This window comes from Acinonyx jubatus, chromosome B3 (assembly GCF_027475565.1).
Source record: "Acinonyx jubatus isolate Ajub_Pintada_27869175 chromosome B3, VMU_Ajub_asm_v1.0, whole genome shotgun sequence".
Lineage (NCBI taxonomy): Eukaryota > Metazoa > Chordata > Mammalia > Carnivora > Felidae > Acinonyx > Acinonyx jubatus.
Window position 1 is genome coordinate 61,045,789 of NC_069386.1, and position 250,613 is coordinate 61,296,401.

At 42.3% G+C, this 250,613-nt stretch overlaps 10 protein-coding genes, 1 non-coding gene and 2 pseudogenes across 19 annotated transcripts; 6 read left to right on the forward strand and 7 right to left on the reverse strand.

Annotated features, from left to right (window-relative positions):
• Positions 1-6,041: 6,041 nt before the first annotated feature.
• On the reverse strand, positions 6,042-25,792 carry SPINT1 (serine peptidase inhibitor, Kunitz type 1). The gene is made up of 12 exons (XM_027068339.2): positions 25,783-25,792; positions 18,439-18,885; positions 17,686-18,225; positions 9,802-9,929; positions 9,435-9,573; positions 9,168-9,338; positions 8,958-8,984; positions 8,510-8,635; positions 8,343-8,393; positions 7,507-7,677; positions 7,271-7,318; positions 6,042-6,909 (listed from the first exon to the last, which is right to left on the reverse strand). The coding sequence occupies exons 1-12, from the start codon at positions 25,790-25,792 to the stop codon at positions 6,692-6,694; spliced, it is 2,076 nt and encodes a 691-aa protein (XP_026924140.1). The 3' UTR covers positions 6,042-6,691.
• Positions 22,096-29,904, forward strand: LOC128315969 (heterogeneous nuclear ribonucleoprotein A3-like; annotated as a pseudogene).
• On the forward strand, positions 22,096-44,039 carry PPP1R14D (protein phosphatase 1 regulatory inhibitor subunit 14D). Its single transcript, XM_027066964.2, has 5 exons — positions 22,096-22,227; positions 31,855-32,133; positions 43,213-43,296; positions 43,484-43,516; positions 43,722-44,039. The coding sequence occupies exons 2-5, from the start codon at positions 31,879-31,881 to the stop codon at positions 43,785-43,787; spliced, it is 438 nt and encodes a 145-aa protein (XP_026922765.1). The 5' UTR covers positions 22,096-22,227; positions 31,855-31,878; the 3' UTR covers positions 43,788-44,039.
• Positions 43,797-94,071, forward strand: DNAJC17 (DnaJ heat shock protein family (Hsp40) member C17). 2 transcript variants are annotated; one of them, XM_053224153.1, is made up of 12 exons: positions 43,797-43,928; positions 44,856-44,931; positions 83,112-83,181; positions 83,484-83,542; positions 83,767-83,854; positions 85,741-85,826; positions 86,053-86,149; positions 86,747-86,790; positions 87,246-87,323; positions 87,840-87,920; positions 88,433-88,543; positions 93,875-94,071. In XM_053224153.1, the coding sequence occupies exons 1-12, from the start codon at positions 43,891-43,893 to the stop codon at positions 93,995-93,997; spliced, it is 951 nt and encodes a 316-aa protein (XP_053080128.1). In that variant the 5' UTR covers positions 43,797-43,890; the 3' UTR covers positions 93,998-94,071. The 2 variants fall into 2 exon arrangements, with proteins under 2 accessions (XP_053080128.1, XP_014920404.1); XM_015064918.3 differs by lacking the exons at positions 43,797-43,928; positions 44,856-44,931 and adding an exon at positions 51,580-51,790.
• On the reverse strand, positions 44,943-51,450 carry ZFYVE19 (zinc finger FYVE-type containing 19). The gene is made up of 11 exons (XM_027066962.2): positions 51,290-51,450; positions 49,923-50,044; positions 49,703-49,756; positions 49,202-49,320; positions 48,957-49,102; positions 48,519-48,627; positions 46,606-46,815; positions 46,086-46,165; positions 45,666-45,764; positions 45,428-45,558; positions 44,943-45,343 (listed from the first exon to the last, which is right to left on the reverse strand). The coding sequence occupies exons 1-11, from the start codon at positions 51,341-51,343 to the stop codon at positions 45,265-45,267; spliced, it is 1,203 nt and encodes a 400-aa protein (XP_026922763.1). The 5' UTR covers positions 51,344-51,450; the 3' UTR covers positions 44,943-45,264.
• On the reverse strand, positions 80,696-80,851 carry LOC113602129 (uncharacterized; annotated as a pseudogene).
• CB3H15orf62 (chromosome B3 C15orf62 homolog) lies at positions 89,469-93,877 on the reverse strand. Its single transcript, XM_053224155.1, has one exon. It carries the CDS (start codon positions 91,431-91,433, stop codon positions 90,906-90,908), a length of 528 nt encoding a protein of 175 aa, XP_053080130.1. The 5' UTR covers positions 91,434-93,877; the 3' UTR covers positions 89,469-90,905.
• A 187-nt stretch (positions 94,072-94,258) lies between the features above and the next one.
• On the reverse strand, positions 94,259-98,517 carry GCHFR (GTP cyclohydrolase I feedback regulator). Its single transcript, XM_027066966.2, has 3 exons — positions 97,901-98,517; positions 95,885-95,979; positions 94,259-94,770 (listed from the first exon to the last, which is right to left on the reverse strand). The coding sequence occupies exons 1-3, from the start codon at positions 97,934-97,936 to the stop codon at positions 94,647-94,649; spliced, it is 255 nt and encodes an 84-aa protein (XP_026922767.1). The 5' UTR covers positions 97,937-98,517; the 3' UTR covers positions 94,259-94,646.
• Positions 97,554-124,118, forward strand: RMDN3 (regulator of microtubule dynamics 3). 3 transcript variants are annotated; one of them, XM_015064924.3, is made up of 14 exons: positions 97,823-97,927; positions 104,476-104,645; positions 105,005-105,217; positions 107,475-107,667; positions 108,100-108,243; positions 113,549-113,840; positions 114,632-114,734; positions 117,453-117,513; positions 118,919-118,994; positions 119,149-119,226; positions 119,469-119,567; positions 119,766-119,819; positions 119,933-120,013; positions 123,216-124,118. In XM_015064924.3, the coding sequence occupies exons 3-14, from the start codon at positions 105,031-105,033 to the stop codon at positions 123,228-123,230; spliced, it is 1,383 nt and encodes a 460-aa protein (XP_014920410.2). In that variant the 5' UTR covers positions 97,823-97,927; positions 104,476-104,645; positions 105,005-105,030; the 3' UTR covers positions 123,231-124,118. The 3 variants fall into 3 exon arrangements, with proteins under 3 accessions (XP_053080127.1, XP_014920410.2, XP_014920408.2); XM_015064922.3 differs by lacking the exon at positions 123,216-124,118 and adding an exon at positions 120,254-120,928 and having other exon boundaries at positions 97,824-97,927; XM_053224152.1 differs by lacking the exons at positions 104,476-104,645; positions 105,005-105,217; positions 107,475-107,667; positions 108,100-108,243; positions 123,216-124,118 and adding an exon at positions 120,254-120,928 and having other exon boundaries at positions 97,554-97,927.
• Positions 121,548-155,599, reverse strand: RAD51 (RAD51 recombinase). Of its 3 annotated transcripts, none has more exons than XM_027066961.2 (10): positions 155,545-155,599; positions 148,861-148,963; positions 147,244-147,381; positions 139,901-140,018; positions 138,415-138,506; positions 131,143-131,237; positions 123,895-124,008; positions 123,287-123,416; positions 122,962-123,083; positions 121,548-122,514 (listed from the first exon to the last, which is right to left on the reverse strand). In XM_027066961.2, exons 2-10 carry the CDS (start codon positions 148,945-148,947, stop codon positions 122,391-122,393), a joined length of 1,020 nt encoding a protein of 339 aa, XP_026922762.1. In that variant the 5' UTR covers positions 148,948-148,963; positions 155,545-155,599; the 3' UTR covers positions 121,548-122,390. The 3 variants fall into 3 exon arrangements, with proteins under 3 accessions (XP_026922762.1, XP_014920412.1, XP_014920411.1); XM_015064926.3 differs by lacking the exon at positions 155,545-155,599 and adding an exon at positions 155,130-155,524; XM_015064925.3 differs by lacking the exon at positions 155,545-155,599 and adding an exon at positions 155,088-155,523.
• LOC128316159 (28S ribosomal protein S26, mitochondrial-like) lies at positions 152,012-163,940 on the forward strand. The gene is given in 4 exon segments (XM_053225088.1): positions 152,012-152,023; positions 155,347-155,421; positions 155,598-155,672; positions 161,941-163,940. Coding segments are annotated over 4 exon segments (903 nt in total). The 3' UTR covers positions 162,682-163,940.
• A 3,431-nt stretch (positions 163,941-167,371) lies between these two features.
• KNL1 (kinetochore scaffold 1) lies at positions 167,372-235,157 on the reverse strand. 4 transcript variants are annotated; one of them, XM_027066957.2, is made up of 27 exons: positions 234,812-235,157; positions 234,474-234,595; positions 228,319-228,373; positions 227,188-227,227; positions 226,232-226,291; positions 221,494-221,555; positions 210,903-210,952; positions 209,928-209,961; positions 208,566-208,603; positions 204,455-204,507; positions 198,619-203,697; positions 196,603-196,741; positions 196,153-196,220; positions 195,505-195,603; positions 187,135-187,250; positions 184,739-184,829; positions 183,634-183,750; positions 182,016-182,103; positions 178,505-178,582; positions 178,305-178,344; positions 177,452-177,553; positions 176,653-176,753; positions 173,656-173,724; positions 172,886-172,995; positions 171,646-171,764; positions 170,837-170,959; positions 167,372-170,062 (listed from the first exon to the last, which is right to left on the reverse strand). In XM_027066957.2, the coding sequence occupies exons 3-27, from the start codon at positions 228,351-228,353 to the stop codon at positions 169,948-169,950; spliced, it is 7,026 nt and encodes a 2,341-aa protein (XP_026922758.1). In that variant the 5' UTR covers positions 228,354-228,373; positions 234,474-234,595; positions 234,812-235,157; the 3' UTR covers positions 167,372-169,947. The 4 variants fall into 4 exon arrangements, with proteins under 4 accessions (XP_026922758.1, XP_026922755.1, XP_026922759.1 ...); XM_027066954.2 differs by lacking the exon at positions 234,474-234,595; XM_027066958.2 differs by lacking the exon at positions 234,474-234,595 and having other exon boundaries at positions 234,808-235,157.
• Positions 235,158-235,278: 121 nt separating this feature from the next.
• TRNAS-GCU (transfer RNA serine (anticodon GCU)) lies at positions 235,279-235,360 on the forward strand. The gene has a single exon. It is a non-coding gene; the product is annotated as a tRNA-Ser (tRNA).
• Positions 235,361-250,613: the final 15,253 nt, after the last annotated feature.

A 250,613-nucleotide genomic window follows, 5' to 3' on the forward strand; every position in this document is an offset into this window, starting at 1 on the left:
GCTATGCTGACCACCCCATCTCCATGGGGCCCCCCTGTTTCAGCTCCATCCCTGACTTGCTGGGTGACTTTGGGCAAATTACCGTCTTCCTCCTTGTCTGAGTTTCTCTCGGTCGGGAAGTGGGGCTTATACTTTCTGCCCCTCCCTGGCTCCCAGGGGACCTGTAGGGATAAGCAAGATAATAGCGGGGAACTGATTTAGAGGAAGCTATTGAGAGCCAAGTAAGAGGTATCAGTGCTGGCCTGTGTTTACATGGGTGTGGACTTTGGGTTCCCAGCATTCTGGGGCTTGGGACCAGCCCTGACAGCTTCTTGGCCTGGCACCTGGCTCTTTTGTCCCACTTCCAGAGAAAGGACCAAAACCAAAGCCAGGAGTCTAGTCTTCTAGAGAAGATGATGTCAGAGCAAAAAGTTTGGGGCTCAGGAACACTGGCCTAGCTCTGTCCCCAACTACTGGCTGTTTAACCTTGGGCTGGTCACTGCCCCTCTCTGGGCCTCAACAGTTTGACAGCCTCCCTCAGCTCTGCACTCAGGGATCTCAAGTCTGTAACCAGAGGCCAACATCATGATTTGGGGATAGAAAGGACCTTGTCATGTGGTCCTTTACTTTTCATAGGCTGTGATGTACCTCTCTTTGAGAGCCACAGGTTAACCCTCTCTTTGAGAGTCAGCCTGGTTAAGCCAAGTCCTAAATTGGTTACAAAAGGGGTCATTTGGGAGAATGCTTAAAACCTAGCACAGGCCTCTCCTCCACCCACAGCTGTCCGTGGAAAGGGTGCTGGCCCTTGTCCCCTCCCCCACGACACCTGCAACTGCCTCCGCCCACAACTCCACTCCCCGCCTTCACCAGGTTTCCACCTGGCTCTTCTCCTTAGCTGGCTCCTTCCTGACCCCAGCAGGCTTTGAAACTCTTCACATTTGAACTGCCCTTTTCCAGGCCTCCTGCCACCCCTCCAAGCACTCCTCCTTTGGGTCTTCTCCCTCCAAGAAGAGGTTCTGTCTCAAGGTCCAGAGTTTCTCTCTCCCAGCAATCTCCCACTCCTCCATTTCCCCTTACCCAGCCTACTCCCGAATCCAGGCACTGGACCCTCTCCACCAAGCCCAGAACCTCACCGCTAGAGTGTTAGGGCCTCACCAGGATGCACCTGCAGCGGGAAAATGCAGTGCTGACTGGCCCAAAGACTACAAAACTCATGTTTTTGCCTTGCTCCTGGCTTTTGTTAACGTGCCTTCTTGCTCTTTCTTGTCTTCTTCCTACTTTATACTCATATTATCTCATACTTTATAGATGCTTTTAAGCTGCCTTTAAATTCTTCCTCAGGAAGGCAAGGCATAAGCAAACAAAAACTAAGTAATCAGCAATAAAATCAGTGAAACCAGTCTCCAGCTGGTACCTGGGGCCTGGTTCTCTCAACGCTGCCCCTCCCGCTGGGCCGTGTTTCTGCCGGTGACGCTGCCACCCACCCCGGCTCCCAGGACAGAAAACCTGAAGGCTCCGCTGACCCCGATTCTTCCTCTGCACACTCCAGGTACTGAGCCTTCCAGCTTCCCCTTTCCCCAGATCTCAGACGCTCCCTCGTCTTTTCCCTCCCCGGCACACAGCTGCATGGTCTGATGATTTGTTTCTTCCTGGAATATATCTGAATACTTTTTCAAAAGATTAACTTTTTCTTATTACAAAAGCAATAGACATTTATTGTAGAAAATTTACAGAATGCAGGCTGACAAAAGAAAACTAGAGAGATAACACTGGAACATTTGGGTAAATATCCTTTTCCAGTTTTGAGGTTCTTGTATTTTTTATTTATTTATTTATTTTGAGAAAGAGATAGAGTACAAGCAGGGGAGGGGCAGAGAGGGAGACACAGAATCTGAAGCAGGCTCCAGACTCCGAGCTAGCAGCACTGAGCCCCACATGGGACTCGAACTCATGAATCACGAGATCATGCCCTGAGCCGAAGTTAAGAGTCGGACGCTTAACAGACTGAGCCACCCTGTTTTGGTGTTTTAAACATATAGCCTTTTTTTTTTTCTTTTTTTTTTTAACCCCACAATGAGGAGCTTCTCCACTTCTTTCCTGGTTTATTTTCTTGGTCCTCCTGGCTCCAGGCTCCCCTGATAGAAGCCCCCCCAGGAGCCACTGCAGTTTGGGGGAAAAAAAGGCAGGCACTCTGGGAGAACCCGTGGGAGAGTTTGGACCACCTCTCCTCCACCCCACTGAAGCTGGCCTTCTGGATTTGGGGCTATCAGGTGGTGTTATTGACAACAACCCCTCCCAAGGGGACTTGAAAAGTGCCTTCCCAGGCTTTAGTCTAGGGGTTGGGTGGGGAAGGGAGTGATCTTGTGCAATAGAGAAAACCACTCCTCATTCAGGGCTGTTTGTTTAAGTGGGCAGGGTTGAGTTTGGGAGAAAACCCAGTTTTTGTCAGTGTTTATTTGAATTGTTGGGCCCAATAGGTTTTGGAGAAAACTTCCCAATATGGGAAGAGCGGTTGGGTTATAAGGGACAAGACGATGGGGGTCCCAAGGTTGACTGCCTGGAGCGGCAGCCTGGGTGGGGGCTCTGGATGGGTTAGTGCCTGCCCAGCTCATGAGGACCCAAACTCAGTGCCTGGATTGCTGCAGGAATGTGGGTCCCAGATTGCCAGTCTCCCACGCTTTCCCCAAAAGCTAGAAAAGTGGATTTTTTTTTAATGTTAGTAAATAATCAAAAAAATTAAACCACTGTGTCAAAGCATGGTTGGCTGCCAGCGTGCAACTTTTTTTTTTAATGTTTATTTATTTTTGAGAGAGAGAGAGCGAGTGGTAGAGGGGGCAGAGAGAGGAAGACACAGGGCAGAGAGAGGAAGACACAGAGCAGGCTCCAGGCTCTGAGCTGTCAGCCCAAAACCTGACACAGGACTCAAACTCACCACCAACAAGACCATGGCCCGAGCCGAAGTCGGACGCTCAAGTGACTGAGACACCAAGGTGCCCTGCTGGCATGCAACTTTTTGACTAGACTTTACTGCACATCTACTACTATCCTTTACACAGGTTGCCCCAATTTACTTAGTGTGGCTTCCTCCCTCTTTCCCTCTCCTGTGGTCCAACCTCCAGCGATATGGCCTGTTTACCTAACCATTCTTTAAAGCGGAGTCTGAATTGCTCCTTCCCCTGCTCAAATCTGTCTTCACCGATGTGTTCATCAATGTAGTCTCTACCCACCAAGTTCCCGGCTTTCCCTCTCAGTGCTTCAGCCAAACTGAGCAACTTGTTGATCCCCAATGAAAACAAGACCCGTGATCTTCACTGCCTGGTTTTTACTCGCTATGACTTTGTTATGCCTGGAACACCCACACCCACCTGCTCATCTCTTTTTTTACCTCCTCCATGAAGCCATTTCTCAACCTCCCTCTTGATTTCCATGGCTTGACCAACCTCTGCTTTATTCAACAGCCATTTGTTGGACACCTTGTATCCACAAGCAGGGCCTGGCATGGGGAATACAAGGTAAAGAAGACCCCATCCCCAGGGTGCCTGGCTGGCTCAGTCCAAGGAGGATGCAATTCTTGATCTCAGGGTTGTGGGTTCGAGACCCATATTAGGTGTAGAGATTACTTAAATAAATTTAAAAAAAGAAAAAAAAACCATCCCCATCCCTGCCCTGAGGAGCCTCCTCCAGATGAGGGCAGGCATACACTACCATGGGCCATGTGTGTGCAGCAGAAAGAACAGCGATGGGCTTTGGCTGAAGAAACAAGGAAGGCTTTTTGAGCTTCATCACAGGGTGTGTAGAGGTTTCCTGGGGGCAAAGAGGCATTTGAGGTAGATACTACTGCCTGTACAAAGGAATGGAGGTGTGAAAGTTCTAAGAAAGGGAGTCACTTGGGTGAGGATGGCCGGGAAAGTCACAGAAACAAGCAGCTTAGGGACCAATTTTTTAACAGTATTTGCATTCCTTCTGCCGGCACTCTGCAGTGTTAGCTCCAAAAGAGCAGGGACTGCGTCTCCGCTTTCATTGCTTCACACCTGCCACCTGCCTGGGACTGAGTACCCTTTTGGCAAACCTTTGCAGCGAAACACAGTACCAGCTGGGTGGTGAAAGTGCCCCCTAGCGGCCCCTGTGCAATCCTTCCTCCCAGCACCGTAGCTGACCTGGCTGACTCCTCCCTCCATCCCAGATCTTACTGGGGATGGCGCTTTGCTTAGCATTTTCTCACTTCATCTCCATCCCTCCCTCAGAGGAGGACGTTCCTTTCTGTCCAACACTTATAAGCATTTATAAGGGTTGATCACTGTTCTAGGCATTGGGATACAGCATTTAATGAGTCATTAATCACTTCAGCTTTGAAAGTGCTTCGGAGATCCAAGAGATAATGGGGGTTGTCCCCAGTGCTAGGGGGACTAGAAGGACCAAATCCATTTAGAGGCTCGAAGGATGGATGAATGGCCTATGAAATGGGATCAGCCAAAGCACAGTAGCAAGCCCCGCCCCTGTCATCTATCCATTACCATTTACTAAGGTCATGGAGGGGATGTGGGGTGATGGAGACCCAGAGAAGATTACGATACCATCTGTCGTCTCCAGGAGCTCACAACCCAGAGGGAAGACAGCTAAGTAAACAGAAAGGCGAAAGGGGCACTCCATGCTCAGGGTTCTGTTAGCAGATGCCAGGGCGTTGTCTCCCCTCCCTGGATGTGTGTGGGAGCATTTGGGGAGTAAGGATTAGGCTGAAAAGTTGAGAAAGGAGGATGTGGTCCAGGCTGAGCACAACAGGTACAAAAACACAGAAGTGTGAGAGTTAGCCATCAAAAGGATGCTACAAAGGTTCTGCTTCTTGATCTGGGTCTTGCCTTCTGGGTGTGTGCAGTGATGGAAATCAATTGAGCTGGACACTTGTAGGAGTCAAGTACGTACATTCACCCTCAATCATTTAAAGGTAGCCTCCAACCTCTCACATTCCTGTTATTTTCCTGTGTAGTAATTATTACAATCTAAAAGTATCTCTTTGGTAACACTAGACTCAGGAGCCACATTCATGTTAGGGTTTGAATCTGGCCCTCCAGTACCAGCTCCAGGACCCTGGGAACTCGGCTTTGCTGAATCAGCTTCCTGTAAACCGGGGATAATAGAACCTTCATCACAGGGCTGTGTGCTGAGGCAATGACTTGAGATACATAGGTGCTTCCTATGTGCTTATCTTGACAAATATCAGATTGGCGGTACCTGGCACACAGCTCAGTATGTAATTTGTTGAAGAAATGAATTAAAGGGGGTGCCTGGGTGGCCCAGTTGGTTGAGCATCTGACTTGTGGTTTTGGCTCAGGTCATGATCTCACAGTTCATGAGATTGAACCCCCTCTCTGGCTCTGCACTGACAGCACAGAGCCTGCTTGGGATTCTTTCTCTTCCTTGTTCTCTGCCCCTCCCCCACTCACGTGCACAAGTTCTCTTTCTTTCAAATAAACTTAAAAAAGATGAATTAAAGGATTTTTTTTTTTTTTTTTTTTTTTTGCACCAAACAAAAGTTGGCTGACACAAGTGGAGGGGTGTGGGCTGGAGTAGGATACCTCAACTAAAAGCTCCTGGGCAGGAACTCAGAGCTTGGGGAGCAGCTATACTCCTGCAAAGAAGCCAAAGCTTCCGTGGGTGAGCAGGAGAGATGGGTGACCTGGGCCCCCACACCAGAGGGAACAGGGAGAAGAACCAGGGTTCAAACCTTTGCTCCCTCCCTCCCCTGGGTCCTCCACTATACACCGCAGTTAGGATCTGCCCCAGACACTGAGCAGGCTTGTTGACAGGCTCAAACCAGGAAGAAATAATGCTACACAGCAGCACCGCAGCTTCCCTGGGCCCCCTTCTTGCACAGCCTCTCACCCCTCCCCTCTGGTGGTCAAACTTGGCAGTTCTTTCCACCCTCGGGGGCTGGGGCAGTTTCGGGAAGGGTGGGGAAACCTGCTGAACAGGGTGGCCAAAGCCTGAACCGGTTGTACGGGGCAGTCCCATCTCCCCCCAGCAGCCCTGTCCTTCTCCTGGCCCACAGAGCAGAGGTAGCAGCCTCACAGAACCAACTATTTTATTACACTGTGGGTGGATGGGGCCTGTGGAGGGCAGGAGGATGGGTGGGGTGTGATGCCTGAGAGCCCTGGGGCATGTGGGGAGAATACAGAGCATCAGGCTCTGCAGGGTGCACTCTTGGGGGCAGGGAAGAGGCAGCCCCTTCCCACTCCTCTCACCCATCCCCATGGCATTAAATAAACAAAAAGGAACTCTATACAGCACAAAATATACAGGGAGGTCCTACCCCCCAGCCCTTAACTGTGCATAGTGGCAGGGCCAGGTCTGAAGGGCAGGGCTGGGACCTCCAGCTTCTGACATTGCAGCTTTGAACAGGAAACAAAACTCCAACTTCTTCGAGATCCCAGGCAGACAGGTCCATCTGTGTGTGGGACTCTGGGTTCAAAGGTTTTCTGCTCCTCCCAGGCCCTGGAGCTTTCTCAGGAACCAGAGGCCTAAGCTTAGCTGAGACATATTCCAGAGGGGCTGGAGCCTGGCCTCAGGAGTGGGCCTGGAAAACAGGCTAGAGCGGTCTGGCCCCAAAGTCTTCCCCAGCTCAGGCTTCCATCTTGGCAAAAAGGAAGCAGGGCCAGGTGAGAGCTGGAAAGCGTCTGCGAGAGTTCTAGAGTGAAAGGCTAAGGTAGCCCCAGGCTCAGAGGGGCCGGGTTGTGTGGTTATAGACCAGGTGCTCCGTGTCCTCTGTGGTCGAGACTGTGGAGCTGGCAGGGGTAGGGGGTTGGGGGTGGCAGTGGTGGTGGTGGTGTCTGTGGAAGCCCTTTCTCTGGTTCTTGAAGAAGCAGTAACCCAGTATGGTGACCACCACCACGATGCAGGTGGCCAGGAATACTGCAATGGCCACCTCCACGGAGCCTGGGGGGAAAAAGAGGCCTAATGAAGGAGCTCCCGGGGCCTGCTCAGCTCTGATGCCCAACCTCCCACTCTGTGCAGAGGGGACCAAGTCAAATGGATGCCAGGTGTGGAAAGACCTCCAGCATACAAGCAGCTGGGCTCCATTAGGAGCTCAAGGAAAGGCCTGGGACTCTGACGGCAAACACAGGACACACGCTTTCCGGCGCCTCCCTCCTCTGCCATGGCAGGTATCACTACTGACTGTAGCTCTTGGTCCCTTGAGCCAGCCTCAGGATCCTTCTGAACACAGGTTTGGGCGATCACATGGAGTTGATCCTTGAGATGATACCTACTCATTGGTGAGAGGGCAGACGGGGCTTACCTACATTAGGAATGGGGTTTTCCCGCTGCAGATCAAAAACATCCTTCTCTATAAAATAATGAGGAGAGAGACAAATCAGTACTAAAGGCTCTGAGACTCAGTTGCTCCTCGGTGCCCCAGACGGCCCACTGCCATCCTCCCCCACCCCCATTGCAGCACTCTGCTGATGCGCTGAGTGCTCTAGCTCAGCCTTTCCCCTCCCCATCTTCCATCCCCTCCCCCACTGCCCAGCTCACTGGAGATGCCACGACAGGACTCGAGACATTGCTGCTCCTCCTCAAAATTGTTCTTGTTGCCGTAACAACCACCATAGGTGAAGCGGGCACAGCGTTCACTTAAGGGGTTGTAGTACCAGCGTGGGATGTTCTCCAGGCAGAGGCCTGTGTCTGGCAGGTCCACGCAGTGCCCTGGGGGGTAAGGAATGGGCCAAAGGATGAGTGAGTCCATGGGGGGCCACCCTGCCACCATCCACCAGGCTCCACCTCCTGACCAACCTCATGCTGAGGAAGGCTGAGAGTCAGTGAGGGCCTCCGGGGCCCCAGAAACACACATATCCTGGACAACAGTCTCAGGCACAGAAATACCCCACATGGACTCATGTAACCGTTTTTTTCAATTTTCTTTCAGCTTTTCCGATTGTGTCAAGATCTCGGTTTTCTCTCCAGCACTGGATGGTCTATCTTTTTAACAAAGAAGGCTCACGGTCTGACCCTGGCAGGCAAATGTCTAGTGGAAATTAATTAATGTTGTTTTATTATAGTTATTGTAATAGTTAATATCAATCTGTAGCACGTAACAGTGCTACGCTACTGATGTGAAACTTCCTTTAACACATTAAGTTAAAAATGTATTTGATTTATAGGAAAAGTGGTAAGTAAATAACACCTCAGTGATATGCGGGCATGGTGGTAAGAGGAGGACCGATGCATGGGAAGCATGAGGCCGACGAGAGCCTAGGAGCCCGCCAGGTTTCTACCCGCAACCTGGCACACACAGCAGGCCCCTGGAGGGGTGAATAAGGATGGCAGTGCCAGCCTCTCTCCTGACCCAGGGTACCTGAGGAGGACCTCACCTTTGTCACTGGGGAAATGGATGTTCTGGAGCTCCTCGAAGCCACTGGTGTCTGCAAAGATGAAAGATCAGAGGCCCAGGCCAAACAAGGGTCTTGCAGGGGTGCAGGATGAATGGCCAGGACCTCCCCCTCCATTGCCCACCGCCCCTCCCTCTCCCAGGCCTCACATTTTTCACAGGTGGCCTCATCAGAGGCGTCGGGGCAGTCGGGAGTGTCGTCACACTCCAGGAAGCGGTCGATGCAGCAGCCATTGCTGCAGCGGAACTCGGTGGGGTGACAGGTGCCAGAGCACACTGGATGGGGCGGGATGGTGTTGAGGGTGAGGTCAGGCTCCAGCAGAGGTCACCAAGTACCAGAATCCATCATCTACCTGGCCTTCTCTACCCCAGCAGAGCATTATGACATGTCCCCTGCTCCCCTTCTAGCACCCCGCACCCGAACCCTCCTACACACAAACTGGGGAGTTCCTGATAGGGTGCTGGGTTGCAGTGGGTGGGTGCCTGTGGTCCTTCCATATCCTACGAGGGCAGGAATGGGTTGGGCAAAGGAGCTCAGACAGGGGCAAAGACATGACCTGGCAGGGGTGAGGGGAACAGAGAAAGGAGCAAAGCCCACCTGGACGGTGCCTGTCCATTGAGGGGCCTGGGAGAGAGAAAACAGACAAGTGAGAGGAGTCAGGGCCATGTCCCAGCAGAGATGAGCTGATTGGGGGTAGGGGGGTGGGGGCTGGGAATGCAGGACTCCCAAGCCCACTGTCCTGACAATGGAGAGACCACATACCCTGGGGGAAAGTCAGGGTCCCCAAGCTACCTGGTAAAGGCCCACCTTGCACATCCCGGCAGGCTAGCTTGCACTCTTCTTCCCGAAGGTAGTTGTTCTTATTGCCCAAGCAACCTCCATAAATGAAACTCTTGCAAATCTGTTCTGTGGGGTCGTAGTACCAGCGGGGGAAGGAACCGCGGCAGCGGCCCACCTTGTTGGATGCAAGGCAATATTCTGGGGGAGGGGAGGAAAGCTTGTGAGGGGCCCCTGTGGGGCCCCATCATCAGAGGGGGCCGGCTCCAGGTACTGCCTCCCTGTCTCCTCCCTTACCTTCTGTCTGCTTGGCAGACAACACAGTAACTGTGACATTGGCCGTGCTCTCTGGCTGGTCTGAGTCGGCCACTGTCAGCTGGAACAGGTAGGTGCCTTCCTTGAGTCCCCACAGCTTCACCTGGTCCGCCTCATTCTTCTATACACAGGAGTAGCCATCAGGCTGGGACCCCCCGATGTCCCTCAGCTGTCCCAGTCCTCCCAGCCACACCCCCACCTCCATAGGGAGAGCAGAGGAACTTGGTATTAAATGTATCCTCAGCTTCTATCCATCCCAACCATCTGGAACCTCAGGCTGGCCAATGGTCCTGGAAAGGGAACCCTGGAGAGCTGAGGTGGGGGTCAGGGAGCCAGCCTCGTGTCTCACCTCTATTCTGACATCTGTGTCACCCTGCAGTAGGGACCAATCTGTGTTCTCCACACCCTTCAGCACCAGCGGTTCCTGGGGCTGCACCTTCAAGTCTATGCCTGTCCAGGTCTTGGGGATCCGGGACCCTGAAGGGGAAGGTAAGGTAAGATCAATTCTCACTGAATGGGCCAGAGCTCTCCTGAAGTGGGGAGCAATATGGGCCACACCTAAACCAACCTAGGACTCAGCAGCCTGCATGGGTTACAGGAAAGAGCTCACAACTAAATCATCATCTTGCTCTCTAGATAGTCTTTGTTACACTGAAGATATGTTTAATGTTGTAAAACCTACTTTCTGAAGAAAAGTACTGAACAGCCTGTGTCATTTGATCCCATTTAGGGGAAAAATATATATAGGAGAGGAGCTTATTCTCATTTTCTTTTTCTTTATTTAAGTTTACTTATTTGGGGAGACAGTGAGAGTGCGCGCACACGCGTGGGGGAGGGGCAGAGAGCATCCCAAGCAGACTCCTTGCTGTCAGTGCAAGAGCCTGAAGTGGGGCTTCATCCCATGAACCATGACTCGGGCTCATGACCTGAGTCAAAATCAAGAGTCGGACTCTTAACTGACTGAGCCACCCTGGGGCCCCTCTTTATTTTATTTTATTTTAAGTAGGCTTCATACCCAGTGCAGAGCCCAACATGGGGCTTGAACTCAGAATGCTGAGATCAAGAGTCAGACACTTAATTGGCTGAGCCACCCAGGTGTCCCCTCCCCCATTTTCTATAATACGCAAGTACTTGTGCTAATTGCTTTAAAAAATTAAAGTAACAATATTTTTGAAAAGCCAAATAAGTAAATGTGTAATTAACACTATTACCCCTCATTCTGCTCTTCTGGATTGCTGCTGAGAAGCCCATCCTGGTAGAACTGTAAGCACAGAGTCCCTGGGCAGCAACGTGGCAAGACTTGGTGTCCTAGAGTATGTAGCCACAGGAGGAGGGTGCCTCTGCCACCTCAGACAGACTCTGCCTCCCATTATAAGGGGTCTTGAGGGAATCACACCCTCCCTCAACCTGACAATGCCTGTGCCTGAAGCTTCCTCCGGTCTCAAGTTAGGGACTGGAGAGAAATAAGCACAAAGCAGAATTCCTGTCTGTGGTAGGTTGAATGGGTAGACCCAGAAAATATGGTTGTGTCTAATCTCCAGAATTTTTGAATGTGACCTTAACTGGAAAAAGAGTGTTAGCAGAAGTAATGAAGCTAAGCATCTTCATATGAGATCATTCTGGATTAGTTGCGTAGGCCCCATCCAATGATATATTGTCTTTATAAAAGACAGAAGAGGAGAAAACAGAAAGAAGGAAGACCAAGTGAAGACAGGCAGAAACTGGAGTGTGATGTAGCCACAAGCCAAGGACTGCCTGGCGCCACCAGGAGCTGGAAAGGGCAAGGAAGGATTCTCCCTGAGGGTCTTCAGAGGGAGTATGGCCCTGGCAACACCTGGATTTTGGACTTTTGGCTTCCAGAACTGTAAGACAGTAAATTTCTGTTGTTTTGAATCACCCAGTTTGTAGTAATTTGTTTCAGCAGCCATAGGAAATTACACACTGCGTTGGAGGGGATTCCAGGCAGATAAGACCCAACACCAGGAAGCAACTTGGGAGAAGAGACCCAACAAGATGAAGCAATATGTGGTGCGTGTACAAGACAAGGAAGTGGGCATACAGAGAAGGGAGAGGTCACAGCAAGTCAGAGAAATAGGGAAGGCTTTCTTGAGAAGGGAGAAAGGACTTTTCTTTTTAACCTTTTTAAAAATTTTAATATTATTTTTTATATATAATTTTTTACATATAATTTTATTATTATTATTATTTTGAAAGTTTATTTTTGAGAAAGAGAGAATGAGGCAGAGGATCTGAAGCAGGCTCTGCGCTGAGAGCAAACAGCCCAACGTGGAGCTCGAACTCATGAACTGTGAGCTCATGACCTGAGCCGAAGTCAGATGCTTAACTGACTGAGCCACCCAGGTGCCCCAATTTTATTATTTTTTAATGTTTATTTAGTTTTGAGAGAGACAGAGATAGGGTGAGCAGTGAGGGGGTGGGGGGGGGGGAGGGAAGGGGGGACAGAGGATCCGAAGCAGGCTCTGTGCTGACAGCAGAGAGCCCGATGCAGGGCTCGAACTCATGAACCACGAGATCATGACCTTAGCTGAAGTCAGATACTTAACTGACTGAGCCACCCAGGCACTGCGAGAAAGGATTTTTTAATTCTTTTGTTTTTGTTTTTACTTGGTTGGTTGTAGAGAAGTGTGCGGTGTTGTTGATAACAGCAGGAAACATGAGCCAAAGCAAGGAGTTGGGAATTTGCAAGGCCAGTCTGGCAGACATTGAAGAGACCAGCCTGGGTGAGACAGACCATAAAGGGCCCTCAATGCAGGGCCAGAGCATGTGGACACAGCAGAAATATATTTAAATATTTAACAACTAGTGGTACAGGAAGGGGACAGACATGGCCATGAGCAGTGGCACAGAGTTCTAGAGACCACAGCTGCACCAGACATTGACCTCCTAGATGTATGATCGAGGTGCAGGAGTCTATAGGGAGGGACCAAGGGCCCAGGCAGCAGGGGCACTCCTGAGCACAGGGCAGCAGCTATCTATCCCTCTGTTTGGAATAACGTCTAAGGAGAGAGGAGGCCGGTGAGTGGATCAGAGCCACAGTTCAGAATATGTGAAGGGAGTCGTCTGAATTAAAGGGGTAGCTAAAGGAATGGAAGGGAGGATGTGAGAAGCTTTCCGTGTCTGACAAGCATTGGGAACTGAGAAGAGTAGGGCACAGAGAAAAGGGAAACCAGATCTAGAGGGAACCTAGAGTTCAATTATAGAGAAGTTGAACTTGAGCAGGGAAGACCACTGAGGAAGTAACCAGCAGGCAGCGGAAGTGTGCGTGGGGACTTCTGACAGGCCAGAGCTGGAGGCAGGTATGGAGTTGTCTTTATTAACAAAGCTGCCAATAGTTTATTTTGTGACACAGCAAAGTACCTAAAATTCAAATTTTTGTGTTCATAAATTGGAATACAGCTTCATCTACTCATTTACATATTGTTGACAGCTGCTTTCACCTTACAACAGGAGAGCTGAGCAGCTGGAACAGAGACTATATGGGCCACAAAGTGTAAAATATTTCCTATTTGAACCTTTACAGAAAGTTTACTGACCACGAATCTCCATCACCTACCTTCCTAACCATCCTACCATAGCTGCATTCTTGCCCCTCTCCAGATGAAAAAATTGACATTAGAGAGGTTAAATAACCTGCCCAGGGTCACTCATTTTCTGAACAGCACAGCAGGGATCTGAACTCTGGTCTATCTGACTCCATAGCTCATGGTCTTTATAAAACACCATGCTGCAGTCCACTCACCTACTTAGAGGAGTGATTTTGATTGCTTTTCATTATCTTAGGGTTGTTTTTGACTTAGGTAATACATATATATTATATAAAATTCAAAAAGTACAAAAGAGTTGGGGCACCTGTACGGCTCAGCTGGTGGAGCATGAGACTTGATTTTGGGGTTATAAGTTTGGTTGGGTGTAGAGATTATTTAAAAAATAAAATCTTGAGGGGCACCTGGGTGGCTCAGTCGGTTAAGCAGCCAACTTCGGCTCAGGTCATGATCCCGCGTTCCGTGAGTTCAAGCCCCGTGTCGGGCTCTGTGCTGACAGCTCGGAGCCTGGAGCCTGCTTCCCATTCTGTGTCTCCCTCTCTCTGCCCCTCTCCTGCTCATACTCTGTCTCTCTCAAAAATAAATAGACATTAAAATTTTTTTTTCTTTATTTTTCTTTATTTTTAATTTTTTCTTTAAATAAAATCTTGAGGCACCTAGGTGGCTCAACTGGTTAAGTGTCTGACCTCAGCTCAGGCCATGATCTCATGGCTCATGAGTTTGAGCTCCACGTTGGGCTCCATGCTGATGGCGTGGAGCCTGCTTGGGATTCTCTGTCTCCCTCTCTCTCTCTGCCCCTCCCCACTCTCTATCTCTCTCTGAAAATTAAAAAAAGAAAAAAAAAAGTTAAAAATAAATAAAACCAAAAACCTTACTACTGCCCCCCCCCCCGAAAAAAAGTACAAAAGAGTAGTATTAAGTCTTGTCCTTTTTTAACCTTTTCCCCTTAACCTCCCAGGGTCCTCTCACTAGAGACAACCATTCTATTTTATATGTGCTTGTGTGACTATTAAGAGACAGTACTGAATTTATAAGAATGCAAGTTCTTCTTCCTGTTTTTCTCACAATGTATTTTGGAAATCCTTCCATAGCAACATGGAGTTTCCCCCTTTCTTGGTTGCACAGTACTCATGTGAATGCATCATAACTTACAACTTATTTAACCAGTACACCAGTCTTCTCTGGACTTAGATTCTTTCTTTTCTTCTTCCTTCCCTACTAAAAACCAAACCATATTGCCTCAGGGCTTATTATTATTATTATTATTATTATTATTACTATTATTATTAAAACAGCACTGCCACATACAATTATAGGATGTGTTGACAGACATTGAGATTGTTTCCAATTCTTTGCTATTATAAACAATGCTACAACGAGTAACTGGCTGGTAAGTGGGTTTACACACATATAAGTATAGCCACAAGATGAATTCCTACAAGTGGAACCGTGTTGAGGATTATGTGCATTTACAAGTTTGTATTTTTTTTTTAGTATTTATTTATTTATTTGTTTGTTTGTTTGTTTATTTAAGTAATCTCTTCGCCCAATGTGGAGCCTGAACTCAACACCGATATCAAGAGTTGCATGATCCCCCCACTGAGCCAGCCAGGCGCCCCCATTTACAGTTTTGATGGACATTGCCAAACTGTCCTCCACTGAGGCTCTACAGAAGGTTATGTCAAGCGTAAGTGAGTTGAAAGGAAGAAGAGAAGGTAAGAGATAAGAGCAGCTGGTAGGAGGCTGAGTCACAGAGATTCCTCTTTGATGAGGCAGAGAAAGCGAGCCACTGGGGGACTCGCAGAGGGGAGGGGAGACCCAACGGCGCGAAGACCAGGACACACAGTGACAGCAAAGGGATGGGAGGAGAGAGCGTCCACAAACATGTCAGATGCAGGTGCAGAGGCCTAGAAGGACGAGAAAAGGAGGACCTAGGTTGCAGGGGTTGAGAGGAAATAAAACCAGAAGAGCAGGAAAGAAAAGTGCCTGTCTGGGACGAACTGTACCCAGGGGGCTTGGCTGGCATTCAGTAGAGGGTCCAATAGGGGCAGGTCCTGAGGTGACCTCTGAGAGACAAAGCCATGGGGGCAGTGAACTGGGGGGCGCCCATGCCTCTCTCCTTGCATTTTTCAGAAAGTAATCAGCCAAAGACAAGACTACTTGGGAGTCTACCTACCTGGCAGATAGGCTAGCCCCACCAGCCCCCAGGGTGGAAGTGGACAGCAGAGTGATGCACCTTGGGCCAAACCAGCAACATCCACCCAGCCCCAGGCCCCAGGAGCAAGGGGCAGATGCCCCACCCTACCACTCCCTACTTCCCACCCTCAAGAGAGCAAAGGGCCAGAGTGGCAATAAAGGAAGCCCTTCCCCAGCTGCCAGGCCTCAGGACATCTCCAGGAAACAGACTCCACCTCCTAAGCCACTCTTCCAACAGAAAGAGGGGGAGGGCAAGTAAGGGGAGAGAAGGAAGGAGCAGGGTATTCGGCAGGCCACAAGAATCTAGACTAGATTGGCCACAAACAGGGAAAGGGGAACAAGCCAACCCACCCTGATTTCTATACCCAATGAATGAATCAAATGAATCAAAGGTTTAAATGCCCTGAACACCTAGGTGCCCACCTTGCCTGCCTTGGTCCACCCTAGCCTCCAAGATGACTTTATCCTGCTCTTTGCCATCTCCAACCTCTAGCCAGGCTCAGCTGAGAACAGACTCCTTGATACCAAACAGCTCCCCCCAACCCCCAAAGCACTGCAGCACCCTTAAAATGGCCTGGAGCTCGCACTCAGTTCACGCCCTACCCAGCTCCCTAAATAACCCAGGAAATCCCCACTCCACCCTGTGTTGTGCCAAACAAGCCAGCCAGGGTAGGGGCATTTCCAAATGAGGAAGGCTGGTCGAAAGACCCTATGGCCCCATCCACCTCATCTCCCTGACCAGACCCCAGAGTTTCAGGTGCTGGCCCTGGAGCAGAACTCCCATGGACTCTCTGTCAGATCAGGAAGGCACAAGAAGCTCAGGTCAATTAGAGTCATCACCACCTACACTCTCTGCTACTTCCTTGTGGAACAGGCTCAGGCCCTGGCCCAGTGGGACTCAGATGGCCCAGCCTGCCCCAGAGATGGTGCCTACTCTCCCCCCTCCCCCACCTAGAATCCCCAGCCCACCTCTCCTCAGAGACCCAAGAGAGCTACTGGAAGAAGGATGGGGAGAAGAGTGGGTCCCTAACGTGAGAGAGAGTTTGGCCCAGGAAAAAGCTGGAAAGTCCTTTTTCCTCTTTCCAGAACTGAGACCACCCCCAGATTGAGTACCAGCCCAGTCCTGGCCCCTGAGCTCCCAGTCTCTGGTTCTATTAAATGCTGGGCTATCATGGGTCAGAGAGCTAGGTTTCTACCAAAAACGTGGCCTTGTGTGAAAACCAGCATAGAACTTTTGGAGATCCTGCCTGGATTGAGTCCCACGTCTCCGATTTATGGGCAGTGCTATCCTGGGCAAATTATTATTATTATTATTAATTTATTGTCAAATTGGTTTCCATACAACACCCAGTGCTCATCCCAACAGGTGCCCTCCTCAATGCTGGGCAAATTATTTAACATGGGAGTCAGTTTCCTAATCTAAAAAGTGGGATGACAACTAATAGCACCCTTTTCAGAAGTGGTTATCATGAGGCCTAAGTCAGAGTCTAAGTGGCACAGCAATCAGTAAACTATAAAGTGCTAACAGAGGTTATCAGTTGTGACCCATCCCTGCCCTGGAGCCCCACCTGGCCAGAACATCAGACAGAGAAAATGGGGAACGAAGGTCTCTGGAGGGGCCCCAACCCCAGCTGACTGCTCAGTCCCAGCAAGGAGGAGGAGGAGCCCCCACTTTGCCCTTATCCCTGGAAGTAAACAAGGTGAGCAGACCTTGTAGCTTGGCTATCACATCCTAAGCTGGGAGAGCCCTGCCTGGCTCACCCGCATACACACACACCTGCCTGGACAGCTGACATCCCTCCCCTACCAGGTATACATACCAGTGGGCTGACTCACTCAGCAAGCCTGCTCACCCCCACCCAGAGCCTCTGGCTACTGTGCCCACAACACCACCCCTTCCTCTTTTGGGTCAACCTCAGACTGGGCTTGTTCTTTAGCATCTGGGGTCTTGGAGTTGTCCCCATACCACCAAAAGGCCAATAGGTGGGAAGAGGGGGCGCAGAGAGATGCTAACCAGTCCCAAGCCCAGCAGCAGAGAAGCAGACTATCCTTCCCCGGGCTCACTTGACAGGGCCTCAAGGCACCTAGCACAGTGCTTGGCCAGGGGTGTCTAGCTAGTCACCAGGTGGCCTCCAGACGACTCACTCCCTGACTTAGCATATGAGGGCCAGCAATCGGGAATCCGGGAATCCAGAGGAGCTGCCTCCTCTCTCCCAAACACACATCCCAGAGCACCAGCCCACTCAACATCCTGCATTAGAGAGCCAGAGTCTGGATTTTAGGATGTCACCCCTCCCCACTCTAGTAGCCTGTCCTGTGTTTACTGTTTATACTGCCCACTTCCAAGGAGGAGTCAGGGCTGAATGGGACTGTCCTCCTCACTCCTTTCTGATGCTCGCCTCCTCCAGGACTCCATTACCAGTCCCTTTTCTGAGTCTCCCCACATCCATACAACCGGGTCCCCTCGTACTTACCTCCAAAGCCCTGGGTCCGAAGCTCGCGGTAGGAGCGGTAAACCTCCCGCGTGAGGTAGTTGATGAAGCCCTCCCTGGGTGCGAACTTGCACACGAAGTTCTGCTCGTAGAGGCAGTTCATTAGGAAGCAAGCGGCAATGGCGTCCTCCCCGCCGTCGGGCTGCAGCTCCACCAGCGCCAGGTTGCAGTTCTGGGTGGTGCAGCAGGCGCGCACGCAGTCCCAGCCGCGGCGCACGGTCGGGGAGCCCAGGAAGGTGGCCCCGTTGCCGACCGAGGCCTCGGTGTCGAGCACGAAGGCAGGCACCCCGGCGGTAAAGCGGTCCAGGCAGGCGCCTCCCGCGGGCAGGCCGGGGGGCGCGGGCGGCGGCCCGGCCTCGGTGCCCAAGAGATCGAGGGCGCACAGGAGCCACACGGTGATTGCTGGGACGCTGGCCTGGGAGAGGCGGGCACGGGCCATCATCCTTCCCGGGGCCGTTGCCCTCCTCCCCACGGGGGTCACCTTCACTGTGCGGCCCTCTGGGCTCCGAGGGTGCTTGAGACCTGAAAGAGGGGAGGAGACGGAGGAGGAGACACACCGGATCAGCCGGAGACTTCCAGGGAGGCGGGCAGGCCAGGAGGAAGTCGAGAAGAGGGCTGGGGAGCACCCCAGGCCCCGGGAGTGAGGAAGGGTACGCGGGCCCAGCCCTCCCACTCCCACTCCGGTGACCCGGCCGCTCTCGGACCCCCAGATGGACGGCTAAGGAGCTCACGTACCCGGGCACACGCAGCAGCGCAGAACAAAGGGCCACACATGCTCCGAGCCCGCTCCGTCCCCGCCTCGCGCTCCGGGGCCCGGGTTACCTGCGCAGGTGAGTGGGGTGGGGCTGCCCCTGCCGAGGTTCCGGTCCCGGCTTCCTGCGCGGCTCGGGCCCCCGCTTCCGCCCCGGTGCCGGGTGCGCTGAGGCTCGGCCACTTCCTCCCCGGGTTTCTGGTGAAACTGAGTCAGTGCGACCGAGGCGGGGCGGACATTAACCCCAGCGCCGCCGGCCCCGCCTACCGCCGTTGCGCCGCCACCTGCCCGCCCTGCCGCGTCGCGCTCCGCCACCGCCACCCCATGTCTCCGGACCCCTTCCCCCGCGGACTGCTCCCGGCACCGTCTCTGGGTCCCGGCCCCGGGCGGCGCCCCTCGACGCTGCTCTACGTAGGCTCCGCGAGGCCAGCCTCACGGCAGGGCCCCGCACCCCAGAAGTGCAGCCGGTTCTCTGGCCTGGACGCCGCAGCAGAGTCGTCCATTCGGGGGTCCAGCACTCCCGCCTCCCTTTCCGGTCGGGGCCAGCATTTCCAGCTCCTGGCCTGAGGCCCTTGAGAAGGAGCTGGGGTAGGAGAAATGGGGCAAAGCCCGACGCCAACGGCAAACGATCTTGCCGCAGTCGTCAGCCCTCGGGAAATCATTTTCATCTCGTGGCGGGAAGAGATCCCAGAAGCTGTGGGGCTGCACCTTTGGTAACTGGAATCCCGGATGCCTGCTCCAGCGTCACCGCCCTTGCCAGCTCCGGGAAGCCCTCCTTTCTGCCAGAGTGAGCAGTTGAGGCGATTTCCTCCTTCCAGGTTTCCCTGCTAGACCTGCAGGGGTTCCATTTTGTTTGAGGCCCTTCCTTGTACTGAGGTTTATATTCAGGTCTCTGTCAGAGCTGAGTCCCTGTTAGCTCTTATTGGTCTGCCGCCTCCTTCCCTGGAGTACAGGTTCCCTCTTCTCTCCCACTAAGAGAGTGCTCCTGGTCAAGAGCTGGTCGTCCTCTTCCAGTAGAATGCCATCCTTGGAAGCTAGAAGCTCCAGCTCACCAAAGTAATTGAGATAATGACCTTCACAGATCTGTGGGTTCCTTGAAACCATGAGTGAAGAACTCCTCTTAAAGACCATTCTTACAGAGCAAGATTGGCCTTGTTAATGCTCTCCCCAAAAAGAGATTCCACACCTTTTCATGATGATCTAACAAATCCCGCCCAGTGAGAACGTTCTTCCTAATTTCTCATCTAGAGCAGCTTTACCTACTAGGTACTGTAGCCACCCTTTGATCATTTTCCTGGATGATCTGCAACACTCCTCAACTGCCTACATTATGAGTGTTAGGGGTGGGAATCTGGGGTCTGTCCCCCTCCTCTGGATTTTCTGCTTTTTTTCTCATTGCCCCTCACACACTGGTGGACACAGGACAATGGTATTATGATGAGAATGCAGCAAAAGATTGTGCAGTTACTGGGGAGAAAGGGTTTTGTTGTGAGCAGATTTCTGCCTCCCCCAATACCTTATACATTACAAGAATCCTAACACAGGAGACTATGACCTTATAGTGACGTGACATAACCATAGATTTATCATTACATCCATCTACACCATTACAAAAACCTGTATTTATCAAGCGCTGACAATGCCCGAATGCTGTTTTTAAGTACTTCCCACACGTTGCCCTATATACTGAAAACAAACCAAGAAAGTAGGTACTATTTTTATCCCCATTTTACAGGTGAACAGACAGGCTCAGACAGGTAATGTAGCAGGTAGCAGAGGGAGGATCAGAGTCTAGGCAGACCAATTCCATTGCTTTAGCACATAAACCCTGGGCTTTACTACACTTGCAACTCTGACTTCAGCTGGACCTTCCACCCTGCCCACAGATTTAGCTTGCCAGAAATAAAAACTCATTTTCAAGTGGTGGGCAGCCCCCTTTAGTTAAGATGCTGGCACAACTTGACATAATTGCTAATGCTCACAGCTACTCTGAGAATAGTTTCCAGTTTGCAGAGAAGTTCACTAACTCCCTTGAGCTCACAGTGAAGAGTGGGAGGCAGGGCTGGATAGGGCTTGAGTATGTGGACTTTAGACTCAGGCTTCTGGGTTTAACTCTCACCTGCCACTTACTATCTGTGTGGCCTTTGGCAAGTTATTTAGCCTGTCTGTGCCTTGGTCTCCTTGTGTATGAAGTGGGGCCTCAGAGGTTATTATGAAGATTAAATGAGTTACTGCAGATAAAACATTTGATACCATGAGTGCTCAAAAGTAACAGAGCTAGAATTTTATTCCAAGTCTCTCTGCCGTCAAAAACTACACTTTTCCTACTACTTTATACTGCTTCCTACATACTGAGAAGAAAAACTACACATGAGAGGAAAAAAGACTAAGATAGTCCACCCAAGTGGTGAAAGCAATGGCATTTGAATGGCGGGAATATGGGGTAACATTTTCTTCTTTCTAGTTTTTAAGTTATCTTCTAAGTTCCCTTTAGTGAGTTTCCACAATGAAGACCAGAAATATATCCTGACAGTCTCCACATTCGTCATATTTAGCGCCAAATTGCTCCTCTCTCCCCTTTCTCTCCTGGTCTCATTGTCCCTGCCACTTAGGAGTTATCTTTGCCCTCTGCCTTTCATTGGGCTTTCCCTGCAAACATCTAGCTGGCTTCTGGGTACTGACATTCTCTCTGGTATTGGGTCACACCTATCCCTTCTGTCTACTGCCATTGCTGTCCTTGCTCTGAGCTCTGTGCCAGCTTCCAGATGAACTCCAGGCCACCTTGCACGCTGCATGAGGTTGCCTCCTCCAGCCTTGCCTTCATCTGCCCTTTACCTGTTTAGACCCTTAGTGACCACCGCCCCCCCCTCCATAGCCTCTCTGGCAGTGTGCACAGAGCCAGCTGTCCCCTGGATGGATTCATAAAGTACACTTTGTAGAGAAGCAAAGAGTGTTAAACCTGTTGAGGGGCTTAGCTAAGGGTGTTCCCCTTACATATAGGAAACTGAGCTCAGAGACTTGTCCTGGATTTGTTCAGAGACACAGAGCTAATGTGTAGCAGAGGGCCACATGCAGACTTAAGGTCTCCTGACTGCCAGCCTTGTGCCCTTTCCATGATTCTGCCATGCCTTCCTGCAAAGCATTTCCAGATGATATGGTTTTCTAATTGTTTATTGCAGGCCCAAGAAGAGCTGTCTGGGTAAGTTAGCTCTTTTGTTAGACCATGTGGCTCACCCTCCCTCTGTGAGCTTGGAGAAGAGTAGGCCTGGGTTTATGCTACTGACTTCATTCTTATGTGCCATATCACCGGTACCAACCATTACTCTTAGGATTGGGTGCTTTGGTGAGAATATTCAGTCCTTAACACCACTGCTAGAAAAGGAACGCTGACTACCTTGTCTCAGATGGTGATCTGGTGGTTTCTATCAGTAGGTGTGGTGGGTCGTCTACAATGATGGCCAGCAAAGGTGGTAGACCCTACTTCACCTTCCCGTATATGCACACTGCTCCTCCCACCAAGAGGTGGCATCTGTGTTCCCTTCCCTTTGAATCTGTAACTTGCTTTGACCAACAGGACATGCAGAAGTGGTACCCTGTGACTTCCGGGCTGTAGCCACATGGCTTGCATTTTTCCCTCTTAGAACCAGTTGTGACACAAAGAAGCTTGACTCCCCTGCAGGAGCGAGAGGTCACCTGAAGAGAGCAAGCCCCTGGAGGATGTGAGACAACGAAGGAAGAAAGAGAGGAGTACAGCTATCTTGAAGCCACCCCAGGTGAGTAGCTGTGTGAAGCCATCTTCTATCCTTAAACTCAGTCCAGCTGCCCCTGAGAGACTGGCTGCACCTGCCAAGCCCTGCCCAAGATGCAGAACTGGGAGTAAATAAATGGCTATGTTTGTTTTACGTCTTTGTATTTTGGGGTGGTTTGTTATGTGGCAATAATAACTGAAATGGAAGAATAATATATTTACAGATTAAATTTTGGTTTTAATTATTTAGTGATCATAAACAATACATTTTATTTTATTTTATCTTTTGGTGACAAAACCCAGGAACGAATAAACAATACATTTTAGAAATAAATTTCCATTTTAATTATCTAAGTCAAAGCCCATGAATTCTCTTGATAATGTAGAACCAATAATTTTTGGTAAGGAATTTTGGGGAAAGTAATGCAATACTTTTCAGGGTGAGGCTACTGTGATTGGTTCAATCTTTATTTAAGGGAGACAGATCTTCTTGGATATTACTACAGCCTTGAAGAGACATTTTAATTTTTTTTAATGTTTATTCATTTCTGAGAGATAGAGACAGAGTGCAAGCTGGTGGGGTGGGTGTGCAGAGAGAGAGGTAGACACAGAATCCAAAGCAGGCTCCAGGCTCTGAGATGTCAGCACAGAGCCTGATGCGGGGCTCGAACTCACGAACCGTGAGATCATGACCTGAGCCGGAGTTAGATGCTTAACCGACTGAGCCACCCAGGCGCCTCTTAAAGGGGCATTTAAAAAGAATTATACTAATGCAAAAATGCCCACACGGTATTCCATTGTGGTAGGTGACTTCTAAATTGCCACCAGTTGTCTAGCCCTTCTGATTTTCATGCCCTGTGTCATCTTTCCCCTTGAGGGTGGCTGGGCCTAGTAACTGACTTCTGATGAATAGAAAACAGCAAAGTCATGGCCTGTCACTTCCTAGATTAGGGTACAAAAAGACTGTGACTTCTACCTTGCTTGCCCTGGCTCTAGCGGAAGGTAGCTGCCATGTGGCGAGGAGTCCTCTAGAGAGGTCCTTGTGGCAAGGGATTAATGTCTCTGAGCAACAGCCCTTGCCAGCACCTGACTTCAGCCTTCTGAGAATCCCTTACCCAGAGGAGCCAGCCAAGCCGCCTGCTGAAATAGTGATATAATAAATACTTAATGTTTTGGGTGCCTGGGTGGCTCAGTCGGTTGAGCGTCTGACTTCAGCTCAGGTCATGATCTCACGGTCTGTGAGTTCAAGCCCCGCGTCAGGCTCTGTGCTGACAGCTCAGAGCCTGGAGCCTGTTTCAGATTCTGTGTCTCCCTCTCTCTCTGACCCTCCCCCGTTCATGCTCTGTCTCTCTCTGTCTCAAAAATAAATAAAAAAACCTTAAAAAATTAAAAAATAAAATAAAATAAATAAATACTTAATGTTTTAAGCTGTAAAATTTTGGGATAATTTGTTATGCAGCTTTATATGACTAACGTATTCGTTAACTGAAAAAAATAGGATATCAAACTATAAACAGTTTCTTTGGTACAACTTTTTAGAGAGCTAATATGACCATAAATGTCAAACTCCCCTAAAATTTTACACACCCTTGTAGCCCCACCTCTAGAAATTTCTCTTAAGGGAAAAGAAAAATCATGGAATGCTAACAAAGGAATAGTTACAGGGATGTTCAGAACAGTACTATTTATAAGGGCAAAAAACTGGTAGCAATCCATATATCTAATGATAGGGGATTAACTGTATCATGGAATTGTTGCTAATAGAAGAGGTTGGAATCCATTAGTGAGTCTTGAAAACAAACTGACTTGCTGTTAGCATTTGAAAAAATAAAATGAAATAGAGTTAAAAATATCAAAATAAAGGTAAGTTTCTCTTCATAAGAAAATTTTCACTTCAGCAATCCCTATCAAAATAACACCAGAATTCTTCACAGAGCTAGAACAAAGAATCCTAAAATTTGCATGGAACTGGAAAAGACCGTGACTAGTCAAAGCAATCCTGAAAAAGAAAACCAAAGCTGGAGGCATCATAATTCCGAACTTCAAGCTCTATTACAAAGCTGTAATCATCAAGACAGTATTGTACTGGCACAAAAACAGACACATAGTTCAATAGAACAGAATAGAAAACCCAGAAATGGACCCACAAATGTATGGCCAACTAATCTTTGACAAAGCAGGAAAGAATATCCAATGGAAAAAAGACAGTCTCTTCAGCAAATGGTGTTGGGAAAACTGGACAGTGACCTGCAGAAGAATGAACCTGGACCACTTTCTTACAACATACACAAAAATAAACTCAAAATGGACAAAAGACCCAAACCGAAGACAGGAAGCCATCAAAAATCCTAGAGGAGAAAACAGGCAACAACCTCCCTGACCTCAGCTGCAGCAACTTCTTACTTGACATGTCTCCAGAGGGAAGGGAAACAAAAGCAAAAATGAACTATTGGGACCTAATCAACATAAAAATTTTTGTCACAGTGAAGGAAACAATCAACAAAACTAAAAGACAACGTACAGAATGGGAGAAGATATTTGCACATGAAATATCAGATAAAGGGTTAGTATCCAAAATCTATCAAGAACTTATCAAACTCAACACCCTAAAAACAAATCATCCAGTGAAGAAATGGGCAGAAGACATGAATAGACACTTCTCCAAAGAAGACATCCAGATGGCTAACAGACACATGAAAAAATGCTCACCATCGCTCACCATCAGGGAAATACAAATCAGAACCACAAGGAGATACCACCTTACGCCTGTCAGAATGGCTAACATGAACAACTCAGGCAACAACAGATGTTGGCGAGGATGTGGAGAAAGGGGATCTCTTTTGCATCGTTGGTGGGAATGCAAACTGGTGCAGCCACTCTGGAAAACAGTATGGCAGTTCCTCAAAAATTTAAAACTACCCTATGACCCAGCAATTGCACTACTAGGTACTTATCCAAAGGATACAGGAATGCTGTTTTGATGGGGCACCTGCACCCCAATGTTTATAGCAGCACAATCAGTGGTAGCCAAAGTATGGAAAGAGCCCAAATGTCCATTGATGGATGAATGGATAAAGAAGATGTGGCATATATATACAAGGGAGTATTACTCGGCAATCAAAAAGAATGAAATTTTGCCATTTACAACTTTGTGGATGGAACTAGTGGGTATTACGCTAAGTGAAATAAATCAGAGAAAGACAAATATATGACTCCACTCATGTGGAACTTAAGACACAAAACAGATGAACATAAAGGGAAGGGAAGCAATAATATAAAAACAGGGAGGGGGACAAACCATAAGAGACTCTTAAATACAGAGAACGAACAGAGGATTGCTGGAGGGATTGTGAGTGGGGGGATGGGCTAAATAGGCAAGTAGCATTAAGGAGGACACTTGTGGGGATGAACATTGAGTGTTATTTGTAAGTGATGAATCACTCAATTCTATTCCTGAAATCATTATTACACTATATGTTAACTAACGTGGATGTAAATTTAAAAAATAATAATAATAAAAAGAAAATTTTCATTTCATGTTTATATATGTATGCATTATGATATTAAATGAATTTCTTACTTTGAGTCATCGTCTACAATTTTTTTTATGGCCCAAATTTTGAAAAACTCTGCAGATTTAAAAAAAGATATGTACAAAACTACTTAATAAGTATTCAAAAGATATAAAATTATAAAATGGCTTGCATATGTTACAAAATGATCTAATTTCATGGAAATCCAAAACAAGCAAAGCTCTATGAAAAAGGAAAAATAAACATACCAAACAGATCATTTATACTTTTCTTCTTTATCTATATTTAAAAATTTCCTACAGTGAACATGTCATCTTTAAACATATTTCTTGAATAATAATAGTTTTTAAAGTTTCCCAAATAATTATATATTGTATATTAGCATTTTCTTAACTATGTTACATATGCACCGAAAAAAGACTAGAAGAAGTTTGCCAGAATGTCAAACTTTCAAAGTTTGCCAGAAGTTAGCAGTCATGGTTTTATGTGGTGGGATTGTGAGGAATTTTTAATGTTTTAGAAAATTTGGAAATGTTGGGGCACTTGGCTGGCTCAGTAAGAGGACCATGTGACTCTCAATGTCAGGGTTGTGAGTTTGAGCCCCATGTTAGGTGTAGAGATTATTTAAAAATAAAATCTAAAAAAAAGAAAAGAAAAGAAAAGAGAATTTAGAAACTTTTCTAAAATGAACATGTTTTTCTTCCATAATAAATTTTTTTTTTTTTTTAGTTAAGTAATCTCTACACCCAGCATGGGACTCGAATTCATGACCCCGAGATCAAGAGTCATGTGTTATGCTGACTAAGCAGCCAGGTCCCCCTATAAATAAAAATGTTTAATAAGAGGAGGAAGAGAAGAGACATTTAAAAACAGCCTAGTTCTTTTTGTTTTTTAAGTTTATTTATTTTGAGGAGGCGGAGAGTGAGTGTGGGGGAGAGGCAGAGAGAGGGGGAGAGACAGAATCCCAAGCACTCTCCGTTCTCTCAACACATAGCCCAACATAGGGCTCAATCCTAGGAACCATGAAATCGTGACCTGAGCCAAAACCGAGTCAGCTGCTTAACTGACTGAGCCACCCAGGAGCCCCAAGAAGAGCATAGTTCTGATGATATCTTCCTGTTGCCCATTTTATACCCCCCACTGGATTTAGGGCAGGCCAGGGGAGCAAGGCAGACACCCTCACCTCTGCCCAGGGCAGCACCCTCTTTGTTTACCCACCCTGATGTGGCCCTGCTGTCCTTGTGGTTTTTTCTTTCCATGTTATCTTGGGGCATGATTCCCTTATCTCAGGCAAACTAATTGATGCATGGTGATGCTCATAGGGCAGTGAGCTGTGTGTGAATGCAAAAATGGAAGAATGTCAGTAAGGAGCCTTACACATAAATAATGGGCATAACTCATTTGTGTGCCATTGAGCCTCACAGGAGTCATGCCGCATGCTCTTGCAAAATCTCCACAACCTCCAGTTTACAGATGAGGAAATAGGCTCACAGAGGCTCCATGCATGAACTTGTCTGTGTCGCAGTGTAGGTGTCTATGAAGTTTGCATATTTTGTGTCCCCAATCCATCACCAAGTTCTATTAACTAGGATCCCCTAAATAGCTTTCCAATCTGTCCCTTTATACCCTTTGCACTACCAACAACACTACCTCCTCCAGTTAAGCCCTACAGCAGTGGCCTCCTAACTGATCTCCTTCAGGCTTTTTGCACTCTCTGATTCTCCGTCTTTTGGAAATTTAAATTTGAACATGTCAGCCTACCCCACCACTATTACATAAGATTTTGTTGTGACTTCCAGTACTCTTAGGATAGAGACAAAATTCCTTAATGTGGATTACAGAGCCCTGTGTAGATACCTCTACCCACTCTGCCTCATGACTCACGATTTCCTCCCTCCTCTCTCTGTTCTAGCCCCACTGGCCTTTTAGTCCTTGTACTCAACATCTCCCTCCTGCCACAGAACCTTTGCATTTGCCCTACCTTCTGCCAGATCCATTCCTGCTGGTCCCTGTGCCTAGTTAACTCCTATTCATCCTTAAGAACTCAGTTCAAAATGCTACCACTTGCTAGGTCACACCCTCAATATAGCACCTTTTACCTTCTTTTCCGGATAACTAAATACAGTTGCAACTTTACATTTGATTAGTTGATGAATATTTGTTTATTTTTACCCTAAACTGTTAAGTTCCATGAAGGCAGGGACTGTGTTTCTTTGGATCACCAATCTCCAGTACTGAGCGTAACACTTGGCCTGCTAGATGAGCTCATAAAATCTTTGTTATTAAGTGACTAGGTTAATGAACAAAACTCATTGAGTCTTCTGATCTGGTTCCTTTTCCTGAAAGGGCTCCCAAACTCTTCAAGAAGATAGGATGGAGGAACTATCATAATAATGCTTGCCATTGTTATGTGTAACAGGTCATCAAAGTAACAGCTGAGTCTACCTACAGGCTGCATATTAGAGGCCTCCCTAGCACTCATTTCCACCCTCTTCCAAAGAGGCTCAGGAGGGAAGCCACTGTGGAGAAATCCCTGGGCCACCCTTTGGCAGACGTGAAGCCTGGAGCCTCACCAGGAAGGCAGGGAGAGTGACAAGGCAAAGGAAGGGAATGGATGTTTACTAAGAAGGGACTCTGTTTTGGACATCATGTTTACATCTATCAACTCATTTATTCCTCCCCCAAAGCCCCATGTTGCAGATGAGAAAATAGACTCAAAGAAGTTGTGAAATGTGAGGGTTATAAAACCAATGCAGGGCAAAAAACTGAGTTTGAACTCACATCTGGCAGTCTTCCTCTAAAGTCTGGGCTTTTTCAGGCTATTTTCCTGGGCTCCAGCCCTCACATACCTCCCCCACTCTGTCATCTTAGAGCCCCAAAGTTTTTCATCATTAAAGACTCATCTATTGGCCTTTATCTATAGCTCTCTTTACGCAGTGTATGGTGGTTGAAATCGATACCCTGGAAACAGAAACTCAACATTGTAAAGGCAACTACTGTGAGACCTAAAAAGAAATATATAAACAAGATCCTGTGTTGAACTCGAGTTGGAAGAGACGAGTCTGGTCTCAGGATGGAGGTAAAACTGCCAACCGGTTGCCCCCAGCCCGACTCCGGCTGTCGCTGCCACCGCCAGGAGGAGGGCCATGATCTAAAGGAACAAGAGGAGTTGAGAAAACTGTTTATTGGTGGTTTGAGCTTTGAAACTACAGATGATAGTTTATGAGAACGTTTTGAAAAATGGGACACACTTACAGATTGTGTGGTGATGAGAGACCCCCAAACAAAACGTTCCAGGGGTTTTGGTTTTGTGACTTACTCTTGCGTGGAAGAGGTGGATGCAGCCATGTATGCTCGACCACACAAGGGTGATGGACGTGTAGTGGAACCAAAGAGAGCTGTTTCTGGAGAGGATTCTGCAAAGCCTGGTGCCCATCTAACTATGAAGAAAAATTTCGTTGGTGGTATTAAAGAAGATACAGAAGAATACAATTTGAGAGACTGCTTTGAAAAGTATGGCAAGATGGAAACCATAGAAGTTATGGAGGACAGGCAGAGTGGAAAAAAGAGAGGATTTGCTTTTGTAACTTTTGATGATCATGATACGGTTGATAAAATTGTTCAGAAATACCATCACTATTAATGGGCGTAATTGTGAAGTGGAAAAGGCCCTTTCCAAATAAGAAATGCAGTCTGCTGGATCACAAAGAGGTCGTGGAGGTGGATCTGGCAACTTTATGGGTCGTGGAGGAAACTTTGGTGGAAGAGGAGGCTACGGTGGAGGTGGTGGCAGCAGAGGTAGATATGGAGGAGGTGATGATGGATACAATGGATTTGGAGGTGATGGTGGCAACTGTGGTGGTGGTCCTGGTTATAGTAGCAGAGGAGGCTATGGTGGTGGTGGACCAGGATATGGAAACCAAGGCGGTGGGTATGGTGGTGGTGGTGGTGGAGGATAGGATGGTTACAATGAAGGAGGAAATTTTGGAGGTGGTAACTATGGTGGTCGTGGGAACTATAATGATTTTGGAAATTATAGTGGACAACAGCAACCAAGCTGAGCACCCATGAAAGGGGGCAGTTTTGGTGGAAGAAGGTCGGGCAGTCCCTATGGTGGTGGTTATGGATCTGGTGGCGGAAGTGGTGGATATGGTAGCAGGAGGTTCTAAAAATTTTCAGAAGAAAAGGGCTACAGTTCTTAGCAGGAGAGCGAGCAAGGTGTTGTCAGGAAAGCTGACAGGTTACTTTGAGACAGTCGTCCCCAGTGCATTAGAGGAACTGTAAAAATTTGCCACAGAAGGAACAATGCTCCATAGTCAGAAAAGTTCCTGCAGCTTAAACAGGAACCCTTTCTTGTTCAGGACTGTCATAGCCACAGTTGGCAAAAAGTGCAGCTATTGATGAAGGCAATGTAGTGTCAATTACATGTACATTTCTGAGGTCTTCTATCTGTTGTAGCTTTTTCTTTTTCTTTTCGTTACCTGAGGTATATTGCCCTGTAAATTGGGTAGTAATCCCAGGAATAAAAATTAAGGAATTTTTAACTTTTCAATATTTGTGTAGTTCAGTTTTTCTACATTTTAGTACAGAAATTTTAACAAAATACAGTTTTGAAGGTGTTTAGTTGAGAGTTAATAAGTAAAGAAGAAGGTCATTGTTAATTACTATTTTGAATGAATTTTGCTAATGTTAACTGTGAAGAAACACCTGCTGACTTGCAATTTAAGGGAATCTATTCTCCGCATTTCCAAACCATGAAATGAATGGACTCTGACATGTGGAGAGAATAGATATTTGTATGTTTGCAATGTGTGTTTTTGATAAATACTTGGGCATTTAAATTAGCATATTTGTAAATTTAATAGCATTAAGATTTACCTTCAAATGAAAAAAATCTCAAAATTAAAAAGAAAGAAAAATATACATATAACAAAAATTGGAATGTGGAAAGTAAACGGGGATAGATGAATCACCCATCATTCATATTGAGGAGACAAGAGATGCTATCTAAAATGGACAAATATATGACATTACACAAAGGGATAACGGTGATTACAGGAGAATTAAAAACAGAAACTGTTGATGGGATTGCTTCTGGGGAGTAGAGGTGGGGAGAGGAGAGAAACTTTCATTTGTCATTTGTTTGTCCTTCTGAGCTGTTCATCTTTTAAAAAAATTACAGTGTTCTTCTGTAACTTTTCTAAAATTTTAGAATATTTTTGTTGCAAAAGACTAAACAAACAAACATATCCTTCCTTTAGAATGCAGGTACTGTGTGTTTAAAACTGTTAGTCTTGACACCTGGAGGAGGTAGGTCTTTGGGTTTCCTCTGTGTCAGGAAGGACTTGAGTCAGGGGAGGGTCATGTGATGAAAATATGGCTTCCTAAGCGGTTGCCTCTGGGGAACGGGCATGGGAGAGAAGCTTGATAAATTTACCTTTGCAAGCACAGGGCCAGGCTGACAGAGGAGCACCTCTTCCCCTACATATTTCATAATGCAGCTCGCATTCAGACACACCCAGACACAAGAGGGTACTGACCCTAAGAGGGCCAGAAATAACCATCCCTGGTAACTATCTGCAGTGAGACTCTGCCCCTACCAGTGCCACACTCTGAGCAGGACTTCCTACCTGCCTGGGACCCTGCTCCTGCAGGATCCATCTGACTCCAGCTCCTCAGGGCCCAGGTGGATCTAGTCCCAGGAAGATGAGATGCTGAGTGCTCTCTGGTGAGTGTGATTCGGGTCCTGTTCCAGAACTGGCCATAGAGCACTGAATCAGAGCCCTGCACCCCTCAGAACCCAAGGATCCCTTCTTCCTCCTGAGGATTGGCACCCTCTTGACCTTTGCTTATCTGAAATTTATATCACTTTGGGCTACGGCAGCTGCACAAGAGGAGGGCTGGGGCACAGCTCGGGAGTGCCACTCACTGGCAGCTAAGAGCCAGAAGATTGGCATTCCCAGCACCAGAGAAAGTCCTGTTGATCTTTGACCCTCCGCCCCTCCCGGAGACTTGGCCGTCCCTCCTCTTTCTTCCTTTCTTCCCTGCTGGCCTCTCCCTCTGTTCTCCGTCTCCTCACTTCCCTGACACCCTTGCTCTGACTGGCCATTTTTCCCCAGGTTGTTGCTCACGCCAATCCTTCCATGCTGTCTTCAAGCCCTACTTCCTGCACATCTCCCAGCCCTGATGGGGAGAACCCAAGTAAGAAGGTCCAGTGGACTTCTGGGAGGAGGAGGGCGTCATCCACGGACTCAGAGTCAAAGTCCCACCCCGACTTCTCCAAAGTACCCAGGTCCCGGAGACCCAGTCGGCTGACGGTGAAGTATGACCGGGGGCAGCTCCAGCGCTGGCTGGAGATGGAGCTGTGGGTGGACGCGCAGATTCAGGAGCTCTTCCAGGTGAGTGCTACCAGCAGGGTGGGAGGCCACCAGGGGCCTGGGAGAGAGCCTGTTGGGACACCTCAGGAGGAGCCGGAGGGCCAATGTGAGAGAAAGCTGCTCCCAACAAGTGAACGTGGATTTGCAGTCCAGAAACCTGCCTGCCTCTGGTCTGGGCTCTACCTCTAACTCTCTTCAAAATCTGAGCCAGGTCTTTTCACATCCCTGAGACTTAGTTTCCTAATCCACAAGATGAGCCTATCAATGCCTGTCATAGCTCCTTTGTAGGACTTTTGTGAAGCTCAAATGAGATACAAGAGCGATTTTTATTTACTTCGTGTCTTGACTTACTCTCATCCTGAACACACATACGTGTCAAGGGCTACATTGTCCAGGACTATAGCTATGTGTAGCTATTTGCCTTTCAATTAATAAAAATTAAATAAAATTAAAGGTTCATTTCCTCAGTCACACTAGCCACATTTCAAGTGCCCAGTAGCCCCACGTGGCTCATGGTTACCACACTGTCAGCACACATATAGAACATTTCCATCCTCTCAGAACAGACAGCAATGGACTAGAATAAGTCCTTGGCCCTGGCTCTGATGGACCCTCTCAACTCCAACCCTGTGAAAAGGATGGCTTTCTGCCCCTTGTCATGAGAAGTGGCACCTTCCTCCTGAGATAACTAAAAATCGGGATCCTAGAGTAGTCACAACTGCTGCTTCAGCAACAAGGGTAGCATTCTGAACACTTAACTCTGTGTTAGGCACTGCACCCAGCACTTGGCATGCGTTACCCCATTCGGCACTCCCCACAACCCCCTTCGGTAGCTATGTTTTTACCTGGAAGGAAATGGAAGCCTAAAGATGTTGAGTAACAAGTCCAAGGTCATACAACTAGGAAACCAGGAGACCGGGAGCTGCAGCTGGAGCTCTGCCTGCAGAGCCTGGGCGCTTACTCGGGCAGCTTAGTGGTTCTCCAGCCCTGAAGTACTTCAGAAAAAACCGGATGACTTGACTGTGCCTCAACTGACTTTAAATCTACTAGGGTGGGGTCCAGGCACTGGTCTTTTAATAAGCCCCACAGTTAATTCTAGCATGTGGCTGGCTGAGAACCACTGCACCAAGCCACAGACCAGGAGTCTTGTCCACATACCATGGTCCTTTCTTCTGCTTCTTGACTCAGCTCCTATCTTTTGTTTCTGGGGCAGCAAGGGGCTTGTCATTCTTCCGGGTAAGGGCTGTGTCAGTGGCCCTGTGATTGGGGGTGGAGGAGAATGATGCATGTGGCCCAGGCTGTCTTGTGAAGCTCACTGGGTCATGTATCAGTTTGGCCCAGGTGTCGACCATGTCCCCTGCGGCATTCTGGGCTCACTTGTTCAGTGTAGGGAGATGCCCTGGAACTGTGAGCAGAAGAGGCACATGTTTTTGGCCTGCGTCTGCTCTGCCCTTGGAGAACACCTCTACTGCCCTTCTATCCTGCTGGCACCCTCCCTCTCTGGAACAGTTTCACTTTCAGATTGTGGTACACTTGCACAAAAAGTCTCATATTTCAGACACCTCAGAGCAAATTTTTCCAGGCACTGGAGAAAGACACTAGACAAAGAACCTGCTTTTGCAAGATCAGTGCAGGGGGGAAAGATGTACAATAATGAGCTCGTCACATTTGAAAGCAGGATACGTGGGAGGACCACTCCCAGGCAATGACCGAAATAAAATACCTGGCCTGCAGTTGCCATGACAATTGTCCAAAGGTGCCAGGTGGCAGTTCCTCTCACAATCCCAGCACTTTTCAGCAGGAAGCATCCAAGTGCCTGGGGAAGCCCCAGGTGGCTGGTCATCTTAGGCAGAGATGGAGGCAACAGTGTTCAGGCTTACCTTTCCCCACTTCTACCCATATAGAGTCTGTCTCCACCCACCAGGCTCTCCTCGACATGCCCACCTTGGATAGAACTGCTGGGAATTATTCCAGGGATGCATCACTACTTGTTTAGTTTGGTTTAATGGGTTCCAACCTTACCTTGTTGGAGGGCCCCGTCTCATCTCACTGGGTATGCACCAGCTCTGTTGTCGTCAGAGGAACCAAGTCTGGGTTCAACAAAACAAACAGACTTGGGGCCCTAGAGCTCCTATTGTCCAGAGGTGGAGTGTGGATTTGGCTTCTAAGGAAGGATGTAAACACTCATGAGTTTGTTCTATTTTAAGGAGACTCTTGGGGCACCTGGGTGGCTCAGTTGGTTACGGACTTTGGCTCAGGTCATGATCTTGCAGTTTGTGGGTTCAAGCCCCATGTTGGGCTCTGTGCTAACATCTAGGGGCCTAGAGCCTGCTTCAAATTCTGTATCATCCTCTTTCTCTGCTCCTCCCCCCCCCCACTTTCTCTGAAAAATAAATAAACATTAAAAAAATTTAAGGAGACTTGCCCAACAATATCCCCCCCCCCGATCCCACCCATGATTCCATGTCTCTTTTACGACAAGACTTCTTAAAAGTTTGTCCACACTCATATCCTTTCTTTAAAATGTTTATTTATTTATTTTGAGAGAGAGGGAGAGAAAGTGAGCACACAAGCCTGGAAGGGGCAGAGAGGGAGAGAGAGAGAATCCCAAGTGGGCTTCGTGCTGTCAGCACAGAGCCAGACTTGGGGCTTGGACTCAGAAACTGTGAGATCATGACCTGAGCCGAGATCAAGAGTCAGATGCCTAACTGACTGAGCCACCCATGTGCCCCCACACTCACATCCTTTACTTACCTTTCCCCTTCCTTTCACTATTCAAACCACTGAAACCTGGCTTCTGTTCCCATCATTCTATTGGGAGCTCTTGCCAAGGTCACCAGTCACTGCCTTGGGGCCAAATCTAATGTACACATCAGCACGGGATACTGTTGACCACTCTAGAGTTTTGAAACGTTCTTCCCCACGCCCCCTCCAAAAAGAAACATTCCTTCCCTATAGCTTCTATGACACTATCTTTTCCTGGTGGCAACTGGCATTTTGATGCAGGCAGCCCTTCTGATTTGGTGACATTTTAAGAAACAATCTATTAGATTTCCAACTTTAAAAAAGTATTGCTAACAAATATGTGAAACAAACACTTGTTAGCTCATCCTTGAGACTTACTTCATTGCTGGTTCCCATGGCAGAGAGATCAGGAGTATGGGGATGGAACATGGAGTGAAAGTGAGAAAGGAGTCAGATCAGGCAGCATCTGGCAGGAAACCACTTCATGCAATATCGACTCACAGTTTTACCATACTTGTTCATCTCAGCAGGGGTTGTTTGATATATCCACTCATTTCTGAGAATTCAAAAAATACTTTAAGGAAAGAATATTTGGATTATGATATCAGCCCATATTCTCAGCTCCGGACTGCAATCGTAATCTGACTCTCAGTAGTATATACATACCTTATATCCAAAATACGTGTAGTTAATATCATAAGTGATATGAAAAGGTTTTGGGGAGTCAGACTAATACTTTTTTTAGAGGTAGAATTCTAATAGTTGGAGTGCAGCTTTACTATTCTGCCCCACTCTCCACCTTCTGGAATTCCAAATGCACATGTGTTAGACCACTTGATATCATACCAAGATCACCAAGACTCTTTTGTCTTCTTCCTCCCCCCCCCCAGGTTTTTTTCTTTCTGTGTTTCATTTTGGCTAGTTTCTGTCTCTGTATCTTCAAGTTCAACTGATCTTTACTTTGGCAACGTCAAATATGCCATTACCTCCATTCATCCAGTAAGTTTTTCATTTAAAATACTGTATTTTTCATCTCTGGATGCTCCACATTTGTTTTTTTTCTCATATATTTCACTTTTCTCATTAGTATGTTCATGGTTTCTTCATCTGCTAATTCTGTCATGTGTGTGTGTGTCTACTTCTATTAACTGATATTTCTCCTGGTTATAGGTCATATTTCCGGCTTCTGGTATGACTAGTGATTTTTTTGACTGGATACTGGACATTTTATGAGTTTCATGTTACTGACTGACTGGATTTTTTTTTCTTCCTTTAAAGCATTGGGTCTTGTTTTAATAGGCAGTTTAGTTACTTGTGGCTCAGTTTGATCCTTCTGAAGCTTATTTTTAAGCTACATTGAGTCTAGAGTATCCTTTAATCTAGAGAATAATTTAACCCCTAGTCAAGTATGGCCCTTCTGAGGTCTCTACTGAATGCCCAAATGATCAGTGATGACTGTCCACTCTGACTGGATGGAACTTGATTTGTCTCCCAGTCCTGTGTGAGGTCTGGGAACTGTTCATCTCTGTGCCTTTGGTGCCTCATAGTATCTGGGCTTGTGAGGCTTTATCCTATGAATGTGCATCCTGTGTTCAGCAAAGACTCAAGAGAACCTTTATGCAGATTTCTGGAGGTCTCTTTTCATAACATCCTCTTCTCCAGAACTTTGTCTAGCAACTCCCAGCCACCTCAACCCTGAACTCTGATCTCTGTCCTATCAATTTCGCAAGACCACTGTGCTCTCCTTGGGACCTCCCTCACTGCTCTGTGGTCTGGAAATTGCCTCTAGGAAGAAATACAGGGCAATTACAGAGTTTGTCTCATCTGTTTCCCTTCTCTCTTAGGTAGTCCTGAGCAACCTTTGTCCAATGATTGAAAACATTGTTCATATATATTCTAGTTTTCTAGTTACTTTAAAAAAAATGTTTATTCTTGACACAGAGAGACAACACGAGTCGGGGAGGGGCAGAGAGAGGAAGACAGAATCCCAAGTAGGCTCAGTGCTGTCAGCACAGAGCCCATTGTGGGACTTGAACCCACAACTATGAGATCACAACCTGAGCGGAAACCAAGAGCCAGACGCTTAACAACTGAGCCACCCAGGCACCCCTAGTTTTCTGGTTACTTATTTTGGGAGAATAAATTCAGTCCCTGTTACTAAGAATAAATATCTGGTTAACTCCCACTCAGCCTTCAGTTCTCAGATTAGAGGTCACTTCCTCCAGGAAGCCTTCTTAAATCCCAGGCTTGGTTATGTTCTCTTTCCATTGTGTTCTCAAAGTATCTCATCAGAGTGCTTATCGCTCTGTATTATAACTGCCATTTCACTTGTCTATATCCTTCAGGAGACTATAAGCTTTTCAAGGGCAGGGTTATGTCTGTCTGTCTGTCTTGCTGTTATGGCCCCAGCACTTATCACAATACTTGGTGCATAGCATGCCCTCAACAAATATGCATTAAATGAATGAAGGATGAACCAGATGAGCTAGAAACCAAGCAAGCAAAAAGGAAAGCCTAGAGCTTAGGGTGAAAGAGCTAACTTAGAACCCTAGCATTATTTATTTTTTAAAAGGCATGGAGGGGTACCTGGGTGGCTCAGTCAGTTAAGCATCCGACTCTTGATTTCGGCTCAGGTCATGATCTCATGGTTTGTGAGATGGAGCCCCACATTGGGCTCTGCACTGAGCACCGGGCCTACTTTGGGTTCTTTCTCTCTCTCTCTCTCTCTCTCTCTCTCTCTCTCTCTCTCTCTGCCCCTTCCCCATTCATGGTCTCTCTCTCTCTCTGTCTCTCGAAATAAATAAATAAACATTAAAAAAATAAATAATAGGGGCACCTGGGTGGCTCAGTCGGTTAAGCGGCCGACTTCGGCTCAGGTCATGATCTCGTGGTCCGTGAGTTTGAGCCCCGCGTCGGGCTCTGTGCTGACAGCTCAGAGCCTGGAGCCTGTTTCGGATTCTGTGTCTCCCTCTCTCTGACCCTCTCCTGTTCATGCTCTGTCTCTCCCTGTCTCAAAAATAAGAAAATAAAACGTTAAAAAAAATTTTTTTAAATAAATAAATAAAAAGGCATGGGAGGACTAAAACTGTTAACAGTGGTTACGTGTTGGCAGTTGGAGGAAGGAGAGGGCAGGTGAGGCTTCTTTTTCCTTTTTCTTAACCTAAAAAAATATATATATCAACTTTATTGAGGTATAACTGACAGAGAATAAAATTCGAAGTGTACATTGGGATGCACTTTTTCATATGTAACCACTACTACCCCAATCAAGATATGGAACACTTCCATCATTTAAAAAGTCCCACAAATGGGGCGCCTGGGTGGCTCAGTCGGTTGAGCGTCCGACTTCAGCTCAGGTCATGATCTCCCAGCTCGTGAGTTCGAGCCCCGCGTTGGGCCCTGTGCTGACAGCCTGGCGCCTGCTTCAGATTCCGTGTCTCCCTCTCTCTCTGCCCCTAACCCATTCGCATTCTGTCTCTGTCTCTCTCAAAAAAATAAAAAATAAACATTAAGAAAAAATTTTTTAATAAAAAAAAAAGTCCTGCAAATAATGCTAAACAAATTATACAGCTTAAGTACTTATTATATATGTATCTATTTGTCTTCTTGACTGCCTCTAATATGTGGGCTCTTTGAGGACAAGATTTTTGTTTTGTTCACTGAAGCTCCCAAGTTCATAGTGCCAGGTTAATAACAGTAGTCACTGAACATGTATTTGTTGAGTAAATAGATCTTGAAGTATTAAATAATCAGGGGCGCCTGGGTGGCTCAATCGGTTGAGTGTTCAACTCTCATTTTTGGCTTACATCATGATCTCACAGCTTGTGGGCTTGAGCCCTGCATCAGGCTCTGCACCAACAGCATGGAGCCTGCTTGGAATTCTGTCTCTCTTCTCCTCTCTCTGTCTCTTCCCTGCTTGCTCTCTTTCTGTCTCTCTCTGTCTCTGTCTCTCTCTTTCTCAAAAATCAATAAATAAACAACGTCAAAAAGGATTAAATAATCAAAAGGAAAAGGTGAAATTATCAAACCTCTAGAAAATGTAAAGGTGAATATCAAATATTTATTCAAATCCATATGAGAAGAACTTGCTAAGCATTAGAAGAGGAGAAGGAGAAGAAATGGCAAAACCCAAACTGAAGGGGTGCCTGGGTGGCTCAGTTGGTTAAGTGTCCCACTCTTGACTTCAGGTAAGGTCATGATCCCAGGGTCGTGGGATCAAGCTCCACCTTGGACTCCATGCTAAGTGTGGAGCCTGCTTGAGATTCTCTCTCTCGCTCTGCCCCTCTTCCCTGCTTGCATTCTCTCTAAAATAAAATTAAAAAAAAATTAAACCCCCAAACTGGAAAAGACGATTAGTTACATTTAGCTATATATAAACATTTAGCTATATGTAAACACATATATTTCCCCAACCCCTTCCTCACACACAAATTTCCATCATATGTAGAATGGACGTCAGGGCTAATCTAGTTTAAAAAAAAAAAAAAAAGACTTCTTAAATCAGTAAGAAAAAACTGAGCCCAGTAAAAAAAATGAATGAGGCAGCAGTTGAAGTGTATTCTGGTGACCCTGGGGGTTTCCAAGACCCTTTCAGAGGGTTCCTGGTTATGTTCATAGTAATATTGAGATGTCATTTGCCTTTTTCACTATGTTGACGTTTGTACTGATAATGCAAAAACAATGGTGACTCTCAGTGTGAATCAAGAAAGTGGCACCACGGGCACCTGGATGGCTCAGTTGGTGGAGCATGCAACTCTTGATCTTGGGGTCATGAATTCGAGCCCCATGTTGGGTGTAGAGAGTAATAAACAAACAAACAAACAGACTTTAAAAAAAAAGTGGCACCAACCTGTGCTAGGAGTCATGTTCTTTATCACCATGCCACTTTCACTTAAGAAAGTCCTGTTGGGATGAGCACTGGGTGTTGTATGGAAACCAATTTGACAATAAATTTCATATTAAAAAAAAAAGTCCTTGATAAAGCAGTAAAAAATCACAAGTTTATTAAACCTTGGCCATTGAGTTCACATCTCTCTCTCTCTCTCTTTAATATTTATTTATTTTTGAGGGACAGAGACAGACCATGAGCAGGGAAGGGGCAGAGAGAGATGGAGAAACTGAATCCAAAGTAGGATCCAGGCTCTGTCTGAGCTGTCATCACAGAGCCTGACACGGTGCTGTAACTCACAAGCCGTAAGATCATGACCTTAGCTGAACTCAGACACCTAACCAACTGAGCCACCCAGGCGCCCCACATCTCTTTTTTTTTAATAGACTTATTAAAATAGACTTATAAAATAAATATATTTATTTATTTTTGAGAGAGAGAGACAGAGTATGAAGGGGGAGAGAGGGAAACATAGAATCTGAAGCAGGCTCCAGGCTCTGAGCTGTCAGCACAGAGCCCAATGCAGGGCTAGAACTCATGAACTGCGGGATCATGACCTGAGCTGAGGTCAAGACGCTTAATTGACTGAACCACCCAGGTGCCCCTAGACTTAATTTTTAGAGCAGTTTTAGGTTCACAGGAAGACTGAGCAGAGAGTTCTCATGTTCCCCCTGTCCCCACACATGCATAGCCTCCCCCATCATCATTCCCCAACTAGAGCAGTGCAATGTTATGGTTGATGAGCCTACATTGACACATTATAATGACCCAAAGTCCATAGCTTGTATTAGGGTTCATTCTTGGTATTGTACATTCTAAGGGTTTGGACAAATGTGTAATGACATGTACCCACTATTATAGTATCATACAGAGTATTTTCTCTGTCCTAAAAGTCTTCTGTGCTCCACCTATATATCCCACTTTCCCCATTATTCCAACTGATCTTTTTACTGTCTCCATAGTTTTGCATTTCCCAGAATGTTGTATAGTTGGAATCATACGATATGTTTGGCCAAATTCAGATTGGCTTCTTTCACTTATTCCATGTGTTTGCAGTTCATTTAGTCTTTTCATGGCTTGAAGCTCATTTCTTTTAGTGCTGAATAATAATTCCATCGGCTGGGTGTGCTGTTGATTTATCCATTTACCTATTGAAGGATGTATTGGTTGCTTTCAAATTTTGGCAGTTATGAATAAAGTTGCTATAAACATCTTTAGGCAGGTTTTTATATGGATATGTTTCCAGCTCACTTGGGTAAATACTAAGGAGCTTGATCACTGGATCATATGGTAAAAGTGTGTTTAGTTTTGTAAGAAACGGCCAAAATGTCTTCCCAAGTGGCTGTACTATTTAGCATTCTTACCAGCAATGAATGAAGGTTCCCCTTGTTCCACATCCTCATCAGCATTGTGTTGTCAGCATTTTGGATTTTTTGCCAATTTGATAGGTATGTAGTGTATCTCACTGTTGTCTTAATTTGCAATTTCCTACTCACATATTATGTTGAACATCTCATATCCTATTTGCCATTTGCATATATTCTTTGGTGAGGTATCTGTTCATATCTTTTCCGATTTTTCAGTTGGGTTGTTCCTTTCTTACTTTTGAGTTTCAAGAGTTCTTTGTCTATTTTGGACAATAGTCCTTTATCAGATACATCCTTTGCAAATATTTTCTCCCAGTCTGTAGCTTGTCTTCTCATTCCCTTGAGCTTCTTTCATTTTCAATTTTATAAACTCTGTATTGTTTAAATTATTTCACTGACTATAATAACTTTTGTTTTTTTAAGTTTATTTATTTTGAGAGAGAGAGCACACATGCATGTGTCAGCAGGGGAGGGGCAGAGAGAAAGAGGGAGAGAGAATGCCAAGTAGGGCTCGAACCCATGAACCATGAGACCATGACCTGAGCTGAAATCAAGTGTCACACACTCAATCGACTGAGCCACCCAGGTGCCCCTGACTGTGATAACTTTTAAAGACAGCTTTATTAAGATATGATTCACATACCATACAGTCACTCACTTGCAGTGTATACTTCCAATAGTTTTAAGTATCTTTGGGGTTATACAACCACAACTTAATTTTAGGACATTTTATCACCCCAGATAGAAACCCTGTGCCAATTAGCAGTCACACCTCATTCCTTACCACCACCACTCCCAGCCCTAGGCACTAATCTACTTTGTGTCTCTATGGATTTATCTATTCTGGACATTTCATACAAGTTGAATCATAATATGTGGCCTTTTGTAACTGGTTTCTTTCACTAGCATAATGTTTTCAAGGTTCATCCATGTTGTAGTCTGAATCAATGCTGTGTTCCTTTTATTGTTGAGCAATATTGTATAGCTACATTATATTTTATTTATCCATTCATCAGTTGATGGAGACATGTATTATTTTACCTTTTGGCTATTATGAATAATACTGCTATGAAAGTTCATGCAAACTTTTGTGTCGACATGTTTTCATTTCTCTTGGGAGTAGACCTAGGAGTAGGATTGCTGGGTCAGGTGACAACTCTATATTTAACATTTTAAAGAACTGCCGGGGAGCCTGGGTGGCTCAGTTGGTTGAATATCTGACTCTTGATTTCGACTCAGGTCATGATCTCACAGTTGTGGGTGTGAACCCTGCTTGATTTTCTAGCTCCTTGGGGCGCCTGGGTGGCTCAGTTGGTTGAGCATCCGACTTCAGCTCAGGTTATGATTTTGCGGTCCATGGGTTCGAGCCCTATGTCGGGCTCTGTGCTGACAGCTTGGAGGCTGGAGCTTGCTTCGGATTCTGTGTCTCCCTCTCTGACCCTTCCCAGCTCATGCTCTGTCTCTCTTTCAAAAATTAAAAAAATAATTTTTTTAATTAAAAAAAAAAGATTTTCTAGCTCCTCTCCCTCTGCCCCTGCCTCTTTCTCTCAAAACAAATAAACAAACAAATAAAAAAGAACTGCAAAACTGTTTTCCAAAGCAGCTGTACCATTTTAGATCCTTACCAACAACATGCATACACCTTTGAAATTAAACAGGCACTCTTTTTATTTTTTAAAAATTTTTAAAAATATTTATATTTGAGAAAGACAGCACGTGAGCACGGTAGGGGCAGAGGGAGATGGGGGGAGACAGAATCTGAAGCAGGCTCTAGGCTCTGAGCTATCGGCACAGAGCCCGATGTGGGGCTCAAACTCATGAGCCGTGAGATCATGACCTGAGCCGAAGTTGGATGCTCAACCGACTGAGCTACCCAGGTGTCCCGAACAGGCACTCTTTTTAAAGAACCCTAGCCCTGTTTCAGATAGAAGATAGTAGGTATTCAGTAAGTGTTGAATGGCAGAATGAACGTGTGGTCTGAGTAAGGTGAGGAGACAGACTGAACATGGAAGTAGGGTAGGAGATGGGTGAGCCCGACATAACATTCACTCCAGCACCAGCTAGCCAGGCCCCTCTGAGCCCCATGTGATTCCCAAACAGGGTCAACCAACTCCTCCTGAGCCTGAGATTGACCTGGAAGCTCTCATGGAACTATCCACAGAGGAACAGAAGACTCACTTGGAGGTAGAATGTGGGCCTGGGGTTGGGGAATGGAAGCTGAGCTTAGAGAGGGAGGAGCCCAGGAACTCAGGTTTTGCCTCCTTGAGTGGCATGGGGAGAACAAGTTCAGAGAAGATTCCTGGGAAGCTGAGTGGAGGCTTGTGGGAAAGTTCTGTGGCTCAGGGACTCACTCTTTGTTCTTTTCCACCAGGCTCTTCTCCAAAACTGCCCCCGCCCCACAGAGGTAAGGGATGCTCTGCTGCTCTGGGGGTAAGCGGGACCTAGAGGGGAGGCAGCTAATGAAGAGGAGTATTTGAGAGGAAGGCTTAGCGCTAGGTCCTTCTCACCTTCCCCAGCTCTGGAGACATGGGGTCAGGGGAGATTAAGAAGGGCATTGTGGTGGGTGAGCGTGACCCCTTTCCTTGATCTCATCCCTGTTTCTCTTTCAGTCTTTTATCTCTGAGCTGCTCAGTCAACTCAAGAAACTCCGGAGACTCAGTCGGCCTCAGAAATAAGCCTTGGGAGACTACCTTCAGCAGCCTTAGCACTGCCAGGCCTGCCCTGAACCTCAGAATCCTGGGCTGAGAGGGAAATGGTCCCCTGGGACAAAGACAAGGAATGTGGAAGATGAGAAGGGACATTTGGATACCTCTTGTGTATGTGTAGCCACAGCTGGTTCCTGTTAGCTAGGCTTTCTGGAAGCCATTCATGGCTGTTGCCCGGTACTTTCCTTGGCAGCCAAGTGGATAAAACCTTTGGGAGCCCCAGCTGAATGGAGTGTGGAGCATATCTGTCCTGAGGGATAGGGGAGGGGAGGGTGAAGTGATATACCAGAAGGCTAGCATCCTGAGTCACCAGATCCATACTTCATTCACCCATCCATCTATCCATCCATCCATCTAGATAGGCCTTGAGAATTCAAAGGTGAAGGTCACAGTTCTACTTTAGAGCTCATGATATAGCAAGGCCCAGAGGCCAAGGAGAGGGCACCAGACTAGGACACACAGCATCCTGCATCACCAACAGGAGCCCAAGTGGCAAAGACTAGTTCTGAATCCCATAGGGGAGGTAATAGGGAAAACCTAGTTGGGTCTGCGGAAATCAGGGATAGCTAACCCTCCTCTCTCCCTAAATGATTCAGGAGGCATCAGGCTGAGAACTAACATGAGCTGGCTCTGGCCAGCAGCAGAAAGAGAAAAGGCAGGAGCTAAGTAGAGGCGCGTAAAGGGTACAGGTGGAGACTCCAGGAGTCAGCTCAGGAAGGTGTGGCTGGAAACAGACACTAGGTCTGAATGGCAGGCAGGTTGGGACAGGAGCCTGGACAGGTGGCATCCTTTGGGAGTAAGACAGGAAGCAGGGCATGCATCCACTGTTTGTGCAAGCACTGTCTGAGTGCTAGGGAGGCTGAGGAATCTAAGCTGGTGGGGCCTGCGAGCTATAATGGGTTGCCCAGAGTAGGACACATAGTTCAGATCAGTTGAATGAATATCCATGCCTACTGCATATGAGGTTCCAGGGTGGATGGGACTGTTCCTCCTTGGAGAAGCCTGTAGGATAGCCCGACTTTTTTCCTCACTCCACAGGACTGGACTTCTAGTGGAGGTCTTGCTCTTGCCACCTCTCCAGGGGCCCAGGCTCAGAGCCCACAGGGTTCTAGAGGTAAGACATGCTGGGCTCAAGGAATCAGCATTCTTTATTAGATGCATTAAGTGCCAGGGGAGGGCCCTGGGCCCTTGAGCAAATTCCAAGGCTCATCACCCTTAGGTTCAGTCTTGTCTTTTCCCCACCGTGTCTTACTCCCAGTCCACGCTTGGCTGTTGGAAGGCTCTGAGTTCTGCCTTTCCTCTGGCTCCCCCAGTTATCATCCTGAATGGAGAATCTTTCCTCCTTCCAGGGACACTGAGGCTCAGGAAGGGGCATGTCCATGAGCAATCTAGCCTGACTTGTGCACCAGCCTGCACGACTGCCCATGGAATTGCCTCCCTGGTTTCCTCAGTGTTCTCGGCCTATGTGCTGGGGGCAGTAGGCAGACGTCTGGTGCTCTTTAAGTTCAAAGGCATCGTGGCCTTCCCTGTGGAGCAAAGAGAGACAAGTCAGGGATCAGAGAGGACCCGCATTTTCTCCCAGCCACACAGAACATTCTATCTGCACTCACCGGAAGCAGCGGGAACAGTAGAGGTCTCCATCGCAGCCGGCGCAGCGCAGGGTGGCATCCTCATTGCAGATGCAGCACCAGGGGAGCTCCTCTTCCTCTGCCTCCTGCCTGGGGGCCTTGGCCTGAGCCTTCTAGGAGCAGAGAGGAGTGGGGGAAGGGAGGTGTGTAGGAACACTGCTGCAGGAGCAGTTGGCCAGGGAGGGAGGAAGGCGTGGCAGTGGTCTGGGGTTTTTCTCACCTGGGACTCTGCCCTACAGGACTGGGCCCGGGCTCTGAGAGCTGGCTCCACAGGGATGTTCAAGCCACTTGCCTCATCCAAGGCAGCTTCTTCAGTAAGCTGTGGACAGGGCAAAGAGGTTCAGCTTCCTGTTCCAGGCCTAGACTCTGCCCCCCTGCCCCACGAGTATTTCTGTGTTCTGTGGCCTTAGCTTCTCAACCCATCTCCCTTGATCTATTGCCTATGGCTGCTGATACCCCATCTCAAGGGGCCAGTAGGCAGGTCTGGGTCATAGGGACAGTGGCATGCCAGGTAGAACAGGAGCTGCAGAGTGGCCATTCAGTGAGAGAGTAGAGGCAGGGTGAACTGGGCCAAGTGGGTGGTGGGGCAGTGAGGCAGAGACAGGACAGGTGGTGGTCAGGTGGGTAAGGCAGGGCCCACCTGCTGCAGGACTCTCTGGATGGCTGTCTCCTCATCCTCATCATCATCACTGTCTGGGAGGTGATAGTCCTGGAGGGTCACTTGAAAGGGAATGACAGGAGCAGAGGAGGAGGAGTGAGGTTGAGAGAGTTCTCTTGAGTAGCTGTAATTTTGCCCGCAGGAGCTGGTTTGCTTTCCACGGGCACTTCTTCCAGAGCTAGGCAGCCTCTGTTGTCAACAATCACATCAGATCCTGCCCCTCCCTCCCCCACCTTGGGGGACAGGAACAAAAGGATTTGCAGTCCCTGAAGGGACTGAGGGTCCCTGGGCCCGACGGCTGCTACTTATTCCGTATCTATTCCTTTGCCCCAGTACCTTCCTCATGGCTCTGGGCAGAGCTCAATAGACCTCTGGACATAGCAATCCCAGCACCTGACTCAGTGTGCCAGGGAATACAGCCGTTTTGTAGAGCTTGGCCTGGGGTTGGGAGTGGAGGGCCTTCCCAATGGACAGAAGTGAGCTGCTGTTTCCCAGCCTCTACCTTTATCGGGGTCCTGTCCCCGCAGCATGGCCAGGCGCTTGGCGAGGGCCAGGATCCTCTCCTGCCTCGTGTTCTCCTCCCGCAGCTCGACTGCTGCCTCAGCCAGCAGCCTGCTCTTCTCCTCTTCCAGGGACCAGGTGGCCTGTCCCTTGGAATTAGTGCTCTGGCCCCCTAGGCCACCTTGGTTGAGATCATTCTGGATAGGGGCACCTGGAAGGAGTGATGCAGTTAGGGAGGCAGAGACATTCCAAGGTCTCTGTGCCTATTTCTCAACTTTCTTTAAAAAACATAAATTATCAGCTTTTTGTTCAGCATTAGCTCCTGTGGTTTATATTACAAATAAAATGAGTCTTTCCTACATTTTTCCAAATGTAAAATACTAGTAATCTTAGACATGCTTTTTTCAATTAAATCTATCCCCACTCCCGATATTTTTACATGTTGCCCTTAGGGTAGGTGTCCCATGGTATGACTATCACTGCCCCAAAAGGTGAGGGTATAGGGAAGCTAAGCCTCAGCCAGTCTCTCTGCTTTACAGGCTGGAATTAATACTTCCAGGGAGCAGCACAGAGAGGAAACGAGAGAAGCTGAGATCTTGTAAGGCACTAGGCAGGAAGAATTCTACCAGAGTGGCTGTGGCTCTGACATGGTCCCCTTTAGATAAGCATTTCAGACCAAGAGGTTCAAAATGAGACAGCTTTGGGTTCAAGTCCCAGCTCTGTCACTTAATACGTGTGACCTTGGTCAATTTCCTTAAGCTCACCAGGCCTCAGTTTCCTCATTTATAAAATATGGATAATAATAGTATGTATAAGATTACGGAGGGTATTCAATGAGATTATGTCTCTGAAGCAGGGCTTCTCAGTCTTGGTTCTTTTGATATTTTGGTATTTTGATATTTTGGACAGGATAATTCTTTGTGGTAGGGGCTGCCCTGTGCACTGTATGATGTTTAGCAGCATCCCTAGCCTCTGCTCACTAGATGCCAGTGGTACCTTCTAAGTTGTGAGAATCTGAGTCTGAGAGTCTCCAGACGTTGCCATATGGGCCCCGGATGGAAAAATCATCCCCAATTGAGAACCATTGCTCTGAAGCATTTGAACAGCACTGTCCGATAGCATTTTTTATGATAATGGAAGCGCTCCATATCATGGTCTGTATTTGTGTAAGACTATAGTTTAATAGCACTTGAAATGTGACTGGTACCACTGAGGAACTGAATTTTAAATTTCATTTTAATTAAATCTAAACAGCCACTTCCTCATCCTTATCATCATCATCATCATTGCAATGAACATTCACTGAACACTTACTATGAACCCGGCAGGGTCTTAATTGTTTATTAATCTCATTTACTTCTCGTAACTTCCCCGTGAGGTGGGTTCTATCATATCTCCATTTTACAGATGAGGAAAGTGAGACTTCGGTTAAGTAACTTTCCCAGGGTCACAAAGCTAGTTTAAATGGTAGAATAAGAAATTGCTGTCTGGGAGCACCTGGGTGGCTCAGTCCACTGAACATCCAACTCTTGATTTCTATTCAGATTATGATCCCAGGGTCATGGGATTGAGCCCTGTGTTGGGCTCCAGGCTGAGTGTGGAGCCTGCTTAAGATTCTCTTTCTCTCTCTCTCTCTCCCCCTCAGCTGCTCTCCCCAACTGACGTGCTCTCTCTCTCTCTCAAATTAAAAAAAAAAATTAGAAATCGCTGTCTGATTCTAAAGCCTACACACTTATCCACTAGTAATACACTGGCTCCTGTTGGGGTAAACCCATCTAAAGCTTATAATGTTGATTGTTCTCTGATTCATATTTGCATCCCAGAGGGTGGGCAGCAGAGACCTTCCTACTTGGGGAAAGAGCCGGCGGGAGGAGGGGGAGGCAGGTCCCTGGGGGATCCAGGTGGAGAAGTTACCTGGGTCTCCTCGTTCCAAGTTCTCATCAATAGCCACCTCTGCTGCCAGCTGTGTCAGCAGATCCTGCGCCTGCTGGGCCTGGGTCCTTGTGTCTGGTGGCTGATGTGCCTGTTCACAGGAGGGAACTTCAGTGAGGAGTAGGGTAGAGGGGAAGCAACACCATAAGGCTCAGCGAAGTCTAGGTTACGGGTGGATGCTGAAGAGTTTCCAAAGCTCTTGGAAAGGGGACTGACTAATCCAGGGCTCACATAATCGAGTAGATCTGGCCACTCTTTCCTGCCCCACCCCATCCTGCTGCTTGTCCCTGGATCCTTGGCCTGGCAGCAGGCCTGAGAATCAAGAGGTGAGGGTGGGAGGTTTTGCCAACTCCTGCAAAGTACATAGGCATACATGTATCTAGGTCCTTGTCCTAGGACCCCTGACCCCTGAGCACTCACCACCTGGGAGGTCTGACACGGCGGAACTCTGCCCTGCAGTGCAGCAAGCCGTGCCTCCATCTCTTGGGTGGAAGGGATGGAACCCTGGGTTTCCTTCCTCAGTGCAGCTAGCCTGGCTTCTATCTCTGCCTGTGAGGCCACTGACTCTGAAATTGGTATGGGAAAGCCTTGTAAGATCCAGAGGAATCCTAGTCCCAGGAAGTCTGGATGGTATGTTTTAGATCACCCTGTGTGCCCCCACTCACTGGGCTTGTTCTGCTGGCGGAGCCGTGCTAGGCGCTCAGCGATGACTTGGTCTTGTTGGGTTAGTCCCCGGCTCTGGGGAGTGCTGGGCTTCTGCTTGGCTTCCAAGGCTGCCACACGCCTGGCAGGGTATGAGATAAGGTTCTTGAAGAATGTAGAAGGGAGGGGTGAAGGCACCCACTCACCGTTTCCCATTCAAATCATTTCTAGGCATCCAGGGAGGCCTCCAATAGACAATAGTCTATGGTTCTCATTCATATCCCTCTGTAGCCCAATCCAGCTGACCAAACAGAGGGTCTGGCTTAGAGGGCAAGATCTACCAAGAACCGTTTCTCGGGAGAGGCTGATGAGCTGCTTTCTGAGCCCAAGAAGGCAGTCAGGAGGCTGAGAGATATTCTCCTGACCCTGTGCTCATTTGATCTAGAGGCTGGGAAGAGAGTCCTACTCAATGGCTCCTTTGTCTTTTCCCCACCCCTATTTGTCTCTGTCCCTTTAGCACTTACTTCTTATAGTTCTGAGGTGGTGACCACTTGGAGGCATTGACAGGAGACGATCCTCTATAGAGAAGAAATCTGGCATCAGAAGTCCCCTTATCTGCCAGTCAGTACCTCTCCCCCAAACACTTCCTGAGCTGACCTCTAGCCACAGAGCACAAAGCTGTGTGGGCTGGCCAGCTACCTGGTACCATGCTTGGCTAAACCCTTGCCCATGTCAGCGTCTCACCTGGTCAGGACTTCGTGGCACTCCTTGCAGACCTTCTGTTGGGTATTCCCAGTCCGGGGCACCACTGCACTGAAGCTAAGGCAGCCAGAACAGAAGGCCCGGCCACAATTCTTACAGCCGTACTATAAGAAACATGAAGTAGGGGGATCCATCTCTCACCCGCCCCTGCAGTCTCCTCCCTGGGACTCTCCAAGCACACACACAGAGAAGACACTGAAGTTTTGACCAGCTGCGGGGAGGAGGATGAGAAATGGGGCCCCTAGGGCCTGGGGAGAGAGAGGGGTGGAGGGTAAAGCAATTCCTCAGTCTCCAGTCTTTTATTCAAACCAAGTAGAGCTTTACGTAAAATTCCCATGCTTTCTATCCTGACTTCAATTCAATGGCACTGGGGTGTAGAAAACAAATAGGCAAAACCTCATGCTGCAGGTCATGGGCTCTTCAACAAAGGAGAACCAGAGAGAGTGCAGAGCCCCTGTCTTCTGTGCTCTAGTAGAGATGGAGGGTGGCTTGGCTTCAGGGATAACAATAGCCTCCATTTATTAAGCACTTACTGTGTGCCAGGCACTAAGCTCAGCATTTAACATTCGTCATGTGATTTAATCCTCACAATTTATACACACTACTCTACTTAATCCTGATGACCACCATTATTATTCCTATCTTAGATGGGGTCAGAGAGGTTACATGACTTGCCCAAACCAAGGTAATTCCATGAATAAGACTACAGAGGTCAAATTTGAACCCTGACCACCCGGGTTCCAAAACCCAGGTTTCTAAGTGCTACACGGATCTGCCTCCATAGCTATTCGTTCATCCAATCTGGTTCCTATCTCCTAGTCACAACTGATCAGAGGAAGCCTACAGTTTACCAGAAGAATTTGGGGCCTTGTGCAGAGGACAAAAGACTTTGCCACGGTGCCTTGGGAGCAGGAGGAAGGGCGGTAATCTAACTCAAGAAACCTGGGAAGGGCAGGCTGCATGATGGTGAAGGTTTCAGAGCAAAGGACATGGTGTGATAGAGAGTGGTCACAGGGCATTAACCAAGACTGCGCTGCGGAGGAGCAAAGTGGAGGGAAGGAACCAGCTGTATCCTTCACTTAGTGGACAGAAAAGCCTACCTTTCTATAAAAGATAGGAGCGTGCTGTATAGTTACAGGGACTTTCACCTCCAGTACCTCTCTGGACCCTCATGCTAACCCCGAAAGCGAGGGAGAGTTAGCCCCATTTCACAGAAATGGAAACTGAAGTTCAGTGACTTCAATAAAACCAACACAGCTGGTAAAACCAAGTCTACGGACTTCAAGTCCAGGGCTTTTCCTCCACTCCGCGTCCTCCCTGACCTTCTAGCCCGCGGGGAGAAGACTCGCCTCCTTTTTGAAGAGGGTAAACTTGACAGCGCAGCCGTAGCACCTACTCTCCATTCTGGTGGCCGGCGCAGCGCCGCAAGGTCCACAGAGCTGAGATCACGCTTGCCGGGTCCCGGACACCCTCGGACCTTCACTAAGCCCCGCCCCTACACCCTCCCGCGCTGGCTAGCTGCGGCCTCCGGCGGGAGAATCGCGATCGCCTACATCAACCGGAGAGCGGTAGCGGAAGACGCGGGGGCTGCTGGGAGGCGTAGTTCATTCACTTGCTCGCTTCCCTCATAGACAGTCAAGCCTGATCCAGAACACGACATTTCCCAGGGGGCTAAGCGCCATTCAGCTCGCTGGCGACAACAGTCCCTGGGAATCCCTACGCACGCTTAGACTCTTGGGAGTTGTAGTACGAATCCAGTCAGGATTGGAACCATGGCGGTGACCAAGGAGCTCTTACAGATGGACCTGTACGCCCTGCTAGGTATCGAGGAGAAAGCAGCGGACAAAGAGGTGAGAACGGTGGTGAGAAGGGCCGAATCCGACCAGGCCTGGCGGCCCTTCCTGTCTTGGCGCCTCGCCAGCAGCTGGCACCCGCTTTCCAGGTTCGGCCGGGCCCTGGGCGCGGAGTGAGGGGCGGCCCGACGACCTTAGAAGGTGGTTTCCCAGACGTTTCCTGGCCGGTGTGAGGGCCTCACGAGGAATTGGGGTGCACAGAAGGAAGGCTCCTTGCGCAGGGTACTGTGCTGTCCCTATGGCCCTTGTGTAGAAGAGAAGTAGTTGAGTGAACTGAGGAAACCCTAGCCCCCGCCCTGCGCCTGCGCAGTGTCGGCTCCGGAGTCCGCTTCTGCCGTGTCGGTGGCTTGAGGTACTACATAGTCACCTATGAAGGCCGATTTAACTCCGCTGAGAGCCTAGGGCGGGAAAAAAAGGCCGAGTCTCAAGGTTTCTCCACTCCCTTTTCATCTTTCTTGGCAGTGTGACCTATGACTTTGTCATTTCTTTTTTCCACCCCAGCCCATTGTTGCCCTCTGAAAACGTGCTGATGGGCTCAGAGACGGAAGATCAGAAGAGTAAAGGCAGATGGCCTTAAATTAAGTTCCACGGGAAAGTGTTGATAAAGGTGCCAGGGAGTGGGATGTTAACCGGTCAAGCTGTAATTAGGAGTTTTGTTATCTTCCCCTGGATAATAGTAGAGGTTATAACAATGTAGGAAGGGGAAGCAGATAATTCATCAGATGAAAGTTAATGCCCGCGAATGTGCCTGTACTTCCTGGCTGTCTAGCTCATGGCTTGAGCGAGCTTGTGACAAGAGGAGGCTCTGGGGCAGAAAAGCAAGGAGACCTACAGGGTTCTGGAGGAGAGATGCTATCAGCCTGCACATCACTGTCTCCCGCAGCTGCCACTGAAATCAGAAGTGGGCCGTGGGTGTGTACAGAGCACCAAAAGCATCCGCTACACCCATCTCATAAATCCTAAAATTTCAGTGTTAATAATGCCCAACACCTATATAGTGCTTACTGTGGGCTGGACTCTATTCTGAGTGCTCTACATTTGTAAATTATTTAATTGGTACTTCATTAATAGTGAGAAATTACTTTGGACATTTTACACCAAACCCAGCCAGTATGTTGGAACCCTGAAGTTGAGAACTTCTGAGGAAGGCATTTGGGTAGCCGCTGATGTGTGTATTGCTCAGAGCTGGATGTGGATGGATGAGATGCCATTTAAAGGGGTCAGGTGAGGCTATTGTCTAGCAAGAGACCAATGTCTGATTGGGTCAGTATGGATAGGATCCATTTTTCACTCAGATGAGATAAGGGATATGTGAGAAGGCTCTTTATACAGGATAAAAGCTGCTGTTCCTATCTTTTAATAGGGGAGGCACAACTATAATATAAGGAAGAACATGGTAAATTCCTTAAGAGGGATACAGACAAAGTACTGTGGATTTTCATAGTAGGCTGAGGTGGTTTCTCGTTTGGGAGAAGGGGTGGGGAAAATAGATAAGTCATTTGAAGCCTTGAAGAACAGGCAGAGTTTGGATGCGTGGAGAGGAAGGAAGGATATTACAAGAAAGGGGAGTCCACTTTGTCTGGAGCATAGGCCAAGAAGAAAGAGTTAAATTAGATAAACTGTGAAAAGTAGACTTGAAACTTTGGAGACACTAGTTTCATGGTGATGGATACTTTTTGGTAGAGAGCCAGGGAGACCTAGGCCCTGATGTTCCCTCTTTCCTTGGTTCAGTGCCTGTCATATTTTCTAACAGTGCCTGGAGGACCTTTATATATATATATTATATAAATATATACTATATAAAAATATATATATTATATATATAAAATATAATATATAAAAATATATACTATATATATTTATAATATATAATAATAATATAAATATATATTTTTATATAATAAATATATATTTATATAATTTATATATGTAACTTATATATAATATATATTATATGTAATAAATATATATATTATATATATATTATATATATATTATATTATATATATATATAAAGCATGTAGAAAAAAAAGCCTTCTAAACTTTGGTTGTCTGGTCATATAGTCTAGGAGTTGTTCCTTTGGTGTCCATAGAAAGGTGACACGAATGGAGTAAACCCTGAAATCATGTATAATACTGTGTATTCATTTTTGAGGAGAGGAGTTAATTCTTACCCCAAAAAAGACTAAAGAAGCCATGATCTAGGCCAATCTCCTTGTATTAATGATGGTGAAACTGAAGCTCAGAGAGGGTGGTTAGTGACAGAATTGGAACTGGGACCTAGATTCCCTGACGCCTGGACCAGGTCAGTGTTCCTTCCACTGTATCACTTTGGCCCTTGTCCAGCACCATACAGCTCAGCTCATACCAACACCAATTTTAACTTTCCTTCAGACCACTTTTCTGTGTATATCTGTATATCCATCTGCTGGTTTGAGTTCTCCATTTGGATGCTTCACGGGGGTCTAAATCTTACTACATCTAAAATTGAATTCTGGACCTTTTGTCTCCAAACCTTCTCCTTCCTTGCACTTCTCTCTCATGGTAAATGGCACTACCATCCATCCACTTGAACTAGGAACCTGGAGTCATTCTTTGCCCAACGTGGGGCTCAAACTCATGACCCTGAGGTCAAGAGTCGCATTCTCCACTGACTGAGCCAGTCAGGTGCCCCTGGAGTTGTTGTTGATACCTCATCTTCTCACTTCTGCCATCTAGTCCATCACCGGGTGCTAATGAGTTACCCTCCCAAATAATTCTCAAAACCGTTCACTTATCTTTGTTTCCACTGCTGCCAGTCCAGCCCAAGCCCTATCAACTTCCGTCTGAACAATTATAGTAGTCTTCCAATTTGTCTTTTTACTTTCAATCTATTGCATTTTGACCTGTTGTACACTGACATTCTATTCTTTTCACAGAAAATGGAATGATCTTGATAAGAGCCCTATTGCACTTTTAATAATATACTCAATATAATTTCTTAACCCTTCATGCGTGTATTTCCTTCTGCCAGGAATACTCCTCTGCCGCTTCTGTTAACCTGGGTTACTTAAAAAACATTTTTGGGGGTTAAATGTCTGACTTTGGCTCAGGTCATGATCTCATGGTTTGTGGGTTCGAGCCCCGGGTTGGCCTATGTGCTGACAGCTCAGAGCCTGGAGCCTGCTTCGGATTCTGTGTCTCCCTCTCTCTCTTTCCCTCCCCCGATTGCATATTATAAAATTTTTTTGTTAGATTTTTTAAATGTTTGTTTGTTTGTTTGTTTATTTTGGAGAGAGAGAGAGACAGAGTGTGAGCAGGGGAAGGGCAGAGAGAGGGAGGGAAAGAATCCCAAGCAGTCTCCGCACATCAGTGCAGAGCCCCACACAGGGCCCGAACCCATGAAACACGAGACCATGAGCTGAGCCTAAATCGAGTTGGACGCTTAACCGACTGAGCCACCCAGGTGCCCCTAACCTAGGTCACTTTTATTTATCCTCCAGAACTCAACTTAAATGGCATATCCTTAGAGAGGCCTTGTCTATTTTTCTCTTTCATAACAGTTGGCTTTCCTCCTTTCTAGCTCTTATTTCAGTTCGTAATTACATATTTATTTGTGTGATTATTTGTTTGGTGCCTTAATCCCCTCTGTACTCCTAGCTCTGAGGAGTGGATCTGGCTCATTCACTTCTGTAGCAGCCCCTTCTGTGACTGACACAGAAGAGGCTCTCTCGATAAATATTTGTTGAATGAATGAGGTAGTGGCTATAGAGACCACTACAACTTGACTTGAGAATCATGAACCTTGAGGCAGTCACTGTCTCTCTTCAGGGCTGACTTTCCTCAAATGTAAAATGAGGGAGCTGGGCAAACTCTGGCTTCAGGGGTCAAATGGCCTCAACTACAAATTTTGTAATAGGCCATGAGCTAAGAATGGTTTTTACATATTTAAAGGATTGTAAAAAAACAAACAACTCAGCAGCAAAAAATCAAACATGTTAAAAAATGGGCAAAGGACTTGAATAGATATTTCTCCAAAGAAATATATAAATGGCCAACAAGTACATGAAAAGTTGTCCAGGGGCACCTGGATGGCTCAGTCAATTGAGCGTCCAACTTCAGCTCAGGTCATGATCTCATGGTTTGTGAGTTCGAGTCCCACATTGGGCTCTGTGCTGACAGCTCCTATTCTGTGTCTCCCTCTTTCTGCTCCTCCCTCGCTCACTCTCTGTGTCTCTCTCCTTTAAAAATAAATAAACATTAAAAACTTAAAAAAAAGATGTCCAATACCACTAATCATTAGGTAAATATAAGTCAAAAACACAATGAGATACTACTTTACACCCATTATGATGGCTATAACTATTATTATTATTTTAAGTTTATTTATTTTTATTTTGAGAGAGAGAGAGAGAGAGAGAGAGAACAAGCAGGGTAGAGGGGCAGAGAGAGAGAGAATCCCAAGCAGGCTCCACACTGTCAGCACAGAGCCCAGTGTGGGGCTGGATCTCAGGAACTATGAAATCATGAGCTGAGCTGAAATCAAGAGTTGGACGCTCAACTGACTGAGCCACTCAGGTGCCCAAAAGAGAGAGAGCATGTAGCGCAGAGCCTGACTTGGGGCTCAATCCCAGGACCCTGGGAGCACAACCTGAGGCAAAATCAAGAGTTGGTCACTCAACCAACTAAGCCACCCAGGCGCCCTGTAAGTTATATATATTTTATAATGAAAACAACCAACTAACCAAGCCAAACCAAAATCAGAACAAAAAAGAATGTTTGACAAAGACCACATGTGGCCTCCTACAATTTTTGGCCTTTTACAGAAAAAGTTTGCCTACCCGTACTAGAATTAGGGGCAAGTTCAGCTCTACCTTTCTATACATGGAACTTACCCCTTCTGTCAACCTCCTAGTGCAGCGAACCTCACAGGTTCAGAAGTGGGCTAAACAATGCCTTTGGTGGAAATTTAGAGCCTCAGCAATTCCCAGGTAGACATTTTTGTTCCCATTCCAGCCTCAGAGGAGATAGGCTGGGCATGATATAATCTTCTTGTAGAAAACCCTTGAGTCAAGGACCTGGATTTGGTGTGGAAGTGTTCCTGGGAAGAGGATCATGCCCTGGAAATTCAGTCCCCTGCTAGAACCCAAGCTCAGTCCCCTGAGCCCCTGATGCTTACGTGCTCATGTGCACATGCCTATGTGTGCTCATGCATACAGCCCCCATCTCCCACTCACTCACTCACTCTCTGCTGGAGCAAGTCCCCAAGGCCTGCCAAAATGAAGACTAGGTCATGAATTCATGCTGTTTGCAAGCCCTCGAGAGAATCTGAAATAATCTCAGGAATTAACCTGGGCAACTACAGTGGCGTTATGGCCCTTTTCCTAGTTCTGCTCTTGCCCTCTTGAGCCTCTTCACACAGCAGCCAGAGTAAGCCTTTAGAATGTGGATCAGATTGTGTCACTTCTGCTCCAACTTCCCAGTGGCTTCTCATCAGTCTTAGAGTAATACCTGAAAGCCTTTCCTGGCCCTTGGGGCTCTTGTTGCCTTTCCTTCATGTTCCCTGCCATTCTCCCCTTGCTCACTAAGCTCCTGCATCTCAATCCTATGTTATGTTATGTTATGTTATGTTATGTTATGTTATGTTATGTTATGTTATGTTATGTTATGTTATGTTTTGCATAGCATAAAATTTACCATTTTAACCCTTTTTAAAAAATGTTTATTTATTTATTTTTGAGAGAGAAAGAGCACAAGCCAGGGAGGGGCAGAGAGACAGAGGGAGATACAGAATCCAAAGCAGGCTCCAGGCTCTGAGCTGTCAGCAGAGCCCAATGCAGGGCTTGAACTCATGAACTGTGAGATCATGACCTGAACCGAGTTGGACGCTTAACTGACTGAGCCACCCAGGTGCCCCATTTTAACCCTTAAAAAAAATTTTTTTTTAATCTTAAGAGAGGGTGCAAGCAGGGGAGGAACAGAGAGAGAGGGAGACACAGAATCCGAAGCAGGCTCCAGGCTCCCAGCTGTCAGCACAGAGCCCGACACGGGGCTCGAACTCACAAACTGTGAGATCATGACCTGAGCCAAAGTCGGACGTCCAACCGACTGAGCCACCCAGGCGCCCCTAACCCTAACCCTTTTTTAAAAAATGTTTTCTATTTATTTTTGAAAGAGAAAGAGTGAGAGCAAGCGGGGGAGGGACAGAGAAAGAGGGAGACCAAGGATCCAAAGCTGGCTCCGAGCTGACAGCATAGAGACCAATGTAGGGCTTGGACCCACAGACTGCAAGATCATGACCTGAGCCAAAGTTGAACACTTAACCTACTGAGCCACCCAGGTGCCCCTAAGATGTTATTTTTTAAAAGTAATTTGTATACCCAGTGCGGGACTTGAATTCACAACCCCAAGGTCAAAGTGAGCCAGCCAGGTGCCCCCCTTTTTAAGTTTGAATAATATTTCGTTGAATGTATATGCCACATTACCATATTTTGTTTATCCATTCATCTGTTGACAGACGTTTGGATCATTGCCACCTTTTGACTATTGTGAATAATGCTACTATGAACACAAGTGTATATATATCTGTTAAAGTCCTGCTTTCAGTTCTTTTGGATATATACCCATAAATGGAATTGCTGGACCATATGATAACTCTATGTTTAATATTTTGGTTATACTGCCTTATGCAGCAGCTACACCATTGTACATTCCCACCAGCAATGTACAAGGGTTCCAATTTCTCCACATCCTTTGCAACACTTGTTATTTCCTCTTTTTTTGGATAATAACCTTCCTTCTGGGTGTGAAATGGGCCTCGGGTGATTTTTTTCAAACTCACCTAAACACATTCTTGTTTCATGGCCTTTATATCTGCTAATCCTTCTGCTTAGAACATTCTTCTCTGGCAGTTGTGTATTTTATATCTCATTCCCACCCCTTATTCAGATTTCTATTCGTGTATAACCTCCTCAGGGAGGGTTTCCCTGACCACCAATTTATATTAGCTACCTCCACACCCTGACACTGCTACATATATTTCTAAGTAGTGCTTCTCACTACTAACGCTCACTGCCATTTTATATTACTATATCCATCTGCTTATCCCCCATTAGAATGTAAAAAATCCAGGAAGGAAGGGACTTCCTCTGTTTATTGCTGTCTCTAGCACCTAGAATAGTGCCTAGCCCTTGATAGGTGCTCAGTGAATCCTTGTTGAGTGATTGGATGAATATGCACTATTATTTTCTTAGACAGTAGTACTTTGTGACAAAGTAAAATTACTAGACCAAAAGTAAATATATGTAAAAGCTTTTTAACAGAATTTTTAAAAGTAATCTGTACACCCAACATTGGGCTTGAACTCACAACCCCAAGATCAAGAGTTCCATGCTCTACCAACTGAACCAGCCAGGCCCCCCACTAAAAGCTTTTTCAAAGTTTTCTCTCAGAGAAGTAGTACCAACTTATACTCTTGCCAAGTAGGCAGGATTGCCCATGTCTCTGCTCACAGCCCCCACCCTGACTCTTGAAAGCAGCACACTGTGTGCCCAGTGCCCTGCCCAGAACAGGCACACACTGGACCTTTATTAAATCAAACTTTACAGTGTTCTTCCTGTTTCATTTTGGTTTCCTTTCCCATTCTCCGTGTGTGTTTCAGAGGAGAGTAGAACTATTTCCCACAAACTTTTGATTTCACAAACTTTTTTTTTTAATTGAAAGAGAGAGGATGCAAGTGAATGAGAACAGAGAGAGAGAGAAAATCCCACAAGGGGGAGACAGACACACACACACACACACACACACACACACACACACACACACGGGGGGTGGGGTGGGGTGGGGTGGGGTGGGAAGCAGGTCACTGGAAGCGGGGCTCGAGCTCACCCAATGAGAGACTCAAACTCAGGAACTGTGAGATCATGACCTGAGCCAAAGTCAGATGCTTAACCAACTAAGTCACCCAGGCAGCCCTGATTCCACAAATTTTATTAAGTGCCTAGCATGTGTCAGCCTCAGAGTTGGTGCTAGGGATACAAATGTGAAAAAAGTGGTCCCTATAGAGTTGCCCCATCTTGCCTGTTTCCTTTTTCCACCTTTTCCATCTCTTGCTCCTGTGGCCCATCTTTGTGTGTGTGTCCCATCATTATGGAATGCAGAGGTTAAAGTTTATAATTCTAGAAGTTGATGCTTTTTTAAAAAATGTTTATTTATTTGTTGAGAGAGAGAGAGAGAGAGAGAAAAAAAAAAAGAGCAGGGGAAGAGCAGAGAGGAATTCCAAGCAGGCTCAACACTGTCAGTGTAGAGCCCTACTGGGGGCTCGAACTCATGAACTGAGAGATCATGACCTGAGCCGAAATCGAGTCGGATGCAATCAAGAGTGAGTGCTCAACTGACTGAGCCACCCAGGCACCCCTAGAAGTTAATGCTTTTTTAATCAGATCATCACTTCCTATAGAGTGTAGCATTGTATAAAAAATAACAGTTTCAGGGGCACCTGGGTGGCTCAGTTGGTTAAGCATCTGACTCTTGCTTTTGGCTCAGGTCATGATCTCCATTTGTGAGTTCGAGTCCTATGTTGGGCTCTGCACTGACTGTGGATTTCTCTGCTTCTCCCCAACTCATGCGTCCACGTGAACACTCTCTCTGTCTCTCACAATAAATGAAAGAGAAAAGAACAGTTTTTATAACTAATCTTTAACAAATAAGGCCAAGAATTATTGTTTATTGCATCTACCATATGTCAAAAGTGGATGAAAATTATAATACAGAGCATTGAGCAATGTTGGGAATTGTCAATGCGCTTTTATCATCACCTTTGACTTATTAGCAGTGATAGTTAAGAAAGTGGACTTTGACTCGAAAGTAATTGTTAAGTCATTGACTCCATAACTTAACTAGTTTGTGACCTTGAGCAAACGTTTAACCTCTGTGTGCCTTGGCTTCCTTGTCTGCAAAATGGGAATGATGGCAGTCCCTTCCTGCCAGCATTGTAGTAAAGCTCGATACAAGTAAAGCATTTAGCATGGTGCCTGGTACAGAGCGAATGCAGACTACATGTTAGCTCTTGCTGTTAATATTGTCCTTCCACTTTCCTTACATTGTAAGCACTAATGTCAAATACACATCTCCCACACCTCACGTCTAAGGTTGCCCTCTACTCCTTAGCCCTTCTCACTCATTCCAGCCCTGACAGGCCCAGTGCTGACTCAGTGATTGTCATAGCAGTCAAGGTAGAAAGGAGGTGGGGAATTAGGTAGAGCAAAATTGAGGATCAGCAGAGTTCACTGTTCAGTTCAGATCTACAGATGAGCGGAGTATATCACCAAAGACAAGGTACCATATAGGCATGGTGGGGTTTTAGAGCTGAATAAGACATCAGTCTGCTTTCGGCCAGCTCACACAGTATAGTGAACAATGAATTTTGAGGTAAAATGAAAGAGGTTCCATATATAGTATTTAAGGAAAATACTTATAGTATTTAAGGAACTTCCTTATAGTATTTAAGGAAAATGCTATAGGAATAAAGAAGGCACGATTCGGGGCCACATGGGTGGCTCTGTCAGTTGAGTGTCTGACTTTGGCTCAGGTCATGATCTCACAGTTTGTGAGTTCGAGCCCCACAGCCGTCTCACTGCTATCAGTGCAGGGCCCACTTCAGATCCTCTGCCTCCCTCCACTCTGCCCCTCTCTCCCATATCTCAAAAACAAAACAATAACAACAAAAAAGAAGGCATGATTCATAGAGTGGCAGGATTAGGGAAGACTTCTCTGAGGAGGTGTTTTTGTGCAAGACCTTGAGGGGAGAAAAGAATATATCACAGGAGGGATCTTCACGGTTGTTGATTCTCTTCATTTTGTAGACAGGAGGATAGAGGTCCAGAGAGCTTATGGAACTTGCTCCAGACCACCCGGATAATGAGCATCAGACCCAGACTGGAGCCAGTATAATATTCTTTCCACTCCTATACAGTTGGCACAGGTCTCTGTTGTCTATTGCAGCCTCACCTTTCATTTGAAGCCCTTTGTAGGGTATGTAACTCATTGTATCTTGGCAAGCATTACTTGATGAAGCCAGGTACTTGAAAATCCATTTTGATTAACTCTTTCAAGACTCAAATTTTATGTCTGTTTACCAGGAAAACTACCAAAGACAATTAACATTGACATTTTCAGGAAGGAAGGTTATATTATAGCATATAAGTTGCTTTAAGGAAAAGCCTATTTTACCTATATGCTAGCTAATACCTTTATTTAAACTCCATATTTCTGGAGCCTGGGTAGCTCGGTCAGTTAAGCATCTGACTCTTGATTTCGGCTCAGGTCATGATCCCAGGGTTGTAGGATCAAGCCGCACATCAGATTCTGCACTGTCAGTGTGGAGCCTGCTTGGGATTCTCTGCTCACGCTCTCTCTCTCTCAAAATAAATAAATAAACATTTTTAAAAAACCCTCCATATTTCTATTATATTCTAGAAGGTGATACACCAACATTCTTCCAGAATTAGGAAGAATACGTCTTTGAGGACAGAGAATAGAGAAGGGCTTCAAGGAACAGCATGAGTATGTAGGTATAGAAGTAAAAGTGCCTGGCATGACAAGGAATGGGACATTGCCTTGGGTATGTTGAAGATATGACAGGAGATGAATCTGAAAAATGTGGTATCTTTGGACCTCTAGGTGCTATAGTGGTTGGACTTGATTTTATGGACATCTGGGAGCCATTTCTGAATGTGAGGTGTGCCTGATTCAATTCACTGTCACAGGAGCCTTTCCCAGAGTGTCTTACTTGAAGACTCAAGGTTGGGCACAAGTCTGGTTTCTCCAGACGACTGTCCTTCATTCACCAAGGGCCTGACTAGCACTGGGTGGCTCTGGGAGCCCTATCTGCATCCCTCTGATGGTTAACTCATTCCTGGGTTTTATTGTCCGGAGCTCTGGATTTTTGAAGTTACTTGGCTGCCTGTTAAGTCAAAAGCAGTGATTCATTTGTGTTTGTAAGCTGCAGGTTATTCATTAGCGTTTAAGATAATACCTTACATTTATATGACACCAAAGTGCTTTCACATAAATTATCTCATTTGATGTGATCTTCAAGACAGGCCTGTGAGATAGGCAAGGAATATTAGGTCCAATTTATATATGAGAAGACTTAAGACTCAAGAGTTTAATTGATTTGCCCAACATAAGGTGGCTAATAAATGCAGAGTGCTTGCCCAAACCCGAATTTTCTACTTTTATTTCAGAGCTTTTTCCATGACCCACACTGCAGGCGCAATTAGGGCAACAAGAGACAGGTCTGTGGGCCCCAGAGAGCCTCATGACTCCAACTGTGACACAGACAGAGCTTTGACTCTGAGTAAAGCTGCCAGACCTGGGTGAACCCGACAGGTATTAAGCTGATCCAGACAGCTTGAGGAAGTGCATTAAAATGTATGTTGAAACTATCACAGTGCAGTTTCCATTTCAGCTAAAGCAACACTCAAACTATTCTCCATCCAGGGGTGCCTGGCTGGCTCAGTCAGAAGAGCATGTGACTCTTGATCTCAGGGTTGTAAGTTCTAGCCCCACTTTGGGTGTAGAGATTACTTAAATATAAAATCTTAAGGGGCGCCTGGGTGGCTCAGTCGGTTGAACGTCCAACTTCGGCTCAGGTCATGATCTCACAGTTCATGGGTTCGAGCCCTGCATCAGGCTCTGTGCTGACTGCTTGCTCAGAGCCTGGAGCCTGTTTCAGATTCTGTGTCTCCTTCTCTCTCTGTCCCTCCCCCACGCATGCTTTGTCTCACTCTGTTTCTCAAAAATAAATACATGTAAAAAAAATTTTTTTTAATAAAATCTTAAAATAACAAAAAAAGCAAAAAAGCAAGTATTCTCCATTTGAATAGTTGCTTTCCCAATTTTTGCTGTTCCTGACTGCTGTTATCTAGTTATTATTATTTTTCTTTAAATGGACTCACTTCTTTTTACTAATATAAATTTGTTTTTACAGGAAACCACTGTGTTACAGGAAAAAAGGAAATAAGTAAGATGCAGGAAGTACCAAGGCCCAGAGAGAAGTTCTGTACCCTGAGAGATGGCAGAGATGGGGCAGAGAGAATGCTTTGGGACTGGGGACCCAAGTCTGCAGGGGTTGAGGGTGGCAGTAGGCAGCGGGGAGAAGTGAGGGGCAGTCAGACTCAAAATATCTGGTAGATGCGAGGGGTGGGAATCTACTGCCTGAGGCAAGAAGATGGGCAAAGATTTTGGAGTCTGAGCCTGATACAGGGATGCTTAGGATAAGGATGGGAGGGAGGGAGTGGGGCTGTAGACAGGGCTCCTTGGGGTAGCTGGTTTGGGAAAGTAGGCTAAGAATGGTAGCGCTGGGGTTAGGCCCAGGAGGTGGTGCTGAGAGGGGTAAAGGAAGGAGGGGGACCCAGAGGTGAGAGCCTGAGGGATAGGAGTGACCTCAAGGATGGTCCAAGGACCCAGATCCAAAGGGTGCATACGGGCAGCATTTGGGGAGAAGCAGGTCAAGCTCTGTGTACAGTCCCAGTTGTTCCAGGCTGTATAGGTCGCCGAGTCTGGGGCCTTGCGCCGTGGTTAGCAAGCAACCTGAGAAAGATGTTGGTGTGAGGTCCAAGTTCTCCCGGTATCGTCTCAGTACCAACAGCAGGCCCACATCTGGAAACATTGAGCTGAGGGGACCGGTCTGGGGGCTGGCTGGCACCTGCTTGTACTGAGTCTTAGGAGCTGTGTGGTTTTTGTAATGACCAGGCATTTAGGGATTTCTCTGCAGTGCTGTTGCAGTGTGGGCCAGAGGCTGTCGGGAATGAAAATGACCAATATGTCAGGCAAGAGGAGCTTCTGCATAAGTACCCTGAGCTCTGTGGTTTACTTTCTGCCTGTGACATGAGGCAGTCACATAACCTCTGGTGTTCTAGCTGGTGTGGGATGAGATATCTGCCTCCCCCAGGCTTGGGGAGAAATTAAATGAGTGCCTGGGCTGTGATTATGGACTGTTCCCATTCCTGGAACCAGGCCTGATAATGGTTTTCTAGCTGATTCACTGGCAAGGTTTAGTACCTGTTGTCACACAGAGTGGTTTCCTTATCTGTCCTCTATCTGAGTCTGACCTATGAGTCTGGCTTTTGAGAACTGGGCTTAATTACCTGTACCACTTACTTACTTGGTCCCAAGTTTTATCATAAGGACAGCAGCCTTTAAAAAAATAATGATCTCTTCTTTGTAGGGCACCTTTCTTTTAAGTTAATAATGATGACTGTTTTATATTTATGGGACCCCTTAGCGCCTTGCCTTTTTTGAGTGAGTCAGGATGCCGTTTCCCTCAAGAGGTGAAATTGGAGGCAGGTGAATTGTCAGAGGCCCTGCTGCGTGGCTGGCACAAAGCCCAGTGGAGATGGTTGGAGACCCACTTCCCAACCCACTCCCCTGCTCTGGACTTAGGTTGCTACAAGTGGCAGAACCAGTTATGGGGCCTCCAGGAAGGGCTGGGTGGCTGCTAATTCATGATTCATCCTTCTCTTCTGTGATGTGGGCTCTGGGGGATAACATTTAGTTCCCATCATGGTTCTTCTGACGGTCTGCCCTAGTGATTTTTTTCTCTTTTCCAGACTTGGTTTCTCAAGAGACGGCATTAGCAAGTAGAAGGGAAGATTGTGAAATAGTGGTAAGGTCTCCTAGGGTCAGGACAGTGCTCACTTCTACTCTTCATTGGGCCTGAAGTAGACTTGGCTGAGACTTTCTGAATGTGTTTTGGTTGAGAACAAGTGAACGTGAGCCCCTTTCATTCAATAGGTACTTATTGTGTACCTACTAAGATTAAGTGCCAGGCACTGTTCAGAGCACTGTTCTGGGCCCTGGGCATAAGCAAAACTCCCTGCCCCAGAAAGCACATTCCCTTTATTTGTAAGGGGAACCCCCATACTTTCCTATACCTGTGGGCTCTCATTTGAGGCACAATTATAACAGTTATAAGATTTAAATTTTTTTAATTTAATTAAAATTTAATTAATTCGTTAAATTCATTTTTAAATAATTAATTTTTAAAATTGTAAAGTTATTTTAAAAGAACCAAAACAGTTTATCTGTTTTTCCAGACCATACCAGAAAAGAAACAGCAGATTAGAAGCACTTCCAAGGAAGTGCTGGCATATGGCACAGACTAGTAGAGAGTGACTAGGGAAGAGACAGAAAAAGTATAGAAAGAGTAAGATTTAAGATCTTTGCCTCAGTCGGTTGAGCATCCGACTTCGGCTCAGGTCATGATCTCATGGTTCATGAGTTCAAGCCCTGCGTCGGGCTCTGGGCTGATGGCTCAGAGCCTGGAGCCTGCTTCGGATTCTGTGTCTCCCTCTCTCTGTGCCCCGTCCCTGCTCATGCTCTGTCTCTCTCTCCCTCAAAAATAAATAAAACATTAAAAAAATTTTTTTTTTTTTTTAAAAAGATCTTCGCCACCTAGGGAAGCTTAGGAAAAGCCCGACTCTTTGCCTTCAGTAGTGCCTGAAGGTGTTACGCTGTTCAGTAGTTTATGTTCTGGTTGACAATCCTGAGACGTGGAAGTCAGACTAAATTCCAGTAGTGTCCTAGGATGGAGAAGGGGAAGGGGGAGGCAGTAACAAGTTAGAAAGACCACACCTCGGCAAATTGGAATTTTAAGTCCTTATGGAGCTTCTATTCATCTGAGATCTTTGTCTTTCCGGGGCTGGGCTTTGGAGACAGCCCGGTCCTCTGAAAAACCATGGTCTGTGCAGGAGACATTGGGTGGGAAGCTACTCTACTGTCACCCGGCTCCTCCTCTCTGTGAAGTCTCAGGAAATGCAAATGTTGCCAAGTGCTAGGGAGACCAGAGGATTTAGGGGAAATCCACAGGTAAAGAAAGAAAGCTGCAAGTGTTAAGACAATCTAGTAGCCTTTGGCAACTTCTTGAGGCAACTTCAATCCTGCCTGACTGATCAAGCACCTGCAGACTCAGTTTCATGGAGGAGCTGCCATCCCCGGTGCCTGGGATTAGACAGTCCTTAGCTTTATCCCATACCATTACAAATAGGGTCTCTATTTCTCTATTCTGAAAGTCCCTCTTCCTTCCCAACTTTATCATAGTTATAGAACATATTTTGCATCTTTTTGCCCTGAATCCAGCCTCTTGAGCTGCTAATAAGGCAGCATTATTTCATAGTAAACAATATTGATACCAGAAGCATTTTCAAAGGCCTGCTTCAAGAGAGTTGTGTTTACATGATGAGAAATTCTTTAGGCAGCAGTCACTTCAGGAGGGCTGGACAAAGCTGGCAATCCAGTTTGTAGCACAAAACACCAAACTCCAGGCCAACTGGTTCAAAGACAAAACTGGCCTTCCAAGCTAAAACCCAGGAATGGGCCCTGCCCACGGCAGGTGTAACAGCTAAAAATAGTAATAACTAGTTAATCAAGACAGGCGCACTTCACCAGCATTCTTAGGCCACCTGAGTTTTAGTTCATGGCCACTCTTAGAAGATCTCAAGCTCCCTACCCTTCCCTCTGCTCTTTGAATGAGAGTATTTCAGAGCCCCTGGGAGCTAACCAAGGATTACATTTTAGAACTACAGCCCCAGCAGACTTGAAATCAGCCCTCTCCGTCTCGAGAATTCTAATTGGGCTGACCTGGGCCCACTGTGAACCCATGCCCATCCCTGGAGTTGCTGTCAGGTTGGCATCATCCTCAGCTGGTGTCACACAGTTTACCTGCCTCTGGGAAGTGGATAGGCAAGAGGTTTGGGACTTATATTGAGTGCCTAGTTTTTTGTCAGGGACTTCACATGGATTATTTTCTTTAATCCTCACAACTATCCTGTGTGTAGGGGATTCTTTCCTCACATTGTAGTTGAAGAAGCTAAGGTAGAGTGAGATTCAGTAATTTGTCCAAAGTCATGCTGGTAGTATGCAGAAAATTCAAAATTTAAAAACACATCTGTTAGGGGTGCCAAGGTGGCTTAGTCGTTTGAATGTCCATCTCTTGATTTCAGCACAGGTTATGATTCCAGGGTCGTGGGATCGGGCCCCACCTAGGGCTCTACCCTGACAGCCTGCTTGAGATTCTTTCTTTCTTTCTTTCTTTCTTTCTTTCTTTCTTTCTTTCTTTCTTTCTTTCTTTCTTCCTTCCTTCCTTCCTTCCTTCCTTCCTTCCTTCCTTCCTTCCTCCCTTCCTCCCTTCCTTTTTTTCTCTCTCTCTCTCTCTTTCTTTCTCTCTCTCTCTCTCTCTCTCTCTCTCTCTCTCTCTCTCCCTCTGCCCCTCTCTCCCACTCGAGCACTCTCTCTCTCTCTAAAATAAAAAATAATAGGGGTGCCTGGATTGCTCAGTTGGTTGAATGTCCAACTCTTGATTTTGGCTCAGGTCATGATCCCAGGGTTGTGAGATCAAGCCCTGCATCAGGCTGTACCGTGAAAGCGTAGAGCCTGCTTGGGATTCTCTCTCTCGGCACATGTGTGCATGCTCTCTCAAAATAAATATTAAAAAAATTAAAATAAATAGGGGCACCTGGGTAGCTCAGTCAGTTAAGCGTCCAACTTCGGCTCACATCTTGATCTCTTGGTTTCTGAGTTTAAGTCCTGCTTCTGGCTCTTTGCTGACAGCTCAGAGCCTGGAGCCTGCTTCAGATTCTGTGTCTCCCCTCTCTTTGCCCCTCCCATGCTCACGATCTGTCTCTCAATAATAAATAAATGTTAAAAAAATTTGTTTAATAAAAAATAAAAAATTAAAATAAATAAAATAAAATAAAAATACATCTGTTAGATTCCAAAACTTTCTCTCTTTCAGTGAACCATGCTGTCTTCCAGCTTAGAATAGTAGAGGGAAACTGAATATCTCTGGGTTTTTTTTTTAACAATTCTTTTTTTTAAGTTTATTGATTTTGGAATTTAAATTTTTTTTTTCAACGTTTATTTATTTTTGGGACAGAGAGAGACAGAGCATGAACGGGGGAGGGGCAGAGAGAGAGGGAGACACACAATCGGAAACAGGCTCCAGGCTCTGAGCCATCAGCCCAGAGCCTGACGCGGGGCTCGAACTCGCGGACCGCGAGATCGTGACCTGGCTGAAGTCGGAGGCTTAACCGACTGCGCCACCCAGGCGCCCCCAAATTTTTTTAATGTTTATTTATTTTTGAAAAACAGAGTGTGAGTGGGGGAGGGGCAGACAGAGAGGGAGACACAGAATTCCTAACAGGCTCTAGGCTCTGAGCTGTCAACACAGAGCCCAACTTGGGGCTTGAACCTGCAGACAGTGAGATCATGACCTGAGCTGAAGTGGGACCTTTAACCAACTGTGCCACCCAGGCGCACCTTGATTTTGAGAGAGAGAGAGTGCACACCTGAGCAGGGGAGGGGCAGAGAGAGGATCCCAAGTAGGTTCTGCGCTCCCAGCACAGACTAAGAGTCACACGCTTAACCAGGGGTCACCATCCCTGTTTTTCAAGATTGAGATATAATTGACATAAGATTTTAGTATAATCATTATTAGAGAGAGAGAGTATGTCAGAGGGGGAGAGGGGCAGAGGCGGAGGGGGGGTGGGGGGGCGGGGCGGAGAGAGTGACAGAGAGAGACAGGGAGGGGAGAGGGAGAGGGAGAGAGGGAGAGAGAGAATCCCAAGCAGGCTCCATGCTCAGTGCCAAGCCCACCAATGCAGGACTCCATTCCACAACCCTGGAATCATGACCTATGCTGAAATCAAGAGTTGGGGATAGTCAGCTGAACCACTCAAGTGCCCCATAACATTGTATTATTAACATAATGACTCAATACATTGTGTACATTGTAAAATGCACACCACAATAAGTCTAGTTAACATAATTCTGTCACCACACATAGTTACACATTTTTTTCTTGTGATAAGAACTTTTCAGATCTACTTAGTAACTTTCAAATATACAATATAGTATTATTAAATCTAGCAGCACACTATACATTACATTCCCATGACTTATTTTATAACTGGGAGTTTGCACCTTTTGACCCCCTTCACACATTTCACCCCCTCCCCCCCACTTCTGGCAACCACCAGTCTGTTCTCTTTATCTATGAGTTTTGTTTTTGTTTTGTTTTTTTATTTTTTTTAGATTCCACATATAAATGAGATCATATGGTATTTGTCTTTCTGTCTGACTCATCTCACTTAGCACGATGCCCTCAAGGTCAATGCATGTGTCACAAATGGCAAACTTTCCTTTTTTTAATGGCTAAATAATATTCCTGTGTGTGTGTGTCCAGCACGTCTTTGTCCATCTATCAGGTTGCTTCCATGTCTTGGCTATCGTAAATAATGCTGCAGTGAACATGGGGGTGCAGATATCTTATCCAGTTAGTGTTTTGTTTCCTTTAAATAAATACCTAGAAGCAGGATCGCTATATCATATGATAGTTCTATTTTTAATTTTGTGAGGAATCTCCATACTGTCTTCCACAGTAGCTGCACCAATTTACATTCCTACCAACAGTGCATGAGGGTTCCCTTTTCTCCACACCCTTGCCAACACTTGTTATTTCTAGTCTTTTTGAGAACAGCCATTCTAACAGGTGTGAGGTGCTATCTTGTGGTACTATCATTGTGGTTTTGATTTGCATTCCCCTGATTGGTGATGTTGAGCACCTTTTTATTTACCTTTTGGCCATCTGTATGTCTTCTTTGGAAAAATGTCTCTTCACATCCTCTGCCCATGAAAAAAATCAGATTGCTTGGGGTTTTTTGCTATTGACTTATATGAGTTTTTTTTTTTTCATATTTTGAATATTAATCCCTTATCAGATATATGATTTACCAGTACTTTCTCCCATTCTGTAGGTTGCCTTTTCATTTTGTGGATGGTCTCCTTTGCTGTGCAGAAGATTTTTAGTTTGATATAGTACCACTTATTTATTTTTGCTTTTGGTGCCAAATCCAAAAAATCATGACCAAGACTGATGTCAAGGAACTTACTGCCTGTGTTTTCTTCTAGGAGTTTTATGGTTTCAGATCTTACATTTAAGTCTTTAATCCATTTTGAGTTGATATTTTGTGTATGGTGTAAGGTAGGAGTCCAGTTTCATTCTTTTGTATGTTGCTGTACGGTTTTTCCAACACCATTTATTGAAGAGACTGCCTTTTCCCCCACTATTTATTCTTAGCTCCTCTGTTGTAAATTCATTTACCATATATGCGTGGGTTAATTTGTGGGCTCTCTAGTCTTCCATTTCATTGATTTATGTGTCTGTTTTTATGCTAATACCATACTGTTTTGATTACTATACCTTTGTAATATAGTTTGAAATCAGGAAGTGTGATGCCTCCTTCCTTTGTTCTTCCTTATTGCTTTGGCTATTTGGGGTCTTTTGTGATTCTATACAAATTTTAGGTTTATTTTTTCTATTTCCATGAAAAATGCCTTTGGAATTTTGATAGGGATAGCACTGAATCTGTAGATTGCTTTGGGTAGTAAAGACATTTTAATAATATTAATTCTTCTAATCCATAAGCACAGAATATCTTTCCATTTATTTGTGTTGTCTTCAGTTTTCTTTTATCAGTGTCTTATATTTAGTGTACAGGTCTTTCACCTCTTTGGTTAAATTTATTCCTAGGCATTTTATTCTTTTTGATGCAATTGTAAATGGAATTGTTTTCTTAATTTCTCTTTCTGGTAGTTCATTATTGGAGTATAGAAATACAACAAATTTTTGTATATTGATTTTGTGTCCTGCAACTTTACTGAATTCATTTATTAGGTCTAGCAGTTTTGGTGGAATCTTTAGTTTCTTGTTTCTTAAAGTAGGTGCTTATCACTATGAGGTTCCTTCTTAGAACTGCTTTTGCTGTGTTCCATTAGTTTTGATATGTTATATTTCTACTGTCATTTATCTCAAGGTAGTTTTTTTAATTTCTCCTAGATTTCTCCATTTACCCATTGGTTGTTCAATAGTGTGGTTGATTAATCTCCTCATATGTGTGAGTTTTCCATTTTTCTTCCTGTAATTGATTTCTAGTTTTATACCACTGTGGTCAGAAAAGATACTTGATATGATTTCAGTCTTTTGAAATGTATTAAGACTTATTTTGGGGGCACCTGGTTAGCTCAGTTGACTAAGCGTCCAACTCTTGATTTTGGTTCAGGTCATGATCTCATGGTTCAGGAGTTCAAGCCCGCAGTCAGGCTCTGAGCTTTGAGTGAGGAGGATTCTCTCTCTCCTTCTGTCTCCCTCTCTCTCTGCCCTTCTCCCACTTGCCTTCTTTCTCTTCCTCTCTTTCTCTGTGTGAAAATAAATAAATAAATTTAAAAAAAAAAAACTTATTTTTGGCCTAATATATGATCTGTCTTGGAGAATGTTCTGTGTGTGCTTGAGAAGAGTGTACATTCTCTTGCTTTTGGATGGAATGTTCTACATACGTCTGTTAAGTTCCTCTGGTCTAATGTGCAGTTTAAGACTAATATTTCTGTATTGATTTTTGTCTGGATGATCTATTTTGACCATTGATGAAGTGGAGTATTAAAGTCCCCTACTATTATTATATTGTTGTCTATTTCTCCCTTTAGGTGTGTGTGTATATATATATATATATATATATATATATATATATATATACATATATATATACATATGCATATATATACATATGCATATATATATATATGCATGCTCCTATGTTGGGTATAGTATATTTACAAATATTATATCCTCTTGATGGATTGACTCCTTTAGCATTATATAAAGACCGTTGCCTCTTATTACAATCTTTATCTTAAAGTCTATTTTGTCATAAGTATAGCCACCTCAGCTTTTTTTTGGCTATTTGTAGGGAATATCTTTTTCCATCCTTTTACTTCCAGTGTGTGTGTGTGTGTGTGTGTGTGTGTCCTTACCTCTGAAATGAGTCTCTTGCAGGTAGCATATAGATGGGTCTTGTTTTTTATCCATTCGGCCCCTCTATTTTTTGACTGGAGTGTTTAGACCTGTCTGGTTTTTTAAACAGTGTTTTTCTTGATTTGACAAGTAATACAGGCTCATTATAAAAAGTAAATATCAGCTATAATCTCTCTCATATATATATATTTTTAACATTTTATTTTTATTTTTTTGATGTTTATTTATTTATTTAGGGAGAGTGGGAGTGAGCAGGGGAGGTACAGAGAAGGGAGAGAGAGAATCACAAGCAGGCTCCACACCACCAGTGCAGAGCCTGACATGCGGCTTGAACCCATGAACCGTGAGATCTTGACCTGAGCTGAGACCCAAGAGTCAGAAGCTTCACTGACTGAGGAACCCAGTAGCCCCTAACATTTTATTTTATTTTTGGTTTTTAGTTAGAGTATGCAGGTGAGCAAGGGAGAGGGGCAGAGGGGGAGAGAGAATCTCAAGCAGGCTCCATGCCCAGTGCAGAGCCCAACATGGGGCTCATTCCCAGCACTGTGGGATCATGACTTAAGCCAAAATCAAGAGTCAGATGCTCACCTGACTGAGCCACCCAGGTGCCCCTTCAGGAATATTTTTTTTTTCTTCAAAAAACTTTTAAATTTTTATTTATTTTTGAGAGAGAGAGACAGAGCGTGAATGGGGGGAAGGGCAGAGAGAGAGGGAGACAGAATCCGAAACAGGCTCCAGGCTCTGAGCTGTCAGCATAGAGCCCAACACGGGGCTCGAACCCATGAGCAGTGAGATTATGACCTGACCTGAAGTCAGATGCTCAACCAACTGAGCCACCCACGCACCCCAGGAATATTTTTATATTTTCATCTGCTGAGGGTGAGCTCCCCACTTGGCCTTTTCTGACATGAAGGTTTGAGGTGGTTTGTTACAGGTGGCAAGGGGAGAAGTCTAGACTTCCTGTATGGTCGTTGGTGGCAGAGGTGGGGTGGGGGCCACATTTTTCCTATGGTGTTTGGGCTGGAATAGAACAGTTACTCTCTGTAATAATAATTGCATGCTTTTTCATTGAATGGATTTTCAGTATCATAATTATCCCTCATTATGTCATAGTTTTCTCATGTGTAAAATGTGGCTTATAATAATTTCTACTTCATAGGGGTGTTTTAAGGGCTAAATAGGTTATTATATGTAAAGCACTTCAGACACAGCTTGCCACGCAGTAAGCATTATATAAGTGCCAGCTACTGCTGTTGTTGTTTTGGAATGTAAATAATTTCTGACTTTCTCTAATATAAATGCTGTAAGTGAATACCACTTTTTATAAATATTGAACGAATTTCTAAATATTTCTATAGACAGACTCTTAGTAGAGGGCTTGCTGGATCAAAAGGTCTACACTTTTTATAGCCTCCTGATACACAGGGCCAGATTGCTTTCCAGAGTCATCAGGTCGATTTACATATTCACCACAAAGCCACCAACATTATTAAATGCCATCCTTTTTTTGCTTGTTGTCAATTGATAGGACTTACATTTTTGAATTTTGAAAAGGACTTAATCTTTGTGTGTGAGGATGAATATTTTTCATGTTATTAACTGTTTCTATTCTATGCATTATCTCTTCATGTTTTTTCTCTATTGTGGTTTATTCTGTTTTTTTTTTTTTTGTATGAGTTCTTTAGGTAGTAAGCATTGTGTTATCTGTCATATTTCATGCAAATACTTCCCTTAGTTTTCATTTCCGTCTCAATTTTGTCTCTGATTTTTAACTGAGAGTCATTTAAATTTTTGTCATTGTAAATTTATTCATTCTGTGCATGCACGCATGTGTTTTCTTCCCTTGCTTTAATGCTTAGGAATTTCTTCCCAATCCCACAGGCAGATTAATAGTCTCATCATTTCCTTTCTTTTAGGTTCTTTTAGTTTTGTTTTTTGTTTTTTTTATTTAGTGTTTTGTTTTATTTAGTGCTTTGATCTATTTGGAGTTATTTTGGTATATGGTTTGAGATGAAGATTTAACTTTTTCTTCACTCAGTATAATATGTCTTAATAATACTTTTTACTATATGTTGAATTTTTACATTTATTAATGTTTGTTTCATGGCCAGTCTTATATGTTCCATTAATCTTGCTTTTGTGCTTTTTATGATATACTTCCATAGCTGTTAGAGAATGTCGAGGTTTAAATTCTTTGGGCTTGGAGATCTGCAAAACCTCCTCAGTCATTCATCCTTGATAGAAGTTCACTACCCTTGAACTCAGCAGACTCAACACATCTGGCTCTGCTCAGACACACAATGGAGTTTTCCCTTCTACTCTCTGTTCTATGAATCACATAACTTTCTTATGTTTTCAGTAACTGAGTAACTTTATCATTCTTCAACCTTTGTTTCTTGGCCCAGTGGGCATTTCTTTGCCTATATGTGTGTTCTCATTCCCCAACATTTCTTCATCCCAGGTCTGTGCATTAAAACCTGTTTGTGTGAATTTGTTCTTTTCCTACTCTTCTTTCATTACTTTTCTTTGGTTGAAGTTTTTTGTTTTTGCTTTTTTTCTTTTAAGATTTTATTTTTGAACAATCTACACCTAATGTGGGGCTTGAACCCACAACCTGGAGGTCAAGAGTTGCATATTCCACTGACTGAGCCAGCCAGGCACCCCTGGTTAAAGTTTTTTAAAACCCAAAATATCCTTTGACAAAAACAGTTATTTTTATTTCTGTGCTTTATTGCAACCATGTCTCTTTTTTCATGTCCTTTTCTGTTCTCAGGACCTTTACCTCATTAAAGCAATTTCTAAAAATTTTGTTTGTTTGTTTGTTTTTAACATTTATTCATTTTTGAGAGACAGAGTGTGAGCAGGGGAGGGGGCAAGAGAGAGGGAGACACAGAATCTGAAGCAGGCTCCAGGCTCTGAGCTGTCAGCACAGAGCCTAATGTGGAGCTTGAACTCATGAAGCGTGAGATCATGACCTGAGCTGAAGTCGTACACTCAACCAACTGAGCCACCCAGGGCTAAATTTTATTTTTCAGTAATCTCCACACCCAACGTGGGGCTCAAACTCACAACTCCAAGATCAAGAGTTGCATGCTTTACTGACTGAGCCAGGTGCCCCCACAGCAGAACCCTTATATTTCTCCTGTAAGCTGTCCTGAGGCTCTAAGAGAAGTCAAATTCTTTCACACCCTCTGTCTTGAATGTCCTTTCCAGCTCTCTGCTCACAGAACTACTCACCTTTCAGACCCAGCCCAGATATTGCCTTCTCTAAGAAGCTTGCAGAGCTAAAATTAGTCACTCCCTTCTCTGTGTTTCCATTTTTTCTCAGTTTTTTTTTCTTTATTTTAGAGAGAGAGAGAGAGAGTGTGTGGGGTGGGGGGAGAGGGGTAGAGGGAGAGAGAGAGAGAGAGAGAGAGAGACAGAGAGAATCCCAAGTAGGCTCCATGCTCAGGGCAGAGCCCGATGCGGGGCTTGGTCCCATGACCCTGGGATCATGACCTGAGCTGAAATCAAGAGTCAGATGCTCAATCAACTGAGCCACCCAGGCACCCCTTTTTAAAATTATTTTATTTTATTTCATCATGATAAATGTACTCTTTAATCCCCCTCCCCTGTTTTCCCCATCCCCCCCCCCCCCACCTACCTCCCTCTGGTAACCATCAGTTTGTTCTCTATAGTTAAGAGTTTGTTTCTTGTTTTGTCTTCCTCTTTTCCTTTGCTCATTTTTTTTCTTTGCTTGTTTGTTTTGTTTCTTAAATCCCATGTATGAATGAAATCATATGGTATTTGTCTTCTCTGACTGACTTATTTCACTCAGCATTATACTCACTAGCTCTATCCTTGTTGTTGCAAATGGCAAGATTTCATTCTTCTTTACAGCTGGAAAATATTCCATTATATATTATATATGACATCTTTATCCTTTCATCAGTTGATGGATACTTGAGCTGCTTCCACAGTTTGGCTAGTGTAGATAATGCTGCAATAAACATAGGAATGCCTGTATCCCTTTGAATTAGTGTTTTTGTATTTTGGGGGTAAATACCCAGTAGTGGGATTCCTAGATTGTAGGGTTGTTCTATTTTTAATTTTTTTGAAGACACTCCAATGGCTGTACCAATTTGCATTCCACCTTTTTATCCACATCCTCATCAACACTTGTTGTTTCTTGGGGTTTTGTTTATTTGTTTGTTTTTGTTTTGTTTTTTAAGTGCGTTCCATGCCCAACGTGGGGCTTGGACTCATGACCCCGAGATCAAGAGTTGCAGGCTCTACATACTGAGCCAGCCAGGTGCTCCTGTTTTTTGTGTTTTTGATTTTAGCCATTCTGACAGGTGTGAGGCGATAGCTCATTGTAGTTTTGATTTGAATTTCCCTGATGGTGAGTGATGTTGAGTATCTTTTCATGTGTCTGTTGACCATCTGGATGTCTTCTTTGGAGAAATGTCTGTTCGTGTCTTCTGCCTTTTTTTTTTTTTTTTTTTAGTGTTTATTTTTGAGAGAGAGAGAGGCAGAGCACAAGCAGGGGAGGGTCAGAGAGAGAGAGAGGGAGCCAGAATCTGAAGCAGGCTCCAGGCTATGAGCTGTCAGCACAGAGCCTGACCAGGGGAGCTGGGGGGGGGGGGGGGGCTCAAACTCACAAACCTTGAGATCATGACCTGAGCCAAAGTTGGACACTCAACTGACTGAGCCACACCACAGGCACCCCATCTTCTGCCCATTTTTTAATTGGAATATTTGTTGAGTGTTGAGTTTTAGAAGCTCTTTATGTATTTTGGATACTAACCCTTTACTGGATATGTCATTTGCAAATATCTTCTCCCATCCAATAGTTTGCCTTTTAGTTTTATTGTTTCCTTCACTGTGTAGAAGCTTTTTATTTTGATGTAGTTGCCATAGTTTATTTTTGCTTTATTTCCATTGCCTCAAGAGACATATCTAGAAAAATGTTCCTATGGCCAGTGTCTGAGAAATTATTGCCTTCAAGGATTTTCTTTTCAAGGATTTTTATGATTTCAGGTCTCACATTTGGGTCTCTAATCCATTTTGAGTCATTTTTGGGTATAGTGAAAGAAAGTGGTCCAATGTCATTCTTTTACATGTGGCTATCCATTTGTTGAAGAGATTGTCTTTTTCCATTGCATATTCATTCCTCCTTTGTCAAAGATTAATTGACCATGTAATTGTGGATTTATTTCTGGTTTCCATTCTCATGGACCACTTTTAACGGCATCACACACAATAATGTAGCTCATTGTTTTCACAGCCATCTTCCTTGCTAAATACTGTCCTTCCTCTTCAGTGTCCAAGAAATACCTGATTTTTGTCTATATCCCCAACTCCAGCTCAGCCTGTTTATTCCTAGACATTCTATCAGTGGACCCAGGAGGTGGGATAGATTCAGTGCTGTACTGAAGGGCTCTCAGAGAGCTCTCCTCCTACCATTAGATATCCCTCCTTGGAAATGAATAACCAGCCTGATATAATGCTAATATCTAGCCAGTGCATGAGACTGTTAACTTTTTCCTATAGGATCTTAAAATATAGAATGGTCAGCCCCTTATACCTTTAAAGGATGGTTTGGAAATTGAGGGCCAGGCCAGGGCTTGAGAGTGGGATGTCCAGGATACATCAGTTTGATTAAGGCAGTTGTGTTTAGTTGTAGGTGTTAGGAATATGGAGCTGGAAGGGTAGGGGTAAGATGGGCTCCATGCAGATGAGGAGAGAGGTAACCTAGGTCTAGTTATACTGTTACTTCAAAAAAAATCTGATGAGGGGCGCCTGGGTGGCGCAGTCGGTTAAGCGTCCGACTTAAGCCAGGTCACGATCTCGCGGTCCGGGAGTTCGAGCCCCGCGTCAGGCTCTGGGCTGATGGCTCAGAGCCTGGAGCCTGTTTCTGATTCTGTGTCTCCTTCTCTCTCTGCCCCTCCCCCATTCATGCTCTGTCTCTCTCTGTCCCAAAAATAAATAAACGTTGAAAAAAAAAATTAAAAAAAAAATCTGATGAGACTCTTGTTGATATTTGTCAAAGGGACACATTCTGGAAAGAGAATTGATGAAGAAGCAACTTAATGTATTAGATTAATTTCCTGTTATTACATAATTAATTTTTTGTTTGAACAATTTGTTTCCCTATTTAAGTAAAAAAATAAGTTTTGTTTTTTTGTTTGTTTATGTGTCCTGTTTTTTATGCCCCACATGAAACATAACTGCAAATATTCAGCTGTGAAAAAAAGAATAGTGCTTAAGTACAAATGGAGACATGATTCACTTAAACACTTAAACACAATTCAGGTCTCACAAGCACGTGGACTATAAAGTCTGTTTGGTAAAAACCCCCAGTTTTCTGATGTAGAACATCCAAAATGAATTCTAAAACACAAAGCAGTACTTAATATCATTCCTTTATAATAAAATCCATAAAGCATTCTCTCAAAAAAAAAAGAAAGAAAATGAAGAATACACTACCACCCAGGCTTCCCCATGCTCTTTTATCTTTCTTTCTTACTGATCCTTCTTGCCTCTCCCTTTTACTGTCTCTTCCAGATTTACAAAAATGAACATATAATACTTTTAAAGAGCCCCACAATATAAAAGAACATCTTCGACAGAATGCCCAGACATTGGTAAGCCACACCCCTAATCCTGGTCCTGAAGAAGTGCATTCTGAGAGCAGGCAGCTTTCACATTGAGGTGACAGACACCCTCTTCTCCCTGCCTCTGCCTTTCACCCATCTCAGACAGAGAGAGGAGGGGTAGAGAGACAGAAACCAAACCCAGAAGACTCATATTTGTTGGCATAATCAAGGAGGAAGCTTTAAAAGCCTACCCACCATCCAGTTAACATCGGAACTGTGAAGAGAGGGCAGGGGAGGTGGGGAAAGAACATTAGATTTTTGGCTTTCTCTTTATGTATTTTTTGTATTGTTTTACTTATTGAAGGAAAAACAACACATAGAGGACCCTAAAACATAAAGAATACATAATAAAGGCTTAGTTTTAAATAAAAAAGAAATGAGGCTGGGGCACAATAGAAGAGGCAAAAGAAAGGGAGAAAAGACTAATGATAAGGGACTGAAAGAGTAAAGATGATGTTTCAAATGTAAAACTGTATATAAAACGATCACCTCTTATTATTAATTTTTTAATAGTGGAAACAGCTAGATTTTGTTGTAATTAAAAAAAAATTTTTAAATGTTTATTTATTTTTGAGAGAGAGAAAGAGAGAGACAGAGTGTGAGCAGGGGAGGGGCAGAGAGAGAGGGAGACACAGAATCCAAAGCAGGCTCCAGGCTCTGAGCTGTGAGCACAGAGCCCTACGTGGGGCTCAAACTCATAAACCAAAATATCATGGCCTGAGCCCGTTAGATGCTTAACTAAGCCACCCAGGCGCCCCTGTTGTAAATTTTAATGGTGAAAGGCTCGATTGGGTTGTTGAGGCAAGCAGATGTGCCAGGTGAGCACGGATGGACGATTAGGAAGGTGGGGATGTAGGGAGGCACATCTACACCCTCGCTGCTCCAGGCCTGTCCTGGGTGGGAGTGGATTCTGTTTGCTGGGCTGAACCAGGAGAGCCCCGCGAGAGCCTGATGGGCTTGGTCGCCCTGGCGGTGAAGGTGTAGTGACGGCCCTAGCCCAGGAGATGGCAGCACATCCCAGAGGTCCTGGGCTAGGTGGCTGCCCGCCCTCCTTGGCCCTAGAGGTGGTAGTAGAGTGAGGCACCTGGCCATATGCCCTCCCTTGGTGGTGCTGGCTGCGTGCCTCTGAAGGTCCTTATTTAGCAACTTTGGGTAGAAGTATTTATGGTTTCCTCTGAGAAGCCTAGAAAGCCAGTCTGCTTAGCTGCTTGCAGAAGTTCTGGGTCCAGAGGCTCCTCCTTGCAGGTTTGAATGGCAGGCAAGGTGTGCAAGCACAAGTGAGCACAGGGCCTCAGGAAGCAGAGGCTGATTCTGGGATTTGTGCTCTGTTTTCCTTAAAATAGCTGAGTGGGTAATATATGATAGAGAATCTTGGTAGCTGTGTTTATTTTTACTTACATTAGAAGTAATACTTTTTTTCTTTTTAATTCAGAGAGCTACAAGATAAAAACTAAAGATAGACCATAACCTCCCCACCAAGATAACCCCTGTTGACAATAAAAAGTTTCCAATTAGCAATAATTGTGCCTCAGATAAACCTCATTGGCTATGATACCGCCACTGCACAAAGCTGACAATAAAAAAATGATAATAAAATAAGACCAGTTTAAGGTTTGAAAATTTGAACTACAGAAAAATATGAGAAGTAAATGGGGGCACCTGGCAGGCTCTGTCGAAAGAGCATGGGACTCTTGATCTCGAAGTTGTGAGTTCAAGCCCCATGTTGGGCATAGAGATTACTTAAAAAAAAAAAAAAAAAAAAAAGAGGTTGGGGCACCTGGGTGGCTTAGTTGGTTAAGCATCCAACTCTTGATTTCGGCTCAGATCATGATCTTAGTTTGTGAGATTGAGCCCTGTGTCAGGCTCTATGCTGATTCTCTCTCTCCCTCAAAAATAAATAAATAACCTAAAAAAAAAAAAAGAAGTAAATGTTTCTTCCCCCTCCATCTTTAACCTCTCTCCAAAGGAAACCCCTGTTAGGTTTTATATGATAAGAAACTTTTTTTCCTCATAAGTTTCAAAGGCTATGCACATGTCCAAATATCTCTATTTATAGTTCTTTCATCTGTTAATTTTTAGAGTTTATTTATTTTGAGAGAGAGAGTGCACACGCATGTGAGTTGGGGAGAGGGTAGGGCAGAGTGAGGAGGAGAGAAAGAGAATCCAAAGCAGACTCCCCACTGTCAGTGCAGAGCCCAATGCAGTGTTTGAACCCATGAACCATGAGATCGTGACTTGAGCCGAAATCAAGAGTTGGACACTTAACCAACTGAGCCACCCATGTACCCCATTATTTGTTTATTTTGAATACCAAAGTGATCATATTATATACTGCTCTAAGTCTTGTTTTTTTCATACACTATACCTTGAAGATCTTTTTTTTTTTTCTTGAGATATATTGACATATAACATTGTCTTAGTTTCAGGGGTACAAAATAATGATTTGATATTTGTATATATTGCAAAACAATCACCACAAAAAATCTAGTTAACATCTGTCACCATACATAGTTACAGTTTTTCTTCTTGAGATGTGGACTTGAAGATCTTTCTAGTTGGCATGTATAGACTTCTGTCTATCATAATTTTTTAAATGGGTCTCCCTGTTGATGGAGGTTTTGGTTGGTTCCAGTGGTTGCTAATATAAACACTGCTGCAGTGGACATCTTTGTATATTTGCTTTGGCATACTTGTATAAGTCCAAATTCCTAAGAGTGATCAAAGGGCAAATACATTTTATTTTTTTAAGTTTATTTATTTTTTATTCCCTTTTTTTTTTAAGTTTATTTAGTTATTTTGAGAGAGACAGAAAGTGCGAGCAGGGGAGGGGCAGAGACGGGCTGGGGAGAGAGAGAATCCCAAGCAGCCTTCACGCAGTTTGCACAGAACCTGATGTGGGGCTTGAACTCACAAACTGTGAAATCATGACCTGAGCCAAAGTCAGATGCTCAGTCACTCAACCAACTGAGCCACCCAGGCACCTCTATTTATTTTTTAAATGTTTATTTATTTTATGTGTATGTGTGAGAGAGAGCACTCAAGCAGGGAAGGGGCAGAGAGAGAGGGAAACAGAGAATCTCAAGTAGGTTTTGCGCTGCCAGCATGGAACCCACTGCAAGGCTTGAACCCATGAACCATGACATCATGACCTGAGCAGAAACCAAGAGTTGGAAGCTTAACTGACTGAGCCACCCAGGCACCCCATGGGCAAATACATTTTAAAACTTGATGGCTAAATTTTCTTTCAGAAAGGGCGCCCCAGTTTACATGCCTACGAAGAGTATGTGAGTGCCTATTTCCAGGTGGCTGTAGAGAAACCTGCCCCTGTCAGGAGCCCTTTTACATCCTGTGTGGTGAGACTGGTGCTCAGTAGAAAGTAGGCCCAGCTTCTCTGCTACAAGGCTGCAGCTGGCTCCCTCCATGGCCTTTGCCTCATCCAGTGCAAATCTCCTCGGGTGGAGGAGAAACAGTGTGGGGGCCAGCAGCCTTTCTTTTAGCCATGGGGAATACTCCCTGGATTTCTTTTTTTTTTTTTTTTTTTCAACGTTTTTTATTTATTTTTGGGACAGAGAGAGACAGAGCATGAGCGGGGGAGGGGCAGAGAGAGAGGGAGACACAGAATCGGAAACAGGCTCCGGGCTCTGAGCTGTCAGCCCAGAGCCCGACGCGGGGCTCGAACCCACGGACCGCGAGATCGTGACCTGGCTGAAGTCGGACGCTTAACCGACTGCGCCACCCAGGCGCCCCACCCTGGATTTCTTTATTGCTTTGGTGAGATTTTCTTGCCCACCTGGGGTGAGAGAGTGAATAACCACGTCTTCTGACCTTCCAGGTGAAGAAGGCATATAGGCAGAAGGCCCTCTCCTGCCACCCAGACAAAAATCCAGATAATCCCAGAGCAGGTGAGACTGTCCTACACGTGGGGAGGTGAGACCCGCTCACCTGGGCATGGCGTCCTCCCGGTCTCCGCTCCCGAGTAACTGCTGTGGAGTGTGACGTGCACAGCCCCAGGCCTGCACTTTGCATGCAAGGGGAGGGAGTCTGGTCAGTTGTCTGTACACTCACCCTTCCCGGTTGGTCCGTCATCTGTGGATGTCGGCCTTCCTGCCAGCGTGTGGCTTCTTTGAGGTGCTTTTTCGAGAGAGCACACCATATCAAGCCTGACTTCCTTTTTCTCCTCTCTTTTTTTGACCCATATTTGTAGCTGAGCTCTTCCACCAGCTTTCTCAGGCCTTGGAGGTACTGACTGATGCTGCAGCCAGGGTAAGCTCATCCTCCTCTATTTGAACTGTCTCCCGTGGTTAGAGACCACTGCGGCACTTGAGCCTCAGTCCCCTGCGGCACGGGCCCTGCCACCCCAGCCTGGAGGTCTGGTCACCAGGCTACCTCCCGACGGCTCCGGGGCTACATAGCAGGTCCGGGAAGATGGCTATACTCTGTGCTTGTCCTTCAGCTGACTGCTCCTCGGTGTTCCTTTCTCCTGCCAGGCTGCGTATGACAAGGTCAGGAAAGCCAAGAAGCAGGCAGCAGAGAGAACCCAGAAACTTGATGAGAGAAGAAAGAAAGTGAAGCTTGGTAGGTGACTTTGTGGTACTGGGTGGCCTGTGGTTTCCCTGGGCCATTTTCATGCAGCCCCCTCACTTTTCTTCCTGGAGCTGTACCTCGGAGTTTTTTGGCTCCAGCTCTAGGCAGAACTCTGCTGCCTGCCAGGGGTGGGTCCTGAAGGATACTCTTAGGAATGACAACAGTGACTAGATTTACTACTAGCTAGCATTGTGACCAATGCTTTACAGCCTCCTTTAATTATCTAAGGAAGTGGGTATTACTAAACCCATTTTTTTAATAGACAAAGAAGCTAAGGCACCAAAAGGATGAGAACTTGCTGGATCTGAGATTTAAACCCACGCAGTATGAGTAAAGTCTTGTTCTTATTCAGGATGCTGTCCTGGATCTTTTGATTCATCTCAGCCTCACTTCTGCACAGAGCTTTCACTCTGAGGAGTCCTCTCAGAAGAATCCAAATAGGTCCAGGCATTTTTTTTTTAATAGCTTTATTATGGTGTGTTTTGAATATCATACCATCATCATACCATCTACCCATTATTTTTTTTTAATTTTTTTTTTTAGCATTTATTTATTTTTTGAGAGGCAGAGAGAGACAGTATGAGCAGGGAAAGGATAGAGAGAGAGGGAGACACAGAATCCGAAGCAGACTCTAGGCTCCCAGCTGTCAGCACAGAGCCCCACACTGGGCTCGAACTCACGAGCAGTGAGATCATGACCTGAACTGAAGTCAGACTTCCAACCCACTGAGCCACCCAGGTGCCCCCCATCTACCCCTTTCAAGTGTATAATTCAATGATTTTTAGGAAATTTACCAAATGGTGCAACTATGCCTGTAAATCAATTTTAGAACATTTTCATCACTGCAGTAAGATTGTTCCAGGCAGTCCTGGGGCACCTGGATGGCTCAGTCAGTTAAATGTCTGACTTTGGCCTCACGTCATGATCTCACAGTTCGTGAGTTCAAGCCCCATGTTGGGCTCTGTGCTGACAGCTCAGAGCCTGGAGCCTGCTTTGGATTCTGTGTCTCCCACTCTGTCTCTCTGCCCCTCCCACGCTTATGCTCTCTTTCTCTCTCTCAAAAATAAATAAACATCAAAAAAAATTTTTTAATTAAAAAAAAATTGTTGTAGACAGTCTTTACCTGATTTTTCTCCCCTTCTTCTTGCCTATTTGATATCCATACATTTAATATTCATATATACCATCTCAGTACATCCATCTTTTTATCAAAAACAAACAAAAAACCCTGGAGATTCTAGGTAAGTATAGTACCCAGAGAAGAAAGCAGTGGGTCCCAGGCCTGAGAGGAGGGTTTGTCACAGCAGCTAGCCTGGCATAGGGCCACAAGCAGGTTTCTCTTGGAAGGCAGGAAGGGCTCCAGGACATGGGTGATGTCCTCACACAGAATCTGCCATCCCTGTAGAACTGCCATAGTCTGGTCCAAAGTGAGGCTTGGTAAATATGAACTAAGAAGGAGGTGTAGGAGGCAGTGGGGACTCGAGCTCTGTGGTGGAAAAAGCATCAACGCCAAGGTCGAGGTCAGGCTGTTGTGCCAAACCACAGGGACAGGCCAGCAGCTCCACCCTTGGCATCCCTGCCACATGGCCCTGGGCTGCTGACATAAGCACCCACCCACACCCTGTTCACTGATCAGAGAACCAGCTTGGTCAGCACGAGCTGCTGATTTAACTCTTCCAGACCCCGGCCACTCAGCTGGAACCTATACTTCTTCCACACTATGACTTTTGTCAATGAAGATTAACTTGAGAGCACACGGGCTTGGAGGGAGGGGGCAGAGGTACTATATGCTTTCATTCTGTGTGAGACTTTGGGTTGGCTGAGGCCATGTAGAACTGCTTAGACCAGACATTGGGTCACTCAACTCTTGTGCCTAGACCTGGAGGCCCGGGAACGGCAGGCCCAGGCCCACGGCAGTGAGGAGGAGGAGGAGAGCCGGAGCACCAGGACGCTAGAGCAGGAGGTGAGCCTCCGGGCATGCTGGCCTAAAGCCATCTGCAGGAGAAGGAGGAGGGTGAGCCTAGGTGGCTGTCGTGGCTGTCTTCTTCTGTGGATCTGGGTAATCTGTCCAACCCGCAGGTTGCTGAGCCCTAGCTTGCAGGTGGAGCCTCCCAGGGACCTTCACAAGGTGAGCCAAACTGGAATTGGATCTGCACAGAAATGTCACTCCCCCCAACCCCGCTCTGCAGATCGAACGCCTTCGAGAAGAGGGTTCCCGGCAGCTGGAGGAACAACAGAGGCTGATCCAGGAGCAGATACGCCAGGAACGGGAGCAGAGGTTGAGAGGTAGGCATCCATCACCCCCACCCACCTCTCCTCTGAGGCAGCTCCAAATGCCCAGAGCGGCCACGCTGGCTGCTTGGTGGAGTTGCTGTGGAGGCTTCCAGCTGCTCAGAACCCTAGGGGCACCTGACTCAGACAGACGCCCGCCACCTGTTCCTTCTTCCTACCACTTCTTTAGGGCCTATTTGTTTTTCACTCACCCTGAGATCTCCTGTCCTTGTTTATCTTAGTCCTAAGCAGGCCTGGCTCTACTGTGGAGGAGATCAGTAGGGGAAAGGCTCTGGATACTTTGTTTCAGTAGAACTGTGGGGTTTTACCTCTGCCTCATGCTTCTGCAAGGCGATGAGAGCCCTTCGTTAGCAGAGTGCTAATCATGGCCTATAGCAGGCAGCTGGGCGCACCACCCTGGAGGGGGCAGCTCCTCAGGATGGGGGTGGGATTGCCTCTCCCTTCCCCACCAGGCTCATCCCCAGGGCCGGCCAGCTATGCCTTTGGTCAGGAGTGCCCTTTCCCAAGCCCTTCAAACTCTGGGCTGTGTCTCCTTTAGAGAATTTTGTGTTCCCTCCTATTCTACCTTGCTAATTTTCCCAAATTTTCTAGGAAAGGCAGAAAATCCTGAAGGCAGAGGAACCCCCAAGCTAAAGGTGAGCCCTGCGGGATCCACGGGCCACCTCATACCACCTCTTGTCAGCAAGAACAGATGTTTCCAGTGGTTCAGGGGGTTCTAGCGGGGACACTGGGTTTCTGGGAGCCAGCGCAACTACCCATTCCTTCCATCCTGTCACTACCTGGGGATCTGAATGGCCTCTCCGAGCTTGCCACACAAGGCCGCTCTTAGCCCTGGCAGTTGCCAGGCAGCCCTTCTCAGAAGCCTTGGAAGGAGAGCATCTTATAGGTCTGGACGTGTGGCTGTGTGGGTGAGCAAGCCACCCTGCAGGTCCGTTTTCAAGAGGAACACATCTTTATGGGGGGCTCCCTAGATTACAAGTGCCTGGAAGACCATGAGGGTGTCGCTCAGACTGTAAAGCTCAGGTGTGGGGCTGGGACTGTTCAGGCCAAGGTCAGAGTTTAATGGTGATGCCCACTGCCATCCTTTCAGCTAAAATGGAAGTGCAAGAAGGAAGATGAGTCGAGAGGCAGCTACTCCAGAGATGTCCTCCTACAGCTTTTCCAGAAGGTCTGCCCTGCCGCCTTCCATCTTTCTCATCATCTCCATCTGTATCTCAGCCCAAACCCTGGATCTCTGGGCCAAAACTCCCTTAACATCTCTAGCAGCCTTTTTTTCTGTCTCACAGACCATGTAGCAGCCTAGAGGCTTTCCCCAGCCACCTGTGTTGCCATATGCCCTCCTAGGTCTCACCTTCCCTACCTAGTTCTAGCCCTTGCCGTCTTGAGTGTGTGGGGAGAGAGGAGGTGGGCAGGTTGCACAGAAGCCCCGTCCGCTTCTCCACCTTTGGTCCCTGAGGCTGCTTTGCAGCTCTGCCAGTCTGAGTTCTCAGCCCTTTGCTAAGGGTTCCTTTGCTATCCTTCTTCATCCTGGCAAAAATATCCTTTCTTTCCCATCTCTCATCCCTCTCTGGGAACTTAGCAACAAAGCATTATCCCCCAGCCAAAAATGCCCCAGCAGGCCTCAGGGCAACCCAGGCTTGTCTTGCTCCTTGCCATGCTTACCGAGCCCCCTTTGTCCTCACAGTACGGAGAGGTGCTCAACCTGGTGCTTTCCAGCAAGAAGGCTGGCACCGCTGTGGTGGAGTTTGCGACCGTCAAGGCTGCGGTGAGTGCCATGTGAGGCTTTGGGGGGCCACTGGTGGCCCTGCCATTCCAGAGTACGGACCCAGTACTGTGGGCCCTCTGAGCTTAGATGTCCATACTCCCAAGGGACCTCTGGGCCAGCTCAGAGCCAAGACTCCCCACAGGCCCCCCTATTCCTGGGAGTAGAGGCACAGGGAGTGAAGGTAAGACAGGAGAATGCTCTGGGGATGAAGGAGAGCATACACCGACTTCATTTCCTGCTGCCTGGCTCCACACCCTCTACCTTCTGTCCTCCTGCGGAAGCTGGCACGCCTCCTGGCAGGCTTTGCCTCTTCCCCACTCCCCGGTTAGAAGGCTCATACCCCTGACTCACCCATGAGGAGGGTCAAAACCTCAGCACATCATTGTGTGAAGGTTGCTTGGTTTTGCCTGGAAGATAAGAGTGCTGGTGTGGGTTCTTTGTATGGGTGTAGAGAGAGCCACTCTATGGCTGATTAGAGCCATGGTACCAGGACCAGGTGCTCTGTCTGACAGGAGCTGGCTGTCCAAAATGAAGTGGGCCTGATCGATAACCCCCTGAAGATTTCCTGGTTGGAGGGACGGCCCCAGGGCGCAGGGGGCCCCAGCCACCCAGGACTGTCACAGGTAAGGAACCAAACCTCCCCTAGCTGGGTCTGCGGGACATTTTCCCGTGTGGGTTCATCTCAGGGCCCTTTCCTCCCGAGGAGCACAGTGAGATTGGCAGGTTTGTCAACCTAAGCAGGACTGTGGTTCTGTTCTGACTCTTTTCTGTCTCTGAGTGCCAGGGCCCCACCCCACACAGAATTCTTAGATTCTCTCCACGTCCCGGTCTCCTGCTGGGGCTCTCACCATCAACCCAGAGGGGCTTTCCTGGCCCATGGGTTGCTTGGTTGTGGTGGGAAGCATTTGGCGCTTAGATTACCAGCTACTGAAGGGAAGGAAGGGGCAGGCAAGGCGAGCAGCTGCTTCCTCCCCAGCTCCAGGTCTCCAGGTGTGTCTGTGGCTGCCGCACACACAGGCGCCTGCCTACCGTCAAGAGGCAGTATCTCCTTAGAAATAACACTGGCTACCCTGCCGGCCCTGGGGTGAAGTGCATGGTGAAGTGCAGATTTCAGCTGATGTGCACCTGGGGTCTGGCTTAGTCGTCCTCACAGCTCCATGAGGGCTTTTGTTCAGCACGAGGACACCCGGACACCGGCCCTGTTTACACCGCCCCAGTTTGATGGGACAGAAAACTCTCAGGCCCAGAGCTCTCCCATCTCTGAAATGGCCTTTGGGCCTATGTGGGAGCTGCAGGCTGCTGTGTGCACGGCCACTCTGGGGGTTGGGGGGAGGGCCCCCAGGGATTCGCAAGGGCTTTGCTCTTATTGCCTCAGTCATGCCACCTCTGCTCTCCTGTGTGCTCCTCACCTGGCTGTGAGGATGGGAAGCTCCCTAGGAGTGCATCCCAGATCCTGGGCAGAGGAGGAAGATGAACTGGTGTGAGCCCAACGCGGAACCCTTCTGTAGAGACCTCATTCCCCACTGTTAAGTCCCAGCATTTCACAGCCCCAGATGACACTCCATAGGCCATGTTGTAAAGAACTTTATTCATATATCTTGCGTCCGGAGGGGAGCCTTTCAGCTCAGCGCATCCACACAGAGGAGGGGAGAGCGGGGCCACAGGTTTGGGTATGGAAGCAGTGTGTGTTGAAGCTTCCTCTCCCCCTCTGCCACGCTTGATAAGGCCTGGAGTGTCAAAACTACATGGCCCAGCCAATTTGGGCTCTGGTTTCAAGTCTTCTGGCCAGGCCACAGGGCAGGGCAGTAGCAGAGCCTATGGCCTTGACCCAGGGGGCTCAGCCCTGCACGGCAGTCCCCATCATCGGGGGGTTTGGGCAAGGCAGAGCTCCCCAATCCTGTGGACAGTTCTGGAGACCAGCTGAGCCTCTTTATGGTAACAGCTACGAGTTTCGTGTCCATCCTCTGATCCAGTCCGGTGCTCCCAGGGCAAGAAGGAGGGAAATCTGCCACTCTTTCTGCTACGTTTCCCAAGGGCTCCCATCACTAGTAATTCTGGGAACTCTCCGAGCACCCGTTTGCAAGCCGTGTCTGTGCCTTTGGCTGGCATTCCCTACAGACACCTTCCTCGGGCACCAGGGCATGCTCTGGGCAGCTCTGTTGGCAGTGTGTCTCTCGTGTCTTTTTTCTGGAAATGATTTGTGTGGCCTTTTTCCTGAGTCTACTCTGCACCTCTGTATGCCTCCCTCTTCCTACTCTGCCAGCCCTTCCCTCCCCCAGATGTTTCCCCCTGACCCCACCATGGCACTGGTGGCTCCGGGCCCTGGTCTCTGCCAGTGCTGTCCAACAGGACTTTGTCCAGTGATGTTTACATGCAACTGGCGCTGTCCAATGTGGTAGCCGTTAATCACGTGTGGCTGCTGGATATTTGAAATGTGGCCAGTGTAACTAGGGAACTAAATTTTTAATTTTACCTCATTTCAATCTGAACAACCACATGTCCTTAGTGGCTCTTCCCTCAGGTCTCCCCACTTTCCTCTTTGGCCTGGGTCAGACCACTTTTGCCTAGACCTGTAACGTCTCTCTATAAACAGTGGCTTCAGAGGAGCTGCTGCAGGGCACCCATCTGATCTGCTCAGTGTGAGTCCTCCACTCCCTGACTCACCCCTGGTGCTCCCCTCCCCCTCTGCTGGCCTCTGCCTTGTCCCCGTGGTTACAGGCATGGCCTCCCTTCCCCAGCTTAGCCAGCTGCCTTCAGGGCTCCCGCCAGCAAGTACCCCCTCAAGACATTTCCTCCGGCTTGCCTCTGTCCCTCTGTCCCTCTGCTCCAGGATAATCTGGAAGACTGTTCAGGACCCGGAAGGAAGGCAGGATCCTGGATTTCTGTCCCTACCTTTTTCTTAATCTGCAACTGTATCCTCCTTCCCTGGGCCTCCAGGCTTCCAGCTCTTCCAGTTACCCCACCTCTGCCTTCCATGCACTCCATTCAGAAGCTAAGTTCATTGGGAAATTGCTCCCTCAGCATCTGTAGAACTTCCTCAAGAAGTGAAATCCCCAGGTCCACTTTGAAGGAGAAGAAGGGATCATTCAGGTCTGGGGCAGGTGTCTTCTGGAAGGGGGGAGTGTCCAAAAGGTCCTCTTCAGAGTAGTGGTGGAGGGTGCCCGCCAGGGAGAGCGCCGAGGGCAGGGTAGCCGTGTAGGCAGCAGTGTAGGCAGGTGGGGGCTCCAGGATGTTGGGGCAGCTGGAGCTCTCTCGGTACAGGCGAGGAGGCTTGGGTGGGGCCAGCAGGGTGGCCCGGGGCTGCTCGTCCCCCCACAGAGGCAGGCGCCGTCCATCTGGCCTCCCTCGAAGCTCCCGGATGACCTCTCGGTTGCTGTACTCCTCGTGATCCCCGCCAGCCGTGCTGGCCTGGCTGAGCACGCTGCCCTGTCGCTGGAGTCGTCTCGGCCGCCCCAGGCTCAGCCGCTTGAAGAAGGAGGCGTTGCGGAAGGAGCCTTTCCGCCAGGTCTCCATGGCACCCAGGGGAGCCAACAGACAAGCTCCGTACCTCAGCAGCCCAGTTCAAGAGTTGCCAGGGAGCATTAGGTCCCCACTGGAGCAGTGAATGGCAAGAATCAGGGAGACAGCCCTAGTGGTCTAGAAGCATCTTGGATGGTGGGAAGGGGTCCTGGAAAGAGGGCACTTCTGTCCAGGAGAGTAGAGAACCAGGAGTTCCTGGTGACAAGAGTTTCCCAGAGGGACAGGAGTGGCCTGGTTACTTGATAGGGTAATGGAAAAAAAAAAAAAAAATCCCAAGAGGAAGAAGCAGCACTTACTGGAGCCGGAGTGAGGGCAGCGCCTGTGGTGTCAGAGATGGATCTCTGTGGTGCGAGAGTGGCCTGTGCTGCTTCCCCAGCGCCTGGCTCCTGGTGGTCCTAAGTTCGCCTTCCCTCCCTGGCCCCTGTGCCTGGCTCTAGGGCAGCACAGGGCCAGGCCTCTCCACGGTGGCTCCCGGGCTCTGATTAGTAGCTTGGCTGTTTGTGCCCGTGTGTGGCAGTGGGGAACGTGTTATTGTTTTCAGGTGACTCAGTCAGGTGGGAAGCTGGGTTTCATGCTCTTAGGTAATTGCGGCATCCGCATGCAGGGATTGGGCCAGCCGTGGCCAACACCCCAAGGCACAGGGAAGCTTAGGATTCCCCTGGGGACTTTTGGGGGGCAGCCCTGCTTTGTGTGTCACCACGTTGCCTCCTTTTGCCCCACAGCCCCACTGCCCTGGGCCCTAGCTGGTGGGCCTGCTCCCCAGCTGCCCCTTCGTGTGTCTGGGAGGGAGGAGCTCAGGGAGGGTGGGAGTTAATTGAAAGGCAGGCATGTGGAACAGTTGTTGGGGAAGGAAGAGAGACCTGTCACTGGTGTGGGTGACTCAGTCCTGCGGCCTGGTGACAGGCCCTCATTAGCCAAGCCTGCAGGTATGGGGGGGTGGGGGTGGGGCAGAGGGTGTGTTAACGGGAAGCAGCCCCATGTCTATAAAGGGCTGGCTCCTCCCAGGGCTGGGCTCAGGGCATGCCAGGGTGACTCTTAAGTTTTCTCAGCAGTGCAGCATTACCTTGGGGAGGGAGAACTGCCCTCTCCTGGGCCTAACACCCAGTCTGGCGGATCCTCATCTTCCTCGATTGCCTCCGGTAGCCTCAGGGCCAGAGAGAGCAGTTGAGGGCCAGGGTCCTGTGGCCTCCTCTCCCGCCACGCTCCAGGCCTTCCCCTCAGGCCTCTTGGGCCTTATTCGCAGTCCCTCCTCTGCGGAAAAGGCCACATAGGGCTGCCCTGAATTGTCAGCAGTACCCTGGGCCAGCCTTAGGTGGGTGGGCCTGGCTGGGAGGACAACTCTCCTGGAAGCTGCTGTGGCTGGAAGCAGCAAGGCTGGCACTATTCCGAGAAGCAGGGGGATCAGGGCTGAGTAACACTTCCTGGTTCTGTACACCCTTTACTTCATACCACTTGGCCAAGGCCTGGCATCTTAACCCCAGCCACTCCCTTCTTATCCCCCAGGTCACTGACCACTGAACTCTCCCCCTGGATAATTCCATGAGTGCAAACTCGAGTGGTATACCAAAGAACAGGGCTTAGCAGTGTGCTCTGCCTTGCAACCCCCCTGGCCCGGCTCACTTCCTGGCCAACTGGGGTGGGCTTCCCGCTTCACACCACTCCAGCTGTACTGACGGAAGAAGTGATTTAATTCCCACTGCAGACCTTATCAGGGTGTGGGCTTGGTGGATCAAGTCTCCTGTAGAGCTGCCTCCCCACCCCACAGCCTTGGCCCATTGGATTGCTTGTTTATTATTCTTTTGATTGTTGATATATAGCACTCTTTAATCCCCCGCACTGTGCTGGCAAGATCATAAAAGAAAAAGGCACGGGCCCTGCCCTCCAGCAGCCCTGGTGTGTATTTCTAAGAGGCAAACGACTTCATGCTTGTTTCTCTCCTTCTAGGGCGGGCTGACAGAGGCTGGGTCCAGGGTAGGGCTCCCTTCTCTCATGTCCCACAGGAGCCAGACCACAGGGAGGTGGGCAGCTGGGAGGGGGCGGTGCTGTCGCCTCCACCTGGCAAAGCGGAGTGGATTTCTGCACCTCGGGACAACCCCTTCACTGCAAACCTGTGAGAAGCAGGAGCCACGGGTAGAGGAAAGGAGTGTCACATGAAGGCCGGAGAGGAAATGGAGGGAGACAGGGCCTGGCTGGAACATGAAGAAGTGATTCAGCCCAAGAAGCTGAAGCAGGGCTGACTGTTGATGGAAGGCCTGCGGGGAGGGGGGTTGAGAGCTGCTGGAGATGGCTTAGAGGGGAGCCAGCAGAGAAGTCCCGGGCATCCTCACTCCTTGCCTCAAGACCTTAGCTCTGTGTAGACCCAGTCCTCCAAGTCTAGATTCTGTGTGGCTGTGCCCTGCTGCCCTGACCATCTCCTGTCCCCCTCTGTCCGCCAGGGCTCAGTGCTGTCCGAGAGGGACTATGAGAGCCTCGTCATGATGCGCATGCGCCAGGCCGCTGAGCGGCAACAGCTGATCGCCCAGATGCAGCAGGAGGACGAGGTGGGGCAGCCCACATAGCCTCCTGCCTCCAGCCCACTCCCCTCCAAAGCCCTCGTCTTCCACGGCACCAATAAAGTTTGGGTTTTTTTGTTTTTTGTTTTTTCCAAGAGTCTACCTCTATTGCCTGTGTGGACGTAGGGTGCTGGCTTGCCCAAGCATGGCCCTGGTTTCTGGGCTCTGCCTGAGAGGGTTCCACCCAGGCCTGGCTCCCCTCCCAGGAGTGGGCAGACCCCCAGGGAGGTGCTCCACACAGAGTCAGTGGGCCAGCAGCACAGAGGAGCAACCACTCATCACAGTCCTTTATTGGCTTGGACTAGCTACGCAGGACCCTCCCGCCCAGTCCTGGGGCCATGCTCCTCACGGGCTCCCAGTTTCTGGCCGGGGACAACCTGGCTCTCGTGGCTCCCACAGAACATGGCCTCCTCCAGGGCTCTCAGGCCCAGAAGCTGGAGGGGCTGCTGAGAGCACCAGGGCAGGGGCCCTGCCCTCTCCCACTGGCTGAGGCAGGTTTCAGAAAAGGCCATTCATTGCCCAGTGGTGCTGGGCTGAGGAAAATGACAATTTGGGAAGAGAGGGGCCGGGCAGTGAGTGAACAGGGACTCCGGATCGGGGGCCATGGCAACCGCTCAAAAGAGGGGTGTGCCGTCTGCTCCTCAGTGTGAGAGGGTCACTCCTTGTGCAGGCACCACACCAGCGTCTGGCCCACGCCTGTCATGCTCAGCACACGGAAGCCCTTGCGTTCCAGTTTGTCCAGGACTATTCGAGGAGGGTCATTAACAAAGTACTCACAACTGTGAAGAGAAGGGGGGACAGCATGAGGGGATATACAGCACAGGTTCCCCAAGTAAAACTAGTATCTGCTGATGACTAGGCCTTGTCAGGAATCCTAGTAGTGACTGACATTTGCTGGGTGCCTTCCAGGTGCCAGGCTAAGTGCACATTCCCCACCCCCTCCCCAGCTAAGCACTTGGCTTGCATATCTTCTTTCTTCTTCCCGATACCCTAAGGAAGGTACCATTATTATTCCCATTTTATAATTATAAATATAAAACTTGGAGGGCTAAGTAGCTTTCCAAATGTTATTGAGATCCTAGAACCCATGTTAGTCTGATGACAGCCCCATGTGCCCTGGGCCGCTGCACTATTCTGGAGGAATGGCCTGTTCTCTCCAGGGTCCTCCCCCAAGGCTCTGCCCCCTCTTGTTGCCCTGTCTGTCCTGCAGTCTTGGAGCAACAGGTTGGCCCCTAATAGTGGCTCTGGGTGCTGCTCTCTAGCACGGAGAATGCTTGCTGTCCCTTCTTTCAGGGTTGTCGATCAGATAAAGGGCTCAAGCCCCAAGCTGGGCATCTCGAGACAAATGGCTCATGGTAAAGGAATGGGGCTGGCTTCAGCCCTCCAACCCTGACCCAAGGGCCCGGGTCCAGCCTGCCTCCCCTTTCCCCTCTTTGAGGCTCATTCTGCCAACCCTTCTCACGAGCTCCAAGGCAGCAGCTGAGCTGAAAGTAGGACCCAGGCTGCCTGCTGCCTGTTTCTAGAGTTCAGCTTTCTTAACTCAGCCAGCTCTTCAAGAGAGAAACTTTTCTGTGCCTATCTTTGGCTTGATGGGGTCCAGCTCCAAGATGAGAGGGCAGAGTAAAGAACAGTCCACTTATGGAGTCCTACACCCAGCTGGACTGGGTCCTGGGGCTCCCTTGTGAAGGGAGGCCCAGTGAGAATGCTTTCAGAGCAAGCCTGGGGGCTGCGGTAAAGCCGCAGACGGGACCGACCCTATAGAAGACAGAACCCCAGGATGCAGGCACGGCCTCTGAGGCTGGGCGGTGGCATCGTCCCTGGGCTTCGTTTTGTTAAAGGAAACGGACAGGTTTAGGGGCTGGCAGGGGGATCCTGAAGAATGCCACTACTTACAAGTTGTTTCCCAAGACACTTCTCTTTGAGGCCCCCAGATACCTCATCAGCTCTGGATCTGAGTGCTCATCGCCGACCATGGTGGGGCCCACCTCCTGCAAGGTAAGCCACAGTGGCTGCTTGGCTGGCGGCCTGGGAGAGGTGGAAGGTCTCTCTCCTTCCTCCCCTGCCTGCTGGCCCTGAGCCAGTTTCAGGTCAAGGCTGGAGAGTGTGGTGAGGAAACTCACTGGCCCTCAGTGATCAGGCCAGGCCATGTGAGGCCTCCCCAGTCCCTCCAAGCTGAGCTGGTCATTGCCCAACTGCTGACAACTTCCTGCCAAGTATCACTACCCGTGTCTATGTGTATCAGAATCACCTGGAAAACAGAAATGAAAACATGTCCATACAACTTGTACAGGAATGTTCATAGCATTATTTGCAAAAACTAAAATGTGGAAACAATCTAAATGTTTGTCAACAGATGAATGCATAAATAAAATGATACAGCTACACATGCGCTGGATCTTATTTGGAAAAAAAAAAGAATAAAGACAAATACATGCTACAATATGGAAGAACCTTGAAAACATGTAAGTTTTCAGAAACCAGACACAAAAAGACGACATATTGCCATAGAAATGGTAACCTATGGTTATCTAGGGCTGGGGGATTTGGGAGAAAATGAGGAATGACGGCTAACATGCATGGTATAGGTATAGGTTTTTTGAAGGTGATGGAAATGTTCTAAAATTGATTATGGTGATGGCTGCACAACTCTTGAGGATGCTTTAAAAAACATTGAATTGGGGGCGCCTGGGTGGCTCAGTCGGTTAGGTGGCCAACTTCGGCTCAGGTCATGATCTCACGGTCTGTGAGTTCAGGCCCCGTGTTGGGCTCTGTGCTGACTGCTCAGAGCCTGGAGCCTGTTTCAGATTCTGTGTCTCCCTCTCTCTCTGACCCTCCCCCGTTCATGCTCTCTCTCTGTCTCAAAAATAAATAAACGTTAAAAAAAAATTTTTTTTAAATAATAAAAAATTAAAAGTAAAAAACATTGAATTGTACACTTTAAATTCGTGAGTTCTGTGGTATATGTATGCTATACATCAGTAAAGCTGTTCTATTAAAAAAAAAAATCACCTGAAGAGCACCGAATTCCCAAGCCCCAGGCTTAGTATTTGGGGAGTTCTGGGGAGGGGCCCAGGAGTCCACATTTTAACAACTGCACAAGTAACTGATTCTCAAGCCACTGCCCTAGGACACGGCCAAGACCCCTCCTGTCACAGCTCTCCTGTTGTCTTCACCTCCAGAGAGTGGTGCACCCGCTGATGGATCACCAAAGCACTGGGGAGTGGGAAGAGGCGGAGGTGCCCAGTCAAACTATTCTGAAGTTAAAAAGGGATTCCTGGAGGCACCAACTCTGCCTTGGACGACGAAATTGCACCCAGAAAAAGGGGCATCACTCTGACTCCGGAATGATCTTCCCACCTCTAACCACAGGGCCTGTCTCCTCCTTCTGTCTTTCCTAAGGGCTCAGGGATAGCTCTTTCTGGAAGTGCCTGAGGGCCAGGCACTTGACAGAGGTGTTTTGGCGCCTCAGCACGTCCTTTTCTTTTTCAAACCTCTTTCCCCCAAGTATTTGCACTCCCACCACCCCCACCTCCACCCCCTGCGGAGCGGCTCTGTGTAGGGCCGTGGTTGCTGCGCCATGAGACCAGGGGTTCCTGGCTTCCTCGGGCGGACAGGTAGGTCAGGAGCCGCAAGCCCCCGGAGTTCCCTCCGCCGCGGGGATGCACGCACCCCGCCCCCTTCGCGGCCCTGGAAGCACCGGGCCGGCCAGGACTCCCCGAGTCCGGCGCTCCGGGTTGACTTGGTTCCGCAGCCTCGGCTCCTCCGCCCGAGGGGGCGTGTCCTGGGCGGCTTCCGGATCCAGTCACTGGCAAGCGCTGCCTCAGAGGGAGGCGCCAAGGTGCAGTCGCAGCCCCCTCGGCCCGGGCCCGGCCCCAACTCTGTCCAAGTCGCCGGGCGGCGGGTACTCACCATGCGGATCTGGGTGCTGATGAGCAGGTAGGGCATGGTGCGCGCGTCCCTGCCAGGCTCCCACCCAGGGCTTTGGGCTCGGCGCCGACACCAGCCCCTCAGGCTCCGGGACTGCAAGCGGCCGCCCGGAGTCCAGTTACTCCAGCTCTGGCCTCGGGCGACACCAATCCCAGTGCGCCCGGCCCGTGACAGCCGCGGCCGGCCAATCAGGAGCGGGCGCTCGTGACGCGCCCCGACTCGGGGCGATTCGGGGCCCGCCTCCTGCACTCAGGGCCAAGTTGCTTCTGCGGGTGGTCCAGGCAGACGGAGGGGTGCGGGTTGCGGAGGACGCTCCCGCACCCGCGGCCTGGAGTAGGGGGTGACCCGCGGGGCTCGGCTGGCTGCAGCGAGCTGTGGTGCCAAGCGTGCGTGTAGAGTGTGCGCCCTCTTTCTTGCAACACCTCCAGTAGTAGGTTCCAAAGTCCTGCTGGTCCCCAACCCCCGTCCCTGTGAAGCGGAGCCGGGAGCAGTTGGCTATCCTGTTGAAGCCTCCCAAGCTCCAGCCCACCCCACCCAGGCACACCTCTAAAGGCTTTAGCGGATCCCCACTTTCTGTCCCCAGTACACGTTCTCCGTCCGCGCCCAGGAGAAAGCGGTGGGAGGCTTGTGGCAGCAGCTAAAATACCCGTGTGTACTGCGCATTTCCGCCTCCCTGACTGTAATTCCTAGTACAGCAGCGGAATCTTGCGTTTCTGTGGCCCCATTGGTAAATGTGTAAAGGAACTGAGCGCTTGGCTGTGTGCCAGTCCCGGAGGGATTTAAACCGACGGAATCTGGCCCATGCTTTGGAGAGCTTCCCGCGAAGCTGGAAAGATGAAGCGCACGCGCAGAAAATCACAAGGCAACACCTGGGGCAAAACAAAGTACATCCTTGGCACCAAGCCACCAATGTGGGAGCAGCAAGTGCACCTCGGTGTGTCCACGACCTCATCTAGATGTTTCAAAATATGAAAACTCATGATTCTTTATCTGTCTCGTGATTGGTTCTCTAAAAACAAAGCAAACAGACACAGCCTGTGACCTTTCCTGGCCTTTGAACAATCTTCACCTCTATAAAGGGCACTTAGAGGGCGTGCTCTGTGCCTCCCAGCACTTTGATAGATGTGGAGCTCGCTGTAAGGGAAATAGGCAGTTGTAATCTTACAGGATACTTACTGGTCTAATTTATTATTCCGTACTCTCTACCCACTATTCTACACCTCCAAGACTAACAACTTAGCTGGAGAGATAAGATACTCATGCCTGACAAAGGATTTGTTAAACTGACAAAGGATTAATACTCAGGATATATAAAGAACTCCTGCAAATCAAGGATAAATCAGTAGAAAAAAACTTGGGCAAATGACTTGAATAGGCACTTTTCAAAAGAAGGAATGGAAGTGGTTAATAAACCGATAACCTGTTGTTCAATGTCATTAGAAATCCCAGCTACATTTTATTTATTTATTTTCTGTTTAAAGGAAGCTTCACACCCCGCTCAGAGCTTGAACTCACAACCTTGAGAGCAAGACTTGAGCTGAGATCAAGAGTCAGACGCTCAACTGAATTCGGCTCAGGTCATGATCTTATGGTTCGTGGGTAAGAGCCCGTTGAGGCTTTCTGCTGTCAGCACGGAGCCCACGTCAGATTCTCAGTCTCCCTTTCTCTCTGTCTCTTCCCTGTTCTTGCTCTCTCTCTGTCTCTCGCCTTCTCTCTCTCAAAAATAAATAAAACATAAAAAAAAAAAAGAGTCAGATGCTTAACTGAGTGAGCCACCCAGGTGCCCTTCAAGCTACATTTTAAACCACAATAAGATAACTTTATTTTTTTTAATGTTTATTTATTTTTTTGAAAGAGCGCGAGTGCGGGAGGGGCAGAGAGGGAGATACAGAATCCCAAGCAGCCTCCAGGCTTTTGCTCAACCAACTGAGCCACCCAGATGCCCCAATAAGATACTACTTTAATGATTTACTAAATAAATAAATCTGTAAACACTGAGTATGGGCGAAAAGGTCTAACAACAGAAACACTACTGTTGGGATGGCAAAGTGTTATGATTGATACAATCACCCTGGAAAACAATTTGGCATCATCTAGCAAAGTTGAAGTTGTGCATTTATATGACCCAGCCAAACCGTTTCTGGATAAACCTCAAGAAAACTTACTCATCAGGATACATGTGCAAGAATATTTATAACAGCACTGTTTGTAATTAGCATAAAAATGGCAACAGTTTTTATGCCCATCAAGAGTAGAGTATCTGGTTGATTAATACAATGGAGACTGCATAGCAATGAAAAATGCTAAGTGAAAAAGTAAATCATGGGAAAACATATGCTAATTCTACTTAAAGCTCTAAACTTGCAAAACTAAACAATATATTGTTTGGGGATGAAAAATATATAGGGTTAAATTATACTTCTATTAAAAATATGTGATTAAATTGCAAAGACAAGGGAATGATAAATATAATATTCAGAGCAGTGTTTACCTCTGAGAGAAGTGAAAGGAATCGGGTGGGGACAGCCATGTAGGAGTCTTATAAGGCAGAAGTGATGTTCTCTTTCTCACACTAGGACCCGGGTGCTAAGGGTTATATATGTCCTCAATATTTATTGTTTTACATGTGTCATACATATTCTTTTATAGCCATTAAATATTTAATTTAAAATATTAAATTTTTTTAAGTTTATTTATTTATTTTGGAGAGAGAGACAGCACACAACTGGGGTGGGGGAAGGGAGAGAGAAAGAGAGAGAGAATATCACAGGCAGTTTCTGTACCATCAGCACAGAGCCTGACAGGGGGCTCACACTCACAAACGGTGAGATCATGACCTGAGCCAAAACCGAAACTAGGATGCTTGACCAACTGAGCCACCCAGGTGCCCCTAGGAAGAATAATTTGTTAAGTAAGTAAGTGTTAAGTATGTTAATGGTTAGACACAGAGAGTAGAGCCATAGTCCCAAGACACTTGGCTATGTTGCCTCTCTTGGGAGAGCCAGGTAGATGAGGCTTGCCTATTCTGGTCAGAGAGGAGGACAGGAATCTGGGGTCTGCTCTGCTGTCCTCTCTCAGGCTGGACTGGGCCTGGGAGAAGACAGGAAGGCAGTGCAAATCTCAGGCTGCCAGGGCTTTATTACATTTGAAAAACTGGTCTGCAGATGCCACATAAGATAGAGAGCTCCATCCAGAATCAGCCACCCCACTGCTGATTGCTCTGGCAGCCACATGCCCGTACGATAACATCTTTAATATCCAGGGGGAAATGAATTCCTCTGCTTGGTCTGCCCATCTGGCCTCACCTCTTGCCACAATCAGTTTATCTGGCAGATCTTCCTCTCCTGCAGAAAGAGGAGAAATTGTTCTTCCACAACTCAGCTTTTCATCATGAAAGCATTGTCTAAGTGGCAGGGCCTGGATATTGGTTATTCCTTCTTTCCTTCCTTCCTCCACATTCAGCTTCTGTGGGTGGCTTCTGCTTTGGAGCTGTGCTAGGCTCAGGGCATGTGGAGATAAACTGAGCATGAACCCTATCCTGGAGGAGTGAACACTCCAGTTGGGTAGCCAGGCTAGAAAGCAAATAATCATGGAACCAAGTGTAATAGAGGTAATAAAACCTCAGGAGCAAAGAAAAATAAAAAGATGAAGTCCACCAAGGTGGTAGGCTGGAAAGATTCCCCAAAGGAAATGAATTTTTATTCTCTCCAAAAGTTAACATTTTTTTTAATGACTGAAGAAACACATGCAGGGGCATCTGGGTGGCTCAGTCGGTTGAACGTCCAACTTCGGCTCAGGTCATGATCTCACAGTCCGTGAGTTCGAGCCCCACCTCGGGCTTTGTGCTGACAGCTCAGAGCCTGGAGTCTGCTTTGGATTCTGTGTCTCCCTCTCTCTCTGCCCCTCCCCTGCTCATGCTCTGTCTCTCTCTGTCTCAAAAATAAATAAAAACATTAAAGAAAAAAAAGAAACACATGCATATCTCAGAAAAGTGAGAAAAAATAATAGAAAAATTATATTAAAAACACTCTTCTCACTACCAAGACAATTATAGTTAGTGTATTTCAGGAGATACTATTTGAACTGAATCCTTAAAAATGAGTAGGAGGTATTGGTAAATTTCTACTCCTTAAGCTGTGGTTGGGAACCTTGTTGCCTTTAAATTGTTCTTTATAATGTATATATACATTAAATGTACTCTCTTATTTGTAAACTATCTCACAATTAAAAGGTAAATAAATATCTAGTCAAGGGGCGCCTGCCTGGCTCAGTTGGAGGAGCATGTGGCTCTAGATCTTGGGGTTGTGAGTTTGAGCCCCAAGTTGGGTGTACTTACAAATAAAATCTTCAAAAATATATGTATATAATATCTAGTCAAGGATTTGAGGAGGGCTGGTGTAGATATTTCAGTTGTCACTAAATTTTAACTTGCAAGAAATGCTGATGATAAAACTGGAATCATAGTCCTCTAGTTTTGTTTTGAAAAAAAATTTTTAGCGTCTATTTTGAGAGAGAGAGTTCAAGCACGAGCAGGGGAGGGTCAGAGAGAGAGAACCTCGCATGGACAGCACCGAGTCCAATGCAGGGCTCGTACTCACGAATTGTGAGATCATGACCTGAACTGAAATCAAGAGTTGGTCGCTTAACCAACTGAGCCACCCCGGTGACCTATGTATTTTTAGTGTTTTAAATTGCAAGAAGTTGCATAAAATCACAAAAGTGGATTATAAATTTTTTTTAATGTTTTTATTTATTTTTGAGACAGAGCATGAGCAGGGGAGGGGCAGAGAGAGAGGGAGACATAGAATCTGAAGCAGTCTCCAGGCTCTGAGCTGTCAGCACAGAGCCCAACACGGGGCTTGAACTCACAGACTGAGATCATGACCCGAGCTGAAGTTGGAAGCTCAACCGACTGAGCCACCCAGGCGCCCCTATATAAGTGGATTATAAAAATCAATAGGCCATGGTGGTGTTAAACTGAAAAAACAAAACTGCCAGTTATTTCACCAGCAAAAACAGGTTTATTCAGGAATAGCAGAGAATTGTAATCCATGACAAGCAAGCTACAGCAAAACCATAGGCAAGTTCAACAAAGGAAAGGAATGTTATTTTATGGAGAAGAAAGAGGAAGTTGGGAGGAGTTGTTCTGAACATGAATCCACTGGAAAGAAACAAGAGTTTAGGTGATGGTGGTTTCTCTTTGGCTGAGTTGCAGGGGTAGTTGATTTATTGTAGGAGATGCAATCGTCGTACATCCTTCTCTGTTGGAGCCTGTATTTGATGATTCTCTTCTGTTGCTATTCTTCTGTTATGCGTCTATAATTGACCATTCTGCCTGTAATTGACATAAAGTGGAATGGTTCCCCCTTCCAGCCTTCCCTTCTAATATCCTCTGTCTACTGTAGAGGTTTCCCTTTATTAATTTTCACAGTGGGCACAGAAATCCTGATGAATACAGATTTTTAAAAAATGAAATGGTATCTGAACGAATATAAGCAATTAGAGATCAACTCAAGTTTCAGCCTCACCCAAAGATTTAAAAAATGTTATCATTAGAGGAATGAATGTCATTTACATTCTGGAAATGGAAAAACAGTTTATAACCCTGTTGATTAAGGTACTACAGACAATGCAAGGTTTAAGATTTTTTTTTTTTTTTAGTGCTGGGGTTTGCATATATTATATTGTTAAGTGTCAGCAGGGAGAAGCTGCCCCTGATGACTCAGGGACCTCTTGTGAGTAACCAACAATTTATCTGGTCTAATTTGAACTGCCAAAGGTGCTATCTAGTACTCGAACTTAAATGGTTCGAGTAAAAAATGTATGAACAGAGGAGATTGGCCAGCTCAGTTGGTTAAACTTGGGACTCTTGATTTTGGCTCAGGTCATGGTCTGGTTTGTGGGTTCGAACCCTTCATGGGGCTGTGCGCTGACAGGGCCAGCCTGCCCCGAATTCTTGCTCACTCTTTCTGCTCCTCCCGCTCTCCCTGCCCACCCCCCAGGCAATAAATAAATAAACATTTTTAAGAATGCATGAACAGGGGCGCCTGGGTGGCTCAGTCGGTTAAGCGTCCGACTTCAGCTCAGGTCACGATCTCACGGTCCGTGAGTTCGAGCCCCGCGTCGGGCTCTGGGCTGATGGCCCAGAGCCTGGAGCCTGCTTCCGATTCTGTGTCTCCCTCTCTCTCTCTGCCCCTCCCCTGTTCATGCTCTGTCTCTCTCTGTCTCAAAAATAAATAAACGTTAAAAAAAAAAATTAAAAAAAAAAAAAGAATGCATGAACAAATTAAGCCAAAATCAAATAAAGTCTGAGTTATGACAGAGCGTCAAGGAAAGGCGGGAAGGGGGTGGTGTTTTCCAGATAGATGATGGGTCAGGCAGAAGCAACAATAGACGCAAAGAGAAAGACATTTGGGAATAGCAGGAAAACTGGTGTGACTGGAGGGAAATGGAACCTCAACTGGCCAGAATGTGGTACTGCTGGAGTATCCGACCCAGAAGTCTCTCTGCTCTTTCCCTCTCCACCTCCCTCTTTGGTTCCCCTTTCCCGCTCCCAGCTGGCACCGCCCCCTGGAAAAAGCAAAGGCGGAGGCAGAGCCTCAAGCGGTCATCTCTCCGCCCCTTCCTAAAGGCGCGTGGGGCTGCTGGCGCCGCTTGATGACGTCACGGCCATTGACAGTGAGAGGCCGCGGCCGTGGCTGCTGTCCCCGTGGTTTCGAGCGGTCGGGTAAGGGTCTGAGTCGATCTGCTGCCAGCCAGGGTGCCTTCCGAGGGCGTGGGAGAGGCCCGAAGCTTGCAGCCGGGGCGGCGGGTTTGTTGTCTGCAGTGTCGTGGGAGGGAGTTGGAGGCCCAGAAACCTGACTTTGAGATCAGGGCTGCGGGTGTGTTGGACAGGAGGCTGCGTCCAGGTTGGGTGAGAGGCGCGTCAGTCCCGCACAGGAGTCTGGCGGAATCCTTAGGGTCCAGACGGGGATGAGGGTAGTCGGGAGCTCAGGTTCTGGACAAGGAGATATCTCCAGGGGCTCGGCCTTCGGGGTGGGTGGACCACGCTCACGAATCTCTCTCCCCCTGCCCGCCTGCTTCCAGTGGCTCACGTGGGCTGCAGATGAAGCATGTCTAGACTGGGGGTCTTGGGCGGCGCCCAGGCCGGGTTGGGACTGTTGCTGGGCACCGCCGCGGGCCTTGGATTCCTGTGTGCCCTTTACAGCCAGCGGTGGAAACGGACCCAGCGCCACGGCCACAGCCAGAGCCTACCTAACTCCCTGGACTACACACAGACCTCAGAGCCCGGACGCCAGGGTAGGTAGGAGCCGGTCTCCTGAGGCCACAGTCATGGTTGACGAATGGGCCTAGGGTCCGGGCTGCGTTTAGCAGGACAACGGAGTGGGGGGTGCATGAGAGTTTCACCTTTTTGTAGTTTATTGAAAAGGAAAGCAGTCTTCCTCTTCTCTTCTTCTTCATATAATTCCAGGAAAGTATATTGTGAAATTGTTTAGCTTTCAGGCTTAGTTCAGGCCACAACGTGCTATGTGTGTATAAAAGGCACTTGCTTAGTGGTGGGTGAAGTGTTTAATAAGTAGAGAGAAAGTCCAAAAGAAGGCAAAAGGGAAAACTAATCTTATGGGGATTGAGTCTTGAGACTTATGTATTAAATTATGTATTAGAATTTGAAGGGAACTTAGAAACTATTCAGGGTTTTTTTAATCCTTCTTAGGAGAAAATTGAGACTCAAAAAGATTATGTAACTTTACTGAGGTTGTCACAGAGCAATTAAGTGGCAGGGCTGGGCCTGGTCACCTGGTCCTGTGGACTTCCACAGCATGGAACTGGGAGTGCATTTACTGCAATTGAAGCTGAATGTGGCTGGCTTCCAGCCACAGCTGAAATGGGTAGTGCTTTCGTTTTGCAAAACTTTGACCTTAAGTCATTTGACCAAAGCATCTAGGGCTGGTTCAAGCCACTCTCCTCATGTGTGTGTAATAGAGGCACATTCATATCCTCTCACCCCATGTTAGTTGGGAATGGGTGTTTTCTTATTACCAAATGCCAGATGGATTGGAAAAGTTAGTTTTAGAAGAGTCTTCAAAGAGTTATCAACTTATTTAGTTTAAAGTTTATTTATTTTGAGAGAGGGTTGAAGGGGCAGAGAGAGGGAGGGAGAGAGAATTACAAGTAGGCTCCACACCATCCTCACCGAGACCAATGCGGGCTGGAACTCACTAACTGTGAGATCATGACCTGAGCAGAAATTGAGAGTCAGACACTTAACTGAGCCTCCCAGGCACCCCTAGAGTTATCAATTTAGATTGCACCTGTTGGCCAGCATTTTATAAGCTGCTGCTAACCTAGTATTGTGAGTGTGCTAGTCTTTCCTTTTTTTCCCTTGTGGTTTGTTTGTAACTTCTTAGCAATTTTTCTTCTGCTGTTTGGAGAAAGTGGCATGTTCCCAGAGACCTTTCTTTTTTAAAATTTTATTTAATCTCTACATCTGAGGTGGGGCTCAAACTCCACCCTGAGATCAAGGTCGCATGCTCTTCCTATCAAGCCAGTGTGTTCACGCCTCTCCCCCAATCTTTCTTGCTCTATGCTTTTTTAAAAAAATTTTTAATGTTTAATTTTGAGAGAGAGAAAGAGAGCGAGCAAGCACGTGCACACAAGTGGGGGAGGGGCAGAGAGAGAAATCCGAAACAGGCTCCAGGCTGTCAGCACAGAGCCTGATGCGGGGCTTGAACCCATGAACTGCGAGATCATGACCTGAGCTGAAGTTGGTTGCTTAACCTACTGAGCCACCCAGGTGCCCCTCTTGCTCTTGAATGCTGTTGGGTATGTATTGTAATGGGGACCTACACTGTCACTAGATGTCCTTGAACACATTTATGCTTGCCTGGACTGTGGGTCCTGCCTTCCTAGTTCTTCCCTATTTTTACATTTTCCAGGCCAATTGCCTTAGGTAGCTACCAGATGTTAGCATTTATTGTTGGAATTTACCCGAACTCAATTGAGGGCTTGGTAATGGTGTTTTTCCCATGGGGTGTGGATGGGGTATTCCCAGTATACCTTTGCTCTTAGTAATTGCCCCTTTCTTTGCCCTTCTATGATGGTGTTAAATGAAGAGGAGCTCAGAGTTGTCTTTGCTATTCTTTGTGAAATGAACGATCAGAATTTGAGTTCAATTTTAGTTTTGCTGTGTGTTGAGTATCGACTGCCTGGTATTTGAGAGCTAGGCATTGTAAGGGGTTTTGTTTCCTTTGGCAGGGCAGGTGTCCTGCCTTTTGGGTACTAAAGTCTTGCAAGCATTTTACGTTACCTGCCTTGCTGTGGAAGGTTCTTGGAACAGAGTGGGCTCTTGTTTATAGATTGAGATCTTGGAATTTTTTTTCTTTGAATAGTCACTTGAGACTTGTTACCAGGACCTACCTGTGAACCTATACTGTCTGAGCCTCAAGGGTTTTTGTAAATTGAGCTCCAGTGAGAAGCAAGTGTTCTTGAATTCCAGGTCCAAGATCTTTTCCTCACTCTATCTCATGAGCGTCATTGTCTGCTGTCATTCCTTCAGTGAGGCCTTTGCGGGCAGTCCCAGGCGAGGCTGGAGATGGTGCAGTGCTGCCCAGCCTTCCACGTGAAGGGCAGGAGGAGGTGCTGGACCGCCTGGACTTTGTGCTCAGCAGCCTGGCGGCCTTGCGGCGGGAGGTGGAGGAGCTGAGGAGCAGCCTGCAGGGGCTTGCCGGGCAGATTGTTGGGGAGGTCCGGTGAGTGATGCAGCCTTCTGTCCCGCCTCGCCCCCGCCCCTCAACTTTTCCCAGCCCCTATAGCTTTTCAGCTGAGCCATGTCCTGGCCTTTGCTGCCTGTCCCTAAGGAAGAAGCCAGTTTTACAGCTTCTCCCATAACTGCCAGGGAAGCTGTATGCTTGGTACCTTGCCTTCCGTAAGTTCCTTGCTGCTTTTGGGGCCTCGTGGTCTGTGGGAGCAGCTGAAATGCTTTGTTCTGACTTACCTGGTGTGCCCAATGGGGCTGGGCCAGGGAGCTGCCCTTCTTGTTCTCCTAAGGGTAGAGACCCAGGATTTTGTCCATTCTTGGCCATTTAATGAGCAGCAGTAGTTAAGAGCTTCCCTCATGGGGAAGGGAAAAACAGGCAGGCTGGGGCCTGATGGCACCCTCTCTAAAGGGGCCTGCTTTTCAGATCCCACATGGAAGAGAGCCAGAGAGTGGCTCGGCGGCGGAGATTCCCTTTTGCCCGAGAGAGGAGTGACTCTACTGGCTCCAGCTCTGTCTACTTCACGGCCACCTCAGGAGCCACATTCACAGATGCTGAGAGCGAAGGCGGGTGAGTTTTTTCTCCTGGAGGCAGTTGTGGCTTCAGCTGGATTATGTTTTGTGACAATATTAATTTATATAGAAAATTCACACTGAGCTGCGTGAATAATTTTTGGAACAAGGTAAGGGTATAAATGAATAAAGCACAGAATAGGTTAAACAAGAAAAACCATCTACCTTATGTCACCCAGCCAAGTGGAATGTTAACAATGCTTGATGCTTGCATCTGTTATTTTCCTCTGAGCAGGTTTTTTTACAGTTACCATACTATTTTTTTATTTTTATTTTTCCTGTAACATTAGTTGGGCATTTTCCTGTGTTATCATAAGGCTTTATAATTTTTTTTAAGTTTATTTTGAGAGCAAGGGAGGGGCAGAGAGAGAGAGGGAGAGAGAGAATATCAAGCAGGCTCCATGCTCCCAATGTAGAGCCCAACATGGGGCTTGAACTCAGGAACCACTGGATCATGACCTGCGCTGAAATCAAGAGTTGGACGCTTAACCAACTGAGCCACCCAGGCACTCCTAAATATTTTAATTAAGTAGGCTCCATGCCCAATGTAGGGCTTGAACTCCCGACCCTGAGATCAAGAGTCACACGCTCTACTGATTGAGCCAACCAGGCGCCCCTATTACAAGGACTTTATAAGCATTGTGTTATGACTTTATTTCCTGCATTCAGTGGCTGGGCCAGGTTTACAGAGCCCTCCAAGCACCAATGGTGCTCCCCTCTCCTGGGAGCTCCTGTGTTCCCACACGGGAGGCTTGCTCATGCTCCCTTGGCATCTTCACAGGTGGGAGCTGACTGTCCCAAGTACTTGGTAGCTTAGCACTTCTGACCGTAGGCCTTACTGTGATATGGGCAGCAGGCAGGAGTCTGGTGGACAGCCTCCAAACATGGTCAGGCTAAGGGCTTTTCGATTTTAAGCCAATAGTGCCATTTTGAAACTTCTGTGTCAAGGATGGAGTCTGAATGAACATTTTTGTTGTGCCTGATGCTGTCACTGGCAGCTTCTGCCCTTGTCTATTGCTGGCTCCAGTCATCTAGGTGGCCTGAGATCTCAAGGCTGACCTTTCTTCCTCCTCAAGAAAAAGAGTGGCACAGAGAATAGCCCAGCCTTATGTGGGGACAGAAGGGCTGATTTAATTATAAACATGCACACAGCCATTCAGCAGTGTTCTTTAGCTGAAACACCTTATGATAGTAACTACTGTTCATTTTTCCTGTGACAGCACGCTAAGTACTTTAGAGGCATTTCCTCACCTAATTCTCACAGGGATCCTATGAAGTAGATGCTGCTCTTCTCCCTGTTTCACACATGGAGACTTGAGGCTTAGTGAGGTTTGATGCCTTGCCCAAGGTTATACAGCTACTGAGTGCAGGCTCAGCTGGGCTCGTCTGCAGGGGTAGAGGGTCTGTGATTTAAGGCCTGGCTTGGTGGTTGGGGCATAGAAAAGCTTTTTCAGGAAGAAATGTTCCATGCAGCCCTTGGGAGTTCTTCCCATGGACTAAAGAGCTGCCACAGCTCACTGCCCAGGAAAGACCTACCCATACTATCCACAGCTGTAGTATCTGTTCAGTACATCTTACTCAGAAAATTTCAGCCTCATTTTCTTGTTTGGGCCATTATATTCTCCTGCCTGTCCTCATTGGTTTTCTAAGAAAATTAAGAATGATATTATTACTCTCTTTTTCGATATTACTGCCATGGGGTATCTGTGCTGGATTTGATTATTGCTCGGGCACCTCTTGCTACAAGCTTTAGTCCTCCACTTCTGACTACTGTTGTTGGGGTTGTCTGATCCTTGTTATCTGTATTGTCAAGGGCTCATGGACATGGCCCCTTTCCATTTACCTAATACTTCTGCCTGTTTCCAGAAGGCTGTGTTAGAGGAGGGGGCAAAAATGGAATTCATGTTTGACACATCTGGACTGAAAAGAAAGAAGGACAAAGTGGACCCTGAGACTTAAGGAGCATCTCTGTGCAACCCATTTTTAGCAGGTCACTGGAGGTGGGGAAACTGATGTTTGTAAGAGGGTAGAACAGGAGAGGTCACAGCTCTCCCCAAGATCAGGATGTAGAACTCAAGACTCTTAATGATGATTTTAAGAAGTTGTACAAACTTCTGGGAAGAGTGAGAGCCAGGGTGTTTAACCAGGGGGGCCTGTGGGTGCTTCACTGCTTGGAGTGCTCATTGGGGCTCCCAAGGCCATAAAGGGAAGGACAGGCCCATCAGCCATCTGTGATGGGACAAGAGGAAGGGTGGCTTTCTTAATTATAGCTCCAGCAAGCTCAGCCCATGACCGATCGTGTGGCACGTAGAAGCTGATGGTGGCTCGTGGTGCAAGACTCTGGTTTAGCTTGCTCCTATCTGGGGCAGTGGCCATGGTGGATAATTCTTTTTGCCATGGTCAGTGCCATATAGGCCAAGGGGGGATTTTGGGAGGAGACCATAAACCCTGCAATAGCTTTGAACATGTGGGACCAGGGAAGGAGTGCTTCTTTGAGGGATGAAATGCTAAGACTATTTGATGCCCTACTCCCCTAAAAGCTGTATTGCCTTTTTCTTCCAAATAAAGGAGCAACTTTGAACTCCCAGGGGATCGACTGAATGTGGCAGAGGCAGAATCGCCATGTGGGTTCGTGAGCTTGTTCCCTGACCATTGTACCAAACACAGCTTTAGTTCTTTCCTGGTCAAAATGCAGCTTCCCCTAAAACACCAGCTCCTCCAGCAAGCCTTCCCAGGCATCCCAGCCAAGGATTGCCTACAACCCCATTGCCACCCCTCCTTGGGCATTTATCACCTCATTTAGGTTGGTCTTATCTCCCTCACCAATTAGTCTCCCATGCCTGGTTGTCTTTGAATGTTTTAGCTCAGCCCTTCTAATGGGGTTTAGGAAGAGTCAAAGAAACTTAATTGTCAGAAGAAGGGGATATGCGTGTAACTGAGTCCTTGATCACTGACTTGGGGGCTCTCCTCAAGGGCTGGAGTAGCGTAGCTCTAGCCTCCTTGCTTCGAGGGAGCCATGGATCCTCTACCTTGTATGGAAACAGTGTGTTCCACCCAAGGGCACAGCTCCAAAGAGACTTTTCAAAGGTCCCTGCTGGTCCCTGCCAGTCCCTGGTAGACCTCAAAAGCCTCAGGGCATGTTAAACAAAAGGCACATCTCTCTCTCTCTCTCTCTCTCTCTCTCTCTCTCTCTCTCTCTCTCTCTCTCTCCTGTCTGATTTCTCCAAGGCCTGGACTGGTGGTCTAAGCGTGAGAAAATGGTATCACTGTAGAGACGTAGCCCCTGTAGCTGAGCCCTGGCAGTTCACAAGGCTGATGTCTGTGCTTGAGCAATAGTGTCTGCCCACCCACTGCATGCCACCCAGCCAGGTTGCAAATTAGTGAGGCAGAGCAGAGCTCCCTGAAGCGAGGCTGAGGTGCACTGTTCAGCCTCACTGCCTCACAAGGACCCACCAGCTCTCACTCCGTGGGTGGCAACAAAATCCCTCCTGACCACTCCTTTTCTTCAGCCATGTGAGCTCTCTGGAGAGACTATGCAGATGCCTCTGCTATAAAAGGGGTAAGGGTAGGGGTCCCTCCCTGGGAGACTCCTCATTAGAACTCCTAATTGGAGGGGGTTCAGCAGCAGGCAATGGTGTCTCCCCTTCTAGCAACAGGAAACACGAGACTCCAGCTCTTTGTCCCAGGTAACCCATTTACCCATCTTGCCTTTGGGCCTGGCTGGCATGAGTAGAGGCACTAGTAGACTCTGATTTGATTTTCTCATTTGGGGCAGGCTATTGTCCAAGCTGTAAGAATTGGTTGGGAGTTTCTCTAGGCTGCCTGTGTGTGGTCTTGTTCATCACCAGCCAGGTTGGTTTGTAAAATCCAATGCCACTTTTCCTTGTCCCTTTAATTTCTGAAGTTTTTACTGCACATTGCTAGAGGGGAAAGAACTTGGGTCACATTACTCAGCAAGGTGAAGTTAGGTTTTCAATACCTTACAAGTTCCCATAGTAGCTGATCCTGGGACGCTTCATTAGATGAGTCTGGAAGCTCCTTGATAAAGCAGCATGGATGGGGCACTAGGTCTGGTTGCTCATTTGGTACTTCTGGATGGAGCTTCACTCCTTGCTGTCTGGCTTTCTGACCTACAGCTCTCAGCCCAACTTTAAGTGGTCTTGTATTGTCTTTATTTGTAGGTCTCCCTCTCATCTCTTCTTCAGCCACAGGTATCCTGTCCCTATCTTTCATTCCGGGATGGAGGAAGTCTTATCCCTAAATGGCCCTAAGATCCTCCTTGTGCTTAGGAACCTTTTGGTTCTGACAGAACCTGCTTTGCCTTCACTCAAGTCTGGAGGTTGCTCTGGTGTCCGGTTCTAGCCCTTGAAAGCCGTACCTTCTCAGTTTTTGTCTGAGTCAGCTGGTGGTTAGGGAGAACATCCCAATCAGCTGCTAATGAAGCCAAGAGTAACTTGGCCTCCTCTTCAGTGAGGGCATCAAGGTTGGGGGCTCCTAGGAGGCATTTCTTACGGTGGCCCCAGAGATACCTTCCCAGGGGGTTCTGTTTGGATCTTCCTCCTCTCCGGATTCCAGCTGCAAAGTGGCCTTTCCCCATCCCTGGCAAGTTCCTAAGGTTTCCAAGGGCTACTCCTATTGTGGTTTGGGTTTGGCTGCTGACTTAGGAGAGGTGTACCTTGAATTGAGAAAGAAAACGTTGCTATTTGGGCTGCCCGTGGCCTCAGAGGCTGGCACCCAACCACATTGTTTGTGGCAGGTGCTTTTGGCTGCTAAAACAAAAATGATTGACAGGCCCTTAGCCTGGTGAGAATCTAGCTCAGGAGATCAGTTCCACCTACATTATAGTTTTTATCTTAAGTATGTCTTTTTTTACTTATAAGAATATATGCTCACTAAAGCAGTCCTGTATATTAAAAAATACAAAAAATATTACCTTTAATTCTTCTACCCTGAGATCTACTAGCAGTATTTTGGTACATTACTTTTTAGGCAGCTTCTCTTCTAGGCTTTTTCTGATTATCTGCCTGACCTGGCGGTAGCTCAGCATCAGCCCCTGGCTGCCACAGTGTCCCCCGCTGGTCACTCTTTCCCTACAGGAGGCATCATTTTCCCAGCCCATAGTTCCCCCTGGGAAGTTTTCTCTCAAGGACTAATTTCTGCCCTTAAGTGATAGAAATGGTTTTTACTTGGGGCTTTGGACAGCAGTGCCATGAAGAGCCCTTGTTTGTGGGTGGGGATAGACCCTAGGGCTCTGAGGCTAAAAAATCTCCCTTGACCCTGTCACTTACATTTCTCTGCCACAGGTATACAACGGCCAACGCTGAGTCAGACTACGAGCATGACTCTGACAGGGAAAGTGATGACGGGGAAGACGAAGTGAGCTGTGAGACTGTGAAGATGGGAAGAAAGGATTCTCTGGACCTGGAGGTGGAGGTGGAGGTGGCTTCAGGCCCAGCAGCCAGAGCCCTGGAGGCTGGAGGCTCCCCTGGCCTGGAGGATGTGCTGCCCCTCCTGCAGCAGGCCGATGAGTTACACCAGGGCAATGAGCAGGGCAAGCGGGAGGGTTTCCAGCTGCTGCTCAACAACAAGCTGGCGGTGAGGCTCCAGCTCCGTCTGCCCTTACTAACCCCCAACCCTCCGAGAATGAAAGCAGGCCCCTGTAGTTGATAAGCCTGAAAGGTGACCTGGGAAGGGAAGGGAGGGTGAGATGGCTGGTTCTGCATGTACCCCCCAGGGCTGCATGTGCTATTCAAGTAGGCCACGCACTGCCCCCAGGGGCCTAGGTGTGCCTCCTGCCCTAGAGCTTCTTCCCCAGTCCTCTGCCTCCTGTAGAACTACTGCTAAAGAGCTCTACCTCTTACAGTAGAGAGAAATGTGGAAAGAACCAGAATAGTTTTTCTTTTTATTTCCCTTGAGGCAGAGCCCAAGCTGCCTGCCCTACTTGAAATTTCTGTAACAAGTGTATAGGTCATTCAACCACAGTTCCTTTCTCTGGTTCACTGCTAGAATTTATGCTCACCCAGGTATAAATACCCCAGTTAGAATTTTTCCTTTTCTTGGGCATTTTCACTTTTTCATTGTGTCAGCAAGACTTCTCTTTCATTGTGCCTCACTTCATCTTGGAGTTGACCTTTATTCCTCATGGTGTCAGGCCAGAATGCCCTCACTCTGAGGGGTTGTGCAATCTACTGTCTAGAGATAATGCGTCCTTAGTTAGCTAAGTGCAGGTGGGAGGACATGGGGATGAAACACTGTGTATAAGGCTGGCCTAATGTCAGTTTATAACACACTAGCTTGGAAACTGAAAGGGGCGTGGGGAGAAGGCCAGAGCCCCAGTTCTCTGCAGCTGAAAAGGGGCCTTATCCATCCCTCTGTTTGGTCTGCAGTATGGAAATCAGCAGGATTTTCTCTGGCGTCTGGCCCGGGCCTACAGTGACATGTGTGAGCTCACTGAGGAGGTGAGCGAGAAGAAGTCATATGCCCTAAATGGTAAGTGCTGACAGATTCCTGGTGGGAAGGTGACTGATTCTAGGGGTATAGCTGGCTCATCTGGGGCTCAGGGGAACTACTAAGAGAAGATGTAGGCTGTCAGGGCAGTTGTGGCTCCCTCTTTCACTCAGCACAAACTCTGGTTCCCATGGGCTTCTTCCTTCTTGAGACAGCACAGTCTGTTTCTCTGCACATCATGATTAATACAGGTGCAAATGTTTTTAGGGATAGTTGTATCAAACTAGTGCAATTCTTTGTTCTCACTCCCCAGCTGCAAGAGAGGTCAAAGCCTACTTTATTAATCTGAAGAGGGTTTTTTGCTGTTGCTTAGGTATCTGGTTTGTTACGGAGCCTGTGGAGCATGTGTTCTAAGAACAGGAGTGGAATGTTCGGTGAGGGCCTGTAAGGAGTAGTTTGGAAGACTACTGCTAGCTTAGGAGTCTTTGGGATCAATTTAGCAACTGTTACCAAAGTGTGTATCCTGGGAGGTAGGGTGCATCTGAATTATGCCAAGTTCAGGGCTCTTCCCTGTCATATCACTGAGAATCCTGGGACTTTGAGAAATGACTGGCTTTGTGGGGAAGATGGGTCCTGCCTAGCCATACAGCCCAAGTCAGGCACCATCAATAGACTTCTAGGTCTTATTCAGTTATCTAAAGTCAGTTGAACTATCCAAAGTGGACATGTCTACTTCTTCACTTACAAACATTGAGTCTTTGCTAATGTAGAATCTGACATACCTCAAGGTCATTTGTAGAATTCTGTCAATATAGAAAGACTAGGCCAGTTGAGTTGAATGTTTATTGATATTTTCAGAAAAATCTCCAAGTTTTAACAGAAGGTGCTTAATTTCTGTTTGCTTCTTCTCAAAAGCTTTTGCTTTCCCTCCTAAATTTCAGGTGAGGATTCTGATCAGCTTTTGGGCTAATATCTGGACTCTTGGTATCAACAAGAACCTTTCTTTTTGATCATTGATCATCTCTTATTAGTACCAGTAGCCAGGATGAAACCTGAAGGTGAAGGTAGAGTGGTGATTAGAGCAGCCATAGCCAGTGCTCTGGTCTGGTCTGCAGAGCTTAGCAATTCTGTACAAGTCTACTCCTGCTGGAGGACAGCTTGAACATCTTTGGAGGCCCTGCTTCTAGAATCGCGGCTTTTTTAGGACCATCCTTGATGTGTCTAAAGTTCTTCATTTTGTTCTATCTCTAAAAGTCGGACCACCAGGAGGAGGCCATTATGTGGGATCTTAGGTGATATCTTTTCACCCTCATGTCTAACTTGGCAGGAAGAAACTCTCAGCTCTGATTTTTCTATTAAGAGAGTGCTTTGAAGTGGGCAGGGAAAAATCCACTAAGAGACCATGTCCTCCCACTGATGGGGCCACAGTTGGTCATTGTTTAGAAAGGGGAGGTTATAGGGTGCCTGGGTGGCTCAGTCAGGTGTCCTACTCTTGATTTTGGCTCACATCATGATCTCAGGTTTCGTGGGCTCAAACCCCATGTTGGGTTCTGCACTGAAGGTGTGGAGGCTGCTTGGGATTCTCTCTCTCTCCCTCTCTCTGCCCCTCCCCTGCTCATACAAGCCCTCTCTCTCAAAATAAAAAAGAGTGGTCTTAAAAAGGGGTGGAGGAAAGGTTATTGGGGAGGGGTGTTATTTCTCATCAGCCATCTTAAAAATGTATTTGTTGCATATGCAACTTTATACCATAATTATAATTTCAGCATGAAGAAACATTTCACATCAGCTAGCCTATCACCTCAACCCATTACTTTTGTTCCATTTTCTCCATGTTCCCTTTGAAGCCCTCTCAGCTTTAATCAAGAAGTCCTATTTTGCAGTGTGCTCTTTTCTCCAGTGTTGTAGGCATGATGTTCTCCAGCTAGAGGGCTCCGGGCTCCTTGTTAGCCTAGAAAATTCTTGTCAAGAGCCTTCATGTGTTTAGGCCTTGATTTCTTTATCAGTCTTAGTGCCTAGAAAACTAAGTGAATGTCATCTCTGGTCAGACGTTGGTCCATTTGGCTCTGGTGAGGAGTTTTGATCTAGAGCTGTGTTTAATCTTGGAACACAGATCCATTAGAGAATTTGATTAAAGTTGTAGGCCCTCTCCTCAATAAAATGTACCTGTAGGTAAAATTTTATACAACTCCAGAGAATACATGGACACCTTGAAGCCTGTCCACAACCCTCTAAGATAAGGTCTGTTGGGAATAGTTTGCCATTGGGTTGTTTTATATTTAAAATGCTTTGAGGGGCACCTGGGTGGCTCAGTTGGTTAAGTGTCTGACTTTGGCTCTCACAGTGTGGATTCTAGCCCTGAGTTGGGCTCTGTGCTGACAGCTTAGAGCCTGGAGCCTGCTTCGGACTCTGTGTCTCCCTTTCTGCTTCTCCCCAGCTTGTGCTCTCTCTCTCTCTCAATTAAAAAAAAAAAAAAAAAAAGTTTAAAATGCTTTGAGCACATCAGGTGGATGCTGTAAAAACAAAACAAAACAGAAGGTAGCTGGGCAGCTGATGACAAAGACAGAAAGCTTCTCAGGGATAATTTCTGCTTCACCTCGCTCTATTTATAGCTTCTCATTCTGTTCAAACTCAAAATTACTTCAAACAAATCTAGCCAGGATAGGGATTAGTAAGAGCTAGAGCAGTTATTGTTGCCAGAGCCCCTGATGTGGAAGTGTGCATGGGAACCCTTGTCAACTCTGGATTACCTTTGTCTTACAGGAAAAGAAGAGGCAGAGGCTGCTCTGGAGAAGGGGGATGAGAATGCTGAATGTCACCAGTGGTAATAATCTACAGGGTTGTGGGAAGAGTTAGCATGAGTTAGAGTGGAAGAGAGCCATTTCTCTGCCCTGACCACAAAGGCGCTTGCCAAAGGAGACAGGAGAGGGAGCAGGGACCTGGGGGGAGGGGGGGGGGGTCGATTTTTGGAAGGTGCCTTGGGAGTGAGGCAAGGGGAAATAGGATTTGTTGTTGGGACTTAGAGAAACGCATAGCTTTTTAAAAGTTATCCTAGCTACAAAATTTGTGGGTTCTTGGCTCTTCAAGGAAGCTGGCACAGTTTGTAGTTTGTCCTGCACAAGCTCTTCCTTCCCCTAGCTGCAGTCCCTGGCTGGTGGTGGACTTTGGCTTCTTTGCTTGGCTTGCATGAGTTAGTTTATCAGCTTACAACAACATCAACCCTGTTTGTGGTCTTTGTCAGGCAAGGTTCTGCCAACTTCCACGGGTCAAATCCAACTGGTGTCCTGGGGCCTGTTTCCAGCACCTCAAGAGTTTATAGTGAAAATTCTCTTCCCACCTCTCCCTTGCTTTCCATATTTCTGCCCTCAGATTGTCTCTGCAAGAGCTCCTCGCAGGGATCAGGTCCTTGGTGCCACTTCCCTGTGTTCTTCCTTGGGGCTCCTGGACTGCCCAGGATAGAAAATAGCCTTACACTTTATTCTTGGAGAACAGATGTTTGGGAGGAAATATGGAAATGCGCCTCTGGAAGTATCTGATACAGATGCCCCCGATATTTAAGTGAATAAATGAAAAGGCAACTTGGTCATTTAATGTCAATTGTGCTTCTAGAAACAATGCTGGGGAGATAGGGTAGTAAGATGTTTGTTTTTGAAGATGGAAAGCTGGCTGGGTTTGTTCCCTGATTGCGTGGGAGGATATAAATCTGAAGCCTGTCTTCATCAGCTTCTGTTGGTTCCCAAATTAACATTAGAATTTCCTAGAGTATCCCATCCCAATTTGTCCACGAGTACAGCTTCCCAGGGACATACTTAAATACTTCTAAAGCTAACGTAGACCTTCTTTTAGTGTCTGCTCAGGAGATGATAAGCAATGTATTTAGGTCCCTTATGTTTTGATGATTATTAGATCCACTTTTTAAGTTTTTATGCCCCCACCATGGCTATATTCCTTACATGGAGAAATTAGTGGAGATTTGGACTGAGACATTGCCTAAATGTTAAGTAGGAGAAGCTTACTGTGGTGGGACCCCACTTTTTTGTACCTAGCATACTTTGGAGAATTGTGAGCCTACCGGTGTTTGTTAAAGAATATGAATTGGGACTACAGATTTATGAAGAGAGTTTTATACATATAAAAATGCTATTTTCAGCTCTACTTGAGGGGGGTAGAGGGCAGTTGATGAGAAGCCCATTCCTTGTCCTTGAGCTCGCTGCCACTTTCCCCCTTAGGTATGCAGTGCTTTGTGGTCAGCTGGCTGAGCATGAGAGCATCCAGAGGCGCATCCAGAGTGGCTTTAGCTTCAAGGTGAGGAAAGGCTTCTCTTCCTTCCCTTGTACTGCTCTATTCCAGATTGCCTGCTCTATCCCAGCTCCTTGCAAAGGGTGCTCCTGCAGTGTCTACGACTTGCTCTTCCCTTAGCAACTCTGATGGTAGTTTAGATTTACATTTTTCCCCTCAGGAGCATGTGGACAAAGCCATTGCTCTCCAGCCAGAAAACCCTATGGCTCACTTTCTTCTTGGCAGGTGGTGCTACCAGGTAAGCTAAATTCTGGGGCCTGGTATCAAGGCCCTAAGTATCCCATGACACTGCTATCCTTGCAGTGAAAACCTGCAAGCAGGGGCCGTAGCCTGGTCTGGCTCAAGTACCCATTTCCTCTGAATGGTTGTGTTATGGGTGACTGGACCCAGCCCTATCTGACCATGTTTTAAGTACAGAATATTTGATGTTCTTAAAGATACTTAAAACTTTTTATTTATACCTTGCTCTTTTGGTGGCAGGTCTCTCACCTGAGCTGGCTAGAGAAAAAAACTGCTACAGCCTTGTTCGAAAGCCCTCTCAGTGCCACTGTGCAGGATGCCCTCCAGAGCTTCCTAAAGGTATCGGGAAGGAAGGGACAGATTTCTGGTAGGGGGCAATTTTCTATGGGAAAATCAGAACTACTTGGATAGCTTATAGAGTTCCCTGGATGACTGGATCAGTCTTTGGGTTGGGAACTGGAAAGCTCTATTTAATAAACCTCAGCCTGACTTGAACATGGTAATCCCCTTACTGAACCGCATTCCTCCCTTTTCTAGGCTGAAGAACTACAGCCAGGATTTTCCAAAGCAGGGAGGGTATATATTTCCAAGGTAAACTCACCTGCCTTTTTCAGCATCAATGAAAACATGTTATTTGTGGGAAGTCCTGAAAGGCCAGGTTCTGGTGGTATTTCTCCCAGGTTTTCACTGTTGTATCTTTTCAGTGCTACAGAGAACTAGGAAAAAACCCTGAAGCTAGACAGTGGATGGAGTTAGCCCTGGAGCTGCCAGATGTCACCAATGAGGTAATACTTTGAAGAGCCCTTGAATCATGTGACCTTTTTTCAGGAAAGAATCTTCCCTGGAAAATTGTATATAGGTTCTTTTATATATACCTCACCTAGGGGAGGAGGCAGATTTCATAGGCTGTCCTGCGAAAGTAGGTAAAAAGGAAGCAAAGGGCCCTTCTCAGGTATCAGTGGTTGGGGAAATGTTAGATTTTCGAGTTCTGGTCTAGTTTTGGTTTTATTCTCTTGTCTCCTTAGGATTCAGCTTTCCAGAAAGACTTGGAAGAATTGGAAGTAATTTTAAGAGAATAATCATATTTCAGTGGCCTTCATGACTTGAGGAAGACTGCCCTGCTTATTAGATCAGGAATCTAAGACTGCTTAAGTGAGGGTCCTGACTCCCGAGCCTGGCTGGTATCTATAACCATTCCCCAATTTCTTTCCTTGCCCACTGGTTAATTTATTCTAATCCCTTATCTAATCTGAAATTGGGGAAGTACTTGAGGCCTGGATTTCTGTAGTTCTCTTAAGTGAATTCTTGAAAAACCAAGACTAGCACCGAAGGCTGCCTTTAGCCTGTGAGTGGATGAACTTCAAAGAGCTATGGGAACAAAACACAGAACTTGTACTCTCTAATCTTTTCTACTGATTAATATTCAACACCAAAGTATATAGTCCTAAAACCATACCCTATCATGGTAAAAGGAAAGGTCATAGCAGCCCAAGAATATTGCCCTCTTCTCCCCTATCATGTGAATTCTAACTATATTCCTGGGCTGAGGGGCTGGAACACTTGACTTCTGGAATAGAATCCCAGCAGCTTTTAGAAGGGCACAGTGCATAAGACAGGAGACTGTGAAATGATGATCTGAGGAGTTGCCTGGAATATATTTTGGTACAAACTTGAAATAAACCAAATTTGATTAGAAGTGACCATATTCCCCTTTCTTGCTTGACATCTCCATAACTACTTCCTACTACAGAAGCTATTGCAGACAAATAGCACCTAATAGTTTAAGCTCTTTTCAGTGGAAATTTTAGTTACAAGTAAAAAAGGCTGGCCAAGGTCTATTCTAACTAGTTGACTCTTATGGCCAACAGCACAAAGCCTAATCTCACCTGTGATAATTCAGACAAATTTATAGGGCTAAAGGATTGAAATCCTTTTACTTCCATTCCAGAATCTGCCACTCTGGCTTACTATATATGTATGTACCATCCCAGGTTTGTTTTGTGGTAAAGAAATGAAGGACAAGACCTGAGAGCTACTCCATTCTTTAAACAAAGCTGCATTAAATTGACTGTGTCTTCCTTTTTCCCTACATACAGTAGGATCAACACAGGCAACAGCAGAGATTTTCTATGCCTCTCCTTCCAATACTAGCCGAGAGGCCCTTTGAAATTTGAAAAGCTGGTTAAAATTCAACCTGAGTAGAAGTCTGAAGGGGAAGAAGAGAAGTATCTCAAACCCCTCAAGTAGAATAGTAATGGACAAGTATCAGGAGTCTATAACAAAAGCTTAAGACAAAGGCCATGGGAAAGTCATTGGATATTCATCTTGTAATATCTATTACATTGAAGGCTAGTAAGCTAAATCATCTGAATGTATGACTTCCCTTTAAAATTCTTAATTTTAAAGCAATAGAAACTGATCAGTTAGTGCCAATAAATTATTTTGAAGGCCCTCTCTTAAAATATTCAGCTTACACCAAAATAACTCCTATAAACCGCACAAATAACTACTTTATTAGTAGCCCCACACTAAATCTACTTAGAGCTTCTGAAATGATTAAGATTCCAGAATTATCTTGAGTTACTCTTAGCAGTTAAAAAAACAAGCACATAGATGTTGAAGGGCTGGTAGCCCAGTAGGCCTGCTCAGTAGCCCTTAAATAAAAACAAATTCTTCTATAATTCAGGCAAACTAACTTAAAAACCTACTTCTGACAGTTTTACTGACAAAAAAAACAACAACAACAAAACAAACACACCAGTGAGGAGACCTACTTCCTTTGCCACCCAGGCATTTCAACATTGTTCAGATAGAGAAGAGTCCAGTCTCACCAGCTTTTGTCTTCAAGGGAACTAAAGATTGGCCAGAGGAACATCTGTTAGTTTTGAGTCAACCCTAAGGCACGATGTCAAACATCTTCCTTACTTCCCCCCAAATAATTCACATAGACATTAATAAACTCCAGACAGAATAAACATTTCCGATCAGTTTGTGACTACTGACCTGTCTCCTGTTTACACCATCAGAAAAGCTGATAGGTGTTTTTCCAGAAGCCTTTTTCTGGCAGGAAAACAGGAAGAGGCCTGTGAAGAAGACCCAGGGAGCAGTCCTCTCCATTAGGCTGTAGCACTTAAGCTTTATCACAGGAAAAGCCCCAATGAATCAGTCTTTGGCATCTCCCACTCCATCTGCATTGATGGCAAACATAGCTTCAGCTTCAGGAAGACAGGGAGAATCGTAGATTTTGCAGATTCTGGTTTCCCCTCTTCCTTTCCTCAGATACAGTCTGACCCAAAGAAACAGACCAAAGTTATTATAATTTTAAAATCTTTTTCCTATTTATGGTAGATATGAATTTTTTTCCAGATATATACTTCCTAGGACTTTGGGGATCTTTCTGTATTCCTTAGGGACATTTACAACCTGGAGGAATCAACTTCTATCCTGCCCCTACCTTAGTGAATTTAACATTTTGAAATAATTACTTTTTTACTAACAAGGAAGAGGCCTATCTTTCATATTCATTCTTTCATATTTGGGGGCTTTTCATTCTTTTGTAAACTAAAAGCAAACATCTGTACTAACCAGGGCATGACAATTAGATTTAGCAAGGGCTCCTGTGTCTAATTATACAACAAAAGCTTTAACCAGGTTTAATGGAAATGTTATATCTTCATGTTTACTTCAGTTAATATGACACCCCAAGACAAAATCGCTTATCCCATCACTTTACCTGGTTGTTGAGGCATGAGCAATGATATTTCCTCCAATAGGTTTTTTAGGATCTGCAGCAAACATGGCTGCTCCATCCACTTGGGCTACCACCTGGTTGGTGATCACCACTGCTACACCAAACTGATGGGGGAAACAATAAATGTCATTTTTTGTGGCCAGATATTCAAAGAACCCTACTGTTGCCACCCCTTTCCCCACAAAGTAAAGAATGATTAATATATATATCTCTTCCTGTTATCTTCATGACACCAGGTACTGATGTTCTGATCTCCCAGCAAGGACCTTGAAACTTAGGCATGGTCTGTCCCTATCCCACAACTTACCTCATCAGCAAGTCGCAGAAGCATCCGCAGAAACCTGGCCAGGTGCATCTGCCTGGCTGAAAGTTCCCCTCGACCCGAATAGTCGGTTCTGTAGAGGGCAGTGGCACTGTCTACAATTAACAGTGCATACCTATAGGAAACAAGGACTCTATGAAGCCTATTTCTAGTCTGTGTCAGATTCTGCTCCCTTCCTTACTACCCTAAACTTTCATATTCATAGTTATATTCGTACGTAAATGTGTTAATTAAAATATTTGTACAGTATTCACATCTGAGGCACTATGTAATAAGTAAAATTTCCAGTAAGTTCAAGTGGACTATGGCTTCATCTTTTTTTTTTTTTTTGGAAATAATCTCTACACTCCACGTGGGGCTCAAACTCACGACCCCGAGATCAAAAGTTGCATGCTCCTCTGAGCCAGCCAGGTGCCCAGTGGTTTCATTTTTTTTAACACCGACTTGACCTGAACCCACAATGCAAGAATGTGGAACTAAAACTTACACCTCCCCTTTCTAATTCAAGTTACTATCAATTCTGTCACATAGCCTACATAAAATTCAGGGTAAGCGCTCTGGAACATATTCCATGTCTTCTACTGAGCACAGACCTAGATTCTACCATCATGGCTGATGCTTGATAAAGGAGCTGGGTCTGGTGGTCTGTGTTGAACCCTCGAGCATATGCTACATTATCCAGGACATCACTGCCGGAAAGACCGTATCTAGAAGAGAATAGAGAACATTTTTAGACTGCACACAAAACTCAGGCAGACTTGAAATTAACAAAGAAATTACTTGGATGATTAGGCAAGAAATGTTATGACCAAAGAATATTAATTCCTTTTTTACTAAAAGTAGAAGGAGTAGATCTACCAGGCAGGACTTCAGGCTAAATCAAATTTAGTCTTTGAGGACTCCTGAGCCAAAATAAGAAATTTCTAAATGTAATGTTCCAAATGTTTCCTGGAAAAATCAAAGCAACATGACAGAATTGGAACTGAAACAAATCATCATTCAAGTCAATTAAATTCATGTAAACTATTGTTATACAGGAATAAAACATTCTGAACAGACCCGAAGAAGTTCAAGAGAAGTGTATTTCGTTTTTTTAAATAAAGGTTTTTACTTTTTAAAGTTTGAGAGAGAGAGTAAGCAAGCGAGTAGGGGAGGCACAAAGAAAGGGGGAGAGAGAGAATCACAAGCAGGCTCCACACTGTCAGCATGGAGCCTGACCCGGGGCTCTATCTCACAAACTGTGAGAGCATGACCTGAGCCAAAATCAAGAGTCGGACACTTAACTGACCGAATCACCCAGGTACTCCTGTATTTCATTTCTTCTATTTTCTTTTCTTACTAGTAACCAGTTACAGTTAAGATAGATTATAAGACATGTATCCAGTATGGTTAAATAAGTGATACCTTAGTTCATCATGTGCTTCAATAATGATTTTTTCCTTTGCATTTTTTAAAGTTTATTTATTTCCAGAGAAAGAGAGAGAGAGCGAGAGCGCGCACATGAGAGCGGTTAGGGGCAGGAGAGTGGTGGAGAGAGAATCCCAAGCAGGCTCACTGACAGCTCAGAGCTGGACTTGGGGCTCAATCCTATGATCATGAAATCATGACCTGAGCTGAAACCAAGAGTCAGACACTCAACTGACTGAGCCACCCAGGTGCCATTCCTTTTGCATTAGCATATAAGAGGACCTTTTTCTCTTACTGTCTCAAACTTAAAAAAAAAAAAAAAAAAGGCAAGTAAGATGTCTTCTATTTTCTTAGAATAATCTTTTTTTTCTTATACCTCTCTAACTGCTACCCTAAGATTTGAATGCTCAAAGTGGTATGAGTAGGACAACTTTTATTTTCATTAAATATACCATAATGGAGACCCATTTCTTCAAAGATATTTTGATTTTATCCATCTATCAAGACACAACTAAATGCCTGCATTTTTACAAAGGTTCCCCCTGCACCTCTCAAATAGATGTGATTCTCCCTCTTGTGCACTTCTAGAAAATTTGGTTTAGGACTTCATATGGCACTTTTGAGGAGCCACCCTACCATTCTTTTACTAGACTACAAATTTCTTGAGGGAAAAACTTGGCCTCTCTTCCCTAGCACATTTTTTTATACCTAGTAAATTCTGAATAAATGTTACTGAATAAAGCTTTTATCTATAACCCAAAGAGAACCACACCACTATACCCAAGTAATATTTTCATATTAACGTCACCTAAAATCATTACAGTTCAAAAGTACACCAACTCACTTATGTCATAGTTTAAAAGAGAATCTGTTTAAACAAAATCAAGGCACTGTAATTCTTTGAGAACCATAAATTTCTATGTTTATGATCCTGTCAGTCTTTTATAGAAGCAGTCTATGTGGAGACTCTGATCTTTACAAAAGCATACACTGCATTAAACCTATTCTTCGGAGATTTAGCTTAACAGTTTTCCTCTGGCTTTTCCTCCCCAACAGAACAGAAAAACAGGAATATTCTAGCACTTGGATAGAGCATTGCAATGAGGTAAACCTCAATATCAGGATATCTCACTGTAACCAACTGAATTTTCCACATCATCTTTATACTTTATGGACATTTCACCTGCTATTCTTTGTCATTATCAACACAAGTACGTGTTCAGCTTTGGCATTAAGTGGATTGATGATAATGAATTAAGTCTGAGCATGAAGATAATGAGATGCAATAAGGATAGAGTTTTATCTTGGAATCCTGACCAGTTAAACTGGAGATAAAATTTTCCATATTTAAATCACGGCTGTAAGAAAAAAAGATTCAAGAGGCCTAAGTACTGCACTACGCAAGTCTAGATTTGCTGAAGAAACATTAGTATCATCTATCAGGAAAGTATCTTTTGCTATAAGAATAAGGATGGTTCACCAGAAAAACAAAGAGTTACTCTGGCCTGTCAGCAGCATTCACAAGAAACACTATAGGGATCTCGATGCTTACATTCCTGAAGCAGTACATGGAATTTTCAATTCCCATAACATGGAAAAAGTTGGCTAGAAATAAGTATTCCTTCTCATAGTGTCTCCAGAACTTCCTCAAGAATAACCTGGAACACTTATAAAAAAAAATTCCCTGGGCCTAACCAAGACTTAATAAATCACAATTTGGGGGTAAGAGGTACAGTAATTTATATATTTAACAAATACCTCAGGTGATTCTTAACACGTAAGTATGAAAAACAGCTATATGGGCTTCAAGGGGGTTCTGGCATTCTTTGAGAGTATTTAAAAGAACTTTCAAAAAAGGTGGTGACACTTGGTCATGGCTTTTAAACTTTAGCAAGCATCCAGATCACCTAGAGAGCTTGTTAAAACATTGCTGGACCCTATTTTGATTCCCTAACAATTTCTGATTCAGTAGAATGTGAGTGGAGTCAGGGGATTTGTACTGTGAACAAGTGCCCAGGTGATGCTAATGCAGCTATACTGAGGACTGTATTCTGGAGAAGCCCTGAGTTATAGTAACCTGGATGTGGGTCAGTATTCTTCAACAACTAAATTGAGGGTTGTTCTGTTGTGAAGGGAAATTAGGTACTAGCTTAAGGAAGTGCTGTTACTTTCTCAGAACTATAATGTAAACGCAATATACATAAACAGAAATTCAATTACAAAAAGTTTTCTGATAGGTAGAAGTGATAAAATAGACTGACATTTTTACTTAAACATATTTTTCCTTGCTTGCAACTCTTGATCTTGGGGTTGTGGGTTTGAGCCCCATGGTGGGTGTAGAGATTACTTAAAAAGAAAACCTTTAAAAAAGTACAATAAACATTTTTCCTTTAGTTGACAAAACAGCCATAAACATGGCCCTAATTAATAAATACTAATACATTCATTAATAAATGCCAAATGCCCTTTTCTAGGGCTTAGGTAGACAGTGAGTGATCAAAACAAAGCCCTGTCCTCATAGCCAACATTTTACTATCTCATCTATCCTATCTGCGCACTCATTTATGTTACTGGGCAAAATTCTAACTCAAAAAACTCAGCTACTGCAACAGTGTACTTAAAAATTAAAAGTGTGACTTCTGTACAAGAACAAAAATAACTTTGGGAGGGAAGATACAGTGTAGTACACCCATCTTTAGAAAATGAAGATCAGGAGAGCCTGGGTGGCTCACTCTGGCTCAGGTCATGATCTCGTGGTTAGTGAGTTTGAGCCCCACATTGGGCTTGCTGCTGTCAAGCTTTGGATCCTCTGTCCCCCTCTCTCTGCCCTTCCCCCACTTATGCTCTCTCAAAAATAAACATTAAAAAAAAAAGAAAAGAAAAATAAAACTAAGATCAGGTTGCAAATGAGTGAATCTTTTTTTGAAAGATTTTATAAGCAGACACAAAGAGCTGTAATTATGGTTCCAAATGATTTTTTTGCCTCAATGGTTTATGTTTGATACCCTGGATCCCTCAAATTGTAAACTGTGAAAGAGAATTCGGTTATAATTCTAAAGCTAAAAAAAATTATTTTCAACTTAGCCAGTCAAGTTTCAACTTGAGTCTGATGTCTAAACATGCAATTAAATTATATTTAATGACTAGGTTTCGTTAAAATGTGTGGTAGGGACCAAATTATCACATTTGACTCTAGACAAGAGAAATTAAGTAAAACTTTCAACAGTTTATTTGAAAGATGTATTAGGGGACAGAGAAACTTGGACGTTTGTTACCAACTTTAGTGAGGTATAATTTACATGCCATAAAATTGACCTGCTTTTAAGTGTACAACTGAATGACTTTTTAGTAATAAAATTTGCAGAGTTGTACAACCATTATTACTATCTAATTTTAAAACATTTCCATTTTCCTGAAAAGATCTATCAAGTATATATGCAGTTATTTCCTGTTCCTACTCCCTGCCCAGGCAACCACTTATCTATGGTCTCTACAGATTTTTCTCCTTCTGGAAATTTCATATAAATAAAATTATATAATATGTGGTCTTATGTGCCTAGCTTTTATCATTTAGTATGTCTTCTGAGGTTCATCTATGTTATAACATGCATCGGTACTTCATTCCTTTCTATTGTTGAATAGTACTCCACTGTATACATAAACCAAATTTTGTTCATTCATGAGTTGATTGCCAATTGGGTTATTTTCAGTTTGGGGCTATTATAACAATACTATAAACATCCATATACAAGTCTGTATGTGGATATGTTTTCATATCTCTTGGGTACATACATGACCGGAGTGAAACTGCTGGGTTATGTGGTAATTTTATATTTAACTGCCACACTGTTTTCCAAAGTGAATGGACCATTTTACATTCTTACCAGCAATTAGGATTCTAGTTTCTTTACATCCTCCCTAACACTTGTAACTACCTTTTTTATTACAGCTACCCTGGTGGTGGTATCTCATTGTGGTTTTGTTTTTCCCCTTGACTAATGACGTTGAGCATCTTTTCATGTGTTTCTTGACCATTTATCTTGTTTGGAGAAACAGCTATACAAATAGTTTGCTCATTTTTTAATTGGGTTGTCTTTTTATTGTTGGATTTTAAGAGATCTTTGTATAGTCTGGATACTAGACCCTTCAGATATATGATTTGCAAATATTTTCTGACATTCTCTGGGTTGTCTTTGTACTTTCTTACTAATGTTCTTTGAAACACACAAGTTTCAAATTTTGATGAAAATAAAAACATCAATATTTTTGTCTGCCCTTTTGTCCTAAGTTTTATAGTATTAGTTTTATTTAGGACCATCATCCTTAAAATAGTAATAATAAAGTACATATACATGACATATAATTGACCATTTCAACCTTTTTAAAAATGTACAGTCCAGTGGCAATAAGTACATTTCCATGGTGTACAACCATCACCACCATCCATCTCCACAACTTTCTATCATCCCAAACTAAAACTGTATCCCTTAAATAATAACTCCTAATTCCCCTCACCTCCTGCCCCTGGGGACCACTGTTCTACTACCTTTATGAATCTGACTACTTTAAGTACCTCATATAATAGGAGGAATCATATAATTTGTCCTTGGGTAACTGGCTTATTTCACTTAGCATATTTTCAATATTCATCCATGTTGTATCATGTATGAGAATTTCCTTCCTTTTTAAGATTAAAAAATATTCCATTGTGTGTTTATGACATTTTGTTTATCCATTCATCTAGTGATGAATAAATGGGTTGTTTCCACTTTTCGGCTATTGTGATTAGTGCTATGAACACTGGTGTACAAGTACCGAAGTCTGTATTTCAATTCTTTAGAGCATATACTCACAAGTGGAACTGCTGAATTATACTATAATTCTGTTTAATTTTTTGAAGAGTTATCAGACTATTATCCATTTTTGTCAATTTTATGTATGGTTTAAGGGTCTAAATTTATCTTTTTGCATGTTGATACCCAACAACATTAGCACCATTTACTGAAAAGACTCTTATTTGGGAACCATTAAATTGTCTTGGCATCTTTATCAAAAATCAAGTGACTATAACTTAAAGAGCTCATTTCTGAATTCTCAGTTCTGTCTCACTGATTCACATGTCTGTCCTATGCCAGTACCACACTGTCTTAATTTTTGTTGCCTTATAGTAAATTTTAAAATAAAGAAGACCAAGACCTCCAATTTTGTTCTTTCTCTTCACCTCCCCCACCCTAAGAATGGTTTGGCTATTCTGGATCCTAGACATTTCTATATAAATTTTATAATCAGCTTGTTGATTTCTACAAAAAAGTTTCCTAAAACTTCTGTAGGGATTGTGCTGAATCCATAGATTAGTTGGAGGAAAAATTAAGACTTTAGTAATACTGTGTCTTCCAATCCATGAAGATGGACTGTTTCTCTAATTATATAGATCTTCAATTTCTTTCATCAATGTTTTGTAGTCTTCTGTTGAAATTATTACTATTTTGATCTTTTTGACAGTGAATGGAATTCAGTGCTACTGTGAATGATGAAATTGGGTTTTTAATTTTCGAACTGTTCATTGCTTGTATATGAAAATACAATGGATTTCTGCATAGTGACACTATATCCTACAACCTTGCTGAACTAATCTAGTTCTAGCAGTTTTGTGTCTATGTAGATTCCTTAGGATTTTCTACATACAGGAGCATGTCATTGGTGAATAAAGATAGTTCTACATCTTCCATTCCAATCTGGATGCCTTTCATTTCATTTTCTCACCTGACTTCACTGACTTAGGACCTTCAGTACATTCAGCATATTCCACTTCAGTAGAATATAAGTAGTGAGAGTAGACATCCTCACCTTGTTTCCAATCTTAAGGAGAAAGCATTCAGACTTTCACCATTAAGTATGACGCTACCTACAGATCTTCTGAAGTAAGATACTGGTCCCCAACAAAATATGGTTAAATTGTCTATTTTGTTCTTCAATTACGGCAGTTTTTGTTTCACATATTTTGGGGCCTGAGGATAGGTATGGATATGTTTATAATGTTCTATTTTCCCAAAGTTCCTCTTTGTCTCTAGTAATACATATTTTTTGTCTTAAAGTCTATATTGTCTGATATTAGTATAGCCACTCCAGCTCTCTTATGGTTACTGTTTGTATGCAATATGTTACCATCCTTTTTCTTTCAACCTATGTGTCTCTGAATCTAAAGTGTTTCTCTAGGAAACAGCATACAGTTGTAGTTTTTTATCCAGTGTGACAATAACTCATAGATTTTAAAGAAGAGCACTTTCCTCTACTATGGAAGGTCATTCTTCTGAACTACACATAACACTGGAATACCCAGAAGTAAGAGAAGAGACACTCTTCAGACATACTAATAACCCTGGCAATCACTACAGTGACAGGTGAGGCCAGATTTATTTAATCGAGTAACCTACCTCTCAGCCACTGCTAGCAGCCTTTCTGGCCTAAAAGTACCTTCAGTGTCAATGTACATGGCCTTTCCTTCTCCTCCACCTCGGTCAATGGGAAGCTAGAGAGAACAAAAATAACAATGTGGAAGTGAACACTGTACTTCTTCTGATATAACTAATCAACTTCCCCATTCACCCCAATTAGGCAAAGGGAAAAAATACATTAAAGAGACACTCAGAAGTAGGGAGGAAGCATTCCCTTCTAAGAGAAATACAAATAGTACAAACAAGGAATTATGAAAGCTCATGGTGACCCACACCAAGTGAATCCAGAGTCCTACCAGAGTTGGATTGCTTGGAAATACAGTTCAAAGTAGATGATAAAATTCTAAGTGTGCATACCAATATAAGACTGAACAATTCTCTCAAGAATACAAACATTAAAAAAATTTTTTTTCAGATCCCAGGTAAGTTTTTTTTAATGTTTTTTAATTTTTGACAGAGAGAGAGAGAGAGAGAGAGAGAGAGAGAGAGAGAGCGCGTGCGCACGCGAGCGAGCCTGGGGTAGGGACAAAGATTGAGGGAGACATAGGATCTGAAGCAGGCTCTGCATTGTTAGCAGAGAGCCTGATGTGGGGCTCAGATGCACAAACCGTGAGATCATGACCTGAGCCGAAGTTGGATGCTTAAATGACTGAGCCACCTAGGACCCCGGAGTACAAACATTTGAAAGATTATTTACTACGTTAGCTTGTAAGTTTAAAGAAAAAAAGAAAAAAGAAGCTCATTCCAATAGTACCTACAGGCGTTAAAAATGAACAAAAGGAAAAAAAGGAGAGTTTTTTAAATAAAAAAAATTTTTTTTTAACATTTATTTATTTTTGAGAGAGAGCGTGAGCAGGAAAGGGGCAGAGAGAGGGACACAGAATCTGAAGCAGGCTCCAGGCTGTGAACTGTCAGCACAGAGCCCACTGTGAGGCTTGACCTCATGACCCATGAGATGGTCATGACCTGAGCTGAAGTTGGACACTTAACCGACTGAGCCACCCAGGTGCCCCGGAAAGTAGAGTTTAAAGAAAAAGGAAAGAAACGAAAACAGTCTCATGAACCACTTAGGGAAATCTCAGTTTTGGGCTATCCATCCCATGCCAGACACCTTTGAGTTTTACAAATTTTAAGTGAATTATGCTAAAGGGTATTTTCCACCCTAGAAATCTACTTTGGAGCCATAATTCACCTTTAAATTCTAAGGAAAATCCTTTAAGACATTTTACATTAAGGGCCTAGTATCATCAAAATTTCTTTTTCCTATTTCTGAGAAAATCCTTTTCAAAATTATGAAAGTACTATACGCTTGATTTAAAAATTCACACAATATAGAAACAAGTAGAGTAAAAACTAAAAGCTCTTCTTTATCCCTCCCATCTCCCAGAAGTAATCTTCCAGATCATAATCTATGCAGTTTCATACAAAGGCTTTTCATATGTGGTTCTGCCATTACCATGTGACCTTGAGAATATTAATCTGTTTCCTTTTCTGTAAAATGTAGATAAAACCCACCTTATAGGATTGTTCTGAAGATTAAATAACTCACATAAAGTGTTTAGCACAGTGCTTGACATACAGAAAGCACTTTGAAATCTGATGATATGTCTACCCCTACGGCATTGACCTTAGCACTCAGTTACAGAGGCTTTGTTAATTTGGAAAGGGGAAAAAGATTGTTATCTTTTAAATCCTAAGAATCCACGGAAGGAGAAAAGGATATGTATACAACAAAAGAGGGTCTCGACAGAGGAAATGTTTGGAATCACTGGCCAAAAGGACAGCAAAGGCTGACTTACTTTTTGGGGAGGAGAAAATCTTGAGACTCAGGGCTGAAGAAATTAAGGAATTAAGATGAATGAGGATCCCCATTTTGCTCACTGTTTGTTATTTTTAGTGCTAGCATGAGAAGAGGTTCTTTTTCAGCTATGTGACCTCTTTGGACAGAAGGGAGACCACAGGTGGCTGGGTATAGGTAGGCAGACTGACAGAAAAGTGGACAAGGTCCCAGTGTGTTTATTGAGCCAATTTCAAGGGGATGGACTGCATGCTCTGCACTCCAGCCCATTCTGTCCCCTCCATCTTGCCCTCCAGTGCCACTGCAGTTATCTTGTGTTACTGGACTGGGACACCACCACCAAGTTAGCTATTTTTAATAACTGCTTAGTAACATAATTTCACCCTTCTTCCTAATTTAGTGATGAAGGTTGTTCTGAACTTTCACCATTTTATAATGCTATCGTATAAACTCTTTGTACATTTATTCTTGACTTTATGTGAAAATTGTGGAAGCCACATTTAAAAAAACTTTTTTTAAATGTTTCTTTTTGAGACAGAGAAAGAGATAGAGCATGAGCAGTAGAGGGGCAGAGAAAGAGACAGAAAATCTGAAGCAGGCTCCAGGCTCTGAGCAGTCAGCACAGAGCCCAATGCAAGGCTCAAACTCACAAACCGTGACATCATGACCTGAGCCAAAGTTGGACCCTTCACCAACTGACCCACCCAGATGCCCCATGGAAGCCACATTTCCTGTCAAAGGGCATATATGCATTCAAAACTGCAATTTTTGATAAACTGTATTCTCTGAATTTGAAAATATCTCTAGTACTTTGAACAACCATGGGTTCTTTATTTTTGTAATCTAACTGTGGCTCTCAGCTTTACATAACTTCATTATTAGATAGCGATCTAATGTACTGGAATTTTATTTCATTAAGAAGTAAAATTAAGTTAAGAAAATCTCAACAAATGAGAGCAGAAAATGTTTAGATTCAAGCAGTAATCTAACATCCTCTCTATACCTCTAGTTCCAGGTCTCAGGATGGTGAAATGTAATCCTTTCTGTTATTAATGAATTAGCATGTTTGTCTCAAAACAAAACAAAACAAGCTCTATAGGTGTTCAGTCAGCTGTGAATGTTCAGTTACTTTTATAGAGAGGATATGTTTGAGAATTTTGCTTCAGTTTATTGTTGACAGGCATAATCTACTTAATAAATAGTCCCAGGATAGGATTCTGTTTGCACAGTTGAAGAGCATAAGCGTGATATACGTAGTTGCCCTAATTGCTTCTCGGCCTTTTGGCTAAGATCAAGTGTACGTAGTTGCCCTAGCCACTACAGATATACTGTAAATGTTTATTCCACATGAATCTCTGTCAAAACAACATGCAGAAACCATTTCTACTTAAAAAGGTAACATATCCTGTCAAACGACCTACATGATGGTGCTATATTTCCCTTTTGCTAACAGTTTTCTAATGGTGCCCAGGAAGTAAGCTACAGCTTCTATAGCTCACTATCACTCTTCTTCTCAATGCTTCCCCCTTTATAAGTCTCAGTCTCAAAGTTCTCCTCTACCCCCAATCTCTCCTCCTCAGAATTCTTTATGAGGAGAAACAACAATGGCTCAGGTATACCTGACAGTGGAATTCTAACTTGGCTGTCTCATAAGACATACAGTGACATTTGGTCTGCAACAAAAAGATCAGTAGAGCAATCAGGAAAAGAAGCAATTAAAACGAGAATTAAATAATTAAAATTAAAAGGAAAAAGGTAAATGATGAAAAAAACCAGGAGACTATCAAGCTGGGCCTCTTACTGTTCCAAACACCTTTATTCACAAAGAACCAGAGTATTTTCCTATCTCAAGAAATGACATTCACCATTTCAACGTAGAAGCTGTGACTAATGAAGTACATATGTATAACATGAAAAAAAAATAAAGATTTTGTTGGGTGACTTGAGAAATATTAGCCTCTGCACATATATGTGTCTTACTAAAATGTGAACTTATGTAAGACACAGGGTGCTAACAAAATCAGTATTTTTTTTTTTTAATATTTATTTTTGAGAGTGAGAGAGAGAAAGAGAGGGAGAGGGGCAGAGAGAAGGAGATACAGAATCTGAAATAGGCTCTAAGCTTCGAGCTGTCAGCACAGAGCCTGACACGGGGCTCAAACTCGGGAATGGTGAGATCATGACCTGAGCTGAAGTCAGATGCTTAACTGAGTCACCCAGGTGCCCCACAAAATCAGTTTGTTTTTTTTTTTTATGGCTTGTAATACCATCTGAAACCATAGCACATTACATTGATATAATTAACATTTTTGATAAACTATTTAAATACTGAATAAATTATGAGGGACAGTTCAAAACTCTTTTTACAAGAGGAAAAAAAAACACAAAAGAGAACAATTTATAAATGAGTTTCAAGAACTACTGTTGTCGAGAGGGTAAGAATTCACACTAGAATAGAAAGATACTAGTAACCCTCCTCTGTCATACTGCTATAAAGAGGCAAATTTCATGTGAGTTGTTCCTGAACTTCATCGATAAACTGTGTCCATGGGAGAAGTGAGTATAATCTATCTAGATTAAAATAATGCCATTTCCTTCAAAATACCTAAAACTGTAATAAAGCCTAAAAAAATTCTTAAAAATTAAAAAAAATTTTTTCTTAATATTTATTTTTGAGGGAGAGTGAGACAGAGCATGAGTGGGGGAGGGGCAGAAAGAGGGAGACACAGAATCTGAAGCAGGCTCCAGGTTCCAAACTGTCAGCACAGAGCTCAATGCAGGGCTTGAATCCACAAACGTTAAGATCATGACCTGAGCTAAAGTCGGACGCTCAAATGACTGAGCCACCCAGGCGACCCTAACATTTTTTTTTTTAATGTTTGTTTTTGAGAGAGAGAGAGAGAGAGAGAGAGAGAGAGAGAGAACGAACGCAAGTGGGGGGAGGAGCAGAGAGAGAAGGGGACACAGAATGCAAAGCAGGCTCCAGGCTCTGAGCTGTCAGCACAGAGCCCAACGTGGGGCTCCAACTCCCGAACCATGAGATCATGACCTGAGCTGAAGTCAGACACTTAACTGACTGAGCCACCCAGGCACTCCTAGCCTCAAAAAATTCTAATAGAGTTGACCCATAGTAATGGGCCAGGTTCCAGGGTACTCACTGGGCCAGCTACTCACAGCAACATACCCTTAAACCAAGGAATGTTAGGACCCCAAAGAAGAAAAAGGGCTCCTCAAAACACTGCTTAAAGTTGCAAAACAGTGACAAATTTTCACTGTCCCTTCTATATCCTTCTTATCTCTTCTCAGATCTTTCATTTTCTGAGATTCCAATATTACTTCTCTACATAGGACTTAGTTACACCATCTCTAAATACTGCTAGACAATTTTACTTGGTTGTCTCATTACCTCAAACCCAATTCTCTAAATTTGAACTCATCTTTCCATAAAAACTACCTCTCTCCCCCAAATCCTTTCTAGAGTTTACCAAATTAATACATTGTTGGGCTGAGGGATATATATATATTTTATCATCAGTCATTAAATGCCGCCTTTTACATCTTTTGCTTGTATCTCTTCAATGTGACTATTTTAGTTTATACCCAATCAGCTAATGTTTATAATAATCATCCATTAAATATCCTCAGCTTTTGCCTCTCCTTCCAATTCTCAACAGGTTGCTACCAGAGTATTTCTGAAAATATTACTTGTTATTCAAAAAAAATTTTTTTAATGTTTCATTTTTGGGAGATAGAATGTGAACACTCTCCCTCTGAAGCCGACAGCGCAAACCCCAACATGGGACTTGAACCCACGAACTGTGAGATCATGACCTGAGCTGAAGTTGGACTAAGCCACCCAAACCCCCCTACTTATTTCTTTTCGGTTGAGGAAGATTTTATGATCTCCACTCTTTACAGAATCGAGTGTAAACTCCTTACATTATAGCGAAGACCTTCTAAAACGTGTTCTTGAGCTGTCCTTTTTTCTCTTAGAGATTTTATTTTTAAGTAATCTCCATACCTAACGTGGGGCTCAAACTCACAACCCCAAGATCAAGAGTCACATGCTGCACGAACTGAGCCAGCCAGGTGTACCTTGATGTGTCCTTTTAAGGTTTATCTCCTACGACTTTTCCAAGTAAGACCTCTGAGCTAGATAAACGGGTTTATTTATTGTCTTCTCCATATATCATGCCCCTGTGCTCCTGCACTTCTGCACATACCATTCCCTAGTTAAATGCTTTTTAATTTACCTACTCAAATTTAGCATTCTTCAGGAGTATGGTCCAATCCCTTACCTCTCTAAAGTGTTCCATGATTACTTTAGGGTGAAGTAATCCCTCTCCCTAAAAAAGTTATGCTACTTCCTCCATACAATTTCTGTTATAGTAAGTATGTGCTGGGGTGCCCGACTGGTTTGGTCAGTAAAGCAGATGACTCTTGATCTCAGGTTGTACGTTTGAGCCCCACGTTGGGTGTACAGATTTCTTAAAAAATAAAATCTTAAAACAAACAAAGGAGTATGTCTTAGGACATCTATTGTCTCCATTGCTTCAAGTATTTACTGAGTGCAAAGCACTGACTAGGCATTAGCAATACAGCAGAAAACAAGCCAGGTACAGGTTTTACTCTTATAAAGGTTTTAAGAGCATGGGCTTGTAAAGTCGGGTTTGATTTTTGTATCTACCTTTTCAATACAATATGATCTCAGGCAATTAATTATCTCTATTTCCAAATCCTCCTATGAATGAGAGCATAAGTAGAAATGGAGAAGATACTTAGTACAAGGTAGAGCAGAAAACAGGAGGAGATGGGGTGCCTGGGTGGCTCAGTTGGTTAAACGTCCGACTTGATCAGGTCATGATCTCACGGTTTGTGAGTTTGAGCCCCATGTTGGGCTCTGTGCTGATAGCTCAGAGCCTGAGGCCTGCTTTGGATTCTGTGATTCCCTCTCTCCTTTTGCCCCTCCCCTGCTTGTGTGCTTGCTCCCTTGCTCTCAAAAATAAATAAAACACTAAAAAAAAATGAATAAAATGCAGACAATCAGCTTTACGGTATGATTTTTCTCCAGTATGATTAGCTATTAGGGAACAAGCACTCAGAAGACAGCTCTCAGAGAAGACTGAGAAGAGTTCATCCAAAACTGGCATCTGTTCTGATGGGGAATGTAAATCTGAGGGTATTTGTAAAGGAATGACTTTAATGATCAATCATAAAATCTAGACTAGTGAAGAAGGCAGGTGAAGCCTGGGGAGGCCTAATGGATGGTAAGAAAGTATCTGAAATTAAAAATCTGAAAGTATTAGCACAATGAAGAATTCTGCAATAGGAAGTCTACCTTCTAATTAGTCTTAGGGATAGAGAAAGTGCCTTTTATTTCCATCCCAAAAGATGCTTGAAAATAACAAGAATCAACTTTTTTTTGCTGATTTGGTTAGAGCCCAAAAGCTTACCTGGCATGTTACAGCCAATGTATGACAGATCTGAGTCTTCCCAGTTCGGAATTCTCCAAACATCTCTGTAATTGATCCAGTCTCAATTCCTCCTAAAGTAAGAAATATCCTTTAGCAAAATACAAACATTCAGAAACAATAATCATAGAAATGCCCTTGGAGCTCATCAAAAAGATGTATACATAATTTGGAAATCCATTTTTCAACAATCAGTAACTCTTAAAATATTTTTTATTTTGAAATATTTCTAGATCTATAGAAAATTGCCGGGGCGCCTGGGTGGCTCAGTTGGTTAAGCGTCCAACTTCAGCTCAGGTCATGATCGTGTGGTTTCGGGTTCGAGCCCTGCGTCAGGCTCTGTGCTGACAACTTGGAGCCTGGAACCTGCTTCAGATTCTGTGTCTCCCTCTCTCTCTGCCCCTACCCCCTCATGCCTCTGTCTCTTTCTCTCTCTCTCAAAAGTAAATAAACATTAACAAATTTTTTTCTTTTTAATTGCCAAGAAATGTACAGGAAGATCCCATGAATTCTCACCCAGCCTCCTCCAGTGTAACATTTTATATAATTACAGTACAGTATCAATATCAGAAAGCTGTCAGTGATACAGTCATATTTCTCCAACTGTAGGTATACTCATCTCATTTGTGTATCTGTGTACATCTCTATGTAACTGTATCATACATGTGGCTTTAACTAGAGATATAGAACTGTACCATCACAAGTCAATATGCAATCACTTAAAAAATACAGATATAATATCACCTAGTACTTTCTAATCGTTAATTGTGTATCTAGCATTGTGCTACGCATATATATGTACCATTTCACTTAATTCCAATAACCTATAAGGTAGGAAGTCTTTTTATCCTTATTATGAAGATAATAAAACTGAGGCATAGAGATATTAAGTAATTTGCACATGTAATACCTCCAGTAAATACTGGGAGGAGGTACAGATGGGAGGGCTAACACTCAAATTTGAGTGTGATTGCTGATTGCATACTATTTTGTCTCTCCCCAAAATGAAAACTTTAAATGTTGAAATATTTGGTGAAGCACTAAGAAACAAATCTTTTAGGGCAGCAGTGTTTTCAAAAGTTCAAAAAAACTTTACAGCTTTCCATAAAGTCCTAAGTATTAGTGTTTACTACCATGGATTCACACTATAACCTAGTCTTCAAACATGGAGTGTTTTAGTTATCAGATTTTCAACCTTGTGTTAAAGTAGGTTATAATTAATTCTTTAGGCAGGGGGATCTTACCCTCTGAATGTGGTATTAAATGGAAACTGAATTAATTAATTGGCAGACAATTTTGTGTAACTCAGGTCCCACCCTACAGCAGTCTTACTTCTTCAATGTGGATAGTTCTCTTATCTTTTAATCATATCTAACACACGAATTCTACCCAAATACTTTAGTTTTGTTCTGTGACCTGGATGCTTTGCTAACTGTAGTTTACAACAGAGGATAAGGGATTACCATACCTTGAAGTAGTTTGTCAAGTTCTTTGGAGCCGGTAGTAATCTGTATGATCTCTGATCGCCTTTGGTGGAACTCAGTTGCAGTAGTGAAACCCATTGGAACTAACTTGGCTGCCTCAGTCTGGGAAAATTAAGTAATGTCAAATCAACAAAATATGTTTATTATTAATAAAACAAGAACCAGACGTAGAGCGGGATGAAACAACATCTAATAACATTTCTAGAATGATTTCTCTTTATAAAGTTATCAAAATACTAATAGTTCTAGTTCTAGGATTATTTTATCTTTCTGGCAACTAAAGGGTAAACTAATTTAGGGACTCCAAGAAGATTAATTTTGAAATTACTAATTCAAATAATACATCCACATAAATAAAAAAAACAAAAAACTATTACAGACCAACATATATGTACTTCGCCTGACTTAATGACCAATGTGACAATATGGCACAAAGTCCAACAATATATTTAAGTCCTCGTTTCCTGTTCCATCAACCACAGACTTTCTCTCTTAACTTTCTACTTTGTTAAATGAGGACATTTGCCCTTCAGTCTCTTCTCCCTCCATATCTACTTTACCATCTCTGTCACCTGTACATTTTCTCTTATACTGTCGAGGTTGAAAACATTTAAATCCTATTTTGCAGTCACTGGTAAGTCTTCAACCATCTATCAATTCCAAAATTTAAAAATAAATGCATTCACAAATAATGGAAATTAAATGATACACTCCTAAATAACCAATGAGTCAAAGAAGAAATGACAAGGGAAATCGGAAAATACTTTCAGGTGAATGAAAATGAAGACACAGCATACCACAACTTATGGAATGCAGTAAAAGCAGAGCTTAAAGGGAAGTTTATAGCTATCAATGCCAGTATTATAAGAAAGATCTTAAATCAATAACCTAACTTCCACTTAAATATACCAGAAAAAGAGTACACTAAACAAAGCAAACAGAAGAAAGGAAGATTAGAGTAGAAACTAATAAAATAGAGAATAGAAATACAATAGAGAAAATCAATGAAACCAGGATTTGGTTCTTTCAGAAGATCAGCAAAACTGATAAACCTTTAGTCAGATCAAGAAAAAAATAAAAAGACTAGGGGTGGCTCGGTTGGTTGAGAATCTGAGTCAGCTCAGGTCATGATCTCACAGTTCATGGGTGCAAGCCCTGAGTCAGTCTCTGTGCTGGAGCCTGATTCAGATTGTGTGTGTGTGTGTGCGTGTGTGTGTCTGCCCCTTCCCTGCTTGTGCTCTTTCTCTCTCAAAAATAAACATTAAAAAAATAAATAAAAAAGAAATAAAAAGACTCATCACAAATCAGGAATGAAAGAGACAACGGTTCATGGATTTGAGCCCTGAGTCAGTCTCTGTGCTGGAGCCTGATTCAGAATGTGTGTGTGTGTGTACGTGTGTGTGTGTGTGTGTCTCTCTCTCTGCCCCTTCCCTGCTTGTGCTCTTTCTCTCTCAAAAATAAACATTAAAAAAATAAATAAATAAATAAGAAAGAAATAAAAAGACTCATCACAAATCAGGAATGAAAGAGACAACATTACTATCAAGCTTACAAAATCATAAGTCTATGCCAACAAATTACGTGACTAATGAAATAGGCTAATTCCTATTTAAAAAACTATTAAATATTAAAACTCACTCAACTAGAAAAATAATCCAAGCCAAGGTACAAGTGATTAGTTGAACTTGAATCTAAATTCAATAAAATAAACTGTGAGTCTAACTACAAAAAAAAGAAATATCTGAATACATTTATAGCAAGTACTGACATTAAACGTGTAATGTAAAAACTTTCCACAAAGAAAAAGTCTAATACTATTTCACTTGAAAACTCATTACAATGTCTGTATTACAGCTTTGTGAATTTTATTCACTGCAGAATCAAACGGTGGACTAAAATACTAAAGTTCCAGTGTCAATAACTCAATGTCCCTCAAAGGCTTCTGCTGTCAAATTCAAATGAATTGTTTTATACGCCAGCAGTTTCAAAATCATGCTCCATTTACCTTGCTTTTATATCTGAATGTCTTTCTCTAGTATTTTCTGATTTTATCATTTCTCAAATTTTCTGACCTCTCAATCTTACCATGTGTTCTACTGAAACCCTTCTGCCTGAAGTTCCTTTTCTTTTCCAAACTGGGGTCTTTGCTCTCTAGACTACTGTCTAAAGACACTCCCTCACTGAGTTCTTAGGTTGGAGTCTAACCAAGATCTTTGGTTTTCCACCTTCATTTTGTTAAAAGAATATCATCAAGTACCTTCCTAAGAAAGTGGATATGAGAAAAATGTTCTGAATTCTTGTATTCCTGGGTGCCTGGCTGGCTCAGTTGGTTAAGCATCTAACTCTTGATTTCGGCTCAGGTCATGATCTCACTCACGGTTGGTGGGTCCAAGCCCTATATCCCACTTTGCACTGACAGTGCAGAGCCTGCTTGGGATTCTCTCTTGCTCCCTCTCTCTCTCTGCCCTTCTCCTGTTTGCATGCATGCTCTCTCTCTCAAAATAGATAAACTTAAAAAAAAAGTGAATTCTTGTATTGCTGAAAATGTTTTATTCTGCCTGATTAATAAAACTGCTACAAACAGAATTCTAGGTTAAAATTATGTGCCCTTAGAATTTTGAAGACACTGCTCTACTAGCTTCTACCTGCTAGATTTCTGAAAAGAAATGTGGTCTTTCTGATTTTCTGTTCCTTTAGTGTTGCTTTTTTTCCCCTCTGAAATCTTTCAGAATCTTCTCTTCATGATTGGTATATTGAAATTTCACACTCACATGTCTAGGTGTGGGTCCTTGACACTCCATGAGGTCATACTATATAAGACTTCCGCTTCCCTTTAGCTCTGGAAATTTTTTTAATGTTTGTTTATTTTTGAGAGAGACAGAGTATGAGCAGGGGAAGGGGAGGGGCAGAAAGAGAGGGAGACACAGAATTTGAAGCAGGCTCCAGGCTCTGAGCTGTCAGCACAGAGCCCGACACGGGGCTTGAACTTGCGAGCCATGAAATCATGACCTGAGCTAAAGTTGGGCAATTAACCAACTGAGCCACCCAGGTGCCCCGGAAATTTTCTTAAATTATGTCTGTGATAACTTCTTTCCTTTTTTCTATGATCTTTCTGTAACTTCTATTAAATGGACAGACTGCTGGATAGATCAATGAACAGACAGGTGATAAGTCAAAAATATTAAAATGTTAATGGTAGAGTCTAGGTGGTGGGTATATGAGTTTTCATTATAAATTATTTCAGCATTACAGTAAGCTTAAAAATTTTAAGAACAAAATACTAAGGAAAAAACACAGGAGATGCTTTCCCTGTTTGTCATTTTAACTCCACATTTTCTAGTCACTGAGCTCCTACAGGAACGGAATGGTAAACAGTGAAATGTTAGGTAAAAACCATGCAAATGCCTAATCTGGAGAACTTTACTTTTACTCTCACACTTACATAGTAAGTTTACTTTCGTAAGTGCTAGGTGAAATCTTAAATCTATAGGCTTTTTTTTTTTTTTGCAATGTTTCAGCAGCTTATTTATTTTGAGAGAGTGCGAGAGCGCAAGAGCACACATGCACGAACAGGGGAGAGGCAGACAGAGAACCCCAAGCAGGTTCCACGCTGTCAGCTCACAGTCTGACTTGAGGCTTGATCCCAAGAACCATGAGATCATGACCTGAACTGATATCAAGAGTTGGACACTTAACCAACTGAGCCACCCAGGTACCCCCTTAAATCTACAGCCAAGAACTACCAAACTCTTGAACACGAGACATAGAATAGCAAATAAAAATATATAGGAGCGACTGGGTGGCTCAGTCAGTTGAGCATCCGACTTCAGCTCAGGTCATGATATTGTGGTTCACGAGTTTGAGCCCCACATCAGGCTCTGTGCTAAAAGTTCAGAGCCTGTAGCCTGCTAAGGATTCTGTGCCTCCCATTCTCTCTCTGCCCCCTCCCCCGCTCACACTCTCTCAAAAATAAACATTAAAAAATTTTTTAAAACATGTAACAAAAAATATGTGCTGAATCTGTCACTGTTCATAGCACACCAAGAGAACATAGTTCAACAAAAGCCAATTACAAATAAACTTTGAAATGTGGAAAAGACCACTGAAGAATTTTGCACCTTCTGAATCAATTATTTCACTCACAAAATCTTTCTCTCTCAACCATTTCGACAGATATACTGAAAATGGATTTTATTTTCCTTTCTCCACTATGATAGTAGGTATTCTTGGTGAAAATCTGAATTTCAAAGACTTTGGGGGAATAGAAATGGGAGGGAAGAGTTACAGTAACTGAAGAAATCTTCTTTAACCTTTAAATTTTTTTTTTTTAACGTTTATTTATTTTTGAGACAGAGAGAGAGCATGAACGGGGGAGGGTCAGAGAGAGGGAGACACAGAATCCAAAACAGGCTCCAGGTTCTGAGCGGTCAGTACAGAGCCCGATGCAGGGCTCGAACTCATGGACTGCGAGATCATGACCTGAGCTGAAGTCGGCCACTTAACCGACTAAGCCACCCAGGCGCCCCTTCTTTAACCTTTAAAAGCAAATAACACAACTAATCTTTACCCACTAGAAGCTCACAATATAAAATGTCTGAAATCAGAGAGGATGGAAAAATAGACTCATCTCTATATCATTCTGCATATCTTATTTCACTTTATTACAGGTCTATATTTGTGTTTTCACAAAAGCAAAACATTAATTTGATTTCTAAAACTAAGGTCAGACAGGCATAATCAAAGATTCTGTCAGGATTTTTTCTGTCACAAATATTAATGCCCAGAAAAAAAACAACAAATAGACTTTAGAGACACTTACTGGCTTAGTATGATAAACACTCTTTAAGGTATTAGGGGCTCAGAACTATTATTTCCAATTAAGTTACCAATTCAACAAACATATTTAAGTAATACAATAAATGACAACTTTATACTTCGATAGATAGCAATATCATTCCTCTAAAGATTTAAATTAAGAATTACAAATTTTTTTAACGTTTACTTTGAAAAACTACACGTGCACACAGGAGCAGGAGAGAGAGAGAGAGAGAGAGAGAGAGAGAGAGAGAGAGAGAGAGAGAGAGAGAGGATGAATGGATGGATGGATGGATGGATGGATGGATGAATGAATCCCAAGCAGGCTCTGAGATATCGGCGCAGAGCCCAATGCGGGGGCTTGATCCTAGGAACCATGAGATTGTGACCTAAACTGAAAACAAGAGTTGGAAACGCAAATGACTGAGCCACCCAGACACCCCAAGGATTATAAATTTTTGAGCCCAGACTGAATTACTATTATAGAATGGTCTAAAGAAATGAAGTTAACACTCCTCCCAGTGCTTAAAAATTCAAAGCTCGGGGCACCTGGGTGGCTCAGTCGGTTAAGCGTCCGACTTTGGCTCAGGTCATGATCTCACGGTCTGTGAGTTCGAGCCCCGCGTCAGGCTCCGTGCTGACCGCTCAGAGCCTGGAGCCTGTTTCAAATTCTGTGTCTCCTTCTCTCTCTGACCCTCCCCTGTTCATGCTCTCTCTCTGTCTCAAAAATAAATAAACGTTAAAAAAAAAAAATTCAAAGCTCTTAGTAGAATACCCAGTAAAACAGAATTCATCAGGTTGTGTACATATTAATGTATGAGATAAGTACTCACAAATCTCAGATATTGTCCATTTGACTAAGTTACATAGCAGTACATACACTAAAGCTACCCCGTAACAAAAGATGCAGTTTTTCTTGAAGATTCTTTAGCCTTTGAAGATCTTTTCAGTGAAAAATTTCTGTGAAACTATAATAGTAATCAAAATAAATATGAAAATACAATTTTATAGATATTTACTTTATGCTATAAAAACTTCAAGGGTAGGGGGTGCCTGGGTGGCTCAATCAGTTAAGTGTCTGACTTCAGCTCAGGTCATGATCTAAGAGTTCATGAGTTTGAGCCCCACATCCAGCTCTGTGCTATCAATGCAGAACCTGCTTTGAATCTTCTGTCCTTGTTTCACTCTGCCCCTCATCTGCTCATGTTCTGTCTCTCTCTCTCAAAAATGAATAAACATTAAAAAACAAAACAAAAAATTCAACGGTAAAGCTAATCAAACTATGTATATAAATACCAAAGGATAAATGCATAAAATAAAATGTAATCATGGAGAATTATGAAGAAAAATTAACAGGAGCTATAAGACACTGAACAGAGATGAGAAAAGATCAGAATAGGATAGGATGAAAATAACTGGATTCCAGTCTTAGTTCTGCTATTGCCTGCATGACCTTGGGTAAATGATTGAACCACTGTGCCTAAGTTTCCTCATCTGTAAAACAGAGATAATACTTGCCCTATCTTTTTCAGTGTTGTTATGAAGGCCAGATGAGAATATATATGAAAGGGATGGGATTTCAAAGTTAAAGTGCTATATAAGGGATTATTACGTTACTACCTCATTTCTGTTAAGCCAGTAAAATCACCTTTATGTCATTAAGGTTAAAAAACAAAACAAAACTAAAAGCATGATTTGAAATCACACTCTCTTGTCATTATAGAAGACTCTTGTCTGTGTTCTGTGCTGGCAGCCCAGAGCCTGCTTGGGATTCTCGATCTCCCTCTCTTGATGCCCCTCCCCCATTCATGTGGTCTCTGCCTCTCTCAAAACAAACTTAAAAAAAAAAAAAAAAGAATCTTGCCTGTGATTAGTCAACTAACAGATTATACACGCTTAGAGCCTAATTAACATGGCTTTAATATTTGAGAAATAAAGTTTTTTATCTGAAAGTAAAACAAGCATATTATGGAAAATGCAGAAACTTCAGAAAATTGAGGCAAAAATAAAAATTGCTCACATTCTTACCATCCAGAAATAACATATTTTAGTGTAGCTATTCTGTGTATGTGTTATACATAAATACACACATTTCTAAAAACACAAATCAACCATGTATATATACACTTAGACATTTTCTCAGCCTGCTTTCTTATATCACGAACATGTCAATGAATATTTTTTGAAACTCTTTTTGTGGTTACAAACTAATGAATATATTTCTAAGGCATGAGATCATAATTTCTAGAAAGATAAGGTACATACCACTGACTGCTGGTGGGAACGCAAACTTATCAATTTGGCAGTACTTATATCATACCATGAAATTGCGATTTCCTTGACAGAAAATCCCAATTTATGCAAGGAGGCATATATATAGTTAACTAATGCAGTCACCTCTGGAAAGGGGGCCAGGATGACACAATGAGGGATGAAAGGAGGAACACTGCCACCTTTCACTGTATATCCTTTTGTACTATTCCCACTAATGCCTCACATAAGCAGTACTCACCAGAATTTTATCAGCTTTGGCTTCACTAATCCCCTTAATATTTATGAGTTCCTTTTTTGGTGCATAAGCAACAGCCTCCACAGTATGGAATCCAGCTTCTTCCAATTTCTTCACATCATTGGCATTTATGCCACATTGCTGCAAGTGAAAACCGTGGATAAATTTAAGCTTCAGTTCTCTCATCTGTCTAATCTGGATATTGGCCCTACCCATTTCAGAGCTATTTTGAAGAACTGTGATATTATATGCAAAAGCTGTGAAAAGTATGCTCTACATATCAGGTATTTAATAACAAATTATCAACCTTTTCATTCTGAAAAGAAATTTTTAAACTAGCACTATCCTATGTATCCATCATGAAACGGGACCAAACCAGTAACTCCCAGGCACTGGGAATAAGCCCGCAACTCTCAAATTTTTATGACTGGGACTCTAAATGAACCCTCAGACCCTGGGTCCTAAAAGGCCACCTTAAAATCAGTGTTTCCCAATGTTTTCTACATCAAGCACACATAAAAAATGATTGACAGGAAAGCTCTGATCTAACAACTGACCTTAAAAATGGGAAAAACAGTATGTAAGCCAATTTGACAATAAATTCTATTCATTAAAAAGGGGGGGGGGGATTACTTTTGGTTGGGGACTCCTATACCACTTCTCAAAACAAACCACCCAAAGACACCTCTTCCTCCTTATATTACTAGGTTAGCGTTGGTTTTATTAGTCACCAAAACCATGACTTCTGAGACAATATCGGTTAATGGCAGAATATGCATGTATTTGCAGGTCAGGGTAGGTTTGAGAGAGGGGAGAGAATATTATCTGTCCATAGAAACAAGCTCTACTAATATTTAAGCAATAAGCAAAACCCATGTGTGGGTATAAGGATGCTCATGGTAACAAAAGTTGACTCTGAACCCCGTAATGTTTAACACAAACCTATTTAAATTAACTTCTGGAGTCTTGAAGCTTAGCTGGGGATGATAGGAATATGTGTAAAGAGAAGAATGAAGAAGGCTTTCTCTGCTTTCCCTCCTACTTCTTTCAGCCTATGTCAGCTGCACTCACACCGGGGCCTCTGCACAACGGGAAGAAATACTACAAGGCCGCAGCTCTGGTACTTGATGCTCTTGTGCAGTCCTGAATTGGAGCTTGGATCTTATACCTTAATAACCACAAGTGCTTCTCTCTGATCATGACAGCGGTCTTGCTAGTAACTTCAGCAGATACGGGTCAATGGAGAGACAATGGTCCTCTCTTTTCCCTGCAGAGCTGGCCCAGGCCACTGTAATTCCCTGGATAGCAATTTCATATGTAGTATAAACATCACAGAGACTCCATCATGGGACCCATAGACTCCTTAGGTTTTGACAACCCAACTCTGAGAAAGAAAAATGATAAAGTAGAAGAATTCTTAACAAAAAAGATCTGGCCAGACATGCTTAGCAACCATGTTAAGCTTTCCACAGGATCCTTGACAGTATTTCTAAAAACTCCAATTTAGGTCTTGGCCTTAGGCAATAAACCAATGGTTTATGTAAAACCTGTGATTTCTCCCAACAGGTAGAAGACACTAATCCTGCATTATAATCTCAAAATTAGGAACAAAGCACATACCTCTAATCGAGATATAGGTTGTGGGCCAAAGCTCTCTTCTTCCACTGAAGTATCTGCATTTGCTTCAAGCTGCATTTGCATAGCCATTACTCAGCATTCAATACTGAAAAATACAGACAGCCAGAGAGTACAGAACTGTAAACTTAGTTTTGCAATAAATCTCTGAAGAATTATTTGTTAGGCTTTTGCTCTAATCACTGACCTACCCACGGCAGGAAGACGAACATATATTTCATCACCCTTTCCCTTCCACCTAGCTAGTTGTATCAAAAAGAGTTTAGGAGGAGCCAGAACTAGTCTGCTTCATAATGATGCACAGCTTAACTAGACCAACTATATCCCCAGCTTCCCTGCTTCATAGGTAGGAAGGTAGGGGCCGAATCTTATTCCATTGTTCCCTTCCAGCAAGTAGGGATTGGGGGTGGTGGGACAGGAGTGAAACGAGGGTACAGAATGACCATCCATAAGCCAGTGATAAGACAGTGGGCTGAAATGAGAGACATACTTCCCATCTTAGCCAAGGATAACTTGTAGTCACATATTCTGCTTCTAATAGGAATGTATGAAATTTGAAATTTAAATATCACCATTTTAATCATTCCAGACTTCAGTGAATGCCTAAGTGAATAAATAACATTCAAGTACCCTGCTCAGTCTGAAATCTTCCATATGAGCAATAGGCCTATACCTGGTCAGGTTATTATGATAAAAGGGTTAAGATTGCTCAGGTTGAAAAGAACTGAGAACAAAAATTTTTCGTGATCTTCAGAGGTGTTAGTAAGAGTGAAAAGTCTTAATGTTCACAAGAATAAATGAACTTAAATCACACCAAAACAATCTGGACAATTTAAATCAGGATAAATTTAACTCAAAGGATAACACATATGAAATCTCCATTCTTCAAGAATGGACAAAAGAAGACCATTTGTTCTTTTTCCTTTATTTATTTATGTATTTATTTATTTACTTATTGTTTTTATTTATTTTTGAGACAGAGAGAGACAGAGCATGAACAGGGGAGGGGCAGAAAGAGAGGGAGACACAGAATCCAAAGCAGGCTCCAGGCTCTGAGCCGCCAGCAGAGCCCGACGTGGGGCCCAAACTCATGGAGTGGGAGATCATGACCTGAGCTGAAGTTGGACGCTTAACCGACTGAGCCACCCGGGTGCCCCTCTTTTTCCTTTTTTTAAAATTGAAATATAGGGGCGCCTGGGTGGCTCAGTCGGTTAAGCAGCCGACTTCGGCTCAGGTCATGATCTCGCGGTCAGTGAGTTCAAGCCCCGCGTCGGGCTCTGTGCTGACAGCTCAGAGCCTGGAGCCTGTTTCAGATTCTGTGTCTCCCTCTCTCTGACTCTCCCCCTTTCATGCTCTGTCTCTATCTCAAAAATAAATAAACGTTAAAAAAAAAAATTAAAAAAAATAAAATAAAATAAAACTGAAATATAGTTAACATACAGTGTCACATTAGTTTCAAGTATACAACGTAGTGATCTGACAACTCTATACTATGCTAAGCTCACCACAGGTATAGCTACCATCTGACACCATACAACACTATTATAATACCACTGACTATATTCCCTACGCTGTACCTTTTATTCCTGTGATTTATTCCATAACTGGAAGCCTGCACCTCCCATTCACCTTCATCCATTTTGCCTATCCCTACTCCTCCCTTCTGGGAGCCATCAATTTGTTCTCTGTATTTATGGGTCTGTTTCTGCTTTTTGTTTATTTTTGTTTTTTAGATCCCACATATAAATGAAATCATAGCATACTTGTCTTTCTCTGTAGGACTTATTTCATTCAGCATAGTACCCTTTAGGTCCCCCCATATTGCTGCAAACGGGAAGATCTTAAAGTCTGAATAATATTCCACTGTGTGTGTGTGTGTGCACACACACATATACATACTACATCCACTTTATCCATTCATGTATGGATGGACACCTGGGTTGCTTCCATATCTTGGCTATTGCAAATAATGCTGCAATAAACATTGGGGTGCATATATTTTTTCAAGTTAGTAGGGTTTTTTTGTTTTGTTTTCTTTGGGTAAATACCCAGTAGTGGAATTACTGAATCATATGGCATTTCTATTTTCAATTTTTGATGAACCTCTATACTGTTTTCCACAGCATCTGCACTAATTTACATTCCTACCAACAGGGCAGGAGGGTTCCTTTTTCTCCACATCCTCACCAACACTTGTTACTATTATTTTTTAAGATTTTATTTTTAAGCAATCTCTACACCTAACGTGGGGCTCGAATTAACAACTGTGAGAACAAAAGTTACATGCTCCCCTGACTGAGCCTGCCAGGCTCCCCTATTTCTTTTCTTCCTTTTTAAGTTTATTTTGAGAGGGAGAGACAGAGCAAGTGCAAGCAGAGGGGGGCAGAGAAAGAGAGAATACTAAGCAGCCTCTGCACTGTCAGTGCAGAGCTAGAAGTGGGGCTCAATCCCACCAACAGTGAGATCATACCCTAAGCCAAAATCAAGAGTCAGATGAGTCCCTCTTATGTTTTTAATTTTAGCCATTCTGACAAGTGGGAGATGCTGTATCATTGTGGTTTTGATTTGCATTTCCCTGATTAGTCATTTGAGCACATTTTCATGTATGTTTGCCATATGTATGTCTTCTTTTGAGATGACCATTTATTCTTTTTGATTATTTTTGAGAGGGAGAGACAGAGAGAGAGAGACAGAGAGAGAGAGAGAGAGAGAGAGAGAGTGAGTGCAAGCAGGGGAGGGGCAGAGAGAGGAGACACAGAACCTGAAGCAGGCTCCTGGCTCTGTGCTGATAGCACACAAACCATGAGATCATGACCTGGGCTAAAGTCAGAAGCTTAACCCACTGAGCTACCCAGGTGCCCCAGCGGAGATGACCATTTGTTCTGGATTATTTCAGGAGCAGATCTCTTAGATGGCAGGTTCAGCATAATGCGTGTCTATGATAATGCTAAATATCAGAACGACCTGAATGCAAACATTCATAATTTATGAAAAAGATGAAACTGCAGAGTAATAAAGGATGGTCTTTTCTTTTCCTTTTTTTAGGTTTATTCATTTATTTTGAAAGAGAGCTCACAAGTAGGGGAGGGGAAGAGAGGGAGGGACAGAGAGAAACCCAAGCAAGCCTATGCCCAACATGGAGCTCAAAGTGGGACTTACAACTGTGAGATCAGGACCTGAGCTGAAATCAAGAGTGGGATGCTTATGGGGCACTTGGGTGGCTCAGTTGGTTAAGCATCCGACTTCAGCTCAGGTCATGATCTCATGGTTCGTGGGTTCAAACCCTATGTCAGGCTCTGTGCTGACAGCTCAGATTCTGTGTCTCCCTCCCTCTCTGCACCTCCCCTGTTTGCACTCTCTCTCGCTCTCAAAAATAAACAAACATTAAAAAAAATTAAAAACCAACCAACAAAAAAAGAGTGGGATGCTTAACTGACTGAGCCACCCAGGTGCTACAAGAGTCCAATGCTTAACTGACTGAGCCACACAAGTGCCCCAGGATGGACTTTTCTTTTTTTTTTTAATTTTTTTTTTTAACGTTTATTTATTTTTGAGACAGAGAGAGACAGAGCATGAATGGGGGAGGGGCAGAGAGAGAGGGAGACACAGAATCGGAAGCAGGCTCCAGGCTCTGAACCATCAGCCCAGAGCCCCACGCGGGGCTCGAACTCACGGATCGCGAGATCGTGACCTGAGCTGAAGTCGGACGCTTAACCGACTGCGCCACCCAGGGGCCCCAGGATGGACTTTTCAATAAACAGTGCTGGGTTAATGGGAGAGCCTTACAGAATAAGAAAAACACATACTCAATTTCCAATTTGATTATAGATCTTCATGTAAGAGGTAAAACAAAGCTTTTGGAATACAGGCAGTATCTTCATGACTTTGGGATAAGGATTTCTTAAAATTTATTTTTATTTTTGAAAGAGCAAAAGTGAGGGAGGGGCAAAGGGAGGGGGACAGAGGATCTGAAGTGGGCTTTGTGCTGACAGCAGCGAGCCGGATGTGGGGCTTGAACTCACAAACTGTGAGATCATGACCTGATCCTAAGTCTGTTGCTCAACTGATTGAGCCACCCAGGTGCCCCAGGATAAAGATTTCTTAAACCGGATATATAAAGCAATAACCAAAAACGTAAAGGCTGAAAAACTGGACATTTAATCTTAAGACTCTATCAAAAGATACTATTAAAAAAATGAAAAGTCAAAAGAAAGAAAGAAAGAAAGAAAGAAAGAAAGAAAGAAAGAAAAAAAAGAAAAGTCGTGGGCCCCTGGTGGCTGAGTCAGTTAAGTTTCAGACTCTTGATTTCAGCTCAGGTCACAATCTCACAGTTTGGGAGATCAAGCCCGCGTCGGGATTCTCTTGGAATCCTCTCTCTGCCCCATTCCTACTCTCTCTGTCTCAATATAAATAAACGTCTAAAAAAAAAAAAAAAAAAAAAAAAGTCAGGGGTGCCTGTGTGGTTCAGTCAGTTAAGCTTTGGACTCTTGATCTCAGGTCAGGTCATGATCTCATGCTTCCATGAGATCAAGCACCGAACCTGTTTAGGATTCTCTCTCTTTCTCTCTCCCCCTCCCTCATTCACATGCATATATGCATGTGCTCTCTCTCAAATAAAATAAACTAAAAAAGAAAAGAAAAAGAAAATGTAAAGTCAAACTATAGTTAGGGGACAAAATATTTACCACCTATACAATCAAGAACTGATCGTTAGAATACATAAAGAACTTCAAATCAGCAAGACAGACAACCCAATAGAAAAAGACAAGATATCTGAACAAGCACTTCACGAAAGAATATATCCAAATAGCCAATAAACATAGGAACTAACGCTTATTCTTATTAATAATCAGGAAAATTAAAATCCAAACCATGAGATATTAGTATATGGCACCAGAATAGGTAAGATTAAATAGACTGAAAATATCAAGAGTTGGCAAGCACGTGAAACAACTAAACACTCCTACACTACTGGTTTGAATGTAAATTGGTACAACTTTAGAAAACTAACATTAAATGTGAAAGCTGAATATAGAAAATGCTATGAACCAGGAATTTCAATACTCTGTACTAATCAACTGAAAAGCATACGTGCGTGCACCAAAATGTACACAGGAAATGTTCTCAGCAGCCTTTCTCATTAAAACAGCCCAAAACTGGGGCACCTGGGTGGCTCAGTCGGTTAGGCATCCGACTTCGGCTCAGGTCATGATCTCTCAAAGCTCCTGAGTTGGAGCCCCTACTACGGCTCTCTGTTGTCAGCAGGAGCCTGGAGCCTGCTTCAGGTTCTGTGTGTGTGTGTGTGTCTCTCTGTCTAAAATAAATATTAATTTTTTTAATTATAAAAAGACAAAGAAAAGAAAAATAAAAAGCCCAAAACTGGAAACAACCCAAATGTACACCATGGGCAGAATGAATAAGGAATTCAATATAGCAACAGGAAAGAACTATTGCCTTATGCAAACGTATATATAAACCGATAGAATGTTGAGGAAAACCAGACACACAAAAATATAAACAGCATTACTCATAAAAAATTCAAACAGGCAAATTTAGTTAATGGTATTAAAAGTCAATATAGTGGTTACCTTTGAAGAGAAAAGGAGACATACTAGAGGGGTAACAGGAAAAGCTTTGGGGGTGCTGACAACATTCTAGTTATTGACCTGAGTGGGGACTACACACGTATATTCTTTTTGAAATAATTCACAGAGCTGTGTACACTTTGGATTTGTGCATTCTTCGATAAGCATGTTACACTTCACTTTCCAAGGTAAAAAACCTCATTACACACCATTCCCTAGGCATCGCGTGAACGGCCTTCTATTAGGTAATGAAAACACCTTTTTGGAAACTGGAGGCTGGTACTTTGTAAGTAAAATACGGTATCATGGAAAGAGGACTGACCAGAGATCCGGAACCGCTGGCCCGGACAGAAACAGCTGTGACATTTAATCACTACACCTCTCTGGATCTCGGCTTTCTTGGCCCCGCACCCCCACCCTCCCCATAAAATGGGTGTTAGAAACGAAGGCCTCTAAAAGGTCCCCCGCTCCCAGCTCTGGAGCCTGGGGTCCGCCACCATTTTCGCCACAACAAGCTCTGACGGTGGGTTGGGCCCGGGCATGCCCCTGCTCCACCCCGCCAATTCCGCTTTCTCACTTGGCCCCACGAGCCCGCCAGGCCCGGGGCCGGCTACGGTCGGGACTTACCCTGAGGCAAAAAGGAACCGAGTCCGCGCCTAACACCCTCACCCTGGTACGCAGCGCTCCTCGCTCCCACTGGCTGCGCGCCCCGACTTCTCTCCGCTGGCTCGGTCCGCGCCCGGCCGGGACGGACTCCAGACCCCTTTGCTTCCTGCCCACTTCTCTACTCCCTTGCTCCGGCCTTCTGCACACAACCCAGGCGAAACTCAGCTCCCAACTGCGTCCCTCCGGGTGCGTCTCCGCTCTCCTCAGACCTCGGTTTCAGGCCACGGCGCGCGCGGAGCACTACAACTTTCGGAGATCCCGCCAAATTCTCGGGCTGGGTCACGCCAGCGTCAACGTAAAGTCTCCCCGCCCTCCTCGGCTCTGCCTTCCAGCCCCTTCGGACGCTGCTCCCGATCCTAGAGATGAGCCTAGAGAACTTAACCTTGCGTGATGTTATGAACTTCCCTCTTCCATTTACCTCTGAAAACTAACTCAAAGTTTGGGAGTCGCCCTCTTCTTTTCTTTTACCAGACCGAGGACTACAACTCCCAGGAGGTAGTGGGGCTGTACGGGGACTCCATCTCCCAGTATGCACCGCCGGCGCACGCCTGTTTTAGTGCCTCATCCCCTCTAGGGAGAAGCCTGGCCCCAGAGAGCTATTCTTGATTTGCTTGTGAAGTATCTAAACCTGAGCGTTAGGCACTTGAGATTGCTCTGAACTCCTGACTCAAATTCCCGGAGCCTGGCGTTTTCCAGGCCCGTGGAGGTGGTGCGGCTGAGGATGCTCGAGTGGACAGGTGGAAGTGGAAAACTAAGCTAGCGAAGGGAAGAAAAATGGCTGAAATATTAGTCAAGCCTTGGTATTTTACTGGAGATTTGCAAGACTCCAGAGGAAGGAGGCATTGATTTTGAGAAGATAAACTTTATCATGGTTTACTGGAAAGAGTGACCTGTGATTCTGGTTTTAAAGAGTGAATGGAGTTTCCTGGACCAAGAAGAGGAGATGAAAGAAGCAAGGATATCAATTTGGGCGTGGAAATTAACGACATGGTCAAGGAATAGTATTGTCTGGTGAGGGAAGAAAAGAATCGTGGAGTCGCTGATACTGGAAAGTTAACGTTTAGTTCGGGTTATGAGGGAACTTGACATGTCTGGAACTTTTTAGTCTTTATTCTATAGTTGATGAGGAAGTCATTTAAAGTTTTTGAGCAGACGAGTCCTATGTTGTTGTTTTTCTTCCTGCCCCCCCCCACTACTACTTTATTTATATCTGTTCCCCCCCCCCCCACTACTAGTTTATATTTGTGGAGTGCTTTAAAGTTCATAAAGTTTTTATTTAATCCTCTCATCATTGTGGCAGTGAAGGAGAGATTTTAGGGAAGTAAGGACAGCAAAAACTGTTAGCTCTTGCAATATTTCAGACAAGTGATGAAGTCTTGCTTGAGTTGGAGCAATGACAGACTCAAGAAGCATTCTGGAGATAGAATCAACCTAACTATGTGATTACAGATAGTACCTGGAGATAGTAGTGAAATGCCTTCCATACCAGAGATACCCACCTTTACCTCTCATTCTTCACACATCTTCCTTAGAACATCTGCAAACCCACAGCCCCTCTTGGCTGAATGAAATAATATGTGACTTTGACCTTTCATTAAAATCCAATTCCTGTGGCTGTGTGGATGTCAAACCAGAGAAACCCCATCTGTAGAAAGATTAAGAAATTGAGAAACTGAGAAAGTAAGACAGAAACAATTCTGAAATCTGACCGCTTTCCAGATATTTCCAACTTCTCAGGGTCCCAGAAGCACTATGAGATACTTCTGTGTTCCAATAAATGTCCCTTCCATTTCTTCTGCTTAAACCAGTTTGAGTAGTTTTCTGTTTCTTTCTCCCAAGACAACCCACTACACACTTATAAATAAAGCTAGATTTATTGCTAACAGTTTAAGCAATCCATGTGAATATTTATAAATGTGTGATTGAAAAGTTTTGGGTAGGGGCACCTGGGTGGCTCAGTCGGTTGAGTAACCAACTTTGGCTCAGGTCATGATCTCACGATTTGTAAGTTCGAGTCCTGCGTTGGGGTCTGTGCTGACAGCTCAGAGCCTGGAGCCTGCTTCTGATTCTTCCTCTCTCTCTGCCCCTCCCCCACTCATGCTCTGTCTCTCTCTGTCTCAGAAATAAATAAACATTAAAAAAATTTTTTTTTGGATATAGGGGTGCCTGGGTGGCTTGGTCGGTTAAGTGTCCAACTTCGGCTCAGATCATGATCTCACAGTTCATGAGTTCAAGCCCCATGTCGTTCTCTGTACTGACAGTTCAGAGCCTGGAGCCTGCTTCAGATTCTGTCTCCCCCTCTCTCTGTCCCTCCCATGCTCATGCTCTGTCTCCCTCTGTTTCTCAATAATGAATAAACTTTAAAAAAAATTAAAGAAAAGAAAAATTTTGGATATATCCTAAATTACAATCTGAATGACCTATCTGAAATCTCAAGGAAGTAACCTCTAGTAAAACCAAAATTTAATCATCAGAAACGTAATCTTTTGTCTCAAGGAAAATAATCTCATGGCATAGGCAGCCTGGAGCATAGAAAGGGAAATCCACTGTCATGTCCAAATGATCCAATTGAGTAGTACAAGGATGATCCAATATTAGGAAATCTATTATAATTGACCATATTAATAGGTCAAGGAGAAAACTTATTTTGTTAATTTCATCATTTTGAAAAAGCATTCAATAAAATTCAACATAAATTCCTGATTAAGAGGAGGAAAAGGTAAAAAGTAATTAGAGGGGCACTGGGGTGACTCAGTCAGTTAAGCGACTGACTTCAGCTCAGGTCATGATCTCACAGTTCATGGATTTGGGTTCCAGCCCTGCGTCAGGTTCTGTGCTGACAGCTCAGAGCCTGAAACCTGCTTTGGATTCTGTGTCTCCCTCTGTTTCTGCCCTCCCCCACTTCCACTCTCTCTCAAAAATAAAACATTTAAAAAAATGAATAAAAAGGAATTAAATGTTTTCTTAGCATGATCAGGAAAAAAACATGGATATCCCAAGCAAGCTACCATTGTCTGCTTACCGGTAAATTGTTAGAAATACTTTGATTAAAATCAAGAACAGGGATACCTTTGCTGGCTCAGTAGGAGGAGGATGTGACTCTTGATCTTGTGAGTTCAAGCCCCACTTTGGGTGTAAAGATTACTTAAATATCAATCTGGGGCACCTGGATGGCTCAGTTGGTTAAGTGTCCAACTCTTGATTTTGGCTCAGATCATGATCTCACCATAGTGAGATTGAGCCCCTCATTATGCTCCATGCAGGGTGTAGAACCTGCTTGGGATTTCTTCTCTCCCTCTCCATCTGCCCCTCCCCTGCTGGTGTGCCCTCTGTCTCTAGGTCTCAAAAAAAAAAAAAAAAAATCGATCAATCAATCAAGAACAAAATTGTGTATTGCTACGATTATTTACTACTGTTCAGGAAGTGTCAGTGGGTGTAATAATTAAAGATAATAGGGGCGCCTGGGTGGCTTAGTCGGTTAATTGACTCTTGATTTCGGCTCATGTCAGGATCTCACAGCTTGTGAGTTTGAGCTCCCTTTGGGCTCTGTGCTCACCGTGTGGAGCCTTCTTGGGACTCTCTCTCCCCTCTCCCCCCCCTCCCCCGCCCCTCCCCGCCCCTGCTCAAAATAAATAAATAAATTTTTAAATATTAAAAAACAAAAGAAAGTACATTAGTGTAACCAATGACAAAATGTAAAAAGATCAGCCCTTTAATAAGTCTTAATAACTAATTAGACAATGTAATAGAAGAAAAAGATCCCATTCACAGTAGCAACAAAACCCATAAATGTCTACGAATAAACTTTTAGAAATGTTCAGGACTTATATGGAGAAATCTCTAAAACGATCTTCTCAGAGGAGAGGTCTCGAAATTATAAAGTTGAAAATTGTCCAACATCAACAAATTCCCAATAGAAATCCCAATGAGATTCGTGACAGTCACCTTTGGTTGCCTTACCAATAGCCATTGCTCTTCTTTATGGCTAAGAGTACCTAGTATGTGGAAGGATGCTCAATACTAAGATTTTGGATGACTTCGCCTTCCTCTGTATTCTTTTGTATATTATTTGAACTTTCGGTTTGAATTTATTTTGACTTTATGATGGTAATTTAAAAATTGTAACAAAAATATAAAATGCCTTGGAATCAGTTTAACAAGAAAAATGCAAATCCTATATAAAGGAAACTTTAAGATATCAAAGAAGGATGCAAAACAGAAAAGCATACTATTAGAAGACTCAATATCTTTTTTTTTTTTTTTCAACGTTTATTTATTTTTGGGACAGAGAGAGACAGCATGAACGGGGGAGGGGCAGAGAGAGTGGGAGACACAGAATCGGAAACAGGCTCCAGGCTCTGAGCCATCAGCCCAGAGCCTGACGCGGGGCTCGAACTCACAGACCGCGAGGTCGTGACCTGGCTGAAGTCGGACACTTAACCGACTGCGCCACCCAGGCGCCCCTGGAAGACTCAATATCTTAAAGATGTTGCTTTTCCATTAGTTGATCTTTAATATAACATGATCTCAGTAAAATTGACAGCAAGATTTTTTGGGGAACGGAACAAGCTAGTTCTTATGTTTATATGATAAAATTAAAAACCATTAAGAGCCAGGAAAACCCTGAAATAATAAATCCTGAATTGACCAGATATTAAAACATACTATAAAACTACAATAATTACAAAGTACTTGTACAATAAGATGGGTCAATGGAATAGAATAGTTTTATCAGTGCCTTAGTTTCCTATTGCTGCTGTAACAAATTACCACAAATTTAGTGGCTTAAAATAATGAAAATGTATTATCTTACAGTTATGGAGGTCAGAATTCCTAAATGGGTTTCACCAGGCTAAAATTGAGGTCTTGGCAGAATTGTGTCTCTTCTGGAGGTCCTAGGAAAAAACCTTACCTTCTCCAGGTTCTAGAGGCATCTGCATTCTTTTTTTTTTTTCAACATTTAATTTTGAGAGACAGAGCGTTAGCAGGGGAGGGATAGAGAAAGAGGGAGGCACAGCACCCAAAGGAGCTCCAGGCACTAAGCTGTCAGCACAGAGTCCAATGCAGGGTTTGAACTCACAAGCCATAAGATCATGACCTGAGCCAAAGTCAGAGGCTTAACTGACTGAGCCACCCAGGGACCACATGGGGCATCTGCATTTTGAGTCACCTTACCAGCAGTACTGTCAGACAGTGTGTGCACTAAAGTCACCAATCATTCTGATCTCTACTTCCATGATCGCATCTCCTTCTTTGACTCTTGACATTCTGCTTTCCTCTTACAGAAAATCCTTGTGATGACATTGGCCTACCCAGCTGATCCAGAATAGTCTCCCCATGTCAAGATCCTTCAAAACATCTGCAAAGTCCCTATGGCCATTTAAGGCAACATTCACCTGTTTTAGGATGTGGACATCTTGGTTGTGGGAGGGGTGGTGGTCGTGGTGGCTATTATTCTGCCTACCACACTCAGATAGGAATACATAGAGAAATCTAGTATATGATAAAAAAGGCATTCCAAATCAGTGGGGGAAACAACCTGTTTATTAAATGGTGCCGGAATAACCCCATAGACATCTGGAAAAAAATTAATTTGTATCCTTATCTCATACTTTTTGTCAGGATAAATTTCCAGTTGGCTCAAAGATATAAAGTATTAAGTCATAAAAGTCTAAGAGAAACCATAGATCTTATAGTGGTGAAAATCTAAGTATAACACAAACTCAAAAGCTATAAAAGAAAATATTAATACATGTGACTACATACCTTTAAAATTCTAAATGGCAAAACCCATCATAAATAAAGTCAAATAAAACCACAAACTAGGGGGAAATTTAGCACACCACTATCACAAAGAGTTTCTTTTCTCTTATACTTAAAAATGTCTTGCAAGTCAATGAGAAAGAGAAATAACTCAAAAAAATGGGCAAAATTTATCAATACCTAATACACAGAAAAGGAGATAAAAATTGCTCTAAAGTATATATAAAGAAACTAAACCTCACACATACTACGAAAATGCAAATTAAAACCTGAGACACCATCAAAAAGTTTGGAATGTACTGGATTAGTAAATTTAGGGAACCAGGTGTTTATTGCTAGTAGGATTAATACAACTATATAGTATTTTAAAGGACAGTTTGGTGCTATCTATTAAAATTACAAATGTAACTAGGCTTTGACTCAACAGCTCCCTTTCTAGGAAGCTGTCCTAGATAAACTTACAATTGTGCAACATTTCGTCATTGTTTGCGGTAGGTGGTAAGCAACCTACGTGTTTATCAATAGCGGTATGATACATTCATCCTGTGGACTGTTTAATTAAAAGGAAAAAAATATCTGTTGGAAGTTCTTTATGTACTGCTCTGAACCTATCAAGATATTTAGTTAAGTGAAAAAGACAAAATGAAGGACAGTGTGTATTGAGGAGCTATTATCTGTGTAAAAAAGGGAGAGAAGAAATATATATTTACACACTCATATCAACTTGCACACGTGTTCGCTTTTGTACACAGGAAAGCTTTGGTAAGGTGGACAAGAAACTGGTAACATTGGTTTTCTCCAAGAAGGGAAACTGTGTGTCTGAGGACAGAATAAAAGGGAAACTTTTTCCTTTCCTTTTTGTACTTTATGAATTTAGGACCATGCGAATGTATACCCACACAAAAACTAAAAAATAATGCAGACTTAGATCCGATTTTTAAAAAAGAACACTTGATAAAACTTGCCTTTTTGGAAAAATTTTAAAGGATTGGGGAACATTAAGAGCAAGAATTTGAGGGCTCTACTGCTGCTGCCCGCTCGTGGCTGCAAGACCTGCCAGGATACTGCCCCCCATCCCTCTACCCCCCCGCCCCCCCGCCCCCGCCCGGCCAAGTCCAAGGTCGGGGGCGTGGCGACCCCGCCTGAGGTGGGTTCTGTAGAGCTCTTCATGCAGACCGAGCATTACCGGCAGTACCACCAGTCGATGCGCGCCCTCAGGCTGGAGTTCGTGTCCAAGGTATGGAAGAAGGTGCACGAGGCCTGGGCAGGGAACCTGGCAGAGGGTAAGGTGCTGCAGGATGCAGCTGACTACAGTGACCTGCCGGCTTGGAACCGGGCGGAGAACCAGCAACTGCACGAGCTATGGTTAGGGGGACTGCGGCAGGAGGCGGAGGTGCGGGAGCAGGAGCAGTGGCAAGTGGGGGAGAAGGCCCCGTGGGCCGAGAGGCGCAGGCCTGGGAGCAGCCAAAGGATCAGGAAGGTGTGGCAGCTGCAGGAGGAGGCAAAACATTTCATCACCTGAGAGAATCTGGAGGCGTGGGTAGAAGAAGTGTTCGACTCCCTGAAGAGCTACAACTGGGCCATCACCAGAGAGGGACTGGTACCAGGTCAGGCCACAGCACAGCACAAGGCCTCTGAAGTGCCCATCCAGGGGCCATGTGTGTATGGGGGTAGAAAGGTTGGGCCTGGAATTAACCAGTTGATGTTTCTTAAAAAAAAAGAAAAAAGAAAGAAAGAAAAAAGAAAAGGAGAGCAAGAATTTGCAGGATGTCTGGGTGGCTCAGTTAGTTGAACAACTAACTCTTGATTTGGCTTGGGTCATGATCCCAGGTTTGGGATCCATCTCTGCCTGGCTCTGCGCTGCCAGGGCAGAGCCTGCTTGGGATTCTCATTCTCTATCTCTGCCTTGTTCCTAGTCTTAAAAAAAAAAAAAAAAAAAAAAAAAAAAAAAAAAAAAAAAAAAAAAAAAAAAAGCAAGAATTTGCCATAGTCTAGAGAAGGAAGAAATCAAATTTGGCATCAAAAAATAGTTGAAGTGGTGCCTGGGTGGCTCAGTTGGGTAAGCTTCCGACTTCAGTTCAGGTCCTGATCTCTCTCTCTCTCTGGGTTTGTGGGTTTGGACCTCCTGGGGCTCTGTGCTGCCAGGGCAGAGCCTGGACCCTGCTTCAGATTGTGTGTCTCCCTCTCTCTCTCTCTGCCTCTCCCCTGCTCACACTCTGTCTCTCTCTTTCAAAAATAAATAAACATAAAAAAAATAGTTGAAAGAAGGGGTGTGTGTCTGGCTCAGTTGGTAGAGCATGCCATTCTTGATCTTGGGGTTGTGAGTTTGAGCCCCATGTTAGTCCTAGAGTTATTTTTTAAAAAGTTGAAGGAAGATATATCTACCTTATGGAACAAAACAGATTAATCAAACTTCGTTACAACCTGGATGAAATCAGTCTCAGAACTATACTGCCTTTAGTTACTTAGTCATCAAGCAAAACTCTTTTTATTTACAATTTTTTATTTTGAAAAAAAGCCTACAGTAATGTTCTTGTTTCTCTCACACACGTACATGTATAAACAGACACTTTTAAAAAGCCATTTGAAAACAAGTTGCAGACATGTATTTTCTAATAAGGACATTCTCCTATATAACTACAATACTGTTATCACACCTGAGAAATGTAACACTGATACGAGAATAGTATCTAATATATGGTTTATATTCAGATTTCCAAGTGTTCTCAAAATATCCTTAATAGGTGTTAAAAAAGGAGCAACAGACCAAAAATGGAGTCATTTGTGCTAAGCTACATGTCAGCAAACCAAAACTTAATACCTAACCTAATTTCAGTTTTAGCTTTTCTGGAATGTAACCTTTAACTGGTCGACATGGAATTACCTACTCAGCACTAGTGAGATAATCCACAGATCCTTTCCCTTCCCTTCAGAAGGGCAACCTTGCTTGAAACAATGCATTCTTTACTAATAATTTCTTTTTCCTGCCCCGTTTTGGCATTTCAAAAACCTTCCACTTTGTACAGTCCTTCCGAGTTCCTTTCTATTGCTAGATAGTGTTAATACTAACACTGTGAGAAAGAGCCTGGAGCCTGTTTCAGTTTCTGTATCTCCCTCTCTCTGCCCCTTCCCCACTCACGCTCTGTGTGTCTCTCTCTCTCTCTCAGAAATAAACATAAAAAAAGAAACTAATATGTGAGAAAGTACTACTATTGTTTTACATGTGAGGAAAATGAAACTCAGGTTAACTGCTGCCAGCTGTTGCCACAGAAAAGATGCTAATCCAGTATGTTTATAGCAGAAACTTGGGTCATACTTAGCTACACTGCTTCATATCAGTCTTAACTCAGAAAAGTCCTCCAGAGGAAAGAAGGAAAGGGGGTGAGAGCCTGCTCTCCACCCTCATCAGGGCAGAGACATTGCAGAGGCAATGGAATCTAGGTTCTATCAGAAGATGGTGAAAATATTCACCCCTATCTCAGCAAGAGCTAGCCTTAGACACACTCCCAAAACAATTTTTATCCAATACAGGAGAAATTCGGAGGAACCGCTGAAAAACTTGATTGAATTCAATAAACAAACCTTATGAACCAGATAGCCTGGCATACAATCAGCTCAGACTAATTATCTAGAAGCTGACCACCCTGGACATATTATTACTGGGAGCAATTGGACACTCCAATCGTCCCAAACAATGAAAGTCCCCAGCTAAACATCTTGGGTTAGAAAGACTTACCCTACCTCTAGGAAACTGGGAGTTTTTCAGTCATTCCGCTCATTTGTGGAGTATAGGAATGGGAATGTTAGAACTCAAGCCCCTAGTAGGCAGTCTTCTCTTTATATAAAATATTGATGACTTTCCTTGCTCCCACTGGTTGTGGTGGCTGGCACCAGGTAGGTCCTGTGGCCAGGCACAGGTTCTGCCAGGGCTCCCTCCTGGCAGAACCAGGTGCGCCCTCCACATGCAGAATGACTCCAGCCAGTTCATGGACTTATATGTGCCGCAGAAATGCTCAGCCAGCAACCATGTCATCAGTGCCAAGGACCACGGATCCCTCTAGATGAATAAGGCTGAAGTTGACAAGGTGACAGACAGGTTCAACAGCCAGTTTAAAACCTTCACTATCGATGAGCCCATTCACAGGAAGGGTGAGTCAGATGACTCCATTCTCCGACTGGCCGATGCCACATTTCAAAGAACTGTTGACTGGAGAGAATCACAGATGCAGAATCTTTGTCATAAATAAAGAGTGAAAACCCAAAATACATAAAATATTGATGAGTGTTTCCTTGCACATTCAGATGGATGAGGTTATCTCATGATCACTCTACCAGCATCCTCAGGTGACATGAAAACCATACTAGTTAATTATAAATACTGATACTGACAATTGACAGGTTGACAGTGACTGCTTCTGAGAATTTGTGCTTTAGAGTTTCCTTATTAAACGTGACATTATTTTTAGAATTTCTACAAGTAATGTTTAAAATGACAGCATTTTGGGGCACCTGGATGGTTCAGTTGGTTAAGCGTCTGATACAGGCTCAGCTCAGGTCTTGATCTCAGGGTCATGAGTTCAAGCCCCATGTTGGGCTCTGTGCTGGGCCTGAAGCCTACTTTAAAAATAAAGAAAAACTAGAATGACAGCCTTTTGGACTTAAAGTTGTATAAAAGTGTTTAAAGAATTGTACGTGCTTAATTTTACATTCTCACCAGAAATCACAAGGTTTTGATTTCTCCATATCTCCTCCAACACTTACTTTCCAGTTTATTTCCTTACTTATTTTGAGAGAGAGAGAGGGTGCATGCATGAGTGCAAGCAAGGGAGGGGCAGAGAGAGACGGAGAGAAAGAACCCCAAGCAGGCTCTGTGCTGTCATCGCAGAGCCTGACCTGTGGCTCCATCTCACAAATCTGTGAGATCATGACCTGAGCCGAAATCAAGAGTTGGGATGCTGAGCTACCAGGCGACCCTATTTATTTATTGAGTAATCTCTATGCCCAACATGGGGCTCAAACTCACAACATTGAGATCAAGAATTGCATGCTCCACTGACTGAGCCAGCCAGGGGCCCCTTATTTTCCATTTTTTTAAGTCTTTTTTTCTTGGGGGGAGGGAAAGGGGCAAAGAGAGAGAGAGAGAGACAGAGACAGAGAGAGAGAGAGAATCTGAAGCAAGCTCCAAGCTCTGAACTGTTGGCATAGAGCTCACGAGCCAAAGTGAGCTCACGAGCCAAACTTTGACCTGAGCCAAAGTTGGATGCTCAACAGACTGAGACGCCCAGGCGCCTCCTTATTTTTCATTTTAAAAATTACCCATTCTAGGAGTGCCTGGGTGGCTTAGTTGATTGAGTCACTGACTTTACTCAGGTCATGATCTCGCAGTTTGTGAGTTCGAGCCCTGCACTGGGCTTGCTGCTATCAGTGCAGTGACTGCTTGAAATATTGTCTCCCTCTCTGCCTCTTCCCTGTTCACTCGGTCTCAAAAATAAACATCTAAAAAAAAAATTTAAAAATTTACTCATTCTAATAGGTTTAGGGTGGTATCTCATCATGGTTTGAATTTGCATTTTCCTAATGACTAATGATGTCAAGTATTTTTTTTCATATACTTGTTGTATATGCCATTTGTATATCTTCTTTGGAAAAACGTCTATTCAATTCCTTTGTCCATTTAAAAAATTGGATTGTCTACTTGTTAAGTTTCAAGGATTCTTTATATATTCTGGATACTAGACCCTTATCAGATACACCATCAGTGTCCTTTGCAATTCCATATAAATTTTTAGGATCAACTTTTCCATTTTCCATCCTAAAAAGGTTGATGTGATTTTGATAGGGGCTGCTTTCAATCTGCACATTACTTTAGGTAGTATTGCCATCTTAACAGCTTGTCTTTCAACCCATGCATATGGAATGTCTTCCATTTATTTAGGCTTTTAATTTCTTCCAGCACTGTGCCCCAGTTTATGTCCTATTTTATTGCACAAATTTCAAATTTTGATATAGTCTAATTTATCTATTTTTACTTTTGTTGCCTGTACTTTTGGCATCATATCTAAAAATTTATCACCAAATCCAACATTGCAAAGCTTTTCCCCTATGCTTTTTTTCTAAGAGCTTTATACTTCATAGTTTTAGCTCTTAACATTTAGTTCTTTGATACATTTTGAGTTAATTTTTGTATGTGATGTAAGATAAGGGTCCAGGGGCACCTGGGTGGCTCCGTCAGTTGAGTGTCCGACTTGATCTTGACTCAGGTCATGTTCTTGCAGTTCATGGGACTCAGATCCATGTTGGGCTCTGCGCTGACACAACAGATCTTGCATGGGATTCTCTCTCTCCCTCTCTCTCTCTGCTCTTCCTGCACTCACATGTGTGCACTCTCTCTAAAGGTGTGGGGTGTCTGGGTGGGTTGAGTGCTAATTTTGACTCAGTCATGATCTCAGGGTATGTGGGTCTGAGCCCTGCGTCAGGCTCTATGCTGACAGCTTGGAGCCTGGGGCCTGTTTTGGTTTCTGTGTCTCCCTCTCTCTCTCTCTGTCCCTCCCCTGCTCACACTCTGTCTCTCAAAAATAAATAAACTATGAAAACAATTTTTTTAAATTAAAAAATAAAAGGTGAATTGTATGATGTCAATTATATTTTAGTGAAGTTATTGAAAAAAAAAAAGTTAAGGGGTGCCTGGGTGGCTGAGTGGTTAAATATCTGGCTCTTAATTCCAGCTCAAGTCATATGAGTTTAAGCCCTGCAAGGGGCCTTATGGGGCCCTGTGCTGACATCGAGAGCCTGGCTTGGAATTCTCTCTCTTGTCTCTCTCTAACCCTCCCTTGCTCGCAATCTCTCTCAAAATAAATAAATAAACAAAAAAGAAAAAGAAAGTAAAAAAAAAATAAACACACACAGAGTACTGGTCCCCACCCCTAGCGTTTCTGATACAGCAGGTTTGGGGAGAAACTGATGCTACTAGTCTAGGGACTATACTTGGAGAACCACTCCATTAGCCCTTAGAAATCATAGTTTCCTAAGGAACTTCAAATAGTTTTCTTTTACTGTCTTTCAGAGACATAGGGATACCTATAGTTTGTATCTCGTTCTGACACTCAGGTCCTGACATATTTTAATCTTATCTGAATTTTCGAGTGTGTATTTCTAGAGAGAGCTTCCTTTTTCTATCTTCACAGGTCTATTGAATACATGGTAAAAAACAACAACCTCTTCACTTCATAAACAGACACTGCTTAAAAAGATTTCATGTAATAGGGGCGCCTGGGTGGCTCAGTCGGCGAGACCTACAACTTTGGCTAGGGTCATGATCTCAGGGTTCGTCAGTTTGAGCCCCACATCAGGCTCTGTGCTAACACCATGGAGCCTGGAGCCTGCTTCTGATTATGTGTCTTCCTCTCTCTTTGCCCTTCCTCTGCTTATGCTCTGTCTCTCTCAAAAATAAACAAACATAAAAAAAAAAAGATTTCATATAATAAACTTATTTTAATAGTGCAAAAACCAGTCTGCTTCTAATTAGTGAAGGAACAATTTCCAAAAAATTTTTATAAAAATAGCCAATCCTTTGAACAAATACAAATGCAAATAACTAGGCATATATTACAATTTTGTACCTAAACCCAAGAAAGCAGAGTCCATAATTACAAGCCAAATCATTCTTGAAGCTGGTCATTCCAGTTTACCAAAATGAACAAAAGAAAATTTCTACTTTTTAGGTTTACAGAAAATAAATAAAACAACTCCAGTAAGAAAACTAATTTAAGTTTCATGGAAAACAGGCCACATTGGTGACTTTAAAAGTTTTTCAAGAATATTTACATCTTGATTTTTATGGAAAATAAATTTTATGTTGAATTTGAGGTTTAAAAGACCATGTGATCTTTCTGACCAATAGCTCAGAAGTAAAAGCCAATTTAAGAGCGAAGATAACATTCATGGGACCCAGAGGACTTTAACCTGATCGTAAAGTATAAAGCAAAATTTTAATATGAATTAGTTTGAAATGCAAATATACTTTAGTTTATAATTAAATATAAAAGAAATGAAAAAATTATCATGATTAGGATTCAATTAAAGTTTGGGTAAAAATTTTCTCATATTTATCTCACAGATAATACTGGTCATTCGATATCAATGGATATGGCTTATTTTTGTTTATGAGAAGGGTGTGGCTTCAGAAACCAATTCTCACATTAAATTAATTACTACTGCCAGAACTTGACAGAACTGGTGGTTTTAAATTTGATATTGTTTGAAGTACAATTATTTGATAGAAAGAGACTGAGAATCTTGCTGTAAAGCATCCTTCAGAAAGATGGAAATTGCCTAGGCAGAAGAGTATCTCTCTATACACGACTATGTATTTCCATATGTATATATATATATCTCCTTACTACATCACAAAAACAAAAAAAATATCAATATATTTACATATATGTACTGGCCCAAAATGAATTAACTTTCTCTATAAAATTATACTGAGAAAATATTAACACATGTTACATAATAAAAGGCAAGGCCCTCTAGAAAAGCTGGCAACCATTTGAATAGCTGAGTGCTATTGCTTTTTCTTAATAAAATTTTTAAAATGAAGAAAAAGGAGGATGAGTAGTGTGTAGACAGATAAATCTCTATCCCAGAACAATACCTACTAGACAGAAGGCCGGCAACCAAAAAATTAGAGCTGTACATATGAGGAAATGGCTAATGTTTTTGTCAGCGGTGACAGCTCCACTTAAAGTTACTCTGTAGGGCTTGTACTAAAGCAAAGAGCACAACTTTAATTAGAAGAAATTTTCCCTAAGTGTTCTACTATTTGAACCTTTCATAAAAAGATGAGCAAGTTGATAAAAGGCTATTTGAGGACTTCCATCATTCCTGACTGTAGAGCTTTAAAAACTAGCCATACAAATTAACTATAACATCATCAGGAGGAATTTTATGAGGCTTCTTTCTATGACCTAAAGACAAAGATCAAATAGCAATGGATACTCCGACGTAATATCATTATGATGTGCGCTATGCTTGGTTATTATAGCTGTAGTCCAAAGGTCTAGTGGTAGAAATGGCAGTCCTGAAGTAGATCTTGGTAAATTTGCTTGACTACATTCTTTAGGTAGTTGTCCTCCAGTGGCACTTTAGATAGAATTGCAGTGATTTCATCTTGGCTAGAAAGAACAAAAGGTTCATTAAGTTTTCTGGAAATTTACTTATCGATAGCTTTTCAGTGGAATTCATGTTTTTGGGTATGGTCTCTGAGTCTTTTAGGAAGCATAAATAGACATTTCTAAAAATAGACTGCCAAGTTTGAACTGGGATTCCAAAAACAAGGCCTAAGAGCAATTCTGTATGAACTGGGGGGGGGTATCCTGACTTAGCTAAAAATCTAAACTGCTGGTGTTTGCTGATGGATTTGAGGTGGGTGCATTCTAAACTCTACCATCTTACAAACTGTCAACTGTATGTCTAAAAAGTCACAAATACGAATGAAATATCGTTATGTCTGGTTACAAAGGCTAATTGAGAAAAGCATTATGACTGCACATCTTTTTTAAATGATTACTAAGTGATTAAGTGATATTCTGTTTTTAAGGGCATAAAGGTTGTTTATATATGATCTGGGCTAAGCTTATACCCATTTTTTTCCTTTTTGGGCTCCTGTTTTAGGTAAGATTATTCAAAAAGTGGAGCAAGTATAAAAGAATATACCAGTGGTCTCCAGTATCCACTGGTGCTAGCAATGAAGGTCACTAAATTATAAGAACAAATCCTTCAAAAGGAAGTCAGGAGTAACATTTGGCACTCAGTAGGGATTATCCATAATTGGCATATCCAATAATGGTATATATCCATTATTTCTGGCCACTTTGAGAGATTTTTCAAATAATAGAGGAGAGGTAGAAAAGTCATTAGGAGCCCTATCCTGCTGGCCCTTTACTTACCCAATGTTTCCAAGGTGATTTTGAATGGAAAAAGGTAAGCGGACAGTTGGAAAATGAACTGAGAGAGGTAAAGTTATCTCAAACTTTGCAAATGCTGCAGAGCTGGAGAATAAAAGCCTCAATCTGTAAAAGACAAGATCCTCAATTAAAAATAAAAAACAAAAATAGAATGAAACAAATATATTTTCTTTTTACACTGGTAGGTGAAACTTAGGTGGTACATTATTTCTTGTCCTTATCAAATGGACAGAGGGTAAAACATCTGGAACAAAGTATTATTATGGTTGTTCATTTCCACTGTTAGTCATAAAATTCACTGAAAGAAATCATTTTAGTAAGTTTTTGATTACTTACTTACTGTTACAGATTGAACTATGTCCCTACTGCCATTCGTATGTTGAAGCCCTAGCCCCCAGTATCTCAGAATGTAAGATCATTGCAGATTTAATTAGTTAAGATGGAGTCCTACTGGAGTGGGATGGTCTCCTAATCCAAAATGATTGGTGTCCTTATAAAAAGGGGGCACTTGGACACAAATATGCATACAGGAAGAACATGATGTGAAGATGAAAGCAGATACTGGAGTTATATATTTATAAGCCAAGGTATGTCAATGATTGCCAGCAAATCACTAGAATTTAAGAGAGAGGCATGAAACAGATTCTCTTAGCCCCTCCGAAAGAACAAACCCTGCTAACATCTTGATGACTTCTAGCCTCCAGAACTGTGAAACAATAAATTGCTGTTGTTTAAAGCCACTGAGTTTGTAGCACTTTGTTAAGGCAGCCCTGGGAAAGTAATACACTTACTCGGTATTAGTCACATCTATGTTCATTAGGTTATAATTTGGTCCCCATCTCTTTAAAAACTCAATTTCTTCTCCAAGGAGTCTACAGTGGCTCACCACAAGTGAAATTTCTTGAAGCATCTGGGAAAAATAGGGGGAAAAAAAAAGAAATTATAAAAACATTTCAGTTTTTAGTGGCTCTGTTATAAAATAAATCCCCAAAGTTAAATAATTTATATATTTAAACTTTCATATAAAATTTTTTTTGTAATGTTTATTTTTGAGAGAGACAGAGACAGAGTTTGAGCTGAGGAGGGGCAGAGAGAGAGGAAGACACAGAATCGAAAGCAGGCTCCAGGCTCTGAGTTGTCAGCACAGAGCCTGATGTGGGGCTCGAACCCATGAGCCGTGAGATCATGACCTGAGTCGAAGTCAGACGCCCAAAAGACTGAGCCACACAAGCGCCCCTATACTTTCATTTTTAAAAAATGTTTATTTTCGAGAGAGAGCACACGAATGGGGGAGGGGCAGAGAGAGAGGGAGACACAGAATCCAAAGCAGGCTCCAGGCTCTGAGCTGTCAGCACAGAGCCCAATATGGGACTTGAACACATGAACTGTGAGATTATGACCTGAGCTGAAGTCGGATGCTTAACCAACTGAGCCACCCAGGCACCCCAATATTTTTATAAATTCAGGATCCACTATTACATATATAAAATTTCAGCTCTTCTTTTTTTAAAATTTATTATTTAAAAAAAAATTCTTTTTACATTTATTTATTTTTGAGAGAGAAAGAGCACAAGTCGGGGAGGGGCAGAGAGACAACGAGACACAGAATCCAAAGCAGGCTCCAGGTGCTGAGCTGTCAGCACAGAGCCCGATGCGGGGCTCGAACGCACAAAATGTGAGATCATGACCTAAGCCAAGGTTGGATGCTCAACCGATTGAGCCACCCAGGCGCCCCTTTAATTTATTATTAAAAAAAAATTTTTTTTAAGTTTACTTATTTTTGAAAGAGACAGAGACAGTGTGAGTGGGATATGGGCAGAGAAAGAGGAAGAGACAGAGTGTCCCAAGCAGGCTTCATGCCACCAGGAGAGCCTGATGCAGGGATCCAACTCATGAAACTGTGAGATCATGACCTGAGCCGAAACCAAGAGTTGGATATCTAACCAAATGAGCCACCCAGGAGCCCCTCAGAGCTCTTCTTTTTGTGACAGAAAACAAAATTTTCTTTCAAAATACTTTAATCAGATTTACCTTGGGGACCTCATGCTGTGTTTTACATTTCTTCTTCCAGGATTCTTGTTCCTCAATGTACTGGAAGATAAGCTTATGAACTAAAAGGGAGGAAGGAGGAGCTTTATCCTCTGAGGAAGGAAAAACAACAACAACAGGGTATTACTTATTTTCATTTATCTTCTACACATAAGGTAGAAATATTATATACACTAGAAATACCTTCAAACTACTAGGTATCTAAGTATCCCCTCTGGTCTATTTTCAAACACATAAATCAACATATATAGTAAACACAGACATTCTTATAAAAACTCAAGCCTTTATCATGTACAGAATAGAAGCTGGTTAAAAACATGGGCTCAAATGTAACATAAACCTAAGTTTAAATCCTGCCTTTCCTTACAAACTGAGTGATCCTAAGCACAACACTTACTTCTTTTGAGCTGCAGTTCTCTATTTGTAAAATGAGGAACCATACCTCCAAGTGTTAGCGTAAGTAACACTAATGCCTGATACAGATTAAGTACTCACAATGGTAATTTTTCAATTATGGAAACAGCTATTGTTAATAATCAATCATTGCTTAAAATCTAGTAATAATTAAAAAAATTAAATCCTACCTAATATTTGGAACATTATCCAAGCAATTTTATGTCTAATAAACATTTCTAAGGAGAAATTATTATTATTATTATTGTTTATATTTAACTTTGTATGTGAAAGAGCTCTCAAGGAGCAATTTACACTTGTAAATATTCAACAAGTTTTTAGTGGATAACTGGACTTACCATCTAACAGAGACTGAAAATTCAGGTCAACAATCTTCCTGAAAGCCTTGTCCAGGAAAGGGAGACCAACTAGGAAGAACCAGAGTAAGAGCAGTATTTCTTTTTATTATCTGATTTTAAGCCACATACAACTCAGTACTTTACAAGCCTACTCTTTCTGGGTAGCAGGGTTTTTTGTTTTTGTTTTTTCTTTAGAGAGAGAGAGAGCATGTGAAGAGAGAGAGAGAGAAGAAAGAGAATCTTAAGAAGGGTCCACACTCAGTGCAGAGTTTGACATGGGGCTCGATCCCACCACCTTGGGATCAGGACATGAGCTGAAATCAAGGGTCAGATGCTCAAGTGACTGAGCCACCCAGGTGCCCAAGCAGATTTTTTTTTTAATATAAGCAGCTAAAGGTATATCCTTGAATCGTATTATTTTTTGTGAATGGTAAAGGCTCCCCCTGAGACTGCTGAACTACACTTACTGACAGGCCTTTGAAGGAAATTTAAGGTGTAGTACCTTTATTTTAAATTTATCAAGGCCTCCTCCTTTAACTTCTAAATTTTGTGCAAAGATACTATTTTCAGACACCATACAAAAAAATGACTATGATCTCTTCACACCTACTTTCTTTTTATAAATACAGTGCAAATGATTTATGCTCTTAGCATTACAGTAATGAGTTTTGGGTAGCCAGGAGAGCTGCTTCCTCCTCCAAACTCTAGAGTTCTCTCATGTTTCTCGAATTCTGATTCTTTTCATGTTATTGAATATTTTCTATGTGTTAGGCACTGGGGATACAATAATGAGACAAAAAGACACGATCAATTTATATTCTCAAAAAGCTAATAGCTCAGGGGGATACACAGATAACTGCACAAATAAACACACCAAAAACTATAACTGTGAATAGGCACTATTAAGGAAAACTGCGGGAAGCAATGAAAAAATATATAAGAGGAAGGTAACTAGTAGAAGGAATGGGTAAAAGGAGAGTCAGGGAAAACTTTCCTGAGAAAGTGATAATTGAGCTGAGCTCTTAAGGATTACTGGCAGAAATTTATTTAGTGGAGAGGGAGTACTATGGTATGAATGATTGTGTCCTCCCCTCAAATTTGTATGTTGAAATCTTAATGCCGAAGGTGATGGTATTAGGTGACAGATTTTTGGGGAGGTATTTCGGACATGAGGGTAGACCCCTTATGAACGAGATTAATTAGGGTCTCAGAAGAGACCCTAAAGAGCTAGCTTGGACTTTCAGCATATAAGGATACAATAAAAAGTATGCACCCTGGAAGAGGGCTCTCAGCTGAGCATGCTGGCATTCCAGTCTTGGATCTCCAGCTTCCAGAAATGTAGAAAATAAACTATGGTTGTTCATAAGCTACCCAGTTTATGGCATTTTTGTTATAGTAGTCCAAATGGACAAAGGCAAGGGAAAGGGCTTTCAGGCATAAAAAAGATCATTATGAAGGTCCTGGAGAAGGATGGAATATGACCGACCATAAAAAGACCATGATCTTTTAAAGAAATGAAAGAGGGGTGCCTGGCTGGCCAGTCATCAGAGCATGAGACCCTTGATTCTCAGGGTTGTGAGTTCACGGCCCACATTGTGTGTGGAGCCTACTTTAAAAAAAAAAAAAAAAAAAAAGGGAAATGAAAGAAATCCATGTGCCAAAGTGCAGAGAATAGTTTAAGATGAGGCAGGAAAGGGAGGAAAAATTAAATTCTTGCAAGATGTTACAGTTCATAGTAAATATTTTGATCATTAGTCTAAGAGTATTTGGTGCATAATTAGATTTTTAACAATCCCCATAGCTGCAGGAAGGAAGATGAATTGGAGGGGAAAAGGAGAAGATCCAGAAAGGCCAGTTTGAATGTTATTGTAGTCATTTGGTTAGAAATGACTATTGATAGGAAATGAAGAAAAGTGGATCAGTATTAAGAAATTAAAATCAGTAAGTCTTATTGATGATTAGATATGCCTGGCAAGGGATAAAATATAGAGGTAAAGAGTGATTCCTGTTTTAATTTTGGACCTGGACTAGAGCATGTGGGTGGCTTGAGTGCAGAGTCTGTTTGGCATTCTCTCTCTCTCCCTCTCACTCTACCCACTCCTCCCCCACCCTCTCTCTCTCTCAAAATAAACAAGCAAACAAACAAACAAATAAACATTTAATTTTGGACCTGGACTGAAGTTGTTGATATTCTTTGAGAAAAGGAAATTTTAAGGAGAATCATGTGTGGAGACTGGAAAAATGTGAAGTTTGGTTTGCTATGCTGAAATTGTTTCAGAGAAAAGACCTAAAGACACCGACAGGAGCCTCTTAACATAATAGCTAGGACTCTGTCCAGTTACCATATAGTGATTCCAAAGACTCTGTTAAGCCTACCAATATATACAGAACTTCCAATGAACTTTTCAGGTTAATTTAAGTACCAAAAAAAAAAAAAAATCAAGGGGTGCCTGGGTGGCTCAGTTGGCTGAACATCCAACTTCAGCTCAAGTCATGAACTCAGCTTCGGTTCGTAAGTTCAAGCCCCACAATAGGCTGGCTACTGTCAGCAGACAGCCTGCTTTGGACCTTCTGTCCTCCTCTCTCTCTGCCCCTCCCCTGCTCATGTTCTCTCTCAAAACAAAACAAAACAAAACAAAACAAAACAAAACAAAACAAGTGTCACCAGCCATTAGAGTAAGTCTATCAAAAAAGACAGATGGAAAAAAGGAAGCCAGAATAAATAGATGCAAATAGCATATTGATCCATTATTTGGATATGTAAAATTTCTATCATCTAATGTCATTCAACAAAGGTCAACTTTCATTAGTTGAATTTTTATTTTATTCTCTATCTAATAAAATAAAATCCTATTATCGTAAATTAAAATAATCACTTCTTCTAGTGTGCTTTCATTTCATTATGTCAATAGTTATTATTGTAGTAAAATAAAGATTGGACTCCTTAGTGAGTTTATCCATACATTTTTCTGCAGAGGAATTACTTTTGCTACTCACCAGCTGGCTCTCCAAAGGTGATGGTAAGTTCTACTGTGTCATAAAGAAAGGTGAACACAGCTTGATCATCACTCCACTCGATGACTTCCCACTCAGACACGCTGGAGAGAAATAAAGACAAAAATTTTTTTCTGAAGTAAAAGAAGAGAAGAGTTAACTTTTGATACCACATAAAGAGTGCCAGCAATATTTGCTGAAGTTTTTTGCTGCCTTGGAAGATAATCAAATATTTTGATTCAAATACCGTGAATGTACAAATATGCTTTTGAAAGAATTGACCCAATTTTGAGTTCTGCATCAGAGAAAACCCAAGTTTAGGCAATATAAAGTGTTAAATATTTTAAAATGATAATTTCATAGCTTTCCCACCTTGTATCCTTTCAGCTTGGTGTTGCGTACATTGACTCTTTTTGAGGTTGTATTACGGGTTAAAGATAGTGATACACAGGGGCATCTGGGTGGCTCAGTCAGTTAAGTGTCCAACTCTTGATTTTGGCTCGGGTCATGATTTCAAGGTTCAAGGGTTCAAGCCCCGGGTTTGAGTCCTGGTTTGTGGTTTCAAGCCCCATGTCAGGCTCTGTGCTGGCAGTGCAGAGCCTGCTTGGGAATCTCTCTCTCTCTCCCTCTCTCTCTGCCCCTCTCCCACCGTATGCGGGCTCTCTCTCAAAATCAATAAATAAACTTAAAAAAAACAACAACAGTGATACATGTTAAAAACACATGTCAACTCTTGTAATAGGTTAGCCAACTACAAAGGCACAGGGTAAAACACAAACTAATGACACCTGCTTTTCCTTACCTCAACTGATCCAGTAGCTCTTCAGTTCTATTTGTTTGTTTTTGCACGAAGTCTAGTTGAGCAAGGGTCTGCTCTTTCTGTACTTCCAGTTCTAAGAGATTTCTGCAAATCATAGCAGGTAATCAGAGAGATAAGGCTGTTGTCAGAGAATTTGGACTCCATAAAAATAAAAGGTTTATGAGAAGAAGTCACATGCTAGATGGTTCCCCAGTGAAGTGAGTGGCATCCATTTTTGTTTTCTTAGTTTTTTTTTTCTTGTGTGTGTGTTTTTTTTTTTTAATAAGCATTAATCTAGAAGTGAGGATCTAATTAGGAAAGGCTTAAACCAATGGTTCTCAAAATTAGGATCCATGAAGGTTTGCATCTTTGACGGTTTGCATATTCTTTAATATTATTATTAAAATTTACTTTTCATTTTGGGGCGCCTGGGTGGCTCAGGCAGTTAAGGATCCGACTCTTGATTTCCACTCAGGTCTTGATCTCATGGTTTGTGGGAGTGAGCCCTGTGTTGGGCTCTGCAGTGACAGTATGGAGCCTACTTGGGATTCTCTGTCTTCCTTCTCTGAAAGTAAGTAAATAAACTTAAAAAAAAAAAAAGTACAATATAAAAACAGTTTAATGCTAGGTTTATTTTCTTTAAAAGGATCCCGATATTATTCAAGCTTGAGAAACACTACCTTGGATTAATGCCCCATAAGTGCTTAGAAAACACTGCCAACTAAGACAGGTCAAGTTCAACGTGGAACAGAAGCCCTGAGTCAGTCTTAATTCAATATTCATGTGCCTAATCTTGTCAGTTTTTAGAGGTAGGAAGCCGTTTAGCCTATTTTCTAACACTCCAGTTGAGGCTGACCTTTGGAGCTCTTCTTCTTCAGTTTTCAACTGTTCCAGTTCTTTAGGGAAAAAAAAAAAATCTGTCAGAATGGACACATTAAAATGTTGTTACAAAAAATCATCTGTTCTATTGAAAATTCTGTATCACTTTATCTCACCTAAATAAACAGAAAATAGCTTGTTTTTTCCCCCATTTATCTTCTTAATTAATTCAGTTACCTTTCTCTGCAGCTCTCATTTCTGAATTCCATTCTTCCATAGGATTGTCTTTCTCTTCATCCTCCAAATTCTTAGTTTCTAAGTAGGCAATGTGCATGAATAACTCAGTCAAAAATAACCAGAGATGAGAAAAAAAGATGGTCCCAAAATGAAGTGTTAACAGTATTTCACAAATAGTCATCATTCCCCACCTTTCCTTGCCAATAAAGCACTGAGCTATACTTATAATTTCATACAAAGACTTGCTTCTAGCGGCAGACAAGTGAACTATGAGCCACATGCAATGATCTCCAACAGCAGCTTCTCATAGGCCACTCTGAGGTAGAAATTGTTTACATATAATTGCATATGTTGAAGTTATTGTTAGGCAACCCCATGGACAAGAAACAGGAACAGATACACATACACAAAAGCATGTGTGCACATTTCCAATAAGTACTTAACTTCTTATATTTACTCTTCATCTATTCAAATTCCATCTCTACATTGCAGCCAATGCTTAATACTCTTCAAGGTTGCTCACTGTTCTCAGAAAAAGTCAAACCTCCTTAAGGGGCCCTCCTTGCCCAGGCCCGCAAAGCTGACATCTCCAGCTTTATCTGAATCATGTTCTCTCTTGCACTTTCTCTATTCTAGCCAACATTGGCCTTATTTCAGATCCTTATACTTGTTACATTCTTTCCCATAGAAGAACTTCTGTGTGTGTTATTCATATTAAATAGTCTGCTTTCCCTTCCTCACTTTAAATCCTCCTCATTTTTCAGATCTTAACTTAAAAGCCATTTCCACAGAGAGAAGCTCCTCCGGACCTGACTGGGTTAGATTTGTTTCAGGACCTTACAGCACCGTGTAACCTCTCTCACAGCACTTAACATAAAATTATTATTTTTAAGCTTATTTATTTATTTTGGGAGAGACAGAGCAAGTTGGGGAGAGGCAGAGAGAGACAGTGAGAGGGAGAGAGAGAGAATCCCAAGCAGGCTCCACACAGGCAGCTCAGAGCCCAGCAGGGGGTTTGAAACCACAAGGTTCAAAGCCGTGAGATCAAGACCTGAGCTGAAACCAAGAGTCAGATGCTTAACTGACTGAGCCATCCAGGTGCCCTAAATTATTTAATTCTTATATTCTTTTCTAGATGAGAAGCTCCACAGGGCCATAAAGTTTTTGTGTTTAATCACCATAGTATTCTAAGCATTGAGCACTGTACATGGCACAACATAGGTACTCAGTATATTTGCTCAAGGCATAATGAAGGAATGAGAAAGAAATAGCTATTTGTCAGTGGTATCTAGAGAAAGAAGTGTGGTTTTTGGTATTTTAAAGATAAGAGAGAGGTGAATATATCCTTCAGAGAGGAGGCAGAAAGGTTGAATATGTAAGAGATAAGGGAAAATCAGTGATATGAAATTCCTGAGAAGAGGGGATGGAACTGAAGTTTAGGTGGACAGACTGGTCTTAGGGAAAAGAAAGGAATAATGAAAGAATGGATATAGATATATAAAAGTTTGATTTGTTTGGAAGTAGGAAGTTCAAAAGTTCTGACCTAATAGCTTGTTTTTCGTATGTGAAGTAGAAAGAAAGGTAATGAACAAAGGAGTAGGGCATGAGTAGTAGGAGTCTAAGATTATGGAATTCATACACTCACTATCAATGCAATGTAGAAAACACGTACTAGGCACTTGCTCAATGCAAAGCATAGTACTAAGAACTCTGAAGGATATGGAGAAAAATAAAAGCTGATCTTTGCTTCCATGGAGCTTACACATTAGGGAGATAGCTATATAAAAATAACTGTAATTACAAGTAGATGTATACTACAAGAAGGACTAATAAAACAGCTACAGGAGCTCAAGGGAGATAAGGACTGCTTCCTTTGGTAGAAAACAGAAGGAAAATGCATTAGCAAAGACAAAATAGCAAGACTGCATAGAGATGACAAGATTTGGTTGGAATCTGGGATGCATAATAGAAGAATAATAGTAAATCATGTAAGAAAGGAAGACCTAAAAATTATTGTGGAGAATGTAAATGTCAAGCTCAGGTGTTTGGACTTTATTGTTATAAAGGGAAAGAAGTTTGTGAAGGGAGTAACATAATGAAAACTGTTCTTCATAATTATTTAATCTGGCAGCAATGCGCAGGTTGGACTAGAAGGAGGTAGGATGAAATTAAGAGTGTAGAAACATTGCAGGGTGCCTAGGTGGCTTGGTTGGTTAAGCGTCTGACTCTTGGTTTGTTAAGCGTCTGACTCTTGGTTTCATCTCGGGCCATGATCTCATGGTTTGTGAGTTCGAGTCCCGTGAGGGGCTCTGTGCTAACAGTGTGGAGCCTGCTTGGGATTCTCTGTCTCCCTCTCTCTCTCTCTGCCCTTCCCCTGCTCACCATCTCTCTCAAAAAAATAAGTAAATAAACTTAAAAAAAAAGAGTACAGAAAGATTAGTTAGAAGACTTGGAATAGCGTGTCAGAATTGATGACAGCCTGAATGGGAATGGGAAAGAATACGAGATGCTGAAGAAGCAGATATGACAGGACCTGATTAGAGAGACTCAAAGACAATGAAAGTTTTTAGCTGTTTACAGTATGTAACAATAGTGATGCCATTAACAGAGATGAGAAACATCATAGGGAGAGCAGATTTTCAGATTTTATTTTGGAAATAACAATATCCTTAAGGTGCTTAAAGACATATTTGCATAAAGGTTCAGCAAGAAACTAGAAATGTTAAGTTTGGAACTCAAGAGAGAGGCTAAAGATGACCTCACTCAGAATAATTATAAGCTATTTAAGGGCAAAAATCTGTGTTTATCTTTTTTTCTGAGGCTAAACATAGTATCGGGCATGCAGCAGGTGTTCAACAAATGATGAATTTAACTGAATTTGGAAATCATACAAACACAAATGTTAAGGCAGATGAAAGCATGAAGGAGAGAATATAGAAATGAGTAGATGATAAAATCTAAAGGCCTACAAAAGAAGTTAGAGAGAGAGCAACAGAGAAGCTAAAAGGAATAGTCAGAAAAAAAAAGAGTCACGGTGGTACAATATCATAGAGGTTTAGGGAGATGAAAGATTCAGAAGGAAGAGAATAATCATCAGTGTCAAATGCTGAAGGAGGTCAAGATAGCTAAGGACTAAGAGCTTCTAAATTTGATGATTATGTGGAATTTTGTGATTTATGAGAAAGCACTGCAGGACAACAATACTAACAAATCGGGAATATGAGAGGTCAAACTAAAAGGACAGCTATTTTCCAAATGGAGATAATAAGTTCATCTATTAAAAAAATAAGATTATAGTCTAGGTTATGAAGAACTTTCTAAAGAGGTTTATTATCTTGGGCATCTCTTGTTGATTGTGTTATGGATGACCACAGGTAAAGAGCTTTATTTTGCTCTAATGTCTCAAATTGCTAATACAAGGCTTCAGCATAGTGATACCAGCAATCTGTACCGTAGGGAAGCTTTTAGGTAAAATTAAACTACCTTTGGGAAAGTGTTCAAAATACTTTACCTATTTCCACCTCAGTGAGACATTTCTCAATCTTCTTAAGTATGTTGTTCATTTCATCTATCCTTGTCTGAAATCTCTCCCTCTCATTCTAAAAATACAATATTACACTGTTAAGTTAAACCTCTAAACAAAACACTTTAACATTATAAATGGTTAAACTTACTGACCTACTGCTTTGTCTATACCATGAACAGGCAAATCTTGAAACGAAGGTCAAAGCTTCAAGTCTGGACTTAAGATGTTTTTAAAAAGCATACATAACAGGCGTGTCAAGGTGACTTGGTCGGTTAAGCATTCAACTTTGGCTCAATGATCTCATGGTTCATAAGTCTGAGCCCCACATCGGGCTCTCTGCTGTCAGCACAGAGCCCACTTTAGATCTTCTGTCACCCTCTCTCTCGGCCCCTCCCCTGCTCTCACATGCACTCTCTCAAAAATAATAAACATTAAAAAAAAAAAGGCATACATAACAGATTCATATAAACCCATTTTTTGTATTTTCCTTTATTCCAGCATTTCCATGTTAATATATATTACTTAAAAAAAAAAAAGAATTCTTTTTTAAATTAAAAAAAATTTTTTTTTAATGTTTATTTGAGACAGAGAGAGACAGAGCATGAATGGGGGAGGGTCAGAGAGAGAGGGAGACACAGAATCCAAGGCAGGCTTCAGGCTCTGAGCTGTCAGCACAGAGCCTGACACAGGGCTCGAACTCACAGACCGTGAGATCATGACCTGAGCTGAAGTCGGAAGCTCAACTGACTGAGCCACCCAGGCGCCCCCCCAAAAAAATAATTCTTAAAAAAATGTTCTATGGTCAAATAAATATGGAAAACATTGAAAAGAATTAAAGCATTTTTTGTTCTTTTTAGACTTAAAAAAAAAAATTCTGAGTTTAGACTTTAATATGCTATTTTTTCTCCAAAGGAAGGATATGGCATGTGACATTTCTCAGAGTTATTTGCCAAATGAAAATTTTTTTATGAAGAGCCTTTCTTAAAGTATCATTTTGGGAAATGCTACTTTAAACATGCACACACAGGAGCACTGGTTGGCTCAGTCAGTAGAGTATGCAACTCTTGATCTAGGGGTCGTGAGTTCAAGCCCCACATTGGGCATAGAGCTTGCTTGCTTACTACATACATACATACCTAAAAATAAACATGCACATACATTCATAGATGGGTATAGACTATGAGGAAGATAATACTACAGTACAGTCCTTAGCAATAGAAGATCAGAATCCTACATTGTTTTACCTCAACATTTGAGATGAGACATAGGCCCATATTAGTAAATATATTCTAGAATTACTCAGATGTCCCTTTTTTTTTTTTTTTTTTTTTTTTTTTTTTTTAAAGTAGGCTCCATGCCTAACGTGGGGCTTGAACTCATGACTCTGAGATTGAGAGTTGCATGCTCCACTGACTGAGCCAACCAGGTGACTCTGGATTTCCCACTTTTGATAAATTGAACTCCACCTCTTATGAACCATTGTAAATTTATGCCCAAGTCTCATTCACATGTCTCTCCGAAGAAACATTCTTCATATCCTATAACCACTATAAAGTAACTTTAATAGACCTTTCTTTCTATGCTGTTAGCTGTGTCAAATTACCTGAGCTGACTGTACCAGCTTGCTGTAGAGAGCCACTTTTCCTTGGTGAGTGAAGACTTTAGTCATCTTGGTAAAACGTGACTTTATTTTGTTCAGGTAAATTCCAAAGGCCTTCAGCTGCAAGAGAAAGTCAAAGGTTATAATGCCCTAAAACAAGTGAGTTAGAAAAGGCAAATGGTCTGGAAAGGCTGGATCAGCTGCTATGTGCTAAGCTTTGCCCATCCTACACTGATTCCTAAGGCAGGGCATTTCTCATTTGCAAATCTTAAAAAAAACAAAAAACAAAAACTCATTCATTCATTTAAATTAAGTAATCTCTGTGCCTAATGTGGGACTCAAACTCCTGACCCAAGATCAAGAGTCATTTGCTCCAAGAGTTGAGAGCCAGCCAGATGTCCCCTCATTTGCAAATTTAATCATATTTAATAGTTTAAGAACAGAACCAATGATTTCAGTTTTAATTCCTGCTTAAAAAAGTTTTTTTTATGTTTATTTATATTTGAGAGAGAGAGAGACAGAGCACAAGTGGTGGAGGGGCAGAGAGACAGAGACAGAATCCGAAACAGGCTCCAGGCTCTGAGATGCGAGCAGTCAGCACAGAGGCTGACACGGGTCTTGAACTCACAAGCAGTGAGATCATGACCTGAGCCGGAGTCGGATGCTCAAACGACTGAGCCACCCAGGCACCCCTAATTCCTGTTTTTCATTCATTTATTCATATTACAAGTTAGAAAATAACAGGTTCTCAGTTAATTTAAAAAAACTCTTTTAATATATTAGAGCACATATAAAATGTGTTGCTTATTATTTAACCAATTAAAGTAAATCTTTTCCTCATCTAAATCTAAGTGAAAGGAAAACAAGTAGGAGGAAATTGTAAATAAACTTCAAATATATTTCCTATTATTAAATTAGTCATTTCAGGTTTGAAAAATTATATATTAACAATTACTCATATATAATTAAATTAAAACCTTGATAACATATTATACCTGAGAAGTTAAAGAACTCATCACTAATTACCACGTAACAGTTACTTATTTCACAATAAACTATGTTCAAAATGTGTATACTGATTCCCATTCAGAAAATGAGACAAAAATACCTCCTCATCAGAGCAGTGTCTCATTTTTTCCCACAGGTTCCTATTTACATCAGTCAACAGTTTATCCTGGTTCAGTGCAGATAGCTTTAATCTAAAATATAGAAAAGTTAATTAGCTCAGGGTTCAGAAGTCAGCTAGAATGAATCAACACAGATTTATAGGCATAATTAATTTGATTCTTCCAAATTCTTTTCTACCTTAAAAAAAAGGGGCATTTACTCAAGAACAGTGGTCAGCTTCATTATTTCAACACTTGTAGAACAGTTCAAGAATGCTATGAATCATAAAAACTTCTCACAAACATTATTCTCAAGCAACTTGGTCTAACATGAAAACATGTTGCTTTTAAAGAATCTTTAAGGCCTATCAATGGGTAATTATTGTCAAGTTGTAGCTATTATTTTAAGTAAAAGTTCCCATTCACCTCAGTCTTATCTCACCTTTATAGTATAGCATTTGTAAAAGTAGCAAAGTTACATATTAGTCTCTTGTTAGTAAGTAGAATACATTTCTATCAGAGTTAGAAGATATTATATACAGGAGTATAGGTGTAAAATCAGATAGTAGAGCACATCTAAACATACTGCACATTGTATGCATGATCTTATTTTATTCAAAATAAAACATTCTCAGACAAATCTGAGGCACTCAACTCTTTTAAAAAACATGAAGATAAGAAACTTTTCTGTCTTGTTCAGTGATGAACACCAATACTTTTTCTTTTTTTTTTTTAATTTTTTTTTTTTTTAACGTTTATTTATTTTTGAGACAGGGAGAGACAGCACGAACGGGGGAGGGTCAGAGAGAGAGGGAGACACAGAATCAGAAACAGGCTCCAGGCTCTGAGCTGTCAGCACAGAGCCTAACCGCGGGGCTCGAACTCACGGACCGCGAGATCATGACCTGAGCCGAAGTCGGACGCTTAACCGACTGAGCCACCCAGGAGCCCCTCTTTTTTTAAATTTTAAGGAGGTTTCACACCTAGTGTGGAGCCCAATGTGGGGCTTGAACTCATCACCCTGAGATCAAGACCTGAGCTGAGACCAAGAGTTGGTCGGATACTACCTGACTGAGCTACACAAGTGCCCCGAACCTTAGTACTTAGTATAGTGCCTAGCAGATAGTAGGTGTTCAATATATAGTTGAATGAAAAAACAGGATCAGGCAAATCTGTGGTGTTATAATTTAATAGCATCTTAAGTTTCTAGTTTTAAAACTACATAATTTTTTTAAAATGATTAAAAACATTTTTTTAAATAAATATTTATTTTTGAGAGACAGAGCACAAATGGGGGAGGGGCAGAGAGAGAGGGAGACACAGAATCTGAAGCAGGCTCCGGGCTCTAAGCTGTCAGCAGAGCCCGATGCCCCAATGTGGGGCTTGAACTCACGAACCGCGAGATCATCTGAGCTGAAGCTGGACAAGTTGGATGCTTAACCGACTGAGCCACCCAGGTGCCCCTAAAAATTATTTTCTTTTCTGCTTGTTAAATTGGTTCAAAAAATTAAAAAAAAATTTTTTTTTAAACGTTTATTCATTGTTGAGAGACAGAGAGACACAGAGCATGAGCAGGGGAGGGGTAGAGAGAGGGGAGACACAGAATCTGAAGCAGGCTCCAGGCTCCGAGCTGTCAGCACAGAGCCTGATGTAGGGCTTGAATCCACGAACCATGAGATCATGACCTGAGCCGAAGTCGGTTGCCCAACCGACTGAGCCACCCAGGCGCCCCAGATTGGTTCAAATTTAATTGGATAGTTCTAGATAACTAGGATATAAATATATTTTGGATTGTAAGTCCTAATTTACCTGAGGGAATCTAGATATACCTAATTTATAAATTATTGTGCTGCATCTACATACACCAAAGCACTGAGCAACAGTCTAATACCATGTTCTTTCATAATGCAAATCAAGGGCAAATGAGATAAAATTATAAACCCAAAGTCAATCTTGATTTCAGGCACTCTATATAAATCTCTAAAGGGTATTATCTATCTTCTTTTTTGAAGATGTTCTTTTGCAATCAATTTATGATATCATAATCTAATAATTAATGTTTATTGAGGATGTACTTTTTGCTAAGAATGGCATCAAGACATTTTATATACATTATTTCCTCTGCTCATTTCTGCCTATTGCGTATGTATCGTTATCCCTAATTTATGGATGTGGAAATGATGGTTAAATGACACATAAAGTTACACAGCTAGTGCTGTAGCCAGGATTGAGCTTTAATCTGTCTGACTACAAAGCTGACTCTTTCCTATATACCATATCACACTGGCAGTTAATGCCATGAACTTTTTCCTGTGCCAGTGTTATTCTAATCAAAACCTTATCACACAGATTATTCACCCATCCAATGAAACACACACAAAAACGAAAACTTTCATACTCTTCAATCTTTTGGCGAAGAGCCTCACAATCTTCTCTATAAATCTGTATCTTGGGTCGGTAAACATATTGACTTAACATCACGTCTTCTGGAGTAGGTGGTGTGTTTACAGTAAACTGGAAAAAAAAGAAAATCAGTCCCTCAAAACTGGTAGTTTGAAGACAAAACCATGTTTAAAAACTGTTTCACGTTTCAGAGTGCTTATTTTAAAAAGTCATAAAAGAAAAATTTGATTACCCTATGAAATTGATATATCCAATAATCTAGTAGTTGGAATTTGAATTCAAGTCTCTGACGTCAAAGTCCATTTCCTACATTTGTTTAGTGGATGTTCCATTCACATGCGAGTCAAAGTGGTTTGAAAATGGTTATGTGTTTTTTTAAGAAAATCAATACCTGAAAGTTCAAACTTATCAGGAACTCTTTCATTAAAAGAAAGAAAAAAGATGCCAGTTTCCCAGATTTTTCTTTTCAACTCCCATTCTCTAGCTCTAATCCATACTTGTGTCTCAGTTTAGATTCAAAATTTTCTGGCATATATAAAATAAGGTAGTAAAAATATGGTTATTTTTAAAAACGTTTTATAGCTCTAATCCAATGTTTTTTTTTTTTTTTTTAAGATTTTATTTTTGGGGCACCCGGGTGGCTCAGTCAGTTAAGCATCTGACTCTGGCTATTAGCTCAGGTCATGATCTTGCAGTTTGTGGGTTCAAGCCCCGCGTCAGGCTTTGTGCTACCAGTGTGGAGCTTGCTTGTAATTCTCTCTTCCTCTCTCTCTGCCCTTCCTGTTCTCTCTCTCTCAGAATAAATAAATAAAAAAAATAAAAAAAAAAAGATTTTATTTTTATTTAAAAAAAAATTTTTTTTTTTTGAGAGTCAGAGAGACAGAGTTTGAGTGGGGATGGGGCAGAGAAAGAGGGAGACACAGAATCCAAAGCAGGCTCCAGGCTCTGAGGTGTCAGCACAGAGCCTGATGCAGGGCTTGAACTCATATACCTTGAGATCATGACCTGAGCTGAAGTTGGATGCTTAACTGACTAAGCCACCCAAGCACCCATATCTTTATTTTTTAAATGTTTATTTATTTTTGAGAGAGAAGGAGGGCATGAACGGGGGCGGTGCAGAGAGAGAGGGGGACAGAGGAGCTGAAGTGCACTCTGCACTGACAGCTGTGAGACTGATGTGGAGCTTGAACTGACAAACCATGAGTTCATGACCTGAGCTGAAGTCGGATGCTCAACTGACTAAGCCACCCAGCTGCCTCAATTTTACTTTTAATCTCTACATTGAACATGGGGCTCAAACTCAGAACCCTGATATCAAGAGTCATTTGACCTTCCAACAGAGCCAGCCAGGCATCCCAAATCCAATGACTTTTTGATGTCCTTGATGCAGTAATGGAAAAACCAAGTCAGCTCCTTACATCACATAACATATAAAAACCAAACCAAACAAAATCTCACAACTGCCCATTATTCATAGGCAGTATGGCACAGAATAAGTCATTTTACCACTCTGAGTTGGTCTCCTCATCTATAAAATGGGCACAATATTGACCAGCCTCTCAAGATTATGGTAAAAGGTTTTTTTTTTAAAGGTTACTCAAGTCCAGAGCCTGATAAAGTGTTCTAACAAAATGTTAGCTTCTTCTCACTTTCTACTTTTATTTGATAAATTAAAAAGAACTGAATGAGGTTTTAATCTCCTTTCTCTGTCTCTAACACATCTTCTAGCAGATACTAGAAGTATTTACTAGAAAGTATAAAATAAAATATAAAAGTACTAAGTAAAGTACTTATAAAGTATAAAAAATGCTAAGATCAATTATAACTGAAGTTGATTCTCTTTCTTAAAGGTATATTTAAGGCTAGATTTATAAATAAAAATCAAAGCTCCATACACTGGCTCAAAAAGAAATGGCAACACTAGAACACAGATTATGTTTTTTTTTTTGTTGTTTTTTTGTTTTTTGTTTTAATTTGGAAGAGAGAGAGAGAGGTAGGGGGAGGGGGCAGAGGGAGAGAAAGAGAATCCCAAGCAGGCTCCATGCTCAGCACAGAACTTGATGGACACAGGGCTTCACCCCACAGCCCCAGGATCTTGACCTGAACTGAAATTAAGAGTCATATGCTCAACTGACTGAACCACCCAGGTGCTCCCCAGATTGTGCTTTTTTTAATTTACATTTTTGTTTCGAGAGTGACAGAGAGAGCATGAGTAGGGGAGGGGAAGAATGAGAGGAGACAGAAAGAAGCCCAAGCAGGTTCTGAGCTGCAAGTGCAGAGCCCAATGAGGGGCTCCACCTCACAAAACTGTGAGATCATGACCTGAGCTGAAATCAAGAGTCAGATGCTTAAGCAACTGAGGCACACCCAGACTGTGGTTTTAAAGCAAGGATTTTTCACTCAAAGAAATCAGGCCTCCTTGGGAAAATGGCTAAATGCCTTCATATAGGAGTCAAATGCTTGGGTAAAGGAATATTTCTTTTTATAGAAGTATTTGGACAATAAATGAAAAATAAATGATAGATTAGTTTACAACTACTACTTTACAACTCCTAATTACTAGATCTAGATAATGATCATTAATGGCTGCCTATTCATCATCATCACACATTATTTCCTGATGAAAGAAGGACTATAAAGTGAACTTGAAAAAAACTCTGAATCTGATAAAGCTTCTGCCACTTTACAAAAAATACAAAGCATAGATAAAAGTTGGGTGTGCACAACTGGCAAAATCCATTTAGTGGTAAACTCTACAAAAAAAAAAAAAATAATAAACCTGGTTTCTTCACTAAAAAGAAAAAAAAAAGGAGACAGAGATGGAATGGGACCTTACAGTTTAGGAGATGACTAAAGATATCAACCAATTATATTATTTTGACCTCATTTGGGTCTCAATTTAGTAAACTGGAAGGAAGATAATGCTGAAGACAATGAGGAAAAGAAAAATACTGATTGAATAATCATTTTAAGGTATGATTATTATGTTTGGATATGTTTTTAAAATATGAGTCTTCATCTTTTTAGGGATATGTATTGAAAATGATGCCTGGGATTTGGTTCAAAATAACAGGAAGGAGGCAGGGAAATGCAGAGACAAAACAAGAGTTGATAAATTTTGAAGTTTGGTGATGTATACATGGGGAGATCATTGAACTATTCTCTATTTTTGTCTATGTTTGACATTTCCTATAATAATAAAAGTCTCTTTACAAAGGGTAGGGTTCCTCCTGAACCTTCATAACCACCAGTGAAACACAGGGCCATGTTCCTAGAGATTCATCAGGAGTACAAGTGTCAATGGGTACCAGGCTCATGCACTGTGGGTACATATGGGCTGCAACTGTCCATGCCATATGCACAGTTGGGTTAATTTGCTACACCGTGAACCCAGGACTATGTACACCAGCGACCCTCCTCCCTGACTTATCTATTTTGATTAAGTACCCAATTTATGCACAATCAGCTCTTGGCTATTTCAGGCCTGGCAGGGGTACCTGCAATAGTTCCTTGATATCCCTGAGGAGGGTGTAAATTATAGTACTTCTGCCTGAGGCACTCCCTGCACATAATGAGCATCATGGGACACTACAAAAGCACCATTTGCTGGTGATGCCTTCTGAGCTCCTGTAACTGCAAACACATATGGGAGCTGTATATGTGTCTCTAAGGGGTAGCACACACTTCCCCACTTGCCTCAAGAACATTCTCCTCAGGGGTGCCTGGCTGGCTCAGTTGGTAGATCATGTGACTTTTTAAAATGTAATCTCTACACCCAACGTTAGGCTTGAACTCACGGCCCCAAGATCAAGAGCTGGATGCTCTGACTGAGCCAGCCAGGCATCCTGAGCATGTGACTCTTGATCTTGGGGCTGTGAGTTCAAGCCCCATGTTGGGTGTAGAGCTTACTTTAAAAAAAACAAAAAAAGAGAAAGAAAAGAAAAAGGAAGGAGAAAAAAAACCACTTTCCTCGGTTCCACCCTAAAATAGACTCATAGTTATCCAAGTCCTGGATCAGACGCCCATAGCTGTGAACTTCATTTTCAATGGTCCATATGTACCTCTTTGGCTTGTCCCTACTTTGGAATTTTAAATTTCTTTCCTGGATAGCATAAACTCTCTTTCCATCTCTATGGGTTTGTTACCAGATCTATTTCCCTAACACTGATCCTCCTGACCTCTGCAAGGCCTGAGAGGAAAGGGGAAGATTCAGACCTTAAGGGTAGCTAACCTAAGGGTTAGCTCCTTAAGTGTCCTCTTCTTCACCTCTTCTGCCAGCAGCGTCTCTGCTCGTATAGTTCCCCTCTGCTTTCTCCTAGTCCCCTGGTACTCTTTCTGCTTTTCCTAAGAAGTTGTAGACTCTGGATCCACATCTAGACAGCTTTCTACTCCACATCTACAGGTGAAACAAGAGGATTCTAGTGGGAATCTAGTGGATAGCTATAGTGATAAGAATAATGAGGTTGGGGACACAAAAGATGTGTGCCCATTTTCTCACTTTCCATCTTTGATTCACACTTCACATTTAGATATACAATTCTCCTGGAATTGATTTCTTTCTAAACAGCTTTATTAAAGTTTAATTCACATACCATATAATTCATACATTTAAGTATACAATTAAATAATTTTTTAACGTTTATTCACAGGGTTGTGCAATCATCAACCACAATCTAATTTAGAGCATTTTCATCCCCCTGTAAGAAACCCTGTACCCATTAGGTGTCACTCTGCATTGTCTTCCACCCCCATTTCAGCCCCAAAAAACCACTAAGTTCACATTTTGGCTATTATGAATAGTGCTCATGTACAAGTTTTGTGTGGATGTATATATCCAGTTCTCTTGGGAATATACTTAGAAGTGGGATTGCTGAATCTTATAATAGTTCTATGTTTAACTTTTTGAGAAAATGCCAAACTGTTTTCCAAAGTGGCTGTACCATTTTACATTCCCACCAGCAATGTATGAAAGAAAATTCTAATTTCTCTACATCCTTGCCAATACTTTATTTCCTATCTTTTTGATTACAGCCATCATAGTAGTTGTGAAGTGGTAACTCATTTCTGTTTTAACTTGCATTTCCTTAATGACTAATGATGCTGAACATGTTTTCTTCTACTCGTGGGCCTTTTGTATATGTTCTTCAGACAAATGTTTATTCAGATCCCTTTGACTACTTTCTTTTTTTTAAGTTTTTACTTATTTGTTTATTTTTGAGACAGTGAAAGTGCAAGCAGGAAAGGGGCGGAGAAAAGAAGAGACAAAATCCCAAGCAGGCTCTGTGCTGTCAGCACAGAACCCAACACAGGGCTTGAACTCAGGAACCATGAAGTCATGACCTGAGCCAGCATCAAGAGTCAGACGCTGAACCGACTGAGCCACCCAGGCACCCCTAGATTCTCTTGACTGTTTTTTAATTAGGTTGTCTTTTTATTATTGAGTTGAAAAAGTTCTTTATATATTCTAGATACAAGTCCTTTATAAATGTAGGATTTGCCAATGTTTTCTCCCATTCTGTGGGTTGTCTTTTCACTTTCTTGATGGTATCACTTGTGGCACAAACGTTCTTTTTTTTTTTAAGTTTACTTATTTTGAGAGAGACAGAGATAGTGCAAGTGGGGGAGGGGCAGAGAGGGAGAGAGAATCCCAAGCAGGCTTTGTGCTGCCAGCGCAGAGCCTGATATGTGGCTGGAACGCACAAAGCCGCGAGATCATGACACAAGCCAAAACCGACTCTTACCCGACTGAGCCACCCAGGAACTTTTTAGACTTGATTTTGGCATCTTTCTCATAAACCAAATGTCCATAGATGTGTAGGTTCATTCATCCTTCCGTCCCTCCTTTCTTCTTCCTTCCCTCTCTCCCTTCATTATTTAAAACAAAAACTTTATTTTTATTTATTTAAAAGTTTATTTATTTTGAGAGAGAGACAGAGCATGAGCAGGGGAGGGGCAGAGAGAGGGAATCCCAAGCAGGCTCCATGCTGTCAGCATACAGCCCGATGAGGGGCTCAAACTCACGAACCATGAGATCATGACTTTAGCTGAAATCAAGTCAGATGTTCAACCGACTGAGCCACCTAGGTGCCCCAACAAAAACTTTTTTAAAAGCTCTATGCCCAGTGTGGGGCTTCAAGAGTCATATCCTCTACTGACTAAATCAGCCAGGTGCCCCTGTGTAGGTTCATTCTTTAAAAGCTAGATAGAACTCATCTGGTTCTAGTGACAATTTTAGTGGTAAGTTATAAAATAAAATTTTCGATGAGAATAAAAGTTTTCCATGTCTTAGGTTAATTTCGGTAATTTATACCTTGCTAAAAAATCATCTGGGGGTACCTGGGTGGCTCAGTCGGTTGAGCGTCCAACTTCGGCTCAGGTCATGATGTCACCACTTGTGAGTTTGAGCCCTGCATCAGGCTCTGTGCTGACAGCTCAGGGCCTGGAGCCTGCTTTGGATTCTGTGTCTCCCTCTCTCTCTGCCCCTCCCCAACTCACGCTCTGTCTATCTCTGTCTCTCAAAAATAAATAAACATTAAAAAAAATCATCTGGGTCTTAAAATTTGTTGTCAGAGTTGATGGATTTAAAAAAATCATTTTAATCTCTGGACAGGTCTTCTTTCTCAACCATCTATATTTTAGCTCTCTCTTTTTCTTTCTTTCTTTTTTAAATGTTTATTTACTTATTTTGAGAGAGTGCATGCACTCATGCACGCACAAGCAGGGGAGGGTCAGAGAGAGAGAGAGAGACAGAGAGAGAGAGAGAGAATCCCAAGCGGACTTTGGCTGTCAGCACAGAGCCCAATTGTGGGACTCTATCGCATTAACTGTGAGATCATGACCTGATGACCGGAGCTGAAATCAAGAGTTGGATGCTTAACTGACCAAGCCACCCAGGTGCTCATGTCTTTTTTTCTTAATTAGGGTCTTCAAGAGTTTTCTTATTTTATTGTTTTTTTCAAAGTACCAGTTTTTGGATTTGCTATTCTTTCTACTAATTTTTGTTTCCTGTCTCATTAGCTTTTACCATTTATCTGCATTAATTCTGTCTTCATGTCTTTTTTATGGATATTATTTTATGGTTCATTTTCCGATTTCTTTTTTTTTTTTTTTTTATTTAAAAAAATTTTTTAATGTTTATTTATTTTTGAGACAGAGAGAGACAGAGCATGAACAGGGGAGGGTCAGAGAGAGAGAGAGAGAGACACAGAATCTGAAGCAGGCTCCAGGCTCTGAACTGTCAGCACAGAGCCCGACGCAGGGCTCGAACTCACAGACCGCGAGATCACAACCTGAGCTGAAGTCAGACGCTTAACCGACTGAGCCACCAGGCGCCCCTCTTTTTTTTTTTCAATATTTATTTTTGAGAGAGTTTGTGAGTGCATGGTGTATACGCATGCATGAGTGGGGCAGAGGCAGAGAGGAGGACAGAGGATCCAAAGCAGACTCCATGCTGACAGCACAGATCCCGATGCGGGGCTTGAACTCATGAACCATGAGATCATGACTTGAGCCGAAATCAAGAGTCAGACGCTTAACCAAATGGGCCACCCAGACGCCCCTCATTTTCCAATTTCTTAAAGTGAGCATTAAAAATTCCTTTATTTTTAGGTTCTCTCCTATAATAACAATGATATCTAATACTTTTAATTTTCTGTTAAGTATAATTTTTGCTGTATTTCACATAGATTTGCATTAAATATTCTCCTTTACTGTGCTTTCTTAATGGTCTTGATTCCCTCTCTGATCTCACAGTTATCTACAAGTGTATTTCTCAATTTCCAAGAAGGTTAAGAATGTTTTAGTCCTTTTATTAGTTCTAATTTTATTGGATTAAGATCAGGTGATATTGTCCGTAAAATCTCCATTTTTTTTTCAGTCTGTTAATACTTTCTTTGTGGTCAAGGGCATAACTAATTTTTATAAATGTTCAACAGACTTAAGAGAAAAAAATATTCCTATTAAATTTTTCTATTAATCTTTTAAATTGAGTTTGTTGATTATATAATTCAAACATTGTATAATCTTACATAATTTTGATTTTGAAAAATGTTTATTAAAAATTTTTTATACTTGGATTTTTATAATAGTGTGAAAAAGTATATGTTCAAGAAAAAGGATCAAAGACAAAATACATAGCAAGGAATGAGAAAAAATAAAATTTCACCTTATCAAAATCTATGACACTACAAAAAATCAATTTTTATGCTAAGCACAATATACCTACTATAGAAAAACTTTCTGCAGGAAAATATGCTTCCTTAGATTCTTTTTCTGTTTTGTATAAACACACATTTTGATGCAGTCTGATAAACAAGTACAATACATTTTGACTGAGGTAACTATTTTGTCAAGAAATTGCACTTACTCTGGTTGGGAGATTGCTCTGTCGGGGTTTCTGTATCAAAATGTGGACCTGAAGAAGTATAAAGAACTCCTTTATTGTAATTTTCCCATCTTTGAGTTTCTGAGGAAAGAAAAAAAGTTTGCACAACTATTCAAAGTGAGTTCTTTTTGCCTGTAACACCCTACTTTGTTTCTAAATAGCTTACAGTATATTTGTGGAAATATCTAAATATCTGTACTATACATGAAAAGATTTTATCTAATAGTATTTCTTAATGTTATTCAGTAACAATAGAATTAAGAACAAATTATAAAACATAGGTCTTCTAATTGTGATTTCTACTCCATATGACTAATGAACATGCTGGGTCCTTAATAAAAAACACTTGTTTTCTGTATAGTTGAAGTATTTCATAATTAAAAAAACATTTTTTTAAGTTTCTTTTTTTTGAGAGAGAAAGAGTGAGCAGGGGAGGGGCAGAGAGAGAGAGAGAGAGAGGGAGAGAGCTGATCAGCCTGGGGCTTGATCTCTTGAACTGTGAGATCATGACCTGAGCCGAAATCAAAGACTTGGATACTTAACCGATTGAGCCACCCAAGCTCCCCTAAAAAAATTTAAAAACAAAAAGAGGAAAACAGTTGCAACAGAAACGTAAGTATTTTAACATACCTCCTTCAAGCTCTCTTCACAAATAGTGTCTCTGAGGAACTGTGATTCCATTTGACTATTGTGGTGTGCTAGAGGTAAAGCAAATTCAGGAGATGAACATGTCAAAACTGAATTGTAAGCTTAATTTTAACCATCATTCAGGTTTGTATGTGTGGTTCATTCTATTGAAGATATCCACTAGGATCTTTTGGGGAAGAGAGTCATTTATAGTGCAAAGTATATCACAATTTTAAGGCCCCATTCAATGTTTCTCTTACCGTTTATAGTCTATCACTTCTCAATTTATTAAAATTACTAAGAATTAAAAAGAGACTAAATATTTTACTTATCAATTAGCTATAACTCCCAAAAAGCTTAAATAAATTTTAAATATCTCCTAAACTGAAATACATTTATTATTAGTCAAGTAAGCAGATGACTTCTATTATTCAGCCTTCATGAAGATCTTACTGCTGAAGTCCAGAGAAGTCCCATCGGCCTTGATCGAATCCAGAGAACTGCTGCAACTACACGGTGTCCTGCTTAGGCTCTTTATTAATACACTGTTAGCATTTTTATCTATATCCCCTTCAGCATGGTGATCAAAAATCTGAAATTATCAATTAAGGAACATCATCAGCATGAAGTTAGGACTTTGTATACCTATAAATAACTAAATGTTTGTTAAATGCTAACAAATACTACTTCTTAACATAAAACTTATCTATAATTTATATGAAATACCTCAGTAACAAATTAGAATAAGTAATAAGCAACTTATTAAACCTTTAAAGTAATTTATTTAAGAATATATAGAAATCACCTTGTGCATTATACCGCATAAGCAAATGGTTTCTCAGATGTGTCTAAGTTAAAGACAGATCCAATGAACTGACAAATGTTGACCTATCCAATTATTTAACTACTAGCCCCCAGGGTCAGGGCTACTACGCTGAAATAAACCAGCATAGAAAATTGGCTATACATAGTGGCTCTGGCTAGAGCACAAAGAAACTTACTTCCAGGCTTTAGTACTTCTTTCCCCAGGTGACCAACATTCCTTTGGCTGATGTCAAATAAGGGATGTGGTCTTGCTTTTACCATTTTAGCCATTTGACTTTACAGCCTTAAACGCCATTTTCACCTACTACTTACATAAGTTTTGAAGACAACATGTTCTTGGTCTAAATGTTAGAATGTAATCTCCATGAGAACTGATTTTTTTTTCTGTAAATTCTCATTGATTCATTCCCAGCTCCTAAACAACACCCAGGACACAGCAGATATTCACTATCTACTGAACAAAATAATACTAATTTTTGGGGCGCCTGGGTGGCTCAGTCAGTTGAGAGTCCGACTTCAGCTCAGGTCATGATCTCACAGCTCGTGGGTTCGAGCCTCGTATCAGGCTCTGTGCTGACAGCTCGGAGCCTGGAGCCTGGAGCCTGCTTTGGACTCTGTGTCTCCCTCTCTCTCTGCCCCTAATCCACTTGCATTCTGTCTCTGTCTCTTTCAAAAATAAATAAACATTAAAAAAAATATTAATAATTTTTATGGAATCTTTTTAGTTTTAAATTTTCTATCACTGATACTACTTCAAAGCTTCATTTCCTCAGGACCTCATACTATAGAAGTACTAAAATAATTTTCTAAGCTCACACACATATTTCTTAATAGCATTTAAACTCTGTTTTCTATCAATCTCTGATACTTTCTAATCTTTATTTCTCCACCTATACAACTCAATTTGAGTGATAGGTTTCATTCTCTCCAAGTTATCTAAATGAGTATTCCTTCAACTTCAAAAAAAAAAAAAATCTATGACCTCTTTCATAAATTCAGAATCTCACTTACTTCACCTTGAGATACTGGGCTTGACTTAGGCATTCTCTCATTCACTAAAGAAATGGACTCTCAGCTTTCACGTATCTTCATTAGCCAAGAAAATTCAAGCAGGCTTTTCTTTATGCAGTTTGCATAACAAAAAGTTTTGTTTTGTTTTTTACCCTCTAGATATTTAGAACACTAAAGATAACTTTTCAAACTACATACACCCTGCGTGGAGATTCTCATATGCAAACACACAATGACAAATTGCACAATTTCAGCATTAATTTTTATACAACTTCCCATTTCATTTTTTTGTGATTTGTCACTTCAAATTGTTAGTCAAATAATTTCTTAACATGCCACACACGATTATTTCCCCAGCCCTATAGCTGGAAATAATCAATTCCTGCTCATCAACTTCTGCCTTAAAATTAAAATTCAAGGGCCACCTGTGTGGCTCAGTCAGTTACTGACTAAAGATTTCTGCTTAGGTCATGATCTCAGGGTCATGAGTTAGAGCCCTGAACTGGTGTGGAGGCTGCTTGGGATTCTCTCTTTGCCCCTCCCCTGCTCATGCACATGTGTTCTCTCTCTCAAAATAAATGAATACATATTTAAAAAAATAAATAACATTCCTTAGTTCAAGACAGAGCTTACCTCCTGATCTTGTGGAGTATCACTAAACCTAATCTCACTTTTTCTGATTTTTGTCTCATTCTGAATATCATCATCTTCTTGTGTCCAGGTTCTTTTTTGGCTATTACTGGTTTCTCTTATTTTATTTTCAGATGGTGAAATCTCTCTTTGATATGTCCCAATCAAAGCCTTTTCCTCAGTTTCTACGATAATAGAGTCTGAGGAATTAATCTCACCAGGGTATATTGGAAGGTTTTCCTCATTTATATATTGAGATGGACTTAAGTTCAGCTTAGTTGCAACAAACTCAATGCTTGATTCCTTACTGAAGACTGGTTGAGTTTCTAAGTGACTTAAATCAGCTGTATCTCCTTGAATCTGCTTCAGGTCATCAATACCAGTGACACTACAATTTCTCTTATTTGGCAATCTGGGCAAAAATATTCCCAAAGAACGTCTCCTTACTTTATCTTTTACAACTGTGAGTGGTACAGAGACAGTTTCAGTTCCATTATGAGAAATTTTATTTTCTTTATCTCTATCATCTTCAACATTGCTGGACACTGTGTTAATATTATGTATTTCTGTAGCTTGCTCTATACTCATATGATTGTGTGCCTTATTTACCAATGCAAGTAATTGTTCTGAAGAAGGTGGTATATGAGCAGTTTGGAAATCTAAACATTCTTCAGTTTTTCCATTCAAATTATTCAGATCTGATTTGACACTACTAAAACTTGCAGTATTAGATGCAATTTCAGGAGATGATGCTTCTCTAGAATTAGCATGAGTGTGAATAACTTGCTTAGTCAAGTCAGAGTTACTGTGGAAATCTGTATTGTATTTAGCTGCCTGAATATTTTTCCTCAGCTCTTTTTTACAGGCTATAGTATACTGTTGGGCATTATTGAGCATTTTGGACTCATTTGCACATGTGGGTACAGAAGAATTTCCCATAACAATATTTAAATCCTTATTTCCAGTGTTAGACAATACTGTTTCATCTTTATTCACAATTATTTGTCCTTGTTGAGATAATGGAGATAGCTGGGTTGAGAGATGAGGTTTAGAAGCCACACAGACATCATCAACAAAGGTCATCTTTAAATTATGTTCTGCCTTATCAACAAAGCCCTCCATTTGATCCTTTGGGAGCTTAAAAGATACTCGCTTTGAATTAGGTTTAGTTACCTCCCCCAGATCTTGACTATATATTAAAGTTTGATTAGCTATCACATTTTGGGGCTCCTTAATCAGATCTTGATCTTTGAGCACTGTTGTAGCACAGTCTAAGTGTCCTTTGGTAATGGTTTGAGTAACTTCTTCCTCTAACAAAGAACAAGAAGCAGAGAGAGGCAGTCCCTCAGATTTCAAGTAATATTCATTGGCTAAATTGTTTGCATAAACAAGATTGTTTTGCATTGGGCAATTACTGGCTTTCTCATCTTTATCATCTGAGGACATGACATTCCCCTCCAAATTGTCAAAATAGGAAATAGCATTTGGTAAACAGGAATAATTATCACTGGATCCACACATAGCAGTTGCATGACTGTTTGTAAAATCCATGTTTCTTCTATCTGTACTATTTAACTGACAGCTTTCAGTTTTGGCTTTTTCCAATGTATAGGCCTGGTCTACAACTTTCCCCCTGACCTGCTCATCCACAGTCTTATTGAATTTGATCATTTCTAACTGACTTTGACCCCCAGACAGTGTATTAATAGGAACAGAGGGTATCACATGATGCTTTTGCTCAGAGTAAACAATTTTGTTTTCTACAGCCAGTGCTTGTTTTTCAGTGAGTTCTTGAATAGAGTGACCATCATTATGAAAAGAAATACCCAAGGTTTTTCCTTTAGCTATTCCAAATTTAGGGCACTCTTGAAGAATTTCCTCTGTGGCTTGACAATCAATGAAAACAGTATGGGATTTGGTAACTTCCAGATCACAGTGATTATCTACAAACATTACAGTTTTGTCCATAGGCCTAGTAGTTATTTTATCTGGTGAGACAGTTTCACATTCTAAGGCAGTTGTGTGACTTCTAGTCATCTCCATGTCATCCTGCCCACATGTATACAAAACAGTTTTAGAAGTTCCTGCCAAAGGCACCAAACGGGAATCCTCTCTATCTTCCAGGACACTTTTGTTACTTATTTTCACTGTACAACTCTGGGTGATATCCATACCATTTTTATCATTTTTGAAAAATGCAGTTTTGTCATTTTTGAGACTAAGGCTTTTCCTTCTCTGACTTTTGCGTGATATAGTATCATTCAGAAGTTCAGGCTTTGGTACATCTTTGTCATTTTTCCAAACGGTTGATTTAGGCACTTCCATGTTATCACCAGCTATAAATCCTACAGCTTTCTCTATAGGACCAATGTTAGGCCATTCTGTCAGTGGTGTTAGCTTATTGACTTTTGCTGCTGAATGGTCACTTTCACCATTCTCTGGAAAGAAAACACTGTCCTCTGCAGAAGGAAATGTCACTCTTGGCTTTTCTGGGCTTTTTCTTTTGCATAGTTCAAAGTCAGGTCTGTCTGTAAGCACAGTCCTATCCTTTGCTTGGAAGTCAATGAAAACAGTGTGGGACTTTGTCATTTCCAGTTCATTGTAATTATCTACAAACATTACAGTTTTGTCAACAGGCCTAGTGATTTCGTCCAGTGAGACAGTTTTACATTCTATAGCAGTTGTGTGACTTCTAGTGACCTCCATGTCATCTTGCCCACACGTATACAAAACAGTTTTAGAAGTTCCTGCCAAAGGCACCAAATGAAAATCTTGTTCATTTAATAAAGGTTTATGATTTATTTCCACTGTAAAACTCTTGGTGATATCCATATCATTCTCATCACCCTCTGAAAATACAATAGTCTTATCAACTTTTAGTCTGCCAACACTTTTCCTTCCACAAATTTTGACATCTTGCTTTTCATTCAGAAATCCAAGTTTCTGTATACTTTTGTCCTCCAACACATCTATGTTATCATTAGAAACAAATACTCCAATTTTCTCTGCAGGAGTTTTACTACATTTTTCGACTTTTACAGCTATCTGTTTGTTTACTGTTGTCAGCTGGCTGTTAGTATTTTCTAAATCAGTCTTACCCAATTCTTGTACCTCAGAAGGACCAAATCCAATGACAACAGTATGACTCTTGGTTAGATCCATATTTTGTTCTTCCTCTGAACAAATAATTGTCTTGTCATGAGAACAGTCAAGTGTGGGATTGCCTAAACTTTTCCTTAGTGGCTCAGGCAGTTTAGAATTCTGGCCTGATGCAGATTTCACTGTGTAACTGTTAACAGCAATATTATGATTTTTCATGGTAGACTGTCCTTCTAATACAGAAAATGACTCTGTGGTAGGAAATAAAGGTTGCTGACATAAAACTGTATTTCCACTATTTCCCAGTGTTACTTGTTTCTCAAGATTTCCACCAGAGTATACCATATTATGGCTTGTTGCTATGTCTTGATTAGCATCAGCTGACTGAGGAGAATCTTTGTCAAGATAGGGTGCAATCTTGAAAACTTGATCTTTGTCTTTGCCCCAGGTGTCAGTTGGGGTGTTTTTAGATATTCTGTCTGGCTGTTGGGATGGTTCCATATGACTTTTGGTCATTTCTTCCCATTCATTTGAAGAGCTTTTGCTTTGAGAGTGAAATTTACTGGTATTCTCAGATGTTAGATTGTAAGATGCAAGAGGAACTTGACTTCCTAGGTTAGTTGTGTGGCTTCTACTCAAATCCATATCTTCATCTGTGAATATTTCAGTCTTTTTGTCAGTCAATGAAAAGGATGAAGAATTTGCCAGGCTCTGCTGTAATCTTCCCTTAAATTCATGAGGAACTGAGCTACAATTTATATTTATTTCTTCATCCTCTGACATGGTTTTGAGATTTTGGAGCATCATTTCTTTTTCAGATACTCGTGTGTCTGCTCTCTGTATGTTTGTCTGATCTTGTTTAAAAATCTGATTATCTATTGCAACTGTATGACTCCTGGTAATGTCCATGCTATCCTCTCCTAAATAAACAGTTTTCTCTGTGACAAGAGACATGGTATCTGGATTGGGATATATTTTAGAATAATTACTCTCATTCTTCAGTAAATTTTTCTCTTCTCTCATACCTGAGAGACACTTGGTTAGTTCCATAGCATCATTACTGCTAGAACAGAAAAATGTTTTATGATCTTGAGTAGCTGGGCTCACACATATAGATTCTGGGATCATGGCCAATGTTCTGGCATCTTGGTTAGAAGTCTGTGTGACTATGTGAGTTTCTGTCTCTGTAATAGGACTTCTGATAGTATGTATTTCACCCTTAGGGTTGAAAGAAGGGTCTTGAAAAGCAGCACTCAGTTTATTCTTTAAGAATGTCTTCTTTCCTGGAGCTTTAGTTCCATAAGCTGTTGGAATATCCATCATGACATTCTGAGTTTGATTTTCTGTATTAGATAAATTATCTGCTGAGGGAAAATTCTGGATAGTGTGATTAACTGTCAAGTCCATAAAGTCATTGCCATAAATTGTAATATCATCACCTTTAAATTCCCTTAAGCTGGTCTCACTGGATGTGTGAACCAAAGTCTGAATATTGGCTGTATGACACTGGGTGAAATTCATCTCATCATCTTGTTCTCTAAAGATTCTAGTCATATTATTGCTATTTTCATCTACCCTAAGAGATACATGCATTTGATGTACAGAAGAGGCCCTATTTGATTCTTTGGGATGAACAGATATCTCAAAATTTTCTTTATCCGGTCCTGTTAAAGCATTAGATTTTCCTGTTTTCAATCTTTTTATGAAGTCATTAAAATTTATTTTCTTTTCTGAAGAAGTGCTTTGATCCATGGAAAAATTTAATTCCTTTTTCATTCCTAAATCCTTAGTATGGAGCTTTAAGTTAGCCAGAAATGATGTGGTATCTATCTTAGTGGATTTTTCACTTTTGGTACAATCTAAAAGGCCTTTGGTAATCATCACAGTGTGACTTGTTGTTAGATCCATCTGGTTTTCATCTGAAAAGACGACTGTCTGGTCATGTGCATGTTTCTTTTCATGGCTGTGTTCTGCAACTGAAATCTATAATGAAAGCAAAATGTAGGAGATTAGATCAAATGCAAACTTTTAGAAAGGTATTTTATAACATGTACTATATACAGAGTACTATATAAACAATCCTCAATGATGGTTTCATGATATACTGTTTGTCTGAATCAGTGACATGGTATGTAGCATATTTTTGCACAAATTGAAAGTTCAAGGTTAATTATACACCTACTAGAACGACTAAAACATGAAAAAGACTGACGATGTCAATTATAATAAAAATTCTAATTACTAGTTAGATAGGTCATTCTCACGCTAAATAAAAAAGACTGAGAAAGGGATAAGTGCATGACAGCTAATTTATAGTATGCTCTACTCTTAGAAGTTGGGTTCTTTTTGAATCTTAAAGCAGTGGTTTTATTTGTAAGGATACAGCCTAACTTCTTGCTACTCAAAGTACGGTCCGTGCACTAGTATCATCAGGAGATTAGAAGTAAAGAATCACAGGGCCTGCGCCAGATGTACTGGAAAAGTATCTATATTTCAACAAAATCCTGAGTTCATATGCTCATTACAGTTTGAGAAGTCCTGATATAATTAATATATTTCCCTATTATTTATACTGGTTGTGACTGAACTGTCCTTAGTTAACTGAAAAGGTAAGAAGTTTTCCAGTCTATGCTGGTCCACTTTGGTAATTAACCACTAAATCATGCCATTACCATTAATGTTTTTGTGTGTTAACTATCAAGGGAGACTAAAATATAAAGGCACATGCATGAACTCATACCTCTCTCTGTTGCATCTGAGACTGAATGGGAGCACAAAGCAATGTGTTCATTCCTATTGAAAAAGAAGAAAAAACTATAGTCAATAAGAAAAAAATATATTATCAAGAGCCTGATTTTTCTTTCCTTAGGTTCTTTATCATTTATGAGTATTTACTTAGTATTATCAGTTACTAAGCCCTTCATAAGAACTTAGGTATTAAATTTCATTAAGACTTCCAATTGTCCCATTTTAGGGACAGAGAGATCAGCGATTATTATATTCTCTATGTGACTGAAATATTTTTAGAATGTGGTAAATTTGTTTTATCAAAGTTTATTTATTTTGAGAGAGAGAGAGCAAATGAAGGAGAGGCAGAGAGAGGGAGAGAATCCCAAGCAGGCTCCACGCTCAGCATGGAGCCCAATGCGGGGCCCAATCTCACAGCTGTGAGATTATGACCTGAGCCAATATCAAGAGTTAGACGCTTTGGGGTGCCAGGGTGGCTCAGTCGGTTGAGTGACCGACTTCGGCTCAGGTCATGATCTCATGGTTTGTGAGTTCGAGCCCCGTGTTGGGCTCTGTGCTGACAGCTCGGAGCCTGGAGCCTGCTTGATTCTGTGTCTCCCTCTCTCTCTGCCCCTCCCCCACTCATGCTCGGTCTCTGTCTCAGAAATAAATAAACATTAAAAAAAAAAAAGAGACACTTAACCAACTGAGCCACTCAGGCACTCCTAGGATGTAGTGATTTAAAAAAAAAAATTTTTTTTTTAATGTTTATTTATTTTAGAGACAGAGAGACCGAGCACAAGCAGGGGAGGGGCAGAGAGAGCCAGAGACAGAATCCGAAGCAGGCTGCAGGCTCTGAGCTGTCAGCACAGAGCCAGACGCGGGGCTCGAACCCACAAACCAGGAGATCATGACCTGAGCTGAAGTCAGACACCCAACCGACTAAGCCACCCAAACGCCCCACGGATGTAGTGATTTTAAAGGGGGAACTGTAAAGTTGGAAAGTTTGGAGTACTTTTTTTTCCCCACCATTTTATTTTTATTCTCTGGATAGTAGAGGTTACATGGGAAAGAATACCCAGCTGATGAGATAGATATGTTAGAGTAAGGAGTAACTGGGTGGCTCAGTTGGTTGAATGTCAGACTCTTGGTTTCAGCTCAGGTCACGGTCCCAGGGTCATGGGATTCAGCCCCATATCAAGCACTGCAGGGAGCCTGCCTGAGATTCTCTCTTTCTCTCTGTCCCTCTCCCTGACTCACGCGCATTCTCTCTCATAAAAAAATAAAATAAAATAAATGAAATGTTAGATAAAGATTTTGAAGCATCTTTTATTTTATGTTAAAGAATCTAAACATTTTTTTTTAATGTTTATTTATTTTTGAGAGACAGAGCATGATCAGGGGAGAGGCAAAGAGAGAGACACAGAATCCAAAGCAGGCTCCAGGCTCTGAGCTGTCAGCACAGCCCAACGTAGGGCTCGAACTCACAAACCCCGAGATCATGACCTGAGCTGAAGTCGGACACTTAACCAACTGAGCCACCCAGGTGCCTCTACGTTAAAGGATCTAGATGCTTCCATGATGAGATGTGCGTTTTATAAAAAATAACTCCAGAGAAGAAGAAAGTAGATTTAAGAGAAGATGAACCAATGAGGAGCTGCTACAATATTGCAGATATAAAGAGGATGAAAATTTATGTTTGGGTAAGAGAAAATGAGAATGAAAATAAGAGATTAGACTCAAGACTTTTTGAATTGAAATATAAAGATTTAGGTCACAAATGGACTTTTGAAATAGGAAGGGATTGAAGACGCTATATAAAACAGGAAATACATTTTATAATACTTAAATTTAAAGGCAAATCTTTAGACCATTTTTTTATGTTTTTATTTAAATTCCAGTCAGCCAAGTGGTTAACATACAGTGTAATATTAGTTTCGGGTGTACAATATAGTGATTCAACACTTCCATACAACACTGGTACACATCACAAAAATCTTTAGAACATTTTAAAGTGTTTATAGCAGGGCACCTGGATGGCTCTATCAGACATTAAGCATCCAACTTCAACTCAGGTCATGATTTCAGTTTGTGAGTTCGAGCCCCACATCGGGCTCTGTAATAACATAACACCTCAGAGCCTGGAGCCTGCTTCAGATTCTTTGTCTCCCTCTCTCTCTGCCCTTCCCCTGTTCATTCTCTGTCTCTCAAAAATAAATAAACATTAAAAAAAGTTTTAAAGAGTTTATGGCAACCCTGATTGAATATGATGAAGTAATTATAGGCTTTTTTATTAAAAAAATTTTTTTTTAACATTTTATTCATTTTTGAAAGACAGAGTGTGATTGGGGTCGGCGCACAGAGAGAGACAGACACAGAATCTGAAGCAGGCTCCAGACTCTGAGCTATCACACAGAACCCGAAGTGGTGCTCAAACTCACAGACTGCGAGTTCATGACCTGAGCTGAAGTTGAATGCTCAACTGACTGAGCCACCCAGGTGCCCCATTATAGGTTTTTTGTTCAAAGTTTTACTTATATATCAAGCTTTCATTCATTTATCCAACAAATATTTACTCAGAACCCATTATATGCCTCAAAACTCAACTACCTACCAAGGCACAAAGAATAAACAAAATTTCTGGACTCAGAGTTCCTAGTTTAATAAGACAGCCAGAAGTAAATACCTGAAATACAATGTGTAAATTCTACAAAAGACTAAGACATAAAAGGTATGGTATGATAGTACAAGACAGAGTGATTCCTTGGTTTTGTCAGAGAAGGCTCCATTTAACCCAGTACTACTTAGTGTGTGGTGCCAATCTGTGAACTGCCTGTTACCAATTCATGATGAAATAAGGAGCTTGCAACCAATGTAAATCATGTGATATTTCCTTCATCAAGAAAGTTTTACTAAGAAAAAAAATGTCACCTAACTCAACAGTAGCTTACTGCCAGAGTTGATTTACATTATAGTGCAAGTTCCTTTTCTGTCATGGACTGTAACACTTTGTGGACTGGCTATTTTTTTTTTTTAAGATTTTATTTTTAAGTAATCCCTAAACCCACTATGGGGATCAAACTCACAATCCTGAGATCAAGAGTTGCATACTCCACTGACTGACCCAGCCAGGCACAATGGACTGGCTATTTTGAATAGGACTGAAATTAAGCTAAGTGAAAAACTAAGTTAAGTGAAAAATGAGGAGACCGATAGGCAATTTGGAATAGGAAGGTCTCTTCAGATAAAAGAAACAGCATTTATAAATGGATACAGGCAGAAAAAAAGTCAACATGGAGAACTATAAATACTTTTTCATGGGCTAGAACAAAGTATGTCTACAAAGGGCAGGAGATAAGATTGGAGAAGTTGGGGCACCTGGGTGGCTCAGTTGGCTAAGTGTCTGACTTCAGCTCATGCCATAATCTCATGGTTTATGAGTTTGAGCCTCATGTCGAGCCCCACGTCAGGCTCCACGCTGACAGTGTGGAACCTGCTTGGAATTCTCTCTCCTTCTCTCTCTCTGCCCCTCCCAACTCACACTTTCTCTCTCTCTCTCTCTCTCTCTCTCTCTCTCTCAAGAATTAAAAAAAAAAAAAACTTAAAAAAAAAAAAAGATTGGAGAAGACCAGCCAAATTACAAAGGGCTAAGCCTATGCCAAAGAAGTGGGTTTTATCCTATAAGCAAAAAAAGTGTCATTGAACAATTTTAAGTCAGTGGGTAATATCAGATTTAGAAATATATAAAATGGTTCATAAGGATAAGAAACTAAGTACAATAGTACCCCACAAAAGAATAATGATTTGCAGGTAACAGATTTGCAGGACATTTAGGATAAAGAATAGAGTGAAACCAAGTGGATATGGGGAATGAGGAAAAGTTCAAAAATGACTCAACTCCTGACTGGAGTGAATGACTGAGTGTGAATCCAAAAATAGAGAAAACAAGAGGAACAGCAAGTCTGGCAGAAATAACAGAAGTTTGCAAAATATCAAAGTGAAGATTTTGTGTAAAGAACAGAGTTCTCTTATTTTTTTCCCACAGTTCTTTTACACATTATTTTGTCAGAAATTTGGATAAAGAGAAAGGTATATGGTAAGAAAAGTATTGTGGTCATACTCACCAGTAATCTCACAGTAGTTATCTTCTGGATTCTTGTTCCTAAAAATTAAAAAGTATTTTCAAAATCTATACCCCAAACAATTACCAAGTATCACAACAGTTAGAAAGGGTAGGGAAGGTCTAAGGATTTCATAGGGTGACTGGCAGAAAAATACAAAGACAGCCTTTAAAAAGACTCCTCTGACGGAAAAAATTACAAGGCAATTAAAGGACCCTTTTCAGATTGGTCTTAAGGCCTTGTTAATTTCAAGGATACTATAAAAATATGCTTAATATATGCCGCTGTTTTTTTCAAAAAAACAACCTATAAAGCGACTCATTTTCTAGAAATTCATCCTGAAAACCAAACAAAAAAAAGGTAAAACAACCCAAATGTCCATCAATAGGCAGCTGACTAAATGCTGATGCAGACATACAACAAATTATAAAAGATTGAGGTATATCTATATATAACAACATGGAAAGTGTTACAAGACATACTATTAAATGTTCTCATTTTTGTCTTAAAAAAAAAACTAAAGATACACATCACTTGGAAATACATTTAAATTTCTGCAAGGACATCCAAAATTATCAACAGTGGTTAACTGTGAAAAGCCTAAGCTTTTCTGCATCAGTATATAAGAAGAATCTTTTTTTCCAGCTCAACAGTAGTCAATTACACGGAAAATTTGTGATTTATTTAACCAATCCCTTACTGATGGATCTTGAGGATCTTTCACGTCTTTTGCTATTACATAAATGCTGCAGTGAATAATCTTACATGTTTATCATTTCAAACATTTACAAATATCTTGATGAAATAAATTCCCAGGCATGAAATTGCTGAGTCAAAGGACATGTATATTTAAAATTTTGAATGATACTGCCAGCTGCCTTCTTCAATTTAACATCCACTAACAATGAGTGACTTTTTACCTATATTCTCAGATGATTAGATGAAAAATTATATCTCATTAACAGTCTTTGTATTTCTCTTATGATGAATGACAATAAACATCTTTTCATTTGTGTAAGAGCTATTGGTATTTATTTTTCTCTATATTATGATAAGAAAGACTAATTTAATGAAAAAATCTGAAAACTTGGTATTGTCTTGTATTAGCTGTTATATTTAAGAATTTATATGTGAAAGCAGAGTGTTTCATCACTCTGTTAAAAAGATAAGCTGGACAATGCACACACTTATGAGAGAAAGCAATATATTAAATTCTGCAAAGAATCTGTTTTCTGAATTAACCTTAAGTATTCCACAAAAGGGACACAAAAATAAAAACAAAAAAAATTTAATTTAAAAAACACTGCATTTAACAGGGATAAAGAGCTTTTAAAATATAATGTGAATCACATTTTCTTTACTTACTGTATAAATAGAACATTTTCTCCTGCATCTGTGTCTAAAAATAAAATAAAAATTAAATTTGTTCAAGGATACACTGATAAAACATTAGAAAAATTAATAGCAATTAAAAAAAAAGAAATTACTAAATACCCACCTTACTTTCTGCCTCTCATGTCTCAAGTTACACTTATTTTAAAATAAATTTTAAAAAATATATTTTTATTTATTTATTTAAAAAAAATTTTTTTTCAACGTTTTTTATTTATTTTTGGGACAGAGAGAGACAGAGCATGAATGGGGGAGGGGCAGAGAGAGAGAGGGAGACACAGAATCGGAAACAGGCTCCAGGCTCCGAGCCATCAGCCCAGAGCCTGACGCGGGGCTCGAACCGCGAGATCGTGACCTGGCTGAAGTCGGACGCTTAACCGACTGCGCCACCCAGGCGCCCTTATTTTTATTTATTTTTGAGAGAGAGACAGAACACGAGCAGGGGAGGAACAGTGAGAGAGGGAGACACAGAATCCAAAGCAAGTTCCAGGCTCTGAGCTGTCAGCACAGAGCCCGATGTGGGGCTCAAACTCACTGTGAGTTCATGACCTGAGCTGAAGTCGGATGCTTAACCGACTGAGCCACCCAGGTGCCCCGCAAGTTATACCTTTTAAGCAGTGAGATAGACAGTAAGTTTATTAAGTTTTATCAATTACCTGGTTAAATGGCAACAGTGAAATTTTAAAGTTCATTTATTTTGAGAGAGAGCATGTACATGCACAGGTGCACACAAGCAGGAGAGAGGCAGAGAGAGGGAGAGAGAGAATCCTAAGCAGGCTCCATGTTCAGCACAGAGCCCAACTTGGGGCTCGATACCATGACTGTGAGATCATGACCTGAACTGAAACCAAGAGTTGGACACTCAAAAAACTGAGCCACCCACGTGCCCCAGCCACAGGAAAATTTTATAGAAAACAGATTTAGCAGAGATTGCAATAACATATTTACCTGTAATTTCTGACTTTACTATTTTCATATGAGACTCTGTCTGGAATACTCTAGAAAAGAAAATAAAGATTAGTGAAAATCTGTAATTTTTAATTAGAACCCTATGGTGCTAACTTATAGTCTTGACATAGGTAAAGATAACTGATTTCAGCTTCCTCTTTGCTATATTATATACTATTAATTTTTCAAAAGTCAAAATTCACTTACATTAAAATCTGTTATGGTTTTTTAATGAACTCTGACAAAAATCATTATTTTATCCCTTTTAATAACCTAAAATATTCATTTTATTCAACAGAGCATTTATTATGCACTCACTATATACTTGATGCTATATACTAGAGTCTGATAGATGATCCTTGACCTCAATGAGTTTTCACTGTAAGTAGAGAGCTGGAACAGTGATTATCAACATTACTTTACTGAACTTTTTATTTTATTTTATATTTTTTACATTTATTTATTTTTGATAGAGAGAGACAGAGCACAAGTGGGGGAGGGGCAGAGAAAGAAGGAGACAGAATCCGAAGCAGGCTCCAGGCTCCGAGCTGTCAGTACAGAGCCCGACGCATGGCTCCAACTCACAAACTGCGAGATCATGACCTGAGCCAAAGTCAGACGCTTAACTGACTGAGCCACCCAGGTGCCCCTACCAAACTTTTTTTATTAACAGTTCCGATAAGATAGCATGGACTCCAGAGGAAGGGACCTCTTTTCATTGGGAGGATTAAGCTTCTGAATAAGCAGCATTGATATCTGCCTTGAATAATCTGGCTAGTTCATTTTTATTTTAATATGAAGTATCATTCATTACTGATAAGCTCTTTTTGTTGTTGTTGGAGAGACAGAGAGCGTGTGTACCCCAAGAACCTCTTCTTTAAAATTTCAAAAGTTTAAATTACAAAAAGCAGTGAACATCTGCATGCATACAGTGTGACAAGCCCTCTGCTATGTTGTTTATATGCATTTTAATGATTATAACAATTACCATGTTGTTTTATAGATGTAGATACTAAAGGTCATAAAAGTTAAGTAACCCCCAAAGTCATAGAACTAGTAAGTGGCAGAGCCAAAATGCAAACCCAAATCTGACTTCAAAACCTGAGCTTATAACTACCAAGCTATCCTAGAAACAATTTTTCTTCAAATGATTTACAATAGAAATAGAAGCCTTTTTATTCAATATGACCAGGATCAGTAGTTGGCCAATTAATTTAAAAAAAAAAAAAAGCCTTTTAAAATAAGGAATCATAACTGATCCATACACACCTTACACATTAAAAAATTTTAAACATAAGTGGACTTTAATTTGCAAATCTCCGAATGTCAATCTGAGGACTTTACTTTGAGTGGATCTATAGGTTCAATTTTAGTGTATTTATCAAGAGGAATAAACAAAGAAACTTTCAAGTAATATGAACACAGAATCCTTCTAAATTTTCATGAAAGATTTCCCTATGGTTGTCTCAGCCATACCAAATTTGAAAGTACTTTTAAAAATAAATTCACCTTTATCAACTTTTTCCCTAGCTGTTCATTACAACTTTCACAGAAATAACGATCTTTGTCTTTGAATTCATTTTCATCAGTTTATCTAATATTAAATTAAGTTATACAATTACAACAACTTCAAGCAGATGAACAAGACAAATACTTCTTGGAAAGCCTACCAATCAAGTCTCAGGAACTGAAGTTTATGGACAGGAAAGGTCAGTGATATCTATACTGTAGATATCAGTATATTTTACAAGGGGGATGGAGAATATAGGTTATTCTAATAATTTAGTGAGGTGGGAGTTATTAAGAGAGTTTTTACTATGCTTGTTTCTACATCTAAAATCTTGTAATTCTTTTTCAATTAATCTTTCAACAAAGAATACTTTCTTGAAACACTATTTATACATTGTTTAATAGTATTTAAATTGACACTGCGTTAACATACATTACCTTATTTTGGCCATGCAGTAACACTAACAGATATGTGAGGACTATTATTTCCATCCTAAAAAAGTAGGAAACTGATGTTCTTTAAGAGACTTGCTAGGGACTATGTAGTAATAAGCAAGAACTTGTTCCAGGTTTTTTGGTTTAGAACCTCAAATTCCTTTTAACATCCCAGAGCCATTGCAGGAAAGTATGTATAATGAGTAGATTATAACCAAGGAAAGGAAAGGGTGGGCTAGGTTTAACAGTAACAGGGAAAGGTAATCAGAAGCAGTGGAAAAAGCAGGAGACTAGGAATCAGAAGACCTATATTATAGCTGTTGGCTCTGTCACTACCTATGTTACCTTAGGAAAGTTATATCACTTCTCTGGCTTCAATCTTCTCACTAAAACGTGAAGAGTTTGGACTATTACTGTCTCTCTAACATTACTTCTAATTTCACTTTTTTTTTTTTTAAAGTAAACTTTCCCCCCAGTGTGGGGTTTGAATTCACAACCCCAAGATTAAGAGTCGCATACGCTACCAACTAAGCCAGTCAAGAGCTCCAGATTACTTCTAACTTTAACATTCTATCATCCTTAACACATATTTAAGTAAAAAATGCTGTTATTTTCTCCTGGACAGATAGTAAAAGAATCCTATCTCAGTTACCCCTGTTTCCAAAGTTCCCTGTTAATTCTACGAACATGTTTTTTATTAGCCAAACTCACTATAAAACAAATAAAATAAACAGAATAAGCAACAAATCTAAAAAACAAGGAAAACAGGAAGAGAACCATTATAACAATCAGACCTAAAAAATATAGTCTAATCCCACAAATAATAAGGGTAACTAGAGGAAAAAGAAAATACCAGCAATGTGAAAAATGTAAGAAGACATAATAATATGATTAAGAACGGTCTGATGAAAAATAGTCAAGAGTCTGAGCCCTACCTGTTTGTATGTGTGTGTATGTATGTGTGTACTTTCTTTATCCATTCATCTATTGATATACACTTAGGATGCTTCCATATATCTTTTCTATTATATATATACATTTTTTTTCAAATTTTGACTTGAATTCTAGTTAACATATAGTGTACTATTGGTTTCAGTAGAATTTAGTGATTCATCACTTACATATTAACACCCAGTACTCACTGTAACAAGTACCCTCCTTAATACCCACTACCTGTTTAGCCCATCCCCAACCCAACTCCCTCCATCAACCCTTAGTTTGTTCTCTACTGTTAAGAGTCAGTTAAGGTCTGCTCCCCGCCCCAGTTTTTCCCTTCCCATATGTTCATGTTTTGTTTCCTAAATTCCACATATATGGTATTTGTCTTTCACGGACTTATTTTACTTAGCATAATACACTCTAGCTCCATCCAGATCATTGCAAATGGCAAGATTTCATTCTTTTTGATGGCTAATTAATATTCCATTGTACATATGTGCCACATCTTCTTTATCCATTCATCAGTCAAAGGACACTTGGGCTCTTTCCATAGTTTGGCTATTGTTGATAATGCTGCTATAAACATCAAGGTGCATGTAGCCCTTCGAATCTGTATTTTTGTATCCTTGGGTAAATAACCTGCAACTGCTGGATCATAGGGTAGTTCTATTTTTAACTTTTTGAGAAACCTCCACAGTGTGTTCCAGAGTATGAGCCCTACCTCATAATAGGTATGGAAACTTGAGCAAGTTACTCAAGCTAAGCCTCAGTTTCCTTATTCATAAAATGAGATGATTGTTAGGATTCAATGAGTAATACTGAGGCTCAGTTGGATGGGTGACAAACTCTTGATTTCGGCTCAGATCATGACCTCATGGTTCATGGGATTGAGTCCTGCGTCTGAGTGTGCAGCCTGCTTAGGATTCTCTCTGTCCCTCTCTCTGCCCCTCCTCTGCTCATGCGCGTGTGCACTCTCTCTCCCTCAAAATAAATAAACTTGAAAAAAAAAAACAACAGAAATAGACAAGACTGCTTAACTCAGGCTCTAACTAAAACCCATTGTGCTTATTTATTATTGCACTTTTTAAGACACTGACGAAGGTGCTTTGCAATGACCTGGAACTTTCCAAGATACCAAACAAAAAAAGCCCTGATAGCAAGGTAATGCCTAGAAGACGACACCCCAGTGTCCCCTTTTCTGCCCATGATCATAGGCTGAACACACACCAATCCCCACCCATGATCACGTGCTGTTTGCCTTCTTTCATGTACTGCTGAATCCCTCCCTATAAAACTCTCGGTGTCTATCCTGTGGGTGGAGAGGTCAGTTGTTAAGGCTGGAGCTTGCCACTTTCCCTGACTGTCAGCACTTGAAATAAATTTCTCCCTTTCTCTTTTCCAAACCCTTGTCTCTTGAGTTACTGGCTTCTCTTGTGATGAGTTTATCCAAGTTTGTTGGGCAACACCATTGGCAAACTTAGCCAGGAGCTATGCTTTCAACCTGTCTAGTCCCCTTGGGATCACCTGGGATGGAGACCAGTGCACCAGGGCTCATTCATTTGTTTCCTCAGTTAGCAACTGTGATAGATTGTTTGGTAATAGAATGGCCTAGAAACAATGACCAATTCAATAGTGAGGAGAACTTATAGCATCCAGATTGTGTTCTTCAAATGCTATTCCTACCAAAAGCAGTTGGGCTCACTCCTTGAAGAAATGGCTGATTCCAGGTCTAAGTCAGGTAATACATGAAATGAACATCAACAGCTTGGTATATTATAAAGCAAAGAAGCTATCAAAGATTATTGGGGTTATGTCAAAAGGTCAGAAACCAATCTGAAGAGATTTCCACTTGTCAAAGGCAGAATAATTGGAGTATTAATAAAACATATTAAATATGCTTTTAAGTTCATGATTTAGATAACTTATTTAAGTAAAGATATCAGGGAAAAAATTCTTATTATAAACTTTGAAGGATACTAGGAAACCAACTCATTATACTGAAACTAGTAAACAGACCCCTACTCCAAGAATTTAATCTGCCTTTCCTATATGAACCATAACGGAGAGACAGAATGAGAATATTATCAGTTAAACTTTAAGGAAATAATGGATCTAGGTAATGATCATCAACAGCTGTTAACATCATAAAAAAGAGAGATAACTGAATATTAAGTGCTGTCTGATGCAAGCACAAGAATTCTTGTCCAAAACATCAAATTTAAGTTAAAACTTTCTAGATAGAGTAACCAATTGGTAAGAATTCTGGAGAAATGTATTATACAATATTATCCCATGTAGATATAATCAGCAAAATCCAGAATGTGGGATACTTTGTTCGTTCGTTCCTTCCTTCATTTTTGAGAGAGAGAGAGAGTAGAGCAGAGGGACAGAGGGAAAGAGAATCCCAAGCTGGCTCCAGCATGGAGCTCTACAGAGGCTCGAACTCACCAACAGTGACATTACAACCTGAGCCAAAATCAAGAGTCAGACTGGGCCACCCAGGCGCCCCAAATGGGACACACTATTTAAAAAATAAATTATAAGAGAGGTGCCTGGGTGGCTCAGTCAGTTAAGCATCCGACTTGGGCTTAGGTCATGATCTCACAGTTCATGGGTTCGAGGCCCCCCCCCCTCCCCCGCCGCCCATCGGGCTCTGTGCTGACAGCTCAGAGTCTGGAGCCTGCCTTGGATTCTCTGACTCCCTCTCTCTCTCTGTCCCTCCCCCACTCGCACTCTGAATCTCTCTCTGTCAAAAACAAACATTAAAAAAATGTTTTAAATAAATTATAAGGAAAAAAAGGAAGAGGGAACCTACAGACGACAAGATTTAAGACAGATATCAACCAAATGAAATATGTTAAGTGTGTACGGATAATGAATCATGCCCATTATCTAAGGAGAAGAAAACTGAGACAAAGAAGTGTGAACACTGGCCAGATGTTTGCTGATATTATAGCTGTGATATCACAGCTTTTAAAAGATGTGATAATAGGGGTGCCTGGGTGGCTCAGTCAGTTAAGCATCTGACTCTTGATACTGGCTCAGGTCATGGTCTCAGTTGTGAGACTGAGCCCCTCATTGGACTCCACCACTGAAAGCACAGAGCTTGCTTGGGATTCTCTCTCTGCCCCTTTCCTGCTTGCTCATACTCTCAAAAGTAAATAAATAAGCATCAGGGAAAAAAAAAAAAAAAAAAGATGTTTGGGTGCCTGGGTGGCTCCATTGGATAAGCATCTGACTTCAGCTCAGGTCATGATCTCATGATTTATGAGTCTGAGCCCCGCATCGGGCTCTGTGCTGACAGCTCAGAGTCTGGAGCCTGCTTCGGATTCTGTGTCTCCGTCTCTCTCTGATCCTTCCCTGCTTGCACTCTGTTTCTCTCTCAAAAATAAATAAACATTTTTAAAAAATTATAAATAAATAAAAATAAAAGATGTGATAATAGTATTATGAACTATTCATAATAGTATTACAAATATATTTTTAAAATATTCTGTACCTTTTAAAGTTATATAACTAATGAAATATCTAGGATTCACATGAGAATAATTCAGTGGGAGGGGAAAGGGAAAGTATGGGTATAGTAAAAGAAAAGTGGCCATAGTGGACAACTGTTGTAACTGCTAAATGGACATCTATGTTTTCATACCACTTTTTCTACTTTTGTGTATGCTATAAATTTTCAATCATTAAAATGGAGGAAAAAAAGGAAAAAACTTGGAAGCTTTTTTTTTAACTTCCCAATGACTTATTTTTTATACCTCCACTTCCTTTATACATGTCTATGTAACCCAGACATTTGTACTATCTCTCAAAGGTCTCTGCATATTTTAATTATTGTTTCTAATTATGGAATAAAAGGCTTTATTCAATGCTTTAGAGATGAGGATGGAAATAAACATTAGGAATAAGAAAGTAGTATATGCAGAGACTATTTTAAAAATTATGAGAATACCATGTATAACTTTAAACCTACACATTTGAAAAAAACTCAGTGATTGTCTAGGAAAATAAAAATGAACAAAATTGGCACTCCTGAGTGACTCAGTTAAGTGTCTGACTATGGCTCAGGTCAGGATCTCATGGTTGGTGAGTTTGAGCCCCGCATCAAGCTCTCTGTCAGTGCAGAGCCTGCTTCAGATCCTCTGTCTTCCTCTCTTACTGCCTCTCTCCCCCTCACAAATAAACTTTGAAAAAAAAAATTAAGTTAAAAAATTTTTTTGATTAAAAAAAAATGAACAAAATTAGCTGAAGAACCAGCAGAAAACTAGATAGCAAATGATGGAAAACATTTGGAATAAGAAAGCAGCTTATAGATACAGAGACTATTTTTAAACAATTATGTGAATATCATGTATAACTTTAAATCTATATATTTTTAAAAAACCAATGATTTTGGGGGTTCTGGGTGGCTCAGATGGTTAAGTGTCCAACTCTTGATATGAGCCAAAATCAAGAGTTGGACGCTTAACCGACTAAGCCACCCAGACACCCTTGATCTCAGCATCTTCATCTCAGAATCATGAGCTCAAGTCCCACAATGGGCTCCACGTTGGGCATGGAGCCTACTTAAAAAAAGTTTTTTTTCTTTAATTCAATCTACAACCTAAAGATATAAATTGGAAAATATCCAATTTAGGAAATTATCTATGGACAAATAAAAGGAAAAGAAGAAAATTTTGAAGTTATCCATTACATTAAGTTTCACAGCAAAAAAGTATTAGTACTAAATAAGGTTACTATCATATAATAAAAGGAAAATTAATAATAAAAACTAACAACGAATAATCCAAATTACACGTAAAGGAAAAAAAATACCAGAAGCAAAAAATCAAAGAAATACAAAGAAGAAAATGCAAAAATATATTTAGACATCTTGAAATCCAAATGTTAGACTGTCACATATTAGGTAGACAAAGTGTAAGTTGTAAACCAATGAAATATACTTAATAAAGCATATTTAGTAAACATATGGAGATATGCAAGTGGCATAATGGCAAAATGTGATATGAAATAGCAAAATAATTCTTTCTTCTTCCATTTTTCTGTAAATTTTTCTTAATTATGGTTGTTCCTTGATCTTTCTCTTTTTAACCTATGTAATATCTATAAGGAAAGCTTCTGAAGATAGGTTGAAAAAATTACTTATGAAGTAGGAAAGACACATACTTCAGCAAACACAAAATTTAAAGTGTTCAATCACACAAAAACTTTAAAATATTTTCTTAAAAAAAATATTTTCTTCAATATTGCCTAAGTAGACAAGGGAAAAAAAAAGAAACATTTCAAAATGAGAAAAAAATGAAGACAATATAGAAAAAATAATAGCAAACAAACTACAAATTAAAATAACTAGGAGATAACATTATAACCAATCAAGTCAGCTGGAAATAAGTGCTAAAATCTAATGTTTACAATGTATTATGAAAAAAATGTACTTCCTGGCAGTATTAAAACCAATAACAAAAATGTAATATAGGCTACACAACTGCTTCTTACTTTAAGGCCAGCAATTCTACTGCGGGAAATATAATCCCAGGGAAGAAATTCGAAAGCAAAAAGGTAATTTACACAAAATAATTTAACAAGCACAAGGAACAATCAAATGTCCAGCAGAAAGTTGAACCTGTTTATTTTTACATTAATAAGAAAACACCTAAAGAAAACATGTAAAAGCAAAGTCAGTGTGAAATAAATAGGAGAAAACCTTGGCCATATCTATTCAAGGAGTATACAGACAGAAGCATCCAACACTTTGCAATGGATGTGTGCAATGGATCCATTGCAATGGATTTGCAATGTGTCTACTGTGGAGATGGATTAATTACATTTCAGAGCCTGGAGCCATTAAACATTCAGAATCATTTAAATAACTAATACCTCAAATTCCATAATCAGCAAGCCATATTTACAATTTATTTTTTTAGGTAGAATGTCTATAAGGAAAGTACTTACTACTCAAGGATTGTTCTGATTCATCTGTTTCTCATGATTGTTTTTAGTAGCAGCATTCTATTTAAACACAAATTTCTAGTGAATCTGTTTAGTAAGCCCACCTCTAAGAGATCAACCTATTTTTTGGTAGAGACAAAAACAACATGGAATCTGCAAAGCCATGGGCAAGATCCAGGAAGACAGTGGCAACTTCACCAAGGAATATACTTCTCAGGGAAGTCTACTGCCAGACAACAGTTAGTCTTCTCTGATTATACCAAATCTTACTATATTTTTTCTTTTTTGCAAAAGTCAACACATATGAAATACTGACAACTCATGTATATCCAAGAAGATGTTAACTGATAAATGGATAATAGAGTAATAGAAAAAAGTTATGAAACAATTAAAATTACTATCAATCAACAACAAAAAAGACAGTATCTATTTGGAACTACCCAGCAACCAAAAGAGGTCACATACAGAATACCATTCATTGCTCATACGTGATGAAACTATACACAAAAGTAAACCAGGTAAATGAAAATAAAATATAGCAGAGTCAAAAATCTTATTAATCAGTCCAGGTAGAATTTGGGTCAAAAAATAATAAACGAAGCAAAGATGATTTCATTAATGCTGGAAAGTACAATTCTGAATGAAGATATAACAATGATGACTATGTATCAAAGAACATATAGAATCAACATTCATAATGGAAAACTATTAGAAATATAAAGAGAGCTAGAGTAAGACACACTATCAACAAGAGACTAATTTACCTCTCTCTTATAATTCATGACAGATTAAAGTGATTAAAACAGGATTATACAAGTTCCAAATAACATAAGGTAGAAGGTGGATATGGTTGATATATATTAAACTCTACACTCTAAAGTACAAAATACATCTATCTTCTTTTTAAGTACTTATGGTTCATCTATAAAAATTAATCATATATAAACTCACAGAAATTTTTCAATAAAAATCAAAATAATACAGATCAACATTTTTGCAATATAACTAAAAAGTAATGACAAAATGCTCTTACCACCTGGCTATTTTTAAATTCTCTATTAACTTTTGAATCAATGAAGAAATACAAATATACTACTGAACATCACAAAAATAATCATGAAAACATTACATCTAAGCATTACATTAAATTAATAAATTATTTTGGGGAGAAGTAACATCTTTATGATGTTGAATCTTTTTATTCAGGAACTTGTTATATTTTCATTTGCACAATTCTTTAGTATCCTTCAACAATGGTTTATTCTTTATATGCTTTTATTATTAAACACATAGCCACAAAATATAATACAATGGGAAAAAAGACATTTATCTTCTATCTAGTTATCTTTTATATATAAGAAATATATTAATTTTCATATATTAATTTTGTATCCTGCTTATTGTTTGTAGAGGTATTTCAATTGATATTGTTAGATTTTCCTAATATACAAGCATTTAATCTGCAAAAGGTAATAGATTTACCCGCATCTTTCCAATTTTTATAACTGCACTTTCTCTATATTTGGTTAGCACCTTCAATACAATGTTAAATTAACAGTGGTAAGAAATAGTTGTTTCCGACTCTAGAGGTGATCCTTTCAATGTTTTTCAAGCATAATGCTGAATAACAACAGTAACAAAAACATGCTTATGTAATTAAAACCCAGACTATCAAGTCATTTAGTACCAACATATTTGATTTGATGACAAAAAATTATTACCTGTAACATTTTAATTATTTCTCTTTCCAACTTACTTTATAGTATCTGCAAAGCTGACTCGACGGGAGCTTTTCTTATTTCTCAAAGCATTAGAGTCCTAAGGGCAGAGAATATATGGTATAATTCATAATGAAACTACTGTGAATTAGCTCTCCACAGTACTATAGACAGAGACTAAGTCTTATTCTGAGTTAATGTGATATTATCAATTGTGGTAATTATTTACTTCTCTGAAATATCTTAATGCACTTAACAAACAGGAGCATGATTTTCCATGTGAGTGGTAATAAGCATACCGACACAAACAACATATTTAAGGAAGGTGATTATGCTCTCTTTCCTTTTTCTCTCTCCTTTTAAATGAATGATTATTTTGCCATTTAGAAGAAGAAAGACTTGGGGACAAAGCAAGTGATATGTGGTCTGTTATAGTAACCTTACTATCCTATTTTTAGATTTAAGAAAAAATTTTAACTGTGGTAAAATACACATAATAAAATTTACCATCTTAACTTCATTTAAAAATTTAATTTTAGGGGCGCCTGGGTGGCTCATTCGGTTGAGTGACCGACTTCAGCTCGGGTCATGATCTCATGGTTTGTGAGTTCAAGCCCCACATTGGGCTCTGTGCTGACAGCTCAGAACCTGGAGCCTGTTTCTGATTGTGTCTCCCTCTCTCTCTGCCCCTCCCCCACTCATGCTCAATCTCTGTCTCAGAAATAAACATTAAAAAAAATTGTTTTAATTAAAAAATTTTTTTAATTTTAAAAGTGGTAAGAACCCTTAGCTTTAGATCTACCCTCTCAATAAATTTTTTTTTTAACGTTTTTATTTATTGTTGAGACAGAGAGAGACAAAGCATGAACAGGGGAGGGTCAGAGAGAGGGAGACACAGAATCTGAAACAGGCTCCAGGCTCCGAGCTGTCAGCACAGAGCCCGACGCGGGGCTCGAACTCACGGACCGTGAGATCATGACCTGAGCCGAAGTCGGCCGCTCAACCAACTGAGCCACCCAGGCGCCCCTCAATAAATTTTTAAGTGTATAATACAATATTGTTAACTATAGGCACAACATTGTACAGCAGATTTCTAGAACTTGCCTTGTTTTACTGAAACTTCATACCTGTAGTCAGCAACTCTCCATTTTACCCTCCTCTGTGGTCTTGACAACCACTGTTCTGCTTTCTGCTGCTATGAGTTTGACTATTTTAGATGCCTTATATAAGTGGAATCACACAGTATTTGTCAAGGGACTAGTTAATTTCACTTAGCATAATACATCTTAACCAATTTTTTAAAAATGTTTTTATTTGTTTTTGAGAGAGGGAGAGGGAGACACAGAATCTACAGCAGGCTCCAGGCTCTGAGCTGTCAGCACAGAGCCTGATGCAGGGCTCGAACCTGTGAACTACATCTTAACCATTTTAAGTGTACAGTTCAGTAATGTTATGTATACACTCTGTGAAACCAGTCTCCAGAATGCTTTTCATCCTGCAAAACTGCAACTCCATATCCATTAAACAACTCCCTTTTCTCTTGCTCAGTCTCCTAGAAAACATCATTTCACTTACTGTCTCTATGAATTTGATTACTGTAGGTAATTCCTAAGTAGAATCATAAAGCATTTGTCTTTTTGTGATTGATTTATTTCACCTAGCATAATGTCCTCTTTATTGCAATGTGTATCAGAACTTCCTTCTTTTTAAAGGCTAATATTCCACTGATACCACATTTGTTTATCCATTCATCTGTCAGTGGACACTGTCAGTTGCTTCTAACTTTTGGCTACTGTGAATAATGCTGCTATGACAGAGGTATATCTCACTTCAAGACCCTGCTTTCATTTCTTTTGGGTATATACCCAGAAGTGGAATTACTATCATATGGTAATTCTATTCTGATTTTTTGAGGAACCACCATACTGTTTTCCATAGTGGCTACAACATTTTACATTTCCACCAACAGTATACAAGGTTTTCAATTATTCCACATCCTAGCCAGCACCTGTTGTTTTATTTTTTAAATTTTTTTAAGTTTTTTATTTTGAGACAGAGAGAGCACAAGTGGGGGAGGGGCAGAGAGAGAGAATCCCAAGCAGGCTCTGCACTTACAGTGCAGGGGGCTTGAACTCACTAACTGTCAGATCATGACCTGAGCCGAGATCAAGAGTTCCACGCTTAACCAATTACCCTACTCAGGCACTCCATCTTTTTTTTCTTTCTTTTTTTTGAGAAAGAGATTGAGAGAGCAATTAGGGGAGACAGGCAAAGTTAATCTTTTTAAATTTTTGAAAATTTTTTTAATGTTTATTTATTTTTGAGACAGAGTATGAGTGGGGGAAGGTCAGAGAAAGAGGGGGACACAGAATCTGAAGGAGGCTCCAGGCACAGCACAGAGCCAGAAGCAGGGCTCAAATTAAAAGACCGCAAGATCATGACTTGAGCCAAAGTCGGACGCTTAACCAACTGAGCCACCCAGGCACCCCAGGCAAAGTTAATCTTAAGGAGACTCCACATCCAGCATGGAGTCCGATGTGAGGCTCAGTCTCATGATCATGAGATCATGAGAAATCAAATCAAATCAAGAGTTGAACGGACTTAGCATCCGTTGGGATCCTTTGGGATCCAGGCATCCCAAAGATTTTAAGTAATCTCTACACCCAACATAGGAGTTGAACTCACAACTCCAAGATCAAGTCACAAGCTCTACCAACTGAGCCAGCCAGGTACCCCTTCTGTTGTTTTTTACAGTAGCCACAGTAATGGATATGAGCTGATATCTCACTGTGGTTTTGATTTGCACTTCTCTATTAGTGATGCTGAGCATTTTTTCATTATAAAATGCTATTTTTTTTCTCTCATTTTCCTTAACAAGAGCAAACATTTTTACTCACATAGATACCAAACACAAAAAGCAAAAGACAGAAACAAACAAAATCCACAGAGACTTTTATTATGTTAATTCTTAATATTTGAGTGTGTCTTATTATAACAAAGAATGAGGAATGTTCATCCTCTCTGTTAATACCTTAGCAGACACTACAACTGGCCTTGAGCTTACTAGGACAATGATAATGACATAGTAAATACTGAAACTAACAGATACTACTATATTTCTTACTTTAAAAAAAAAAAAAAAGAAGGGGTACCTGAGTGGCTCAGTCCATTAAACCTCCAACTCTTGATTTCGGCTCAGTTCATGATCTCACAGTTCATGAGATCAAAACCTGTGTCAGGCTCTGCGCTGGCAGCATGGAACCTACTTGGGATTCTCTTTCTCTGCCTTTCTCTCTGCCCCTCCCCAGCCCATGCTGTCTCACTCTTTCTCTCTCAAAATAAATAAGCTTTAAAAAAATAATAAAAGGAAAAAGAAAAACTGAAATTTGTGTGGTATACTGGAAAGAGCACTGAGCTAGAAATTAGTAGATTAGATCTCAAATTTGAAGTCTGCCACTAACTACGTGGACTTGGACAAAAATTTAACCTCTTTGGACCTTATATTTCTCATCTATAAAAAATAAACATTTTTTAAAAAATAAGCAATTGGATTTAAGATTACTGGTGAGGTCCTATTGGTTTTAAAGCTTTAGGAGTCTATGAATCTGTTAATTACTTATTCAATGTTCACTAAGTTTTTAACACACACACACACACACACACACACACACACACACACACACAACACCAGCTCCTGTACTGAGTGATGAAAAAATAATGGTAAAGGAAACAAATATAGCCCCTACTCTATACTGGGAATTATGGTGACAAAGATACTGAAACAAAAAATCTACACAAATATAAAATTCAAAGTGTGATGAGTGTTATGAAGGAAAATTGTATTAAAAAAAAAAAACTAATCTAGCCTAAGAATCAGGAAAGATTACTTTGAGGAAGTATATTTGAAACCTGAAGGATCAGTTAAAATTAGTCAGATAAAGCACTGGGTAGAGAGAAAGCCTTGTAGGTAGAATGTATGCAGAGGCCCTGAGGCAGGAAAAAGCTTTATGTATTTGAGAAAGATTAGAGAGGCCGAAGTAGAGTGAACATTCAAAATTATATGGTCTCCAAAACTATATGCATTTCATCAGTCAACAAAATGTACTGAAAGTCAACTATACCAGGCAAAATAAATTGAAAAAACACATGATAAAGTACCCACCCTTAAAGAGTTCTCCATTTAGAATAGACATTAGCAGACAATTAGAAGATATTGAGGGATGATTTTTTGAGAGAAGTGATACCAAAATTGAGTCTTAACGGGTAAACAGGAATTACCAAATAAAGAGGGCTACAGATTTACGATAAAGTTTGATAAAATATTAATTGTAGAATCTAAGGGATGACTATATGAGCATTCACTCTAAAATTCCTGCTACTTCTCAAAATGTTTGAAAAAAGTTTTTAATAGAATGTTGGGAAGACAAAGAAGAATGAAGGACTAACCACCTAAATGAAGGAAATAACACATGTAAATTCTTACAGGCTTGACAGTCTGTGTCATGTTTGCAGAATAGTAAGCAATCCTGAATGGTGAGATACATGTGTGAGAGTGGCAAGTAAGAAGGTTGGAAAAGTAAATGGGGGTTAAAAATCAAGAGTGCCAGCTTACTCAAGAGTTTGGATTTTAACCTGAGGGTCATGGGATGCTTATTTGTACACATTCAACTAAAAATCATTTATGATGTCTGTCTTCATATAGCTAATAAATTCCTGACTGTTAAAATTATCACTGAAAATAGTCATCTATATAAAGCATTTGCACTAGAGACTTACCGGAACTGTTTCATTCCCACCTCTGAGATCCTGAAGAGGACTCCTTGGGGGTTTCAAAATCTAGAAGAATAGAATTATTCAATAAAATCTGGCATATGCATTAATAATCAGTTCAAGTTATATCATAAGGAGAAAGGTAGAGATGTTAAAATTTCTGTGAAAGCCTCTAAAACTCCTCAAATTCATACTGTGCAGTGCTATACTCTGTGGCTGGTTTAAACACTCGGTATCTATTCCCTTCTCCCTGCCCACCCACCTCAATTATTTTGCCTACCTTCATCTCATGTGGTCTGGGTAAGCCCCACCCCAACCCTAGGGTACAACATGAAGCCTTGGTCTATAACAATGTGCACATGATATTCTCTCATCATTAGTGAGCGGTTCAGGAATGAGGACTTGACCTATAACAAGATAATTGAGCCAATATGATTCGATCCTGAGTTTTGTTTTTGTTTTATCTTGAGGAAACAGACACTTTTTCATTTAGGACCTGAAACTGGAAGTTGGGAGAGCTATATGTAGTAATCATTGGGAGAGAGCCTGTCTGACATTGGAGATTATACAGAGGAAGCAATCAGAAAAGTGAGAAAAAATCCTAGTATTGGTGATATTATTGGAACCCCTGTTAAGTTGTGCTAAAAGTCATCCTTCTGTTTGGATAAATTTTGTGCTAAAACAGTTTGAGTTGGATTTTTTGTGCCTTACTACACTGTTTAAATACATTTTTTAACTTTAGTGCAGTATAATTTACATAGCATACGATTGATACAATTACTAAGAAATTAATAAAATACAAACTTTAGTATATTTACAGAATTGTGTAACCAATTAAATATTTCAGTCTTTTATCCAGAGAGCAAAGTGGAGCCAGATGGTGATGCTATAGTCAAAATTACTGTGGCATATAGTCATCATTCAAAAAAAAGGTAACAATTATTAACTTAAATGTTTCTTACTGAGGAATGTCTTCTTCTAAGAGGTCTTTCCATATTGTCACTGAAAAAGGAAAAAAAAATTTACAGACACATTGATGAAAGACTGAATTTTCAAAAGCCATCATCATAGCATCCTTAAATCGGCCATCACTTTCAATTAACACATGACATCACTTTCACTTAGCAAAATTTATATGACGTTAAATTCAGTATTTAGAAAGTCAGTGTTTTAAAATACTTATGTGTACTACAAGAATATCTCTTGAAATAACCATGAGTACAACATAATGTACCATATGTACAGAGGTACAATTAAAAATTTTTTTAATGTTTATTTTTGAGAGACAGAGAGAGCACGGACAGGGGAGGGGCAGTGAGGGAAGACACAATCCGAAGCAGGCTCGAAGCTCTGAGTTGTTAGCATAGAGCCCAATGTGGGGCTCAAACCCACGAACTGTGAGATCACGACCTGAGCTGAATTCAAACGCTTAACCGACTGAGCCACCCAGGTGCCCCCCAGAGGTACAATTATGATAAATGGGTCATAAACCAAGAGACTCTAGCTCTGGTTTTACTACTGTGTGATTTTTAGAGCGGTTTTGAAAATTAAAATGCCTATGGAGGTCAAACAGATAATTTAGTAAATGCAAGAAAAACAGGCAGTGTTGAGATGATAAAGGAGAGCTCCTGCTTAGTCTAATGGTCACAGTCATGACTCTGATCAGGTTAGTGGTTGCCACAAGAATATAAGCCCAGTGTTGCTACGCTCAATTTTTCAAGAGAAAATTTTAGCAACTAATCCAAAAATGTAAAAATATTGTTTAAGGGAAAAAAAAAAAGAAGTGTGTAGGCTATAAACACGCTACCAATTTGTGATGCCAAATTTAGACCAATCACTTCATTTTCTTGGGCCTTAATTTTCCCATCCTTAAATTGAAGGGATGGGAGGTAGTCTCTAAAGTCCCTCTTAATTTTGACCCTAGATATATAAACACAAAGATAAGGCAAAGAGAGCTATGACTTTGTAACATTTACTTCTTTTCCTTGGAGCAAAATGGAAAAAGATTTCAGAAGTTATGTTGTTCTTACTAATAGGAAAAGTATCTTTCTCTGACAGAATTTAACATTTTTAGTTACACTGCATGAACTTACTTTTCTTCATTAGCTTCTGAAGACATCCCATCCATTTTTTGAAGAAAATCTTTTTCTGAAACAAATATACAACATTAGAAAAGGTGAGAAAGAAAGAAAAGAAATTAAAAACTATGACGAGATTAATAGCAAAGTTGTGACTTCAGAATTACTCTCTGGGGGAAGACCAAAAAAAGGGAAGCAAAAGCTATACAATGAGGCTATAAAACAAGAGAAATTTTGAGTTTAAACTACCCCTTTATAATTAATACTCCTGGATAATTCTCATATTCAAGATAAAATCAGTGACTAACTTTGATTGGGATGAGATGGGTATTAATATTTCAAATAAAAATTCACCTTAGTTATAAGAATTTGTGGATTATATAATAATTCAATCCCCAAATGAAATCAATTAGGTATCAAAATACATAATATACATATTTATGTTATGAAAATTCAACTGTGAGGGGCGCCTGGGTGGCGCAGTTGGTTAAGCGTCCGACTTCAGCCAGGTCACGATCTCGCGGTCCGTGGGTTCAAGCCCGCGTCGGGCTCTGGGCTGATGGCTCAGAGCCTGGAGTCTGTTTCTGATTCTGTGTCTCCCTCTCTCTCTGCCCCTCCCCCGTTCATGCTCTGTCTCTCTCTGTCCCAAAAAGTTGAAAAAAAAAATTAAAAAAAAAATTCAACTCTGGGTACTTAGCAAAAAATCTTTAAGACATGAAAATAACATTTAAAAAGTGTAGCTGAGGGTAGCCTGGGTGGCTCAGTTGGTTGAGCAATGACTTAGGCTAAGGCCATGATCTAATGGTTCATGAGTTTGAGCCCTGCATGGGGGCCACTGCTGTCAGTGCAGAGCCCACTTCAGATCTTCTGTCCCCTTCTCTCTCTGCCCCTCCCCCATTTGCACATTCTCTCTCTAAAATATAAATAGCAAAAAATAAAATAAAATAAAAAGTGTAGATGATTATGCTTATAATTCCACTCAATGAATATTTCTCTTTCCAAATGTGAAATAAGAGACATAAGCTAAAGTTTCCTCAACTGGTCTTAGTTCCTAGCTACACATAACTATACTAAATGCATTAACTTTATTTTATTTTATTATTATTATTATTATTTATTTTAGAGAGAGTGTGTGTGCATGCACAGGAGAGGGGCAGAGGGAGGGAGGGAGGGGGAGACAGAGAGAGAGAGGGAGAGGGAGAGAGAGAGAGAGAGAGAGAGAGAGAGAGAGAGAGAGAGAGAGAGAGAATCCTAACCACGCTCCACACTCAGCACGGAGACCAACAAGGGGCTGTATCCCATGACCCCAGGATCATGACCTGAGCCAGGATCATGACCTGAGCCGAAATCATGAGTAGGACGCTCAACCAACAGAGTCAGTCAGGCACCCTATGAATTAACTTTAGAACCTCACCTCTGTGTAAGAAAAAATTCTACTGCAGACTTCAGAGAACAGAATAGCTACATATTTTACCCAACAGTATTAGCATTTCTACCACATCATTAATACCATATACATAAACTATTCCATCAAAGTTCTTATTTTAGAAGTAAAACAAAAGAAAACGCCAAAAAAACCCAGATACTTAAAAGATATTTTACATGCTTTCATCATATATAACAAAAGCCAAGTTAAGGGACAATAGTTCATAATGAATCTGAACTTCAAACTGAAACAAAAATCTGCTTCTTTTTTAATATCAATTTATTCAATTAGCTGTCAATATAGCAAGATGATGGGCATCTATTAGAATTTGATTTCAGACCCTCTCCTTTCATCCTCCATAACTTTCTCAGTTTGTTTATCCATTCTTCTGGTTTCACTTACTCCTGCTCACATATAATACCCATACCTACTTACAATATTTTTAGAAGTTGATTTTTCAAGATAATTTTTTAAAAATAGCAGCCCCCTGCACTTCACTATTCTCCTTAAAAGCAACCACTTTTACCATTTTAGGGTAATTATTTTGTATTTAATGAAAGCTCTTACTTGCAAACATCTCCATCTCACATACACACCCACCCCCACACCAAATAAATACAGTACCAGAAAGGAAATATCACATGCCAATTTCAGCACCATAAATATAAAAATCCTAAATAGATAGCACAAAGAAGCCAACAATTTGTAAAGAGAATAATACATCTTAGTCATATTGGTTTTATTCCAGTAATGCAAAACTTGCTCAACATTAGAAAATCAACTTTACAATTTGCCATACCAACAGATCAAATGGAAAAATCATAAGATCATCTCAGATGAAAAAAGTTTGACTTTAACATCCTTTCATGTTTAAAAAAAGAAGAGCCTAACAAACTAGGAAGAGAGGATAAATTCCTTAATCTAACAAGCCATATCTATTTAAAAAACCAACAGCATACATCAACTTAATGGTGAAACTGACCATTTCCCTCTGGGATTAAACAAGTAGGACACCTATTTCCAATTCTGTTATTCACAAAATCTTAGTAGTTCTATTTCCAATATATATCCCACATGCATTATATATATCCAAATGCATTCACTTCTATCTTTGGTGCCCCCAACATAGTTCAAGCTACAATTACCTCTCGTGTAAACTATTGCAAAATGCACCTAATGGTCTCCCTACTTTCATTCTGATCCCCCATAGTCCCTTATTTACATAGACAGTTATCTTTTTTTTTTAAGCTTTATTTATCTTGAGAGAGATAGAGGCTGTGTGAAAGGGGGAGGGGAGAGGAGGTGGAGGGGGGGTGGAGAGAGAGAGAGAGAGAGAGAGAGAGAAAGAGAATATCCCAAGCAGACTCCATGCTGTCAGTGCAGCAGTGCACAGCCCAACCTAGGGCTTGTTCCCATGAACCGTGAGATCATGACCTGAGCCGAAACCAAGAGATAGTGGCTTAACCAACTGAGCCACCCAAGTACCCTGACAGTTATCTTCTTAAACATAAGTTACATCTAAGAGACTCACCTACTTAAAACCCTTCAATGGTTTCCCATAGTACTGTGAATAAACTCTTCACCAGGATTTACAAAGCTCTACAAGATCTGGTCTCCACCTTCCTCTCAGACTTCACACTTCACCTGATGCTACTGTCTTCCTCACTATGCTAGCCACATTGGCATTTCCATTCCTGCACACACAAAGCTCTTTCCCGAGCCACTGAATTTATATTTGTTATTCTCTTTTGGCAAAAAAAGCCACGAAAAGCACCCTTTGTAGCATTGTGTATGTCTCTTTTGTAGCATTACCACAACTACAATTTAAAAGTCTGTTACATAAAGTAATTATTCCTGTTCCCCAAACTACCTATGACCCATTAATAAACCCTATGAGAATAAGGCTGGTGTCTCTTACCCTCACTATTATATTCTGAGAAACTAGCACATGCTTTGTACATAATAGGAGCTCAATAAATATTTGAATGAGTAATTAAGAAACAATTCTTTTAAGTTACCTCTACCATCACTGACTTCCATAATTTTTCTCCTTTTGAGAATATTTTTAAATTCAGTGACACATTCAAAATTCACAGAGGGGTGCCTGGGTGACTCAGTCGGTTAAGTGTTGGCCTTTGGCTCTGGTCATCATCTTATGGGTTCGTGAATTCAAGTCCCACATGGGGCTCTGTGCTGACAGCTCAGAGCCTGGAGCCTGCTTCAGATTCTGTGTCTCCCTCTCTCTCTACCCCTCCCCAACTCACACTCTGTCTCTCTAGCAAGAATAAATATAAACATTTTTTTAAATGTTTAAATAAAAAAACCAGGGGCGCCTGGGTGGCGCAGTCGGTTAAGCGTCCGACTTCAGCCAGGTCACGATCTCTCGCGGTACGTGAGTTCGAGCCCCGCGTCAGGCTCTGGGCTGATGGCTCAGAGCCTGGAGCCTGTTTCTGATTCTGTGTCTCCCTCTCTCTCTGCCCCTCCCCCGTTCATGCTGTCTCTCTCTGTCCCAAAAATAAATAAACGTTGAAAAAAAAATTTTTTTTTAAAATAAAAAAAAAAACAAAACCAAAATTCACAGATAAAAATATTAAATACTATAAAATCAAGATCACCTAAACATCTTCACTGTTTGAAATAGTCCTATCTAACCTGCAGACGTACTGGTCTGCAGCACTTAATTAAATGAGATTCAAAGCTTATTTAGGTCCTCCTTTAAAAAAAAATTGTTATATAACTGTAAGTTCCACTTTCAACAGAAATAGGTACCCCAGATCATGTTAAGCTTCATTTATAAAATGCTGTTATGGTTGAACTCTTTATTGCTCTCACATTAACTAATTATTGATTGGTTGTAAAAGTGTGCACCTGGCACCCAAGGGTGCTACAGCATACTCACAGAAGTGTCCTAGGATTTTAAATTTTTGAGAGAAACAGCAATTCTTGACATCTGTCGGGCACCATGAATACTACTTATTCAAAACAGTACCCATTTGTATTACATTAGTTTTGATAACATATTATTGCCAAGTCGGATTTTTGGCAGTTACTATGATATGAAGCACATATTTTTTATCAACATGGTACAGGAGACGAGGATGGCAGTGTCCAGTGTGATTCCAAGATTTGAGAAGTTGTGTAGTGTTCAACAGGCAAACATATCCAATTAGTAAATAATTGAGATTACTTAAGAAGAAAATATATTATCTTTTCCTTCAATTTATGCATATTATTTTTTTTTTCAAATGGCTACTAAGCAGGACATAAATTTATTACAACTTAATTTTTTAAGTTGTTTGGACCTAATGACTTAATAAATGGAACTATTATGTGTTTTTTGTTTTTTGTGTGTGTTTGTTGTTGTTGTTGTTTTTTGACCTTCGGGCACCTTGAGCCAAAAAAGTTTGGTAATTACTAGTCTAAATAATCCAGAGGTGTGCAAACTACAGCTACTGGGCCAAAGGAGCCCTTATATGAGTGTTTTTTCTTACATTTTCAATGGGTTGTAGAAGACAAAAGAAAAAGAACACAAAACAAAAAACAAAGAACATGCAACAGAGACAATGCTGGTGACCAGGTGACCACGTAGACTGCAAAACATGAAATATTTTCTATCTGGCTCTTTGCCTACTCCTGCATTTACACTACCAATACCTAGAGTTAAGGTATTCCATGGTGTCCACTAATACAGGCTCTAGACTTGTGCTGTCCAATACAATAGCTATTTAAATTTAATTTAAAAGAAATAAAATTGAAAATTCGGTTCTTCACTCACAATGGCCACATTTCAGGCATTCAGTTGTCATTTGTGACTAATGGTAACCATGTTGGGCAGCACAAATCTAAAACCTTACCATTATCATTGAAAGCTTTATTGGACAGCATTATCAATATCTAGAGCATCTTCTATGCTCTTATTTAGCATCAAACACGTCATTGATACTACCATTCCAAACATTGTATCTGTGTCATCTTGTATACATTTCCAGCCATTCATTCACGCAGTTAAAAAGAATTATACTGCTTTGAACCCACCCTTTAATTAGCAAAATTTTAGGCTGACTGGACTCTGCAAAGCATCCTTCTCTACAAGTTCCACCTCATATGCCCCTTTCTCCACAATGCCTCCTTTAGTCTCCAGTGCCTAAAGCATCCAATAAGCTTTCCCCTTTCCGTGCTCCCATACCACCTTACAATTTCCTATCATCCTTTACATTGTCTTGTATTCTAAATATTTGTGTATATTAATCATTTCCCTTTCTGGACTGTGTGTAAACTCCTCCAGATTAGGGACTCTGCATCATTCTCTCCCGGCCCTAGCACAAGACAAGGAACCCAATAAATATCTGAGGAATTCGAGTCATCCAATTCAACTGAAGTGAAAAGCTCTGCTCTGGTTTTCTCTGTCCTATCTCTACAACTTTCTCTCTAAAAATCCAATTGGCAATACTGTTTTGAGAAAATTTTTTCTTAAACTCTATTACTGAGATAAGCAGCAAGAAAACGGGGGTTTAACTCCGAGCTACAAATGACACAGGGAGATTTGCCAAAACTCGTCTGCGGCGTACTGATACTGGCTTTATTTGTTAATGTTCTTGTTACCGCATGAAACCGAATGTCTGCTCAGTGCTGCTAGCACACGGATCAGACACTGCAAATAAACTACGACCAGTCGAGCACTTAAAACCACTCATCGCTGTCACTTCATTTATAGCTACGAAAAGACAGAGTGGGAAATACAAACCGCCGGGAGTCGCAGGGAGCGAGGAAGAGTCCGGGAGCGCTGACAGAAGAGATGGCAAGGCGGGGCGCCGCGGACCCGCAATCCAAGCAGGCCCGACGGGCCCAGGTGTGGAGGGAGAAGTGCTAGGGAGGAGAAAGGCGCACAAAGTGCAAGCCCGGGTGAGCAAAGGACCCCCAAGCAGGCAGAAACTTCTACTCCCGGCCCAGCGCTTTCGGGGGCCGCCAAGGAAGAGGGAGGGAGCGTCCCCACCTCCGACCGCCGGGCCTCAGAGCGCCCAGAAAAAACCTAAAGCCTCCGCCACGGAACCCTGGAACGAAAGAATCATTCTCTTTACCCACCTCAGTCCAACTGCTTGACAAATGCTCCTCAGACTTTTTTGGGGTCCGCGCGCTCCTCAGAAAGAGCCCGCAGCCACCCACCAACTTCACCTCACGACGCCCCGACTGCCTCGGTGAGGTATTCAAATCTAACCGCCTAGCTATTGCACATGCGCAAAGCTGCTCTACGCGTCGGCTCCGCCCCTTAGGCTCCGGAACAACCCAGTACCCGACTCCTTTAAGCAAACTTCTTTCCCAGTCTGTGTATCAGTTTTACTTCTTTCAAGGTTATCTCGTTTTCAACCGAATTTTCCTTGGTCCCTCCCTATTGTAGATCCCTCACATTACGGGAGCAGCCATCTTCTTTTGATTACTTGCTATAACAATATCGGATCTTTGTTTCCGTACAAAATGGCGGCTTCCATAACATTGCGTCATAGCCCCCTAGTGTTACTCCCTATAGCTACCAGGAAGCACTAGGCTTCTGGGACGAGGTGGCCGAGTGGTTAAGGCGATGGACTGCTAATCCATTGTGCTCTGCACGCGTGGGTTCGAATCCCATCCTCGTCGGAAGTAGCTTTTTTTTTTTTTTGCCTCGGACTGACGTAAACTTATGCAAGTGAAAATAGTTGATAATTCCAGTTACGGATTTACTAGTCAATTTATTCTGGCGTCACCAATGTCAGGCTTGGCCAAAAGCTGTCTTTTGGAGCACTCTAACCTCACAGATAAAGAAGACAGGGAAAGAAACATTCCAGAACACATGTGTGCTTGATTTAGTTTCTTTTTATATGAAACAAGCAACAGTGCATAGAATTCTACCGTTATTGCCATCCCTATATATTCCAATGCTGGTCTGCTCCGTCTTAATTAACCTAGCTTCTGAGTGAGGGAGTTTAATTGCTATAAACTCTTACCCCAAGGTTTTTAATACCTGTCCTTGCTATGAAATACCAGGTTTCACTGCAAAAGCCACTTGGAGGCACAGTGTTGAAGATTCTGTTCCAGCTCCCAGCAGGCTGCATGTGCTCAAGAAAAGTATACACTGGGAAACATTAAAAATATGTTGACAACATATGGAACCTTGGCAGTATCTAGAAGCCAGAGAGTGAAGACCTGAAACACGGCTACCTTCCCAGAGAAGAAAGTGTTAAACTCTCTCTCAGATTTAAGCTGAGAGGGAGGCACAGGGGAGAGAAAAAGAAAAGAGAGGGGTTCTCCTCTTCAAAGGTCATCAGGCAGATTTATTCAACTCATATTTAGCCTTTGTTTATCCTCTATTTATTATCTACAGGCGCCACAATGAATTACATCACTTTAACTCATCATAACCCTATGATCATGATAGACATTTTTATTACTCCTTTTTACAGATGAGTACACTGAAAGATAAGTTTGTCGGAGGCTATACAGCTTCTGTAACTGTGTAAGAAAGGGCAGTGTAACCCAAGTCCGTCGAACTCCGGTGGGTCTTAATAAGCATCCAATACCATGACAGAGATTAGTATTTAGTGCTCATTAATCCCTTGCAGAAATGATTTACATGTTCTCTCTCTCACAAGGCTGAGCACGCTGCATAGTGCCACAGAACCTGGCACCTGGCTGGTGCTTCCGCAAGGTTTGCAGCACTGAGAGTGGAAGGCAGAAGCCCCTGCTCTGCTGGCACCACTGGTTCCTCCCTCCTTAAATCCAAACCCCTTGGGAATGTTGATGCCTCCCTGAGTTGAGGGCTTTGGCTCACCCCAGCAACTGTCTTCAGTCTTGCTCTTTCAATCCATTCACCACCCTGCTGTTAAGAAAGGTTTTCGGTCTGATTTCCACACACTCATAAAGTGTCTATGGATAGAATTCAATTGGTTATTTGGTTGGAGGAAAAAATGCATCTTTATTTTCACTAATCTATCATTGAAAGCACTGCCTTCAGTAAAGGTAAGCAATATACTACAGTAATATTAACGTTGCCTGTGATTTTGTTACCAAGAGAATCACAGATATTTTAATAAATTTTTATATCCCCTTACATGCTCATAACTATTTCAAAATAATAGTTATTACACTTGCCAATACATCTTGTAATGTTACACATTCCTGAAGGTACATACATTATTATATTATTGTAACACAGATTTTAAAAATATTTTGATAATTGTATTCCAACAGAACTGTTGCCTTTGAATTCCAACAAACTTAATTTTATGCATTTAAAAACAATATCCTGAGAAGGGACCCAACGACTTCAGCAGACTGCCAAAGGGGTCTATGTCACAAAAACGGGTAAGAATCTCTGAGGTGACTTTTCTAAAGCACCGTGAAGATACTGACCTTAACCTGAACTAGGTCTTTCTCTCTCTACACAGATGCTGTTCCCACTCCTCTCCCTGGAACATGTTCCTACTCCCCTGTACCTCCTTCCAATTCACCCCTGCCTGGCTGGCTCCTGCTCCTCCTTCAGATCTCAGCTTAGACATCATCCACATCAACCAGCCTCCCCCTTGCCCTGCAACCTGCAGCTCCTTCTTGGATTCCCTGCAACTGGACCCTGTGCTCTCTCTCTTGCTGTCAGGCCTTTGCACTCCTACTAGTTGCTACTGTAACTCCCTGGGTTTCCCCCAGGACTTGCCAGACAGTTTTTAAATTGCCCATTAGGACTGCAACCTCTCTAAAGATTGGCAAGCCTGCATCATTTCTCTGAGTTCTGCCTGCTTCTGGCAGTGACCAGTGCCTATGGAAAACTGATAGTCTATTCATGAGTCCAGTCTGTACAAATAAAAAGCAAGTGGATTGCTTTCCCAAAGGAAAATCTTCAGCTGTAGAAATCCTGATAATACAAGGCACTGAAAGTGTCTGGAGAAAAAAAAAAATATATGAGTGGAGGCTCACTTTTCCAGTCTTCAGTTCTTTACCTGTTTTCATGCTTAGTTCATTGTGGTTTCTTTCATATGAAATTGCAGCGATACTCGCCATGACAATCCCAGTTTTTGCATTTTCTATAATCTCTTGACCTGTAAGAACTGTGCCTATTTTAACTTTTTCTAAGAGAATCAAAAGAATCAAAAACGTCCCAGATTATTTAAAGGGCCACGATGGGCGCTGAGAAGGGCGGGGAGGGGGGCGGGTGGACCTGGGGTTAGCAACGGAAAAATAAATTTGTAGTACATCAGTAAAAGAGTTAGAGGCGCCATCTACTGGCGCAACTGCAACTGCAAGACTTGGACAAGGGACTTCTACAGCAATGCCTCCTACCTTTGGAAAGATCCCCCCATCACTCCCAGAAATTTGTCAATACACCACAGGTCAGGGAGATGATTCTCTATCAACACCGGGGTTCTTCTTCACAAGGCCTATCCTGAACTATTGCAGGACTCCTCAACCGCTGGAAGAACACAAGAGAAAAAATCATTGCACAGTCAAAAGCACTGCCAAGATATTTCAGCTCTTTTACTTTTCAGTGCCAGGGAGTGGGTCTTCATTCTCCAAATCCAGTTTCAGGAAAACCCACTCTCTTCAAGAATGAGGTGCTCTGGGAAGAACTGTCCGGTGTTTAGTTGGTGACAGGGCAGAGCTTTGAAGGAAGAACTGAAACCAAATGAAAAAAAAATTTTCTTTTTTTGGTGTGCCTCCACTTTATTAACTCTTGCAAGGAAAACCCAGACCTTGAGCTGCAGGGCTCACAAAGATTGGTTTGGAGAGCCAGGCAATGACAGAAGTGAGTTTAGTCTGTTCCTCACCATTAGGAAGTATGGTCTCACTGGAGAACCAGTTATAGGAAAACAGTCATGACAAGGCCTGAAGAAGTTCGAGAGTGAATCTAGGTGTTCTCTGTGCTTGCAACACCAACCAGAAACATTTTTCTTTGCTCAAATAATTCCCTGAGCTGCATGCTATTATGTGAAAGAATCCCTCTTGCTATAACAGCTTCTGCGAATGCCTCCTGAGTTGAAAACTAATGTTTTCATATTGAAGATTAATAGAGCAAAAACTGAAAGTTTTTAGTAACCTTATGATAAAACTCAGTTTATAGTAACCTTGCTTAGGAAGGACAACATGAATAAATGCCAATAGACTGGGGAACAACACTTGCTAGATCCCCTTGCTTTGTGTCTTCTGCTGAGGTAGCTATGGATAATTAGCAAACAACAACCAGTTACACCTTTCCTTCCCATCACATTGAGGAGGAACAATGACCCAGATTTCTAAAAAATTTCTTAATGTTTACTTATTTTTGAGAGAGAAAGGGAGAGAGGGAGAGTGTGCATATGTAAGCCCGGGGAGGGATGGGGAGGGGGATGCAGAGGGAGGACAGAGGATCCAAAGTGGGTTCTGTGCTGACAACAGAGAGCCCAACTTGGGGCTCGACCTCAGGAACCATGAGATCTCAAGCTCAGGAACCATGAGATCATGACCTGAGCCAAAGGTGGAAGCCTAATTGACTGGGCTACCCAGGCACCTCCAGATTTCTATATTTCTAAATTTCCATACGAAATCTTCCAGAAAGTAGTAAAACTGGATCAAATCCAACTCTAAAAGTGCAAGTTAATAGACGAAAGCAAGACCTGGGAATGTGACCAATGACTCCATGGAGTTAGCAACAGGAGCAATCATTGTTTTTTTAATTGTGATACTATAGGGCAGTAAGTTACTTTTTGTTTTTTTGTTAAGATTTTTAAAAGTTTATTTATTTATTTTGAGAGAGAGAGAAAAAGAGAGAGAATCCAAAGCAGGCTCCACACAGTCAGTGCAGAGATCATGATCTGAGCCAAAATCAAGAGTCAGATGCTTAACCAACTTAATCACCCAGGCACATGCCCCCGGGGCATTAAGTTTTTTGTTTCTCTTTGGGTCATTGATTTTGAGCATTTTTTTCCCTTTAGCTTTTTCAAAGATTCTGATTTTTTCTTTTTTTTATTTTAATTTTTTAATTAATTAATTTATTTATTGAGAGAGAGAGAGAGAGAGAGAGAGACAGAGTGTGAGCAAGAGAGGATCACAGAGAGAGAGAGGGAGACACAGAATCTGAATGAAGCAGGCTCCAGGCTCTGAGCTAGCAGCACAGAGCCGGATGCGGGGCTCAAACTCACAGTGAGATTGGACCTGAGCCAAAGTTGGACGCTTAACCGACTGAGCCACCCAGGCGCCCCAAAGATTCTGATTTTCTTGAAATTCTTTTTTTTTTTTTTCAGTAGGCTTCAGGCCCAGCGCAGAGCCTGATGTGGGGCTTGAACTCACGACTGTGAGATTAAGACCTGAGCTGAAACCAACAGTCAGACTATCAACCAACTAAGACACCCAGGCGCCCTGATTTTCTTGAAATTCTTATCTAAATGTTTTGATTTATCTTTATCAGTTCCTTTAGTAAATATTTAGAAGTGTTACTGATGGACAAATGAAGGCTGCACTTGTTCTGAGTTATGACAGCATACTGAGTGATTAAAATGGACTATTAAGAGAGACAAAGTCATCTCAATTATCAACTTTCTGTTGATAACTAATATAGCTATGGATTTAGAATTCTGATTTTTAAATTCTTGAATGGCAGAGAAACTACATATGAATGTGAAAAAAGAAGTTTTTTGGGACATCTGGGTGGCTCAGTCAGTTAAGCAACCGACTTTGGCTCAGGTCATGATCTCCTGGTCCATGAGTTCGAGCCCCGCATTGGGCTCTGTGCTGACAGCTCAGAGCCTGGAGCCTGTTTCAGATTCTGTGTTTCCCTCTCTCTGACCCTCCCCCGTTCATGTTCTGTCTCTCTTTGTCTCAAAAATAAATAAAGTTTTAAAAAAAAAAAGAACTTTTTTTCTAACTTTTAAAAAGTTGAGGGGTGCCTGGCTGGCTCAGTTGGTGGAGCATGAGACTCTTGATCTCAGGGCTGTGAGTTTTTGAGCCCCACAATGTATGTAGAGACTAAAAATAAAATCTTGGCACCTGGGTGGCTCAGTTGGTTAAGCATCTGACTTCAGCTCAGGTTATGATCTCACTGTTGGTGAGTTTGAACCCTGCATTGGGTGAGCATGAGCCCTGCTTCAGGTGAGCCCTGCTTCTCTCTCTCTCTCTCTCTCTCTCTCTCTGTCTGCCCTTCACACACTTGTGCCCTGTCTCTCTCAATATGAATGAATGAATGAATGAATGAATGAATGAATAAGAAAATCTTTTTTAAAAAGTTGAAATGGATCCTTGGCAATGGTTTCTGTGTACCTACTGAAAGGATCATTGCCAATAAAGTCTCCCTTCAATGACTATCAGCAGTCATTTTTCGTGTAACCTAACAAGTAACAGAGGCAGCCGTTATTTCAGCATCATGGGCTAAACAGAATTGTCTTGTAGTTCTGGAGACTAGAAGTCTGAAATCAAGGTGCCAACAGGGCTGTGAGGGTGAATCTGTTCCACAATATTTTCCTAGCTTCTGGTGGTTTGCTGGCAATTCTTGGCATTCCTTGGCTTGTAAAATTCTTAATCCTTACAATTTTGCCTTAATTTTGATTCTGGAAAACTTAGCACTTAGGATCAAATACAAAGCTATTCTCTTTAAATTCTCAACCTACCTTAACTTCAACATTTAGAATGTTAGAAAGTTTATAGGAAAAAAGAACCAGAAAAATTGTATCATTTATTATTTTCTTGAATTAGTGAGGTATTTTCAAAAATCTGTGTCTAGATGCCATGATATGAAGTGTTAGGAAATGCAAGGCACAGAACTCTCTTTATGTCTGAAAGTATGCCAGATCTAGAACACAAAAGCCATAAACTGCTTTTAGATCCCTGTTCTTTTATGATAAAGAGCAGTGTTTGAATCTGCTAAGGCATATTAAAGTGGTCACTTTCACAAATTATTATATATTCCTTCTCAGATTCTCTCAAATACCAGACATATAGAGTTCGCTTTCTACCCCTGGTGAAAGTGCCCGGTGGCCTAGGCATGTGGGAGTGGTACCACCAGCTACACAGAGGTCAAATAGACCTTAGGAGTTAAGTGGTGGGGGACTAAAAGAGGAGGGTCACTATTTCAGAGATAACCAAAGGTTAAACAAAGAGACAAAAAGAAGTATTTTACTAACATTTTTTATATTTTTTATTTTGAAAGATATTATACAGTGACGCAATACGTATATACGTAATATACTGTGTATTCAATTTAAAGGAACAATAATAAAACCAATGCCATGTTAACATGATCCAGCTTAAGAAGCAGAACATTAACAGCGCCTTTGAAGCTTCCTGTGTGCCCCTCCCTGCTGGAATCCTCCCACCAGAGATAACTACTAAATTTAGTGTTAATCATGCTCTTGCTTTTCTTAAGCAAATATACATGTATATATCCCTAAAAATTTGTCTTACTTGTTTTTGAATTTTATATAAATGGAATCATATTATATGCATTTATCTGTGACTTCTTCCATTCAACATTATTTTATCCATATAGTTCATTCACTTTCACTGTTCCTAAATATACAATTGTCTGAATATACAATTAGATATCCATTCTCTTATGGATAGGTATTTTGGTTGTCTCCAGTTTTTTGCTATTACAAGAATGCTGCTGTGAATATTCCCACACATGTCTCCTGAGGTACGTGTACAAATGTTTCTCTGGTTACATAACTAGAAGTGGAATCATTAATTATGTGCATGTTCAACTTTACTAGGCAATTCTTAACAGTTTGGTGTGGTTAATAGCTGATAAAAATGTTGCAGTTTTGTAAATTTGGACAAGCTTCAAATGAAAGGAAGAGAGTACCCAGAGGATTGGGAGGGGAAGAAAACAATAATCATAAGCATAGAGAATATTGTTTACTATGTACAAAGCAAGTGTTCTTTTTAATTTTTAAACATCCAAGTTAGTTAGCATACAGTGCAATAATGATTTCAGGAGTAGAATCCAGTGATTCATCCCCTACATGTAACACCGAGGGCTCATCCCAACAATTGTCTTCTTTAATGCCACTAACCCATTTAGCCCATCCCCCCCCCCACAATCCCTCCAGCAACCCTCAGTTTGTTCTATTTAAGAGTCTCTTATGTTTTGTTCTCCTCCTTGTTTTATCTTATTTTTGCTTCCCTTCCCTTATGTTCATCTGTTTTGTACCTTAAATTCCACGAGTGAAGTCATATGATATTTGTCTTTCTCTAATTTCACTTAGTGTAATACCCTCTAGTTCCATCCACACAGTTGCAAATGGCAAGATTTCACTCTTTTTGATTGCTGAATAACACTCCATTGAATATTTATACCACATCTTCTTTACCCATTCATCTGTCAATGGGTATTTGGGCTCTTTCCATACTTCGGCTATTGTTGATAGTGCTACTATAAACTATTGTCAATAGTGCATGTGCCCCTTTGAAACAGCACACCTGTATCCCTTGGATAAATACCTAGTAGTGCAATTGCTGAGTATAGGGTAGTTCTATTTTTAATATTTTGAGGAACCTCCATACTGTTTTCCAGATTGGCTGCACCAGTTTGCATTCCCACCAGAAGTGCAAAAGTGTTCCTCTTTCTTCACATTCTCACCTGAGTTGTTAATCTTAGCCATTCTGACTGGTGTGAGGTGGTATCATTGTGGTATCATTTGTATTTCCTTGATGATGAGTGATGTTGAGAATTTTTCATGTGTCTGTTAGCCATCTGGATGTCTTCTTTGGAAAAGTGTCTATTTGTGTTTTGCCCATTTCTTCACTGGATTATTTGTTTTCTTGGGTGTTGAGTTTGATAAGTTCTTTATAGATTTTGGATACTAACCCTTTATCTGATAATGTCATTTGCAAATATCTTCTCCCATTCTGTTGGTTGCCTTTTAGTTTTGCTGATTGTTTCCTTAGCCATGCAGAAGCTTCTTCTCTTGATGTGTTCATTTTTGCTTTTGTTTCCTTTGCCTCTGGAGACATGTTGAGTAAGAAGTTACTGCAGGCAAGGTCAAAGAGGTTTTTGCCTGCTTTCTCCTCTAGGATTTTGAGGACTTCCTGTTTACATTTAGGTCTTTCATCCATTTTGAGTTTATTTTTGTGTATGGTGTAAAAAAGTGGTCCAGGTTCAATCTTCCATATGTTGCCATCCAGTTTTCCCAACACCATTTCCTGAAGAGACTGTCTTTATTCCATTGGATATTCTTTCCTGCTCTGTCAAAGATTAGTTGGCCATATGTTTGTGGGTCCATTTCTGGGTTCTCTATTCTGTTCCATTGTTCCAAAAAACTAGTCTGTTTTTGTGCCACTGTTTTTGTGTCTCGATGATTACAGCTTTGCAATACATCTTGAAGTCTGGAATTGTGATGCCTCCAGCTTTGATTTTCTTTTTCAGGATCGCTTTGGCTATTCAGGGTCTTTTCTGGTTCCATACAAATTTTAGGATTGTTTGTTCTAGCTCTGTGAAGAATGCTGGTGTTATTTTGATAGGGATGGCATTGAATACGTAGATTGCTTTGGGTAGTATCAACATTTTAACAGTATTTGTTCTTTCAATCCATGAGCATGGAATATTTTTCTATTTTTTTGTATCTTCAATTTCTTTCATAAGCTTTCTATATTTTTCAGTGTAAGTGTTCTTTTTTTAATGTTTATTTTTGGGAGAGAGAGTGAGAGAGCACGCACAAGTGGGGGAGGGGCAGAAGAGGCTCTGAAGCGGGCTCTGCACTGACAGCAATGAACCCAATGTGGGGCTCAAATTCACAAACTGGGAGATCATGACCTGAGCCAAAGTCAGACCCTCAACAAACTGAGCCACCCAGGTGTCCCACAAAGCAAGTGTTCTAAGCAGAATGAGTGCTTTGGTGATGATATCTCTGTAAACTTATCCATTTAAAACCTGGTCATATTCCTTAGGCTGCTCTGCTTTTGGTTTTCAATAATTCTATGTTCTACAAAATCCTCAGTCTTGGGTACCAGTGATCCAAAGGCCAAAGAGGCTATAAAATGAGCCCATTTTCTCTTTGGGAGAAAGGCTGACCCAAGTAAATCTAGGTCATTCATTGAGAGATTCAGACATTCCAGGAAACCCTTGGTTCCAATCCACAGTTGGAACTAAAGCCAACCTTGAAAATGCAGCTGCCAGACCAGCTGTTTCAGCCACTGCATTCACCTGCTGCCTCTCACACTGCTTACTGGAAGGAATGCAAACTGGTATAATCTTTTTTGGAGGCAGTTTGATATTACCTATCAATGAATATTTAAAGCTATCAACCTCATATTACACTAAAGATGTATTCTACAGAAACAATGGTACAACTACAAACAGATGTAAGGATGTTCACTACAGTTTATAATAATGAAAAATTTCAAACATCTAAAATTCCACCAATAGGGGATGGTTGAAATTATAGTGTAGTCACACAATGTGATGCAATGAAGCTATTAAAAAAGATGTTCCAGAAAAGCATGTTGCAGAACAATTTGTATGGCATGATCCTATTTTTATTAAAAAAATACATAAACATTTATGCATCTATAAATAGAAAACAGGAAGAGACCACTTAATTATTAAGAGTGGTAACCTCGAGAGTAGGGGTGAAGAGAGGGGGGCTATACTAAGAATTAAATTTCTAAAAAGGGTATTATGGGGTGCCTGCGTGGCTTATTCAGTTGAACTGTGGACTCCTGATTTCAGTTCAGGTCATGATCCCAGGGTCATGGGATGGAGCCCTGCATTGGGCTCTGCACTGATCATGGAGCCTGCTTCAGATTCCCTCTCTCTCCCTCTGCCCCTCTCCCCAGTTCACACACTCTCTCTCTAAAGTAAAAAACATAAATGAAAAAATTTTAAAAATTAAAAGGAGGCACCTGGGTAGCTCAGTCGGTTAAGCACCCGACTTTGGCTTATGTCATGATCTCACGGTTCATGAGTTTGAGCCCTGCATGGGGCTCTCTGCTGTCAGAGCAGAGCCCGCTTTGAATCTTCTATCTTCCAGTGTCTCTGCCCCTCTGCAGCTCTTTCTCTCTCTCTCAAAAATAAATAAACTTTTAAAAATGTTAAAAAAATTAAAAGGATATATATTTTTTGATGCAAAAAGGTGATTTTATTAAAGCACGAGGACAGGAGCCATGGTCAGGAAGAGTTGCACCTAAAAGGATATCGTTTTACAAGGGGGAAAAACTATAGGAAAGATCAACTGGATTCAACCTGAGCTTCCTTAGGGCAATACCCTTTTCACAGGTTCTATATATTCTAGCACTTAGCCCAGCATTTGACTTGACAAAGAGACCAATTACTACTATGTGCAAGATGGCAGAACACATGCGTGTGCATGGACACCTCTGTTTTTAAAAATCTTTTTTTTTTAAATGTTTTATTTATTTTTGAGACAGAGAGAGACAGAGCATGAGCAGGGGAGGGGCAGAGGGAGAGGGAGACACAGAATCTGAAGCAGGCTCCAGGCTCTGAGCTGTCAGTACCGAGCCCCACACAGGGCTCGAACTCACAAACTGCGAGATCATGACCTGAGCCGAAGTCGGACCCTCAACCGACTGAGCCACCCAGGCGCCCCAACCTCTGTTTTTAAAGCATTTGCAGTGGAACCGTTGTCGTTAGGAACTCTTGTTTGCAATAAAGGCTCTTTGAAGCAACGCTATTCAATAGAACCTTGTGTAATGATGGAAATGTTCTATATCTGTGCTGTCTGATATGGTAGCCACTAGACCAAATGGCTTTAAAGCCCAGTATGTGGCTAGTACAATGGAATAACTGCATATTAAATCTTATTTCATTTTAATTAATTTAAATTAAATAGCACATATGCCTAGGAGTAGACAATGAAGACTTGAAGGATCGGCTGAAATAAACAGGAAACTATACACATACACAAAATTTTGCATACGATTTCAAGAGATTCAGGGACTTCTCAAGACCATCCATGTGTTCTGTCATCAAAAACCTTTGAGGCTGACTAAAAGAATGAGAATAAGATAAATAGGACTAGAGAGGGAAAGAGTACAGAACTAAAGAGCTGAGATGGAAAATGCTACCATTCAGAACCCCAGACGGCAAAAGACAAGATATGAAGATAGTTTCTGCCTCTTTCCTCCTCCCACCACAAAGAACATTTGCCTCACTGTTTATTAACTGTTTGTTGGTCTTCCCCACAGTGGACCGTACACTGCAGACTATATACTCCCTAAGAGCAGGGACAACATCTATCTTATCATTATATACAGAAAGCCCAGTATAAACCTAGCATACAGTTAGCACTCAAATATCTGCTGAATGAATGAATTTTCCCAGGCATCTGATTCTTGCCAGTCTTAGGAAACCAGAGCTCCTGAGTTAAGGAGGGTCTTAGTGATAAAACGAATTGGATGGCTCATAAGAGATACAGGGTTTTCACAAAATTGAGCAGATACTCAGATCCATGAAAATCTTGTCTCACCCAGGCTGTCCCTGTGCCTTATCGTTTGGAGTTGTTGATATACAAGCCATGGAAAGACTTCAATAGTTAGTGACAGTGAACCACACATACACTGGGGCCAGAGAGCCAAAAGTCCCCAAAGCCCTTCTCCTTGGATGTCTCCTCTATTTCTCTACCTCTGGAATTTGCCTGCCTTCTCTCAGATTGCCCCTCCACCTGCACTCTTTCTCTTATGTCTCTACTGGGCAATTATTTGATGCTTTCTCTCTCTGGGAAACCTGTGCTGGCACTTCCAGGCAGAATTATACCACATCTCCACTGGTTCCCTTTGTATTTTGCACAGCTCATCATGTGTGCTCTGCCAGGGCAGGGCTAGTTATTCATTTTGTATCCCAGCATTAAATAATGTTTGGCATATAACAGGTGGCCAACCAGTATGGATCACAAAAAGAATATAAACTCATTTGTTTTTCCCCATCACGCCATGACTGCTTAGTGTGTGCTGATCAAAGTCTACAGATTAGTTAATGAGTCTGTCTCATTCACACTGAAGAAGCCTGAAAACAAAAATTCAGGGGTACTCCAAAGAAATAGGAAATACACGACAGAGAAATAATAAAAGGAACAGAAAGCAGAAAACATGCACCTGAACAGAAGACAAGTCAAAAGGCTGACCAGGTAGAAATGCAGGGCAAGAAATAAGCAGTAAGAACATCCTGAATATGGTAAAGGGACTTTAAGAAAAGCCCAGAGCTAACATCATACAATGGTGAAAGACTGAAAACTTTCCCCCTAAGCCACGGAGGAGACAAAAATTGCCCACTTTCACTCTGCTACTTCTATTCAACATTGTCCTGGAATCACAATGAGATATCCAGAGCAATTAGACATAAAAAGAAATAAAAGGCATCCGATTGGAAAAGGAAGAAGTAAAATTATCTCTAGTCCCAGATGACATGAAAAAAATACTCCCCCTCCCCCCACACACACATTAAGAATCCACACACAGGAGCTCCTGGGTGGCTCTGTTGGTTAAATGTCCGACTTCGGCTCAGGTCATGATCTCGTGGTCCCTAAATTCAAGCCCCGTGTTGGGCTCTGTGCTGACAGCTCAGAGCCTGGAGCCTGCTTCAGATTCCGTCTCCTTCTCTCTCTGCCCCTCCCCTGCTCGTACTCTCTATTTCTCAAAAATAAATAAACATTAAAAAAAAAGCGGGGGGGGGGGGTGGGCTGGGCACCTGGGTGGCTCAGTCAGTTAAGCTCTGACTTTGACTCTGGTCATGATCTCACGGTTCGTGGGTTCAAGCCCTGCGTTGGGCTCTGTGCTGACAGGTCAGAGCCTGGAGCCTGTTTCAGATCCTGTGTCTCCCTCTCTCTATGCCCTCCCCCTCTCACACTCTGTCTCTGTCTCTGTCTCTCCCTCTGTCAAATAAATAAACATCAAAAATTAAAAAAAAAAAGAATCCACACACACAAAACTATTAAGCTAATAAATTCAGCAAAGTTGCAGGATAAAAAACCAACACAAAAGTCAGTTGTAATTCTATACTCTTGCAATGAACTATCCAAATACAAAATTAAGAAAATTATTCATTTTATTATTTTTAGTTCATTTTAAATAGTATCAAAAAGAGTGCAGGTGCCTGGCTGGTTCAGTCAGAGGAGCATGTGACTCTTGACCTTGGGGTCATGAGTTCGAGTCCCGCATGGAGTGTAGAGATTACTTAAATAAATAAAACTTAAAAAAAAGAATAAGATGCTTGAGAGTAAATTTAACCAAGGAGGTATAAGACTTGTACACTAGAAATGACAAAACATTGCCAGAAGAAATTAAAGATCAAAAAATTGGAAAGATATTCCATTTTCATGGATTGGAAGACTTAATAATGTTAAGATGGTAATATTACCTAAAATATTACCTGGGTGGCTCAGTCAGTTAAGCATCTGACTTTGGCTCAGGTCATGATCTCGCAGTTTAGGAGTTCAAGCCCCATGTCAGGCACCGTGCTGACAGCTTGGAGCCTGGAGTCTGCTTCAGATTCTGTGTCTCTCTGTCCCTCCCCTGCTCGTGCTCTGTCTCTCTCAAAAACAAATAAAAATATTAAAAATAATTAGTAGATTCAATTCAATCCCTATCAAATTCCTATCAGCCTCACAGTCAACAAAAGAAAAAACAGACAAAAGGGACTACATCAAACTTAAGACACTTTTGTGGATCAAAGGACATAATCAATAAAATAAAAGGCAGCCTATGGAATGGGAGAAAATATTCGTAAGCCATGTATCTGATAAGGAGTTAATATCCAGAATACGTAAAACTCCTACAATTTAGGGACAACAAAAAATCAAACAACCTGATTGAAAAATGCACAAAGGATTTGAACAGACATTTTTCTAAATGAGGTATAAAAGGCCAACAAGAAAATGAAAAGATGTTCAATGTCACTAATCATCAGGGAAATGCAAACCAAAACTACAATTAAATGATACCTCACACCCACATAAAGAAAACCCAAACAACAAAAAATAACAAGTGTTGACAAGGATGTGGAGAAATTAGAACACTTGTACATTGTTAACAGCATTGTAAAAAAGATGAAACTAGTATGGAAAACAGTATAGTGGCTCCTCAAGAAATTAAAAATAGAAATACCATACAATCTAACAATCCTATTTCTTGATATATACTCAAAAGAATTGAATGCAGGGTCTTCTTTTTTAAAAGTTTATTCATTTATTTTGGGGGAAAGGGGCAGAGAGAGGGAGAAAGAGAATCCCAAGAAGCCTCTGTACTATCAGCCCAGAACCTGATGCAGGGCTTGACCCCCAAAACCCATGAAATCATGACCTGAGCTGAAATCAAATGTCGGACATTTAACTGAGACACTCAGGCACCCAGAAGCAGAGTCTTAAAGAGATATTTGTTCACAGCAGCATTATTTATGAAGGCTAACAGGTGGAAGCAGCCCAAGCGTCCATCAGCAGATGAATGGATAAACAAAATGTGGTACATACGTACAGTCTTAAAAAGGAAGAGATCCCGTCACAAGCTACGGCATGGATAAACCTTGAGGACATTAAGCTAATGAAATGAGCCAATCACAAAAAGACAAATACTGCATGATTCCATTTATATGAGGTATCTAAAATGGTCAAGTTCATAGAAACAGAAAGTAGAATGGTGGTTGCCAGAGCCTGGAAGGAAGGGAAGAGAGGGGAGTTGTAGTTTAAAGGGTATAGAGTTTCAGTCATACAAGATGAAAAAGTTCTGGAGATCTGTTTCACAACAATGTAAATATAATTAACATTATTGAACTGTACACTTAAAAAATAGCTAGGATGGTAAATTTTATGTCATGTAATTTTTACCAAAATAAAGATTTTTTCAAATATTTATTTTTGAGAGAGAGAGAAAGACAGAGACATCAGTGTGGAAGGGGCAGAGAGTGAAGGAAGACAGAGGATCCTAATCAGGCTCCGTGCTGACAGCA

What these genes read in the sequence shown, in the direction of transcription:
- GCHFR (XM_027066966.2), bottom strand. Translation starts at nt 97,936, where the DNA reads ATGCCCTACCTGCTCATCAGCACCCAGATCCGCATG. An exon ending in TCAGCACCCAGATCCGCATG is followed by an intron (nt 95,980 to 97,900) that starts GTGAGTACCCGC and finishes CTTACCTTGCAG; the next exon opens with GAGGTGGGCCCCACCATGGT. An exon ending in AGTGTCTTGGGAAACAACTT is followed by an intron (nt 94,771 to 95,884) that starts GTAAGTAGTGGC and finishes TTCTCTTCACAG; the next exon opens with TTGTGAGTACTTTGTTAATG.
- RAD51 (XM_027066961.2), bottom strand. Translation starts at nt 148,947, where the DNA reads ATGGCTATGCAAATGCAGCTTGAAGCAAATGCAGATACTTCAGTGGAA. An exon ending in ACTTGACAAACTACTTCAAG is followed by an intron (nt 138,507 to 139,900) that starts GTATGGTAATCC and finishes TTCTTACTTTAG; the next exon opens with GAGGAATTGAGACTGGATCA. An exon ending in CATTGGCTGTAACATGCCAG is followed by an intron (nt 131,238 to 138,414) that starts GTAAGCTTTTGG and finishes TGTTCTCTCTAG; the next exon opens with CTTCCCATTGACCGAGGTGG.
- CB3H15orf62 (XM_053224155.1), bottom strand. Translation starts at nt 91,433, where the DNA reads ATGGAGACCTGGCGGAAAGGCTCCTTCCGCAACGCCTCCTTCTTCAAG.
- DNAJC17 (XM_053224153.1), top strand. Translation starts at nt 43,891, where the DNA reads ATGTGGAAGATGAGAAGGGACATTTGGATACCTCTTGT. An exon ending in AAGAAAGAAAGTGAAGCTTG is followed by an intron (nt 83,855 to 85,740) that starts GTAGGTGACTTT and finishes TCTTGTGCCTAG; the next exon opens with ACCTGGAGGCCCGGGAACGG. An exon ending in TTGCGACCGTCAAGGCTGCG is followed by an intron (nt 87,921 to 88,432) that starts GTGAGTGCCATG and finishes TCTGTCTGACAG; the next exon opens with GAGCTGGCTGTCCAAAATGA.
- KNL1 (XM_027066954.2), bottom strand. Translation starts at nt 228,353, where the DNA reads ATGGATGGGATGTCTTCAGAAGCTAATGAAGAAAA. An exon ending in TTAGAAGAAGACATTCCTCA is followed by an intron (nt 226,292 to 227,187) that starts GTAAGAAACATT and finishes CTATTCTTCTAG; the next exon opens with ATTTTGAAACCCCCAAGGAG. An exon ending in ATAGATGTGACTAATACCGA is followed by an intron (nt 170,960 to 171,645) that starts GTAAGTGTATTA and finishes TGTCTTTTACAG; the next exon opens with ATTGAGGCTTTTATTCTCCA.
- SPINT1 (XM_027068339.2), bottom strand. An exon ending in CCATTTCCCCAGTGACAAAG is followed by an intron (nt 7,678 to 8,342) that starts GTGAGGTCCTCC and finishes CTTACCCCCCAG; the next exon opens with GGCACTGCGTGGACCTGCCA. An exon ending in AAACCCCATTCCTAATGTAG is followed by an intron (nt 6,910 to 7,270) that starts GTAAGCCCCGTC and finishes TTTTCCCCCCAG; the next exon opens with GCTCCGTGGAGGTGGCCATT.
- ZFYVE19 (XM_027066962.2), bottom strand. Translation starts at nt 51,343, where the DNA reads ATGGAGAGTAGGTGCTACGGCTGCGCTGTCAAGTTTACCCTCTTCAAA. An exon ending in CCGCCAGCAGAACAAGCCCA is followed by an intron (nt 49,103 to 49,201) that starts GTGAGTGGGGGC and finishes TACCAATTTCAG; the next exon opens with AGTCAGTGGCCTCACAGGCA. An exon ending in TACTGTTCCCGCTGCTTCCG is followed by an intron (nt 45,344 to 45,427) that starts GTGAGTGCAGAT and finishes TTTGCTCCACAG; the next exon opens with GGAAGGCCACGATGCCTTTG.
- RMDN3 (XM_015064922.3), top strand. Translation starts at nt 105,031, where the DNA reads ATGTCTAGACTGGGGGTCTTGGGCGGCGCCCAGGCCGGGTTGGGACTG. An exon ending in AGAGTGGCTTTAGCTTCAAG is followed by an intron (nt 118,995 to 119,148) that starts GTGAGGAAAGGC and finishes TTTTCCCCTCAG; the next exon opens with GAGCATGTGGACAAAGCCAT. An exon ending in GGAGGGTATATATTTCCAAG is followed by an intron (nt 119,820 to 119,932) that starts GTAAACTCACCT and finishes GTATCTTTTCAG; the next exon opens with TGCTACAGAGAACTAGGAAA.
- PPP1R14D (XM_027066964.2), top strand. Translation starts at nt 31,879, where the DNA reads ATGCTGTCTTCAAGCCCTACTTCCTGCACATCTCCCAGCCCTGATGGG. An exon ending in AACAGAAGACTCACTTGGAG is followed by an intron (nt 43,297 to 43,483) that starts GTAGAATGTGGG and finishes CTTTTCCACCAG; the next exon opens with GCTCTTCTCCAAAACTGCCC. An exon ending in ACTGCCCCCGCCCCACAGAG is followed by an intron (nt 43,517 to 43,721) that starts GTAAGGGATGCT and finishes TTTCTCTTTCAG; the next exon opens with TCTTTTATCTCTGAGCTGCT.